The sequence below is a fragment of the Solea solea genome, chromosome 10 (genome assembly GCF_958295425.1).
Source record: "Solea solea chromosome 10, fSolSol10.1, whole genome shotgun sequence".
Classification (NCBI taxonomy): Eukaryota; Metazoa; Chordata; class Actinopteri; order Pleuronectiformes; family Soleidae; genus Solea; species Solea solea.
Genome location: NC_081143.1, coordinates 15,994,318 through 16,216,876, shown reverse-complemented (window position 1 = coordinate 16,216,876; position 222,559 = coordinate 15,994,318). Strand labels below are relative to the sequence as shown.

The 222,559-nt window shown below is 40.6% G+C and overlaps 13 protein-coding genes and 1 long non-coding RNA gene across 28 annotated transcripts in view; 3 read left to right on the top strand and 11 right to left on the bottom strand.

The window, feature by feature from the left end:
- Positions 1-2,367: 2,367 nt before the first annotated feature.
- si:ch73-90k17.1 (protein piccolo) lies at positions 2,368-21,702 on the bottom strand. Of its 2 annotated transcripts, XM_058640414.1 has the most exons (21): positions 21,608-21,702; positions 16,044-16,210; positions 13,582-15,964; positions 13,302-13,460; positions 12,704-12,822; positions 12,416-12,599; positions 11,869-11,981; positions 10,873-11,785; positions 10,128-10,252; positions 8,801-9,044; positions 8,487-8,614; positions 8,295-8,391; positions 8,033-8,155; positions 7,578-7,750; positions 7,171-7,268; positions 5,852-5,979; positions 5,201-5,381; positions 4,213-4,357; positions 2,775-2,851; positions 2,510-2,559; positions 2,368-2,418 (listed from the first exon to the last, which is right to left on the bottom strand). In XM_058640414.1, the coding sequence occupies exons 3-19, from the start codon at positions 13,958-13,960 to the stop codon at positions 2,777-2,779; spliced, it is 3,384 nt and encodes a 1,127-aa protein (XP_058496397.1). In that variant the 5' UTR covers positions 13,961-15,964; positions 16,044-16,210; positions 21,608-21,702; the 3' UTR covers positions 2,368-2,418; positions 2,510-2,559; positions 2,775-2,776. The 2 variants fall into 2 exon arrangements, with proteins under 2 accessions (XP_058496397.1, XP_058496398.1); XM_058640415.1 differs by lacking the exons at positions 2,368-2,418; positions 2,510-2,559; positions 2,775-2,851; ... (1 more) ...; positions 5,201-5,381; positions 5,852-5,979 and having other exon boundaries at positions 7,172-7,268; positions 7,979-8,155; positions 8,295-8,348; positions 13,582-16,210.
- On the top strand, positions 18,294-23,481 carry emp1 (epithelial membrane protein 1). Of its 2 annotated transcripts, XM_058640417.1 has the most exons (6): positions 18,318-18,435; positions 19,190-19,253; positions 19,944-20,027; positions 20,147-20,246; positions 20,657-20,797; positions 21,664-23,481. In XM_058640417.1, exons 2-6 carry the CDS (start codon positions 19,227-19,229, stop codon positions 21,822-21,824), a joined length of 513 nt encoding a protein of 170 aa, XP_058496400.1. In that variant the 5' UTR covers positions 18,318-18,435; positions 19,190-19,226; the 3' UTR covers positions 21,825-23,481. The 2 variants fall into 2 exon arrangements, with proteins under 2 accessions (XP_058496401.1, XP_058496400.1); XM_058640418.1 differs by lacking the exon at positions 19,190-19,253 and having other exon boundaries at positions 18,294-18,435.
- Positions 22,773-28,752, bottom strand: f8a (coagulation factor VIII associated). The gene is made up of 12 exons (XM_058640416.1): positions 28,631-28,752; positions 27,324-27,370; positions 27,113-27,185; positions 26,109-26,268; positions 25,860-25,928; positions 25,617-25,737; positions 25,439-25,531; positions 25,089-25,153; positions 24,609-24,690; positions 24,453-24,499; positions 23,989-24,044; positions 22,773-23,869 (listed from the first exon to the last, which is right to left on the bottom strand). Exons 1-12 carry the CDS (start codon positions 28,687-28,689, stop codon positions 23,788-23,790), a joined length of 954 nt encoding a protein of 317 aa, XP_058496399.1. The 5' UTR covers positions 28,690-28,752; the 3' UTR covers positions 22,773-23,787.
- A 353-nt stretch (positions 28,753-29,105) lies between these two features.
- On the bottom strand, positions 29,106-33,346 carry si:ch211-243a20.4 (uncharacterized). The gene is made up of 6 exons (XM_058641020.1): positions 32,918-33,346; positions 32,302-32,568; positions 31,177-31,298; positions 30,599-30,724; positions 30,386-30,493; positions 29,106-30,309 (listed from the first exon to the last, which is right to left on the bottom strand). The coding sequence occupies exons 1-6, from the start codon at positions 32,997-32,999 to the stop codon at positions 30,247-30,249; spliced, it is 768 nt and encodes a 255-aa protein (XP_058497003.1). The 5' UTR covers positions 33,000-33,346; the 3' UTR covers positions 29,106-30,246.
- A 1,549-nt stretch (positions 33,347-34,895) lies between these two features.
- On the top strand, positions 34,896-38,606 carry si:ch211-243a20.3 (uncharacterized protein LOC100151507 homolog). The gene is made up of 4 exons (XM_058640692.1): positions 34,896-35,150; positions 36,625-36,739; positions 36,919-37,048; positions 38,126-38,606. Exons 2-4 carry the CDS (start codon positions 36,637-36,639, stop codon positions 38,457-38,459), a joined length of 567 nt encoding a protein of 188 aa, XP_058496675.1. The 5' UTR covers positions 34,896-35,150; positions 36,625-36,636; the 3' UTR covers positions 38,460-38,606.
- Positions 38,607-41,046: 2,440 nt separating this feature from the next.
- grin2bb (glutamate receptor, ionotropic, N-methyl D-aspartate 2B, genome duplicate b) lies at positions 41,047-133,128 on the bottom strand. 6 transcript variants are annotated; one of them, XM_058640119.1, is made up of 17 exons: positions 132,375-133,128; positions 127,729-128,431; positions 110,785-111,486; positions 80,264-80,407; positions 78,892-79,162; positions 75,578-75,770; positions 66,238-66,352; positions 65,885-66,090; positions 63,811-63,982; positions 60,920-61,073; positions 59,366-59,491; positions 58,044-58,273; positions 56,664-56,824; positions 54,887-55,074; positions 50,694-50,932; positions 45,637-46,636; positions 41,047-44,646 (listed from the first exon to the last, which is right to left on the bottom strand). In XM_058640119.1, exons 2-17 carry the CDS (start codon positions 127,741-127,743, stop codon positions 44,246-44,248), a joined length of 4,317 nt encoding a protein of 1,438 aa, XP_058496102.1. In that variant the 5' UTR covers positions 127,744-128,431; positions 132,375-133,128; the 3' UTR covers positions 41,047-44,245. The 6 variants fall into 6 exon arrangements, with proteins under 6 accessions (XP_058496102.1, XP_058496103.1, XP_058496098.1 ...); XM_058640120.1 differs by having other exon boundaries at positions 46,228-46,636; XM_058640115.1 differs by having other exon boundaries at positions 41,047-46,636.
- A 3,424-nt stretch (positions 133,129-136,552) lies between these two features.
- Positions 136,553-163,430, bottom strand: atf7ip (activating transcription factor 7 interacting protein). Of its 5 annotated transcripts, XM_058640259.1 has the most exons (15): positions 162,857-163,430; positions 146,395-146,447; positions 145,321-145,444; positions 144,932-144,990; positions 144,305-144,776; positions 143,507-143,685; positions 143,242-143,379; positions 143,006-143,077; positions 142,770-142,915; positions 139,950-140,014; positions 138,976-139,620; positions 138,727-138,822; positions 138,566-138,643; positions 137,612-137,691; positions 136,553-137,438 (listed from the first exon to the last, which is right to left on the bottom strand). In XM_058640259.1, exons 3-15 carry the CDS (start codon positions 145,436-145,438, stop codon positions 136,980-136,982), a joined length of 2,607 nt encoding a protein of 868 aa, XP_058496242.1. In that variant the 5' UTR covers positions 145,439-145,444; positions 146,395-146,447; positions 162,857-163,430; the 3' UTR covers positions 136,553-136,979. The 5 variants fall into 5 exon arrangements, with proteins under 5 accessions (XP_058496242.1, XP_058496238.1, XP_058496237.1 ...); XM_058640255.1 differs by having other exon boundaries at positions 144,932-145,444; positions 162,847-163,429; XM_058640254.1 differs by having other exon boundaries at positions 144,932-145,444; positions 162,857-163,429.
- Positions 163,431-169,943: 6,513 nt separating this feature from the next.
- septin3 (septin 3) lies at positions 169,944-184,215 on the bottom strand. 3 transcript variants are annotated; one of them, XM_058641250.1, is made up of 10 exons: positions 184,035-184,215; positions 178,501-178,893; positions 177,861-177,989; positions 175,493-175,574; positions 175,065-175,202; positions 174,599-174,716; positions 173,921-174,016; positions 173,667-173,763; positions 172,880-172,931; positions 169,944-172,413 (listed from the first exon to the last, which is right to left on the bottom strand). In XM_058641250.1, exons 1-10 carry the CDS (start codon positions 184,093-184,095, stop codon positions 172,284-172,286), a joined length of 1,296 nt encoding a protein of 431 aa, XP_058497233.1. In that variant the 5' UTR covers positions 184,096-184,215; the 3' UTR covers positions 169,944-172,283. The 3 variants fall into 3 exon arrangements, with proteins under 3 accessions (XP_058497233.1, XP_058497232.1, XP_058497231.1); XM_058641249.1 differs by lacking the exon at positions 184,035-184,215 and adding an exon at positions 183,676-183,696; XM_058641248.1 differs by lacking the exon at positions 184,035-184,215 and adding an exon at positions 182,155-182,335.
- A 1,477-nt stretch (positions 184,216-185,692) lies between these two features.
- LOC131467383 (uncharacterized) lies at positions 185,693-187,137 on the bottom strand. The gene is made up of 3 exons (XR_009241493.1): positions 187,074-187,137; positions 185,940-186,157; positions 185,693-185,824 (listed from the first exon to the last, which is right to left on the bottom strand). It is a non-coding gene; the product is annotated as an uncharacterized LOC131467383 (long non-coding RNA).
- A 5,599-nt stretch (positions 187,138-192,736) lies between these two features.
- Positions 192,737-199,971, bottom strand: serhl (serine hydrolase like). The gene is made up of 12 exons (XM_058641723.1): positions 199,857-199,971; positions 197,784-197,927; positions 197,248-197,361; positions 195,886-195,927; positions 195,774-195,793; positions 195,618-195,692; positions 194,397-194,503; positions 194,233-194,312; positions 194,111-194,145; positions 193,748-193,824; positions 193,529-193,616; positions 192,737-193,042 (listed from the first exon to the last, which is right to left on the bottom strand). The coding sequence occupies exons 1-12, from the start codon at positions 199,912-199,914 to the stop codon at positions 192,899-192,901; spliced, it is 984 nt and encodes a 327-aa protein (XP_058497706.1). The 5' UTR covers positions 199,915-199,971; the 3' UTR covers positions 192,737-192,898.
- Positions 199,972-201,935: 1,964 nt separating this feature from the next.
- mb (myoglobin) lies at positions 201,936-203,654 on the top strand. The gene is made up of 4 exons (XM_058640915.1): positions 201,936-202,078; positions 202,638-202,723; positions 202,867-203,086; positions 203,223-203,654. The coding sequence occupies exons 2-4, from the start codon at positions 202,641-202,643 to the stop codon at positions 203,361-203,363; spliced, it is 444 nt and encodes a 147-aa protein (XP_058496898.1). The 5' UTR covers positions 201,936-202,078; positions 202,638-202,640; the 3' UTR covers positions 203,364-203,654.
- Positions 203,655-208,479: 4,825 nt separating this feature from the next.
- Positions 208,480-211,900, bottom strand: pane1 (proliferation associated nuclear element). The gene is made up of 6 exons (XM_058640999.1): positions 211,754-211,900; positions 211,297-211,373; positions 209,997-210,095; positions 209,592-209,671; positions 209,352-209,443; positions 208,480-208,878 (listed from the first exon to the last, which is right to left on the bottom strand). The coding sequence occupies exons 1-6, from the start codon at positions 211,808-211,810 to the stop codon at positions 208,729-208,731; spliced, it is 555 nt and encodes a 184-aa protein (XP_058496982.1). The 5' UTR covers positions 211,811-211,900; the 3' UTR covers positions 208,480-208,728.
- Positions 211,901-212,507: 607 nt separating this feature from the next.
- On the bottom strand, positions 212,508-220,335 carry zgc:158803 (LUC7 domain-containing protein). Of its 2 annotated transcripts, none has more exons than XM_058641494.1 (10): positions 219,917-220,335; positions 219,178-219,272; positions 217,789-217,887; positions 216,994-217,104; positions 216,174-216,317; positions 215,888-216,064; positions 215,561-215,769; positions 215,436-215,465; positions 214,599-214,757; positions 212,508-213,538 (listed from the first exon to the last, which is right to left on the bottom strand). In XM_058641494.1, exons 1-10 carry the CDS (start codon positions 219,975-219,977, stop codon positions 213,301-213,303), a joined length of 1,323 nt encoding a protein of 440 aa, XP_058497477.1. In that variant the 5' UTR covers positions 219,978-220,335; the 3' UTR covers positions 212,508-213,300. The 2 variants fall into 2 exon arrangements, with proteins under 2 accessions (XP_058497477.1, XP_058497478.1); XM_058641495.1 differs by having other exon boundaries at positions 214,599-214,754.
- A 1,349-nt stretch (positions 220,336-221,684) lies between these two features.
- The window catches only part of LOC131466961 (uncharacterized), a 2,684-nt gene continuing 1,809 nt past the window's right edge, over positions 221,685-222,559 (bottom strand). The window contains exons 5-6 of the mRNA XM_058640599.1: positions 222,078-222,176; positions 221,685-221,949 (exon numbers count right to left, since the gene is read on the bottom strand). Coding sequence (XP_058496582.1) covers positions 221,792-221,949; positions 222,078-222,176 — 257 coding nt within the window. The 3' untranslated portion in view covers positions 221,685-221,791. The remainder of the gene's footprint in view (positions 221,950-222,077; positions 222,177-222,559) is intronic.

The following is a 222,559-nucleotide window of genomic DNA, read 5'->3' as shown; positions in this document are numbered from 1 at the left end:
CTAGACGTGAGTATGAAATGTGGTGCTATACAGTTCTAGCACGACTCGACTCAGTTTCTTTTGCTTTTCCATTGGTGATAGTACCTGGTGCTTTTTCAGTACCTGCTCTGGCGAGGTTCCAAACGAGCTTAGCTGAACTGCCGGTCACTGGTTGGTCAGAGAGCGCTGTCACTGGAAGAGTCATGAGCGCGACGTCTGACACAAGAATCAAATTGTCGAACTGTAGTTCAAATCTGCAAAACATGCATTCATTTCCAACATTTAGCAAGGAAATTTCTAAAATCTCAATATTTAACAGAGGTGTCTGGTGTGTTTAGCAGCAGCACTGCTGAAAGCTGGCCAAATCGCAACCCATTCAGCTGTATTTCAGTTCAGTAACTGTCAGACAGAGTCTGTGCTTCATGCAGGAAATACTGAACTCATCCTTTTAATTAACTAATTCTAATGATTCAGTACACTGAAAACAACTGCTTTGCTCGTCACTAGTTTGGGTGTCTGCGTCGCGTATACGGCAGTTTCGTGCAGCCGCTGTATGACAACTCCGCCCATGATGAGGAGGTACTAACTATAGTAATGGAAAACAATGTGTCTGATACCAAACCGAGTAGTGCCCGAACAGCATAGTGGAAAAGCATCAATAACGACATCTAATGACTCCTCTGCTCGCCTCACTTTCCCAAGTGCATCATGGAACCATGGTGTCATATATACATGTACTCTTCTCCAGTCTTACACATGACTACATGATTGACTAAGGCTCAGGTTACTGAGATTAGGGTTAGGCCTTAACTGGTTATGATTGCGGTAAGGTTTAGTTAGACTGCAGAGTCTTAACAAATATAGCTGCACAATCCCATGTGTGTTTATACTAATTTCTATAGTTTTTATTTTGTCTGGTATAGACACCAATTTATTCAGGAACAGTAGTCCTCATGGGGAGATGTCTTTTTTTGCCCACAAAGCGAAGACATTCAGTTTACCATCATAGGAAAATAATCTATAAGATTAGAAACATTTTCAGTGTGCCATTAACCTCCAGAGAACCTGCACTCCTCATCCTTAAACTCTTTTTTTTACACTTTCACTGCAGCACAATGCTCCAAAAACACATTGATCAAATCTTGAGTTTGACATATGTCTATGTGGTGTGAGGCCAAATCACAGACAGTAGGTCAAAATGTGGTTGTACATCATTATATAAAGCTGCAGACGATTTCGTGCCCAACTGGTTACACACATATACACATGCCAAGTTGCTCACAACCAGCTGAGCTGTTGGTTATGCAGCATAGAGAATCTTATGTTTCGGTGGCATTTTTATTGCTTGGATGACACCCAGTGGTCAAACATTACAAGGACCATTACGAAGGCCATTTGCTGAAGCAAAATACAAGACAAGCAAAATGCTCCTTTTAAAATTCTAAACCTGACTTTTAAGGACACACAACTAAATCCTATAGAAATTGGAGATATACTTCCTTGCCCAGAGTAAAAATTAAGACCGGACATTTGTGTGAGGGCAATAAAAACTGCATTACACTTCATTTCATACCCTGTCTGTTTAATTTATACAACACTTGGCCATCATAGAAAATACTGTATTGAACTGAACTTGTCTCAGCTGTGTTGCCTGGCATGGTGACAACAAAGAACTCAGGAATGCACAACACCCAGCCAAGAAGAAGTCCTGCATGTAACCACAACTATTCACACAAACCAACACCTGTTATTTATCAATGAGAATTAGAGGTTTTACGCTGAGCTGATTTAACTGGCTGGCCTCTACAGTTCTATCCGTGTAATTTAAATCCAAGACAAAAACCTTTTACCTTCATTTCACACAATGCAAATAGTTAATTTGTATTATTTTCAATGTTCAATGCAAATGGTAACATTATCACCTGTTTGAATAGATGTGACAGTAATTTTAACCATAATTTGTTTTCAGGTAAATTGTGTTGTAATTGTATAGTAAATTTGTAGTGGTGTCCTAAAAGGAGTTACTAAAATTCAATTTTATCTTACGTCATAGAAGACAATGATTACCTTAGGTCATGGCCTTTTCTTGTAAAAGGTGCCGTAAGCATTTCTGATATTGTTAAGAATTATAAATCAATTTGTTTTAAAACAGTTATAGAGGCTGTGTAATACTCCAGCAAAGGAGTGTAGTACACATTTCACAGTGGGGGTTGATTTTTGATTGGGTTACTGCCCCAAAGCAAGGGAATTTACCTATGTTTGAACAACTGAGCAGGTGGAAATATTGCAGATTTCTCTTGTACTGTAAACAATGCAGCCTCCCTTTTTTGATTGAGTGCTTCTGCCTACAATAAAAATAAAATGACTGCAGGCAGACACACATGATGATTGTTCTATAATGGCTTTTATTGGTCAAGTTAAAGGAGGGATGTCCGAGGCCTGAAAAGAAGAGAACAGAGGGACGGTCAGAATGGAAGTGCAACACTGGTGAATTTTAACAAAACCTCCACACAGTTATAATACTGCTTACCAGATCATCATAATCATCTTTGTCTCAAACCAACTCCAGGCATGTTGTAACTGAAAAACAGGAAATGGATCAGTCTTCATAAATAATTCAGAATTCCTCCTCATTACTAAATCATTGTCCTGCTGTCATATGGAAATGCAGCCACTGCTGGCTCCCAGACTGTTTTTGGTGCAATGAGTCTCTTTCATGGGTGTTTTCGTGTGTTCTTCCAGAGTTCACGAGGGTGTGGTGGGTGATCCGAGGACAGAGAGCTAATTTTCCTCACCATCATTGGCCGAAGCATCCCTCAACGCAGGGTCCGTCACGGGGTGAGCAGATTTCAGTGGAGCACATGAAGTAGATCTAAGAGGGCAAAGAAGAGCAGGATTAGACGTATAGCGTCCAGTCTCCAGAGAGTCATGCGACAAACAGCTGCTCGCAATTGAGATTTGGCCAGAATTTGCACTTTTACAAAATGGCCTCTCTACATCTCTCTGTAATGAATGCTGCCTTGAGATTTAGAGATACAGATGTAAAATAGATTCATTTTCCACTTCATTGTGAGTAAAAAGAAAATAAATAAATGTGTGAATTTGACCTGAACAGTTTGCATTCTGCTTTTCAAGACTACATTTACATGAAGATATTTCTCGACTCAGGGGAAACTGAGGTTGGGAAGCACAATTTTTCAAAAATACTACCCCTATTCTATTAATACAAAGCTAAATGCAAATCAGTGAAGTATTCCTTTAAATATCTGTATTAATGCCACTCTGTAAATCTGTCTGGAAAATGCAACCAGCAGGCAGTTGCTTATGTCGTATGTTTGTAAAATAACTAGCCTGGTTCTGTCTTAAAGGAATGTTCACCACAAATTCATAACCCCCTTAAAAAGATTTGTAACCTCTGGACAGAGCCAGGGAAACTCTTTTCCCCCGTTTCCAGTGTTCAAGCAAAGCTAATCAAATCCTCCAGACAAGGCACTGCCATCAATCTTCTCATCTCACCAACAACAAAAAAGTAGTACATGTACATTCTTAAAATGTCTACTCTACTACTCTTTCATAAAGCATCATACACAATTGTATATGCATTGTTATTTTAGCACTAACCCTTACCCCATTTCAGATCTGTACAGAGCCACTGAAGTCCTGGAAGGTGTTTTTTTTTTTTTTTTTTCCATATGCACAAGATATTATATTATCTTCATCATTCAGCAAATATATACCCTCCATAGAAAACTGTGATTTTCCTTCCGATCCGAGGGCGCATATTACTCAAAGCAAACAGATCTCCTTTACATCATAAACATACTGTAGCACACTACAGAGAGGAGACAAAAGGGCTCAACAGGGATATGTGTGGATACAAGCCATGGTAGTGGGGGGATTTCCCCTGTCAACCATGCTTATCGAGTTCTGCACTTCACACGCCTGTAGCCAGTGTATTTCATTTATGACTTGTATTGCTAACAAAAGCATGACCTTTCTAACGGATATTCTCTCCATAGGGTACACAGCTGGAATAGAGGAATATTTAACTTATCCTTTAATTCCTTTATTATCAGACGTGTTTACCGTGTGTCCATGAAAAATCTGGTATGCGCAAGATGTGTAAAAATATCACTTTCTGGGGCGTTGGCGACTACATGGATGTACTCAATAATAGAGAGTAAAGTAATCCTTCTGTAATATATAGCACTGTTGTATGCGTATAATTCTTACCTCTTCATTTGGGTCCTTGAGCTCACCATCAGGAAGAAACTGGAAGGTGCTGATGGTGAAGCGACGGGTCTGACCTTGAGGAGAGGATGGTTGAGGATCTGACAAAACGGCCTGATGTGGGGCTGGATCCAAGGGGTTGGGACATCTAGAAACATTAGATTAGTGATTAAAGAGGCTATTGTGTCTATAACAATAACAGCTTTTATTTATAGGCACCTTTCAGCACTCAAGGACAGTGAACAAAGAATGAAGAAAAGTACAAACAAACTATCAGAAATACACAAGATACAGAGAAACGGGTCAAACAGGTTACAGTGCAATGGAGTTTTGAGTGCGGATTTAAAGAGTGGAAGTGAATTGTAGCGAGTTCCAGAGCTCGGGAACAGCGCGGCTGAAAGCTCTGCTCCCTGTGGCGGTGAGACGATCTGAGGATACGAGAGAGAATGGCAACAGAGGTCGGACAGATATGGAGGTGCAAGGTTGTGAATGGTCGAGTTAATCTCGTCTGCTCCCTTGACAGTATCCCCCCCTCCTCTGTTGACTTGAGTATGTTTTTGTTGATGACACCAAATGTTTAACCCTTCAGTTACCATCCTATCATCGCAGACAAGATTTGGCATGCGTACTTCTCAATACCCATAACTCATAGACCATTTGTGATATCTAAAAAAATTCAAAAACTATGTTCTGGCGATGTGTCCCGGGTGTGACCCCGCCTTTCGCCTGATGTCAGCCGAGATTGGCACAGCACCCCCGCGAGCCTCATGTGGAGGATAAAGCAGCAGAAGATGGATGGATGGATACCAGAAAGTAGCCCATAAACTTGTCATTACAGTAGCCCCTCAGGACTTCTGTGGAACGACTGTCCAATCACAGACAAGATTCACTCACTCATTGAAACATTTAACATTTCTACAGCCATAAAATCTAAAAAAAAAAAATCCAGGCGGCCTGGATATCATGATGTTCATAAGAGGGTCAAACATACCCATTGTAAAGCAGCACCCACACAGACGTCCCAGAGCGGGGGTAAGCCACACAATAGTTCACCAGCAGCAGCAAACTGGGATCTGGAGGGTTCAGCAGTCGCACTTCCAGGTAGAGGGGTCTCCCCAGCAGCATCTGCAGGGGCTGGTGATACTGAGGGTAATAGCTGCTGTACTGAGCATCTGTGAGAAGATGAGGTGTATTTTAAATGGAGATAATATTGACGTTCACTTACACAAAAAAACTTTAAAGTAGCTGATATACCTTTGCTTAGTATATCAGTACCTTTTATTTGTAATGCCTTATTTGTATTAATTCCAGCTACTTTTGTGACCTCAGTGTTTCCTCATTGATGATTGTATTTCCTGACAGTTTTGTTTCTTCTCTCTTTTAATGTCCTTTTGTTGCACTGTGCATGTTACACCCTAACATGTTTTTCTTTCAAATGCTCTTCCTGAGGGTGATTTTATTGTGTAAAGCACTTTGTTCTATGATTTATACCCGTTATATAAATGAAGTCTGGTTGATTGATTGTTGAGGGTAGAGTTAGAGAATTACGTTTCAATTCTGTTCTGCCTGAAGTTAACAACATAAAACAACACAAAACAAAAAAAAGTTATGTGAAGTTGCTTGTGTTAAAATGATTATTTACCTTTGGCAATCCTGAGCTGGACTCCGAACTTCTCCTGGGTCTGAACTCCAGGACCAAGGGTGGGACTTTTAACCAGGTAGCTCACAGTCAGGAAAGAGTCTGGCTGAAACCGGCACTCAACCAAAAACCTGAGGAGGAGGACGTTACATAACATAAAAATGGACAGGAAGAAGAAAAAAGATTTTAAAACATTATTTGTCAGACAAAGAAAAGAAAAAAAGTACATAAGTGATTGAATGTTCTAATAATAGTAAAGTTAAGAATGACAATTGACATAACAAAGTTAACTACCATTAACTGGTTTATCGTTTGGTCAGGGAAAAACTCCTGCTTCCTCTCAGCACTAAAGGCCTTCCCACACTCTCTGTACTTATGCGTTCCTTTCACACGTACAGGCCTGTGGTTTCATATAATAAGGGTTTGCAATGGACTGTTGCTCCATTCATGTTCTTTTCCAATATATGGTCCTACCTCAGTGGCAGTTGCTGGTCTTTGAAACTCATTTCAGGCCCAGTTATTTATACAGAAATTCTTACATAAATTCTGCAAACAAACAACCAGAACAAGGAAATAGGACAATTATATAAAACTGAAATACTGTAATAGTGTTTTTTTATTTACAGTGTATATGTACAAACAAAAATGGTGTTATATTGCAGAGCAAATAACAGACATCAACCAGCTGTTTGTCTACAGTCTTCAGTCCCAAAATCCACACAGGACTGAGGCAGAACACGCTCCACTGCTGTGTATGTTTCTGCAAACGCTGTCAATCAAAAACTGGTTCCGCCTTTCAGACAGTTCCTCCAATCATCATGCAGAAGCCCAGCGTTGGTCTCTGCCTGCTGCTCTACTGACTCCAAGAGAAACTTGGCTTTCCTGGAAGTGACGTATTTGCCACATTTGTCCAATCACCATCGAGCTCACTGCAGTAAAGAAACCTACTGTGTCGTCCCATAGAGAACAGTTGAAGCTGAGATTCAAGTGGTTTTAATGCAGAGGCTGCTACAGGAATACGAAAATCACATAAGGTGATCCTTCATCCGCCGTGATAAAAAGCCGATTCTGAATGAACTAGTGACACATTCAGTATTGAAATGTATACATTTGACAACATCTTAGAGGAAGCTGAGCTTCCCTTGCTGTCTCAGAGCATGCAAAATCTCTGCATACAGTCTGATTTGCACATTTTGGGATGCAAGTCTATATACGGGTCTGCACATGCACTTGCAGACATGGGTGAATGACAATACTATAATGTCACGTGTCCCTCGGCAGACTGTCAGATACCCTTATAATTGAGAGTAATGTGCTCTGACCTGACAGGAGAATCTCTTGTGATGGTGCCATAGCTGAGACTGAGGCCCTGAACCTTGCTGATGATCTCCACCATGTAGATCACAGTTTTCCCCATCACCTGTCAGGACAGCATCAGATACAGAAATGTGTTATGTATGTATTAGTATTTATTTATCCGTAACAACGATATAAATTATCACTGATAATTCACTACAATAACCTTTTTTCTTTCTAAGGAATAAGCTGTATTTAGTTACCAAGACTGTGAAGATCAGTTTATGACTCAATCTCATTTTTTCTTTTTGTGATTTTGTGACGATATACATGTATAAAAAATTGATTGTCTGATGACATTCAGCAATGTTCTGCTCACTGTGGCTTCAACTAATCAAAATTCTGGGAAAGGTGTTCATTGAGTAAAGCTCACCACTCTGCGTGCCCCGCAGCCATCCATTGGGATCTTGAACAGGGCATAGTCAGAAGTCACTCTCTGAGGTTTGCAGGTGGAGTTGTCAGCAGCAACAAGCAGGGCAGGGGAAAGAGGGGGCTCAGTGATGGAGGCAGGCACGGAGAAGACAAAGTGGTGGTCAACAGTGCACTCTGGAGAAGACGCGTACACACACACACACACACACACACACACACACACACACGCACAGTTATGTAAAGGTCAGTTAAACAAAAGGTCAGAAATCTCAGGAGGCAATTGATAATGAGACCCAAGGTATTTTATAGCCTTTTCACATTCTGGCAGTTTGAATCATGCTGTGCTGGCCCTGAATATGCCTCTTCACATATCCAGCAGCTATAGCGCTTAAAATTTCGTACCCAAAACAGCTTAACTGCACTTAAATGCCAGTGGGGACTTAAGCTGCAGCTCACCATCCATGGGGTAGTAGCAGGCGGGGGTGTGCTTGCTGAAGCAGCAACCCATGGAGAGGCACTGCGGCTGGGACACAAATGCGGGTCCACAGGGGAGACGGTGTTTGCTGGGCAGGTTGCAATCTGTGGGACAGCATGATAAATGTCAGCCGTACAGTTAAAATAACCCAGAATGGCCTGGGGAAAAAAAAAAAAAAAAAAAAAAAAACACCTTTTAGTGTAGAGAATAGCCTTACAGAGGTGGAAACATAAATGAATCTACCTTTCTGTGACGCTGGGGCGACAACTGGACAAGAAAACCGAGCCTCCCTTCTCCCTTTTTGCGTCATATAGACAACAGAGATTATGTACATTTTACCCTTTTAGAGAAAATATTTACACAACAGTTAATAGGTACAGCAAATGGTCAATTATACAAAAGGTCATGAGATCAGTGTGAAATCTGAGTCAATACCTGCACGACCATGTGGCAGTGAGTGTGTAGGTCTAGACTGAGAAGGATTTTGCCATCTTTGCCTTTGCTTGCAGAGTATCCACAGTGCTTTGGGGCATCTTGAAGGCTGATCTGGTTCTCTTTGACATCTAAAACACAACATGTGGAAACATACGTTTTTGTGTAGATTATAACAGCTCTCAGCTTTGTAACCAAAACAAAAAACAGTATTTCCGCTCATCCCCAAAGTCAAATTCACTGCATACAGAGATGATAGCAACCATATGCACTATATGGAACATATTCATTAGCATCTAGGCTATATAGGCACACACCTTTAAGAAGAATTCCAGAGATGGGACCAGAGGGGAGCTTCACGGTCATTTGATGGGAGGAGCAGATGACTCGAGGCTTTGGGTCAGCAGGGACCGTGGTGCTGGGTGGGGCGGGGGGGACAGTTGGAGTAACTACTGTAGGAGTTTCAGAGGCACCTTCATAGGGGCATTGCGGTTCCAGAGTCCGATACTGTGCTTTGGACAGATCCCAAAACCTCAGCGGTAAGGAAATGGTTGTGGGAGTCTACGGGGAGAAGTCAATCAGGTAACAATAACCACAGAACTAATTCCTGCTCCTGCAATTTGACCCTGTGCTCTTACCAGTTGGGTTGCACAGTACATGAATAAGTACAAATGCATGCACAGCAAATGCTGCATGCAGCCCATATGGGATTGGTTGTAAATAGAAGAATCTCATCTGTGTTTCATATACAAGCAGGATTGATGTCATAAATCACTGGAGTGACAACCAACAAAAAACGTGACGTATTTTTTACAATCACATTCTCCAACAATTGATATGCAGTGATGTGCAAAAGCACATGCAGTTTGTTCTTCATGCATCACACCATCAATATAAGGCCAGAGTCTTTAGTGAAGAAACAAAGAAGTCCTGTAACAGATGGTCTGGCCTACACAGAGTCCTGAATACAACATCACTGAGTCAGCCTGGGTTGTGCACGATGAGAGTCTAAATCCACATAGTTCTTGTGATGAGTTCTCCAAGGTTATTTTAACAACACACCCACAAAGTTCCATGACAAACTGCACAAGCATGCCTTTGGGAATTGCTGCAATTTATACATGGGTGATCACACCATGCAGAAATGTTTAGCAATTATATAAGACATTATTACAATGTAATCAAGAAAACAACAAAGTCTCAAATACGACACAGATCAAGAAACATCAAAATTAAACATTTCAACTTTCATTGCCAAAAGTCTGTTTCTTCCTCTGTTGCATCTACATACAGCACATGCGTATCACATCATTCTCATGTAGCTGTTGCATTTTCAAGAGTTGACCTGTATTGTTGATTCTCAAGCTTCTAGGCATAAAAAAAAAAAATTATCTGATACACTATCCTCTTCATTCGAGTATGTCAAATACCAACAGCTAATATGGAAAAGATGAGTTTTGGTATGAGATTTTAAAATTATTTTTCAAAACCACATCCTGTCATGACATAATTTGACACGACGACACAACCTCAAAGAAGCAACCCTTCATGGTTACTTTTACAAAAAGAGACAAGAATGAGAGTCAGGCAGTCATAAATAAGATGCAATCAGAGGTTTTTCCAAAGTTTGACTGAGGATCTTACCACTGATTGGCTGTTGCAGGCAGGCAGAGGAGAGTGAAGGAAAACCCCGGCGCCTTGAGCCATCTGCAGCATGTACCCACACAGTAGTGACACATTGGAGAGAGGCTGCCATGTCTTCATTTCATCTGATACAAAAACAGTGGCTTTTAGATCTTCACTATCTTAAGCAACGTGAATATACTTCCTGTGAAGGTTTACTTTGAACGGTACCGTGTGTAGGATTTAGCAGCATCTATTGGACCTGTTTCTAATGTAAATATAAACGACTCAACGCAAGGCGGGGTACACCCTGGACAGTTCCCAGTCCATTACACGACCATAAGAGACAAACAACAATTCACTCTCACATTAACACCTACGGTCAATTTTAGAGTGTCCAATTAATTACCTAATCCCCATATCGCATGTTTTTGGACTGTGGGAGGAAACCAGAGAAAACCCACACACACAGGGAGAAATAGTAAAGCGAGCAAAGAGGGCTGACGCTTTGGGACGGACAGAGAAAGTGTGATTAAGTTGTATTTTAGGTTGGGAATGAGTTACAAAGATAAACTTGGCATTGCAAGGAATCATCATTACCTATCGAGGTTACTTTACAGGTAGCAATGCAATTTATATTATAAAAGCAGATTGAGCTCCTGCTATGTTTTTTATGCATCTAAAATTCCCTAAGCACAACAAAAAAGGGGAACAACAATTTGCTAATGATAACAGCAAGAATAATCTTCATCAGATTAACACCGACCTTTAACCTGGATGGAGTCTGGGTGAGCAAAAGGTAGGAAGACAGCCATCCTCCCCGTCAGACACTGGTGAAGAGGCGTCTGTGTTGTGGGCTGAGTTGAGGTTGATGTTGTCATACAAGAGGCGGTGGGGGCTGCAGTAGAAGTGGCGGTGCTGGTGACAGGCTTCATTTTGCTCTTCGGTGATTGAATGTCAGGATACTGGGGCATAAGAGGGTAAGGTGGGTGGTAGTATGTTGGGTAAAAACTATAGTAGGGATTGTAGGGGTAAGACGGGGGCGGTTGCACGTCAGGACCAGGTTTTAGTCCATCAGGATAGTAAGAGCTGTGAGGTAAATATGGACCGGCTGGATACTGTGGCTCCCCGGGTTGTTCAGGCGGAGAGAGGGGAGCAGGAGATTGTGGTGCTTGGGTCACTGCTGCAGCAGTGGGTGCAGGATAGTGCAGTGTCTGAAGATAATAGTCAGGACTTGCTGGAGGTCCAGGGAGCTGAGCAGCTGGAGGAGCAGTGGTTGTAGCAGGTGCCACTGTAGGGTAGTAGAGTGGCACATGGTGGTACAACAACCAAGGTGAATGGTGATAAGGGCCAAGGGGCAACATATACACTAGGTGGGAAGGACTACCAGGCGCTAGGAGGGGAGGATACATTTGGTGCTTTTCAGGAGAGTAAGGCAACGTATAAGGCTCCATAACAGGTTGTGGACCGGGAGGATAGACCTGGGGAAGATGGGGATTCTTGAGCCCAGGGTATTGGTAGTAAAGGTAGTCTGGAATGTCAGGAATCTGAGGAGGGGGAGGAGGATAGGAGGTGGTCATAGGGCTAACAGGATATGGGATGTAGGGAAACTGAGGAATGACAGGACACGAGAGGATATACTCCTGATTATCTATTACAAGCTGGAGATGCAGTCCCTCCTGTAAAATACATAAAAAGGATAAACATTACTGATAGATGCCAGTAGCCTCAGACAAGGAAACACTGAAATCAGACAACTTACTTCATTAATGATGCAGGGAATTGGGTAAGGGATGAAGAAGGTGAGCTCATCAGGTCTGGAGTGGACCAGATACGCACACCCTTCAGATACAAATGGACCCCAGTCTCCATTCACTGTAAAGAGGATTTTAAAATGTATCTACTTTTTTAAAGCACTATATAAAATGAGCAAATTATATGGATCTATATATCTTCACCAGAATTATACTCTCGTCAGCATAGAGACAGGTTTAATTTGACATTGGGAAATTATATAGTTACACTGTTTTTCATCAGAAATAATAGTAATAGAGTTGAGTTTATTAAATATGTTTATTGAGATAGAATAACACTGAGGAGAATTGTATTACTTCTTTGCTTTCAAGTACTTAAGACATGTAAATATTGATTTCCAAATACTCATTGTTATCCATGTGGATTGCTTTATTCGTAGATATACAGTATGGTAAAAAAAAAAAAAAAAAAAAAGGAAAAATCCTTAGCAATAACAGTTATAATCGTTAAAAAAAACCCACACATTTCATTAGACATTTCAGAAGCCGACATACCTGTGACTCTCATATTTGGTATATCCTGCTCCTGTCCATACATCTGCACTGTCATGCCATAGGGGGAGCAGAAGACTGAAGGAACAGAGGGGGACAAAGGCGAGGCAGCAGTGGGCAGCTGCTCAGGACAGGACAGCTTCACAGGACTGTCCCACCACAACATGGGCAACACATAACTGCCGTTCTAACAAAAAAACAACACACAAAACAAAAACAAGAAAAACAGGGTGACATCACAGGTCATTGGACAAGCTTAAGGCGAAACAATGGCCTTGGTGCAGATGGTACCTCTCGTGTAATGTAACACGCATCGTACGGCACCTTCATCTCCAGGTCACTCAATGACATCCTCACTGAATACCCACAGTGTGGAGGCAACTGTAACAGAGAGATGGGAGACTCTCCCGCTGTACAGAAAAAAGATTTTTGAGAGAAGAGGAGAAAAAATTACATTATCAATGAATTAGTCAATCTACAGGAAATAAACTAATAAACAAAGTTTCACTATTTATCAAGTTTAAATATCAAATATTTCTTCAGTGGTTATGTTCTTTATTTATTCATTCATTTATTCATTATTTATCATCTATAAAAACAGCAACATAAGAAAGGAGTGTCCGTCTGGATTATCATTATATTTTTCTTGGCATCCCAAGAAAACGTTATAAAAATGAACATTTCTTTAAACGTAAATCAGTAGTGCACGTCATAAAGTAGATTTCCAGCACAGCTTCTATAACCTAATGTAATCCTTGTAAATGTAAAGTTTAGCTGCTGGTGAACTTGTGTCATCAGGCATGAACTACAGTGCAAACACTTTTTTAATTTGAATAACATCCCTGCAATAAACTAGAAGTATTGTAAAGTTATATTCTGGTGACTTTACCTCTGTCTATCAGCAGGTTTGTCAGTCCTTGTCCTGAAGCAGTGAAGGTCATGACACTGTCATCACACTGCACCAAAGGCTTCATTTGCAGCCACTCCATAACATGTCGGCCCGAGTCAAATGATGGACCCAAAACCATACCCTTGACTCCTTGGAAACCTGAAGGGTATAAACAGCGTGGAAATATTACAAAGTGTCAAGAGTGAGCTCCATTACTGAGCGTTGCATCCCATAACACGTGCAACACTCTGTTAAATTCCCAAGCTAAAGTAGCTTTAACCTGTAAAATCTGCTTGATGTCCGTCTTGTGGGTCTGAGGCCTTCAGCCTGATCTCACCAGCAGTCCGGTCCAAGCTGGGTGACACTACGTTGCTGCTAGTTTCATCCAGTTTTGTAACAGCAAAGTGTGGTAGTTTGTCCCCCACAGAAGCAGCAGATTCAGGCCGGTGTTGCTGGAGACCCGAGCGGTTGGTTTTGCGCACACTTGCGCTCTGGAGACCCGCGTGAAAGCGTCCCTGTTTGTGGTCAATCTTTTCCCACTTGGCAGCTGTGGAGTGTGCGACTTGTTGTCGGTGTCCTAAACTCACCGAGTGACACACATGATAAACGGTTAACACAACCATAAACAAAATACAGTTCATTTTCTGTTTGCAAGACATCACTGGGTTGTTGATGCTTTTGCTCACCTGGGCGCGAGGGCGAAGCGTTAAATAGCAATTACGCACGGGCCAATGAAAACGCTCAGACGGTCATCGCGAATATTACGCCAATATTGCAGTAAATCTGCTGATCATCCGTTTGTTTGATCATCACAGTGACTCCTCGGCCACCACAGCATCAACCTAATTATCACAGTTCAAGTAAACTCTGAGGAGTTCTCTGTTGGAACCACATGTGCCTTATCATATTAGAAAGGTCCCACCAGGTTACAGCCATTTCATTTAAAGTTTGCTTTAATCTAGCAATGCAGTATCATGTGGACACATTTTCATTTCCTGGACACTCACTTAGGGGATGATGTATCATTCTGTTTTCCTTATTTTGCCTGTATTCCTCATGTACATTTATTTTCTTTTTTTTCACCCTAGTATTTTTCCAAATGGACATTTCTTGATATTTCCCTCATGGGCCACACTAAATCACAATCAAAGTAAAGTATGCAGTCACTTTTTTTAGGCGCAGTGCTTTTACCTCCACGTGCCACAGCCATTAGATTGTTTGTTTTTGTTACGTTAACTGAATGTCTTGGAGCTTTAGACTTGATCAAAACAACATGTGAATATTTTAAGCTGTCACATCTGGGTGAATCATTTTTTAACATGTTCACATATTTTACAGGCGAGCCCTTTATGGAGAAAATAACTGACAGATTATTCAGTAACACAAGCCAAAGAGAGTGCTGCACAAAGTATTAGTAGAATACAAAGATTTCATCATAATGACACTCTGATATAGAACAATGTAATACATAAAATACAGTGTTCTATCTTATAGTGCTTGAGCCCTGACGCTTCACACTTTACTCCCCACAAAACATGTCCTCCTGTAATCATTTGTAATTTAATGCGCTTAATAAACCTGACTTTTTCCACACACGTCCAAATCAGTACAATATTATTTGTGTTTTTTGAAAAACCATGATAGTTTCACTCTCATGCACTGTGACAGACATCAAATCTATGTCAGCTGATCTATTCCAACATGTGAGAGTCATAAATCTCGAATGGTAAACACACAAACAATGCCGCACTTGACTGGAAATCAGTTGAGGTCACCGACATCTCTTTTTTTGGTCTTTTTCCAGCTCATGAGGAAAGACAGGACATCTTGTGGGTCATTTGGTGCAGTTAAAGAAGAGTTGGTGGCTGATGAAGGTTTCGTTCCATATCAGTGGTTACAGATGTGTTCTTTTCTCCGCATTTCTACCACTGAGTGCAGATTTTTGAGCAACTTATAAAGCAATTCACTTACAAAACAAAAGGGATTAGTGGAAACTGAAAACAGATTTGTCATAAGTCGAAACTGTAAACAGAACATTTGTGCTGGTACATTTACCGCCTGGCCATAACCAACCATTTCAAAAATATCATGATCCAAGGGTGTAATTCTGCTCACGTAATGAAGAAATAAACAGCCCACAATGTTACAATGCTGGTGCTAGTGAAGCATTTATGTGATATTTTTTTTCCTCTCGGTATTCCAGCCAATGATTTGGACCAGTCTCAGAGTGTCTAGTTGTTGTAAAGTGGATGTTCTGGGAGTTTGTTCAGTGAGTGTTTGCCGGGGCCTGAAAATAATGAGGCAGCTATTGCCCTTAAAGGACTTTGTCAGGTTTTGAATGCCTTGTGTGTGTAGTTTTGTCTCCTGGGGGGCTATTTAATGAGAAAGTGGGATGTGTGCTTATGTGTTTGAAAAGGTGTGTCCCCATAGAGTTGCCATAAAACAGATGTTTTGGGTGTGTTCCTGTGACTGTTGTTCCAGAGTCGAAGAGAATAAAACGAGGCTTTGGCTGTTCATGCTCCATGGCTCATGAGTCCAGTTGATAATTTCATTATTCAGTAACCCACTTAGGTGAAGCCGGCATTTTCAGTTACAATAGCATGTGTGTTGGTCTTAGTGGAAGGATGTCCTCATTTTACAACGTGTTAGGATGAATGAAGGAACTGGTAAAAGAGGAAAAAACATGACAGTCAAAGTAAATCAGAAATATTATTATTGCCTGTAATATTTCCTTGTCCTTACATAACACTAGCAAGTGCTTCCGCGTCTCCACAGTGCTTGTTAGACTGTACTTTCTGCAGAGATAGAAAACTCCACAGGCTCAGAAGTGGCACACAAGGGGAATTGATAGTGCATCTACTCATGATTCACTGTGAGAGCATCTCTTGATGATTCTCATTTCAGCAGCACTACGATAAAAACAGAGACATACTTACAGTAATGGGTCTATCAGGGCGCAGTCAGCATTACACATAGTAATGTAACACAGAAATAGCGATAAAGGCTATTTCCTTTCAACTGTCAGAACCTTTAACAATAAGGATTTTAGAAAAATGTCAATGTAATCACCAATCAATGAAGCTTTACACTACAGTTTAAAGTTTAAACTCACTCTTTCATACAGCATATCTATGTGCAGCACATGCTCCTTCATTCATGTTTAATACCCATTTACACACTGTCTGAACCGCTGTCAGGAGCAACAAGTGTCTTCCCCAAGTGGACACATTGACATGTAGACTAACGGAGCCGGGAATCAAACCCACAACCTTCGAGTTGAGCTACTGTCGCCAAAAACACAAACTATGTGTGTCACTTATCTATAATTACAGAGCCATTCTTAACATCTGAAGTTGAACAATTCTTCATATTTGTGAAAGAGAAAAAAACAATTCATGATTTAATGTTGTTCTATAAAGCTCTGCTGTAGAAATGAGCAGACCGATAATCACTAGAGCTTTCTCTTAATCCGAGGCAGGTGATAATAGGCTCGACCAGATGTACACTGTCTGCCAAGTAATTCCCTAATAGCATGGAATTATCTAACTACAGCCAGCCAATAATAATACCTATCTATTTAAAATATGACAGTTTGCAGTTAAAATAACATCGTTTGTGTCAATGGGAAGATTCTAGCACAAAGTAGGTCAACATAAGGCCCTGGGGCCGGATCTGGCCCACAAACAAGTTTTTTCCGGACCACGACCTCCTCAGGTTTGACTCTTTCACAGCTCAATGTTGTGATATCAGCATTTGTGATGACAGAATGAAACTGATGGCAGAGGTAAGATGAGATGTTGAAATTCTGACATGGTGAGACATACTGTATGATGAGACACTGCAAATACAGACCAAACATTTCAGTTTCACACCTTCTTATTAATAGCATTTTACGAGTGAAACACAGCCAGACTTTTATTTTGAAATACTCACAGTAGCTCAGTAAGTTTACATGTCTTACTTTTGAAATGTAAACACTGTGCATGTTATGTATAAAGATGGTTATTGATGGTTATTATTTCTTTAAAACCCTTTATTTGTGGCTCTTTGCTTGCATCATTTATATCAGTGTGCCCCCCCCCCCTGCGAGCATGTTTTTATTTTACTACGTTTGTCTTCTTTTCCTTATACCTCTGAACTGAGAAAAAGCTAAAAGTCATCTTATTTGCAAATGTTTTTTTTTTTACAAGCTCTATTGAAAGCTGATGAAAGACCGATCGACCCACACTGTGGAGAAAAATAACAAGTTTAGGTGCCACAATAAATAACTGTAGTCGCTTTCCGTGTCAGTGCTTTTATTTCAGCACTTACTAAGGTAGATTTTGCTTCTTCACACAACAGTTAATACCTTACAGTCTATAAGGCAGGGGTGGGGGAGTGTCTAGTTTGGTCAGTGAAAAACGTGAAAAAAACTAACTTTTTGAGAAAAAGACATCGAAATGATAATGATATTTCACTCAATTTCAAAATAAAAGTGTTTGTTTTGATATGGAAAGATAAATCGTTCACAATATAAACATATTTAAATGAATGTATTTAAAAACAAACAAACCCAGAAATAACTCTTTATAATTTGAAATTTAGTGGCGGGCCAGAGGATGTCAGTATCAGTGGACTCTAAAGCCCCCCCCATAACAAACTGTGATTAGTGATTTGGGCGATAAAGATTAAAAACGCAGTAACTGCTGCTGAAGAGACCATGTCCCCACTGTCTGTCCCTCAGGACTCACTGTACCACAATTACTTGTCAGGTTAGAAGTCATTTTATGAGCACAATGAACTGTTATGTGTGTAAAATACAGACAGGAAAGTGTATGTGTGTATAGATGTATCAAACATTTAAAACGTTAGAGGGAGAAGCTACATCTGAAGTACTAATGTGTTAAAAAAAAACAAAAAAAAAACTTGTGTAGACATTTTTTGTTTTACAATGTGGGAACTTAAAGCCGTTTGGTTCGTCCTGAACGAGGGGGGAAAACTTTAAAACTTCATGGGTGGGGCTTGCTGAGGGGAAAGATAGGGAATGGAGAGGGAAAACAGTGTGATGTGTGTGCTGTGAATTCAAAGCTGGGTGGGTCTACACTGTTTCACATTCCCAAATAACTCCCGGGCCGTGTGATAAAAGCGCTTTCAGGTAACGTTTTATACTTTGTTTCCATTTAGTAAAGTTACATTTTACGGACTGTTCTGCGAGTCTCTGTGACGCATGACTTTTTCTTTCAAAATGCTGAGCCTTAAAAAGGGGGTATTTTACCGTTGTTTGAGATTTTCAGCGGCGCTTTGAAGACTAAGCGCACAAAAAGTCATAAAATGACGCATGACTCAAAAACTGTGGGTTTACACAGAGCAAAAGAGTCAGCAGTGTTTCACGACTGTTTACAGAAGTCACAAGTGTGTGTATGTCGGTATTTTCCGTCGTCGTACTCTCGCGCTCTTTTCAAAGATGTTGACTTTATATCGTGCGGGGCCTGTGTGTGACGGAATGTCCAAACTGCGTCCAAACAAATGCGCCTTTCTTGTCGATGGAAACAGTCAAAAGGCCGTGGGCATTCCTGCGTGAAGATTCCTGTGCGCGGCTGAGAGAGCTGTTCATTTACACATAACATGAGTTAAAATACTCAAGAGGGGGAAAAAACTCTGGTGGGGTCTAATCGGGAACTTGTGTGTGTTATTCAAAAATGTGTCCTCAAGACTGCTGGGACGAGTGTGGACTTGCATGCGACACTTTTCCTCCCCTGTTTCCCCCCCTTTCTGTGTGAGAGTGATTATTTGGGACAGATGTGTGGGTGTGTGCGCGCGCGTTTTATTTATTTATTTTTAAAATAAATTTATTTTTATTTTTTTAGGACCTTTTTACTATTATAAAAACCTCGACTTTTTTTTTTTAGGACCATTTCACCTCATGGTGACCAAAACCTGGTCCTAATGAGGCAGGACTGGTTAGGGTTAAAGGTAAGACGTTAGGGTGAGACATTAGCTGGTTATGAATAAGGTTAAGAACAGTAGTAAATATAGTGTATTTACACGCAGGGCTGCTTTATGCATTTTGGTGGATGTGGTGCCCCTTCCATTCACTCTCTCTTTTTATTTTTTCTGCCTTAACTATTATTTTATTAGTTATGTTCAGTTGTATGTATAAGGGAAGTAAGGCACCCATGGGCAGATTTTTATTCATATAATTCACATATTTAATTATACATATATATATTTTCTTTGTGGTTGTCCTGCAGTACCCCCTCCAGTAGATGGCGCCCTAGGTAACTGACTATATGGCCCATGCCTAGAGCCAGCTCTGCCTACAAGAATAGCTGTGCAAACATGCATTTGTGTGCATGTTTATTAGGCTGTCATGACAAAATTTTTGATTCAAATGTATCTTTTTGAAACGTTTTTTACCTTGTGAGGACATTTCAGCTGGTTCACATGATTTTAAAGGGCTTTTTAAGTGTTAAGACTTTTTGCATAATGGTTAGGTCCAGGGTTCGGGTTAGGCATGTAGTTGAGATGATGGACGTTAGCCAGGAAATGCACATTGTTAATAAATGCGAATGAAAGTATATCTGTCTTTATGTGTGTGTCTTTATTACATGAATTCATGCTTGGAAAAAAAGGGTGTACATCTTCCTTGTTATCTGTTTACAGAAGGCCACAATGTTGGTGCTGGCTGGAATCATTGTTCTGCACATTACAACCATCATCCTGCTTTTGGTGGCCACCATTGATAATGTAAGTAGACTTGTTCCTCCCGTTTTTATCAATAAACGAAGGAAGGAAGGTCTGCTCAGTCATTTGATTGTACTTCTTTTGCATGCACCCTGATATCTTTGTTAATTCTGTGTCTTCAGGCCTGGTGGATCACTGATTCAGTGTCAACTGATTTGTGGGGTAGGTGGGAGTTGACCAAGTCGGTGTGGCACTACACAAACCTGGAAAACTACCCTGAGGGTAAATGTGTTACTTTTACAAGGCTTCATACTCACATGTGTTATTTTCTGTGTTTCTGTGAGAAAAGTGAAAGGATTGTAATAAAACAGCTGCAAAATTTTATTCCTACATTTTGCAAACATACTTTGAGATATTTATAACACATATCTATTACCTCAGATAAGTGAAATGTTTTGCCTGAAACTTAAAAACAATTAACTGATCTTGAATTATCTTATTGATAAAGAATATTTGAAAATTGGTTTTATTCACCCAGCCATATGATTTTGTGCTCAGAAATCAGATCATGATTTGTATCCGCAATTTATTATTTAGAATTAAGAACTAAGATATGATCAGATAATGGTGAATGTGGTCATATGTCTGTTTGTCCTTCACTGACTCTGTGACTTGTTACGCTTCTGCCACAGAATATCTCCAGACTGTGCAGGCCACCTCTGTACTGGCCTGTATTTTTGCCATCCTGGCCTTGTTCGTGTTTGTGGCCCAGCTTTTCACGCTGCCCAAAGGCCAGAGGTTCACCTTCACTGGCATTTTACAGCTAATCGCCTGTAAGTAACCTGGAGACATACACCTGACCTACAGCTGTAGGAAATACTCATTCATCAGCTTGTGTCTGTTAACAACAAGAGTTTTCAGTTGAGACTCAATATAGCACATCTCACCATCCAATGTTTTACAACAGCAGTGTGTTACACAGGGTTTTAAGTCTGGATCTCCACCTGAACATCACAAGTTCAATGTAATTAAGGGTCATTCATTGAGGACAGATTACACTTGACATGAAAACTATCTGTGTTCATCTGCAGAACTTGTGTTCCCTCTGTTTTGGTGCGAGTCATGTGTTATTTTAGTCAGGATGGAAGTTTGAAAAATCATTAAAGAATACGTAGCAGTCAAATCAGTCACTGGCTTTGACGGTACACGATTGACAAACCATTCATTTTTATTAATTTTTCAAAATCTTGTTCACACTCGCACTAAGATATTCACTAAGATGTTAACCTTACTTATCATTACTAAGAATTAAAATAAGATATGTATATCCCTTTTAGTGTCTTATTTGTCCAAATCTTATAATAAAAAATAAAAGTGATTTTGGTAAAACTGGATATTATCTTCATAGGTAAATACTATCACATTACAATTCAATAAAATTGATTAATTATTGATCATTAGCGGTATTGCTATTATTACATTGTGTGCTGAGCAGAAGCTATTTGGTAATGGTGTTTTGACATGTATTAAGTTTTTAAAAGTTAAAGTTGTAAGGTGAAACTCGTTTTATTGTGATTGCAGTTGAATGTCTGCTACATCGTCTTTGTTCAAGAGCCTTGTCTTATAAAAGGAAGAGTAATTACCTCATAATTGCCTTGTCGGTGCGTATGCGTCACCATTCTCCTCTTCTCTCCTGCAGGCTTGTGTATAATGATAGCAGCCTCCATCTACACAGCTGAGCTTCATGCCAATGAAACAGTGGGCGGGTATGGACACTCCTATGTCCTGGCCTGGATTTCTTTTGTCTTCACCTTCCTCCTAGCTGTTACCTACCTCATCCTGCGGAAGAAGAGTGAGTGAGAGGATAAGAGGAATCAGGGCAGGGCTGGGTTTGTATTCCTTTGACTGTGGGGAAACAAAGAATAGGATTTTAGGGCTGCAGCTAATGTTTATTTTCATAATTGAATGATTTGCCAATTGATTAGCGTTTCCCAAACCTCAAAATTATGATATATTTTTCAAATTTCCTGTTTTGTCCACAAATCAATCAGTTTAAAAGATTTGTTTTGTTATATGAAGCAAAGAAAAAGCAAATTATCATTATTAAAACGCCCCACATATAGTTGACAATATTGTCAGTCGATTAGTCATAAAGTAATTGTTGCAGTCCTACAAAATGCATTTTTTAAAATCAATAATATGCATTCCATGATTAAAAAGAGCCATTTGATTCCATTTTGAATTTCATGAACGAAAACAACTCACTCTGGCAGAGCATGAAGGGCTGAACTTGATGTGAACAATTTTTGTTCATTAATTTCTATTTACTAAATTGAGAAGGTGAGGTAGTGTTTCGTTAAAGAGGAGAGTAGGGCAGTTTTGGGGTACAAATTGTTGTGATATTTTTTTTGTGCGGATGCAATTCAGTAAATGAGTTATTTCTATTGTTTGTTTGTTTGAAGTTTGATGTTGGTTTGAAGAACTCAGTCCACACCCATTAGTTTGACATGTGGATACATTTCTTGGCAAGAATGATGAGGGGGTCGATATTAAACTCAACACAATCTGTGTATCAAGTATGAAGTTACATCCAAAAGCTGAGTCTAGCTTTGGTTCAAGACTGAAAACAGTGAAACAAGAAGTTTGGCTCCGTCTAAGCGTGACAATCAGTGGACCAACCTCTAAACAAAATGAAAATTGTTTGAGATTTAAGTAGACACATTTTATCTTGGTTAAGCGAACAAACATAAAACGTATGTGTTTTTGTGTGGATAAGCAGTTCTCTTATCCAAATGTTAATTTGGATAAGACTTTATTTCTATTTTTAAATGTCTGTCCCAAGATAAATCATCCCTTATGTACTGACGCAAGTGAAATCAGTTCCCTCATCTAACAACAAAAAGGCATACATCATATGTATCCTCCAAAATGTCAAACTACTGCTTTGGTGAGGGTAATGTTCTCATTAAAGGCCCTTTTGAGCTCTAGTAGTTGAGACTTTACTGTGAGATCAAAGTACTTATTGTTGTGTTTAAACATAGTGAGGCTGACAGCTACTACTGCAGGTTTCCAAGAGTCCAGGAATGAAGAGAAAAACACACTGTATCTGAGAAGGTACAGTGTGTTGGCAACATTACAACATTCCTAGTGCAGAACTTGAACAATTAGGGAAAAACAAGCCTTAATTCACAGTACAAGTAGATTTAATCATGTATCATTATTTTACAACTGAAGTATAATGTATCCTTTTTTATCTATGCACATTGTAACCATTATATTTTTGTAACATTTTGTATGCAGTGTTTTGTTTTTTTATCATGTTTGATTTTATGTCTGTAGTTGGCTGCTATCCTATGAAAAGTACATGAAAATTGTACAAGTGAACATAAAGTGAACCAGGGATGGAGGACAATGGTGTTTCATTTCACCAATTTTACAGATTTAGACAATAGAAGGTTTTGTTTGTAATTACATTGGAATAAAGCCATATCATTTATTAATAAAACAAATAACTCTAGGTATGGGTGTGTCATCTGTTCAACTGGTATATCCACAAGGTCTCTATTACATATGAGTTTATAGCTTTCACTCAGGTTAGAGCACACAAGATTTATGATACTACAGGACAACATACAGTACAAGTTGCTGCTAGATTGTTTCCTGTTTCTAAATATGCGCAACATAAGGGCACATTTTTGTGTTTGTCTGAATTAAGTTATAACATTGAAGATCTTCAGGCCTTAAAACAGACCCAGTCAGAAAGAGGAATGTTCCATTATCTGAGGTATTGTTCCCAGAGGAAGTGAATAAAAACTGGACTGAACTAAATGCCTTGGCCAGACGGCGTGATTCGCTCCTGAACCACCAGGTGGAGAAGGTGGTTTTGCTCAGCTGTCAGAAGTGGCCTATGGGGGAAAGAAAAACATCAAACACATCATCAATATGGAAAATTAGGATTGAAAAGCAATGGAAATGTTGATCAACCCTCATCACATGATGGAAATAAACATTTTCAAATGCTTACCACAGCTCAGTCTGAAGAGACTTGAGGGACTCGGTGTCTTTCTCCTGACACGCCATCTGCAAAACAGATTTGCTGCTAAAACTCTACACGCATAAAACCATAACTGCAGATTCAGATGACCTTGGCAAGCTAGAGTCAAGTCAATGTTTATGCTCTAACTAGTCCAATAATATGGACAGAGCCTGTGTTTGCACAGAGCATTGCTTTACATGATCATTTATTAAGGATCTGCCAATATTGAGTGCCTCACATTGAAAGAATGAGGAAAAAGTCTCATTACACAGACATTGCTGCAAATAGAAAACATTCATTCCACGAGCAAACACAGGCGGCCTCTATTCAACTTTTGTCACTGTCATGTGAAGGCCATGATGACCGTGATAATGTTTCCTGTATGAAGCAGGAAGAACCAGGAAATCCTGGAAATGTGTGTGTACTGAGCGTTTCTACACGCTGAAACTCACCACGACTGACTGCAGGAGCAGGAAAACATTCTCAGGCAGGAAGGTCACTGAAGGAGAGGAAAAGATCCACGTTTACACTTTAGGCAAATCTCATGTCCTAGATTCAAAAAAGTAAATGTGTGCAAATCAATTTTTTAACTATTAAGGCTCATTCACCTTGGCTGTGAGGGTCAAAGGACTCCCATGCATATTTTTCCAGGGTCTGTGCATGTTCTGGTAACAACTTTTGAGGAGGAGGCTGCACAGGGGAAAAACAGCCAAGGTTAAATAGTTTGAGTCTGGTTGCAAAAAAAAAAAATCCAACATCCAACTTGCAGCTGTGGAGCAGATAATCAAATGTTGATGTGCAGATGTTTTCTTCTTTTAATGTCAAAAATTCAACTTTTCTCTTGTCTTGTACTTCACACTGTGATGTGTTACAGTGAGATGTTACACACTGAAATATTATCACTTCACTGGTGGTGTGTGCATTTCATCACAAATGCTCTTAACATGTTTTCAATAAGTGAAGTGATTGTCATGGTTTGAGTTGTAGCTTTTAAAATATTTCATTATTGTGAGTGTATTTTCTGCTTCAGGTATTGTGATGTAGACTGTGTTCTTGCAAAATCTTGTTTATAAAATTGTCATAATTACCTCGAGCAGCATCAGCAGCAGTACCCTGGAGATCTCACATTTTGCCACAATGTCTAGAAATGCACCTTTTAAATAATAATGTTTTGAAAATAAAGGCAGAATATGAACATTAAGGAATATTATTAAATAGGTTTATAGTCAGTTGAATCAAGGAAAATACAACAAGGTCTTTTCTAGTGTGTTTTAACAATGGTTTTGAATGAAATTGCTTTGATACCATTTGTTGAGTTTGAATGATATTCACACAGCCTGCATTTTTATTTTTTTCAAACATTTCTAACCCTAAGGATTCAGTAATATGTTGTCTTCATAAACAGAGGTACAGTGTGTGCATAAATACACAGCCTCACCAACAAGGGTGCTGGTGCCTGGCAGCTGCAACCCTCTCTCTTGACACATCAACTGCATCTCTGTGAACATTGACAAAGCACCATCATAGTCACCTACAGAAACAGAGGAGACATGTTTAAATGACACAAAACCAAGTCAGGTAAATACAAATCAGATTTCCAGGGACAGACGACTCACGGGTAAGAATTTTACATGTGGCTATTTCCCCCATTGACAGCAGAGCTTCAATGGGTGTCTGCGTCTGCAACTCTGCAGCCCTCTGATAATGAACAATGGCCTCTCCTGGTCTGTTCATCTCCTAATGAAGACAGGAGAGGAGCTGAGGTTAATATATCTAATCTAATATGTAACATTAAATAGAAATCAAAAACATTCAGCTCACGGGACTTTAAAACTTCAGACTCTGATTAAAAGTTTTACCTTGAGAGCATTTCCAAGTTCTAGACACAGACTGGCTGCCATCACAGGCTGGTTCATCTCAATGAACACCTGTAAGTCATTTGTGCACACAGGTTATCCTCCTGTCGCTTGTGGTCACAATAGAAGAATGTATGCCAAAAGTTTGTCTGTACACTCGGAAAAAAACACCAATACTACAAAACTACGTTCACCGATATTTTTAGAGCAAAACTGTAAAGCAGCACACCATAAAAAGCAATCTTAGTTTACCTTAATTGCAAAGCTGTAGCAGTTAAGCGCAGCCTGAAGGTGCTCATCAAAGCCTGGGGCCTGCAGGGCCCTGTTCTCCTTCTCAGATGAGAGGAAGAGGCGGGCAGCATCAGTTAATGCCAAGGCTTCTCCGGGAGCATTAAAAAGAGTCTGCTCACACCTGCAGTCAAGACATTCCGAACAACAGATGTGAGCACGTCAACAGTAAAACATGTCAGCACTGTGAATGATATGGGCTATCTATGGGCTAATTAAAAACACATGTTACCATGTGGTGGTTTATTCTGGGGGACAAGAATAACCAGAGAGGACTGATCATTCACTGGTGTGCATTTTTTATTTTTATCGTAACATTGTAGATTGCAGCAAAACGCAAAAAAAAAAAGTCTTACATCTGACAAGTTTAACTTATTGTTTAATTGATTTAGGTTAGTGTTAATGCATTCCAACCCCTGAGACTGTTAATACTCTTACACAAACTACATTTACACAATTTTCTTTCAAAAAGAACATTTATCGGTCACACTGAATGGCCAAAAATATACTTAAACAATAATCCTGCATGTGCTGTGCTGAGTATCTCAAACCAAATATTGTAGCACCAATAAGTTGTTGTAATGGCTTAAACTTTTCTGGAGAGATTTTCCATGCTATTCTGGAATGTGGCTGCAAAAATGTGCTTTTATTCAGCCACATGAATATTATAGAGGTTTTAGATGTTGATGACTTTATGGCATATACAGAAAGAGGCATTTTCTACAATTACTGCCACCAAGTTGAAGGCAGGTTATTGTGCAAAATATTATGGTATGCTATAGCCTAAATATAATTTATAAAAAATTATAAATACTTGAACTTTACTAGATATCCAGTCCATGAAAATCTAGTCAAGTCCATGAAAATAAACTTTGTATGTGATTAGCTCAGGGTTGACCAAGGGTCTGCATAGTGGATACAGTATGTGATTGTGGAATTTTAGTATTAATTTGATGGAGTCTTCTCACCGAGCCATGGCAAGGTTACAAAAGGCTGCATACTGCAGACAGTCCTGCTGCTTTAGCTCCTTGGCTAACTGACCTTTGAGGAGAAGACAAAAAGCACATGATGAGAAGCAAAGCAACAAGGAACTACTTAACTATACATTTGCCATTATTATCTTACACATGCACCACTATCCTCATAAAGTAAAAAAGAATTAACAAGACTGGCACTTACCAAACTGCTCACTTGCCTCTGCTACATTGGGCTTCCGCAGAAAACGCCTGCACAAAAGAAATGGAAATCTGTCAGTTTTCTGTTATTCTGACTAAAACAGAGACAATGAAAACCCAGAAACTTCAGTAATGCTTCCTAGTAACTTTATTTTTTTCATCCAAAAAAAGTTATTTATTAGTTTTAGGTGTGATGTTTCTGTACCATGCGTACAGTAATGCAGAGGACAGTGATGTGCTATAAGTCACACATTTGTGTCAGATTTAGTATTACATACATAGTGCACTGATGCTGAAAATGTTTATACCAAGTACCACCAGTAGAAAATATTGAGCTGACACCATTATCACCAACTTTAAAATACAGTGGTGTCAGCTCGAGACATTTCACAGGAAGCAGATTTATTTCCAATGAGATAGTTTTCTCTCACGTCATCCTCCGCACATATACTTCACACACTGGTATAGTGAAATTATTTTAAGATGGTGCGAGAGATAAGGTGACTCTAATTATTATCATTTCATTTATTTAAACATTGTTGGTATTTGTTTTGTTTTCTACGCATTCAGCACCAAGGACCATCAGAGGAAGCTTACGTACCACTGACGGTACACACACCACAGTTTCAGAACCAAGGATATAGTGTCTCTGTCTAACAACCAATCACAAGTAACATTTCTTTGTATGCAATCAAATCACTTGTTACCATCAGGTGACACAGTCTCAGCATTTACATTAAACCAACACAATATTCAATATGGGATATGTGAATATTATGTTACACAATATTTTTTTCTAAAACTATCTAACAGCTCTGCAGTGCAGACACAAATGCAGGCCGGAATATTCAGTGGATAATTTCTTATATACGTCTTATTTTACAAGGGGAAAATCAATTATATATCAGCTATTGGCTGTCCTAATGCCTAAACATCGGCATTGGTGATACGAATCTCACATATCTATCGACCATAAATGATCAGGAGAGAAATGAGAAGCTGAATGTTTAAATAGCTAGCACTGACCATGTTTAGCTACATTAGCACAGTTAGCCATTCATTCATTCTTGTTATCACCGTTAACTCAGCGACCAAATTCTTAACAGCTGTTGATATGTTTAAATTACAGTTTACACCAGACGCAAAAGCGTAATGTTACACACACACCAGACTTATTTTTGGTGATGACCTGATCGTTAGCTTCGCTCATTAGCTCCAGCTGAGTCGTTAGCATTGATGTCAGTTATCATTACGCCAGTCCCTGATATTCTAACATCTTATAGAATAAACGACTACAACGAGTCGCCTTACTTTTTCAGTTTATTTGACACAGCACGGTATCTCGCCAGAAAGTCTCCCTCAGCAGCCATGGTCGATGTAGCAGCAAAAAACAGAAATGACCAGGAAGTCCAAATGACAGCAACGCTGCCATTGGCTCGTGGAATCTAGACATCACGATTTCATTGGTCATCAAATACAAATGGGCGGGACCTATTTATAGAAGTATAGTAGTTATAGTAAAAACTACTACAACATACTGTACTGAGCCATTTGACTAAAATCAATAAAAAAAATAAAATAACTAGATACATATTTACTTTTTAAAATGTAATGTCTCCAATTGTGACAAGAGCAATTGTGCACGATATACTAACGTCTCTGACAATGTTTGCATCCACTTTTTTGTATGATCTAATATTATTTTGAGGTAAGTCAGCCATTTCCAAGAGGTATGTTTTTAATAAATGAATTACAACCTCAGTTGATGCATGTCACTGAATGAATCTTTAGTAAAAGTCAAACATCTGCTAATTAAATCAATTAATAAATATCATGGGATCCATCTGTGTTTCCCATAGAGACATAGTTATAGAGACAAAATCATGTTAGTAACACATAGAAACACTGGAAGATAAAAAAAAAAATGTAATGGTCAGAATCCTGTGTTAGTTTCTTAAGTCCTGTGTACAAAACATAAATTCTAATGTTTAACACCAGTAGATGTATTTAACAATTATAGATACTGGTACAGATTCAGATTTTAAAAAAGCTGACATACATCAATTTACCTTATCTACAGTAAATACTGAATACACAGAATTAGCTCCAGGAGGAAATTCATTTTCTTGTAACATAATGACTATAACGTGTTACATCCAGATCTTGAGGGGAAATCCTGTGTGGAACACAGTGTGGTACGACGAAAGTTCCCTTCATAGTTGGGAGAATTCAGCATCTTGTGATGGAACTTTGTCTTACACAGCCGCAGTTCATCACACTTGTAAACACACTCAAGCAGAGAGAGAGACAGACACAAGTGAAGGTGCAACCCTCAGTTTATAACAAATGGAACACTGCCAGAGGCCATTTGGTAAATCTTTTCCTAATCACACATTTGTGGCACGTTTTCACTTTAAAGCTGCTGTGTCTATTTTTATTATTTTGCCTCTGTCCTTTGTGAACAACAAAAAGTAAACATTACCTGCCAAGCAGTACTATCAGACCTGACTGAAGAAGCATTGTGAGCATAAAGCATTTTTCCTGTCAAACTGCTGAATGACTGAGGTTTTGAGCAGTATAACCTCAGAAACATGTCATTTTTCTTTTCAATTATTTCCCAACCTGTTTGCAGTTTTATTAGTGTAATGTTGCTGTGACCTCGGTCTGTCTTGACATAAAAGGAATCACTTCCTGTGTGCATCCCAGGAACGTTGCCGAGTGACATGGGATTTAAACACCACCAGCTTTTTATATCTAAAAGTTACTCACCACAGTTTACACAGGGTACTTTTTAAAATGTGACGTTTAGATTGACTCAGAATATTACTGATCCACTGATAATCAGTGATAATGACACTGGGGGTCCATGATCTCTGAAACTGATTTAATTGTCCTGCTGTGGTGAAGTAAGTTTATTTATTTATGATTCAATAGTTTTCATAGACCGACTCAAATACATCTTCATCCTTGAGTTGAATGGTTGGCTGGATCTGTGGAGGAAGTAGACGACAGTTAATCAACTGCATGTCGTTTTCCACTTTACAGCATCTAAAGTGCAGCGCTGACCATATTTGGTGGTTCAGTCTTGTCGGGTTTAGTCTTTCTTTGGTCCTGCTCCTCGGCACCCAAATGTTCTAGCGAGTCATAAATGGACCTGGGTCGAGGTTGTAGACTCTGAGAAAATATTTAAATAAATGCATAGAAGATGGTGAACAAAAATAAAATTGTTGTCAAATAAAACATGCGAGTACGTTCACTGATAAATAGAAAGGTGCTTACACAGTAGAAAGATGCAGATGGAGCTGTTATTATTTCAGTGTCTTCCTCCGTCTCGCTGGTCTTCCTTTCTTCTCCGATCTGTTTTTGTTTTCCACCAGTTTTGCCACATTTAGTAATCTGCTCTTTCTAAAAATGACAATTTGATACATAAAATGAAAAAAGTCAAACAAGATTACTTAAATTCTTGCAATCTGCAAGCTGTAAAAATCCACTTTCATCATGGACGTCATTCCTCTTATCTGCTTAGTTTCACAATGCAAAATGTGCGCTCTGTAGAAACACGGCAGTGCAAGGTGGCAGCCTCTATAAATATGCAAAAGGCTTATTCTGTGGCTACAAAAACCAAGCTATATTTATTTTTAAGTGATGATAGACTTAATCAAACTTTTCTGTCAATAAACCCTCCATCATGTGACACTCTGGACCTTTATCCATTTCAAATTGTTTTGTGTAAATTGACCAATGGATAAATCCCAACATAAGGGGCATGAAAAGAAACCCCAAAGTTAAGTCGTCTGTAACAACACAATTGTCTTTGAAAAGTACAACATGCCATTTCTCAATGTCCGCCATCTTACCCAATTTCCTCTGAAGACATACACTGACCCAGCCACGCTGAAAACCAGAAGCATGGCAGTGATGACGGCCACTGGGATGATTTCTGTGTTGCCCAACATTCTGGGTTCCTTGTAGCCATGATCTGCAAAACACACACTGTTCAGAGTCTGTGTCAGAGCTGCATCATTACTGCACACTACACTGAGACTGAAACCCCTCATTTCTGAAGCAACCAATCCATTGGACAACAATAACCGAGACGTTTTGCATGTCCGAGCGTTGACAGTGTTTCCAGAAATGGATTATAGTGCACTCTGTGGCGTTCCAAGATCATTTGGAATGGTGAGGGTGACATAAAGGTGATATATATTAATACGAAACACACCTTCTGAAGTTTTTCTTTGTGAAATACTAGATACTTTAGCTCATTACCCGTGGACATAATAAGAACCAAGAATGAAACTCTCTCAACAAATAACTTGCTCACTGACGCAATCTTAATACTCAGCTGGCAACTGTCTCAGAATGTTTCAGTGGCTTCATGCCTGTGTGTGTTTGTGTCTATCATCTTGAGGCCAAACATGTCTCCTATAGACCGTATATGCTGTTTTCCAACATCAAATGCTTTTTGCATGACACATAATTGCAACCAGATTATAACCTAATGAGGAAATGTCGGTTTTTGCCAGGGTACATGTGAATAGTAAAAGTATCAGTAAATGTAACCACATGTAAAGATTGCAGCATTATGGAACAATTCAAAATGACAACAGACACACTGTGTTCACTTACTTTTCACAAACACCATGTTATTTTTCACACTCTCATCTAAAATGAGAGCATGTATCAGAATACTGATACACTGACCTTCCCGTCAACACCTTTTCTTCATCGCTTATTTTGACAAGTAACAGAGCTTGTTCATCAGACATTCACTTCTAAAAAGTTTAGTGACTTTTCACCTTAACTTGGGACCAGGCCACAAGGGGACATTGTGTAATTTAAGCTGACGTGAGTCAAATAGACTGAAACCACTTCTCTTTACAGTGAACTGATTACAAAATGATTAGTAATGGCATGATCTCTGTATCATAGATTTTTTTTAAAGCAAAAACCACACGTTGTCATAACTTTTTCTTACTCACTTCTCACTTGGAGAAACCAGAACACTTTGGTGTTGTGGTACTCGCATACGTATTCTCCTGAGATGGTCACGTTTCTTAGCTTCACAGTCAGACGAATCTCCCCTGTGATATACACTGCAGGGATGTCACGGCGGTATATCAGCTTTTTGAAAGGATCGAAGCATGTCATCCAGTCTACACTTTGGTTTTTGCTCTTCATGATGGTACAGCCAATAGATAGATATTCACCCGCAAAGGCCACAAAGACTGTGTTGTCCAGGTATAAATCTGTAACGAGAGACGGACAAAAAAAAAGTTGATATGATTTATTAACAACTTTGACAATCAAGAAATTGTTTAGGTCATCTTCAAGTAAAAACGCTTTTATAATGTGTGCATCTCACGAAATACTCATCATTATGAACCCAATATGTATTATAGAAAGTGCTATTTAAACACTTTTTTTTGACATTTTAGTGACAAACTAAACAGTATAATAAGCAATGAGGGAAATTAACTTTAATAATAATTTAAATAACAATTATGAAACTAATTTACAACAATTAATTAACATCTATACAACTTAATTAATGTTATAAATACAAATATAAGTCAGAACCAAGTTTGAATGGCTTACCTGGAGTGTCCTTTTGTAAGCATACAGAAACGTGGAAAAATACAAATATCCAAGTCAGAATAAAGAAAAGTGGGGCGTTCATATTCCTCTTCAATGAGTTTGTTCCACAAACACTGTGTCTCTGGGTTTCTTTCGCTTTGTATGACTTTATGCAGTTTGGTATGAACTGCAGTGTTGGGTTTCCTGTTTCTGGCAAAGCAACTTCCTCAAAATACAAGAATTGGGTTTTTGTTTTAATAAATCCTCACTGTCACAAAGGGGCATTAGTACAAATGAAAATATCATTTACAACCATTTTAAAATGTGATGAAAGATAAGCTTATAGTTTAGACAAACAGAAAGAATATTTCTGGTAGCTTTTCTTTCTTACATTGGCTTTGAGACGTTAAGTGAAGTGTAATGTTGGATCTCCTCCACAGTGAGACGGTGTTGGAGAAGTAAGAGTGTGAGCCACGAGCGCAGCACCACGTCATGAGGTGTTTTTAAAGACAGAAGAAAGGGAGGGGGAAAGTTCTCTGTGTGTGTGTGAGCGAGAGAGAGAGAGAGAGAGAGGTTGGAATTCAGCTGAAGGTGACAAACTGCCTGTTGTTAATGTGAACCAGCTGTGGCTGGTGGTGTGACTTCTTCACCGCAGTACGTCTGCCAGGAGAGGTGCACAGATGTTGAAGTGCAGTTGGTTATTATTCACTTGTCTGTCTGTTTTCATTTCTGCCTTTTCCTCCTCCCTTGCCTTGCTTTGCCTCCGCACTTGATGTGTTCTCCTTTTTTCTTTCTTCCCGTGGCTGGATTGGAGGCCAACTGTGACCTCAGCTCAGTCACAGAATGAAAACAGAGACGGGGGTGGAATAACATCTGGATGCCAGTCATTAAAGTCTAATTCCCTCCATTTGATCTCAGTCCTTTTACTCCTTATCTGCTGTGTTTCCATCTAAATCCTTCCGTTGATATAAAAACAAAGATAGCTCCTCAATCCTCCTCAACACAGACTTCCATTTGAAACACAACTCAAGGAGCAAAATGTGACGGAAGTTTATTTACAATATATGGCTCTTCTCCATTTTATGCAAATGCTTCTACTCCACCAATACCTGAAATAATGTGCAAAATGAAAGTTGCTGAAATGAATACCTGTTCCAGGATGATACATATAGGATTATAATTATGGCAGCAATCATGTGCATGTCACTTTAATGTTGTGGGTGTGAGTGTAACTATGTTTATAAACTGCGTAATCTAATCTGTATTCATATGCCATCCTTTATTTGCTACTTATGTTATTGAATCTGCAGAATGATTGCAGATTAATAAATGTAGAGGATACATAAGAGCATTATTTCTCTCTTTCTGCCCTTCAGTTATATCACTCCACAACCACAGAACAATGAAGTACAGTGTTGTGTAATAAATGAGTTAAAGTTCATATTAATGCCAAGATTTTATTACAGGACTGTTATCTGTCTTCAAGTAAAAGTGGGATTACTGTAACACACAAATACTTCAAGGAACACACAAAAATCAAGTTTTCAAAAGAAGCATTTTTCACAGTGTTCATTTGTTTATGTAAAATCTAAGTTGTACAACAAAGGCAGCTTTAAAAAAATGCAGATATCGTAGTATAAGTTCAGCAAGTGGATTGTCGCTTTGGATAAAAGCGTCTGCTAAATGACATGCAATGAGCTGCACAGCTTTTGTGAGGGTAACGGGCAGACGGCGTGAAGCAGAGCTGGGAAAAACATCCATAACTCATGATTTGAGCATGGACCACAACACACTTGTTTAGAAAGTGGAGACTGCAAAGGAGTGAGATCACAGATGACAACCACTGACATGCTCCCGAACACGAGGACAATAGAGCATATTACGAAATAAGATGTGCCACAAATCTGGCAGCAGCAGCTGTGTGTGTGTGTGTGTGTGTGTGTGTGAGATAGAGAGAGAGAAAGAGAAGGAGAGAGAGAGAGAGAGAGAGATGGGCGTGTAGTAGGAGTGAGTGTAACGCTGATCTTTACAAATGTTTAATTTTAAGGGTTCTCACTCTCATCCTGTTACAGCGTCTGCAGAATTACCTTAAAAGTGATGAACCAAGGGTGGAGAGAGCACCAGAAAATATGAGAGAGAGAGAGAAAAGAACAGATTTGAACAGTGACTGAGAGGAGCAAAGGCATCTTTCACTCAAACTACATCTGAGACTCGACTCGTCATCATCTTCATCATCATCATCATCATTCAGACTGTGAGTATAGAGTCATTTGCTAAATGTTAGTTTTGCCTGCCGCTCTGTAAAGTCACAAATGTAGATGTTACAAATGATAAAACAGTGGACACAGTCTTGTCAGATAAGAAACAAGCTGTTTTGGGTTATTGTTTGAATGTGACTTTGATCAGTCTCCCCTGAAATCATCATCATCATCATCGTCATAATACCTCAACATAACTCACAGGCTCATTATTGTTTATGTCATACAAATGAAATCCTGTTTTTTTTCCCCCCTCGCTCTCTTTCCTGGGCTGCCTGCCTTCACCTCCCCTCCAACTTGGAGTCATTAAGCCAGAGTAAATAACACATATTAATAACTTCCTTGGATTTGCCTGATTGATTGTCATCATTCTTTTCTCACAGCTCATAGTTAAGCCCTTCAGTCAAGTGTAGTTGTAAGCAAGTGTTTAACTGATCTGGGTGGTTGCTTTATATTTAAAGACTTGAAGTCTTGACGCCTTTACCTCGCTGCTACCTGCAGAGACAATCACACAGAAGGAGTTTCTCAAGAAACAGCCATTAAATGTCTAGGTAAATGGTCTGAATTTATACAGCACTTTTCTTATTCTTGACGACCAGATACGGAGCATCTATATGTGTGTATATCTATTGACATAACAGCAGGTAACTACTTATATACTGTACATATACTCAGAGGTGGAAAGTAATGAATTAGATCTACTCGCTTTAGTGTAATTGAGTAGGTTTGTGTACTTTTTTGTAAAATTTGTATATTTTACTTTTACTTAAGTATGGGTTTTTTTTTGGAAGTACTGTACTTAGCTACATTTTAAATAATGTCTAACAACCGAGTAAAAAAAAATATATACATTGGAAACTTTGGCAGTGAATGATGGACAGGTGAATTGGCGTTAAGGTGAGAAAGTGAAAGCATTTGTGACCTTTTACCGATACATTATTTGTTTACATATTTTATTAGCACTTTAATTTGTTAAGGTTTGTGTCCCCTTGTCCTATTTGCACGACACAAGAACCACAAGTTCGTTAAAAAAGTAACTAAGTAACTAAATTTTAAACAAGCTACTTTTTTTTTTACTTTAATTTGAGTACATTTTTTAGACCAGTACTTACAAGTACAGTATTTCAGTACCCTTTCCTCCTCGGCATATACCCACATATACATACTTCTATTATTTGATATAGTATGTTGCATGTACTGTTGGGTATAAATCATAAAGTATTTTTTCTGTCAGACCCATTAACATTCTACCAGCGCAGCTGCTAAGGACAAACTTGGGGTTAAGAGACAGGAGACGAGACATTCTACCACTGATCCACCGCTACCCGCAATTACAGGCAGACTGTAAAGTGGCACATGAACTCGTGTCCCGTCATTAAATGTTCTCTTCTGCTCCGCATTCAAAAAAAGTTTATCTAGAAATGTAAGTTTTTGTGTCCCCATTTTCTTGTCTTTATTTTTTTTTTTTAGCGTCTGCACATCATGACCCCTCCCTCGCTCTTGATGTTGCTGATGGTGGTTGCCATGGTAGCTGCCGTCAGAGAGAATGAACTGGATTATGGGCACTGGAACTACAGAGAAGGAGGTAAATTATTAACCACAGTTTGATTTCTTTTAATGTTTTGTAGATCATGGAGCGACAAAATGATTGAAGTAGTGAATTATAAGAAGAATGTATGGGAGTCTTGAGTTTTATTATTCATTCAGGCTGTTTTTTTATTTTCATGCCGCAAATTAAAGCCTGATGTTGCGTTTTGTTTTCAGCGGACAGTGTAAATGTGGCCTCAGTGCGCAGCGTGACCAGAGTTTTAGACGCTTGGGGAAAACGCATCTTTAATGAGATCAAGACTCTTCTGCACTCACAGCCCAGCACACTCCTGCCCGACTACTCCAGGTAACTTTAGTTGCCTACATTAGTTTAATACACCCCATGTTGTCTGAGAAGCCATTTCGTATTTGGATGGGGTTTGACCTGTTGAAACGACAGTTTGACACTCAAGGTTTGAAAATGAGTGACAGTACGTAGCTTCTTTAACTGCAAACAGGACGAAGGCAGTCGGTCTCTTTCCATAAGCAACCAGAAGAAATACACAAATCAGCTGCTCTAAAAGCACACAAACTAACTCAGTGTGTGTACACATGAACAGAACATGTGGTTTTAACATCACTTAAATGCCAGGTTAGCCCTGATTACATTTATCTCCAACAATGGTTATTTCCATTTGTTCCCAGCTTTGAAAAAAGAGTGAAATTAATAAGATTCAATAACTCTGTTGCTTCACAGAAAGACCATTGGTCTGCTTCCCAGTTTGGGCCTTTTTGTATTGACTATGTTCTTCCTGTGTGTGTGTGTGTGGGGGGGGGGGGAGGGGGTTCTCAGGGTTCTCAAAGTTCCTCCCACATGTACAATAAACATACAGAGGTCAATTGGACGCTGTAAATTGCCTGTGGGTGTGAGTGTTAACGGTTGTCTCAATATGTTGCCTGAGCGATGGAACTGGTGGACGCTGCCTTCCACACGATGTCAGCTGGGATTGGGACCAGAAGCCCCGCAACCCAGTGATGAGTAGATAAGAGATATGAAGTGACCAGAAATAAGCAAAAACAAAACATGACCACAAAAAGATGAGCAGCTAAAGGGATACAGTGACAACAATATGAGCCTCAGATTACCCTACAGAGACTATAATAGGTGAACTGAGAACCCAATTGCACCACAAACAGGCAACAGATGAAAGGTAGCAGAGTCAAAGAGACAAAAATTAAAACAAAACCACAGAATTTTTTTTTTCCTTTTTCAGATTTGACTTTCCCTATCATCTCTCAATATGATCTGCCTGTGTGTTGGGGGTTATCTCTGCTCATGCATCAGGAAGCTTGCTGCTGCTGCTGCTGCTGCTGCTGCTGCTGCTGCTGTTGTTGTTGTTGCTGGTAAATGTCTGAGCCTGATCCTCCTCTGTTCCTCCTGCAGGGTGCGCCCTCTGTCCGAGTCAGTGAACGACCTGTTTAGAGAAGTCTCCCTGCTGCACCGGCGCATCACTGAGCTCTCTCATCGCCTAGCAACACTGGAACCCTTCCTCCGTCACCACGGCTACCGGGAGGAGGGGGAGGAGGCGAAGGAGGCGGAGGAGGGTGTTGGGATTCTGGCACCTCAGAGCCTGAGAGGAGAGGTGGCGAGCCTGGCCCGAAACACTCCAGGGACGGGGGTGAGGCGTACCTCTCCGAGAAGGAGCCGGGTGGTGAGGAGGAGACGGGTGAGAGTCCTGAAGAACGGAGAAGTGATGCTGGTTCAGAGTGACAGATGAAGAAATGAAAAAAAAAAGAAAGCTCTGCCAATATTATGTAATCTATGAAATTCATCATTGAACTGTATAGATGTATTTTTTTTTAATGAAATATTATGTTTCAGGTTGCCCTGTGAGATTGATCTCTTTAATAAAATGTCATCACTTTTTCATTGTTGAACTGTTCATGTCATGACATGACACACACAGGAACACACGCCTCCCTCCACTCCAGGCTTTAAAACTCTTAAAAACAAATATTGTCCAGCTTTAAGTGTGATTTTTCCTTCATCTGATTTTCTGGTGCTTTCAACTGATGGACTTACTTACTTTTTAATTGTTGTCTTGCTTTATTATAATTACTTTTATTGAATGACACATAAACACGTATGTAGACTTAAAGGTCCAGTATACAATATTCTGTAGGGTTCATTGGCAACAATATGCAAGACCCATAAGTATGTATGTATGTATGTAAAAGTGTACATAATCGCTTTGAAATAAATACAATTTTCCTAGAATAAGAAGAGACATTTGCTTTTTTGAAGCTGAAGCTTACTATGCAACTAAATAAATAAATAAATAATAATAAATAAAAATAAACTGAATGCTCCACCCACATAAACCTGATGGGAGGAGGAAACGACAGGAAGGGTGGAGAGAGTTGTGAAAGAATATTTACATTCTTTCTGGTATTCAAAGGCCTCCGTAGTTCTCAGACGAGCTTAGGAAAAGGGGAGTGTTGCCATCTGGAGTCTCACCATTAGATGTCACTAATACTTACATACTGAATCTGTAAATTGGGCACACTTTATTGTGCTTGTATGCTTTTGTGGGGCTGCGCACAAAAGTAAGTACAACTCTCTTGCAAACTACTCACCGCCTCAGTACCCAACTCCAACACCTATAAATCAGCGTACAAGCAGAGTGTAGGCAGAGGAGGAGGCTGCAGAAGAGGTTTATTCTAGCAGTATTCTAACATTAAACAGTATTGAATAAATAAGTTGTTGTTCCCTGCTTGTCTATACTGACAGTCAAAAAGGTTTAAAGGAAAACGTTCAATAAAAGCAGTGATTGGTGGAAAGTGTCATTTTCAGGGAGACTTTGGGGGGAAAAACAAAACAAAACAAAACAAAACAAAAGGAATCGTGTAAAATGTCAGTTCAATGCCATATCCTATCAACCCTGTGATGTCCTTAACTAGACGCCGTGTCCTTAACTAGCCTAGTCTCTCAGTCGTGTTTTTACCACAGGGTGTCAGTGCTTACCTGCTACCGTAATCAGATGTGACATTACAATGATTCGTGAAGGTTTGATCTTTTGTTGTTGCTCAGCTGAGGTAAGTCAGTGTCCCCCTGGGCCCAGCAGGGGGTGCCTATTATCTAACATAATTAAACTGTCTGTGTATGATGATCATCTGTGTGTGTGTGTGTGTGTGTGTGTTGTGGGCACAGGCATCAAACTTTATGTCTTCATTAAAACTTTGCCAAGTGTTTCTACAGCAACCAGTTTCCCTCTTTGTCTACAACTTGTCCACATCGTGTGTGGCATCTTCTTCCTCTTTTCTTTCCTTTCTTCTCTACAGGTTCTCTCGCTTTCACTCCGCTGCAAATGTGTCTTTTGTTTTGCTGATGGCTCCCTCTCTTTTTCTACATTCTGTAATCTGTACATCAACCACCCCCTCCTTCTCTATATCTTTCTCTCCTCTTCTTTTTCACTCCTCTCTACACCGCTATGTGTGGGTGTTAAGCTCAGGCTGTACTTTCCATTTTGGTTTTGTATTGTCGATGCATTGTTGCATCCAATCCAGTTAAGATGCTGTGGGAATACTCTCTCTCTTCCTTTCTCTCTCGTGCACCATCCCCCCCCCCCCCCCATTTCTGGAAAAAGAGCCAGTTGCTAGGTAACGCTTAATTGTCAAGAAGTAGTTACATGTGTTGCAATGCATCCCGAGGTTGTGGGGTTGGTGTAGGGAGGGAACGGGCAGAATGGATGGCGAAGAACAGGAGAATGGTGAAGACCAGAGGGCGGATTTTAGAGAAGAGATAAAACTGATTAAAACAATTATTTCTTCAGCCTCACCCTCCGCGTTTGCACATCCAAGAACGCAGACGTTCCAACCCTCCCACCAAATCTATACGAGAGGCACTGATACACTTTCAAAGGTGCGAGTTTCCTTAAATAACTCCGGTTTCTGGACAAGGCTTTCAAAGTAAAGAGCCACTTGGAGGAGTGAGGGTTCGGGGGAGACTTTGAACTCCACAGTTCTGTTTGCATCACCTTCTTCCCCTAAATACATTTCTCATTTTCCCCTCTCATCTTCCTCTCTCTCAATGCACCTCTTTATTCTCGTGCACTTTTGGTCTAGAGAGTCTCATCCATCGTGACGAGTAAAACCAGACTCATGGGATGAGAAAAGACAGAGAGGAAACAACAAAAGACGCAACGTAGGAAAATACACAGGACACTCGGCTGCAGCCATCATCGCTAATGCACTGATGATCTATGAAGCATATCAAATATGATGTATGTACATGAGGTCAAATATAATCAGGGCAGATGTGAATGACAATGAAAATGTGCCAATAACAAGGCAAACAGACATGTCTGAGTGTTCTTATTTTTTTTTATTTATACTCAACACTTTTATTCCAAAGAGACAGAATAATAATATTTCCCAGCACTTATTTTCACACTGACTGTGTTTAATCTCAGTTTTACTAAATATTCAATCAAATTTTGAAAGACTCTCTTCACGCAAGTCATTTCTCTCCATACAAAAATGTGAGGGTGAACTATGTTTCTGTTGTATGTACATTTTTCACAATCTGTACAGCTCGGGGTATGTTGTTGGGATGCGTTATGTGGCAAAAAACACGAACAACAGAAGATGAAGCCAAAGAGGAAATAAAAAGAGACCACCTCAGTAGAAAGAAAACAAAGGCCATAGATAATCTGTTGTGCTTTCTTTGAACCAATTAAGGATTTCCTTTGAGAAAAACATCTGTCTACGCCTTTGACCAAAATAATAAAAAAAGGAAATAAAAACACATCAGCAAACCTTGACTTATTAAACTGTGCACATAATGTCTGTGATAATAAATAAATTGCACATATCCTGGCCTGAAGTTGTTATAAAAGCAATTTTGCAAGGGGACAATACGAATCAAAGATTTATCCCAAATAGATCTATTTTCTGCTGTTTTGTACAATTTTTTTTTTTATCAAAAGTCCATGAGTGTGAGGTAAAGTATTTACACAGTTTTTTTTTTTATATAATACATGTACAAGAAACAGTTAACGCTCTCTCTCACACACACACACGCACACACACACACACACACACACACACTCTCTCTGTCTTTCTCTTCCATATGGGCACTCACAGAGGTAATCAAGCGTATGTATTCAGGCACATACAATAACAGAAATCATGAGACCTATTCAAAGGATACAAAAAAGAAAAGGTGAAATGAGGAAAGAGTGGACAACGGATGTATTCAAACCCTAAAAAGCATTTACAAAAAATATCAAGAAAATCGAACCCTTGCATCACATCAACAATAAAAAATGTTTTCTATCCAAGTGAAAATGATTGAATCAATTAATCCATATTCATGTGAGTATAACCAAAATTTAGAACTGTTAAAATTTGTGTCTTCTCTTGCACAAACAAGCACACACACACTTACAGTACTACATGGATCATCATCAGTACCAAAGAAATCGATAAAACTCCAAATATTGTTGAAAAACGCCCAATCTTTTGGGCTAAAAGTTAAGATTTAAAAAAAGGTTTTAAACTAATAATAAAATAAAAAACTAAGAGAATACATGCAAGTCCTCCCAAACTCCTTAGTATCATACATACTGACTTGTCAAGCAAGAGAAGGAAAGTCTTCAGTTTTGACTGGGATGTACAAAAATCTAAATGTTAGACCCATTCAATCAGATTGTGCTTTGATCTTACAATTTGGTGGTTTAGCGAGAGGATTTAACGTCAAGGTTAAGAGATGACAAATAAGTGAAGATGGAGATTCATTTTCTGAAATATTAACCTTATGTCTGTAAAATGTGGTAGCGCAGGGATGACCCGTGTGCCTGATGTTATAAAGTTGGAGCTGCCTGTTGATCAAAGGAACTGTGAGCCCATTAGTGGCAAAGTCAACGCTTTGTACAAAAACGTACCACCTGCTTTCAGGACACCATCTACTTTCTTCCCTCTCATTCATTTTCTCCCACAAACAGTCGAGCCTGACACAAACCACACAGGACCTTGGACTGGAAGGCAAATCCTCTCCTTCATCAAAATCTCAGCGTGTGAAACAGATTACAGCCAATTTGAGGGAGACATCAAGGTTAAATACAGAGTTTATTTTTGTTTCCACAACAGGGTGGGAGGAATTATGATACTGAAGTGATAATAAACTAACTTTCCTGTTAGAGCTTTCCTGCTAAATGTCTTTAAAGTAATTACATTAACCGTGGAGATATAGTATAAAGAAGCATTTACATTTAGCGTTATTTGTTCATAAACAGCAGCAGACTCTGTCATACCTGATTTTTTTTTTGGGGGGGCGAACAGGAATGGTTCTCTATCATGGCACTGTGGTTTTAACCCTTGTAATCCAACTTGTTGGTTACTTTTAGTGTTGGGCAGGTGTTAATGCAGCAATGTGAGCTTCCTCAACTATGGAGGCTCATTCTTAATTTTGTGTTTAAAACGCCCCATTCTCAGACTTTGTCTTTGTGTGTGTTGTGTTTTCACTTGAATCAACTAGTTGTATGGAAGTGGATCTGTCAACCAACAGAAGAGATCGTGTTTGTAAAAAATCAGTATTAATCCTTTAAGGCACATCCAGCTCAAAATGTGAGACCCTTTTGATTACTGCCAAGCAGAAAAATGAGAGCAAACGGCAAATCAGTATGATGATGTTGCTTCTGCAGATGAAAGAAGAACCTGCTTTGCAAATGTATAAGTACACAGAATGTACTCAGCAAGTCATGCCTTTCACATACACTTCACAGCACTCAAAACTACGGAAAATAAAAAGTAAAAAATCAGACGTGAAGAATTAAGAGCAAAGAAGAGTCCAAATTACAGGAAACCCCCCAAAAAAAAGAAAGATCTGTTCTGACCAGTCTCCTGTAATATTGGTAAGCTAAGAAAGAATCAACATCATACAAATATGTAACATGAACTAGTCAATAAATAAATCAAAGTTAAAAACAATCCAAAACCAATCATCATTAAACACTATAATAATATTCAATAACATTATCAATACAATGATTATTAGTTTACCCTGTTACTTCAACAGAAGCGCTGATTTCTCATTCATGATTGTATTTCCGTTGCTAAACAAGATGTTTTGTTTTGGTGTTAAGAAACTGAAGGAGGGAGGGAAAGACGATGAGCATGTGAAGAGACTGGAGATTGTATATCTCATTGTTCCCCTCCCTTCCTCCCTCTCTACCCCTCCCTCTCTCTCTTAAGCCTTCCCTCCCTATCTTTCTCTGAGAGTCAGAGCAGCACCAGAATCCTCTATTCTCATTAAAAACTTGCCTCCCGCCGGACTTCACGACAGCTTAGCCTGCAGTGGCCTCTGTGCATCGTCCAAATTCTTTCCATCTCGCGGAGTGAGAACAGCACACACACACAGTATGAAAGACTCCTCATTCTCTTCACACAGAGAGGTCTTCGGCCTGAGCGGTTCCTCTTTTTCACCTCTTTTTCTTTCTGTCCCCCTTCTTTTCTTCGCCCACTTCAACTTCTCCTCCTCTAAATTTTCCCTCCATCTTCACCATCAGACGTCTGACTCGATGCTGGAGAGCTTTTCATAAACGTGTCCATTGCTGGCACCATTGAAGGGTCTCTGTCCCTGCCCCAAACCTAATGTGTCCCTGCCCACTGGCAGTAGCTTGCTGGCCCCGTGGTGGTTGCCCATGGGCCCTCCCATCCCACCCAGACACAGCTCTTTGGGGAACCTGGGGGCCACATTTGACATCACCCCAGCTGTGGCAGATGCGGGCAAATAGGAAGTCACTCCCATGGAGCTGTGGAAGTCCGCTCCTCCTCGGCTGTTGTTGAGAAGTTGCTGCTGCTGCTGCTGCATCTGTGGCTTTTTGACGTAGTGCGGTTTGGCACCGTGTAAAAGACACTGGTCGTCACCGAAGGTTGGGATGAAGGGGTTCTGGTTCACCTTATCTGGGTAGAGAGATTTAGACAAGGAGTAAGTCCCGGCCCCTCTGCTACCACCACCACCACCTCCCACCATAGCTCTATCTCTGTCCCTTAGGTCTCTCTCCCCAAAGGACCGCCGTTTCAACCCACCCTCACCTCCACGGAACAAACTGAAGGAGGAGCCTCCTTTTGCCCTGTCCCCACCTAATCCTCCAAACATGGGAGACTCCCTTTCACCTGCATATTTCTCAAACATGTGAGCATACGGGCTGGGGCCCTCCATAAAGCGGTCTTTGTCTTTCAAACTCACACTTCTGGGCTGGGGAAACTGTCCCCCATTGCCCCCACTAGCCCCTCCCATACGACCTGCCCCCTCCCTCTGCAGGTCTACAAATGTGTCATATGAGTGTTGCCTCCGTAACACCCTCCCACCTGGCCCTAGCTTCCTGCGCTGCACCTGAGTTTGTGTTTGGCTGGGGGGTCCGACACTTGCCTTCACTCCAGTGAACACCATGTTATCCTCACTGATGTTGTACAGGTTGCTTGGCTGAATCTTACAGGAGTCACACCTTTTGCAGCCAGCAGAGCTGGGGCGACTGCTGCTGCCCCCAACTCCGCTAGCTTGGCATGTGCTGCCTCCCACACCACTGCTGTGGTGACACACACTGTGGCTGTTACGACACTCCCAATCACCCCCTGCTATGCCTCCTCCTCCTCCTCCTCCTCCTCCTAGACCAGAACTCCCTTTATCCCAGCAGGAGTGTCCCTGCTGTCCCACTGCTACTGAGCCCAGCCCACCTTTACATTCCGTCTTCTTGCCTTTACCTTTGAGGAAGTCTTCCACAGGCACTAAGCTTTTACAGATTCCACCACCGCTACCACTGCCCACACCACTTCCTCCGCTTCCACCCTCTTTCTCCCACTTGGCCTTGCCCTCCATGGAGCGGAACTGGTCCGCATAGAATTCCCTCAGGTTCTCTTTGTCTTTGCGAAATAAGTAAGGTGAAGAATTACCCCCTCCTCCCCTCTTCCGCTCCAGGGGAGGTGAGACCGTGCGGTGTGCCAGGGGCCCGTGGGGGAAGTGGTGGTGGACGGTGTGGTGGTGGGGTCTCCTCCTGATTCCACTCAGCTCTATCTCGTCCTGCTCCCGTCTGCACTTGGCTGAGGCTGGCCTCTTTTTCAGGCTGTCCCTGTACTGCTTACGCCGCTTAGCGTTGCCCTCCAAGTTGCCGTAGGTGACAGTGTGGGTGGAGATATCCGATACATCAGAGCGAATATTCCCATCATCACCCCCCGAGCCTCCCCCTCCTCCACCACAGTACCTGTCATGACCCCCAATGAGCCCCGTGCTGGATGCGCCTCCTTTGAAAGAAAACCTGCCGTACACATTGCTTCCCTTGAACCCACCCTGGTTGGTCTCCGCAGGGCTGTGGCCAGCGATCAGGTCGAATTTATTCATATTCCTGTGAGTCATGGAGGGTCGGGGCTGGGTAGTAAAAATGGGCGTGACCCCTCCCCCTAAACTGTCGCAATCAAACATGCCCCCTTCCAATGAGCTAGCGCTGCCTAAACTACGCGGCCTATTAGGTGGGGGGCCGGACATACCCAGAGCCGAGGCCGGGTGGTGGTGCCGGTAAGGGTCCTGGTACAGGTTGTTATCCTTCAGGGGCAAGTTGCCAAAAGTCCTCTCCACCTCACTGATGTAGTCACTGAACATGTTGTCCTCTGGCATGTAAGGTGGTGCTGACTTGCAGTCTGCAGGATGACCTACTAGACTGCGCCGGTGGTCCTGGATATCATAGATAGCCGAGTCACGGCCACTGTGGCTGTACTCCAGGGCGGCGTGCGGAGAGCCGTTAATTCCCGGCACGGCGGTCATGTCCTTCGCGGTGCGGAGCAAGCGCAAGATGTTGGAATGGGTGTTGTTCATGTTCTTCTTCATGGTGGCGGAGGGTGAATCGGTGGCTGACTTGTTTTCCTCGATCTGTACCCCATGGATGCAGCTGTAGATGCCCTGGAGCGTGAACATGACAAGAAAAGGGAGGTGGAGAGAGACAGAGAGGGTGAGACAGGACATGAGTGAGGAGAGAGGAAGAGTGAACGTTGTATAGTATGAAGCCCAAGTAAAAGGAACAACAACAGTACAATGTGTGGCAGTCATTAAGAGTCAAGAACCAGAGGGGATTGAATGTTGGAGAGAAACAGAGCCAAACACCAGACATGTAAACAGAGAGAGAGAAAGAGACAGAGATTTTTTCTGACCAGAGTCTTGTTTGCGCACAATTAAACACAATTAGGGAGTGAGTTCATGATCATTAATGTGTTTTCTTAAAAGAGCAACACATGAACCCTCCTAGCTTCTGCTCAGCTCGCTCTCCTCTTCTGACACAGAGGACTGGGTGAGAGGGGAAAGAGAATATAGATTGATACATGATTGATAACACGAGGACGGCAGTAAACTCATGGTTTTGACCACCAATCGATAGATTTAATCAATGTCATTAAAACAGACTGGTGCCACGGGTCTTCCTGCCCTTTGTAGAAGTTGTACTTTTCTGAAAGAGTAACATTAATATTTAAGTAATGGTGATAAGCCCATGTGAGAGAAGCTCATTTCAGTGGAGGCAGAGAGAATCTGCGACCAAGGCCAAATCTGAAAGGACACACAACCCACCAGCCGGTGAACGGGCCAACCTTTGTTAAAGGTGTCATCTTGTCAGAAGCAGTTTTTTTCTGTCTCTTAGTCACTTTTCACACTGCCAAGCTACATTCAGGAATCGGAATGGTCAACCCTCTTTTCTTGTATACCTCTGTTCCCTTTGTGTCTGTATTATCTCGATTTCTGGGAGCTCAGGTGAGCGCCAGTCGCTTCAATAGGATTGTCTGTCTATCACGCTACATCTTGGCTACCGTTAAAGGTAACAGAATGGAGGTTACTGACAGAGGTTACCAATGCCTATTCTTTTTTTTTACTCTGCCTTTGTCCTGCTACTGATTCTATTTTTTATCGGGATTCTCATTAACTGTCTCATTTTCCTCACGGAAATATGCACTATCCATTTTTCTTTCTCAAAATATAGCCTGAATAAAATGAGTTGTGATAACGTATAATAGACACCTGGCTGTAGTACAACTCTTGAATAAGTGAATCACTCTTAAAACATGCCTGCACTTGAAATGCTTATGTTTAGCATAAATTAATTCAGTTTGGACTTTAGGTGGCATTTCTGTGTGTTGTTGTTGTTATTGTTCTTCGTTGTTAGCTGTATGCACTTTCAAGGTGAAGTCAAGTAAATCTCGTTGTACAACTTGTATAATGACAATAAAGGCATTCTATTCTATTCATCAAGACGAACAGGTGGTGGTGAGTTCCTGAGAGCTGGTTTTTAAAAGCCTCAAATAATCTCCACTTAAGTACAAGAGGAGGGAAATTGCAGAAGTTTGACGAGACCATGTTCTAATTATTATTATTGTTGTTGTTATTGTTAATAAAGAAAGAAAGTAAGAAAGAAAGAGAGAAAGAGACTGATACTTGGCAACTTGTTAGAAGGCCATCACTTACACAGGTGGCACAAAGCAGAACCATCAAACCAGGGTGAATAACATGAATTAAATTAGTGAAAGGAGATTCCTTCTGTACATTCAAATGCCAAATCTCACATTGGGTGCTCTCTTTAAGCTGCTTTGTAAACTGCCTACCACCCAAACTCCCGCCATGTCTGTTGTGATCGATGCCTACTCTCTTCTAGTATCTTCCATGCAGCCAAAAATAAACAAACAGTACAAACACATTTTTATAAACAGTTATACAACGACACACGGGGATCGGTGCCAATTGAATAAAAATGGAGTCAATGTGTTTCTGAAGTTCTCAATGACAAATCTGCCGATTAAGTTCCTTAAGGTTAGACTGAGCAAGTGAAAACCAAATGACGTTACATTATAAACACATTCACCTTTAATATGGACACAAACGACCTGTATCAGTAAGACCAAGACACCTTGTTACGTGTCAGATCTGAGATGTAACAAAGCTGAGATGAGCTCACTTCATCCACCCTCACCTTCAGGTCAGTGGCGGAGAATGTGCGGAATACTAAGAGGCCTTTATTTCAGCAGCATCAAGTAAACAATAAAGGTTTCACTGTCTTTCAAACAGGGACTGGAACTTAATGCCGGGATCAGACTACACAAATTCAGGCCGACTTTCAAGCGACTTGGTCGTCACCGACACATTTCAAGTGACAGACCGATTATGAACGTTAGGTGGAAAAGTGACACCGAAGAAGGGTGCGTTGAACTTTGGCAACAGTCCCTCTGCCTCTTGGACGTCTCCTCATGGAACTACCACGACAAAGTTAACAAACCAAAGTGTTGAATGTGACAAATAGCGGAGGTGCTTCAGCAACCAGGTGAGCAATGATTGACAACTCCATGCCCCGCTGCCCCGATGACCTCTGAACTCGCGCAGTGTCATGAACGATGACTGGTCGGAGTCATACTTAATCTGTGCCACTGTGATTGATAATCTGACATGATGACCATCGTGAAAGACAAAATATCTTGTAGTCTGATCCCGACATAAGTGAGACCGTAACTGGTCTATATTGGAGAACTATATTGTCCTGAATTAAGACTTCCGTGGCATTAATTGGTCATGATGCCATTTATAATCTAAACTCATTCTATGGGACTATTGACCCCTATGAAGTCAGACAAGTTAGTGCCATCATTAGGCCATGGAGGCGAATGTCTGAATCAACAGAATCATGTATTCACCAGCTTTTTTTTGTAATTTTCTGAAATAACTACTAAAACAATAATGCTGGAAAAGTAAACAGCGTTAAGTTTCTGAGGTACTTTTTCTAATAGTTCCGTCATATTTTGGAGGTGTACACAGTCACATGCATAACAATCTATGCTTTTTAGGAAAGACTGTCAAAATGTGTGCTGAGATCTACATACATATTTCAATTATCACAACATTTCATACCTCTTTTCACCAAGACCTCATGTGTAGACGTTTTTGAAACAGGGAGTTGTAAACACTTCAGATGACCGACTGAATGAAGTCATTAGTTTACACCACAGCCCTCGACCTCCTCAGAATACTGACTATATTAGCCAGCAATATTTTCACAATTGTTAAATGTATTATATTCAGCAGTAAATTCTATATATATGCTTAGTTAGTGTTTTAATTACAGTTGTTATATACTGTTTTTGATATTAATAGATTTATTTTATGCTTTTATTGTGAAGTATGCATCAATCCATATCAAAACAAAGACTTTTACATTGGCATCTGTGATATATCATCACGTATATCTTTATTGCGATATCATGATGGAATATTTTGTTCGAATTTTAAGATCATATTGCCCACCTGCTACCCAACAGTTGTTTTCCCCCACTTCTTCCTCCAGAGCGGCCTTCTCTTGACACTCAGACTAGACACTCATTGCCCCACAGTTCATTTGAGTTTGACACCTCTGGTTTACACTGTTCATCAGTGTTTGTTTGTAGTGTCTATTCACTAAGAGGTTGTCATAGTACATGGAAAAACCTCACAGATTTCTTTCATCACTTTACTGTCTCGACCCATCGTTTCACATTACACAGTAAAGGAGAGGGCTGTTATTCTGAGACAAGAGAGATTAGGATTAAACATGTGAAACGTCTGGTGGAAGTTGCTAATCTGTGAAACAATTTGTTGCATGTCATAAAGCAAAAAGCCACCAACTCATTCAATTTAACTATGCTTCTTTTTTGCTTCTGGCCCAAACACGCTGCAGTGCATGAGCAGAACACGGATTTAAAATAGCACATCAAAATTTGGATTCCCAATGGTTCTAATTTAGAGAAATTGTTTTGATTTTTTGTTTTAGTAGCACAGGAGGTTACAACTGCCTGTGCACAAAAAGCCACAAGTAAGTCAGGTGAGTCATTGTGTTCCCCTGACTGACTTGATACAACTCAACCAGAGTCACTGGTTTCGCAGCAACCACTCCTTTATTCTTTCTGTCAGGAGAACAAAGGTCAGACCTAAAATAAAACACAAGCACACTCACTCTGCTAATGGAGAAGGTGACCCCGGGCTGTCCCGAGCACACGCCCATGAAGCAGAAGCGCAGCTGCCAGTAGAACAAATGTTCAGAGATGAAGGTGATTAATGACAGAACCATGGCAGCCCCGAGCATGTAGAAGACCCCCGCCATGTTGTCTACATCCAACTGGCTGCTCATCACCTCGTTCTTCTCATTGTGGCAGATACCCGTCAGCCACAGGGCCTCCAACTCTTCCATTTCACCTGGAGGAAGGAGAGATGCAGGTTACTGCATAGACGTGTTGATGTTGGTGTTGGGTGGCTCTGCCCACAGTGTCTGAACATGCACGAGTGAATACAAAAAGACAGGACACATTTTTGGGGAGTCGATGCCTGAAGCATCCCAGGTGTCACGGACATGCAACAAATGTCATGGTGCATTAGTTTGACTTGCATGTATCAAGATAATCATCCTCACTGAGGAGTGCTAATGCAAGACAAACCCAAACAAAGAAAAACAACAACTTCCTGCTGGGACTAGTTTTGTTTTAGTAATTTCAATGAACAAAGAATGTGACACAATAAAGACTGTGACGCAAATTGTGAATAAGCTTGAAGAGAGTCCAGTGTGTCAAGCTCCATCCTTTAGGTGCCAGACCACTGTGATAGGTAACAGAAAGGTGCAAAAATAAAAGTGGGACAGTACAGATCAGTTGTTTTAGCACCTTTCACAACTGTTGATAATCAAAACATAAATAAGCATATAACACACCAAACTGTACCAAACAGTACTGCTTGGTTAAAAATTACACAGATTTTGTGTATCTCCCAAAAATGCTGATCTCTTTATTTTGAAGAAAAAAAATTGTCAAAATAATTAGAATAACAATAGGTCCTCGCACCACTGTGTGAGTGCTCGGGCCCTAATAATAATAATGATAATAATGATAACGATAATAATAATAATAATAATAATGATAATAATAAACAGTCATAATAGCTCTATTTCATTTATAAAAATCCAAAGCAATCAGAACCACATTGTAAAAGTAAAGTGATTAACACCTGCACTTTTATGACAAGTCAAATCTTCTATGAAAAACAGTTGACAACAATTTTGAATGATCAAAGTGGTGTAAGTCAGTCCAAGCAACATTTGCAAGAAGATACAAAAAGAAGAAGTAGAAGCAAACGCCGCAACAGAAATGTTTGATTTGTATGTTTTTAGATCAACTCCACAAATCCTAAATATCCGACCTAACTCATTTAGCAGATAGTTTTTCTATTTCAAACTGGGACCAGTGTCCGAATCCAGACTTTGCTGACAATCCTGACAATATGTACTAGCAGACACACGCTCTCTGCTACTAAATCTCTAGTAGCAATGTGAGTCATCTTGAAAAGAGATGGCAAAAAAAAAAACATTTCCTCTCAAATTAAAATCTATTGAACTACAGTTTAAACTTATAATTACTGTCCTTTCATATTTCCAATTTCTCCTCTCCCTCCTGGTCCTGTATCTGCTCAGATATAATGGCCTTCAGTTTCCTGTTAGTCTGTCATCGCTGATGTTCTCCCTCTGCACATATGAGTTACATCATGTTCATCGCTGGACTCTAACAGAACATGACAGATAGGAGCAAATATCGGTGAGTCTGACCTCTTAACCTGGACTAATGTATCCGTGCTGACAGCCAAACAGTCCACATGAAGTAATGAGATGTAACGTCTGATGTTTTGGCCTCATATTTACAGATGTGTCAGGTCTGTGAAGGTTCTCAGTCACCTCAAGCAAGTCCAGTCGCCTACAGCTAACTACAGAAGATACAGGTGTGACAGGAAAAAAAATAAATAAATAAATAAATGCAGTTTTACTTTCATTGGGAAGATTAATAAAGACAGATTTTCATTCACAGAGTCACATGAAACAAACACACGGCGTGTTCACACAGTGTTACCGCCTGTGAGTCAGACCCTCGTCATCTGTCACAGAAACACATTGTGTGTGCGTTTTACAACATATGATCTGACATGTGGGTCAGCACGGAGAACATACTGTCCATCAGGGAGAGTGTTGCTGTGGATTTGTTCTCCAAAGGCAAGGACTCACATAAGGAACAAGGTCTATTGGTTGTACGTAGGTTTCCCCATGATACAATCTAAGTGCTGATTCGATGTTTCCTCTGTTCCGTTCCTTCAGACGATGTAGGCAGACATCCACCGTTAAAACATGCACTATTCAACAATAGGTGTAATGCTTTAATCTTAAAATCTTATTTGTTTCCAGGTAGCACATAGAAGTACAAAAGATATAGTGTTATAATTACACATTACTCTTAACCCCAACCCCCTCAAAGGGACAGAAAAAAGAAAAATCTGAATGAAAAAAAACCTAAACCCTAAAACCCTTAAACTTGATTGCATTACATTATTAAAAAACGAAATGATTACGGTTTTCAAATAATTATTAAAGGTAGCACTCGCGTTATTTTACATATCAAAGCTGTTTTGTAGTCAAATAGTACAAATTTGTTTTCAGCACCGCCAAACATTGCATAACTACATTCCCTCAAAATATTCTGCTCTGTTATTTTAACAATTACCATCTGGAAACGTCTGCAGTGCACCCTTCATCTCTGCTTGAGGTTGTCAGCTAGCTCACACGCTGGCAGTGGAGCAACGTAGATGCAGGCTTTTGATGAGGATGAGAAATAGAGTGGAATGAAAATGACAGTATATTTTAACTGTCAAGCAGGAGTGTTGCCAGATGTGTTCAGGTCAAAAGACAGACATTTCATCACGTACCTCTCCTAAAACTGACTGTACAGGTGTGTTGAAGTCTCTGTAGCTGTGAAAGGCTGCATGGGCTTTGTTTATGTCTGACGGACTTCCTTTGCCCGAACAAATGACTGCAGCCAGAGGGGAAATGTCCCTGCACTGCATCATCCGCGCACACACAAAGACGACAGCCAGTCGTTTGTAACTAGACCTTCAAAAAAAACAGGTGCAAAAGTAGAGGATTTTGTCCAAATGTGTCCAAAGAAAACACCTATACTGGCCAAAATCCTCTCATGATAGAGACGAAGCAGCCTGAAGACGCAGTCCTCATGGATCACTGCACTCATCATTCTCTCACTGTGATGCCAGACACCCTGCCGACTACTTTCGGTCACTACCCACAACACACAACAACAGCTGGGGCTCAAAACAAAACCTGACCTACAAACTGAGCGAGTTACAAAGTCACTGGGCTTGTTTTCTAACCTGTTGTCCACTGATGGGATTCGACCTCTCGAAATATTTCTCAGGCACTGGCGAGGTCACAGTGACGCTGAGAGGCCGGCGTCACGGGGCTTAAGTCCGGCTTTTTACGGTGGAGCTGCTCGCAACATGACGCATCAGTAAGTAAGAGGTGGTATTATATTTACACCGTTTTCTGAATCATCGACTGCCCTTTATAGCTTTTCTATCAACGTCTTCGGAGGTAATTTACTGGCTGTCGGAGGCAACAATTTACAACTCTAAAATGTAGTTCCAAAGAAGGGAAACTGAAACTGTCGTTAAGCATCTTTTAGGTCTGCAAGTCCTGACACTGCAGATATAAGTCAATAAATCTAATATCCAGAGGCTTCAACCGTCGCCTCATCCACAGAGACTCTAGTTCCACTTATTTACCATTCCCTGGTAAAACTGACACTACAGTGTCAGGACCCATTCATTTAGACTCCCACTCTAACCTCAAACAGAACCTCAGAAATTAGGTTCTGCCTCATTAGGACCAGGTTTTGTTCAGCGTTAGTCAGAAAGGTACTAAAATGGTAACAAAATGATAACAAACTGTGTATACACACACACACACACACACACACACACACACACACACACACACACACACACACACACACACACACACACACACACACACACACACACACTACCCCTTGCTGAGTCACAGGTATTTTTAACTTCCACTCTGATAAAAAATGTACTTAAGTTTGTGATTCTTGCCTGGATGATGTTAGTGCTTCGTTTTCATGAACTCTGCAACAGTGAATCAACAATCACTAAAGTATTTTTTGTTTATTCTGTGTCCGCAAAGACAACGTGTGTAATATGGCATTTATACATCACAGTATAATAACGTCACGACGTACACCTACAGTATATTCCCCGTTAAGGCGTTACAACACAAATGGGACACGACATGAATTCATTTACCATCTCCGAACAGCATGAGGATGGCGAGATCCACAGCCCGTTTCCAGCCTGAATCCTTCTGGATGGCGATGCCATAGCCGGTGGAGGCGAACACCTTGCCGCTGCCGATGGTGACCAGCTTACAGCCCTCATCTCTGCCCGCCATGTAGTTCAGCACCGCAGCGTCGTAGATGAAGGCATCCAGTTTGCTGCGAGGCACAACGCAAGGAAAAGGTTTCAGCGATCAAAATCCTGTTCAGTACCATCACCTTTGCACAAGCTAGTTCTATATGATTTACAATTTTACTATCCTATGCTTTCCTGTTTTTTTTATTTTTATTATTATTATTTTGTGCTGTATTCTTCTTTGGAACCTATTTCTAGACATGGCAACACTTTATATTAGGGAACACATATTCACCATTAACTACGTGCTTACTAACATGCATATAAGTAGCATACTTGCCCTTTATTAGTAAATATTACGCACATATCTTATTAACACCTAATTTAGGAAAAATCTTAATTCATGTCGTAATAGAGGTAGAATAAGGTTATGTAGAATAAGGTGTTAGTACATGCTTAATAATTACTAATAAAGGGCTAGTATGCTACTTATATATGTTAGTAAGCACGTAGTTAATGGTGAATATGTGTATCTTATTCTGTTTTGTACATGCTTTCTCTTATAGAACTTTCAAATGTTCATAAATTTCAACAAAGGTCAAACTAAATTGTTGTTTCCAAAGCTTTTCTGTTGCATTCATGCTCTTCCTTGGCAGACGGAGTTGCTCATGACGGAGATTCCGCTTCCTGAACCATCACCATGACAACTGAGCAACTCCATCTGCCTTTTTTGCTGTTGTTGAAAATAACACATTTATCTTTGTGTTCATTCACTGTATGATACGCTGATGTTATTTTCAGTGTCTTATTTCACCCCCCCCAAAAAAAGGATAATTTATTCATGTTGCCAGCAAAGGTTGTCTTTGTTTCGGGGCTGTGAGTTCCATATTTGATGTAGAACACCACAGAACAGCCAGGAGAAGAGCAGAATACTGTAGAACTGTGTATAATGTGATTCTATTTAAAATACCTGGCCTCCCCGACAGCTGTGTTTGACCTTGTGATGAATTTTCTTTGGTCAATTATGTCAAGGTCAAGAGTGAATCAGCTCAGACGGACAATTATTCAGGCCTAATTGAACAGTGGCAGGGTGTGTCAGGATCCAGATGGCTTATCACCTGACTGAAAAAAAAAAAAATCCTTTACTCCTCTCTATTTTTAATTCCCATCAACGTCCTGAGTGAGTTTAAAGATAAATTCATGCGACAGTCTCCAGCTTGGTGATATCAAACAGTGCCTCGGGCTCTTGGGCCTCTGTGGTCATCAGAGAAACGCGACTGCTTTGCATTCTTAAATCTTCAGAGAGGTTGATGAAAATGTTGGTAGACAGGAAAAGAGAGAGAGAGCGAGGGACTGAAGAGGAAGATTAGCTGTTTTTTTCTCAGCCAAAAAGGAGTGAATATTAGTTAACTTTCACATCAACCACAGGCTACACTGCTATTCTGAGCACCAGCGGCAGCTCCACCGCCTGCTCACCCACGTTGCCCAGAAAGCCCACTCTTCTTCAGTCTCCCTCTCCTTCCCTCTTCATCATCTTCCCTCTGTGTTGCATCAGTAGAGCTTTATAACGCTGTCTTTTTTTTCTCCCTGTTGGGACATTTTCAAACTCCCTCCTTCCTCCCATCCCCCCCCCCCCCCCCCATCTGTCCTTGCATCCTCCCGTCTTCCTCACCCGCTCTTCAGACTGTACAGCGCTTCATCGACATTCTTCTGGTGGAAACTGGTCATGTAAGTGTGCATGTCCCGGTAGTTGTTGCGGATGTTACGTTCCGTGCTCCCATTAGGCACCGTGCCAAACCGGAACGGCGGAGAGAATTCGTTCGGCTTCTGGAACTGTGGTGGTGTTTTGTTGTTGGTTTTTTTTTCCCGGAAAAATAAAAGCAGACAGAGAAAACAACAGAGGAATGCTTGTTAGCATGGAAAAGGTACTGAGCTGCATCAAATTGATTTGAATGCACTATTGAGCAAGAAAACTTGGCTTTTGGAAGACAAGACTCACTAAATGCTCAGATTTGCATTCATTAACAGACACACATGACTGCACTTCAAGCACACCACTGTACAGAAGAAGTAAGCAAACACTTTCCTCAGAAGTCCAAGGTTAAGATTTAGGAGTTTTTAATAGTGATTGATTCATTTATTTGATCAATTTATGGTCTTCATCATAAATAAGAAGTCATTTTAGCATTTCTGCTTGACCTGTTGGCTTTTGGACTTCTGTGGTTCTGTTGAATTTGGTTTTCTATTGTTGTATTTCATGGACTTCATGGCTGATACCCTCTGGTCTGTTTTACTTGTCTTGCTTTCTAGATTGTGTCCTGATGCATCTCATCTGTGTCGTTTAAATATAAATATATTGACTTGTTTGCGTGTGTGGATAGTAGGAGGAGCCAATGTGAACATGGGAAACATAGCTGATGGTCACTCACAGAGCAGAACTCATCAAATGCTGAACTAAAATATGAATAGAGTATTCATTTATATATATATAATATATCTATAATCTTATATCATCAGTTGAAAAAGTGAATGGATCACGACAATATATGACATTCATTTTCTGACTCACTAGTGATGCCATGATGATGTCATTCTTACCATATACATACAAATCATTTAGGATTATTTTTAATCTATCAAAGTTGCGGCTATAGTATAGTATGATGGAGAAAAAAAATGCATTTCTGAACAATGCATGATGCCATTTTTTTCTATCATGTCACTTCATAATTTCATGTGGTGTGCCGTCACTTCCAGGGTCAATGTAAGTTTAAAACAGTCTCATTAGCTCTATTATTTATGGAGATACCCTGGAGAGTGCGTTTTTGTTCACACTGACGGGCTGCAAAGGCACAAAAGTTGTAGTAAACAAATAAATAGGTTGCCTGTCTGTTGTAATAACGACTGTATTTGTCTTGTTTGTTTGTTGTTCATCCATCCTAAATGTTGAAGTCTCTTATAAACTCAGGTACTGCAGTCTTACAATGACTCACACTGGGCACTGTCACACATTTATTCCTCCGCCCCTCAACCCCTCACGTCGAGTTCACACCTTTTTGTCCGACAGGCCCGACACCTGGTCGACATACTCCTCCTGGATCATAAAGGCAGCTAAGTTGGCAGTGTAGGAGGCCAGAAAGATGACAGCAAAGAAGGCCCACACTGACACCATGATCTTACTGGTGGTACCTTTGGGATTCTGCACAGGGACGGAGTTGTTGAAAACCAGACCCCAAAGCAGCCAGACGGCCTTACCGATGGTGAAGGAGGGACCTCCGGGCTCTGCATGGACACGGAGGGAAGAAAGACGACAGATGGAAGAGCATGCAAGAAGAAAACTGCTTCACAAGATCAAACAGTAGTTACGGCTTTTTTACGTCCATTTACTCATGATTGCGGTTGTGGGAGGAAGTTGATAGATGGCAGTGACAATAAGTGAATTTGTGGCCATTCTTTGGTTTGTCAGCGACCGTGGCTGCATGGCCCACAAAATGCTTTTCCAGCCACCGATGATGTGACAACCCCACAGTTTTTAAACTAACTGTTCCACCTACTGCTATCACAGTTTGACAAGCTACCTGCTGGAGCTGTGTTGCATCAGAGACGGGAAGAAAGATAAGGGGGGGGAGGGGGGAGACGGGCACATAGCAGGCTACAATTATAATACAGCTGGTGAAGGACTACAACGGCCTTACAGAACCTGCCGATGAAACCACACACACTATTGCTGTGACAGAAGGCTGCAGAGCGACGCTTCTCCGAGTCTACCTTGAGTAGCTGCTGTTGTGACGGAGCAATAAGATCCTGAGTGTCCAACAGCTGAGCACGACAAAGTCAAGATATAATCTGAACCATTGATTTGATGGGCAAAGACTTGATTCAGCCGGGTATTTTTCGCTCCATGCCGTCAGAGACTGTTTTACAATGTATGGTAATAAATCCACTGAAGCGTACTTCATCAGTTTCACAACCTGTAATATCTGAGACTGGCAGGGTAAGACAAAAAGAGAAGAGAGGAGGTTTTAGTCACACAATGAGAGCACTTGTGATCACCTATCTGACTCTCAACAACGATCCTTTTCATTTGTGAAAGAGCTTAAGTGACTGTCAGTGGAGATAAATGCAGGTCCAAGACATTGACGAGGAAGTCCCAGCACTCTAGCCGCACTCATTCAGAAGGTTTTGAAGTAATTTAGCACATGAGGGCTGTTTGAATAGTGCATTCACTGTAACAATTTTTCATTTATCACATGAGACTGGCTGAAATGGAACCTCATTGTCACCTTTTTGCAGCATGGATTTACTGCGTCTGGACTGTGGGTGTGTGTGTGTGTGTGTGTGTGTGTGTGCGCGCGCACATGCGTGTTCTCTCACCTCGTCCATCTGCCAGACAGCGATTGTAACCCACCGGGCTGAAGTACTCAAACACAAACACAGCCACGGCTGACACCATCAGCAACATCACAAACATCATCACCCAGACATCAGCACTGAAGGGCTCTATAACACAGAGAGGGAGAGAGAGGGGGAGAGAGGGGGAGAGAGGAAGCAGAAAGGGCAGGAAGGATTGTGGGGATACAGAGAGAGGAAGTTCATTACACCACCAAATTAAACAAAATTATAAAATCACCCCGTGGTATCAACATGATTATTTGTATTCAGGCTGCTCTTCATGGAACATTATGGATCGTGTGAACACTATCAACCACCTCTCGAGCAAGATGGACACGGTGTCACCACGGAAACACAAAACAGTGTCACGACTGTCAGCCTTCTTCAAACATTTTGACTTGTTTCAACAGGAAAAGCACAGGTGCTTCTGAAACCTCTAACAAAGACGCAGTTCTGTGTGACAGTGAACCGGCATGTTCTCTGAAACTGAAAGACATTATATTTAGACGGTGTATATTTGTTTTCAGTGGTCGTGCCAACAAAAGCCATGTCCAGTATTATCCAGCATTAGTGTTTTTGATTTTATTGAATTTATAACAGTTCCCTCTGCTTTGACACACGTTATTTTAGTGTATTTGTCAGTGAGGTTAGCACTGACAACAATAGTTGTCACAAATGGATTTACAAATCATGACAGCTGTCAATTTGTGTGCGTGTTTGAGTGTTTGTGTGTGTGTGTGTGGGGGGGGGGTCATCTTAAAGGTTACAGGAAGTAATTCGACAAGTAGGATCCATCACAGTGTGTTGTAAGATGATTACAGACTAACCTGTTTCTCAAAATGTCATGCGTTCGCTTGACTTGCTGTCATCACATTAACCACATGGATCACTTAACTGTGAGACACATTTAACTTTTATTTTATTTAAAGCAGTAAACGCTCACACTAAAGAAAAATGGGACTAGGCAGCTTAAAAAAAGACAGCTAATCAATCAATCAATCAAATTCTAAAGTACAACTCAGATCATGGTTAAGAATGAATGAATGAGTGTCTTATTACAGAAGTGACTTGAACCATTACTGTCTGAAATAATATGTTATTATTGATACACATGTGTTATGTTACAACCACACACATGTTCATGGCACATTTCCCAGACCTTTGGCTTTACAGTGTGAGTTTTAAGTAAAAACCTGGCCTGTGTCCATCCCTTACCACTATAGTATCTGTATGTTTATTTCAACGGTGAATTAAAGGTGTTACCTACAGATATCTCTAAACATTGTCAAAGTTGACAGATATGCCATGAACAGACAGACGTTCCTTGTATTTATAAGTCGTCATGTTTCTATATTTGAGTGTTAAGTTCTTTTTCCAACAAGGAACAAACAATGTAAACAACCAATGGCTATGAACTACTACACATGTACATGCTGATGACATTGTGCGTGTTTCCTACATGACGTTTTGCGCATCTAAGTGTTGTCCTCTGTGCACTTCACATCTACCAGAGGCACCAGGTGGATTTTTCCTCACCAAGGAAGGCAGAGGGGGAGACAGTGCCGTTGCTACGGGAAACCATGACACTGATCCCTGTCTCGATGAACGGCACAGAGAAATCAATGACCTCCGACCTCTCCTCGTTGATGGTGAGCGAACCCACTGCCATGTGGGCATTCTTCAACACCACCTGTGGGTCAAACACGGACAGACGGAGACAAACGGGAGGTAAACATACAGGGTCAGAGGTCATACAGGGCTTCTTCACATGCCCAGCATTGTCATTCTGCCGTTCTTCACCAAACTCGGGCTTTTAACAGGCCATTCAACCACGTACAGAAGGGAAAATGGAGGAAAAGGAAATCATTACTACCACTGGGTAAGTATTTGACTTCCGGCCTCATTTCTATTCATGTGAGGCACCGTGGAGTGGACCTCCACAGACAGTGTGCACTCGGCGAGATAATGTCTGCCAACGTATATGGTCGTTACATTAGTGTTGCTACAGTGAGTCACTTTACACTGTAATGTTCTTTCATTTACACGTTTAAGATTTATTTTCACACCTCACACATAGAGTAATAAAGTGACATTAAAGCAGTAAAAGAGACTGAGATAGATGTGGGAAGTCTCTGTGTCTCACACAGTGTTTATACACTTTATGTTTTGGTTACTTCTGTTGATTAAGCTATAAAAAAAAAAAAAAAACCTTCCTCTCTGAGACTCCTGTGATCATCTCTGTGATCTACAGAGCTGCTTATAAAGACACACATTTACTCAGCTGCGGTGAGTTCAAACCAGGCTTAAAGGTGTTTGGGTATATACAGTATACTATTGTGTTTTTTTTTTGTTCACAGCTGAGTCTCTCCGATTGACGGAGAACTGAACGCAGATTAACAGATCTGTGTCCAGATCAAAATACTGTCCCTTAACGTTTCCACGTAAAAAATGGAGCTTGTGAGGGATTTCATTCTTTTTCATTTTCAATATGGACGTCAGCCTTATTTGGTGCAGAACCCATGTGTTTTTAAATTAAATTGGAGTAATTATGGATGTGGAAGTTTCAGGAGGCCCTGAGGCACAAATGAAAATGGAGCACAAACGACTGTGTTAATATAAATAAAGTCTGATTGATTGGGGATGAATTTGACAGAGTGACAGAGAATCCTACACACAATATCTGCTGTTGGTCCCTTTTTCACAGAGGTTTACTCTCCTCTCCCTCTTTCTCTCTCTCTCTTTCAAATTACATCATTATCTGCTTGTTTAGCCATTTAAGGACATGGATTAAGGCATCCATGCATGTATGCACTGGACTTGAGATTTTCTTTTTTTTATTATTATTACTATTATTATTATTATTGTTATTATTATTATTATTGTTATTATTATTATTATAATGATGTTATGTTGCCCTGCACATTTTCACTCTGCATTCTCAATAAAATAATCACAAAGTTGCTCATTCTATGACATAATCAATTAAGTTGGACATCACATCAATTTGTAAAGGCTGCCTTGTGCTTGACCATTAATGTGTAATGTGTGCAGGAGGGAAGTGGGTTTTTCCCTGAGGCTGCATTCCCTCTCTCTCTCTGTGCGTGTGTGTGTCTCTTTCTCTCCCTCTTTCGTCTTTTCCCTTGAAATTTCACTCTGTTTTTCCCACAGTGTTGTTTTTCTCTCTCCATCTCTGATTAGTAGCCTCCTCCTCCTCCTCCTCCTCCTCCTCCTCCTCCTCCTCCTGAGGCTTTGCTGTGCAAATCACAGCTCCCCTTCAGGCCAGGTTGTAGGGATGACATTGTTTAACTGTCTTTTTAATGCAATTCCTTTTTTTAATTTTGAAAAGCAGCAGTTTGCTTCATATTCATACTGTAAAGAGAGAAAAAAGGGGGAAAAAGTGCTGACATGTTCTGACAGAAGATCAAGTGGATTTATGACCAAAGAAGTCCCATATTTGGCTTTAACTGCCACAGATTTATTCTTTTAATATTACAGTAATCTTGTTTGCTGTGCCCCAAAGTTGCCAGCAACGTGTCACGATTAAGTGATTCACTTTTCTTACTTCCTTAGAGGTTTTCACAACTCATAAGCCTGTTTTTCAAATTGGTGAAATTTCTCCCAGAAGATGACAAAATCACAATGTCAACCAAATGTCTGAGCCAAGCTCCAACTGAGTTCAAAACATTTGTCACCCTACAAATTCATATAAGTTCCACTGGAAGCTACTTTTTTACTGTGACCATTATAAATAGAGATGCACGTCATCAGGGAGGCTAAAACGGGGGGGGGGTGATAATGTATGCCACCACTGCCACTCCATTTACACCGATAAAATGAACACACACGCACGCACATACATGTAATTCAGTTGTCAAAACAGTTGCACAATGTCGTCTCCAGAAAGCTGTGAAATCTGTGATCAGCTGACCTGCTGGTCTGTGTAAAATCAAACCAAGCTGTTACTGTATTGTATGTTTGAGCTGTTTGCAGCTCATGCAAAGCTGCCGCTTCTAATTGGTGCTGAATTTGATTTAGAACAACATCCACATCTCTGCGTCGCTACAGTCTATGAATCTCCAAACAACGTCTTGTTATAGACCAATGGAACCTTGTTTTCTATCCGTCCATCCATTTCATACCGCTTTATCCTCCACGTGAGGGTCGCGGGGGGTGCTGTGCCAGTCTCAGCTGACATAGGGCGATAGGCGGTGGTACACCCTGGACAGATGGCCAGTCCATCCCAGGGCCACATAGAGGACAAACCTCATTCACACTCACGGTCAATTTAGTGTGTCCAATTTGCCTAATCCCCCATATTGCACGTTTTTGGACAGTGGGAAGAAACCGGAGAACTGGTCTCACAAGGGGAGAACATGCAAGAAGTAAATAAAAAAGAAGTAAATAAATAAATAAATAGATTTCCTCACCTCTCCAACCATGCCATTCCATGTCCCATTGATTTTCTTGCCATGTTTGCCATTGGTGACCAGGTAGAGGTCATAGGTAAACTTCACATTCTTGGCAATCTTCTTCAGGATGTCTATGCAGAAACCCTTGCAGCAGCGTTTGATGTAAATCCCTGACTCTCCTGTGTGGTTACTGACAGGGTGAAAAGGAGGAGGAACAGAGCAGAGGAAGTAAAGAGGAGGGGAAAAAGGAGAAAATGTTTTAGCAATCTGCAATTTGGTTTGAGATGGATCCATAAACGGACTCAAAAAGATGAATGGAAAAAAATAAAAGAAGATACCACCTTCTATCTATCTCCTCGTTGATCTACTGTATCTATACTCCTATGCATGGTCAGCAGAAAAAGACACTTGCTTTTGTACAATGCTGCACAAATACATTGCATTTGAACGTTTTTACATTAATATCACACTGTGACATTTGATACTAGTGATTTGGCGAACTTCAGAAACACTTGTGTGCAACGCGGGGGGGTCGTACAAATGTAGCGTTTCTCATGATTTGCATAAAGATATAGAGTAATGATGTTATTTTTCCAGGAGACCAGGCTGACTCTGCTCCATCTGTACATAATGAAAGAACTTATGTGACCTTTTTAAGCAAAAGAAGTCTCACGTCCACATTTCTACGAGCCCAGCGCTGTTCTAGCACAAACAATCAAAACTCTGACGAGAACAACTTTGACCGGACCAGTGTGTGATCAATCAGTGGGATGTGTTGGCTCACAGCAGGTGCAGGTGCACAACAGCTGTGAATAACAAAACAATGGCAGCTTTGGCGATATAGAAGCAGGATGTTGCCAGAGCCAGACCAAGGACAAATGTTTGTGTTGGCATTTTCTTTGTATTTACACTAGGATGTGTCAACCGACAGAGACAATTTCAGCTGTGCAATTTCTGAATCCATAAATTGCACAGCTTTCATGATTACAGAGATAAAACCCCAGCTTAAAAACATGGAATCATGTCAACAAAGGGGTTGGTCTATCTGGTGCTAAGGCTGCGTCACAAATACAGCACATCCCTGTGCACCTGGCTCATAGAGAACATTTGTCTATAAAGAAATCCTGCAATTTCCTTTTCCTGATATATGCTGTATATGAGGACTTCTTTGAGGGTAGAGGCAGACAAACTAGCTGACAGAAGAATCAGGGGGGAAATGGGAGGAAGAGCAGCGTGAAAGATCAGTCAATGAAAAAAAAAAAAAGCCAGAGAGCCAGAGGATGTAGGGCATCCTCACGAGAGTCCAGGTAGGACAGTGATAGAAAATTCATTATCACACACCAAGGAGAATAGATAGCAAGAGGGTTAAAAACGCAGGGGAGGGAGGGAATCAGTGACAGAAACCAATACTTAGACCTCGTGAGCAGATGGGAGGGAATAACAGATTACATTTTTCAAATCCAGAGAATAAAAAAACCCCCAGAAGGATCACTCTGCAGAAGCAAGAGAAATAACCCAAAACGAAAACGCAAAATATACACTCATTTCACATATTTCTGCATGCTCATCACTGTTATTATATTCTTTGTTTGCATTATATTCTGGTACTTCACATGCAGCTGTTTGTGTTTCTCGGGTTATCATAGCCACTGTTCATTTTTTAAAGTGTGAAAAATGATTTTGGAAACACGCAGAGTGTAACACAGCCGACCAGGAATGCTATACATAATTGATATTGCAGTACTGATGTTTAAATAACCGTGTCCTATACACCGAGTTTCCACACGGAAACCTCTCTTTTTTAAGGACATATACTAGACTCAAAAAGGTTGCACATTATTTAAGTTGTGCATCATTTTCATCATCGCGCACAAGTGTGTATATTTATATCCACACACAAATACCAAGCACTTTGAACGATATTCAGCCTCAACTCCACAGGTCCCCACACTTTGAGAAGCTTCAGTGAAAACATTTGTTACACTTGTGTAGTGTTGATTTGTGGGCGTCCTGTAAAACATTAATATGATTCACTAATTATTTCACGCATGTGTGAACTCATTTCGACTGATCCCCGGCTTTACTTGCTCACCTGAGCTTGAGCTGTTTGCGGCACGGCACCGTGTTCCTCATGCAGGTCCCGCTGAGCGGGTCCACGTCCTCCACGATGACAAACGGCGCCTCCTCCAGAGTCACGATAGACAGGTGGTCTTTGCGCTCCTCAGCTGCGGAGTGCAGCTCAAAGCGAGGCCACACATGGTATCTCATTGTCAACGAGCCACGCTCCCACTTGCCAACCTGCATTAGTGAGTGGGAGGAGAGCTGTGTGATATACAGGCTACTGTAACAGGTGCTTCGAGTGGTGAGGAGACATTCCAAAGGGAAAAAACAAGACACACGTCACAGAGGCTGAAATGTAAAGCAGAGCAGATTAGAGGAGATTACCCTGTCCCATTGTCTGTCCTTGTCCAGGAGAATGATGACCAGCTTGGGGAACATCTGGTGACCCTCTTCGCTAAATGACAGGTTTCGGCCTTCAAATGTAACATTCATGAGGTACCTGAAATTGAGAATTCAAGTTTGAGTTATTCATATCAATAGTCTGAAAACAAAATGTAAGCGGTTTCCATATTAGTCCGTCACCGTATTTCAGAATAAAATGCCTACTGAACATAAATAATCCAAAACATTATAAATGCGTCACTTATCGTCTACGTTTAGCAACAACTCAAGCGGATATGTTAGACATATCAGATGTACAATGGGCCACACGGTTGGTGTAGTGGTTAGCACTCTTGCCTTTGCAGCAAGGGCCTTTCTGCATGGAGTGAGCATGTTCTCCCTGTGTGTGTGCGTGGGTTTTTCTCCGGGTTCTCCGGCTTCCTCCCACATTCCAAAAACATGCAAAATGGGGATTAGGTAAATTGGACACTCTAAATTGACCGTAGTTGCACACAGCTGGGACAGTTCCGCCCTCAAATCTAGATAAAATAGTTGAGCCTATTATTGATGAGAGAGTCTGTCAAACTACAACACTTCAGTTACAAAACAGCTGGTATTGATAATGACTCAGTGCTATAAAATATTAAGTTCAAACACTTGGCAGCATCATAACAGAATGTGAACATGTAAATGTGATATGTGTTGGGAGAGAAAGTGATGTTTGGAGATGGGCATCTACACTTAAATTACAGTATATGTGAAAACCACCGGTTTGAATTGCTCTCTTGAACACATCTGCTTTGTTGATTCATCTTTGAATTGAAATTTGATGAATTTCTTTGTGTGTGTTTTATCTCTGAAATAAGATACTCTTGAGAAAGTCTGTGGTCCAAAGAGAGGACACTGTCCACATGGTTTAAATAATGTACGTACAGTATGTCATTTTAAACTTTGCATTGAATCATATTAATAACAATGAACGTCATCCTTCATTCATTCATTCGTCCACCACTTTATCCTACACATAAGGGCCACAGGGCGGAGACAATCCCAGCTGACATGGGTGAAAAGCGGGCTAGACCCTTCCATCACACTGCACATCTTCTGAGTCTTTTTGCTATGAGGCAACGGTGCTAGCCACTGCTCCCCCGTGTGGCCCTTTATGCTATCATTACAGTCTAAATTGTTGTTGCTGTTTTTATGAACACACACCCAATGGCTGTGAGATTAGTGAGAGCAACAAGAAGACGGGAGAGAACAAAGAAGGAGCAGAGTGTAGTAATAGCGAGTGTGAATACATACAGTGTTGTGTGTGTGTCAACAAGTGCACAGCAGTGCGCTCTCTCTCTCTCTCTCTCTCTCTATCCCTCCCTCTCTCTCTCCCTCCTGATCTGTGGGCCACCATCACCATGGAGATGCTCTGCCTCTGAAACAATCCACTTGAGAAATAAATATCTTGTCTGAATGCAAGGAGCGACGGACTGTGTGTGACTTTGTAAGAAGACGAAACTGAGCACATTTTACCAGCCATCATCTCCGACCAAGTCACGGATAGGACGATAGATTTATTCACGAGCGTACAAGAAATACAGAAAAGCAACCTGAAACGCACCCAAAATTCTCCAGCAAGTACCACCTACTAAGAGACTGACTACTTTCGATCTGTGATGTCTTGAACTATATTTATATCCCACCTCACACACAGTATGTAGGCTACATGCTTGGAATAAGTCAATAATATGACTCAAGCCGCGATGAAATGCCAATTGCTGCATTCTTCCTTGCTATAAGTGCTGTAATGCCCCGTGTAACGTGGGATTAGCCTCCTAAGCATAATCTCATTGTGAATAGGGAACCACAAAAGTCAAGGTGGTGTGGGTGGAGGCTCGGGCGGTCTGACTTGTTGAAAACCATGACAACCCATGTGACCAGTAGAGGCGTCCGCGTTTGTCATCGTGACAGCGAGAAACGTCCACGTATACGCAAAAGTGACACATAGGGACGCGGGGTGGCTCTTAACGCAGTATAATGTAATGTAATGTGTTGCCATGGCGCTCACAACCACAGCAATTTTCATGCCATCATCTGCGTTGCCATGGGAACAGTAATCTCACCCGAGAGAGGCTGCTTTAAAGGGAGACAGAGAGAAAGGATTATTTTTTTTCCCGTCTCAACCTGAGTGTTTAACCACTTCCCCTCGAACGCCGTCTATCACTTTTCCACACAAACAATACGACTCATCGGCCCGCGCATTCACCTGAACCTTTACAAAGTCTGGCGCATGCTGTGAATTGACAGCCCAGGAGGCTGCTCTGCTTATCATTCTGACGCCCTGAACAACTGATGTAGCTTTTATGTGTGGTTTGATCCCCTCTCATGTCAAAATCCCCCCCCCCCCCACACCCCGGCTCTGCTGGAAGAAGAAAAAAACTACTGAGATGAGCTACTAACACAACCTCGTGTAGCTTCATCACAGCCATATGCAGCGCCTGTGTGCATCTCACTTGCCAACTGTTCCCCAGCTAATCACTGGCTATGAGGGGAATTCATTTTTTTTTAGTTACAAAGACAGTGAATCATCACTGGCTTGGACACAATTGCTCTTTTCCTGATTTTTGTTCACTCAAATCTTTTCCAATGTATTTCAGAGCCATTTGATGTGACTTTCTTTTATCTCTGGGTAAAGCTGTACAAAGTCACAAATTCTGTATCACTGCAATGCAGATGTGTGTGTGTCAGTCACAGTAACACTGTGGGGAATAAAAAGTCTCCTAAATGTACATTGTTAAATCAAAGGTTAGGCTTATTCAGACAGTCTGTGTGTGTGTGTGTTCTATACATTACAAGGCAGTAGCAGTGACTGTGTGGGGGCAAGGTGTAATACTGTATATGTAAATGACAATAATACACTGCAGGCCTACATACTGTGTGAGAGAGAGCTGTGCCATTCAAGAATCACTCCAGGACCAACATCTCTGGGTGTAATTACACTACAATTAACACCAACGATAATTTTACAGCAGAATAAGCGCAGCTTAAGTCAATTCATTTGAATTAAACTGTTAACTCAAACAATCTGGGTTATATTTTATATAGGTTATGTTGTTTGGTTTGCTGAGAAGTATTTTTCTGCCTGTATTTCTGTCTGTGAGCAGCATATCTCAAAAAGTAAAACATGGATTTTGATGACATTTTCTGGAGATGTAGGTTGTGGCCCAAGGGACAAAAACATTTTTTTTTGTTTGTTTTTATAGATTTTGGTGGAGATCGACATTCAAATCCTGATTCAGGAATAAAACAGTGGAGTGTACGCTCTCTGAGTGCATGAATCAATTACAATAGTACATAGATATTCAAATGTCTTGTGAAAAAGAAAAAAGAAAAGGGAACAAGCAAACCTCCTGGATCCAGATCCTTATCACCACCAATGAGAATTATTTCTTCTTTGTACCATAAACTACAATCTTTAAATTGTGACAATTGCTCACACGCAAATATAAAATAAAACAACCAAAAATAACAAATGATAAAAATCCAATCACTACATTTCAGTAATGTACAAACACATGTACAGTGCAAACTAAAAAGTGCTTATTATTGACTATTGCTGGTGGCCCTGACATCATAAACACAGACGTGTTGCGGCTGACTGATCACAAAGATGTAAGGCTCAGAGTCTCTTTGAGCCGCAGCCTTTAATAAGTAAGTCCACAGGAGCTCCGTGTCATCGGAGCCCACGAGGACTCCTGCTGAGTGGAACACATCAGACAGCAACCTGTGGAGTCTGGAGAGGGAGCGCAGTATCACAGAGAGCCGTCTCTTATTTAAAATGTGATCAAGCACTTAACAGGCGGGAACGCTGACCTTACAGCCCGTCAACCATGAGCCATAAATGTCTGTCAGAGCGTTAACCTGATAAATGACGATGTGACTTTTTGTCATTTTATTTATAGGACTGAGATAAGAGAGACTAAAGAGCAGATTTGGCACAAAGAGACAGAGACAAGCTTTCTAACGTTTCTGAGGATCTTAGATTACTGGAGGCAATTTGCCAGAGCATAATTCAACACGACAGGGAAACTGAAATGACGGTTTTACTTGTACATGGTCTGCAAACAGGTGGATGGGCAAAACACCTGACGGCACTTCTTGAAAAGCCTTGATTCACAACTGCAAACTCTTTGTTGCATTTTCTCCATGAGTCAAAACGTGTTTTAAAAACTGTATGAGCCTCCTAAAAAGAAGAAATATGTATTTATTGTTCATTTACTCCTGTCAGGGCCAAAAAAAAAGGATAACACAACATTATTTTAAAAGGTAATGTTAGGGGTTAGTCTCCCAGAATCAAAGAGCAAAGACTCATTTCTACAGAAATGGATTTCATTCAAACAGAAATCCAAAGAGATAAAAAGATACAAGAGACAATTTTTTCTGTTGACAGCAGCCACAGCAGAACCGAATCTAATGCAACCACTGACAGTGGGGCCATTACAAACTTCATTTATAAACCGAGAAACAATCATGATAAAATAAATTGCCGCACGTACACAGCATAACAGATGCAAACCAACATTCACTGACCCCATGAATTCTAATCATATGAAATATTGATTGTTATTTCTGTGGCGTTCTAATGTTCACCAGAGGAATTTGTCATAAATGGGCAGAAAATTAGGTTGACTGAGTTAAATGAGAGGAATTGAATTAAAGACTGTATACATTAGTGGAGAAATATACAGTTTTTGAAAAGAAAAGAAAGAGATGAGGAGGTAGGGGTGGAATGTTTTCAGTTATATAGAAAATAAATAAGAATAATAATAAAAAAGAGGTGAAAAGCAGAGGACATTTTAGGTACAAAGGTGAGGTATCCTCACAGCAAAGACAGAGTCCTCGGTGGTGTTGGGGGTCAGCTCAGACCACATGGCCCTTTGTTCAAAGACAAAAACTCAGTCTCCTAAGATCTCATTGTGTGAACTGTTGGATTACTGTTCTCTCTATAATATTCTAAAGCCTTTGCAGAATGTCTACACTCCTCACCCTATCTCTCAGGGTGAGCCCAGACACCCTGCGGAGAAAACCCATTTCGCCCACTTGTATCCACAATCTCGTACTTCTCGGTCATTACCCATAGTTTGTGACCGTAAGTGAGGGTTGGAATGTAGATTGATCGGTAAATTGAGAGCTTTGCCTTTCCATTCAGCTCCCTCTTCACCAAAAATAGAGAGTACAGTGTCCGCATCACTGCAGACGCTGCCCTGACCCGCCTGTCAATCTCTCTCTCCACTGTCCCCTCACTCGTGAACATGACCCCGAGATACTTACACTCCTCCACTTGGGGAAGTGACTCTTCCCCCGACCTGAAGTGGGCAATCCACCTTTTTCCAGCTGAGTACCATGGCCTCAGATTTAGAGGTGCTGATCCTTATGCCAATCGCTTCACACTGCAACCTGTCCCAGAGCAAGCTGCAGGTCACAGATCAATTAAGCCAGTAGGACCAGGTCATCTGCAAAAAGGGACTGAATCCTCTGGTTCCCAAACCTGACGCCCTCCACCACCCTGCTGTGCTAGAAATCGATGATAAAGGGCAGCCTTTGCAGAGTCCAACTCTTACTGGGAAGTTGTCTGACTTACTGCAGCCAATGCAAAACAAGCTCTCACTCCGAAGATCGGACTGCCTGTAGCAACAAGCCGTCCACCCCGTACTCCAAGAGTACTCCCCACAGGACGCTTTGAGGGACACAATCGTAAGCCTTTACCAGGTTCCACAGAGCACACATAGACAAGGTTCAACTATCAGGTGTAGTCTCCTCTCCAGCACCCTGGCGTAGACCTTTCCAGGGAAGCAAAGTAGTGTGATCCCCTTGTAGCTGGAACACACCCTCTGGCCCCCAATGTCCACGCAATGTTGCAACCAGGACAGCCCCACAACATCCAGAGCCTTGAGGAAGTTTTAGACTCAGCAACCACCAAAGCTGCATGTCGTCTGGCTCGCCAGTAACTGTCAGCTGCCTCCAGAGTCCCAAAAGCCAACCAAGCCCTGTAGGACTCCTTCTTCAGCTTGACCACATCCCACATCCCTGCACTTCCTCCTGCAAGTGGTGAGTCCACTGGAGGACAGACCCATGTCTCTGCTTCGGCTGGGCAAGCAAAGGCCTGGCCACCAGGTGCCCCTTCTCCAGGCCTGGCTCCAGCGTGGGGCCCTGGTAACCCTCCAGTAGAATTAGAATAACTTATCATGGGGGTACTTTGAACTGTTCTTTGTCTGGCCATTCATTTATGACCAATTTGCCTTGGGAGACCCTACCAGGGGGCAACAACAAAGCTCCTAGGATCATAATGGCACTCTCCAGCACAATAAAGTTACGGTTCATGGCTGATACTAAGGCAGCAATTAATCTAGGGTGCTCTAAATTGACAGAGGTTAAGAGAAGTGAAAAAGATAAGAGATTGGAACAGAGTAATATCAACAACAAAGTGCAGGTGACACAGACGTATGACACTTTGACCCACTTCCATGGCAAGGAAGAATCTTTCAAAAGAACAGTCATCTGTTCTCTAGACGCCCAAAAGCAAAATGAAATATCCAACTTGTTCGACAATGAAATGTCCAGCAACAGTTAGACACATACTTAATTATGCCTATTAATAAATGCAGTAATTGTACCCTACTGCTGCAGGACAAAATATCTTTGAAAAGGTGAAATAGGATGAGAGTACCATGCATGAGAGACAGCGTCAAGTGTCAGATGGCCTGCATCAGCGCTTATCTGCTGAGCTCTACTGAAAGGTCTAAACAAGAACATGCAGTGAGTTCACAGATGTAGACACACATGTCTCATTGGATATTGGACATAAAAGAAAAGTCACCACAGAACATTAATCATCTCTTATGTCATATCTACAGATATGGTTGCGTGTTTACAAGCACCAGGGTTAAAATAGTCATTTGAAGCAAGTGTACGCCATACAAATGGATGGCCTCTAGTTGTTTAATATGTGTGTGCTTATGTATCTGTTGGGTTAGGTTGCTTATTTGTCCTGAAATGTGTGAATGCATGCAGCATATGGGCATATTTATCTGTGCATGTTTGTGTTCCACATCAAGTCAAGCCTTAAACCAAAGCTGATAAGTGATTCAATGGAGCCTCCCATCTCCGTCCATCAGTGCCGACAGGATGACATGCTAATGCAGCATGCATTCAGCCCACTGTGGCCTGTAGCTATACAAGACGACACTGAAACATATGGCTGTGTTATTGCTTTTGTCTCTGGAGATGAGGGATTACAATAAAAAGGTCAAATTATGTAAGTATTGGACTGCTTCTTGCCTCTGGGGTCACCACCAAGATCCACCAATCTAAAATCACTACATTTGCTCAGCTGAATGGAGAATAATGGAACGGTTGGTTGAAAAATACTAATTCACACAACACAGCATCCCAGGTGTATGCCTGAAGGATGATTGAGAGCTCGCTCTGAGTCTGATAGTGTCCTTTGGGGACTGATATATTCGTGGCTGCAGTGTTATTGTTATCTCAGCCCTGTTTGTGGGGGAATCCTAGACAGCAGCCATAAGTGATACTGATATGAATACAGAAACACAGGCAAAGACCAGACCAACATTTACAATAATACATCAACCTCAACCTGAAGATTAAAGAGGCAGAGGAGGTTGCATAAGGTTTCCATGGTTTTTCCACATTACTCAAATTCAAACTCACAGTGAGAAAAATACTAAATGACAAAGAAAACAACAACACAACAACAGAGAAAACGTTACATATTGGCACAAAGAGGGCTCAAATATACAGTATATGGATGGTGTGAGTAATTCTAAGCTTTTAGCCTGAAGAGCAGTAAACAGTCACACACACGTGTGTGTCTGTGTGCTGGTGATAACACAACTGTTGTTCTTTGGCTCTTTTTTCTTTAATCCACTTGTCCCTGAGCATTCAATTAGCGGTGGAATCTCTGATCAGTGTGAACAGTAAGCGCATTCCCTATGAAGTTTAATGGAGATGAATTATTGAAAACCACTGCTACTGCTTTTACTGGAATTTGCCAAAAAAGCAAAACAAGGAGGTTCAGTGGAGAAGAGGGATTTGAGTTCAGTTACACATAACACACAGGTGTTCTAACTGTGAGAATTCCCTTTTCTGTTTGCTCTGAATTTTAAAATCTTTAAAATACTGAACTGGTGAAACAAAATGTCTCCTCTCTCAGCAACTCAAAAAACAAATCTATCTTTGTTTTTAAGTTTATTTGACTAGTACTAAATAATATAAAGAGTGTGATATAGTTGCTTTGATTATTCTGACTAATTGAAGATGGAGCTGCTGGGCAGGAGGAAAAGAGGAAGACCACAGAGAAGGTTCATGGATGTTGTGAAGGAGGACATGACGACAGGTGGTGTAACAGAAGAGGACACAAGAGATAGGACAAGATGGAGGAAGATGATCCGCTGCAGCGACCCCTAAAGGGAGAAGCCGAAAGAAGAAGAAGCACCATGGCCACTAACAGGAAATTCACCAGACACCTTTAACTCCCATAAACAACAACCCGTAGTCTGCACCATCTGAGATTAAACACCACCTCTCCTTCATTCCATGTGTGAGCTAATTCCCTTTTACACACAGGTGCATGTACATGCTCCTGTCTCGTCACCACCATCATCCTCTGGCTTGTTCCCAACTTCAAACCTGACTTCGCTCATTGAGCTTTTCTTTTTAAACACTGCCTTCTCAGCTCAGAGCAGATCTGTCTCCTCAGCAGAGAATCTTTCACTTCTCCAGTTTCCTACATTCACCATTCAATAAGCAATGCGCCAAACACAGGCCCATGTGGCCTTTATAGGATGCTACACCAAAAACACACCAAATAATTCAGACACTAAATACAACCCTTTTGTGGCTTGAGTCTCAGTTAGCACCAAGACAACCGAGCGCTTTTTTAGACCATATGGTGGTTAGACCACATTCAGACCTGGTATTTGAGTAACCCCAAACAAAGCTCTACTCATCCTGCTGTAACATGAAATAATATTTTAACCATTGCAAAAAAGACATCATACAAGATCAACATTAATATTGTGGAAGTGGCTAAATAAATCAGCCGATTGACAGTGGTTAGTGTAAAAAAACCCAATGCAACTGTAGTGGGTCAGAGGACGTCCACTAAGGAGACGCTCTCTAATCTTTTTAGTAGAGACTGAGGGCGTTTGGAAATGTACCTCTAGTGATCTGCAGGTAATAGGATCACTCAGAGTCAGGATGGATGTTAATTCCACGTCTGAACAGGATCTTACAGCCACTCTGCCCTGCTTTCCCGTGAGCATTAACTCACCTCAGTATTTCTTTGGAGTGGCCGGTGTTGGCGCTCTTTTTGTCGGGTGTGCCAAGGCAGCTTGACTTCAACAAGGTGTGTGGTCCACGGTCCAGTATCATTGTAGAGGTCGCTGTGGCTATAACAGCCACTGCATCACGTACTCTGGCCTCGATGTTATAGTCCCATTCGTCATATGACACTGAAATAAGCCCTAGGGAACAGAGCGATGGATTGAGGTGAGAAGTACGGAAAAGCAGGAAGAAAAAGACAGGCAAAAGGGAATATGTACAACTCCTTTTACCGCCTCACAGTTCTCATATTGATTTCTGAAAACCATGAACAGCAGTCAATTGTGTTTTCACACGTGTAAAATTAGATGCACAAGCAAATGGAATAAATACAGACTCGAAGAGATGAATTGTTCAGCCACGGCAAAATGGCAAAGAGTTCTTTTTCCGCCCTAACTCATGACCAAGACAGATTTTGTCAAACATAGTGGATGATGGACTCCAGTAACACTCGATATTCACAATACATAAATGTATAAAATGATCAAAGTAAAGGCTGTTTAGTCTCATGTAAACCTATGTACCAGAAAAAGACCAAATGATCTCCCAAATGAATTAAGTCCGCCTTGGGTTACATAAGTTAACCCAGCACTGACTGCAAATACTGTAGGAAAGAATTTGCATATATGTAAATGAGCCCATCTGCCACTTGTGCCCAATTTTCAATCCAAAGTATTTTGGAAACTTACTTTAGAATAATCAGGAGGAATGAAAGTTTCAGTTTGTTGATCAGCCAGGAGTTGTTAACATGACTTTGATTCTGCTTTGACCTTTAATTTGACTCCTCATTTAATAGGATACTGACTTTGGTAATTAAATCCTTGTATGGCCTATAGTTTTTCAAACTTATACAGCATATGACATTTAAACCCTTTTATTTAAACCCTGAAGTGTTAATGACACAAGCATCTTATTTGGGACCGGTTTCAGGCTGATCATTTCGTTAAACCAGAGGCATGTTTATAGTGTAAAAAAGCCAGATCTGTCTCAAGAAAGCAACAGTCTCACTAAATAAAAAAACAGGCTTATTTTAGTTAAGTTAAACAGAGCGACGCATGACTGAGGATAACTCTGACCAACAAATGTGTATTTAGGTATTTAAACATGGTCAACGTTCAAAATGAGTGACTGAATGTGGAAGAAATTTGACCCAAGTGACTTGAACGTAGCATGTTTGGTGCCAGGGAGGCTGGTCTGAGTATTTCAGAAACTGCTAATCTACTGGGATTTTTATACTCAACCATCTCTAGGGTTTTAAGAGGAAAAAAAACAAGTATTCTTTGGGTGAACAATGCTTGGTTGATGCCAGAGGTCAGATGAGAATGACCAGACTGGTTAGAAATGACAGAAAGTGACTCACAAAACACACACAAAGTTTATAGATGACTGCTTTTGAACACACAGCACAGTGAACCTTGAAGCAGATGGGATATTGAACCAAAGACAGAGCCAGGTGCCACTTCTGAGTGTCATGTGAGAGATCAGATCTCATCAAATACATCCTCAGTGTTTACTGGGTACATTCACATATGCAGTTAGAGGCCTCGCTAGTCTAATGATCACATGACTTTTTTTTCAAAGTTTCTCCAGCTCCATGTTCATTTTTAATGTGCAAAACTTCAGGTGGGTGGAAGACACAGTGATAAGAGGACTAAGTGTTTTTGGAGGATGCACTAACTTGTAAATATATAATACCAGTGAGGTCATTGTCAGTCATTTTCATATTTCCAAGGAAACTTGTCTGACTGCCCAGGTACAGTAACAGGCTGTTCACACCAGAGATGAGGACTCCAAAAATACTTGACTTGCAGCTCAATCTCAAAAGACAGTATTTCATTATACCAGTAGGTGTCAGTGGCAGGTTGGTTACACTGTAGACTGACACGACAGGAACACGCTTGCGTTTTTGTGTAGATAACCAATACGCTACTTTGGGGAAAACGATGATGTCATAGTCCCGCCTCTGCCTTGCGCTGACATTCACTGTGGCTATCTGCATCCTCGTTGTCGTCATCCTCCACCCTCTGTTTGGACACTGTTTACTTTATAACTTTTATGTCCTTCCTTTCTACTGGCTTGTTTCATTCTGTCCCTGTTTCTGTGATTAATCCTTTTTTAAAAAGCACACATGCTTTACGTGCATGCTCGATGTCTTCTTCCCTGTTTTTGGTGCAGCAGTGTTAGGAGGCTAACATGGCTAATTTGCCTAACTTAGCTGTTTATGTTAGCTGTGTAACCTTGATGTAGCTTCATTATGGTTAAATAACAATAAAAATGTATAAATCCTCATGTTTGCACCATTGGTTGGTGCGTGCACTTTCAATAAAGATGTTGACTAACACAGACAAATATCATGTGTCCTGTGATGTGAAAGAAAATGCAGTTATGTAATACAACTGCTCAATCTTGACACTGTACTGTATGGACGATAGATGTTACACTACATGCTTTGGATACATGAGATTTGACAATGCAGTGTTAGGGACAGTCCAGATGGAAAGACAGAATGCTCATTTCAACCACAGACTTCAGACTTGACTTGAACTTGAGCTCCGAGACTTTGAGACAAGATTTCGACTTGCAAAAAACGACTTGTGAACATCTCTCGTTCACACATACAAATTCACAAAGCTGGGCCAGTGAACAGTCTGATCAACTGTGAATTAAACCTGGCTTTACAGCCATGTCCCCCCCCCCGCTGAGCTTGTTAGATGTAAAAAGAGCCAACCTACACTAAAGGAAAAAGTTGAGAAAGGCTCTAAAAACCTGTACCACAATATAAACCACAAGCAAATGAGAGACAATCACAATCTTCATTCCAGCAGAAATGAAAGCATAGAGATGTTTACTGCAACAAACTACTTTGTGAAATCACAAAGTAAGAATCAGCAGCCTAGTTTTTAGAACCAAGAATCAATTTGCAACAGGGTGAATGTCACCCTGGCCCAAACAGCTGACCGAGCTTCTGATATACATTTGAAGGATTCACTATGGGGTCATGAAAAACAACAATTCATACCATTATGTAATTATAAAAAATGACATATAGTTACTCTATTTTTAATTTTTCACACTGGACCTTTAATTCTAATTTGAAAAAAGTTGGATTTCCTAGAATTAGTGCACATTAATTCAACTGGCATTAGGACATCTTTGTATAATGGATTCCATTTTTTAATTGCCACATGAACTATTGAAGGCCATGGTCATATTTTTGTAAAACAACAAAATAAAAAAAACGTGTCCCCTGGTGTTTGATTGTACCTGTAGGAAAGACAGGGGGAGCATGGTCTGCATCCCCGGCCACCAGCGAGGGCACGATCCAGGTGAAGCCGTAGCCAGTGAGGCCGACAGAATGAGCCACTTCAAAGATGGTGCTCGCCTCCTCCTTTGTGCAAAAGAGCAGAATGACAGGACTCTGCAGTTTCTTCATCTGATTCTGGATCTTGGAGTCCCCGTCGTCCACAGACATGTCCAGGAGGAGGACCTCTTCTAGCTCCCAGCCCACAAAGCTGTTATCGATGGTGCTGCGAATCTGGATAGAAAAAGGGAGATGTGACTTTAGAAAAGAGTGTAGGCTGCACATGTTCAGCGGGATTGTTAAAGAAGACACTTGAACAAAAGTGACTGAGATGTCTCCTCCTCCAGCTCCCAGACTGCAAAACTGTTCTGTCTTCACTCATGTCTCAGGAGTAGGAAGAAGATTTTTTATTTATTAATTTTTTTAAACAGAACTTGATTAGGTAATCTCTTGTCCCAAATCTCACTCACACACAGTGGGGTTTGTAGGTATAGTATGTACAATATGTACTGCAGTCATTTATATCTGTGTATCCATGATTTTTAAGGTATTTACATTATCCACTGGTATTTTTCAAATACACAATAGATACTTTACCAGTTGATCTAAAATACAAATTAAATGAATTCAATATAAACGGACTATTATGACAGTATGAGTGTGGAACGCTAAATGTCCTCATTCCCCATCCATGATTAAAAGGATTTGTTTCTTTCACTTTCATTTTATTTAAAGGAAACCCACTCTCACTGATGAAGTATGAGAAACAAACATAATAACCATATTATTATTTGTTCCAGATGTATTTATGTAATACCAGCCTCTAAAAAGAAGTCTGTTGTCAGTCCCGAAGATGACAAATTAAAAACAATATATTTTAAAAGCTTGAAATAATGGCTCATGACATCATAATTTCAGGAAATAACATGCTGTTTTTTCTTTTTTTTTTAGTCCACTGTGCTGTAGCTACATAGTCCTCACTAAACCAGCCTCTCATCAAATGGTAACAAACAATGAGAAAACTGCAGGACTTGTCCGGCCTCATAAAATAGGTCCCCAAAAGACAAAAGTAATAACACCAAATGTGCCTGAGTGAGACCCAGAGTCAAAGTGAATGTTTTTTTGGTTTTTAAATCCATGGTAGCAAATGTTTACAGGCATTAGCTTCATTACTGATAAGTATCCTGCTGCTTCTGGAGTCTGGGTTTTGTTAAAGAAAAACATTCATCTTTGAAGGCCTCACCTTATTGCCAAGTGGTGTATTTCAAGATGCATCACAGTGATGATGGATGGTTGGTGCATTCAAACATACATTTGTTTTCATTGCTTATTTACCTTGTTGACAAAGTCCTGGTGGCCGGGATAGTATGAGGTGACGATGGAGAATATGTACCAGTCATACTCCTCCATGATGTTCAACATGACCGAGGCCTGCTGCTCGATGGATGGTCCAAACTGGAAAAACATGGAGTTGTCGTCCTGGAAACCAGAGAGACAATCAACAAACGGCCATGAGTCATATGACACCAGAGACAGAGAACAGTGGATTATGAAACGTGTCCAGTTGTTGCAGTCCACAAGACTCTGGAATATGGTGTGGTTTGTAGCTCGGGATTTATAACTTAGCAGTTATATGACATATTTTTGACCAGACTTTTACTCCCATGCAATGTCAATGCTGGACAAGGTGAATTATTCATTGTCAAGAGCCCAAACAAAGTTTGATTGCACACTTAATATGCGGCAGAGAGCACAACAGATAATATGGCCACCTGGTTCGATGATATATTAATATGGCACCAAATGTGTGGAGAGACCATTCTGTCAAAACACTGTCCTTCAAGGAGAGAGTGGGAGGAGACAAAGTTTTTAAACTGATGGCTGGTGTCACGGCTTGGTCAAGGGTGGTTAAGTCACGCAGGCAAAACTGCCAAGCCACTCATCAGGTCATAGAAGGATTATTCACGAATGTTGGCATCCAGAGGCGACGCGTCAGAGCGGCTGCGACGGGAACAGCATCACGTCAGCGGTTGTCACGACTGAGATGACTGGAAGTGTTGGTTAAAGCTTAAACACGGGCCATTGTTTTAACTGTTTCACAATCTACTGTATGCCTCTCATGCTAAAAGTGCTTGGATAAAGGGACTAGTTCAACATTTTCAAAATATATTTTTTATAAATATAAAATGTCACGGTCAGTTTCACAAAACATGCACGAATACACCAAACAACACCTCCAAGGCTGACTTATTCAAAGAGGTTGCATCGAATAAATAATTCTGGCCTGCTGTAACATGCTCAGCGATGATACAATCTGTGAGCAGGCGCTGTGCCAGGAGGACACAGCTGGTTTCAATAGTGAGCCGACTCCAGCTCCACACTTTACATGGAGAAAAAAGATGGATATCAGCCTCCTCACTGCACAGACATATATATACACTGTATATAACAGATCACCTTCCCGTTTAAAGCCATAGTACTTAAGATTGAACATCAGCAAATGTCTGTTACATTCAAGCCATTTCCAAATGAGTTCACACAATTCTGATCAAGTCTCAGGGTTTCTCAGAATAGAAGTGATTTGAATCTCGTGTTGCCTGTTGACGTCGCACACAGGAAGTGATTCGTTTTACGTAAATTTACGTAAAAAGTTGATTCTACTGCTAAAAAAACTGGATGTTAATCAGCTTCCTGGGATACATTTTTATTGAAAAATATTTTTCCTCAGGGACTGTACAAACAAACACAAGTTCAGGAGAAACCCCTAAATTTCCCTTCATTGTATCAGTGTTTTATCCACACGCAACCAGCGTTTTGGAAGCACTATATAAGCATTATTATTTGACAATGGGTCCTTGAGTGGGAAAATATGAAGCCCAAGTGCCACTCTTGGGTTTCCGTGTATACAACCAATAAGCCACTTTGGGAAAATGATGATGCCTCAGTAACTTTTATTGTCTTAATTTTTCTTTCAGAGTCATTGAAGACATTTCTTGAGACAATGCCGTGTTTACAGAAAGAAAAATCATCCAGGGAAAGTTCTGCTTCCTTAGGGGTGTGACAGTTACACACTGGAGCGTTAAATATTTATTAGTTAAGAAAAAAAAACAAGAGAGAAGGGCCCATTGCAGTAACCCAGGATCGATTCTATTCACAGTCTTTTGCTGTGTGCCCCCCCCATTCTAAATGATGTGCATCTATCAGTTTTTGTAATATAAATTGACTTAAACACACACGTGAACATGTATGCAACATTGTGCTTCCTAGTGAGTTATAAAGGTCAAAAATTCACTCGCTTACACGTGTACTCTAGAACAACTCATGCACTGCTGCACTGTATTTGCAATCTGAGGTCCATGTGCAGGCATATACATATATACATACACATATATATATATATATATATATATATATATATATATATATATATATATGTGTATGTATATATATATATATATATATATACATACATACACATATATATGTATATATATATATATATACATACATACACATATATATATATATATATACAGTGCCTTGTGAAAGTATCCGGCCCCCTTGAACTTTTCAACCTTTTGCCACATTTGAGGCTTCAAACATAAAGATATAAAATTAAAATTTTTTGTCAAGAATCAACAACAAGTGGGACACAATTGTGAAGTGGAACCAAATTTATTGGATAATTTAAACTTTTTTAACAAATAAAAAACTGAAAAGTGGGGCGTGCAATATTATTCGGCCCCCTTGCGTTAATACTTTGTAGCGCCACCTTTTGCTGCAATTACAGCTGCAAGTCGCTTGGGATATGTCTCTATCAGTTTTGCACATCGAGAGACTGGAATTCTTGCCCATTCTTCCTTGCAAAACAGCTCGAGCTCAGTGAGGTTGGATGGAGAGCGTTTGTGAACAGCAGTCTTCAGCTCTTTCCACAGATTCTCGATTGGATTCAGGTCTGGACTTTGACTGGGCCATTCTAACACTCGGATATGTTTATTTGTGAACCATTCCATTGTAGATTTGGCTTTATGTTTAGGATCATTGTCCTGTTGGAAGATAAATCTCCGTCCCAGTCTCAGGTCTTTTGCAGACTCCAACAGGTTTTCTTCCAGAATGGTCCTGTATTTGGCTCCATCCATCTTCCCATCAATTTGAACCATCTTCCCTGTCCCTGCTGAAGAAAAGCAGGCCCAAACCATGATGCTGCCGCCACCATGTTTGACAGTGGGGATGGTGTGTTCAGGGTGATGAGCTGTGTTGCTTTTACGCCAAACATATCCTTTTGCATTGTGGCCAAAAGTTCAATTTTGGTTTCATCTGACCAGAGCACCTTCTTCCACATGTTTGGTGTGTCTCCCAGGTGGCTTGTGGCAAACTTTAAACCAGACTTTTTATGGATTTCTTTGAGAAATGGCTTTCTTCTTGCCACTCTTCCATAAAGGCCAGATTTGTGCAGTGTACGACTGATTGTTGTCCTATGGACAGACTCTCCCACCTCAGCTGTAGATCTCTGCAGTTCATCCAGAGTGATCATGGGCCTCTTGGCTGCATCTCTGATCAGTCTTCTCCTTGTTCGAGATGAAAGTTTGGAGGGACGGCCGGGTCTTGGTAGATTTGCAGTGGTCTGATACTCCTTCCATTTCAATATGATTGCTTGCACAGTGCTCGTTGCAATGTTTAAAGCTTGGGAAATATTTTTGTATCCAAATCCAGCTTTAAACTTCTCCACAACAGTATCTCGGACCTGCCTGGTGTGTTCCTTGGTCTTCATGATGCTCTCTGCGCTTTAAACAGAATCCTGAGACTATCACAGAGCAGGTGCATTTATACAGAGACCCGATTACACACAGGTGGATTCTATTTATCATCATCAGTCATTTAGGACAACATTGGATAATTCAGAGATCCTCACTGAACTTCTGGAGTGAGTTTGCTGCACTGAAAGTAAAGGGGCCGAATAATATTGCACGCCCCACTTTCAGTTTTTTATTTGTTAAAAAAGTATAAATTATCCAATGAATTTGGTTCCACTTCACAATTGTGTCCCACTTGTTGTTGATTCTTGACAAAAAATTTCAATTTTATATCTTTATGTTTGAAGCCTCAAATGTGGCAAAAGGTTGAAAAGTTCAAGGGGGCCGGATACTTTCACAAGGCACTGTATATATATATATATATATATATATATATATATATATATATATATATTTGAACTACACGTCTCCATCCACGTGTGCAATCAGTCATACATGTTATTCATGCAGGACGACTCGGAGCATCAAGCAGTCCTCAGGTTAGGTGCTCTATACCTCCAATCTACATCAAAGCACCATCTCCACCTTCCTCTTCTTTCTTCACCCACAGGGATACAAAAGTAATGTGTTCCCTACTTTTCTCTTTAATGAGGTTAGAACATTGCAGTTTCAAATGACGGTTGGAGGATGGGTAGCAGTGGGGGGGGCGAGGGTGGGCAGGCCTGTATGTGGGTGTATGTGTGAATCTGACAGTAAATACACTCCACACGGTTCAGGAGGGTAATGACGGTATAATGTCAAGCAGCTAATGCACAATTCGCCTCTAACTTCTCATATTTCCGTCAACATCGGTCATTGTTTGAGCATTTGCTGCTTCGACGTGCTGATTTTTTAATGCAATGTAGAGATGAGTGAGTGCTACGAGCAATTTACTTTTATTTTTACGAGAAAAATATAATGAAAGCAAGGCTTACATCATTTCTTTCTTGGGCCAAATATCCCCAGAAAATGTCATCACAATCATCACAATTTGGAGTTATGCTGCTCAAAAACAAGCAGTTGCCGGCGCAGCTTGCAGCAGTTGCCAGTCCTTGGTGTAAGTAAAAAAAACAATCCATCTCAGAAACAAAGTCCTGCTTAATGTGGATAAATAACTGCCTGCAATAACCTGTCAGAGATATCGGTAGAAATACAACAGATACACACACACACACTCAACTCAAAAACAAGCACATGGGCACTGCACTATCAGATAAAATGTGTCCCGCAGATTCAGAAGAGGAAGCTCTAAAAAGAGCATTGATACTTTCATGTATGATTTACTCAAAATAAGAAACAAGAAAAATCCTAATAATTAAAAAATGGACATGGTGTCTTCCGCTCAAAAGCGTCTGAGAAACGTTTGGTGTGTCTTGGTGGAGCTGTGCCTGCAGAGAAAGTTAAAACTGTTCTGCTTTCCGGATTATCCAGATTAATCATGACATTGTTGCTGCTGAATTATTTAAGTATAACTCCTGAATACTGTCGGCACCACAACAAAAATCCGACTTTCCTCTTTTGCATACGGAAGAACATTCAGACTGATATATTTCTAAACTTTGGCATTGGCCACTTCTTTGTGTCACAAAAGCTGTGTTTTGATTAACAGCCACGTTGTTCAAATCCAATTCAAGTCTGATTTATTTCTGAACAGATTTGACCTTTTAAATTCTTCACTACAAGCGTCTGCCCTCTTAACCGAAACGCACGCACAGCTATACCTTTTTGCAACAAGAGGGATCGTCATTTTTGTGAGACCACTCCTTACTGAAGTGGGAGAAAGATGAGGTAACATCACATGAGATGTGCCTTTACTGAGGGGAAATGAAGAAAGGGAAGCTATCGCAGCAAAATTGTGAGTGAGTTGTAGCTCTAGAGGATGACACTCTCTCTACATTGTTGCATTTTGCTGTGCTGCCGGCCACAACAACAACTCTCAGTGTATGCATAGAGGCAAAAAGTACAAAAAAGGTTTAGGTTTTAAGAGGTGAGTCTTTTGTTCAATCTGGTTTCACATGTGACCCTGCAGGCAGCCATGTTTCCAGTAAGAGCTGGCGATGCGCTCAGTGGAGTCAGTGCTGACACATTTACATGTAAGTTAAAAGTCAGATTTTGGTCAGACTAAGACAATAATTTTTTTAATGTCATGTAAACACATTAGTCCGACTAAAATCGAGCTAGTCTAGTGGACTAACATACCCTGGAGAATGTGAGTCATAGTCCGATTACTCCTGCATGTATGCACTTCGGACTGGAGTCGCCCCGGTCTTTGACCCGGATGATGTATATGATGTTGCCAGAAATCATACACAGACAACCCAGCAACCACAAGAGCCATGCTCCATCTAACTTGTATCACGATCAACATGTACAACAGGTACGAAACGTACACAACCACAGCACGATCCATCTCACCGTCCATCTCGCTGTTCACCGTTTGTTTTTCTGTGACGTAAAGGTCAACAGGAAACTGATTCAATATGCACTGGCTTATAGAGAGATACAGCACCACCTACAGAGGCGGAGTCAGGCGAACACATTGATTTCACTCGGACTCTGCAAGTTGTCCAATTGTCTTAGTTAGACTTTGGCCTTAGCTCGATTAAACTGTGCATGCACACGTAACAAGTTTGTCAGTTCCACATAAAACCATGCTTCAAAAGTGCTGAACTATCCCTTTACTGTTTTTTACTCACACAGTATCTTCGGTATTTATTTCCCCTGCTCTAAACACCCGGTTCACTACGTATCTCTTTCTCCTTGATTTTTCTTTCTATATCAGGCTCAGAGCAGTGCAATCACTGTGATCTAACCTATCAGAGAGTTCACCACTTACATCATTCCCTCCATCTTTGATTATGGCTAATCATCATCTCATTCTACTGTCGCTTTCATGTCATAATCACCCTTCTTTCATTTGTGTCATTAATTCCTTCCTCTTTCAACCTAAACCTACATTTTTTCCTCTTTCGCCTGCTTTTATGTCACGTCATGCAAATTCATTAGTTCGAAGCACAGAGGTGTTAAGTGTTCCTCGGGGGTTCAGTCCATGAGTGCGTCATTAATTGACCTGCTTATTTTCTTGCCTGTCATTTCACATAAATACTGGGTCCTTGAAGGTTTGAATTAGGTTACCCTATTTCCTTTGTCTTCTTTTATATGAGTCACAGCTTATTGTCTCTTTTTAAATGTGTTAATGGTGCATTTCATATGTAAATTATGAACTATTTGTTTTTAACATTCGAAACTGTGACGTTAGGCGCATTGTGATTTCATGTTTAAAATGACAATTATGGCTTTTAAACTGACTCCTTGTGAAATTTAAATCTTGCTTACGATTCCAGGGGATCTGAAGAGAGTAAAATCTTGTGCCACATTAGTTACTCTATTCACATAAGTGTCGTATCATTATAATGAACAAATAATGTGACTATAAGTTTGGAGGGGGGGCCAGCGTCAGAGCCAGGCTAACAGATACAGGAGCAACAGAGCCCGTTGGACCAGCTGTAGAACCGGCCCTGTAGATAAAAAAAACCCCAAAAAAAACCGACCAGTGCTGCTGGTCCTGATTGAAAGTTTATAATCCACAGATGACAATGAATTATAGAGGCATTATATCTTCTTGGGTTGCAATGGTTAGTTTTCATATTCCAGGTAGGGCTGCTTGATTATAGAAAAAATAACAATCATGATTATTTGGGTCAAAATGGAAATCTTGATTATTTCAAACAATCACTCATTGACTTGAACCAAATAGAATTTATTGCACTTTAAAAAGACATTTTGAATATTTACCTTAAAATAACTATAAATGATTGCATATATCTTTACTCACACTGCGTGCATAATTCCACTGAACGCCGGTGTTCTATTTTTGCTGCAATTGCCGGATGACGAGCAGGACAGGGACTCAAACACCCTTACAGAATTAAAAGCATTATTTTCAGAATAAAAGCACCCATTTTGTAATAATCATTTTGTTTACATTATTTTGATTAAAACTTGAAACACAAGTTTTGATTAATTGCACAGCCCTAACTCCAGGCGTGATTAAGAAAACTGTAGGCTCACATTGTTTCTCTATTCAAGTTTAATATAATGAGTTGTGAGTGCGGCCATTTTAACTTTACCTGTTAGCCCACAAACAAATGTAGGTAAAGGTGATGATTAAAAAAAAATCAGACAACTAAATAATTGGATACAGAAAAAAGAAAAGGTTTTAAAGTCTTAAAGAGTCACGCATTGATTCAGGTTTATACTTTTTTTCTCTTAATTATCAACTGTTGCTTTTGTGTTCACATTAGACTTAGGAATCTCAGAGCAGTCCTAATTGTAGTGTCATTGAGGCTGCAACAGTCATCTGTGGGAATTAGTCCCCATAAAAAGGCTGGTAGAGGGATTAATCACTTGTGAGGCCTTATTCAACCTTTGTCCAGATATGGCACATGAGAGCTGACTTAGTAATACACACCTCCATGACTCATCTCTGCTCCCAGAGGTGCAGCACTGCTGCCTAATGTGTGAGTATAACCTCCAGTTAAGATGGTGACTCCACACTCACAGAGACCTCACCAGGGACCCAGTGGATGAGAGACCAACACTGAATGTTGACACACACTTGTGTCTGTTAAGAAAACACAGTTTCTTTTCTTCTTCTTTTTTTTCGCAGATCAGTCCGCACAATGCTGACATCTTACCCTGTCACACTTTTTAATGAAACATCTTTGCCAGTGAGGTGTCGGGGGCTGGATGATTCAACCCTATTAAGATAATTAGTACATTTACATAAAAAAAAATACATGTAAACATGTTAGTCTGACAGAAATTTTACTAAAGTGAATTTGTAAAAGTCAAATTAAAGGTGGGGTGGGAGATTTTTTTTTGGAGCATTTTCACTCTATTGCTTAAAAAATCCTCTTTTTTTGGAAGGCTACTGCCAAGGAAAAGGCTGACGCAGAGCGATCCAAGACCAGAGTGAGAGTCGGTGCTGCGTTTGAACTGACATGGTCCCCCTGTTTCTACTGGACCGGCAGTTTACTTTATGCCTTTGTGAACTATTTGTTGTTTTTCATCATCATGTTGTCAATTGAACAAAACCAAAAATGACTGAAAGTTACAGAAGCTGCTCAGTGTGCGTGAATCTGTGATCGTTGTGCGTTCCTGTGCTCTGGAGGTGTAGCTTCGGAGGGAAGTCTGAAGAAAGAGGCTTGGACTTTTGAATTCAAAATGTGGCAAATTACTAGTGCATGTATAAAGTTCCCTTCTGTAGTGAGCTGTAAGAGACTGGACTTGAACTGAACACGTTTCACCTCTCATCTAAGAGGCTTGTTCATTTCTGACTAACTGATGGGAAAAAGTTCACCCCTCCCAGTTTCAGAAAGTTGGTTTCACCTGAGACAAAGTATGAACGAGGGTCGTTAGGGTCACCTGTGAGTCGTATGTGGACAGCTGAGTCTTGTCCAGATAAGCTAGTTAAAAACAAGCTAACGACTAGCCGCCAGCTACTGTGTTGTTGTACAGTTGTCTGTGATGTAAAAGGTCAACAGGAAAACACTTAAAGAGGCCATAGCCGCGAAGTGCCAATTAACACTGCGTTTGGGTGTGTAGCTGTGTCATTACCTCCTTAACAATCAGTTCAGCCACTGCTGAGAGCGCAGGGTTTTATTGTTTTCCTGACCTCTACAAAGTGGCAAGGCACTTCCGTTGACTAATTACGTCACTGGCGAATCTCTCCACTCCTGTAACCAGCATCGCCTCCTAGTCCGGGCACTAGAGTCCGGGCACATCCGGTGATGTACTTTCAACCGTAGAAGAAGAAGAACTACTCTCGTTACTGAGCGTATCGGTTGAGAACATGTCGAAAAAAGGTTCAGCGAGTGTTTGCTCTGTTCTGGGTTGTGATAAACAATATCAGATGCTGCACAATCTCCCCGCCAATGAGCAAAGAAAAGCTGAGCGGATATATTTCATATTTGATGGGAATATCCCTGCTACATTTCCCAAATACATCCATGTATGCGGCAAGCACTTCACGGAGGATTGTTACACAAACTTCGGGCAATATAAAGCAGGACACAGCACCAAACTTCACCTGAAGGAAGGAGCAGTGCCAACAATAAGTATATTACAATATTTACAAACCGTAAAACTGTCTTTGTCTTCTTGTTCTGTCGTTTAGCATTAGCCAGCTACAGGCTAAGCTATGCGCGTTCGCTCGTGTTTCATTTGCATGTATGTGTGTTGATCATCTCGGTAACCACAACGTTATCCAAGCTACAGGCGTCCGGCAGCAGTTCTTTGTGATGGAGGTGGTTGACTTGTCACAGTGTCTTCTGACTGGGTATATTGCCACCTGGTGTAGCAGCGGCTGACACACTTCACTCAATAAACCAATTCCCTGCTATAGTGTTTGTGTTCTACGACAAGGACAGTAGTCCATTTAAACAGCCTGGTCTAGACTTAACTGTGCAAGCAAACATAGTGAGTGAGCACTGGGTGTAGGTTTGATTTGGCTCAGATTGTCATGGACACTTTCATGGGAGCGCTGTTGCCGCGTCTGTTGCATCTGTGTGTGAGCTGAGAGCAGCGAGCCTCAAGCAGAGGGACAGAGAGGATTTGGCAACTCATCTCCATGTCATGCCAATGAAAGCCCGTCTCCAATTAGATTTGCGGTGACATAGTGGCCCACTGCTCAATGAGACCCGGTGGGAGGACGAGAGGGTCGAGAGTCGGAGCAAGAAAGAAACAGCAAGAGAGAGAGAGAGAGAGAGAGAGAGGCAGACTAAGAGGAAAGAGAGGGAGAAAGGGGGGTGGCTGTTAAGAATGAGAGAGATAGGGAAGAGACTCACTTGAGAAAACAGATAAACCCATACTTGCAGAGGCAAGTCTCTCTCTCTCTCTCTCCATCCCTCTCTCTCTCTCTCTCACTCTCTCTCACACAGACAGTGGCAGCGCATACATGGTTCCTTCCAACACTCGGCTTTTTCCAGTTCATCACACTTGTCTTTGTCCACCTTTCATCCTCCTCCCTCAGTCTATCTCTCCTCCTCGCAGTCTGAGTCCTGCCACTGCTGCCGTCAGTCGTCCTCAGTCTGAGTTCATCGTGTGTTAATTACTCTCGCATGTGGCCGCTTCATCATCAATGACCGTGTTTCCGCGTCTCTTCCCCCAGCATCATCGGCGCACGTCTTTTTTTAAACGTCCCAAAATGTCGAAAACCTCTTTCTATATGTGTCGAGGAAACTATTGCACAAGTGCTGAAATATGAGTCACTCCCACAGTGGCCAGTGGAGCGACGACACTAATGACGGCACTGCTTTCTAAACAGGACTGTCATCTGGGTAAACGGTCGCTTTAGGAACATAAGAAAATTGATTTAATTGCTTTGATTTATTTGTGAAGCTGGTTTATTCTGGTCAGTTTTCCCTGCCATGTAGAGCTGTGCGATATAGTCAAAACATATTATTGTGATTTCTTTTGACAGATATTGAGATTGCGATATGATTCATTATTGGACTGATGGAGTCTGCCAACAAAGGAGCGACATTTTGTGGCACTGAACTCCCGCAGCACTTGATCATTTCACAATAATATTATTTTGACACATCAAATAAGTGCAGTGTCTTAGATTTGGATATTGCAGTAAGTGGCATTGTGATTTAGATTCATTGGCGATAATTCTGCAGCCTTATTATTATGCCTCATCTATTTAACAATCAAAATTGCATTTGTTCCTAATGGCATAATGTTAGTCAATGGATTTGTCTATTGTATTGTAATTTGTCTATTGTTGTCTTCATTGTTGGAAACACTGGGGTTGACAATAGAGATGCAGCATTTAGACAGGAAACAGTTTGTGAATAATTAACCTCCATTCTGTTCCTGATTTCATCAAAACTAAAAATAAATTCAGCACTAAATCATTTTGAGTGGAAGTGATTGAAGGTGTCTCTTCACATGAAAATAGAGAACAAAGTCTCTGTTGCAATTATGAATTAACACTGATCTAAAAACTATTCTGGTACGTTTCCCTAAGAACCCGAAGACACTTAAATCACGGAGAAGAAAGACAGCACAATGGTTTTACACGTTTAAAAAAGCAGATATGATGTTTATGAAAAGAACACATATCTACAGGAATACACTGTGCCGAAACACAGTCACAATGGGCAACGCACGAATATTCTCTCTAACACAAAGGGCTTGTGACATGGCATTTTACCTCCAGAGGGGAAAGAGCGAGATTTGAAACAAGTTTCAACCAGTTTGCACAACAACAACAACAAAAATACCTGGTACAGATAGTGACCGGTTTACAAAGCAACACAAACTTCAGTTTCCAGGAACAGGTCACAAAGAAGTTGGCAGTGACTGCAGTATTTTGTCAGTACTAAACACCACACTTTAAAAAACCTGAGTGCTTGTAGCTGAGAGGAGAGAAAGAGGAAAAGAATTAACTCACACCTTGTGAAATAAAGATTCCTTAACTGTGCTGCACTACATTTCAAGGTTTTCCATGAAAACACTTGAGAGGTCAATTCTTCAATTACCCTCATTAATTTGCTCCACATTATGAAGTGCAAATATTCCTGGAGACATGCAGCAGCAGCAGCCAGAGACATGGTCCCTCACTCCAGTTCACAAAGCCATCCAAAACAAACCTAAGTATTTAAGACATTTAATGATGAATAATGGTGGTTAATTAATTATGTTTCCAACGTGATCTTTTGTTTCCTCTCACTGTAAGCCAGGTATGATAAAGCAACCATCAGACTCCATTAAAGCACGAGAGGGTTTCAATTATCTTCTCAGAGACTCCATCATGTCTTCAATTTTGCACCACAAGAGGCCGAGACAAGCATCAGCTGAATGTCTGATTAAAACAAATTAATTTCTGTCTCACAAAGCACTTTCATTACACAGATGCACACGTACACCCACAGGCATGTAATGCCCAGCAAACCACACACACACACGTACAAACACCCACTGACTCCTCTGAAAGCACCAGAAACTCGTCTTTGCCTAGAGCTTTCTCCAGCAGTCCATTGCCATCGCCACAGTGTGCACCACGAGGAAGATACAATTAATTGTCTGATTCAATCTCCTGCTGCTACATCTGATGCTGCGGCAGCACTCACATCACGTCAGTCAAGCCCAAAGCCTCCGTCCTAACACAGATTGGCAGAGATGACGACTGGCACAAAACAGCAGATGAAATCAAGGCCACAGATCAACCGGTGACGACCACTAAGATGTGAGGGGAAAACTTGTCGGAATCAATGAGACCAGTAAGATAATGAAGGGAGGAGGAGGAGGAGGAGGAGGGAGGGAGGGAGTCTGTTTAAGCATCACCTTTGGACTTATTGTTTAATGGGAAGCTCTTTTACACTGAGTTTATTAAGCGTGTTCAAAGAGAACACAGGTAATTAATCACTGACACTTGGAGGCTCTGCATGCTGATTGGGCTACGATCCAACCAATCCATGCAAGCAGGAGACCCAATTATACTTGACCCCTGCTGGCACATGACCCGGCTATGCAACCAGTTTGTGTGCAGAGAGAGAGAGAGAGACTAAGAGAGAGAGAGAGAGAGAGAGAGAGAGAGGGGGAGGGAGATCTGGAGATGACATATCCCCAAGCACCCACACAATTTGAAAGAGCAGATCATTTGATGTATTTCATAAAGGTGGCTTTCCATCAGCCTGTTTACTATATGTTCATTTGAAATTTGCAAAACCCGAACGGGAACAAGGAAGAGTCTCAAACTATTGGTGTATTCGTTAAAGAAAAATACAAACATTAAAAAAATAAATCACATGACTGCAGCCTCCACATTTTCCTGCACTGAGAAAATAGCGGACAACAACATTCCTCGACTTAGTGCAAGAAGAAAACAACACTACACTAATAGATGGAAGCAGCAACAGAATGTTGACACGCATCAACAGCTACTTGTGCTCTTCATCATTAAGTTGCTCTTACTCATCCCTCTGAGGTGACCTGGACTTTTGCTTCATCTACTGCTTATCGCAGTAAACTAATGGCGTATTTGCGACGGCTCTACTCGCCTCGCCTCGGCACGACACGGCACGATTAGGTTGGATCCACTACAAAAAAGTACCTACTTAACGTGGGCGGAGTCATCACTGCACGGCTGAGTGAAACTGCGGTGACTTTGTTTTATACACGACACACACACACACACACAAGTGACTAGTGACTTTACACCAGTCTCCTGTAGTTGTTGGAGATTAACCCACATTTTTAGGATTGTTAAGTAGTTAAGTGATCTACAGTTCGGCGCTGTTCGGCTTGATTTGTGTGTGGGACGTCTCTTCCTGTGACGGCCTCTGACCAATCATCACATAGTACCTACTCAGCACGCTTTTGGAACCTCGCCTGAGCAGGTACTAAAAATAGTACCTGGTATCAGGTACTATGCTAGTGGAGACGCTACTTAAATCGTGCCGTGGCGAGTAGAGCCAGTGGAAATGTGCCATAACTCCCAATATTCCCTTACACACACATACATGCACATTGCAACGTTGCAATTTAGAAACAAAATTCAAGAATAAACCACAAAGGCATGTAATATTATTTTTAAATTAAGGCATAAGGCAGGGAGAAAACAAGTTGTTAATCTTATATCAGAGATCTGCCCATATCATTTTTACGGTCACTCCAGTTTGCCTCCATATAGTTTTTATTCAGGGAGCAGAACGCTGTGTGGTGTCTTTCTCTTGTGTATTGGTGAAAAGTCCTTTGTTAAGCATTAACACTTATTTTCACGAAGCAAGCAACACTTAATGAATTGAGCAAACAAAAATGAACCACAAAATCAAAATACACCAATTGCAAAGAAAATATTGATTTAATCATTCAAAAATATTCTATTTATTTGTTTGAAAATACACTTTTTGTTTGGAATGATCGGACTCCAAGCCTATGACTACTACCACTCCAAAACTCAGTAGCCAATCAGCAGGCAGCTTCCTAAGGCCCGCCCATGGTCGGAATCGCACACAAAGAAAGAAAGAAAGAGTCAGAGCAAACAAAATTCCAATCATTGCAAACAAAAACAAATAAAATACAATATTTTTGAATGATTAAATCGATGTTTTGCAATTGATTTTTGTTTGCTCAATTCATAAAGTGTTGCTTGCTTCATGAAAAGTGTTGTTTGAAACTAGTGACACAAATCTAATTACATACACCAGACCTTAGCTCGGACAAAAGAAAAAAAGAATCTCACATTTCCGGCAATTCAACAAAAAGCATCAAAAGAAACACTTTGAAGCCTTTCAGACAGCCCTTGTGATAAGTAAACTGAAAAAGTGCAATCTGTAAAATCACAGCTCCTCCCCAGTTCCTTCCTACTCGTACTCTGCTGGTGAAGCTTAGAGGTTCTTGGGTGTGACTGAGTCATGGTTAATGCCGTTAGTTGCACCTGTGCTCTTCCTGTGATAACGAGTAAAAATGTCTGCAGGAGAAACACTCGCTGCTTCACTCTCACATGTAGAAGGTGAGCTCTTCACAGTGACTCAGCACCAAGCATCAGCAATGTTTGCACCTCTTCAAATCATAGAATTAAACGAACAGAGTGCACAGTTTGGGTGAATATAACTGGATCCATTCAGCTCTTTAGCTGAGAGACATGACCAAACACTGGAGACATGACCAAAGACCAAACCTGGTGCTAGAAAAAAAACACAGCTAAATCTTCTCACTACAGTCAACCAATCAAATTAAATTTGGTTGTTCAATCTTGCCACACAGCAAGAAGGTCAACAGTTTGAATCCCGGTTGAACCTAAGGACCATTCTGTGTAGCGTTTGCATGTTCTCCCTATGTGTGTGTGTGGGGTTTTTTCCGGGTTCTCCAGTTTCCACAGTCCAAAAGCATGCAGAGGTTAATTGGACACACTTTTCCACACTTTTCCACCTTTTTCGCCCGATGTCACCTGGGATTGGCTCCAACCCCCCCGTGAGCCTCATGTGGAGGATAAAGCGGTGAACAAAGAGTGAGTGTTTAATACCTCATTATTTTCTTGTAGACTATTCATCAAGTTTTATTGAACTGTTTATTGAACTACAGTCCACACTGAATACATGTGCAGGACGTGACGGCTTTGCTGCTGCTCTGCTGTGTCTTGTGCATCTCTGCTGTTCACACAGGGGGCAGGTCTGCTGCAGAGCTCCTGTTTTTCACAGTTTCCCTTTTAAAAAATGACCATAAATTATACAATTTTTATACGTCTATTTGGATTTGTCAGAATGAAGCCATGCATCTGTTGGTCCTGCAAATATTTCCCAATAAAGGCGTTGTTGAAAAATAACATTTATGGATTTAGGTAAATTAAAGAGTACAGTACTTTCCCTTTGAAATGAAAAAAACAACAAGGTTTTGATAGTTTGACACCGAAACTGTGGTCAAAGAACATTTTCACTGTATTTTGCTGTGAGCCAGATGCAACAGGGGAGAACAGCTGTCAGTGGGTTTACATGCATGTTTAAAGTCCAATTTTAGTCTGACTAAGACATGTAAGTACATTAGTCTGACTAATATTAAGGTCCTCTTAGTTGGACTAACATACCTTGATAATGCGATTCATCTCATCTGTTTGTTTTTCTGTGATGTAAACAACAGGAAACTGATTCAATACCCACTAGCTTATAGAGAGATACAGCGCCACCTACGAAGACAGTCAGACGTAAACGGCCAATAAATTGATTTTCTCCCGTGTACTCAGATAATGCAAGTTGCCTGTCTTAGTCGGACTATGGCCTTAGCTCGATTAAACTGTGCATGTACATGTACTGAGTGTGTCACAAGGGCAGTGTGGCTGCTCTAATCTGTCAACAAATGCCTAAATAAAAAGAGCTTTCCATAACACAGATTTTTTTTTAAACTGGATCATGGGTGAGAATGTATCGTATGTGACACAAGACATTCAACAAACCAAGGTTTCCCTCCAAGCTAGTGTCTGCTTACCAGGCTAATGATGTCTTAGGTTTTTGCGAGTTCTATTATTTCCCCCCGGTGCTTAAGGTTAGAGCAGAACAGCTCCTCAGTGAGGAGCAAACACCATTTTCCCTCGCAGAAAAAGGAAAAATGAGTCAGGACAGATTCAATATTGGTAAAAGAGCAGCTACAAGACATGTGCTGAAAACCCCACATATTTTTAGCACAATGGCATCTCTGTGGTTTCTCTTTGAAAAGTGAAGCCTGTACCGGCTTTAGATTGAAAACACACACACACACACACACTGCACACTGCACTGATGTTTAGGACTTCATGTTCCTTGGCTAATCTACAGGTGTAAGAGCTTCATGTGATCATTTTATCATTTTGCAACAAGTTTCCTTCCCCTCCCTCTCCATCATCCCTACACCCATAGACCCTGCCTTTTTCAATTCTGCTCACCTCTCTAACAAGCACATGGGGTGAAAGTGCAAGGCTGGAGTCAAGTGCAGCGTGCAATGAGAGACATACAGTTCAAAACCGTGTCATGATGCGCTTTCCTTCAGCACGTCTTTGTCATTCCTTTGTGTATTCCCTCACTTGCTCCATGTTTGTTGAAGCTCTAACCGTCATCCCTCCACCACTGGGATGAGGATCATACACTCAGTCCAATAACTCCTCGCTCCTTTGCTTCCATCTGTGTTTTTCCCAATGTGTTGCACATACATGCGTCTCTATGTCTCCTCCATTTATCATCACGTTGGCTGTTGAATCAGATAGGCTGGATAAGTGTGGCAGCAGAGTTACACAGATACTAGTGGCACCAGAGAGAGTAAAAATCAATCACTTCCACCCTTTCCCTTTCATCAGCTATCTTTCCCCCTCTCTCGCTGCCTTTGTAGCCCTCCTTCAGTCTTACCGCTCGTCTGTTCACAGCATCCTCCGCATAATCGTCTTCTAAATGTCACTCAAAATTTCCTCCCCATTTCAATATATTAAAAAAAAATAAAAAATCTCCTCACCGACCACAAAAGATGCCCTCCCTTAGATAATTTCTTTGATCTTTTTTTCCCTAAATAGAGCACAGATGCCAACCCATTCGGCCTCCACTTTCACCATTGGTGGTGCTCGTCTACTTGAACAGCACAAGACTTGACTTGACTGACAGCAGCTGGCCTGTCAAAGACTGGGAAGTCAGGGAGGAAGGGGACTGGGAAGTGAAAAGTGAAGGAGAGACACTCGTGGAAGGGAGGAGTGAGGGATGGAGAAAGACATTTCTAATTCAAAGAGACATGCAGTGTTTCCGTGGCAACTCTGTTTCCATAGAAACGGCTGTGCTAAAGATGCCATTAGTGTAAAAAAAAAAAAAAGAAATATCTGCTTACGCTCTACTGCACTGTATGCACACAAATGTAGGAACATATCTGTTCTTACTTGACACATGACACAATACACACATGCGTGTGCTGTCACAGTCACAAACACACCTGAGGTCAATTACAATATAGCTTAATTACAGGCCACTTGTATTAGGAGCTCAATTTGAGATTTGGCCCTTCAGGGTAAAGAAGTGACAAATTGTCTTACTAATATTATTAACTTTGCTTGTAGCTTCAGTCCCGAGTTTTGTCGTGACTTCACTCTTTAAATTACTTCCTTCAGATTAGGCTGCAGGGAGAAAATCCTCCATATATTGTTTCATTGACCGTGACAGTCGACAGGCTGGGACCACCCACTCATTCACACACACACACAAACACACATATACTATATATAACTAGCACAAAATAACCCAGGCTGCCAGAACTGCACTGTGTTTAAAGTCCCACTTCCTTGAGTGGACTAGGTTGGGGTTGGGGGGGGGGGGGCTCATGCCTGTAATGAAGTGCATGTCAAACATGTCCACTCTTTTGTAGTGGACGGCTGATGAATCAATATAATGAGGTCTCATCACTACAACGGAGACCGATTTATGTCACTGCTTCATCAGGACAAAATGTCCCCGAACATGATGCCACCACACCCTCCCCTAAGGTATAATGCTTTACCATATAAGACTGAAACCATCATTTATCAGGAATTGATGCAGTTGACTTCATATCTTCAAACTGTAACAGTCTATTTTTTTCCTGTACTGCCACTCACTGACAAGGAGCTTAATTAAATGCTAAAGTTAAGGCAAATAATTTGACATTTTTTCTTTACATTTTTTTTTTTTTCACAAAACAATATCAATGGTGGCAGTTTTTCTTTACTGAATCTGTATATCTGAATCTTATTAATGAACAAAAACCTTGACAATGTTCATGTAATACATTTTTAGTGATGCCGGTCGCGGCTCGCGATCAGCAGTGCTGTCGATAGATACACCAGACTCCTCTGTTAAATATTGAGATTTTATATATTGAGATAATTATTATTATTTGCCTCCTCTTTAATTTCAGAATCATGTAGAGGACACCTGGCTTTTAGTTAGCGTTAACCCAAACACATTTATCACCTGCTGAATGACAGCTCACATAATGCATTCATGAATTATTTGTCTTGGATTAATCATAGAAATATCATTAACCTTTACTCTTCAATTCATTTCCTCAGCATCGTCAAAATGCAAACAAATGTTGATGTTAAATAACATTTTATTTTTGTTAAACTTTCAGCTTTACAGGGTGAAAATGTAAGCTTTGAGCTTTGATGGTTGCCACAGAGAAAAAACAACGATGATAGAGAAGAACAGAACAATGTGGAACAGAAAGAGAGTGACGAAACCCACAGTCAAAGAAAAAACAGTCATCAGTCCATCTAAAGTTGAACATGTATCAGACCTGTCGTCGTTATGGAGACAAAGAACTGGTCCTAATAACGCAGAACCAAACTTGTGATGGGACTTCTTAGGTTTGGGGCTCTGGTTTGAATTGTGGTTAGGTTAAGAACCACTGGTATTTAGAGTACTGGGCTATTATCTTATACCTCCATCATTGTCTCAGCGAGAGTTTGGAGACCCGGCGTCTCTGCAGTGTGACAGCTCGACGGCTCTGCAGCCAGTCGCTGTGACACAACCGAGTCCAGAAGAATGAGAGACGTTTCCTGAAGCACGCGACGCACTCACTGTGCATCTTCCACCTGTGAGGAGCTCGGCGGAGCAAAGGCTTCAAGTGTGCACTCGGTGAATGTTGTCGTTAACCACAGCAGGAGGCCGGAGTGTGGTGTGATGTGGGTGTTGAGAATTGGGCCAAAGCTTATTGGAGAAGCGAAAAGAGCGAGTGAGTGAGTGATCGAGTGAGTGAGTGAGTGAGTGAGTGAGTGCCAATGAAGGTGTCACTCCCTCCATACATAATGACCACAGAGCCAAATGTGTCACTCTCTGCCAAAGAGACTCATCAACTGTCACCAATAGATATTACTTCATGCTCCCCATAGCAGACACACACACACACAAACACACGTTAGAAAGGTTCACTACATTCAAATATTTTTAAGAATCAGAGCAGATCATGAAATAATTACTCAGCTAGAGCTTGGAGGGCAGAGTGCGCTGGCCATTAATAAAGAGTCTGTGATTTCAATCCTAAACTAGTCCTTGCCACATGACCAAGAGTAGCAAGTTTATGAATCGAGAAAAAGTGCCCAAAGAATATTAGTTTCTTTGGCCCCGAAAAGTCGAGTTGGTATGTATTTTTAAATATTAAGGATTTTTAATTGACGACCACTTGTCTTTTATGAAGCACATTCACTATGAAACTCTTTTATTAGGATTTTATTATAGAAACAAGTTTTTTTTTGTGTGAAACAGAAATTGGTGGAAACAACCTTTTTGCCCATTAGTGATGACGCAGATGTGTTGTACATGAATGCTTCTGCTCATTGTCTTCTCAAGCTGAATAGTGTTATGACCATCTATGAATGTTTTGCAATTTCTCGTCCCCTGAACTGAACTGGGCAAGAAAGCCTTTTGATTTTCAGCACCTAATACATGGAAGAAATCCAATCTGAACTCCAAATTCAAGCCCTCGTTAAATTGAATGAGTTCAAAGCTCTGGTGTAACTTTATTTTTATCTGTCGTTTGTTGCTTTTAATGTCACGATGCTGTTTCCCCCTTTGGCCAGGTCTCCCTGAATAAAAGAGACCTGTTGAACTCAATGGTTAAATTAATAATAATGTGTCCTCAACTTTGAGTTTTGCATCCTCTTTTCGGACTTTGTGTTCTGCTGGCCGTGCACCTTCAGAAGTAAAATGTGATGTGCGGGAACATTGTTACACAACCAGTACAGATGCAGCTGCTCTGATTAAAACTCTAGCTGCTTTGTTAGACGTGTGAAATGGATGAGCAAAAGAAAAATAAACGGGTACTGCAGTATCAAAGAAATAATAATAAAACAATATTTGTTTTAATTTGTTCAACGGTAAGTTATGACTGTTTGGATGTAAGCCTGAAGCAAAACATTTCTTTCCACTCTTTCCTGCTTCTTCTGTTCCTTATCTCCGTCCAAACAAAATGGGGCCCACTGATGAATGTAAATGACAGCGCTTCCTTTACACCGTGCAATTACTGTAGACGAGACTCAACCTTTTCTTGCCTGTTTGGGATTAAAAACCCACAAAGTCAGCCCGCTCGCTCCATATTTAAGAGCCTTTCCTCTGCCTGATGCAAAAGCATGAAAACCAACACTTTGTGACATTTTTCTGCTTCAGCTTTATGTCTTCATATCTTTCATCTCTCACAGACGCACACACTGAAGCACAGTTTCATGACCAGTGGTGCCAGAACTCCCTCTGATATTTACACCTTCAAAAAAAATGATCTTAGCACAGTGAAAGTCTGTTTTGGCTTTGAAGCCCACTGATGACACTGTATGGAGAAATGTATAGATATAGATGTCATGTGAACTGTGGAAGCTGTAAAAATAAAATGTCTAATTTGCATGAGGGTTTCAATGTGAAAAACATGTCAGAAAGCTCTGTTGCTGATATGAGCCCTGTAGACAACTGCCTCGCTATCAATCGAGATCTGTTTGATAGTGGTGTCTTTTTCTTTTCATATCGCACACCCAGGCTCCACTGACTAGTTGTTAAATGATTTCATGAAATAAGGAAGACATCTGTCAGCATTAATGCGTTCAGTCCTACTGGCAACCACTTGATGCTCTGCTTTTTAAAACAACACAGGCAGCTGCTGTGATTGGCACATGGACAGAATAATGCTGAACAAAACAGTCCATCGCTCACGTCTGATCAATGCTTGTTTCTTAAAGGTCATGGAAACAATTTTGTCACAGCAAATCCTCTAAACTGTTGTTTGTCGTCGCTTTCAGAAATACCACACCTGAGCATTACCGAGTCTACCATACCAACTGGGAGTATCCCTATTTCTGTGGAAGTAAATGGCCTTTTAATGCATAAAATGACATACTACTATGCATAGTAGTATGCATAGAGTGCTTGTTTAAAATATTGCATAGTAACAATATTTTGGCTATATCCATACTACTATGTTTTCATTTGAACGTAACGTAGATTAACGGCGTTGAGAATTCTCCTTTCTTCTTCCATAGCATTTGGAGTCAAAATTACAGATCTTCTCAATTTCTTTTTCTTTATCGTCTTCAAATGTTACTGTAGATATGGCTTCTGAAATGTTACGCTCCAGCTCTGATTCTTCGTCGTCTTCATCTTCGGCCGAAGTCAACTGTAGATTAGGGATGTTCTCCAGTGTAATGCAGTCACTTTCATCATTTTCTTCAATGTCATCTTCTAGTTCGGATTCAGAATCAGAAGTGAGATCGGTGTAGGCATGACCAGAAGCATCAGTCCTAGATAAGAAGTCCTGCCAAACGTTTGCGCTGTAACAGCCACGATTGAGTACTTTTTGGTTTTAAGACCCACAATACTGTGATTTGAAGCATGTCGTGGCTTCTTCGAAACTTCAACTTGCATAATTAAAAAAAAAATGAAAATCCCTCATTTTGTAAAAACATAATTTTTCTTTGTTTACTCAGTTTGCTCTTAGCCGACTTGTTGCTGGTTTTGCCATGGCGGGTCTAATTTTATCTTCATCAGATGTCATCCACACTCATATGCCTACCATGTTTATCATGTGACCATTCAGGTACACTGGGCATGCAGGCTCAACCCTGACTCGTGATTTGAGTGTGTGTACTACTTTAGGACCTTTACTGGCATAAACGCCGACCTTTTCAGGACCAGTAGTCCTCATGGAGACCAAAACCTGGTCCTGATGAGGCAGAACCTCGTTTCTGAGGATCTGGCTATTTCCAGGGCTAAGATTTGAAATGTGCTTAGGTTAAGGTGAGAGTTAGGCACTGGTTCAAGTGAAGGATAGAGACTACATTTTGTTCAGGCTGTCAAAATGAATGGAAGTCAATGCAGTGTCCTAGGAGGAATAGCTGTGCTAACCTGCATGTGTGTGTGTGTGTGTAAGAGAGAGACACTAATGATTAAATCTGTGCCGTCCTGGCAGCTCTCTGACAGCAACATAACATCTCTGACATGACATACAGTATATAACTCAACAAATCTGCAACTTACACCTTCCCCTTCCCCTCTCCTGGCCATGTGCATTTGCCTTTAGAAACCTCCTGATTCTGAGGACTGCAGGGTTGGCAGAGTGGAGACAGCCCCCCAATCTCCCCACAACAAGTTATTCAACCATCACAATGACTCCAAAGCTGTTAAATTAGGGTAAAGAAAATAAGTTCTGAGTCTCTCAGGCTGGGGGTCTATGAGATCTTGACATATACCACACTACATAATGCAACCAAACGCAAGAACTTCACAAAGAATTGGTTCTCGGTTCAGGAGATCCACACATACGTTCAAATAATCTCTTACAAGTGGTTTTGCGATACCAACCTCTGCCATATTATGATTAGTAAATGACCAATGGCGAGAGCTTGGTCTGATTTGTCTTTGCTCTTCTAAACACACAATATCAAGTGTATAAGCATCAAGCAACACAAAAAAAATAAAGCAGCCACTTCCCTGGGTGTAATTTCTAAGACTGATCTCCTTCACAAATTGGCTTTTTCACATTACTGATGCCCCGAGTTAATAATTAGATTCCCCTGAAATCCTACCCCAGTAGGACTCATGAATGACAGTGACAACAGCACGAAGACTGAATACTAATATCAGATAATAACTGCATGAGGTATAATATGCAGGGAGCAGTTTATTATTCTTGTTTGTTCTTTAATTCTCTTGCCGTCTGGGATTGGTCCTAATTGCAAAAGAGGGCATTAAAGATGCAGTCCATTGTCCCCTCATGTACAACCACCAGGCATAATGGGGTACATGGTGCATGCAGGATAAGAGGAGCGGACTCATAAAACAAACAGGGAATGACAACAAGATGATGAGAAAAAAGAAAACGCTCCTGACACAAACAATCATGTCAGCGGCAACAGATCGACAATGACCTATTGTAACATCACTGTATGGCTGCCGCATGGTTTGGTATGGTGATTTTATTTCAGCGTTATTTTAGCGACCAAGTGGGGGGTTAGTGTGGAATGAAATCAAGTGATTTTTTAGGCAAAATAAAAACTTGACATATTTAAAAGGTATTCAAACAAATAAAAAGGATTAGGTGAGGTATAATCTGCCAAATATTAGCCTCATTACCCTCATTTTAAGGGCAGAAAAAATGTTTAGGTTACAAGGTAGGAGATGAAATCCCTTAATTTCAAGTGCAAATGAGCATTTCATGGGTTATACTGACATATTTAAAGTTATTCAAACAAGTGAAAAGCATTGGGTGAGGTATAATCTGCCAATTATTAGCCTCATTGGCAAAAACCATAGGCAGAGCGACTGACACATTTAAGGTGAGAATGGGGCGAAGCATGCTTCTATAGTTGTTTACGCCGGTGAAATTGATACACTTTCAGCAAGCGACAGTCCAGGCGGCACAGCCTTCCAAATATGGTTAATGTATGCTAACGTCATGATTAGTTCTTGGAATCTAATGGAAAGCGCGACACTGCTGGGGATGGTTTCCATGGTTCCTTTGTTCTGCTCGCTCATGGGGGAAACTTAGGGTGGGAGATGTTACGTGCTGCTAATGTTGTCGATGGTGTTCCTGCCAATCTGTACGCAATATATAGCAAGAATTTCGATGTTGATACGAGTAAAGATGTGAGGAAGTATTACAGTCAAAATACTACATTTTGCGTGTTGCCCGCAAATCATAGCGTAACAGTTTATTTATTTTTTTTACCCCAAGAGAGATTTGTATACAACATGAGGGTACTTAGCACTGTGTATGGTTTGAAAAAAAACAAAAAACTATTAGGCCTTGTTGAATGGACCTACACCCATCCTGAGGGAAAAAACAATGTGAAGGAGAGGGGACCACTTATGAGGAATGGTACAGGATACTCTTCTCCTCTAGGTATCTGCTGTTTGCAGTGAAACAACTGCTGTAATCGTCCCAAACACACACAAAGAAGCCATTATCATTGAACACCAGCATGCTGTACATGTCAACACTCACGCACACACAAGCTCAGGTGCACATACAGGACACACACGCCTTAAGCCCCAACAATAGATTTAGAATACCTCATTAGTTTCCACAGACAGAGTTGAGCGTGGGCCAAGGCCAACTCTGTTGTCCTGTTATGCCGATACCAACACATGGCACAGGGTGAATTATTGGCGAGATAAAAGCGTGCAAATGGTTTGGTGCATAATGGCCCCACATGTATCTGTCACAGATTCATTATAATGGAGTACTGGAAGGGAAAATAAATGCAGCAAAGTATCAGGCCAGTTTATTTGGCCTCACCGTCTCTAGTAGTGACACTGTAACGCTTGTGCAATAATGCAGTTTAAAGATCAAATACCATTTAAGTGTGTCCCATGTTTTTTTGTTTTTTTTCATGGAAATGAAATTACTAAGTGACCGGATGAAGAGAAATCAGATGGATCGTCCGCCACAGAAGCCTAAAAAAAAGGGGATTCAGGAGGATTTGGAGCACAATTGATTAGACATAATTGTGGACCGATAAGGAATGGACTTGCAAACCTGAAGGGAACAGAGTAATTGATGCTGGAAAATCACTCACTTGCTCTTTCACAGATATATGCACATTGGCATGTGTACACACTCTTGTGACTCTTTAGGATTCATGTTCCACCTCATTCATACAGCATTTCATTCTTCCATTTGACATTTCTGAATGATGTCTTAGATCGTCCAAAAGTGTCTCCTGAAAGGAGCAAACTCCCGTTCTTGCTGGGAAATCAATTAATTCCAATTGAAAAAATCATCTAATAACTGGAATTGTTTGTGTGAGTGAAATAAATCAATGGGTATATTTTGCCATAATTAATAGCATCATTTTTGACAATGTTCACTCTTCAGGGAACAGAAAGCCCAAAGCAAATGAGGCCATTATGTCTTATTCACAGTGTGGCACTTTTACACTCACATTTATTTACCCCTCCTGTATTAAAGGTCCCGTGTGTATAACATTTAGAAGGGTTTATTGGAAGAAATTGACAACACTACCCATAACGATGTTTGTATAAGTGTATAACCGCTTAAAACACGCTTAAAACTATTTTTAAAGCCTTAGAATAAGAATTTAGATGTATTAAAGGTAGGAGCTCGCTTTACAGAGGCTACAACAGCCCGAACAGACAAACCAAAGTGATGAGCATTCGAATTGAATGAAGGAGGACATCCTTTCTGCTATGCCAAGGCCACGGTAGTTCCCTGAAGCACTTGGGAAATGGAGGAGTCAACAAAGGAGTCCTCCTTTTGTTACAATCTGCAGTCTCACTTTCAGATTCTTACACATTGGACCGTTAAGTCTTCACAAAAACGGCATGGTTTGCAGACAATGATGAGAGAAGGAACTGTGATACATATGCATGTTTTTTTTTAACTCCTGTTAAAAACCTGCTACTGATTTCCCACATAAATTTGTAAATAAACATCGATGTACCACTTCCTGTTATGAAACAGACCTTTTTCAACAACACCTGCTGATGTAGCTGCTCAGTAAGTAAAATTAATGATATTAAGATACATTAGTTTCACTGCTTTGGAAGAAAGACGCTATACTACACTTGAATTCATGTTAACTGAGGCTCATGATATGGCAGGAAAAGCTATTTGGATTAGGGATGTCCCTATCCACCTTTTTTATGTTCACGTTTCAGATCTAGTCAATATGTTAACCTACGTAATATTTATTTATTTGTTTATTTATTTATTTAGTTAAACCACGAACCGCCTGCAATTCATCCAAATTTTATTGTAACCGCCCACCGCGCAGTCTGTGCAAAATAAAGGACGAGATATATTGGATTTTTGCCCGATATGTGATCCGGTGATTTTGACCAGTATCGAACCGATACCTTTACTGACCGATAACGATTCCCATCACTAATTTGGATCTACATCACCACACACTATTTTTTTTATTTCATTTGAGTCTAGAATCCAAAAATAATTGATGCACATTACAATATTGTGAGCTCATACATCAGAAAATCTTAATTAATCAACAAACCCATTTTCTGTATAATTTCAACCTTCAAACAAGGCAACCAGAGATTGCAGACTTCTCCCCATCTATGCAACAAGCCTACATCAAAGTTCAACAGGGTGAGCTGCACCCTGGTCAAATCCTGAGAGGGTCTGCTCTGCATCACCTACATCAGAACCCCAAGGAGACTTAAGGTTTTGTTGGAGGAGACAAAGAAAGGCAAGCGGGTGAATGATAGAATAATAGGTTGGACAAGGGAGGATATTGGTCCTGCTTTAGAGCAGTGACATGCAATTCACCTCTCGCTCTATTCAATCGTCTGTGTCTATGTTTGCACCTCTGTTTATACATTTACACAACACAACACATTATCCCTTTTTTCCTCTAGCACTGTTTTTGACAGAAATAACAATTTCTCTCCCTCTCTATATATATATATATAAATATATATATATATATATGTGTGTGTGTGTGTGTGTAAGCAGTGGTTACCATGCCAACAGTATCCACTGCATTCATCCCCTGCTTTCAAGTGTGTGTGCATGTGTGTGTCTTACAGAGACTATGAATAACGGAGGAAAAACAGAGGTTTAAGGAGACCATGCCAGGAGAGGGAAAAAAAGAAAGAGTAAAATATACAGGTGGCCTCTTATTACTCATATCTAACATTATCCTTGTGTCACTCTCAGTTAGTGCCCTCCGTCTCACTGTCAGCAGTAAAACGTGGTAATTGTATGTTGAGCAAAATCCTCTTCCTCCGTCACACCCACACAAGTTGTGTTATTCCATCACCTACAACCCTCCTCCATGTTCATTCTCTTTTTCTCCTCTTCATCTTTTCCTCTCCCTTTCCATTCACTCAGCCGCTAACAGGTTCTTTGTCCACTATTGGATTTTTAAATGTGGCAGCCTGTTTTACAGGAGAGAGAAGAAACGGCACCGTCAGCTTCAGCAGAGTCTGTGACAGACAGTCGCCTGAAGAGCAGTGGAGGTGTCGCCTTGCTGCGGGGACATTAACGCACTTCTCTTTGAAACAGGACTTACATTTGATTCTTTCTTCATTCGGGATGCAGCCTTATTTAAAAAGGTTCTGTGTAGAAACCGGTAGAGGCTCTAACAGTCTGTCATAATGCTCTGGAGTTGTGTGTGATCCTGCCTTAATCACTGCACTTCAAACATAACCACTTTTTCTAATGAGGCTGTTTAATAAACGAATAATGGCGATGGTAAATAGACTTGTTAAAGATTCATGTGTTTGGATGTGAAAAAGGCTTTAATTTAAAAATAACTGTCAATTACTGTCAAATTATGATACAGATCTGTGCGGCAAACTCTTGTAAATCACCTCAGATCATTATTCAACATCAACACTAACTCTAAATATGTCTCTGAATATTTTGTACTGCTTTTATTTTTGACTGATTTGCTCAGAAATTTTATAATAATATGCACTTTCCCTGACAAATCAACAAATGAAGTGAAAAAAAGAATGTGTAGTATAAGAAATGACATATTTAGTACTGGGCGGTATGGACACAAATCATGTCACAATAAACTTTTTTATATAATTCGATATAAATCACATCCATATTTCAGTCGAGCTTAAAGTTTCTCCTTTACTCTGAAGTGAAATGGAAAGACAGGAAAAGGTTACTCTGGGATAAATACTGCTTATTTAGCCCCTGTCCTGTCCCGGTCAGGCATATTCAAATTATGGCTGTTTATGTTTGTCTTTTTTCTACTTCCACTTGTACTTTTTCTGTGACGAGATGGTCCGCCCCCACTGTTGTACTGGCCCACATAACAACTGTTGACAACTGTAGCACATTATGCAAATACATTTAGATCAATCAAACAGGCATATGTTGACTTCCATCTTAATACTTGCAGGGTCAAAGCTTCAAGTTTTACAGGAGAAGAAAAATAAACTCCTTGATCAGTTCTAAACGAAGTGAAATATGGGCAACTACCTTCACGCTGTGTCTTTTTCTTTTTTTTAGAGCTCAAAAATGTTAAACTGTTGGCAAACAGACCCAGCAAAAAAACAAATACACACACGTGCGACTTGACCAATCCGATACGGAGGCAGTCGTATGTAGCAGGAGAACAACTGTGTGCGTTAAAGATTTACAGCCAGGGAATTGGTAACGAGGGTCAATTCCTTTTATCGGCCACTTAAATCCGTCATTTTAGACCGTGATTAATTGCACCATGTCTTTGGATTGCGTATGTGATCACATACGTTATCCAGCACGTACTTGCGTCTCACACTGCACTGTGTGTTCTCCAGAGGACGACACTGCTTCTGGTGTCTTCTTTGGTAACACTGCCGTTCGTTACCATTCGTTCATCATGATAACGAAAACTCTACTTTTTCAGAGATCTCAGTTAAATGAAGTTGTATCTCCAAGGTCAAACAACAATTTTCACACATCCACTCGGAGGAGAGAATCGTGAAGAGAATCTGGAGTGCACATCTAGTTTTCTCAAAGAACTAGGCTGCATCAATAAAAACTTAAACATCTATTTTAAACCCAACCGTATGGATTCCATGCTTCTTCTGAAGGGGATTTAGACACTGCTAAGCCTATTAACACAACATTACTTAAGGATACATTTCAACACCATTGTTCCATTTATGGATGGTAAATTCTCTTCCTGCAGCTGGGTTCATGCCAAATCTCTGTTATCCAGATCCCACAGAGATGGTCTTTGACTTGCTTTGTACACTTTTGTTTCACACTGTGAGCTCTCTTTGAGTGGAGTCGGCTGCCTATCAGGGGCTTCAGGATGACGTCAGGCTCACAGAGGAGAGGTCAATTAATAGCACAATCAATCAGCAAATTGCCTGGTTTAAAAGGAGAAGCAGTGTGCGCTCTGCCTGAGGAGAGGTTGATGCTAGTTTTTGAAGCAAATTTGTCTCAGTTTTTTAAAGGATCCTAAAAACAATGTAAAACAAATAGATCGAAAATATCTGAAATGTGCATCTGTTAAAACAATTTGTTATTTAATGAATGGAATAAGGAAATTATTTTTCTGTCTCTGTTTGGACACTAACATTACTACGTCCTTCGTCCTGACTGAGGATGTGTTGGTGAGTATACTGTACAGCAGCAGCACTTTTTCCCCATCAAACTTCTGCAAGTGGGTTTGTCGCGCAGTAGAATTCACTTAACCGGCATTTCTCTGAGTTTTAATACTCTGAGCTGTTTGCAGCTGTCTTGCTTAATTAGCACGATATTGCTGTTGTCTCCATTTGTCTTGACATAAAATGAATCGCCTCCGTGTGCAGCCCGGCAATGTCACCAGGCAACAAGAGACCCAAACACCGCGTCACTGATAAACACTGAGAGTGTCGTGTGGCGCTCATAGGCTTAATCAGCATTGTGCAAACGCAGTTGTCAGTGGTTTAAGTGTAATTTGATATATATAAGTAACACACATTTAGTTTTAATGAATTCAAACTGTAAATTGTTTTAAATCATCCATGAACAATAAATCCAAAACAAAAGTGATATTTTGCAGTGGGGTCATTGTCAAACTTCTTGATTACAGTTTTTCCTGATTAAAAGATTCCCTACCTTGGCTGCCATGACCATAGAGGAGCCTCCCCGGATGCCCAGGATGGGGATGTGTGTCTGGGCAGAGATGAAGTCCAGGATCTGTGCAATGGCCTCCTGATCCGTGTCGTCACCAAACACCACGCCTTGCAGCGAGTTCCTTGACATTTGTGCACAGATTCGATTGATGATGCTCTTGGGGTCAGTCTCGTTCATGGTGACCACCTCGACTTTGGGAGGGAAAGGGATGTGGAGGAAGTCCTCCTTCTCAAGTCCCGCCCCCAGGGTAACTTCACTAGAGTTGCCCACCAGGATGACAGCGATACTGAGTGAATTGATCAGTTTGGGATTGATTGGGGGGAGAGCTGGTGAGCCGGGAGAATACGGAGGCGGGATGATGACACCCCTCTGAGTGCCGCCTCCCCTCTGGCCACCCTGTCCCCCTGGGGCACCTCCAGGCCCTGTACCTGGACCTCCACCTCTGCGTGACTCGCAGACGGGCAAGAGGAGTATGGAGAGGAGGAGCAGAGAGAAGGACAAGGAGAGGAAGGAAATAGTCAGTCGAGGTTGAGGGTGGTAAAAGGAGACATCTTGGGGAGGAGGCGGAGGAGGGGGATGATGATGATAGTTGGAGGAGGGAGCGGAGACAAAGCGCTTGTCCTGAAGACGAGAGGGAGAGGGGTGGAGGCTGACAAGCATTGTGAAGGAGTGTAAATGCCGTCCCTACAGAGAGAGAAAAGAGGGGAAAGAAAAAGATTAAGATTATGTTGTATTGAGAACATGATGCCTATAACAAAATCAATAGCTCATCACAGATATATGCATGCCCATACAGGCCTGGATAGTCTGAACGTACAAACACACCAAAGATGTTTTCTGAGAAAGATTATCATTATCACGTAGTATTTTATTTTAGCATTTTATAGTACTCCATTTCAGTTTGGATGTCCTGATGAGCATAATGTACCTTTGGGAAAAACCTTGACAGAAAATATGAGCTAATGTTGAGTATTTTAACTGTAATTACACTGCAGTTAACACGAGCCCTCAGCCTGTCTGTCAGCCGTCTTTTTGATGGCATAAGGGCAGAGAGTGGCGACATTTAAGAGCTTTAATCAAAGTATCATTATTCCAGCACATGTCTGCTTAAGGTTATCATACGGCCCCATGCCTACTTTGTTTTAATACACACTTCTGATCCAAGATTAACTCTCTCATAATGACAGAAAGCAACCAGACAGCTCATTGACCAAGGCTTCCGTCGTCCTTTGCAGTTCATCACCAAAATTAAACCCACATTCCCAAGAAAATGTCATTTCTATCTGTCCATCACTTTCTGAATTACGCTGCTGTCATACAGACACGACCGCCTTGGTGGATGTAAAAACACAAGACCACAAGTGGACAGTCGGTTCCCTGAGGACCTGATACTGTATGAAGAGCACTTCTATCTAAAATAGTCTAATAATGCTGCTGACTCACATTTAAAAACAAATACGATCCAGTTTTTCAGATGGGTCGTTAGTCAGGATTAGGGCTGGGAATCAAACTTCAATACTTTTTCAGTATCGACCGACCTACATCGAAAATGTGCTGCCGTTCAATAGAAGATGTTGGTACCTAAGGAGTTAATCTAAGCGTTTAAACATCGAGCTCATGCCCCAAAGGAGGAGAGAGACACGTGTGTGTGTGTGTGTGTGTGTGTCTATGTGAGTCTGTGTGTGTGTGTGTGTTTTGAGAGGCGGGTGCTTGTTTAATGAATGACAGTGTGTTGAGAAAATCTAATGTGACACAACAAATTTAATTAAAACACTTGACAGTGTAAGGAGTGAATGTGACAGCAAACATTTGCTCTGAGGTCAACTGCAAAAAGACGACCGGGCCAAGTGAAACTAAACAGTTTGACCTTAATCTGTAACATACTTCTGTTTTAAAACGGATGTCGTCATGGTGTTGAAACCCACCCCCAAAAACAACGTTCAGGAATTGAAAGTCCAGATAGATCCAATATCAACCGTACGGAAAAGTTTGAATCCATACCCAGCCTTAGTCGGGATGTTCACAGAAACCCACACACTGTAGCGGGTATCAAACCACACACTGAGAAAGAAAGAAGCCTGTGAGCATCAAGTAACAACGCAACATCCATTATTCCATGCTGTGACTTCCTCAGAGGAACCCTGTGGCACACATCAAAGACAGAGCGTGTGTGTGTGTGTGTTCTGATGCAGTGAGGACAGCACTGGGTGCATTTGACGGACATGACCTAGCTGCCAGGCTAAGTGACCATTAGACACTGAGAATGGGCTCAACCGAGTCTCTCTCTCTCTCCCTCTCTCTCTATCCCTCTCTCTCTCTCCCTCTCTCCCTCTCTCTCCCTCCCATGGCGTTTCTCCACCTTCAAACCTTCTTTCAGTACCTCACTCCAACCCACTGAGATCCCTTCACTGTTCTTTGAAGTCAACCGCAGACCTATTATTTACCGGTATTGACATTATTTACTGCTCCTCTATTAGCCATACAAAAAGCAGTGGAGTGGAGAATAGTGGAGAAATGACGGAGGCAGGAGAAGGAGAAAGGAGAAAGAACACAGGCGGAGTAAAATATGTAACCAGAGGGAGGTGACAGGCAGAGAGAAACACAATTAGTCAGAGCCTGATGTGAAAATTGTGTGTGTGAGCGCAAGTGTATCAGGAGTATTATCTTGGCCATGTTCCCAACACTGATAAAAACGAGGAATCTTAGCGAGTATATGTTCATGCTCATATTCTAAATTAAGCACGGAGGAGGACTTTGGGATAAAAAGATGGGCATAGTAAACGACTCCAGTTCTTCACTCACACAACACCTTTACTAGTCTTTTATTGATCAGGCAGGACATGGGGCGGATCCAGTCCGCACCAAACACAACACAGAAGAAAGAGAGGAAATCTGACCGAAAAAAGGACAAGTGAAAACAGGCAAGCAAAAAGAGAAGAGGCTGGTCAGTGTAGAAAATCAGAGGAGAAGAATATGTGATCTGCATTTCACAAACAGTTTGTCTAAAAGGTCTAATTACCAGAGGTTTGTCAGGCTTAATTGCAGGTGCCCATGCTAATTGTAAACGAGGACGCCACAGTGGAGAAAGAGAGACAGAGAGCCAGAGAGAGAGGGAGAGAAGGCGGAGGAGGAAGAGGCGAGTGGGAGGAAGGCAACTGAGAGAAGAGGAGAGTGAAGAGTGGGGTGAGAGGGAGAATAAATAGAGACATACACAAAAGAGATGGAGGTGGAGGAAGGAACAGCAATAAGAAACCCAGAGGAGGGAGGGAGGGAGGAAGAAAGTGAAGGAGGGAGGTGTGGAGGGGCAACGCAGCTGAAGAAAGAAAAATGAAAAGAGGACATGATTAGCAGAGGATGATTAAAAAAAGAGCAAAGGGTGGATTGGAGGTTAAAGAAATCTAAGGATTAAAGGAAACTAAGGAAGGAAGAAAAATGGCATCAGTGCACACATGGAAAGTTGGGGGGGGGGGAGTGATGATGAGCGGGCACTGGAGGGAGACAATTAGAGAAAATGTCTTAAAAAATGATTAAAGAAGTGTGACAGTAAACAAGGAAGCAGAGAAAGACAGTGACCCATTCAGATATGCATGTCTTATAACAGCAGTGCTCAGTTTCCATAGAAACAATTCAAATATGTCTCCATATAAAACACGGATGGACAGGAAGATACACACAATTCATGCAACTCACAAGACGCAGTGTGTGCCCTTGCCTAATAATACACAATTTACTTTCATCTCAGCTGGCGCGTACTGCTGCTCCGACTCTCACCGGCAAAAATAAAAATGCTTCCAACAGAAAATGAAACGGCACGTTGCTCTCACGCAATCGCGCGCACGCACACCCACATGTGCACATTCAGGGGTTAAGTTAACGCACTCTTGCAAATATAGATGATCCAGTGCTCCGCCGTTTAGCGTACCTCACATTCAAATGAATCTCCAAGAGGCCCACAGGCAAATAAAGACAAATAAAAGGATGGAGGGAGCTTCCACGGCATTCAGACTAATCAGGCCGTCGTACATCATCTCCTCTGTCGGCAACAGTCCCCAATTAATAACATTTAAATGGAGGGTGTCAAGAGTGGATCAGTTACTCGCAGCATAATAGAACAAACGTGAACCCTCGAGCGCTGCGTCAACAAGTCCAGGCTGACATACGATTTTTATGTGCACTTGCACTTGTGTGCCCATTGCAGCACTTACATATCTATTACAATAACATACGCAGCGCAGGGAAAACACGGTGATGAGCGGCTACAACACGCCCACGTCTGTGCATTGTTTCCATCCAGTAATTCACGGACGGCGTGACTAACCTTCTACCCATGAGGACGGATTGCAAATGTATCTGTATGTACTGTATATACGTTCATCGAGCTGAGCCCTCGTGATTATGTGGGTGATGGCTTCCGCTCTTTTCCAACATTAGAATGATACGTGCGAGAGCCCAGATGGTCAGGAACACGCGCACAAACGTTAGTGCTGTTCTCTTAGTGAGAACGCTCAGCCCGTTACCTAACCTTAACCATCACAACTGAACGCCCAATTCGACTGGTGCCATGTTGAGGTTTTCCAACCAGAAGTTAACAGTCTTCACCGGCTGCAACCAGGCATTTATTGGACAATTCCAGGTGTCAGGAGTGGAGGAAGCCATCTATGCCAACCTGGAGAAACCATCCCTGGACTGAGACACCAACTATCAGCCACCTACAATGCTATCCTGAGCTCAACAAGCAAACGCAGAACAACAACAGTGAACAACAACACCCACACTATAGCAGACTCAGCTTCCATAGACGTCCATTCAAACTTTGTCTTCCTTTCTTTGCAGCCAGTGAAATCGCCCCCTGGTGGCTATTCAGTATATTCTTACATCCAGGTTGCCCTCAGCCAGAAAACTGGAAGACAACTTTTTTTTTTTATATACATGTGGTCACACAGAGTTTAAATTTTAAGGTGTGACAGAGAGTGAGGACCAGTGAAAATGTCCCACTTGCTTTCAAAGTTTATAATTCCTTTACAAACACTTACATACATGTGCACACAGTGGACTCTGAGCTGCGACCAAAAACAACTGCGATCAGTCACATGACACAATGGCACAAATAGAATAGACACACAATTACACACACACACACACACACACACTCATGACTCCACATGACCAGTGAAGCAGTGAAGTGTACACCGGATCAACCTCCTCCCTCCGTCAGCTCTCGCAGTAATAATTATTTGTAGACTTTAACAGTCACATGTTTTGGTTTTTTTTTCCTGAATACTGCAGTGGCTTCACAGACTGTGTGGCGCGTGTTCACTGCAGCAGCCTGAGACACAGTAAAAGAGAACCTGCCACGCTATTTAAAACACACGTAGGCCATCATTATCAGAGTCTACTCCATCCCCGGGGAGTTGATGTGGTGGGCTGCGCTGTGTAGCGTTTGAAAGGCATTGTGGGTAACATAAGCTGACAGGCATGTCTGTTAAGGAGGCTTTCTGCATCCAGTGGGTGGTCAGTTACAGGTAAGAGTGGCACTGTAGTCAAGCACATGTTGTGAGGCATACACTGCATCAGGCATGGCTTATAAAAACAACAACAACAAATCATACGCCACAACACGCTCTGCTATCATGAATTATAAAGTGCTTCAGTAAATGTTTACAGTTCGAAGCCTCCAACGAGGAAAAATCCTTTAAGATTTTTAAGGTCTGGATTTCTCACGAGACAGAGAGAGAGAGAACAGCAGATAACGTGTGACATGTCTTAAGTGACCTGTTCTTTATTTTAAATAATAATCATCTACTGTCTGTATCAGTCAACAGAGGCCCCTTACAGTCATAATTCAATTTAAATCAAACACATTTTCTCACTGTACATTTAAAAGCTTTTTATACTGATAATGGATCAAATGAGTAATGTGTGAAACGGGGTTGATAAAGTGACAAAATAATTCAGAGTTAGTCCCTCATTTTAAAGTTCCCTTTGAATTACTCGTACTGTAATCGAGTCGGGTTTTGTGTACTTTAAGTATTTAGAATTTGACTTTTACTTAAGTTAAGTTTATTTGTAAGTAGAAAAATTCAATAATAATAATGATAGGTGAGTTAACTAAAGTCCCTGAGTGAGGGAGAAAGCTAAAGCATTTGTGACCTTTGACCCATCTTGACTGACACATTATGTGTTTACATATTTTATTTTGTCACTTTAATTTGTAAAAGTTTGCCTTGTATTAAAAACAGTTAATGTGAGATTTCTGTGTCCCCTTTTTGCGCGACACAAAAAAAGAAGCTCCTTTCTTGTGAAGAAGACTCTGGGTGAATTTTAAACAAGCTTCTTTTTTTACTTTAACTTGAGTATATTTTTAGACCAGTACTTTTACTTGTACTTGAGTAAAATGTTATAAAAATAGTGATACTTTCACTCTGTCAAACCTCTGCTTTTTAATAGGCGGCAACTGTGAATGTTAATCTGTATGCTCACATGTTGAAACTCATTAAGATGATAATATGTTGAATATGTGAAAATACAACAATTATTTTACATTTTTGCCAGATATTAAAAAAAGAGGGAAGTTCCCTGTCCTGTTACAAGCACATATGCCCTGTACTGTCCTGGACTGAGTGGGCAGCCTTACGTCGAAAAGTTTTACATGGAAAAAAAAACTGCAACATCACAAAAAGGAGGAACAAGGTTCTACTCTGTTCAGTCAGGTAATCAGACGTCATGCAGCTATAATGACTAGGCTGCAGCGTGAAGCCAACACAGGTTCTATTTACATCCTCTGTAATTATTCAATTCACTCTCACAAAGTCAACTGCGAGTGTGAGGTGACATCTCTAAACATACCAGCGTTCCACCATCCTGTCACAATCATCAGTTCAGACAGGATATACTCTGCATGTGTGTGTTTATATTTAGGAGTAAGGCTGACATTAACCCAGTATCTTTCATTCTTTACTATCCTGTGGCCCCAAACACATTTGTTCCTACTAAAGAAAAAACTGAATGCTTAAAAATGGCTCGAGTTTTTGGCACAAGTTACTAAACCGGAGGTTATTAAAGCATTTGTGAGGATTATTTTTACAATTATTATTATAATATAATATAATATAATATAATATAATATAATATAACATAATATAACATAATATAATATACTATAATATAATAATGAGTGAATGGTTGGCCCTGCAACAGACAAATATTGTGTCTATTTTTATCAAAGTAAAGTTCTTTGGAACAGAGGGGTAAACAGACTAACCATACATTGGTTTTTTTTGCTTTTGTGTAGTGGGATTTGTGGGGAATTAGGGACAATATATAATATTGGGAGCATTATGGCTTATAAAACAAGCAGATTGTCTTGGATGTTTAATTTAGTAACAGAGTGGGAGAGACTTGGAGGAAAGGGAAAAAAAAGAGATGGGATACTGATGTAAAATGAGGAAAGAGGTGGAAGCAGAAGAAAATAACAGTCAGGTACATAAATGTAGCATATAAGCTTCTCTGGTAATGAATTAAGTGTCACCTCACTCGTATGTTGTTGAAAGGGCCAAAATGGCAGGGGAAAAAAATCCCGACTTTATTGAAGAGGGCCTTGGGTGTTTCATTAAGTGCACTTAAGTCCAGTCAAGAATCCTCTTTCTGCTAATTACACTCGCTGAGAGACTGAGTAACCGCAGTATACTACGAATCTCTGCCATCATACATGGTCAGAGGCAAATAAAACGCGCACACACACACACACACACGTGCGCATGCGTGCGTGTGTGTGTTTGTGTGTGCTCGCACACCTACAGTCTCAGGGATGAAGAAAACGCAGGGCCCAGGCAGGATCCATCTTTCCCTGGGGTCTTCATTAACTCATTGAAGTCTACTTCTACTGAAGTTATTTCTCCTGCTCTGGACTTAATTTAGCACTAAAGTGACATTTCCCTCTCTGCAGCGACACAAGAGCCTTCAGAGTCTCACAAGGTCTGGACCCCCTCGGTTTAATAACTACTCAATGCATGTAGACGTATATCCATGTCTCTGTCACAGGAGTCCATGCTGTGTAGACTGTTGGGGATTTTTTTTCCATTTGGAAAGCGGTTATAACCAGTGCTGGGCAAGTGACTAAGGACGTGTAATCATTTACTTATTATATATAAGTAATATTACAACTTTAAATTATTACTTGGTATCAAAAGTCACATTATTTGTGATATTACCATATTACGTGTGCATGTGAGTGATGTAATTCAGTTAAAAATGTCCATTTCACTTTAAAATAACAAAAACATTGCAGAAAAAAAACATGAAAGTGCTGTATTGAGCTTTGGATAGTGGCAATGTGGCTATGAGTTTTGTTTGTTATTGTTATGTTATGGTTAATTTTTTTATTAATTTATTTTCTTGTTACTTAAAAAAAGAAGATATTCATGTTGAAATGTGATCTAACAATTGTAGTAACGTATGTAATAAATGTGTTACTGAATGTCAATAAAAAGTGAAACATGAAAGTGCTGTATTGTCTCACGTTGGGAGGTTTTGAGTTCATTGTTCAGTGCGATTATGGCTCTGGGGGAAAAACTGTTCAGGCAACGTGTGGTGCGTGTTTTAACTGATCTTTTGCAACTAAATCCACTTTATTGAGAAATAGATGTGATTGTTTTCTGCGTATTTCTTCCACTGTGACCTACCTCACATACACCTCATCATAAGGTAGCCTGTAAAGGACAAAAACTCCAACTCCTAATTCAGCATGACTTTGCTTAGTACTTAGTAATATCATGGCAGTTTTGTAAATACACTACTCATTACCAGGTTAAGTTACAGTAACATATCTGCACAGAAGTGATTATGACGCACTCTGATACAACATGTCTATCTGAAGAGCCTCAGCGAGTAAAAAGCCGGCAGCACCTTCTTTTCAGCCACAGCTGCTAATTTATTTTCTTGGGTTTACTTCAGAGGTTTTTCCAAAAAAGCTCAAAGTGAACTAAGTTTTCCTCACTGGTTTCACACATTAAGCATTCAACTACTGTAGCTCTCGTAAGGATTTGATAGCATGCCTGTGGCTCCTCAGACTCAAGGGAGTAGCTGTAATGACAAAATACCCATTCTGTCCTTCCACTAATTCCTCCAAGTTACCTGAGGTCTCATGCCGAAGACCAAAGACCAGAGTCTCCGACAGGGAGTCCTCTCATCTCTGCTAACGCCTGTAGCTGTAATAGCTATAGGGAAGCTCGCTGTGCCGGGCCAAGGGAATGTGATGAATGTGTGATGTGGTATGAAAATAATCTACCCAGGCTGTTAATCACTGCTATTCATGCTCTGTTTTCTATCTTCACCTTTTTTCCTTCCTTTCACCCACCTCACCTCTCCTCTCCTCTCCTCTCCTCTCCTCTCCTCTCCTCTCCTCTCCTCTCCTCTCCTCTCCTCTCCTCTCCTCTCCTCTCCTCTCTCCCCCCCATGTTCTCCTTTCAGCACAACCGGCCAAAGCAGATGGCTGCACGTCTCTGTGTCACCATCAGTGGAGAGAGAATTCTCTCAAAGACGCAAAGTGCTTGTTGATTGGGTTGAGATCATTTTGCCATAAAATGACCAGGTCTGCTTTAGCAGGTACTAAAAAAAGTACCAGGTACCAAGTACTATCCCTAAAGGCGTGGAATCAAGTTGAAACGAGTCACGCTCAAACTGTATAGTAGAAAATTGCCATAAATCAAAGACCACAGGGTCATATGGCGCATTTCGACCGGCTCTACTCGCCTCGCCTCGCCCCACCACGGCATGGTACGGCATGGTTTAAGTAGCATCTCCATGAAAATAGTACCTGGTACCAGGTACTATTTGGAACATTCATTTAAAGATCAAATAGTACCTGGTACCAGGTACTATTTTCATGGAGATGTGACCTAATCGTAATGTGTCATGCCGCGCCGTGCCGTGCCAAGGCGAAGCAAGTAGAGCCGGTAGAAATACGCCACTAGAGACCGCAGACTCTTTTAGTAATTATTCATAAATCCACAGGCGGGGATAAGGGTTCCACATTGGAGCTTTAAGAGTTATATTATAAATAAAGACGTTATCATATTGTAGAGATGTAAGTGTTTTTATTTGAGCATCACTGTGGATTATGCAGAGAAAACACTGGCTGACTGGTATATCCTTTGCCAAAAAGTAAAAGCTGATGCAAACTTTTGGTATATATCATCATCAAGTCATTGAAAATACACTAGAATACGTGTCAGGTTTGGCATTATTCCTCGAGTGTTTAAGGTAGCAAAGTAAGTAAGTAGCTAATTCAACTGATTGACTTAAATCAGTGGTTCTCAAATGTTTTATACCAAGTACCAATTGAGAAAACACCGTAGAGCAGTATTTCTGATTTTCCACCAGAGAGAGGAAGTTCGACCACAGTTTGAGAACCGTGGACTTAAATCAGCATCTTTGCTCTTCATGCGACATGAAGCTGGAACATTCATTTAAAGATCAAATTGCACAGCCCTAATCTCCAGCAAATAAATCTCTGGGATATTAAGTCACACAGTCTCCTCAATTTAGGCCTAAATGTAGCAGCAGAGCCCCAGACACACGGCTACGCCTCTTATTTATTTATTTTTTTCCCACCTTCCCAATTTACCCCCTGAGAGGTTTAGCTCTACCTTTCGGCCTTGCCTCTGCCTCACTGATCACCTGTTCCTCTGCATCATTAAGAAGAAAGAGAAAAACACTGACAAGTGCAGCCCGCTCTTCCACACTGAACTTGTGTCTTCCTTCATGTTTGGGTCTGTGTAAGTGGAGGGCCAATTTCCTCCTCACCTCTGCAGCTGTCAGCTCTCCAGACCCTCGCCACGTCTCAAGACACACACACACACACACACACACACTCTTAACTGACAAGTTGTCCCCAACGAGGGTCAAATGTAGACAGATTCATTGACACCCGGAGCAGGTTTGCAAGCGTAGCCACTGGAGATGTGAGTCAGTTAACACCTGCTATATAACACCTGCTATTAGCCCTGCTAAAAGGTTGAGAAATCGGATGATTCCTTTGTGAAAATTTGAAAGAAAATATGACCATGTTCCTCCTAATAAAAGCGATATACATGTGTTGATGTGATGTCGACTGCTTCTCATTTAACACCCAAGCCTCACAATGCCCATCTGGACTTTTTTTTGCTTTTGTCCACTTTCAATATCTGGAACAATTTACTGCATGTTAAAATAGCGTATTAACATTTTTTTATTTAAACAAAACCAAAGCACTGTCGTTGTACATTTGAAACGTGAACAGTTAATGTAAAGTAAAAATTTTTGAGTTTTTGTCTCAATGTCCAAAAACAAGGCAGAAAATGGAAACTATGTACAGGCATTTTTCTAACTCTCTCCTCTCTGGTGACAAAGATGCTGATTCGTCGTCTTCCTGCAACAGCACTAGTGAAATTACTGCACTGACCACACGTTGGCTTTCACGTGCAACTTCTCAGCTTTCAGAAACCGTTGAAATCTTTCCGATAGCACAAACTATTGCGTCACTACGGCGACGGGTTCATCTTTGACATACATCTCTAAAACAACAATGACACCTGTCATTCTCTTTTAGCAGAGTCATCAGGATCGCAGCATGATTCGCAGCAGTATGGTGATTTCCTGACATCGAGTTCTCCGGAGCCTTGAGGACATTAGGATCAAATGTTACCCATTCTCCTTTAGCCATCAATCCTTCCATCAGTTCCTCTCATATCCACAACCTCTACCAGTCTCTCATTCCTCAAATATGATCTTTTGTTCAGGGTCTCTCTCTCTCTTCCATACACATGTTAAACATATAAAAGGAAAATCTTGACTATTGTCCCCGTCTGTCAAGAGAAGCGCTTCAACGGGGGCCTCCGTTTGTCGTGACGCGACAAGTGACGCGGTGCAGCCGTCCCGATCGTGATTGAACACACAGAAGGTAAAAAGGAGACTTGTCTGGAGACACCGTGTCTTCACCATGAAAGGAAAAGGTGTTATAAAGCAACAGATGCGGCGCTGTGTCGCAGCACAGCCTGCACGAACAGGTATCAGCTAAACCTGGTTGCGTGCCTCCAGACTTCAGTAACATATCAGATGAGCACACCAACGGGAAATGTGGGTAGAGGCAGCATCACAGTGTTGGGCCCTCTTCACTCTATTCTTAGCTCTTCCTCCTTCTCGCATTCACACGTGACGGAGACTGAAGACGCACGTGGAGGTTTTTTTTTGGGGGGGGGGGGGGGGGATCTCCCATGTTATTATAAAACATTTAGTCAAACTGAATCTGTTGCCATGTATTTAAATTCAAATTTCAAAGAAAAGACGTGAGCCGTGAGCACACACTGTCCATCTGACCCATGCTGGGTTTTTTTCCTCATTATTGTGGAGAACGCTACAGCAAACCCTGCAGAACGAGTCATCGTGACACCAAATCATTTGTGAATTCATGTGAGGGAAAGACTCTTGCCCACTGTGTTTATGTGTAGACAGGGAACATTGAGTAATTGGCTTATAATGTGACACTGTGCACTGGTGTCATATCAACTTTCTTTACATTTCTAAATGTTTTTTTTTGTTGTTGTTGTCTGCCTGTTGGAGCAGGTCCTGACATTTTGTCTTTGGCTTTACAGTTTCCATGATATCACCACCTGTTGACTTGACATGCTTTTGACAGCACTTCACACTGGGTATTTGTGTTTTCATTAAGGCTGAGACGTTTTTGAAAAAAAAGGGACCATGTGTTGGTTTAAACTCTTGTTGGCCAATCAGAAGAGAGATGGACTAAAGTCACTCCCTGTACTGCAAGATATGTGTTTTTGTAAGATTTAGCTACACATAATCTTTGTATAACACAACACCTCCCATTTTCAACTTCTCAGTCAGCATTTCGTTTAGGCCAGACTAGTGAACCCAAACACAAAATTTAATTTGGGGAGGAAGTCTTGCAGAGCTGGTAGGAGGTTCAGGGACAGAGGAGGTTATGACTCTTTAAGCATTGACTTTTATGTAGGATCCTATGAAATCTGTGTTACAGCTGTTTAAAACGTGCAATTCAATCTGTAAGTCTGTAATCACGTCACTTATTTTGCACCAGGCCCCCTTCAAATAAAGACACTTGGCTGTCGACCTCCAGTTTAAGTTCACTTTGAACCAATTTCCTGGGGGAAAGCAATAAAATATTGAGGGCAGAACTATTACTGAGCCTGGCACTCTTTGTATTACGCATCATTTCAACATTGTGAAATACTAGTCTTGTCATCTTATGTAAGAGGTTGTTTTACAGGTTTAAGGGGCGATGGTAAACATTGTGTGTCATGTTTGTTGTGCTCGCCTAATTCTGATGCTTTCCCTGTATACATTATTCATATTTTATTTAATCTTTTTCCCTTCCTTATTTGACATTGTTTTGGTTACTCTTGCTTGATAACGTTATGTTGTGTAAAGAAGAGTCTGCCATCGCACAACTTGCTTGATGTAAACAAAGATGATGATGTCACACGGACATCAAACAGAGGAGACACCAACACACAGTGTGACATCACAAGTCTAAATCTCAGATTTCCCTGTCAGAGACGGAGGAAATCATTGTCCTGGTCGGACTTTTCCAAACATGAAGCACAGTTTGTCCATCTATGAAAGGCCAAAACACACAGGATCAGGTAAGACTTCAAAACCACTGACTTGTGTGTGGACTTGGCCTTTGGCTACATCAATGCTATTCTGTTTTGATTTAAAAAAAAAAAAAAAAACATAAATTGTGCTTCAATCAAGCCGGTTTTAAAACTCTGCTGGCTCTAAGTTAGTTAAAACTCTGCGGCTGCATCACTTCAAATAATACAATCATGTCATTAACAGTTGCAGTATTATAGAAAGCTGAATAACCTTGAAGGGAGCTCTTATTCAGGACTGGAAATAGACATCTAAACACCTCTGCTCACCAAAATGAGTTTCAAGCACAAACAGAAAATTATGATATACGTGCATTTCAAACCTGGTGGATTAATGAGGAATATTTTCTCTTTTCTTTTTAGACTGTTGCATTATTATTTAATAAAACTAGGGATGCACGATATATCGGCATTAATATTGGTATCGGCCGATGTTCGTCATTTTTTAACATATCGGCATCGGTGCAATGAGTAAAACTGCGCCGATTTTAACAACCGATGTTTATACCCGTCTAATTGCTGTTTGTGTATGTGTGTCGGGAAGGGGACAGCGTCAGTGACGCAAGCGCAGCACAAGGTGTGTGTGTGTGTGTGTGTGTGTGGAGGAGAGAGAATGTCAGCGGTGTGGGCGATTTTTCAGGGTGTCAATAGAAGATACGCGAAAAGCATTATGCAACACTTGCAAAGTCGAGGTAATGCGAGGAGGGTTCCGCGTCAAGTCATTCAATACCACAAATTTGATCATGTCATTTGAAAAACCGCCACCCAGAAGTACACAAACAACGGCAGGAAGCTAACGCTAGTAACATTAGGCAGCAGACAAAAAGAAAGCAGCGCAGCTGGGACTCGACCAAAGGAAGACAGTGGCCAGGGCAATAACGATCAAGGTAATGGAAATGATTGCTCTTGACGACCAGCCGAGGGTTCCGACGGTTGATAGCGCATATTGAACCCCGCAACAACCTGCCAAGTCGGCGCTACTTTTCCGATGCAATTGAATAAATATCTGGTTGCCATGAATACTGGCAAGTTTGATAAAGTATTTTAACATGTTTTTTTTAATTATGGCAGCTCTTAGTAGAGCTTGTCAGGTATTGTTTCTCATATCTGTTGTGTAGTTTTATTGTGAAGGGAAGTGGCGCGGTTGTTGTTGCCGGGAGGAAGGGTTGTTGACTTTATTTACGTACCCAGTATAGACGCCCTTATCTCGGTTACAGTAACTTTGGCAGGGTATTATTTTTATTTATGTTCATGTTTGTAATTTATGATCCAAACTTTCTCACAGGAGTTTAGTAAGTTGAGGGAGTTAAACTGTACTTTAATTTAGTTACACACTTGCTACAAGTGGTAAAGGTTTCTAAAAACCTTTACTTGTAGTTGGTTACTTGTGTCTTATGTGACCTTGTTATTTGGAGGTAAAACATGTTTTGAAAATAAAGAAAGACATTCAAAAATTCAGCTTGCATGATTTTCATTCTGTACAAACTTTTATCATCTCAGAAACTTTTTTTAAAAAACATATATCGATATCGGTAAATATCGGTTATCGGCCATAGCAGCAATATTAATATCGGATATCGGTATCGGTGGAAATAGTCATATCGGTGCATCCCTAAATAAAACTCTGAATTTTGCTGCACCTCCCTCCCTCCCTCTCTCTCTCCATCCTCTCTCCATCTCCGTGGCTCAGAGTAAACAATAAACACCAGGCTGCTTAGCACCTGTAATCTTTCAACGACTCAATCAACAATTCTAAAGCTGGCCACCAGAGGCCCGTATCCAAATCTGACTCAGCTGTCCGTCTGTGAGTCCCAGTGTCAACATCTTGACACCATTATATTCATAGCTCTGACACCGTCTCTGCCCTGATGATCACAATTGGGATTCAGCTCTCTGGACCATCTGATGAGAGAGCCAACGCTCACATGAGGCAATCCCCCCTTCTGCTCAACGCAGCTGACAAAAACATGCAGCGTCACAACGTTGCAACACAACTACGCCCCTTCCCGGGCCTCGTCGCTCATGCACTCAGAGCTCTGTCTACAAAGCTGCCTCCTTCATCCATCATCTGTGAAGCTCACACTAGATTTAGCACCTCAGCCTGGATCTGTGCCCCCCCCCCCCCCCCCCCACCGTAACCCCTCACTCACTTTGTCTCTACCATCTCTCACAGTTCACATGCAGCAATTTCAAGCCCACAGTGTCAGAAAAACAAATGAGTTGTTGTGAAATTTTGATTGAAATGTTATGAGGGTGAATGTGGGCAGATTACCACAGGTCCACTCAGTGCTGGAGCTGTTGTGTTGTGAAGGAGGAGAGTACCAGCTGTCACACACCTCCTCTAAAGTCACGCTTTAACAAAGAGGCGGCGTCATAACATAATAACATCAGCTCATGTGTCTGTGAATGCAAATGTTTAGATTTATGATCACAAAAATTTACCAGGAGACCAAATCTGGAGCTAATATTTACCACATTTGCTGCTTCAAATCCACATACACACGCAGACAAAGACTACACAAGATCAAAAACGCTTTCCGGGTCTAAAGGCTCATTCTGCGGCGCCATTTGTGAATTCACCTTTTCAGCAGATTTTACTTGAGCACTTGTGCTCTCTGTTCCTCTGCCTCTCGTACAAGTCTTTCAATTATCTCAACACATCCCTCCAACTTTTAAATGTGCCTTTTATCAGTGAAACTCCTGTGCAGCAAGTGGCTCCAGCTTCTGCTCTCTCTCCCTTTACATGGTTACTATTGTCTCCACCCGTTTTCCCTTGTGCAGCACCATTGTTTTGATGGGTTTATTGAAGCTACTGCCTCGTTATCCCTTATCTCAACACTTTTTTTCTTTTGTCCCCCTCTTATCCACTTGACCTTCTAAATCCTATACTCGCTTGTTCTCACAAAATAAAAGCAAATCAAGAATGGCGATAGCCTTTGACACATAAAATCGAAATAAAGATGCTGGGCCTTGTTTGACAAATGGTTTACAAAACGCATTTTTGGAATAACAAATACAGGACTAGAGGCTACAAGGAGTTTCTTAATCTCAGTGGGACTTGGGTTAAATAAAATGCAATTTTGTTTTGTGGATTTTGTCACTTAAATTGACAAAATCTATACATTTTTATCAATATTGACAGAAGTTCTGACCATTTTTGAGCAAAAGCAAAAGCACTTAAAGGGGATTTGGAGGACATGCTGAGGGAACTGCTCATGGACACACGAACACAACAGCGTCAGAGAAAACTCTGGCTTACCTTGAACATTGCCATCCCGGATCTCCTCACTGCTCTTCAGAACTGGCATGATGGAGTGATCTGGGATTCGACTCCTCCTCTCATAGCCTCAGATGAAGGGATAGTCGGCAGATGAAGTCACACACCAAAGACTGAAGGGAGGGCCTTTTTGCAATGTGACGGATGGAGAAAGGTGGAGGTGGCCTGTGATGGAAGGATGTTAGTGTGCGGGGGGGGGGGGGGGGGGGGTGGGGGAGGTTGTAGATTTGTAAAGTGTTGTAATATGTACAGGAGTTTATAAAGTTAGCATTAGATCATTTAAACTCTGCCGGTGTACACATGAAGGTCTGTATGTTGACAGGGGAATTGCCGGCAAAAAAAAAAAAGATGTGACGATGTCAGTGTGGCCTCCAAACAAAAAACAACATGGATGGAGAATGCTGAAGGGACATTCTGTCATGCGTCTCTTTCCATTCGATTCTCCTTCCCCTTCGTCCAGCGCTGACGACGCAGCTTGCTGAGGTCTCCTCGCAAAAGTCTGTGAACACGGTTGCCGTGGAAATGAGGAGTATATGTGTGTACTGTGTGCACTCCTCTTCCTCCTCTTCTTCTTCTTCTTCTTTCCTTACTTCTGGGTTTGGCTTCCTTTTACTCTGCGCTCTCTCTTGCTCTAGCCAGTCATGATCAGTGTACGGGACCACTTTGCACTCTTCTCTTCCTCAGTCTGAAGGAGAGAAGAAGAGAAGGGCAGAGTGAAATGGCAGGGAGCGGCTGTGGACAATGTGTGGTTGGTGAAGGCTCAGTGCTGCTGCTGTGCATCCACATGTCCTCTGTTAATGTGAGTCTGTGAGTGTGATGGTGCTCACTGAAGATACTAAGGGTGCGTCTTATTTGTTTTAAGGTTTCTTAAAACATGAGAGCAGACAAAAGTGGGTCACGGAGAATTTGACTTTGCAACAGACATGAATTCAAAGTGTCAAGTTCATTTTCATCTCATTGCTGATGGGATAAAGTGAAGTGTCAGGTAATTACTTTATTCTATCCTATTATTTTACTGTATCCTACAACCGTTTCTCAATGAGGTATAGGGAGTATAATTAGGTGACCATGACATGAGACAACTTGTTGCTTGAACGGAAAATAAACGACCTATTACTTTGAGGATGTTAGTTCTGTCACGTCCAAGGTCAATATTGTTTAAATGAATGTCTTTTTGGTTTCAGACTGACAAAAATATAACATAATAAACATCATTTTGGGTTCTAATTGACATTTTAGACTTCCAACAATTAGTTCATTAAAGTTTTCTTTGAAGAACACAGTATCTACAGACTCACGTGAGTAAAAGCCAATGTCTGTGCTGCCTCTCCAGTTTTCATTCATGTGTGTGTGTGTGTGTGTGTTATTATGGTCTGTGTATTTTGAGGAAGTCATGTGAGTCGCTATACACAATTTAGCCTTAGGAGAATTGTCAGCGAATACATCTGCATGTGTAGAATTATAATCCCGTCTGGCACAGTGAATGAATTATTCATTCAACAAATTTTTGTGACCAAAAATAAAATCCACCTTCTTTTCTCTCTGGCTCTCACTTTTGTATCAAAAGAACACGTTACATCGACTTATGCATTATTTACGCAAATAAACCTTTACATAAATACATAAAGAAAGAAATTCAAAATAAGGCTTATTCATCAGTTTTGCTTCATTATTAAATTATGAATTGTTATTTGGTTGAAGTTTAGCCTAGAAAACCATCTGCTGTGGACAAAAAAAGTAAAAAAAACAATAAATATTTACTTTTTTTACTTTTTTTCTTTTGCAGTTTTTATACGCACAGCGACACACAACTCTCATGTTATTGGCTGCTTCTCTATATATAAATATATAAAAATAGAAATCCTACATTAAACTCAAACCCAAAATCAAGCATGCCCTTTTAAGTTGTTATGTTTTAAATACTCCGAGCTCACAGCATGAAAACCCTTTTGAACAATGTTCTAAATCATTACGACCATTTGTGCTTGGAGACGCTCGGCTAAAATACCACTTGAAACTTTTAGAGTGGTCACCTTTAACTGATTTTTTTATTTAAAAGATCATGAACACGATTAACATTATTTAAAAGATCATTTTGGGGGAATAGAACAAATAACATGACGTGACCACAACATGTCTTACAGTTGTTTTTAAAGTGTTGTGATTCAAGCTTCATTTTGGGAAACTGTTGATTAAAGAGTGCACTGACAATTTGGATTCAGTCCCTCATATTTGAAAGCTCACGTTGTGGAGAAGCTAACACAGCACTGGATCACATCGGCAATATATGACGCTCTCACACATACGGGCAATCATGTCGTCTATAGTGCACAGTGTGATCGTGTAGGTCATGCCGAATAGTCGAATAAAAGAAAAGCTGGTGTGTGAGTTGCATTAGATCCTGTGATTCATTTCCAGGGATCTCGGCATTTTCAGAGATCTGCTGTGGATCAATCGAGCAAGAAACAAGAAGAAGTGGGAGGAGGAGGAGGAGGAGGAGGAAGAAGAGGAGGAGGAAGTTAACAAACCTTAGCCAAGAAAAAACAAAAAAGCACAATAAGGAGAGGAAAGTGATGCATGTAAATGCATGCACCTGCACACTGCAATGGACTAATGTGATTGAGACTCCCAATAAACAGATTGAACCAAACTCTCACTTCAAGCCTGTTGTTGCGGGCCATGAATTTGAAATAGTGCTCACTTGAAAAGGAGGTTAAAGAAGTGATAATGCGTGAAATTCATCGAGATAAGGGGAGGAAATATAAAAGATCAAAGGCATGGCCTGGAAAACAACCAATTAGTCACAGCAGGGTGAAGAAAGGTTTAAACTGTGCGAGTGCAAATGTGCTGGAAAAGATATATAGATATATATATAAATTAAAAAACACCCTTTACAGAGAACCTGCTGATGAAAGTTCATGCATGATTAACTGCCATCAGCGGCATGCACACATTCAAATACACACACTGTACACATGCGCACACACACACACACACACACACACACTCGCTCGATATGCTGTATTCCTGCACACAGACACACACACACACACACACACACACACACACAGATTCGGGTGCACACACCTACTCTTCATGCATGTGCATACACTCGGTTGCGGAGAAAGTGAGTGCTTTATTAATTCACTACTCACCTAATTAACTCTTTTCTGTAACACATAATTTATTGACTGTAGTGGAGATGTTTTACACAGGAGCAGAGTTGAGACACAAAAGGAACAGACAGAGCAAAACGAGTGTCCCTTCATATTCCTTCATGACGAGATCCCACTCAGAGCAGGAGAGAAAGAGGCAATAATTAAGCCCCTTCATAGCAGTCCATAAGAAACCAGTGAGAGAGGCTAAAGTGGCTGCTGTGGGCCTACACTACTGGGATTTTATAAGCGCACAAACAACGTCAGGTTGACTTCCATGGAGATATATATATATATATATATATATATATATATATATATTCATACATACATACATATATATATACACATATATATTTCTACGTGTATAGACTAAAAACTCGCTGACACAATCAAGCAGTGGCAATGCTCTAAAAACAGCGCTCTCAAAAAGGTGTGGCAGTGTGAAGCACCGAACACGATGTCAAGAAAGGAGGAAAATAATATGACAGAGGAAGAAAGAGGGGCAGTGATGGGATGGGAAGTTGCATTACATCTGTCTTTGTTTTTATCTGTCTGTCAGTGTGTCCATCGACAACTTTCACACGGTGTCTATTACGCGTCAAATCCACAGCATCCACTTTAATCCACTGTGCAGCATCCGGCTAGTGCCAACTCTCAGCCTCTCTCTCGTCTGATCGAGGATGAAGACAAGTGGAGGAGGAAGGAGGGAACAAAAACAGCTCGGTCTGGATGAAGACCGAGCCAATAATGCCAATAATTCAACTCTGACAAATGTCGAGGGTAACTGTGTTTTAGAATTGTGTGTGTGTGTGTGTGTGTGTGTGTGTGTGTGTGTGTGTGTGTGTCATGGGAGGTGTGATGTTTAAGGAAAGGCGGTTTAAATGCTAATGGCTGTTGATGGACTGGCAAAATGAAAATAAGAACAAATCAAGCATGAAATTGAACACACTGGTAATGAGTTGGTATGCAAATACCACTCCCAACTTTAAAAGCAGCTAAACACAGAATATATCCTTCACTCGGTGTGAAAGCTCCCCAACTTTGTCAAATTAAAACGTTAAATAAAGATGATACAAAAACGGCATGGACATTTATCTCACTCTCCCTCCTGTCTACAAATCTTGTTGCCTTCCCTTTGCAACAGGCGGAATAAGAAATTCATCTTTATAAAAAAGAAAATAGACATGGGAGGAAAATGACAATGTGGACAGGTATAGAAAAATATACTCAAAGACAACAATTAAAAATGGGCGCACTTTGCCACGATGAGGGGGACAGATGACGAGGACGTGAAAAATAATGCAAGAGCGGACCAACACTGAGTCACTGAACACTGTCCTTTACGAACACTGCATAGTTTAGTGTGCGAGTGCATTTGTGTGTTGATGTGTGTTTTATGTATACGTAAAGCACACACACAAATACACACAGACAGACAGATAGACAGACACTAAACAATAGTTAACCTACCTAGAGTAAAAATTTAAGCATCCCGGAGGAGTGTGATGCAAAGAAAATGGGTGTGGAGGGACCAAAAGAGAAAGAAAAGGGGAAAAAAAGTCATTCATGAGTTGTTGTTGGTTGTCTTTTAAATTATCTTTGAAGAAAATTCATCCAAGTTTATACATAGTTGAGAGATAGACAGAGGCATAGAATGGGGGAAGTGATGGCAGTAGTAGAGATTAAAAGACAAGGAGGGACTGACAGGTATGATGTGGTCTGGTGAGGGGGGGGGAGAAAACGGACAAAAATTAAACGAAAACTCCTCCCTTCTCTCTCGTTTCTCTCACTCATAAACAGAGGAAATTATACACCAGGTAGATGGAGAAGTAAATGAGGAGGCAAATGATGGAGAGAGAGACTATATGAAAAGATGAAGCACCTCCCAGCACCGCGATGAGGAATAAGAAAAATATAAAACGAAAGAAAAAATTGAATACTCCAAAGCCTTCCGTTTTTGCTCTGTTTAGTGAGGTGAATAAGGGGCTTTTCAGTTTTATCCCCGTCTCTCTCTCTCTCGCTCTCTGCAACTGGTCAAGTCTTCTTCTATCTTCAGTCCTTCTCAAAGCAAGCTGTTACCTTCCCTCCAGATGAGCCACAACCCTTTGCCAACACCGCTGTTAGACAGGGCACTCAGGCTGGCTCGCGTGGTGTGGTGTGCTGCTGCCTACCCACAGACACAGAGCGAGTGTGGAGACGAAAACACACCTCTGACTGACGGAGAGTGTGGAGCTCAACTAAAGCTGCATCACTCGCTCGCCTCCCCCTCATCTATGGGGGGGGGGGGGGACAGACAGGGAGAGAGAGAGAGAGAGATATGTGGAGGTGGATCCCTCTGTAGTACTTACTTAGAGATGCTACAATAAAGAGCTGCTTTGTCAAAAGAAAAAGAAAACTGTTTTCACAAAGAAAGCAATGGCTCCCTCTATTGATGTGCTGTGCAGAAAAAATGAAGTGGATAATTAATTGCAGTGGTGGTGACGGTATTCACATCACTGACCTGCACTTAGAGGCCAAACTGCCTCCTAACTGTTTTCATACACTCACACACACCTGTTACAACTGCTCGTTATTGTGTATATATATATATATATATATATATATATATATATATATATATATATATATATATGACAAGCAAATGGTTTTTACATCATTATTCTCATTTTCATTCAAAAAATATATTTAAAAAGATGCATGTGTGATATTTGTGCAGCTCCGTGAGAAATGAAGACGTTCTCTTCAGTCTGTAGAATAAGATGTGTAATAATAATTCATCTAAAATGACATTTTGACACATTTTGGTTTAAACAAATATTGCGTCTCCTGCGATTTGAATATTGCAGTAAGCTGTATTGCGATTTCGATAAAATTTCGATTAATTGTTCAGTGCTAGTACGAATTATGTGATGAACAGGAAGCCGTGCGGATTATTTAATTCACGTTAACTAAATAACTCCTTTTCAAACATGAGAATTAACTAATGCATGTAAATACATACACTAAACTAAACTAAACATGTAAACATGGTCAAAACGACCTGTTTAAGTTCAAACAAGCACCAGAATAAGAAAGAAAGGTGTGCAGTGGAGCCCGGCTGGTATGAGTGTTTCAGAAACTGGGATTTTCACACACATCTAAGATCAGATAAGATCGTCCTTTAGGAGTCCTGCAAATGGGCACATTTACAAGGTTTGCAACGGTTTACAAGGCAATGGTTTACAAAGATGTAGATGCCAGGGATTAGGGGAGAATAGTCAGGCTGGTTTGATTGAGGAAGAACGTCGTATACCTTGAAGCAGAAGACCAGCACTCCTGCTCGGACTGAACCATTTTATTTGAGAGGGAACGGTCACTTTTACATCATTATTTTAACTTTCATTTGAGCAGATCTCTGAGAAACAAAGATGTTTTCTTCAGTCTGTACAACACATTGTTAATTTCGGCTTTGTGATTTTGAAAATTGCGATCTCGATACAATTTCGATTAATTGTTCAGCCCCAACTCCCTAACTTTTCACGTGTACCTAATAAAGTGGAAGTAATTCATACTAAATTGTATCAATTCAAATCTGTAACCTGTCCAATTCTGTGGATAGATAGATAGATAGATAGATAGATAGATAGATAGATAGATAGATAGATAGATTAGGCTTTGTGTGACTTCACTGGAGCTTCTGTGTGCAGATGAACCGCACGATTCCCTCGTGTTTGCTACGTTTATTTCTGCGTGTGAGTTTTGGAATGGACGCAGTTTTAATTGCGCGTCGTTATCGCGTCCTCCATCTTTTAGATGAATGTATGTTTTACGTGCACTTTCACGGCACGTAAAACAAATACTTAAGCTTTGAGAAAACATTGTACAGACCTGAACAAATGTCCGCACAAAACTTACGCTCATTAGGAAAGTTCCTCTGTGGTGCCGCTGCTCCTCCTCCTCCTCCTCTTCCTCCCACAGTCCACCCACGCACATGAGCGGGACTCCTCTAATTGGCCACCTGGCTGTACCGCCATGCACCAATGACAGGGCAGGATAAACACGCGTACAGTTTTAATTAAAGATACGTCTCTGAACATGTAATGATCATATTCACTTCCAGTTCCTGTATCTATGGTTATATCTCAGAAACGAATTATGGTAAGGTGGTGAAATCAATCAGGTGTGTTGGAGCAGGGAAACATCTAAACCATGCAGGACCAGGATTGGGGAACACTGTTCTAAGATGTTCTACAATAATGTTCCCTTCTTGTATATTCTAATATACACTCTTTTCAGGGGGAAGGAACCATATACGGGAACTTCATGGACCTGGATTTTCTACATGAAAATAACATTTTGGAGGAAAAAAAAATGAAAAGAAGAAATAATTCTGTCTAAAAACAGCCCACGTTCACTGAACATGTTTAAGCAAACACAAAGACACAGATTTAAGAGATTAGAGATTAAAGAGTTGATCCATGATGACAGAATTAGTGAGTCCCAAATCAAACAATTTGACAATAACATTCTGTAGACACTATATATTTGATCCATGCATCTTTGAAAAGATAAGTCCATCGATATCAAGACACCTCCACATCCTACGGGTTCTTCTACATTCCCACTGTGGAAAGTTAAGTCAAGTATTTCTTCCGTCCATATCAATGCCGTCATCTGAACGTTTGCCCATGTAGATTTGATGCCTCCAATTTATCTTAAAATGTACAATATATACATCCAGAAGCAGTGAGGTCTACATCCATGGTTCTCAAACTGTGGTACGCGTGCCACCAGTGGTACATGAGCTTCCTCTGGTGGTACTGGGAGGAAAATCAGAAATACTGTTTTATGGTTTATACCAGGGTATTTGAGTGCGTAGAGAATAAATAATGAAAATGAGTCACCGTATTTCATGCTCCATCTTAATCTAATCTCACTACGCCAGTGTGGAAAGTACATGTGAGCAAGAGGAGGCTGATGAGACTTTGCTCGGTCTATTACTTTTGAGAGATCAATATTTTCTCAGGTGCTACTTTGGCGTAAAAAGTTTGAGAACCACTGGTCTATGTGATTTCATCTTCCCAAGATTTCAAACTCTTAACCCTCAACAACCCCTGTGTCCTGCCAAGCAAAATCAAGCATATACTCTAAGGTGCGGGAGACTGAGAAGTTCAGAAACTTCAGTATCAATCCGAGCTCACTGACCACGTCCTCTGAACTATTACGTCAGCTGTGGTGGTTTGTTGTTCCACGACTTTCCTGTGAATGCACATTTGAGAGAAAACAGCCTTTCCTTCTACCCTATGTGTGTTAAATGAGAATGTTTGATATTCTTTAACTACATATTATTGTCCATTACAAAAGTGATATGAAAAATATGGGCTTAAGTGGACATATACAACTATTATTAGTCACTTATGTACCATGTTTCTGTGAAGAAGCAAATATAGCATGAGATACACGCTAGACACCTACGCCCTCTATTGGCTGTTTGGAAGACCTACACTTGTTAATGTTCAGAGGTCTGTGTTGCATCATCGGCTGCCAGGTTTAGCTGTGAGATTTATCAGCAAAAACTATCTGGATCATCGTGTAAGGGTAATAAAACACATGTCTGTGTTCAAAGTGCAGTAAAAATTGGAGCTGGTCAAACAACAACAGATAAAATAAACCTTTAATAAAACCTTTTATTGTGTTTGTCAAAGTCTGGTTGCCAGACAAAATGTTACAAAAGTTGTCATTGAGTTTCTACCACACATTTCTACATTTCGTTGCAAGTCTCGAGTTTACACAGAACAAACCTGTCGTCTCCTCTCCGGTAAAGGAAAAGATACACAGGTAAGAGTAACAGGAGTCAACATAAATATCTGAACTGGTAGAGTGGCAAAGTAATTCAACCATGTACAACCGCATGAGTCACAAAAAATACAATTACATACATTAACCAGACAAAACTAACCATTTTCCCCAAGTCAGTCAGATTCCAGCTGTTACGTCCAGATATTTACAGATACTGCAAGTGTTCGATGAACAGTAAAGGAGCAAAGAAAGCCATGAACTTTCAAATGTGAAACAATGGTTTCATTTCTAAACTGTTCAACTTGAGCTGGGATGGATGACATTTGTGCACTGAGGTTCACAGAAGATGCCAAAGCGCCCATAGATGTCTTTGGCTCTAACGGCGAAATGATATGTGGAGCCAGACTGAAACTGGGTCAGTGTACAGGCCATAGGCAAAGGGAGGGCCTTCACCTCGCCGATCTTCTTCCAGTGCTGCTGTGCTGTATTGGTGTTAGAGTTGTCTTGATGGTAGGCATAGAGGTGGTAACTGTCTACAGCTGCACAGGTGCGATCATGCTCTGACACACACCAGGACAGAACTATACCCGTCTGACTTGGCACCAGCTTCAGCTGTGGCTGCTGAGGAGGCGAGGTCCGTTCGGCCTCGGGGGGCAAGCGGGGCGCTGCCGGTGCCGCAGGGAGAGGGGGGAGAGTAATGCCGGAGCCCCGGGTCGGTGTCGTACTAGTTACAGTGCGTGATTTCAAAGGAGAGTCCTGTAAGAGAGAAAAAATGTATCCTTTAGAAAAAATAATTGCTTTATAAAACTATGGCCATGCAGGTATTACTTATACGGGGTAGACCTATTTCAACTGAGAATGTATTAAACTGAGAAATAGACTTCCATTCTGGTATGCAAAATATAAAATGTGCATGTTGCATTTCTCACCAGTGGGGGGCGGTGGTGAACTGTCAACAGAGGAGTGCTGGTAGCATTTTGATTGCCTTGAGGGGAGGACCTTGCTCCACCTGAAGACAGAGCAGACATCGAAAGTTCAACAACATGAGAAGTAGCATGAGCGGCCAAGATGGAAAGCACAGTATTGGTTTACATGTGTGCACGAATCATCACAATTTAACACTCGAATTACCGGGAATGACGACCCTACTAGGAAGACCATAGCAAAGTGAAAATAAATAGATATTTAATGTGAATGAAAGTGATAGTAAATATGAGGAAACACAATGTGAACTCAAACAGAAATTGAAGCTGCTGTTGAAATTACAGATAATTTTTTTTTTTTTTAAACTTTCATTTATAACTCAATGGAAATTAATTGTTTCTTTGACCTTAATACAGTTATGCATGACAAAGCCTTTCATAAACATCTATGGCTGTTGTCCATACTTGAACTATCAGGAACTCTATATGACACTGGCGCTGTTGCGACACCTACTCACAGTCAACACATGTGACTTCTACCTTCCATGTGCAACTTCCAAACACTACCCTGTGACATTTATTACAAGTGTCCTTTGTTTTATTTTGTTTGCAGTTTTTGCAGACTTGGCACTGCCTTCTCTTCCACATCTCAGCCAGGCCTGTCTGGGCTTGCGCACCATGACGTTTCGGGCTTCTGCGCTCATGTGGTCGGAAAACATAGCTCTTTTTTATCAAAGCGCAGAAACTGCATTATTTCCTGAAATCTGCTGCGGGACAAGGTCTCTTTAGAAAATGGGCAGTCCCAGTCAGCTGACCAAAAGCTTGTCAAGTCCAAATACACATATTTAGGAAAAGTCTGGGGCATATGTTACATTTCAACAAAGTAAAAAAAAAAGAAAAAGTCATAAACGGTCAAAATGAGCCCCCTTGGTAGTTCTAGTGTTAATGTGGTTAACTTACTGTTGAGAATGCCAACAACCGGGTGAACACGTTGAGTTGGTGAGGGAGCTGCGACAGTGGCACTTTTCACTCCTGTCACTGGGGGACAAAAGCACAACATCATTAGACTCAAACATGCTTTAGAATTTATTGACTGAATCTGAAGTTAGCTTCAGCCTTACCTTGTACATCATCATCATCCTCTGTGAGATCAATAACAGAGCCTTTGGGTCGTATGGTGGGGGCTTTGGACAAAGCAGCCCCAGTAACTTGGTTGTCTTAAGAAAAAATGGAGGAAAGGCTGATTAGAAGAAATTCAGCTATGGAGTAATCCAATAAAAACAGATAAAATAAGTGGATGGTAGAAATACAGAGATTACATTTCTAACACCATTTAACATGGCTGCCCTTTTAATCACAACAACCCCCACCTGTCTTTGATGTGAGAGACATTCCTTGTGGGGGTCCTGGAGCAGTGGAGCCTGTAGCTGCTGGCCCTGATGTTGCTGGGGAGGAGACCGATGACATAGCTCCAGCTACAGAGACGGTCTGAGCTGGCGTCTTGGCTGTGGTGATGGATACTCCAGCATTAGGAGTAGTTATTGCCCCAGCACCTCCATGGTACACTGCCCGAGCAAGAGAGATCTGGGCAGGAGACATTTGGCCAGTGGAGGCTTGGATAGCTGGGACAGAAGCAGCAGTTGTGACAGAGACTGGTGCTGTGGTAGTGGCAACAGCAGATTTGAGAATAAAAGTAGTAGTGGTTGCAGTGGTTTTCGCCTTGTTGAGTGAGGAGGCTGCAGACAGAGAGGAGACGGGGATGTTGACCAGCGTTCCTGCCTGGCCATTGGTCACCGACAGGGGCAGTTGGATGAGCAACGGCTGGCCAGTCATCATGCTGCTCCCAGAGGTCGTCTTCAGGAGGAGTGTGCCTGTGGGACTCTGTGTAGTGATACCAGTGGCCAAGTTGGTGGTAGTATTAGAGGTGGAGGCGATCAGCTGGAGAATGGGGGTCTGGTGAACCAGGGTTGTTGAGGTGGATGTCGGGACTGAAACTGCGACAGAGGCTTGATTTACTGTGGAAAATAAGCAAAGTGAAATTCATGGGATTGTGTATTCCTTCACTCTGCAAACCTGCCAAATGAAGGAATTTGTCACACAATTAAAAAAAAAAAAAAGGAAATTTCAACTGCATAATATGTTTTTTAAACTACAACTCAAACGTGGTGTAAAAAGTGACAGGGACTATTTTATCCACAGATTTGGGACTCAAGCCACCAACTCAAGTATGGGTAAACAAATGTAATACATTGCATTCAGATACAAATCAGAATTGACTTCTTGCACTCCCATCAGACCCTTCAACATTTCATCTGGCATAAAAAAGAGAAATTCTTCTACTCACCAACTGTGTTGGAGGAAGAAAGAGTTGTTGGAGTCTGCTTAATTTCCATAGACGTCCGGAGTGGCCTGTTTAGAAAGATTGCTTATGCTTAGATTTGTTCACACTTTAGGCTGTGTATGACCATGACAGGGAGGGGAGGGACTGTGGTGAGGTAAAGACACTTTTATTATTGCATTTCATACAGTCATCTTTGAGGACAGAATTGAACCTTTTCAAGCATAATGTTAATACACTGACGTTTTCTGTACGTATCCAAGGGCTCACTTCATTTTCAATCTGAAATTAGGATTTTGCTAACGATAAGAAGTCAAAACGCTGTGATAGATTCAGTGACACATGAATTGTCCCAGTATGCTTCTGTTGTTGTAGCTAAAAGCAAAAAGCTCAAAAAAGGCACAACTGTATTTTTGTGTGTATTTAACCTTTATTTATCCAGGAAAAGTCTAACTGGGTTTGAAAATCCCTTTAACAAGAGCATCCTGGCCAAGACAGGTAGCAGCACAAATAACAGTGGAGCAGACGCACAATTAACGATTATAGGATCAACGAAATATCCAAAAGTGTCATCACAAGTCATCAACATAGCGGATCAGACAGAGGCATTATGAATCAGATATCAGTCACAACATTTGTAGCTACATGTCTCCAAGTCATTTTAATGTGTTTCACATTGATGCAGTAAGGCCAGTTTATTTTCATGCCTTTCCTCCCAGTACAGTAAGGGCTTCAAGAAAAAAGTGCTGGGATTTTTAACTGGGAGAAAAAAAAAATCTATTTAAGATAAGAGTCACTGTCCAGCCGATCCAACCAAATATTCAACAAGTAATCTCAGACCCAGGAAAGTGCAAACCGATGAGACGATTGGTGGCTTTCATTTTGCACTTTTCCTTTGTGAGTAATCATAACATGTCATAAGTAAAGCAAAGTACAGCAGAGTGCTTTATAGCAATATTTGTCGAAATGAAAATGGACATTAGCGCTGGAAAGATCCTCGAAACGTGACACCTGCGTGCACACTAGGGATGTAACAGAACAGAGAATTTCCCAATATAGCTAAATCAAAAGTGTCTCAATACCATTGCAGACCATATCAAGAAACAGGCGTTTGTGGGAAAAACGGTAGTTTGGTTTCAGCCAGTTTGGTTTGTTGGCCATGGGTTTGCTAGGCTTAGCCCAAGGAGAGTAGTTGCCGGTTGTATTTACACACATCACTTACTATTATCAGTTAACTACAAAGCCCTAAGCCTAACCAAAGCTGAAGTTACAGAGAGCAAGACCAGTCGACGCCATGAGCTGTATATTCGTATCACAATAAATGTTGTACTTTAGATACTGCGATATTGCAACAAATATCATACTGTGGACTTGTTACTACAATATTATGGTATATTGTTACATCCCTACTGCACACAGCAATGTAACACAGTTTGTTCTCACAGACCATCACTGTCTTCAACACTGCATGGTCCGCAGGGTCCAAAGCCATACGTCTCAGTAACGAGGCCTGCACATTGTTGCTCGAGGTCAAAATCATCTACAACTTTAAGGCCGCTGCAATTGTCCATAGTGTTTTCCAACGGCATGAGTGATATTCAGAGGCGATGCTGTTAGCAAATATAGGCTCTTTCAGATGCCCTATTACATTCTTGAAAGAACTCTGGCTTCCTCTTCACTCGGAGTATTTCATTGACAACATCGCGGATTTCTCTCCAGTCGTCACAGGACAGCACAGGAAATCGACGCTCAATATACATCCTCATAGTCCTCCTTACATTTTTGGGCAGCGCGTCCTTCCTCAATAATCCGTTATAGTTAACCTTAGCAACCCAGTCACAGTAGACGTTGTATGGGACTAAGGAGCGGAATATGTATGATGCATAGCGGTCGGGCCGGGGTTTTCCTGAACTTCTTTTGCAGTTGTAGTACAGCAGTTTCTCCAACTGGGTAGTGATGGTGCGGAGGGAAACGTCTGCTCTGCACTTTCCCTCACTGTAGTCTGACAGCTTTTTTGCCATTGTCATATGTCGGGACATGACATTGTCCTCTTCCATTCTCGTTTCCTCTTCCTCCTTCACCTTCACCTTCACCACAGACAGTGCAGACATCTTACCAACAGAGGACACCACTCGTTCTCTGGGCATCTCAGGCTTTGGTTCTACTGTCTGCCGACGGAGCACGCTGTTGGAAGGAGAAGTGCAGTTTTAACTACACTCTGCACTGCCTGAGGACACGCACAGGCATTGTAGAACGTCACAAGACTCAGGACCTGGACCGTCGCGTGGCTACTTTTGCAGGCGCAAAACACAGACTGGGACAAGTGTTTGTTTATTCCAAACCAGTATTAAGAAATGTGAAGTTTAGAGTTTAGACGAGCTGACCCCGAAAAACCGAACGTGTGACATGAAATCTTGGTTTCCAAAGTGGTATGGATTTGGAGGATGTAAGGATTCTTTATTCTATCTATTAGTTTTAAATTCAGCCTCTCGTGATTACAGATAGCAACCTGGGACAATGTCAACTAGTCAAACTGTGAACGTCTCAGTGTGTAGTTCTGGCTTCAGTCCGGTATTGTCACGTTCATACAAAAGCCAAATCATATTCACACCAAAGAGCACACACTGCTGTATTCAAATATAACATGTTTAAATACATGCGGAGATTTTTTTAAACTCATATTTTTCACAAATGATCTGCAAACGTGATATGCAGTGAAGTGATAAAAAGAAAAAAGAGAAAATCTTACCATTTGTTTTCCAAGTAATAAGTACATAGTTAACAGGGAATTAGAGAAGAAAGTCATGGTGTAGACTTGACACTTACCGATGAGCTTGGAGGTTGTTTGCAGCAACTACACTCTTGACAACAGATGAAACCGTTGCAGCAGAAGGAGCTGAAGTAGCTGCAGTAGCTGCAGTAGCAGCAGCAGCAGCAGCAGCAGCAGCAGCTGCAGCTGCGGCGGCAAGTGCCTGTGGAAATTAAACATTATATTCAAGAGCGAGAATATAACTGGCATACCAGTTAGAAAAACTTTTAGGAACCAAAGTATAAAATCTTACCTCCTGTTTCCTTTTGTTCTCTGATGCCTGATTTGCTTCACCAAACTTTTTTGCTAAACGGGAAATTTTGGCCTAAAACAGCAGAGAGAAAGGAGGACTTAAGATTTGATGCAAGGAATTGATTTTCATGGGTCCCAAACCACACACAACTTAAAGGTAAAAAGGCATTTTACAATGGTTAATGTGTTCTCATTATAAAAACTGTGCTTAGGTTTACAATGATGCCATCGACTTACTTGAAGTGAGTTAATGGCAGTTTGGTGTTTGGTGGTACATTCGATCTTGTCTACTCTGTCCTTGAGTTCCTGGAAACCTTTGTCAAAAACGGTCATCTCCAAGACCCTCAAGTGTTTCTCCACAAGCTGCTGCACAATCTGAGTAAGCAAATCAGGTAAAGGATGGGAAAGAAAAAGCTCAATTATGGAACAATGTTTTTCAATGTCCACTGCCAAAATGGCACAGTTCAATGAATTATGGAAATCAAGATGGTTACACACAAACCTTTTCAAGTTTGTGGTTACTGCCACCTTTCGCAGTAATTTTAAATTCCAATTTTGCCTCCAACTCCCCTCGCTCCATCTTGGGCCTCTTCCCCTCTCTTTTCACGGATTGTTCTTTTTCGGTGCCCTCTGATAAAGTGCGTTTCAGTCCAGATGTTGAGCCCTTCTCCTCCTGCACTGCTTGGTGAACAACAACAACAACCTGCTTATTACACACTCGATGCCTTAATCTTAAGATCATACAAACATCGTTGACTTGATTCCTTTATGGCATAATATGGCATGTCTACGGAGTTTCATATTTTTTACAGTAGCAAGGATGCAATGCAAAACTATATCGCATTAAGGGATGTTGATAAATGAGGAAGTACTTTCTCTAAGAGATTAAGTGTATCAAAGCACTGTGCAATGTATAATACATCTCTATTATTACTATTATCCTTGCCACATGATCAATTAAACATAAAAGATGAGCTTAATTCCTCACATATTTTAGTGGAACTCAATGTGAAAACAGCAGCAGAGGAGTTTCTGCAGTGGATTTAAAGCTTGACCAATACAGGGGTCTGAATCTGCCCATTAAATCCATCTCTCAAACTCAACAGATTTGCAATTCGCTGACTTTTCCTCTGGGCTTTTTCTCTGTTAACATGATATATAGCCTGCAACAGTTTCCATAGCCTTTGATGGAGTAGGTTTAATTGAAGGATACGAACAAAGTTGCATAAAACAATAAATATATATATTATAATATTTTGTTTGGAAGTGTCCATGTTTCATGACACAGTGACTCTCATACCTGTATTAGATGGTGGGGTTGATGATGGCCGAGATGGTTTTCTAGTGTTCCCCAAATCCTTTTTTTCCTCTTTGGTTTCTATTTTTACTGAGACCTCCTCCATCTTGCCCTCACTGATAGGTCCAGGTCCTTTTTTCACATCTTCCTTATCATCCTGTTCAGCCTTTACATCCGGCTTTTTCGATTCTTCTTCTAGCTGTTTTGGATCTGGGCCAGAGGAGGACGCTGAACGAGGTAAGGAAGGACAAGAACCAGAGGAATTGGAAGTTATAGATTTAGGCGAAGGAGGGTGGTCATCTTTAATTGCGGCCATCGCGGCCTCAGGGTCTGTGGCCTTTGTAGTGTCATTATCTGTATCCATTGGTTCTGTGCAGTCAGCTTCTGGAGGTTGCACAGGCGAATGTGGAACCAGAGCTACAACAGGTGCCTTTGCCAAATCCCCACCTTGGTCTTTTGCTGCCGTCTGATCCTCCTGAGGAAGAGTATAAATGGCAAATTATTGTAAAAAAAAAAAACAACAACTTTCAACCACTTTAAACCGCTTGTAAACCCAGGTCAGTGATACTGCATCTTTTAATATTTTAAGAAAATAACAACAATTTATCTTAAATGGCTTTAAAAACTAACCTCTTTGCTGTCGACCTCTGGAATCATTTCAGTGTCTTTTTCCTGGTTTCCCTTAGATTCTGTTGGTGGTGGTGAAACAGGGTCATTTATTGAGGGCGAGAGAGAACCTTTCTTCTCCTTCTCTTCCTCCACCATCTTTTTCAGCTCAAAGTTTATAGAATGGAATGGTGATGTAGGAGAAGTGGGAGTTTCCTCCTTTGCTTTTGGACTTTGTGAGGAGGAAGGGGAAGGTGATAGACGCAAGGACAAGAAAGGAGCAGGAGAGACGGGTGATGTAGAATGGGGGGAGTTTGAGTCCGAGATGTTGTTTTGGTCTTTGTCTCCCACTTTTTGTCCGTCATCTTTGTGCGTTCCATTCATTAAAGGTGGCGACGATGGATTGGACAAACCTGGAGTTGCGGTCAACAAAGTGCTGTGAAGACTTTCCAGTTGCTGTCGATCACTCATCTTCATGGTTTTCCTGGCACGGAATATTTTTTTCTTCTCCTCTGTCACAACAACTTCCATTGCTGCCTGTGAAGTGACAATGCGAGATTATATCAATCAAAAGGTTAGACGTGTCTGGAAAAGATGTAAAACATCATAATGAGACCTGCAAGAGTACACAGCACAGTGTCTTCCACTTATGAGTCTTTCCTGGATTTGACGCAGTGCTTAGTACAGAAATGGCTGCAGAGTTTCATTGAAAACACAAGAGGTCACTGTAGAGCCCTGTGATGTTCTTGATTTCTAGAAGGTTCTTCTTTCTCAAACGTCTGCATACCAAACTGATCGGTGCCTGTAGAGCCTCTGGCCTTTACCACAAATTTTACTGATCTTTGACGTAAAAATAAGGCAAACCTTAAGTGCCTGAACACACACTGCTGGAACTGTACAGTGACAAAAGTCAAAGTGCAGCTCAGAGAAAACCCTTTTTCATGTCAGTCTGAGAAGCTGGGACTGCTCTGATAAATCCCCCTTGCCTTAACTGTCTGATAAACTTGTGGATTTCATGTTTAACAGAGAACTGAAGAGACACTGAAGTTAACAGCAGCAACCCAACCTTCCTCCCATCCCCCCACTTTCCTATTGGTTAAATCCTCAGCCAATCAGGATGGACAAATGAGGCTGTGTTGTCAGCGGGGTAGGGGTTATGGAAAACGTGAAAGAATTCCCGTACATAGTTCTGGTTGTTGCAAAAACTGCAGTGATAAGGCTTGTTGTCTTAAATTATATGGATTTATTTCATCAATATTAATTTCACACTTAATTCCTTAATCAATGATAGAGATGACTTGTTTTAATCATAGGAGTCCAACTAGAATTAGAAAGTTAGAACGACAAGCTGTGTGCTACAGGAGACTAAGCTAAGCTGCAACAAAATTCTCATTTAACATTCAGTAGCAATCAAGATACGTGCCATGATGTGAAGGAACATGCAGTCGCAGTACATCAAATAATTAAAATATGTATGAAAAACTCACCTTCAAGCTGAAAGGACCACAGTCATAGATTGATAGGACAGTTCTTCAGCAACCTGGGGGAGAAAGAGATAAGTTCAGTGAAATTTTGTATTATAATGGTGTATTGTACTTCCTCAGCAGGACTTCAGGATCTACCATGTGCTAAATCCTTAGACCCTGTAATTCAAAGCATTAGCCTAAATTTAGCTACTCTCATTTATTAGGCGTATCCTCATTCCTTGAGCTATAACTGAGCCCTTCACGAAACAGAAAGACATTTATGGGGTCACAGCAACTTTATTTTGAACTGGTAGTGCGATTATGTTGATGACAATACAATAAATACATGCATATTATTTTCTTCAATTCTTTATTTAGACTTTAGAATTACATCAAATTATGCTTCAATCTGGACACATCTTTTTAGTACTTTCATGGTTCTCCAATGTGAATTATGGTAGTTTTGTTTTGTGTAATTTTAGTGATATTGTCTGCATTATTGTAAATCTTTAAGTGCAAGATCTATCAGTGATTTTACTCAACACATTTGAATGTATTGTAACTGCAAATTATGACTTATTAAAGATTAAATCTTAATGAAAATGTTAGCAGGTGTCTAATCAGCTACCTTCTAGCAAACTAAGGGAACCCAATCAGACATAGCATTTCACCCAAAGCAAAGGCAAAGATGAACAGAAAAGGGGATTTCATACAAATCATTTCACCTCTATTTTAGTAAACGAAAGCCCACAATTGCACAGTTTGAGTTTGTTTTTCCTACACAACATGTTGACTGCATTTCCGCCATCATCTGTCTATTAATAGTCCACTACTGTAATAACAAAAGGCAGACAAATTCAAATGGAGCAGAACAGAACATATAAACACAGTCGGCTATTATTCAAGTTATCTGTAAAATCTGCTATGGTTTTACACTTAGTTAGCTTTACTGTTACTGAATTGTTCACCTGCAAGACTGTGGTCAACAGTCTTCTGAAGATTTGTCAAACTCCGACAGTTTCTAATTTGGCCATGTGAAGTTTGCAACTGAAGACATGAAGCCTATTTTGAAAGTAGTGCAACGTTCACTCAGAACACTCCACAGTGAAAAGCTGTGCAGCACACTGAAATGCTGGCGCAAACACTGTGAGCCCTTCCTACTCTGCTCTCGAATCAGCAAGTGTGATCCCTGCAAGGACCTGAAATTCCTTACTGAAAAGATCAGCATTTATTCACAAAAAAGCATGATGGAAAAACTCAGCATAAACAACAAGTTAGGAGCAGTGAACATAGCGAGTACGATTTCTTGTTCACTCCACATTCCAATGTTATTGCACACTGCGCAGAACAAAATATACCCCTCCCCCATCCTGCAGCCTCATTTCGTGCGCCTAGATTCAGTGCAGAACCACAAAATGGCCGTCAGCTCTGCTCTTTGCTGCCAGGCTGAGCTCTCTGTAGCTAGCAGAGCAAGCCTCTCAGATATCTCAGGATGCAGAATCACACTACTCCATAAGAATTTTCTGTTGACTCTTAAGCTTCACCTAACTACATAATTTAACAAAAATGTAAATTAGATACATTTAATTAGTGTAGGGATAAAGTTAAATAAGCCATTGGAAACATTCAAAATGACACATAAGTTTTTCTTTTACATCTGTCCAACCCATTAGGTCTTTTAATACAAGTGACTATTAATCTGGTATTAATCCACATCCTATGGTTTAATTTCAATTGTAAATCAACTATAAAACAATGAAACATGTGGGAAGCAAAGAACTATGAATCAAGTTTCCACTGTTAAGCCAATGATTAGAAGCAGGGTGGGTTCTTCACTGAACATGACTTAGAGAAATGCAGAAAACAGTTCCGAGACCCACAGTTCTGAGAAGAGACCTTGGAGTAAGTCAACAAATGCTACACTTATCATTAATAGAAGAACACAAATGATGAAGTCACTATAGCAGCAGATATACTGTGTGTGCTAATTGAAAATAATGGATAACTGGCCAACTGTTTGTCTTCCTCTATACTTCCCAAATACAACTTCTGTAAAATTCATTATTGCAGCATCACCGGTTTTATTTGGGTTATCAGTACAAAGAGTGGAGGGCTAATTTAAGTTCCAGCATCCATTAAGAATTTATTTGAAAATCAGCTTGACTTGATCGTGTCTTTTCAGTCAAATTGTGTCTTTGATAATAACCTAGCAAACAGTGTGGGCACATGTGCATCTAAACAGTAAACTGTTTTTTTTCTATTACTTTTCATGATAAACCTTTTTTTGTGTTTCAGAACTTTGCAACAGCGACTCAGATTTAACTACTTTCACCAATGGCTGGTCAAAGGTTACAAATGTCCTTAAGACACAGCTGCCTACTGCCAACTAACTAGAGAGGAGCATCAGTCAGACCAGCAGAAGACGGCGGTTTTAAAATCCAGTGCACAAGAGTTAGTGACATCTAGTGGTGAGACTGCCGATTAAAACAAACACATCCACAAAGACTCCACCGCGTATCCCTCTCTTTACCAAGCATGTCAGGGAACTGAGGTGGCCTTCACATACCAGAAACAATGACATTCTTTGTTGTAAGCTTCTGCTCCAGAACATGATTCTGGTTTCACAGTTTGTTCTGCGGTAAGAACATGGCGGCAGCCTCCATAAAAGAAGGCCCTTGCATCAAGTACATAAACCGGCTTCCGCAGTCCAAGACCTTTGATGCCAACCAAAAAAATGATTCAGGTTGTCTTGATCTGAAGTGTGGTCTGGGGCTCCTTGTAAGTGAACTCTGGAGGAGTTCAACACTGGTATAACTCTCATTCAGACGAATCACAGGACACATAGCATTCATCACTACAACCTAAAGGAACTGTTCACACGGAAACAGCGGTTTGGGAGACCTGAAATGGTATTTCTTTGAAAACGGGTCCCAGGGTGGGAAAATCTCATAACACCCTTGTGTTTTCGTGTAGACAACAAATACGCTACTTTGGGAAAATGATGATGTCATAGACCCACCACTCTCTTGCGCCGGTATACACTGTCCCTACCTTTGGTGTCACCTTCCTTCTCTTGTGTTTGGAGATCATTTGGCAGTGTTGCCAACTACTGTCAATGAAAAGTAACTAAAAGCAGCTTAAAAATATGCTAGATCACGCTGGAACACATCCTGTTGTCAGCGATTTCAGACACAGGGGGGTGAAAAAAAAAAACAAGTGTTGAAGATGAACAGACAAACTACATCGTAAAATAAGGAGAGGAGAAAACACTATCATTACTTCAAAGAACAATACGGAATAGGGATTGTTCCACACACGGTCGGCTGTACTACACATCTACTGCTCGTTCTCGTCTGTGACTCTGTGCTGTATGTGTGCTCACAGTGCCTCTCTCTCCCTCTCTGCGCCTACAGACCGCTCACATTAAATACAGCTAAATGAAGCTCACTCGTGCGACTGAACTGGCCATTTCCTCCTCGGAATGCCAGAAAGTCGCTATATTTGTTTTTTTATAAAAAGTTGCAGCCAAGTTGGTCCATTTGATTTTCTTTCTTTATGTTCTTAACATCATTCTTCTGTTTTTGGTGTAGTGTGACAGCTCCACTTACAGGCCTGGCATATGTACTACAGCGTTTTGAGCTGTTTTGTGTGCATAGAGACATTTCCTGAAACAGTGCCATGGGGAAACGTTTTCAAAACGACAAAGAAATTTATCGTTTACATTTCGTTCAGGTTCCGTGTGGATATGGCCTAAGTGTTCTCCTCAACATAGTGATAGTAAGTGGTTGGGAAAATTGGACGAGAACCAATGATAGGCAGAACTTAGGCTGCGAAATTCATCCATCCTCCAGATCTGGGAGGTCTCAAATTTCAAGAGCCGCCACTGCAGGTAAGCAAGCACATTTAGCGCAGGTAGCATTGAATCACTGCCAAGAATTGCAAATGAATCAACTTGCTGCTGTTTCTCAGCTGTGGCCTAGAGGACAAAAAGACCCAAGAGGTGAGGGCAACACCTATGTGTTCAGGACCCTCCTGCATGCGGCTGAAAAATGAAGGCGGGTCCACACCTTCTTGGAACTCCGAAAATGAAGCCTGAATAATTTGCCACCTCTACAATACATCAACACTTCACAAAACATTGATTTTATACACACAACACCAACACATAACTCCTATTGCACCCTGTTAAAATCCACCTTTACGAGTGCAGGCAAGGGAGAGACCTTATACCTGTAGTGCGGTTTTAGTAAAATCTTCATACAGGGCAAATACCATACAATATCAAATAGACTGACACTGCAGTTAATACAGTCACCACCTCACACACCTGTATAAACACAGAACATGCAAGACTCGGTTTATGAAGCAAGTTACGGAGCCCAATGTGACTACCACCAGGGACATTGTTGATCTGTCAAGGAGATCCATGGAACATCTGAAATGATTGTCTTTTCAGAAAGAAATGAAGCAAAAGAAAAAAAACAAGCCAAAACTCTGCCTTATAAATCTAGCATAGCACTCTCTGCAAATATCAACAGCTAACCTTAAGAAAAGTGTGCAGCTGCAATCCCCCTCCCACAATAGAAACAGGTTTAACATAGAGAGAAATGTTAAACATGCTTTAAAGAAAGAAAAGTTTGACCTTTAGAAGTCTGTGTGGGTTTGAGGCCTTCCATGTGTTTCATGATGATTGTGGGAGCCGGGACCATCTGAATGGCCAGCAGGAGAATATAAAAGAAAAGGGGGAGGGGCTCAAATAGGACTAGTCCATCTTGTTCCCTGCAGAGGTATGTTTTACACAGGGTGTGTGGCCCACCTGTGTCTACAATGAGTGATTAATAAAAAGCCTTTAAAAAATAAAACATAATCCCTGTCAGAGCAGTGTGCTGTAGTGCATGATATAAAACATAATTTCTTTTTTTTGCCCCAAGTTATCAGTTATCAGTTAACAAGTGCAAGATGTATTTGCAGGTTTGACAAATAAATGAGTTAATCCTTCAGTCTAAAACATTTTTACGTACTCTGTGCTGATTGTCAATATCAACCCTAGCTAGCAGCGCACAAACAGAGGGGAAAGTACACTGCACAGGCTGTTGCCTAGCAACACCCATCCCCCAACTCTAGCACAAAGTAGTCCACAGTATAGAGAGCTACAGCAACCGCAGACTAAACCATTTGGTAAAGGGTAGAGGGGGGTTGTAATTTCTGAAATTCAACCTAAGCAAATAAGCAAATAGAATAAATAAACAAGGTCAAGGACAACACTGTAACACAGCAAAGTAAGTGGCCTTTCTCTGTATAAAGATTCACCACAAACTAATTTAAATAAATAAGCAAATAAACATTTTTCATTGTAAATGTTACTGCCTCCTCTTGCCCTTTTGGCAAAATAATTGACAGGTTTGATCGCACACAAGATCACCTGAAGAACTCAATAAGATGAGCACTCGCTGCCAGTGACCCACCTGAGTTATACCTCGAATGGCTAGACCAGTGTGGAATACAGACGACCACACAGACCATGAGGGTGTAATATGATCTCTCATATTATGGTATATTAGGAAAACAAACCCTTGACTGAGAAAGGCTAGTTACCATGCCTTGTGAGAAATACATCTTGTAGTCAATTGCTCACAAAAATGTGTGCAGCTGTAAATATAAAAAGCTATAAACAAATCTGACAACATCATTTTCAAATGAAAAGGCAGTATAAATGAGGCCATTACAAAAAATCCAGAGCTTTTTTTCATGGTCTGCATGAATTATATATGCATATATAAATGATATATAAGAACCGGTAAAAGAGAAATCAAATAAACCAGTTTAAAAAGACAATAGAGCAAAACATGCCCTTTAGTCAAGGCCTAGCTAGTGGCGCACAGTTAGCGCTGAAATGCACACCCACTGTATGCTGCTGCACGCACCCTCCCCCATCTTCCTCTCCCGCTCACACTCTCCCTCTGTCACAGACATCCGCACACACACACACACAAAGTCACTCTCTTTCACTCTGGAACAGCCTCTCCTAGTCAAGCATGGACTGAACCATTCTGATATGGGGGGGTAACATTGGGCACTAAAAACAAAAGACACAAAGGACAATGTTTTTAAGTAATTTAACAGTCAAATACTGTTACACTTTTGGCAAAAAAGTAAGAAATTATTTTCCGTGTCATCGCACAAAAAACGCAATGATGACAAATTAGACCTTTACTTAAAAACAAAAATAGAACTACTTATTCATGACAACCATTATATACTACAGGCTTGCTTTGTATTTAGAGGCATAGAGCAAAACTTTGAAGACTCAGTCCTATGCTAGCTGCGCAAAGCAAGAAATTAGAGCACAGCTTGACACAGTAAGCAGCCTCGATCCAGCCAGCCTCTCCCTCAACAGGGAGGGCTGCTGTCCTCACAGACTGAACCATTCCAAAAGAGGGGTGGTTTCTTTACCCAGGAGGAACAAAGAACAACCTCTTGTACTTTAAAAAAAATAAATATTACATTGTTAATTTCTTTACAGGTGTTCACATTTATATATATTCTATACAGAACAGCTATATATGGTGGTTTGCGTGATTATCCTAGTTGAGACTGTTTAAGTGGCAGATAACTGAGAGTGTAAGTTAACACCAATTAATATATTACCTGTCTTCATCAAAAGTCTTGTTGTGAGAATAAATAAAATCTTGCTGTGTACTCTGCCCATCCCCCCCATTCTGCTACTGCAGAAACACAAAATGGCCACCAGCACTGCTGCTAGAAGCATGCTGAACACAGGCAGGAGCAGATCTTATTACAAACTCCGCCTACTTAGAAAAAAATAGGTATAGTGTGTCTGCAGGAAGCTCCTCAGTTGTGCGTGAATTTAGAGAAACCTTACTACTAACCTTAATAACTTACTACTAAACCAGCACTTTTGATTTAATAATGTTATCACTGGATGTTATTGTTACCACCTGTCCTGGTGTAGAGTTTCACTTTTGTTGCCCCTGCTTAATTCTTTTGTGTTCACTGTTCAATTAAAACCTGAACTATGTTACAACATTTTTAAAAAGTCCTTAATATTGCAAGAAATTAAGAGTTTGTACTCCTTTTTTTGTACTTCCGTTTTAGGGGAGTACATCAAAGTAACCATTTAATTAGCATTTTCTCTTCCAGGGTATGTGATGTGTTTCAACCTATATGCCAAACATTGTCACTTAGCTGTCAGTAAAAGAGTATGCTGTAGGTGTTTGTTAGTTATTATCACCCACTAAAAAGTCAGTTCTCCAACTTTGGACATTTTCTATGGAGGCTAAACACAGCAGAAAAAAAGCCAGCCTGTAGGAGCAGAGCCTGCATTCCAACATTACTGCGCACAGTGCGCAGTCTTTCCTCAACCCCACCCTCACTGGCTGCATCTGGATTCACTGAACTCAAAATGGCCACCATTTTGAGTTCATGGTCTGTTGTTCGCAGCGACACTGAGCCTTTAGTGCCTGTCATGGGTAGTGCAGCATTTTAACTATTAGAGCAGCTTCCACATCACAGAAAATAACTCCCATCCCAGAATTATCCTGACAAAGATACTTGTTAATTTAGGTGCATGGACTTATCAGAATATTCAGCTCATGGAAGCAATCCCAAATTTTGCACAATTCTGCTACAGCAAGTTGTTGACTTGACTTGTGATTGTTACAACCAATCTGAGCCTTTCTCTATTTTGACTGTGAATTACTGAAACATACATAAAGTTCTTGATATTAGTTGCCAAAAGGCTGTTTGTATATTAATTTTGAACATAGAAACCCGATTGGTAATCCTGACTTAATTTGTGCAACAGTGTCCATTTACCTATTTTAATGTTGTAGTCTATTCTTACTATTTTTAAACAATGCCAAAAGGCACAGTCAAAGTTCATCTAAAACCATATTTACTGGCCAGTAATAGTCAGCAAGCAGTGCTTCTAAGCCAACCAATGCCTAGACACTGTACCCGTGACTCGGGTTTTTTTCTCAGTGCAGAAAAGAGGAGCCTAGCAAAGGCTGGGTAGAAGGAAAAAAGGGAAAAAAAACAGGGAGGGGTGGGGTCGAGTGAAACCAGGAGTTTACATGTGAATATAAAACAAGAACATAAGATATAAGACTTAGATTTTTTGGATCCCTAACTGAAGAGCACCAGGGGGACATTATTTACCACACCAAAGTAGCACTCCTCATGCATTGTGTTTTTTTTGTTTGTTTGTCTGTTTTTTCCATCAAAAGGAAGAACAATCTTTAAGTCATACATTGCTGTTGGAGGCTCATTTCATGGCTTCAATAAGCTGTAAATAATAATACATGCAGATCAACACAGTGATAAAAAAAAAAATACCATGTGAAAAATTAATCAACCCTGGTCCTCTAAAACCATCTTTATTTAATTTCACATATCTTTATGCATTTGCTCTTGTTTTCAGGCAAACATGATCATGGAAGGTATTGCATGAGCTATAGCTAGCACCACACGGAAAGTCACGGTCTCAGTCTGACACAGAGCAAAAACATCCCCTCCCCCATACCAGCAGTCTGTTCGAGATCAGACTCGAGAGCCAACAATGGACTGAACCATTGCAGCAGAGGGGTGTTCTCACCAACAAGGGAGAGAGCTACAGATAAGGAAGACTAATTCAAAGCTCCATAAATAAGTCAAGCTTTGTAGCTAGAAATGTAAAACTAAAACTAAATGCGTTTAACAGAATTGTTTTATGTGTGTGTGTGTGTTTTTTATCTTGTTTTCCTAAATTGGCAGATATTCCAACCCTGGTTTTGAAAGCAGCTCGGGCTCCTCAAGTTACTGGATAACATTTCATTTATATCCCTGTGGTAATAACCCATCAATGATTTGACATTGACAAAAAGTGGTACATTTCTCAGACTACAGAACAATAGTTTAGTTTCTTGAAGGAATAGTAAATCTAATGCTATTAGCTTTTTTCACCCTCTCTGCCTAAAACACACAGTTGGACACCAGCAGAAAGTGGCTATGTGCATAATGCACACTGTTGACTTACACAATTTGTCATTACAAACAACTAAAATGTATCTAACTTCAGCAATAAGCCAGCAAGCTAGCCTTCCCTGCACTTTCCCTGCCCCCACCCATTTCCCTCTCATGAATTGTTTGCAACGCTACAGCACAAAATGGCCTACTCCTCTGCTGCTGTTTGCTGCTATGCAGTAAGAGTAGAAAGAATCTCTTTTAACATGTACAAAGCTGTCTTAGCCTGCCCCTTTCTTTGGATCTGCAAGGTAACACATTTCTGTATCCGATTTGGATTTATGTAATCTACAACACTTTGTGAATACTAATTTAAATGTTCATCTCTGATATTCTCTTGGCTACCATCCTCTACATAAATATTTTAATAAATAATTCAAACACATTGAAGAAGGCAAAACTCAGAGTAGGTATAACCAGGGATGGGAATTAATAAGAATTTAACAATTCCGATTCCATTATCGATATTGCTTATCGATCCGATTCCTTATCGCTTCTCATTGGGTGAGGGAATAGGTACACATTTGTTTGTTTGTATTAACTCTCTGTACTATCTGATTTTCACATTAATTGGTCCAGACAAAAAAATAAATGTTTAGCTTTTAAAGCCCAACTGTCATTATGTGCCATGAACTAAAAACCCAGACTGCTCGGTGACATTCGTTTATCCTCACCTCGGTCATTTTATTCTTCCCTGCCTCTGTGAAAGGAATACCTAGAGGTGCACGAGAGCAACTTGCTGCAGCCAGACTCTGGCCATCATCATCTAAATTTGATAGACAATGACAATTGAGATTGTTCGTATAGTAAAAGTTTACGCAATGACATGGTTCTAACTAAGTAGACAGGGCCTGTCCTGCCTGGAGAGTTATAAGTTACCTTCGGCATTAATAACAGAGGGCGTCCTGTTAGCTCTGCTACTGCTTGACTCGCTAAGTAGCAGTGTATCAAACACACAGCAGTCCGGTAAATAGATTGCATGCTGTGTGGCCAAATGTTTCTGCATTTTGGACGAAATGGAAACTTTACAAGTGTTGCAAATGACCATCTTGTCGTCTTTTCACGAGAAATATAACCACACACAGAGCGATTCTGCCTCTGCGCCATGTTTGCTGCGTTCTGAAACCGAACAACGCAGCACGTGTGACGTCATGACGCATTTACAACGAGTGGAACCGATAAGCGGAATCATTAAGCAGGCATATTAGAGGTTCTGAGGAATCGATTGACTGCGCACCGGTTCTGAAGAAGAACCGGTTCTCAATTCCCATCCCTAGGTATAACTCAGACCTGCAAGCCATATACACGGAAGCATGGTGTGTGGATGGGGGAGGAGAGTGTCACTGCAGACCTGTGAAGAGTGCATGTGGAGATAGTACATACACAGCCAGGAGTGCAGAGATCCACTCCACTTAAGAAAAGGTTTGGCTGCAAAAATCACTTATAAATACTATGAAGAGTAACATATAACCATCTGTAACACCTGGAAAATATAACCTGGCCAAATCACTAGCAAACAAGCAACTTGAGGATGCAGCCAGCCAAAGTAAAGAGGGGACAGAGGGATCAAAGTTCAAGGTCAGGAGAACTTTGATGGATTTGATGGGGAACTAACTAAAAAAAACACTTTTTCTAATGTCACATTAACGTACCGACTAATGTAGGTGACATTAGAGATGGTGGATGGACAGAGGGTGCCACTGTGGCATTTATTGGAGAGCAACAGTCCTTAACGTAAGCAGTGATGCAACAGCAGCAAATAAGATTCATGTGGCTAATGACAACCAGGGTTGCTCTCAAGTCTTCCGCAAGAATATGCACAATTGTGGGGTGTGTGTGTGAAATAACACCCCATACCAGGCTATAAAGCTGCTCTAACTCCTCACAGGGAAAATTCCTTCAATGCGACAGCAACATCCATACCATTCTCCGCAGCCAACATCCAGTTTAATACTCAAATGCTAGTTGTATGGGAAGTGGAAGAAACCACTTCTTCGGTCAGGTCAATCAGGTCAGGTCAATGATTAAAGCATTCAATCAAGCACACCCCCATATTCATAACCTATTTGGTAACAGGCCATGTCATACACAAGAAAGGGAACCATATTTGCATGTTATTAGCATGTTTTCATTACTTTCTTCATGGCGCAGAGATATGGATTCTGATCAAAAAGAGACACACAAGGTAGACCATTGGCTTCCAACCACAGTTGACAAGCCAATGGTCATGTGGACAGGAACCAGAAATGGAACAAGGCTGGACCTAATAAGAAATTTTGGGGTCTCCTGTCTTGCCAAGGCCTAGGGAAATATTAGCATTTAGACTAGAGGACCAGGGGTCTGAACCCAATTTTTCGCTTGGGAGACGGCCACAGCTCCACAGAAAACCCTGGTTAAGGCACCTTAATGAGGAACCACAATTCACTCTCTGACTCATCTGAGTACATTCTAATTGCCATAGTGGGATCACGTTTTGGTGGTCCCCCAATCCAGCAGGTTATTTAATCAGCATGCCATGTGATCAAAGTGACCACTGCTTTCATCAACAGTCTGGGCTAAAATCCTTCCATATTGTCAAGTGCCCCTGTCAACTTAACAAAAAATATCCATCACAGGTACAGCCAGCTGCAGACCCAGACCCTCGGGGAGTCTGCAGCTGCATACAAACCAACCTTAAGTAGTCCTGTTGAATAGAAGTCTGCAGCATCTATGTCCCAAGTCTAGTCTCTGTGGTGCAAACTGTGGGAACATATCTTTTATACACTAATTCTAATACTAATACACTGACATAAAGCTGCTTTGTACATATACATGCACACAACCTTGGATGAACACTCGATGGGGAGTCATTGAGACAGATAGCACCCCAGAAAGACGTGGGCGTTACCTGAAACAATAACTCATGCCTACACAGTATCACGCGATAATAAGCCCACTCACAACAACACGATATTAAATAATAGCTCATAAGGCAGTCCTACAGTGCAGCTGCTGCCAAGGAGGGTATCAAACTGGGTGCGACTCACAGTGATTTGCTGACATCATGCCATGAGGCTGGGGACGCAGCCTGTGCACCAACAAGGGAGCGATAAGTCTAAACCACGGCTCATCCCCATCTATCTGTAGTGGCGTGTCATGAGTCCTTTTTTACTCCCACTGTCCTCCCTCGCTAATGTCTTCTACTTCAGTGTGATTGTATAATAGTGGCTGTTAAAGTCCATTTATACTCCCCGCAAAAGACGGAGACGGACAGAGTCTTTTGTCTGTACTTTGCGTTCATTGCTTCCATCATTGTGTACATCACAGGGGAGCTTACGATAACGTGACTCAGTCCCTATGAAACATTCACTATTAGTGATGTTGGTAGCCATGCGTCCTGCGTCTGACGCAAATAATTCAGAAGGGACGCATTTACCTCAACGTCATTGTGTCGATGGCCAATCTAGGCCAACATGACATGAGTCCTCGTTCTCTAGCAGTTCTCCTCCCAGTTCTCCCACTCCTCACCTCATTGGTGGATTTGGATGAGATGTGGATGAGTACATCAAGGCAACACACCCATGCTCCAGGTTGTAGAAGTTATGAGGGACTTGTCAGAGCAGTGCATGTTAGGCACCATCAGCCGTTGGTGAACTGGACAGGCCACTAAATCTGCACTGCTCAGACCTCCAATAAATTTTCTTTGACATTAACATACATGGAAGGCAACACCTTTGGAGCAAGATACAACCTCCTTGCATTTCATAGTGTGGTTCCAGTATGCTAATTAAATGCTTAAATACAGGGTTTTCCACCACTGAATAAGGTCGCCTGCTGATGCTACAAACAACCCTAAAGCGCGAGTTATCGATGTAGCACGTGCTGAATTTTGTGGAAGTTTTGCTCCGAATGAGGACGGAAGAGTTACCTGTGTTAATGGAGTTTTTTCATAGTTACATTTATGTCCTTATGATGCATTTGGATGTCCTGTGCTATGCTACACTTGCATAACATGGCTTACACACTGCGGTTTTCTTATCAACAACGCAAATGTTGACAAAACTCACAGACATTTTTTTACCCATCGAGATCATGACAGATATAACATTATCGAGATAATGTTGACAGCATCAGAAAGTTAAGATGCATCACTTGCAGCCATTGGACACGGGTACCCCAGCCCTTTTGACCTGGTGGGGACTTGAACCGGTGACCCTCCAGTTACAAGCCAAGTTCCCTTTCCACTTGGCCACGGGCTGCCCCTTCTTTCCTTCAATGACAATGTAGAACATACATCCTGGTTGCACATAGACACATGCCATCTGAGGCAGCACTGTGGGTTGGTTGTCATTGTTTGCTGTCAGCTGACCATAGCCTGGTAATTCACAGGCTATATTCAAATTGTGGTGAATAAGAACCAATCGGGAAGGTTCATCATTGTTTCCAAAGGCCTCAGTACTGCCCGCTCAGACTAAAGCGCTGCCCCATAGTTTTGAAACCAAAACAGAACCAGTATTTCCGAGAAAATGAGAGTGATAGGAAATCTTCAGATGTATTCATGCAAACCTGAATATTTATATTTGCTCTTGTCCCATCGCCTCGTTTCCTTTAGAGGTAATAACATTGTTATATATATATAATTGTAATAACAAATATAAAATTAACTTCATACTACATACATTCATTACCAATGATGTGTTCATATACATGTTGTAAACATTAATGTCTCTTAAATCTCAAATCAGGATAAAACCAGTGTAATAAGGCACCCAAAAAGACACATCAAATGTGTGAGCCTGACTAATTTATGGCTTATGTATGGGATGCGACATACTATGTTTAGAATCTTTCTAATGATCAATTTAGAAATATAAATGATGAAAAACAAAAACAGCCATTGTAAGACTGAACCAACACCATCATTTTCATTTCAGCATGATGCAAAGAAACCAGCTGTAACTGGCTGAAGCTAGTTATGACTCTGAATGCCTTGAAAATGTTTGAAACTAAAGAAAAAGATTATGAACTGACTCTTTTATGATATATTATATCTGCAAAGATTTTAAAAATTAAGCTTGAGATTTTGATTCAAAAAAATAAATCAGAAATACAAAGTAACATGCATGTTTTGCATGTTTTACTTTGCTCTAAGCTGTAGGGCATAAAAATAAGAGCTGTGTTAAAGTTGATATGTGATATACAATGATACATCCATGCTGACCAAAAACATAATTGGTTACATCGCATAACACAACGGAATTAGTAATGGTACTGGATGAGCCTTGATACCTACAGTATATGTAGAGTTTATTCACTTCTTCCTGCATGCGAGTGAACTGTAAACCTCTTTCGTGAAATGTCTGGTTTCTCATCCATCAAAAAGAATATCTGTAAAGATAACTTTAGTCTACCATGTATCATGTGTCTATATGATTGAAATACAATTGTGTTGAAATTAAATGTATTGTACACCCTTTTTAATAATGCTTAAGAAACAATTTGAGGGCACAAGCAGCATATAATTCACTAGGTTGAATTAATTACTAGCTTCCATAAGTAACCATACACATGCTTAATATTTATTTCCATTAATCTATGTGGGTCATGGGCCAACTGACTTACAAAAATGCAAATCTTTCTGTCCATTGTAAGAACTAGCTTAGTAATTTGTAATGGGTGTATGATCAACAGCAATTTTTCATCAGTTATTATTAGCATGTATTCATATTAGATGCTAGCTTGAAAGGCTGTTGGAAAAATGTAGGTGGAGCCTCTAAAGGCTGCTTCTTCCTAGGCAAAAAAAACAGACCATGTGAGCCCTGCCACTGGGTAATGTGGGGGAGGTGAAACTTGAAGAGGGCTGGACTATTCTCTTAGAGATACAAGCAAATATGAAACCTTGCTATGTAACATTTATTTTATTTTTTTTAAACATTATGAATATGATGATACAGTGGGTGGATGTCCTAACTGAGTCCCACATTGTGGCTGAATGTCCCTCTCAGGTTTAAAATATATATGTTAAATCTGTCAGTTATCTGTATATCACTTTGCCTAAATTAAAAAAAAAGTGAGTTTGTTTTCCTCTTGTTCGGGTCAAGAGAAAAAGTACTCCACTTTATTATTACCATTGACATTAAGCCACACCCACATCCAGGACAGTGTGGCATGGAAAATTACTGGGCTGTACCACTTTAGACCAAGAGGGGGATTTAACTGCACCATGTACTAAATGCAGTAGGAGGTTCCTTTTTAGTGTCATATTTTGTGTATTCTTGGCAATTAATATGTGAATTGTGTGCTATTTACTTGGTTATTTTGTATTACATAATAGAAATGTTTAAAATAAGCCAAAAGGTCTTTCTTAAAGCTCTACCAAGCAATCATTACAGTAGCAAAGCCATTTTAACAATACTTGCATTTTAATATCTCAGTATGGATAATACACTTCTACTCAACATTTGCCTTCCCCTTTGTGATACTTGCCACCTCTGCAGTGTACTGGATTTGCCTTCTGCTGGTTCTAGCAGCAATATAAGATGGCTGTTTGTGCACTTTTTAAGGCTGGGTCTCTACCCACAGGACTGCGTTTAGGAATATCCACATAATCTTAATATCATATTGTCTTTTTATCCACATTAAACCACTGTTCCGGGAGAACTCAAAGTCTTAAAGACAGGTCCCAGAGTGAAAAAAATCTCAAAATGACAGCCTTGCATTTTCTTGTGCTAGCAATTCACAACTTTAGGGAAATTATGTCATAGCCCCGCCCCGTCTCGCTAACCTAACCTTTAATCCCATTAGCTTTGGGCACATGCTCCATGTCTTCCTTAAGGCTTGCACTTCTGTCATTTTTGTTTTATATTAATTAAGTGATAAAATTAGTGCTGTTTAGTTTTAATTCGTGAGTTGTGTGTGCAAAATACCATTTACAACGTTGTTAACCACTGGTATTGCTAACAATAGCTAGCAATGGCTAGCTCATACGTTTGTGTTTCCAACTTCTCAACTGGAACACAGTGTGTACAATTCTGAGTTCCGATGCAATTGGAAAACAGCATTACATCAGACTAGCTAGCGGAAAGCCTTTTTTATTTTGTGTACAAGCAATCAACAAAAACTTGAGGAAAAACATAACACAGTACTATGAGCGGAGCTGTTTTTTTGACTTTTTAAACTTAAAAAAAACAAGAAAGTTGTACCTGTGTAACGAACAAAAAATACTGCACTTGCCAACATAAAATCAATCAAAAGTCATATGCGATTAGCATAAAGGACTCTTTCACAACAGTGTAACTCGCGAGACCCCTTTCACAAACTATATTTTCAATGCGATGTAGGGCTAAGAGTAACATGTAAGAGGGCATAAACAATGTGGGGGAAAAGCTTCATAGTTAGATGATTATATTTATGAGCCAAGGTTTAACTAATCAGACCAGGAGAGCTACTTGACTAACATGCTAGCTGCAATACCTTGACTCACCGCCTCTTCTCGTCGCCAAGCGTTGTTCCCGCGATTTCCAGTCTCTGTAGCCGATTGTCTCCTCCTCCCACCGCTTTCCGACAGTTCCGGAACTCTGTCTGTACAACCGTTGCGGTTAGTGTGAGGTATTAATGTGGCATCGAGTCCATCAGTTTGAACATTCACCGGGAAAACTACTGAGCTGTGCGCGAACAACAACTGTGTAGTTGTGCGGTCGCGGACTCAACCGACCGTTTTGCTCACAGACAAGCTCCGCCTCCTTTCGTTCACACGATCCTCCATTAACGTACGTCAACCGTCGGTGGCGGCTGGGGTTGGTCTACAGACGCCAAGCGGTCGCAGTGAGCGGTCGTCGCGATCTAAACGGTGCAATTCAAGTTTTTTTTTTTTATGTCTCCTCTAGCGGCGGTAGCTAAAGCCGGTAAGGTGTGTGTCCACAGCTCCAGGACAAGTAAGATCGGTTTGTTTAGCAGACCTAGCAGAACAAACACAAGTCTGATTTGGGGCAGTGGTGGATAGAACCTCACAGAGGCGACGGTGGAAGTAGGGACAAGAACTGTACCATTGCATGGGAGGGAGAGGGGTGTGTGAGATTTGTCCTCCACCGCTACAGACAGTAACCCGAGCAGTGGGGGAGGGGCCATACAAAGGGGGAGGAGTCAATAGAACAACAGTCTGTAAACCTTAGCTACAGACACTGATGTAAGTGTGGGTTTGAAGACAATCCAACATCGGTGTGATTGAATTGACCTCTCTCTAATCAAACACCTAACAAATGAGTTACCTATGAGTGCTTTGGCAGTTTAGCCTGTGGTTAAAGTAATAAAATCATAAATAATATGATTATAATTGTTTTAACACTGATCCAGTAGATTCCCACAACATAAAAAAAAAAGACATTCTTATATTGTCAGCTTCCAAAAAAATCAAATCCTTTTCAAAAGTGGACAGCATGTACTCTTTAGCCTTTGGCTGTCCTCTGACATACAATACTGCATGTCAGCCATTTTGTGAACACACTTGTGGGAATGAAACTTGTAGTTCCCCAAGTTGCCAGCAGGGGGCTAGTCATATTGATGATCTGATCATAAGCAAAATATGTGTTTGTTCCTGTTCCTGTGGTCTGTGTCATCATGGTAAAATCTATGCGATCAAGAGTGTGAGTTGGTAAGGTAGCCACGCTCACCCTGTTTCTCTCTCCTTTTCTCATATACTCACGCACACATCAGACAAGGTCTGCAGAGCTAGTCCAGCAGAAAAGTACTAGATGTGTGAACAAATCCAGCGAGAATAACACTGAATTTCAGCTCTGTGGAATTAATCGCATGTGCATTTATGGAGGTGGATTGAAAGAATAAAGAAACATCACACTCAAATTTGAGACTCGTGCCAACTGGGGGTAGTCACAACACAAAACTACTACTGCAAAGGTCAACCACAGACTCACCAACAGCACAGTGACTTTGAATGTTACCATGGTGTGTCAAGGTCTTTACATTTGCGAATTTTACATTTGGGATCTGTATAACACATTACCATCATTTATAATAAATTACCATGTAAGACAGAAAACATTTACCCAAAAAAATTTTTTCAGAAAGAACAGTATTAGATATTGAAACTGTAACTAGAAAAAATAATAAATGGTTTAATTGTCAAACTGTTACATTTGAACTTATTAACTATTTTTGAGTAATCATGTCACTGTGTTTGACAGATTTTTCATTTGATACATGTAGGAAGACTTACAAAAAACTAAGACCAGCTGAAAATTGCTAGTGACATCTAGAGGTAGTGGAGGGTATTTTACATTGTTTCCATGACACTGAACACAAACCACATTTACCAACTGTTGCAAGGTGATATTATGACTGCTTCTCAGAAGGTTATTTTTAAGATCCTGTCAGACAGCTTTTTGATAGGACGCATATCCATGTTGTAAAATACGTAATGTAAAAAGCTATTACGTTCATCTTGTTATTCTTTAGGCAACACTGCCAGGTTTACAATGCAGTACTTTTGTGTACTGCATTGTAGTACACATAAGTACTTCACTGAGAATACAATATAATTTGTCACCTGAATTATATTGTATTGGTGAGGTGAGAGGTGAGAAGAACTACATGGGAATAAAAATGAAAGTAGCTCTAAGCCACTGCAAACATAGTCTTGCATGAACGTATCCACCCCTTGGTCAACTGGCAACCCCACTCTCGAATTAATTCAGTGTGGAAAGAAATGGAACATACTGAATGTTGTACCATAATTCCCCACTACTGACTGACTAAAATGGCACATAGGAATTCTACATAATGTTGTTTGAACAGTTCCTCTTGTTAACAGAAGACTCCATCGTTCCAGCTAAAACTCACCAGGATAATCTAAATATGATAAATATAAATGCCCACTTGTCTGTCAGTTTGTTGAGTTTGACTGTTCCAGGTCAAGACAATGACGTGTTCTGTGCCATGCAATTTTGTGATAATGCTTGTGTGGTTTACTGCATAAATAAGCAGTACAAGATCATTTTGTTGTCTTTTTTTAATGGACATGATGTATATTTCATGTTGTCATAAATTTAGTTTGTAGTGATGTTCAGTTGTAATGTGTTACACTGAGAGGCATTTCTATTATTTAGCCCATTTCATTCATATCATTGGTGATGGGCCAGCATAAATTGCTCCGTGTGTATTGTAGTACTACTGGTCAATGTCTCAACAAACTACACCATTCAAAATTATCATATACTGTAATTTGAAATGTATTTATGTATGGGCCCTAAGATGGAACCTTGTGGCACACCACAAGACAAACAAATGCAATACAAAACATACAAGACAGAAATTAGTTCAAACATGTTAAAAGCTCACTGGAAGACATTTCCAAAAAAATACTTCTCATTCTTTGATAGAATGCAGTGACAAGCAGCATTTGAAGCAGTACAAAGATCAAGAAATAAGTCACCTTTGATCAAACATGCACTATAACATAATGACCATCTTAGGACAGTAATAAAACCCAGAGCCCTATGCAATATTAACATTTCTGAATGCAGGCAGCTATGAGCTGCACACCCTTTACTGTTCTTGATCCAGTCAGAATATTATAAAAATGTATTTTTAAACTGTGCCTAACTTTTTAATATAAACAAATGTTTGTTACATTAAAATCCGTTGTCACATGAGGTCACAACCCCACATGATTGTCTCCGTGTTTCTCAGCATAGCTCTGTTTAGATCTCATGTCGCCCAGTGACATTCCTGTGCTGAACACAGGAAGTGATTCATTATGACAGGACAGATGAAGGCAACATCAAAATTACACTAGTAAAGTGAGACCGCTGTGATCAGATTGGAGTATTACTGAAAACACAAAGCAGTGCCCACGCAAAGTTTCAGAAGTGAATTCTGCTGCTCAAAAAACCCAGTCATTCAGGGATTTGATAGGGTGAACGTGGTGTTTCAGTATGAGCACTAGGTGGCACTGTGAGAGTAGGAGTTGAAGTGAATGTGTGAGAAAAGTGACTGATGTTACAGAGCAAGAGCAGAATGCCGGCTAATGTTTTGCTACACTACTGTCCCTTAAAAAAGAAAAGATTAGTAAAGTCCCGCCTTGTTTTCATTCGGTATTCCACAAAACACCTGCTGGTGTATACACACACAAACACTCCCTCAGTTGGGTCTGATACTACTGACTGGCAGAGCAAGACTTCAGAAGAAGGAAACAGCTTTCAAATGATGTTAGATTGTTTCTATTCATATTATAGAGTAAAACAATTATAGAGTGAAACAAATGACCAAATGTTATGCACTGCAGCTTTAAGAACACCATTAAATAAGTGTACGGTGGATATCAGAGGTCATTTTCTGTACCAACCTGGCATCCCCCGCTGACCTCGTTCAAATAACAAAAAAAACACACACCATTCTTCCGCACCTATTAGCAATGTCACTGTGATAAGAGGAGTTGTTGTGGTATTGTTTTTATTAATATCATTACTTGTACTGTCGCAGTAGTGTAACCATGCATGTGCAACATTAGTGCCGTGGGGTTTTAAAGTGACACCATTTTGTCTATCAGTTGTGAGCTGAGCATGTTGAGGAATGCAGTCTCAAAGCAGGGTCATGTAATAAGACCTCACCAGTTTAAGACATTTAAGTATATTTGGACCTTCTTACAATGAGCATTTGACATTGATTTAAAAGACTCCAGAGTTGGTGCTTGGCGAATAGCCAGAGGGAGTGAGTTCCAAAGGGTTGGAGCAGTGACCTTGAAAGCCCTGTTGCCAAAGTTTTGCCTGCAGGTGCGGGGGATGGAGAGGAGACCGAGGTCAGCAGACCGTAGGTTCCAGGAGGAACTGATAGGCTTATTCAACATTGAGTGAACTCACTTGGCAATGGTTTGAATGTACTGATATTAGTTTGTATTTAAACACACTACAGTAGCTGCCAATGGAAGTCCCATTAACTCTGAAAGTCCTTAATATCTTCCGTGTCTACTGACACGAATGGAACTTAAGGTGTCTGTATAAGGTACGCAACGTACCTTATACAGACACCTTAAGTTCCATTCGTAATAAAATAATAAAACTTCTGCAGCAGTTTGGCATCACATGCACGTGCACTTCATTCTACATTCTATTCCAGAAGGTGGTGGAGGTGGCATCATATTGCTCTTTGTCATTGTCAACCTTCTATTTAATTCAAGAAGAAGCGGTTATTGTTTTATTTTCATAGCTTCAAACCTCACAATGGAACAGAGAGCCATACAACTGCTGCCACAGCAGGCATGAAAAATCACTAAGTATTCCGTTGGTATCCTGGCATTGTGGTGCAGAGTGTATGGCAGCCCAATCCATTGCAGCTGGAACAATGCTTCACAAACAGTAAAGGCCACCAACAAGATAAATCCCTGCCAGTGGAGTGGAGGAAACACGTGGATGGAGGCACCTCGTACATATGCATATTCTGCTGCATGTGTTCTGCCTGTGTATACCCTAATGAATATGAGTGGAAGACTAAATTTAAGTTACAGACACCCCCTGGACAGCCAACATTTCAGCTGGAACATTGTTATGTCTAAATGAGCTATTCCCCCTCTTGGCTGCAGACTCTGTGAGCTTTTGGGTTGTTGCTGTCAAAAGTGGGCTCTGTTCCAAATCTTCCACACACATCGACACTGAGGTCCCTACAGGAGTTCCGAGCCATGGCAATCCATGAGATGGGCTTAGAACCCGAGCATGTGAGGGACTGGACTGAAAGAAGAACCATCACCTTGTCAACAAGGTGATGCCAAAGTGGTCCTGACTACTGTATCAGTGCTGGTGCACCAATTGCCCAGTGGTCTGGTTGTCAATGCAGCAGTGGATCAATGGGTCACTTAAGGTGTGTTTCTACCGGCTCGCCTCGCCTCGTCACGAACTTGCGCTAAGTTGCGTTTCCACTTGGATAGTAGGTACTTTTTTTAGTACCTGCTCTGGCGAGGTTCCAAGCGAGCTGAGGCAATACTATGTGTGACATCGCCAGACTGCCGGCCACTGATAGGTCAGAGTGCCGTCACAGGAAGAGACGTCCGACACAAGAATCAAGCCGAACAACGCAGAGCTGTAGATCAGTCAAAAAGACTTAAAAACGTGGGTTGATCGCAACCGGAGAGCAGCATCACAAACCCTGACGCTGTATTTCAGTCCAGTGACTGAACAGTTTCAATTAACTGATACTAATGATCCAGTACCACTGAAAACAACTGCTTTACAAGTCACTAGTCACTCGTTTGTGTGTGCCGCGTGTTAAACGAAGTCACAGCAGTTTCATGCAGCCGTGCAGTGATGACTCCGCCCATGTTGAGTAGGTACTATTTTGTAGTGGAAAACCAACCGAAACCATGCCTTGCTGAGGCGAGGCGGGACCGTAAGAGGGAAAAGATATAAAAGATATACATATTGATAAACCAGTTAGGTTCCTGACTGCCTCTTTTGGGTGTTTCTTGGAGCTGTCCCTCTGAAGATGGACTACAACCAAATGCTGGAGGGTCAACTTAACTCAACCTAGAAATTTGGACAATGAGGATGTGCTGCTACACAGCTGAAGTCAGAGGATGTCGCTTTTGATAATGCTGGCACCAGTCTGCTTTATGATGTTTTCACAGGCTATCCATGGAAGGTTGTTCTCACTGGTTGAACACATAGTAAAGCCAGTGTCATGCTCTCCTTTGTCTGAGTGTCTGCAGAGGTCCGATATAGTCCATCTATCCATCTTCTACATCTTCAGTCCTCCACATGAGGGATGCCGGGGGTCGCTGGTGCCAATCCCAGCTGTACTGTGGGAAACCGGAGCACCCGGAGAAAACCCACATGGGGAATACATGCAAACTCCATGCAGAAAGACCTTCTTTAGACCAGGTCGCAAACCCAGGTCTTCTTGCTGCCTAATGTATTCCGTGCAAAACATAAATGTCATCACTCGTTCATGTCCACAGAGGAGCACATGGCCCCTGTGTAGACTAACGTTAGCACCTCCACATTTTGTGACCGTGCACACACCCTGGAGCACAACACCCTCTAGTCCAGTTGGTGGCACACTCTTTCTTTGTCAAAAGAGACAATGAAGAAGACGGTAACCATGGACGCTTGCTTGAGATTATGTGAGGAGATCAGCCAGCACCCACACATACTGTATGCAACCCATCGCTTGAAGAATACAAGGGCTTACATATGAGGACAAACTCCTGGAGAGAAATCACAGCTACTTGAGTACATGTGCAGAATGCTGGACTGACATGGACCTTAATAAATGAATAGAATTGCATCCATGCAGAAGTGCCTGTGTTCAGAGTGAGGACACCCTCCTGCTTCTTCCCACATGCTAGGCTCGTAATGTGGTGGTGGTGTAACCGTTGTAAAGGCTGTGCCAATGTGGTGTAAAAAGTGCACGTTATAGTTACTCCATGTTGTTTGACAATTGTGCTGAAGGTATGTAAATAAACATCACCTGTCTGGCTTATCCCGGCAACTCTTTTAAACCATTAAATATTCGTAACATATATCATATAATTAAATAATTGATGAGGCATTTATCAAAAAAGTAGATTCAAAGAAACGTGGGCGTGCTTTTATTAAATAAAGAATAAATTACAATAATAAGACCTTTATTTAACTCAATGTAACATTGAAAATGATGTCTGAATGTGTCACAGTAACTGAGAAAAGTGGTTATTTAATACATCTACACTAAAGTCCTATTCAAAGGGAGTGATATGAGGATCGTGGGGTGCCATGTGTAGTTACATGAGTTAAGACTGCAGCACGTCACCTTACGTCAGGTCAATTTAATGTACACACGACACACTTGGAAATGGTAGCTGTAAAGTTGCAGTAATGTGTGAACAGACTGGCTGTAAGCAAACAGGCAACGTGGATAGAAGCATGCGCACGTAAACACTTCTGCTCGACTGTCACCAAACTCAAATCATAGACAACTGTTATCATTAGTTGCAGACCTCACACTTCATATCAAAATCGCAAACATATGATTGTATGAAACATTTTCTCGTCATTTTGGTGTCGTTGTGCTCTACTGAAAAGAACGTACATGGCAGAAAACGATAAATGTTGACATCCTGAATATAGCTTGGTAAACATGTTAACATCTTGACAGTTTCGAATTATTACACCCAAGTGCATACCATTGGGTTTCAGCTTAAAGCTTCACGTAAACACTGATTTTGAAAGATATGTTAGTTGTTACTTAGAGCAGCTGCAGAAACAAACTCTGTGAATATCACCAGGAAATTAGTTTACAGGAGATTTCTTAAAAAATGCACTTCCTAAACTAAACAGTCCGAATGTAAGCGGGACACAGAGCTGTTCAAGCGCCTATTTGAGTCACCGCGTATATGTGGCAGAGTGCTGCCCCCAAGTGGGGAGCAAGAGGGAATTTAAATCAGCACCAACCCAAAGCCAAGAAAAATACTGCTGCCATCTCTGACTTTTTTATGGCACATAATAGCAATCTAAAAGTAAACTTAAGCAGAGACCATTTGTTTTACATGACCATGTTACACTATATATGATAATCTGCACAAGTTAGGAAGTGAAATTGGATTTTCACAGTATGATAAGAAGGTTCTCAGTCATCCAGGTTATTGTATCTTCAGACATTAGCTATAGGCAACTGGATATGCTTTAGTTCAGTTGAGAAAAGGTTTTTAAATGAACTAAAGCATGTCCAGTTGCAGTAGCTCATGATAGGAGAATATGACATGATACACTTTTTATTTCTGTAATGTAACATGGTTTAAACTAAACACTCCAGGCTTTCAAAGTAACATAACAAATTGGGTGTATGTTGTGATGTATCATTTGGTTTTTGTACATGCGCCATCATGTTGCTACAGCAGATCAAACAGACAGAAGTGTGTTTTGCATTTAGACGCATCGGCTTGCTCCACAAACGACGGACAGCATCTTTTCTGAAATGCAAAGGCCGTCACAGTTCCCTGACGATCTTAGGAAAATGAAGGGGTGAGTGAGAACTGAACTCCGGGAGTCTCACCATTAGATGTCACTAATTCTTACTCACTGGACATTTAAGTGTCACAACTGGTAATAACAATAATAATAATGATAACAACCTGTTATATAATTATCATTAATTGTATAAACACAGTGAGCCACTGCCGGCGAGCAAAGGCAAAAAGCACTGGAAAATTCTTTCTTCTGAATCGACTGTGGTGTAAGAAAGCATGCTGAGCTGGTCTGGAGCAACTGTTGGTGCTTTGCTCCAACAGTTTGGACTGAATCACAGAATAAGTCACGCACCCTGTGGATACTTGCACACATTGTTGCTCACAGAATTTCCCCTCGCATGCCTGATGCTGCAGCTGTCTCTTTTTTTTTCTATTTTTTACTATGCAGGTCCACACAAACTGTGTCCAAATGGCAACTGTAGCTTTTACAGAGCAGTGGGAACTTTCATTAGATATAACCACGTTTGCTTTTTTGTGAGTGTAAGGACTGAATGAGACAGCAGCAGATTCAAATTAAAATGGGTTGCTGTGTTGAGGGCAAACTGTTTAATTTGTCTGAATTTAAACATCATTTGCTGCACAACACTGACACTTCAAAATAAACCTCTAATGCACATAATGTAGCACTTTCCTGGACATCAACAAAAGGCATTGGCAGTAGATAAAATGTTTACTTTTACAATGGCACTAAGTCTTTTCATCCATATATGTGGGAGAATGACTCTGAAATAGGGTTTTGATATGTGTATGCGTCAGGACGATCAGGGAATAAAGTGAATTAAATGATTAGGTTTGGAATCAGATCAATTTGAATGACATGATTTCTCTTTCCTTATTCTTTAGATCAACTGATCAGCTTCATTGCACTACTTCACTCTGTCTGAACTTCTCCCCTGACTGACTACAGGTTGCTTTCTTGGGTGTCATTGGAGGATATGGGGTGGAGACCTCCGTTCTCGTTCAGTCTCTTGGCACGGTAAGTTTCATAATGAATGTTGTGAGTGACCTCTTTCAAATCCTGCAGGTGAGACCTAAGGAAAAGGGAAAATACAGACACAGAGGTTGCATTTTACTTGATATGTACCTATTTAAAACAGGGAGCAACCTGTGTTTTTTTTTTATACTTTAGTTCAATACAGTGATGTAATCCACTGCATATGAATAACAGGAAGTAATCTAAACGAGTACAATATGTAACTTCCAACACTCTTACAAGTAACTGTTATATACATCTTGGTTTTCAAAAAAGTGTGTAAGGTTACAGGAAAAATATCTATGCAATAATGATTCAGTGATTGTTTGATGAAGACAAAGTGAGCCGACACCGAATTTGGTTTTAAAAAAATGTCCCTTTGGATAAATCATAATACCTCTCTGTTTCTACAAAAACAGAAAAGGTTTTGAAATATGTCAAACTCCATTGAATCTATTTGCAGTGGAACATCATTTCATTTTCTTGAACTACTTCCAATGCTACCTTTAAAAACACTACGTTACCTGATCAGGAAATCTCTCAGTTGAGCAAATTCACAATGGTTGGGGTTTTCAACTGCAACAACAAAAAAAAGGTTAGAATCACATTACATGTCTGTGTTCCGCCCCCTTTTCATGACAGACATGATTGACAGGTTCCACAAATCACAGGTGTAAATAATCAAATGAATGAATGAATGAATGAAGTCGGAGTTCCACTGATGTGCATGCTGCCTCTCTCTGTCACAACATGGTCAACAATTAATAATATATATATTAATATATTAATGTCATTATTAACACCTTTGATTTTCCTGCTAAACCAGAGGTCTCAAACTTGTGGCCCGTGGCCCACATGTGGCCCACCACTTCATATCACAGTTATTTCTGTATATATACATATAAATATATCTTATTTTATTAGGATTAATTTTGCATCACAAATACTATTATTATTGTAAAAAAAAGTTTTTATTTGTATTGTAAACTAGATATTGTTCCATTTCAACACAAATGCTTTTATTTTGAAATTCTGTCAACGCTGATGAGAAAAAAAAATGTCATTGCTATATCGTGATTGCAAAAACATGATATCATGATAAGCTCATATTGTCCTCCCTTACTGAAAAGAGGGTTTTTTTCCCCAAAAAGTTGGACTTCTTTTTCACATTATCGCCCCCTACTGACCAGACTGGACTAGACACTCAGCGGCCCCACTTGAGTTTGAGACCCCTGTGCGAAAACATGCCACAATGTCTACTGTGAAAAAGCCAATACATCGTAGAGATTTAAACAACTCAATGTCACTCACCTTCCACAACTCCCCACGCTGTGTTCCTCCCCAGAACCCGTTTGCCATTCACTTGATATTCTTTGTTACTGCCGACCACAGCAAACGGCATCACCTCCTACGGACAGACATTTCAACATGGTTCATTGTGTTGAAGAGAACCATACGAGGTTAATGACACGAGACAAATGTACAACCTTTTCCAGTGCAGGAGAGAGAGAGAGACAGACAGACAGAGTCGAGCTGCGAGGGAAGGAGAAAACAGAACTACGTACTCTGATCTTGTCGTTGTCACTCTTGTCCTCCATGTCTTCATCAAACTCCTTCTGTGGGTAAAACTCAATCCCAATCATCTCCAGCTCCTTTCTTACCTACACCGCATCACAAAGCCATGGAAAAAAACAAACAAAGATAGAACTCAGTATGTGACCCATCCTCATCTGATCACATGCATATATTTTTTATATAATAATTAAATAAACCAAAATGCTGATATCAGAATAAACATATTTAATTAAGATTCTTAATATTTTTAAAGGTTTCTTTTATTAATGGCCACTTGAGGGCAGTGGAAACCAGATGTAAGCACAGCTTGTTGTTTTTTTAAATAATAAAAAAGGAAATTTCCTCACAATGGTATATTTACAGACCCCGCAGATATGGAGCAATGTTAATTACATCTTTAAAACATTTAAATTAGGAGCTGATGGGAACTGTAGTGACCATTTCATACTGTATACAGTCCTACAAATGTTGGTAAGACCAAGATATGTACTGAGCAGTTTTGAAGCAACAAAAACAAATGTGACCCTCTGTTGTAATGGAGACACTTTATCTAAATGACCTTAATGTACTGACAGTAAAGTCCTGACATTTGCCCCCAGTTTCTCTGCAATTGGCCAACTTTTCTTCCAGCTTTCGTGCGATAATGTGGTATTTTGGTTGAAACATACCCGCTGTTTGAACTCCTGCCTCTCCTCAACTGTCATTGTGTCTGCTTTGGCAATGATTGGGATAATGTTGACCGAGTGACTCAAGCGCTTCATGAACTCCAGGTCTAGTTGTCGGAGACTAACAGAGAGAGAAAACACAGTGAAGAAAGCAAAGTGAGTTAGTTGGTGGAGATATCTTTTTCATACTTTTCCCTGGTCTTGTAACAATTACAAAATATTTATAGAGTTATTATTTGTTTTGTGATGTTTGTGACCTTCCTATCACAAACATCCTGTCTCATTTGCAATTCTTAAAAAGGGATGATGGTGGTTTAAAGGAATACTTCACCAATTTGCATTTAGCTTTGTATTACTAAAATAGGGGTAGTATTTTTGAAAAATGGTGCTTCCCAACCTCAGTTCCCCCCTAGTAATACAAAGCTAAATGCAAATTAGGTTCCTTTACATCTGATAACATGACACTCACGAGTGACCAGTAGGGGAGATGAAATAGAGACAGCAGTGCACCCTGGTGTCAGGAATACGCTTTTTTCTGGTGATGTTGACCTCCTCCTTCAGGAACTTCTCATACTGCTCATTGATGTATTTGCAAATGGGCTCCCAGCTTCAGAAACAGGAGAAGAGGGCAGTGTTATGTGACGAGATAGTGAAAGAGAAAGTAAGAATGAAGTATTTGGAAACTAAATGTACTATTGGACTTGGACTCCTGGAGGTAAATAACATATATATATATATATATATATATATATATATATATATATATATATATATACATACATATTTATAGATATATATATATATATATATACATATATGTATATATATATATATATATATATATTTATATATAATGACTGTCTGAAGGCTTTATTGATCGTAAATTGGAAAACCCACCAGTTGTCGTTATTGATTTGGTCTCCAAAGCCTGGAGTGTCAACAACTGTCAGCTTCATCTTCACACCACCCTCCTCAATTACTGAAAAAAAAAAATAGAGAAGAGATAGGCAACTGATATGCATTTGATGTACATCTGAAACTTTCACATAGAAACACAGCAAATATAGATACTAATGTACAACTATCAATGATCTGATCATGTTAGAAAGCCTGCTGTGGCTCTTACTCCCCCTGGCAATGGCATAATAACGCTGCTGTCAACCACATGCAATGTGTGTATAGCAGGGGTCACCAACCTTTTTGAGACCGAGAGCTACCTGAAGGGTAGAGAATAATATGGAGGGCTACCATATTAACATTTTATGCAATTTACCATTGAAATGATGAATATTATGCATTTAATTGCATACACATTAAATCCAGTGCTTACTCCTAATGATTATCACAGTTTTTATAAATAATATCAGGACATTTAACTCAGTGATCATTTGGATACATGCAAGTGAGGTGAAGTGAAATGAGCCCACGGGCACCTCGCTGGCTGCTCGCGGGCTACCAAGTGCCCGCGGGCACCACATTGGTGACCACTGGTGTATAAGCATCTCACCCAGTCTAAGGGATCATTACATCACCACAGTTACTCTGAGGCACAGCAAAAGTTGTCACAGACCATTTTTGTGACTCAGTCATTCATATTTTTTGGGCTTATCCAGACGTCACTTGCTCGACTACAGTTGGTTCAAAACTGGTAGGAAAAAACGAGAGCACATTCAGTCCTTTCATATGTTCACAACCACCCCCATTTCAGTCAATATGACATCACAATGGGGCCAAATCACCTGAAACTCTAAATGACGGCCCATCACTCTCTCCTTTTGTTGTGCATGGCAATAATCATATGTCAGTTTAAGTCTCTCCTGAGTGAGATTTCAGCTCTGTCACTTCTCCAGCCCCAGATGTGAATGCTGGACAAAGTGCTGTGTGCGACAACATTCATCAGCTGATTTCATAAATGCTGTGCATAGCCGTTCCACTGTGGGCCTAAGTGTCTGATTTGATGCTAACACTGGGGGAGGGGTGCCACTGTCAGACATTTTACACATTTGGGATACTTTAGAGCAAACCCGAGCAGAAATGATCGTTGACTGCTGCTCAGGTCTCTTTATTCCAGCAGAAAGATTGTGTGCGATGCAAGAATGGTTTTGAGCTGAGGCTCATTTTATTTGCCTGATATTAGAAGATTGGAGACAAGAGACATGGTGCTTCACTTTTTTTTACCAACTGCAAAATCAGAGTTTCATAGTAGACTTCCCATTCAAATGGGAAAGTAACAGATAATCACTGATTTGCTAGATTACAATAGGTTAAGCTTTCAGTCTGATAAAGTATGAGAAGCAATTTGAAGCTGTCTGTCAAACCAATTCAGGACAGTTCTGTCAAGACTGTTTAATCTGCATCAAAGAAAATCTGACTGTAATCCAGTGACTACATTGTATGTGTCATTACTAAAACATTATTTTATGTCTTGTTCATAATTCCACTCAACAAATGCTAATGTAGAAGTAGCACACAAAGATTTTTAGCCATATAATATATAATAAATACAATATTTAGGCAGATTAAACATAATATACTCACTGATAATATTAAATAATCTTGACAACACTTGGGAAACCTGATGCCTCTTGAACAAAGTGTATAATCACCTGTGCTTCATATATTATAATACAACTATATCAGCTGCCATGATGACAAGCCAGGTCTTAAAGGGTAGGTACACAATTTAACTTTTGTACTAAAAATGTTATGTCTGAAATAGTTTTGCCTCCCTAACTATTTGTATTATTTATGCTGCTATCTTGACCAGGACTCATTGGCTAAATAAAGGATCAATAAAATAAAAAAGTAGAGCACAGAAACCACAGGATCATTCCAGTTTACACAAAGCTTACAGTTACCCATTTACCCTTAGTGCTCACGTGGCACAGATCTGTGCCACAGGTGCACCCTTGTTAAATTGCCATGGGAATAATACACAACTCCAGCCTAAATGCCATCACTGCAGTATACAAACAACTAACACATGGTTTATTTGACAATAATGTGTGTATATGCAGCTCGAATAATGTAGCAGCCATCACTTGCAGGTGCCCACAGCAATTTGCTGTATGTTTACATGTCCTTCAAAGCAATCAGACAAGGACAAAGTCATGGATGTGGTCCCAGGGCTATAAATTAATACATGAACGTCACACCAAAGGCTTGGAGCTGGCACTGGGTCAAAGATTTGAAAGCCCCAGCGCATTAGCAGAGACTCAAAAGGTTAGCATTCACTAACTATTCTGAACATGGTCCCTGTACTCACCATGAGACACTGATTTGATCTCCACAGTTTTGGGGATCTTGTCGTCACGAGACCATCCTGCACTCTTCCTGCTCACCTGGGACTTAAATAAGGTGTTCACGAGGGTTGACTTTCCCAAGCCACTGTGACCTGAGACAAGGTGGACACAAACAGTGATGAGAAGACGAGACACTGCAAATGTAAAGGGTGTGAAGGAAGAACTTAACTCGACTTTTTCCTCCGCTGTTAGCTGTAGGCAACTGGACTTAAGTTGAAGAACTGAAGAAGCCTTTTGGACAAGAAGTCTTCAACTAATCTCAAGCATGTCCTGTTGCCTACAGCTAACACCTGAAGATATGGCAATTGTATTTGTTTTATTTCTATAAGGTCATATGGTTTCAGCAAAACACTCCATGTTGTCCATTTAAAGGTCCAGTGTTCAGCATTTAATGAATAACTTTCATCAATTGAATAAACATACTATAAGTATGTTTGTATAAGTGTATAATCCATTTAAAATATAAAGGCCTATTCTATATTAGGCCTTGTTTCTCCAGATAGCTACTGCTGACCTGGATGACTGAGAACCTTCACAGACATTAACCTACTTTTCTTTTTACACCATGCACAAAATCCAGAAATAAATCCTACTGTGACTCACCCACGACCATGATGTTGAAGTCAAAGCCTGTCTTCATCGTCTTCTTCCTCATCTGCTCAATGATGGTGTCAATACCGATGTACCCCAGCAGTGTGGATCCCCCACTGGAGCTGTGGGAGCCAGTGTGGCCAAGATCTCCGGTGTGTACTGCATTATGAGCCCCACCGTGGCTCACACCATGACCAACACCGTGGCCGGCGAGATGTCCCAGGCCGTGACTCCCAATGGGGACTGGAATACTACTCGGAGGAGCAACAGAGACGCTGCTTCCTCCTCCAAAGCCGGGCCCCTGTGGTGGGAAAGGGTTGGGTGGGGAGGGAGCCCCCACATTTGGGGGCTTGGCAGGGACGGCTGGTTTGGGTCTCACTTCCGGAGGAACTATGTCTGACATGTCTGCAGAGGAGACACCAAAGAAGATTATATGATTGTTCCCGTTTTTCCTAAATCTGATAAAATACAGTCAAATTAAATTTAGTCAAATTAGTTAAAATACGGACAAATAATAATATTTTTTTTTACTTTACTTTAACCACTTATGGAACATCGCTGATGACCAGTTTCTCCAATCACTGCAGTGCAATTATACCAAGTACTTTCAACAGAGACATTGTAAAAGTAACAAGAAATACAGGAAACACTTCATCAAAAACACTAAAAACTGAACTTTTGGGTGAGAAAAATAAGGTTTTAGTGACTTGAAACCTTTTGTTTTGTTTTTGAGAACAACAATGAGCAATTTGTAATAACCGAACGTTTAATAAATAATTATTAAAAAAGTGCTAATATCGGCCTGATTAATCAGTCGCACCCCTAGATATTCGGATATCTGTTCATAATCTCCTCTAATCTTAAAAACAGTTTCTAGTTCAAAACATTCAGTCTAGATGTGCATCAGACTAGAGCTATTATTCATTTTTTTGATTTTGACTATTATTTTCCTGATTAATCGAGCATTTTGTTTCAAAGATTTGTGTCACATGGAAAGAAGCAAAAGAAACCAGATAATATTCATTTAAGAAGCTGAAAAATATCAGCAAACACTCAAACCGATTCATAAATTAGCAAAAGGGTCAACGATTCATTAATATTTGATGAATCGTTGCAGCCCAACTGCACAGTTATTGCGCAATGAATTCATTCAGGCACTTATTTACGCAACGTTTGACCATCACCTGAAGGATAAACCCGGGTTACAAAAGGTCAAACACAGTCAGTGTTGTCTGGCACCTTCAAAATCATCCACCATGATTTCCACAACCTCTCACTGCACTTCTTGTTTACATATTAAACAACGCTTCTGTGAACATGTCACCTCAACGTTTTTCATCAGCAACAAAAAAATAGTGATACATTGGTAACAAGTAGGCCAATAGAGCAGAAGCAGAGGCCTCGTCTGTGTTTACTTGTTCTACATTCAAGAAGTAGGTTGAGGCAGTCAGCTTAAAACTGGCTCAACCAAATGACTTAAATATACAGTACAGTACACATGTCACTGTTTGATTGCATTAATCTAAGTGAAGATGAAACAGGCCTATATACTCTATGTACTACTATAGAATATAGCTTACTTAACATTCCAAAAATTGTTAGGATTTACAGACATGGCAGTGAAAATAATCAGAAACGTATAGATCCATAATTCGGACGATTGTATTAAGGAAGTAAGGAAGCTGAGTGCATCCTTAAAAGTAACTTTTCGAAGTAGTTTAAAGCAGAGTTGCATCAATTACCAGAAAGAGGAACATGTTAAAATTTCCTTCACTGATAACAATGATACGTCCAGTTTATTCACAATTTCCATTTTCCATTTTCAGGCCACAATCTTAAGCACCAATTAAGCACTTTGACAAATGGGTTTGAAAGCAGCAAGCTGCAGCTGGAGATGCTGAATGTAACCAAACCTAGAAAGCCTCACTACCTCTCTCAAAAACATCTACACCAGAGGAGAAGAAAACTTGTTTCTGCAGTGGAGATGCGTTCAAATATAGACGACTGAAAGGGCCTCATTGGATAACTTTTTCTTGGACAGAGAGGCAAATGAGCCACAGTTGGCAAACACTCCATCTCTCCGTCTTCTCTACATACACACCGTCATTGGATATTTAACGTACAGTATATAATGTTTTTAAAGCCCGGTATTGTCGCCTTGTTGTCTCCCTTGCTACTCTTGAGCAGACACACCTTCACTTTCAATCTCCACCTGTTAGTGAAATCCTAAAACTAACCAAATAGGTTCAATGTTTTTAAAAAATAAAACAGATGGGGGGACAGTTGTGTTTGTGTATGTGCATGAACACAGTGTAACGCCAGATTTAAGTGCATCGCGGTGTTTCGCGGAAATTTGGCAACCGCGCTCCTGCAGTGTGTTGAACTGGGATTGCAATGTCCAATTTCAAAGATCGTCAACTATGCTGATATTCAGTTGCTTTGAAAGTCTGTGTGACTTCGCAGGTAAATGTTATTCAGCCCTTGGAGTGAAGCAACAGTGCAGGCAGATGGTAACAGTAAGAGACATGAGGCTGAGCCAGGATGGTGATTACCTCGGCCCTCCAGGCTGAACACATGGTACAGTCTGCCTGCTTCCATGCTTTAAGTCAGTTTAGCCACAGTTGTAGATATACAGGTCACTGAGGCAATGGCTGTGTCACGTTGTCTCACAACACCCAATGGTCAGTGCATGCAGCTCTTAAAACCTGATTGGCCTGGTTTGTATTAGGGGCGGGACAAAGTAATGATTTGGTGATACATCATTGTCCTTCCTCGTCCAATACAATAATCAATAGGCCAGAGCAAATGTTTGACTCGGAGGGCGGCGCTACTTCATGTCTCCTCGCGGTGGCGCTGCTCACAGGAATGAGGGAAACTTGGCTGGAAGTTACCTGGCTGAAGAAGAGGGAGTTTACAGCGGGATAATGACGGAGAAAGCTACGTTACAGACGCTCCATCCACGTTCAATACACTGCACTTTTAACTTGTCAAGGACGTTTTGTTTTCTTCAGTTAGACAGATATCATGATGTGTCGCTATATGATCGTCTTGCGACATATTGATTGTCGTAGAATCGTTGTATTGTGATATTAGTGGCATTCAATTAAAAGTAGAATAAAAACAACCATTAAGTGACACAATACAACCACAGCGAGACAGGAAACCACTACAAAGTAATACTAATGAAATTACCACCGAGACATTAAATCACAAGGAGCTGTACAACCAAATGGATGCAAACATATACAATGAGATAGAATATTATCATAGAGTCATGAAGAGACACAACTGACCATAAAAGACACACACACAACAAACACAAACAAATACAATACGAATGGTTACCAAAAAACCAACATGTGATTAAAACAACTTTGTATAATCTGTCCATGTAGCATATTTGCAGAATTAGTGGAGCATGTTAAATATGAGCTACGGCAGCAGCCTAATCAAAGTGGAAGACTGAGGCTCTGAAATAAAACCTCACAGCCGTTCAAACGATGCTCTGTGTCTGTTTGGATACTAAAGCCGAGGTTGGCTCCATCACAGGCTGTCGAGCCTATTGTCTCTGTGTGTGTGTGTGTGTGTGTGTGTGCAGCAGCAGCAGCAGCAGCAGTAGCAGCAGCCACAGTTAGCTGCTAAAGCTCTACGTGCTCTCACACTTACCGAGTCCACGTTAAACCGCAGATCTGCTCGTGATGACGTCAAACGTGTTTTTCACCGACTGATCTAACGTTGCAACGACATACGATGTGTATAATCCGACACAGAGATAACACGAAGAGGAGCGGTCATGGGTGTGTGTTTGTGTGTGTGTGTGTGGGTACCTCTTCTTCCCTCTCTTCCCCGTGAGCCCCCCCCCCCCTTTCTCCGTTACCATGGCGACAAGAGAAGAGGGAGTGGGGAGATGCAGCGCGCACGCGCAGTATAACTACCTCATAGCGATTTGGTTGTATTGTGCCAATTAGTGGTTTGTTGTTGAAGTTAGCTTCTATGGTTGTTTGTCATGTGTTAGGGTTTTTTTGTGGGAAACACAGGACCTCGCAATACGCAATACATGGTCAACGATACCAATAATATCACAGTTTTCATGTGTTTCCTATTTTATTTTAGCTACCTATTTGCGGTAGCTTCACTTCCTGTTCTCCTGTGTTTCCCGCCTTTAATCCCTGTCTGCCCGCCCCACCCCGATATTTTTCACCTGTGTCCAATAGGCCTTTATCACACTCCGTGGTTCCCATTCCTGATAAATCGCAGAGCGGTGTATTCCCACTTCCGGTTGTTACCCTAGTTACTTGATAAACTATAGCCGCCTCCTCTCGCCAGTGCTATTGCAGCGTACGCGGCTTTTCAACAACCAAACAAAGACAGCCATACCTTAGTTTTCACGACACCTCCGCGAAACTTGGGTGACGTTTCATATTCTCCACAGAAGCACGTCAATTTTCATGGAATAGCTGGGGTTTTCAAATGTATAGTAAAAGTACTGATACAAAGCTGAAAAAATATGCTGCAAATAAAAATCCTGTCAAAAGTTCCAGAACTTTTTGCTCATGTTTGACACTTTGGGTTAGTTTTAATCACTTTGCACCTTCTAAGGCTTTTTCAGGTCTTGAGGTTGTTCATGGGACAGAAAAGAAGGGAACATTGTATTTTTTAATTGCCCGAAGACTAGTGCTTGACTAAATTAAGTCAGATATATTAATGCAGCAGCAGTATAATGTGCTGTATAATAAAATTTATGTTTCCCAACCTGGTGATTCCACCTAGACAAATGAGGGGTTGAAAAATGTAATATTGCTACACAATGTTATTTCCAGACTTTTATTATTCAAATCTTCTTCTTGTCGGGGACCTCACATATTAACAGATCCATCTCCATAACAAGCACAAAAAGACTTGCAGCCTAAAACTTCAGCATAAAATGAGCAAACAGTGTTCAATCTGTGGCAAAGGGATCACTGGATTCTGCTTCACTTTCAAACAGCCTTAAAAAGCTTAGTCCAGGGAACCAGTGCCATATGATTTCCTAAAGTACCTTATAATAACTCTATGATTCTCATCAGGGACTTGTAGATATACATTATTCATGTTTTAATCTCTGTCCTATGACCCTTGTACAGGATTTAAATGAATATTTATACACAGTATTAACCGAATTATCCCTCTGAGAGTCACAGTACTCACATTTTATCTCCGAGTCGCTCTCCTTTCTCCCTCCTTTTGCTCTCCCTGCTGCACATTAGTGTTGTGTTTGTGTGTTTTCTTTGGCATGTGCTCTTATGTTATTCACTTTGATAGAGTCTTCTCACCGAGGCTGTCACGTCTCTCTTTCTTCACGTCTGTTACTCTGCTGATAAGCAGCGGCGTCCTTAAATCCCTCTGCTGTCCTCTTTGGCCAAACCCCTCATATCAATGCCCGCCCCTTTAATGTGAAAAGTATTTTACCTCCCACAGTCAACAGATTATTAAAAAAAAACTAAACAGTATGTTTTAATGTGTTGATTTTGTTGTTGTTTAAGTGGTTGGGATGTATTTGTACTCACCCACGTACACTGAGCCTGGGTAATACATGGTGACATAATAGGGGTCCTCGGCTTGTTCCATGATAAAAGCTCTGTTTGCTAAAGAGCAGCTCACTTGCTTTGCAGGAAGGGAAGCTGTCCCTGATGTTTCCTCTCTGGGTCTCTGGTAATGTCTGCGCTGTGGCTGGGATGGCGAGTCAAAGACCCCCTTTAAACTGATGCCAGAGCTGTTTGGGCTGAATGACAGTGGTCTGCTCACAATGCAGTCCTCTGAGGGACATTCTCGTAGCTCTGTGAGTGCACTGTGTCGGTCAGCTGCTGCTAATATGTCTGTTTGATGCAGCCACTTGTCAGTGACATTCACCTCTTTGTGCTTCTTATTTTGCCATGCAGGAGGCTGCTCATGTTGTAACAGATGTTTCTGCGATGCGATGTCAGGTCGGGAGGCCTCCTGCATCTGAGGCAACACCAGACATGTCCTAAATCCACTGTCTCCGCGCTTAGAAGGCTCCGCTTTGTGGTCGATGTCTCTTGACTGGCTGCTGTAATCCGTTGAAAAACAGACAGACTGACTTTCTGAGCTACTCACGTCCGTCTGAGCAGCTTGACTCTGGACCTTTGACCAGAATCTGTGTTTCTGAGGGGATGTGGGAGAATGTTGCAATGAGTTTCCTGCAGCTGTGTGTGAATTGTTTTCCTCCTTATGTCGCCTGAGATTAAAGCATGATGGAAATGTTTCCACCTTTGCATCGTTGTGCTGGTAAAGCTGTCTTCTCCTTGTCTTGGTAATGGGGGAAACAAGTGGCCCTGTGGAAAATGACGTTTTGGAAGCTGTACTTCTCTCTGAATACATTTGTTCAAATGACTTAGTATTAGAGGCAAAACCTGCAGTTTGAGTGTTATATCTGCTCTGGGAGTAGTCTGAGCATTTCCTGTGAGTGGCTGTTCCATCAAACAGTGACTGAGCGTCTTTGTGAACGACATTAGCAGACTTAATCCCATCAGACCCAGATGAGAGAAAAGTTTGAGTACTTGCTGCTCCACTTGGCAGACATTCGTGTGGATGTTTGCCATTTGATTTTGGTTTGGGGGTTGCAGAAAACTCTAAATTTCTCTGTGGAGTCTCTTGCTTATCTTTTGAAACGTTCTCATTTTTACCGAAAGTGACTTTTCCTTGCAAAAAGCCGACATCCTGAGACAAGGCTGCCTGCTTCTGGGAGTCAGGGTGAGTCTGATATCGAGACTCACTCAGATGAGAAGACCTACTATATCTTCTCTCAGGACGGGTAAAATCAAGCAAAGCCTCTTGGTCAAGAATTCCATGCTTTGCCTCATTTGAGACACTTTGGTGAGGTTCCACTTTAGTATTTGAGATGGTAATAGACTTAGCACGTCTCTCTTTGGCAACAGAAGAAGGCTGCTGGCTTCCCCGTCCATCCAAGCCATGGCACATGGATGTTGGAGATGGACTCAGTCTGGGTGCAGGGACAGTCAGAGTTGGAGACACGCTTGGCTTTGGTTGAAGCTGGTGCAGTAATGGAGAAAGATCACTCAGCTGTGAGGTGGGGAGATGATGAGAAGCACTTGGCTTTGGTTTCAGAGTGGGAAGAGTGGGAGAGGAATTTGGCTTTGAAGCAGGAAGGATGGCGATGCTCGGCTTTTCAGAGAAAGTGAGAGAGCTGTAGGTTCTGGGTTTGGTTCTTGGCAGGGTTGAAGCTCTTTCTGCGTGGATTTTCTGTGACAGCTGACATGATTTCAAACTCAAAGAGGCCTGACTGGACATCTTAGAGGAGCAAATTGGAACAAATGATCTGGAGAAAAATGAGGGACGAAAATTAATGAACTGCAAAACAGATTTAGTACATTTACATTTACAATATTACGCAGCACATTGAATTAAAATATATGAGCTACAACTCACTTTACCTGCTAGTGGTTTCCTGTAATGTGTCGTATTTCTCATGAATGAGTCCCTTCTCATCAAACGATGGGATTTGAATGGCTTTCTTCTTAATAACAGGGGAGGAGAGCGAGAGAGGCGGTGACAGAGAGACTGATGGAGGTTCCCCTGTTTGTCTGGAGGACGCAGATGCTTGAGGCATCAGACGGTCAAAGACACTCATCCTGTCAAGAGATGAACTCAACTAATGCAAGGGGAATACAAAAGGAAAGCACGTTGTCAGACACCAAACTTAGAGAGTCACAGTTTTAGAATATAGAATAAAATATATTCTGAATAAAATAGTGAAATCTCTCTTTAGAAAACATACTGTACATAAGTATCATGTACCAAATGTGTTCAGTTACATGTAGAACAAAGTCACTTGGCTGTTTGACCGTTAATACTGATAATGAATAAATAGCACTTTATCATCACAGCTGGTTGCAATGGACTTAATTTATTATATACACTGTAAAATATTAACTAATATACTAAGTTGTATTACTTTGACAGCAAATGACTGTGTGTGCATTTACAGTAAATTACTGTCATAGATATTTTTACCAAATACATTTACAAAAAATTGCAGTTTTTCACTCTAATTTAATAAGGATGCCTTATATCAGTTTGACTTAGTGTTACTTTACTGTATAAATAGCATATTTGCTTGAAACGTCACAGTTCTCTACAAGAACTAGAGTAGAATACATCACTGTGAGTATACTGTAATATAGTACTATATTATGAATCACTGGATGAATCACACTTCAGATAATCACTGGGGAGGAGTTCCCTGTAAAAGCCTAAATTAAACCTACAATAAAACACATAAATACTGTGATATATCATCACAGTTCCGTGGTTAAGTTTTAGCATTTTTACCATTTTGAGTTAGTCGTAAAAGTGCATCACATCAAAAAAGCTCACATGATTTTTCCGATATAAAAAGTTAATCTCTGCAGTGGAGTCATTGTATAAAGGGGCATAAAATGTATGTGAAACACAAGTGCTTCAAATTGGTCTGTAACAATAAGGCTGATTGATTCCACCAAACAAATAAAACATCAACAGAGAAAAATTAGTTTCTTTTTTTTTTAAAGTTACAAGGAGACACAAACCTGCTGCCAGTGGATCTGTCCCGACTGTTGACAGTGAGTGAGTGAATAAGTCAAAGAGTGTGAGACGAGGAGCACAGCAGTAGGAAGTAGCGGGCACAGAAGTGCCATTCTCTCCATTCCTTGACACTGAGGCTTCACTGTTCAACTCCCACTCTGCTCCTTCACTTCGTTTGGTTCATCGGACACCGTCTGGGACATCTTTATACATTCCGTCTGATATCGGTGGAGATCAGAGAGTGTATTTAGATCATTTACTTGTCGAAAAGAGAAACGCTCAATTACAAGTGAAAGTCTTGCAATCTGAGCGTTTCCCTGAAGTAAAAGCACTTGGATAAGACACGTAATTGTCACCTGAGCTTCAAAGTGTATAAACGTCATAATAACAGAAAGTAAATCCAAGGAATTGAAGATTAAACTGTTTAATTTTGTATGAACAAAAGAATCATATGATCATCAAAAGAGCGTCGTTACACGCGCACACTCTCGTCACCACGCTGTCGAGTAAAAACAATGAAAACAGAAAAATATACACTTACTGTCATACAAGTTTTCTAGAATCTTGGTCCATTGCAGGATATTCTTGGCACCTTCAGTAAATCAGTTGCATTTATTCAGTACATATCAGTTTTAATAAAGTCACTACTACTACACCCTTTTGGCACAGAGGCACTAACAATCCACATGCTTCCCGGCAGCTGCCATGCAGACATCACCACAGAGAGAACTCTGCAAAAACCCTCTCCGTCATTGCACTTATGTCATTGACTTTACAAATTAAATGCACAATATACTGTAAGTACACTCCAATACATATATATATATATATATATATGCAAAGTGATTGTCAAATTACAAAACATATGTAAAAGTTGGCACAAGTATAAGATGGCATGGAATTTACAAACAGATTTCTAAAGGGCATCGTGTCCTCCCGTCTTCTCACACTCTCCTCCTGCATGAAGTCTCCTTCTCTTTGTGCATTTGGACTCACTCTGCAAATACTTCGCTGCTTTACTTTCATCTGATGTCTACAGCAAACATCTACAGAGATCAGAGAGAAGTTGGAATGATAGGACAGGACTTGTATTATCAGATCATCTTTCCTGCATCTTTTCGTTTGTTTGTTTGTTTGTTTGTTTTCCCCTGTTGTCTCCATCTTTAAGGTGTTGGCCTCCGTCCCTCCAGTGTCCCCCGGCAGCACTCCTGTCCAGATGGCTCGGGTGCCGCCTCGCCTCGCCCTCTTGATTATATCAGGGCATTGCTATCATCATCCCTGCAGTTCACACTGGCCACCAGCGGGTGATGCCGGACTGTTTTGCTGCTCCACTTGTGAGCATCCTGCAGCCCAGGCTCGAGGAAGTACAGGCATGCTCCAAAGCCTGCCAGCACCAAAACGGACACGAGCAGGTAGAGCGGGACAAACCAGTCCAAGAACAGCCAAGACATAACTGCTGTCAGAGCAAAGAGAGCAATGGGAAGGGTGGAGGAAGGAAGAACACACAAAGAAATGGATGGGTGAGGAGACAAGAAGGAGAGAAGGGAAGGAAAGAAGGTAAGGGGAGAGATTTCTGATCAACAGAGTTGTATTTATTTATTTAAAAGTGAATCCTGCAAACACCCCCCTCTCTGCTGTGAGTATCGTGCATGACAAACTGCATCAACTCAGTGTCCCGTTATATCCAGTCATGCTCCAGAAACCCTTCCTGCTCTGGCTTTACCCTCACAAATACAGGACAAAGGACAGGACTGAAGACATGACACTAACACTATGTCATCATGTCACATCAGCACTTTCATGTGACTTCAAACCTGGGACGTTAATTGCACATTATCACAGATTTTTGCATTCTAAAAACAAAAAAAGAGAGAAAAGAAATGCAGTGCAAGATAGTAAATAAAGGTATTGTGTTTACCTGTGGCCGCTGCTGATTCAGTGAAGTCTCGGTGTGTTTGATGGAATGTGATGGACGTCAGCGCTGAGTCCAAACGGCCAGATTGTTTCCAGGGCTGCAGCTCCCACTGTTGCATGTGCGACGGCAGGAATCACAGGTGTTCTCTGAGACGCACAGGAGACACAAGCTGCATGCGGCTTCATCCTCCAGCTCCTGCCTCTGACGTTCAAAAGGAGGGGTGAGGGTTGCCATGACAACACCCCTGCTCACGGCTGAGAGGATGGAGGGAGTGGGAGGGAAAACTTATATAACTATCATCATTTTTTGGGGTGGGGGGGGGGAGCTGGGGGGAGTGGGTTGAAAAAGGGAGAAGGGAGAACAAACCCCTTTAGATGTCGCTGGAAGCTCGCTGCTTTGCTGCCTGCTGTGTAAAATCAATTCCACTTCATTTAACACCGAGGCCATCACAGTTTATGTGGCATCGAGAGAGAGAGGGGGCCATTTTTATGAGAAGCTCCTCTCATATCTGCTGACTGATGGCAGCTGCAGCGCTCTGTAGTGTCACTCCCATAAGTTGTTGGTTTTTTTTTCTTTGTCTTTTTCCAAGACATAAGCCCGGAGATGATGACCTACATAACGAAAAAAAGTTGCCACACTCTTTAATGTTACCATTTCTTTTTTTTTTTTGCTCCACTCTGCAGTGGATTTGTGAGAAGCAGAGCAGTTTAACAGCTCACCTTCAAATAAAGAGCTGTGACTAATATTAGGACATAAAGAAATCAGACTTTCTTTGTAAATCCAGATGTCTTATAATTAGTTATACAGTGTATTATATATTCATGATATTGCTTTTATCTCTTCTTGAAATAATAATAATTATTATTAGAAAATGTGGAGGGAAAAGCCTCTCACAGAGTCAGTTATTGATGACAACTTAAAGGTCTAGTCATAAGAACGCTGTATTAGGGTTATATGTGCTTTCTAATTAAAACTTGTTTGGTTTTTGTAGCTTCAGAATATTTGTACTTAGGTAAGGGTGTTGTTTTGTGGAGGCTGAAATCTGGCTCCGCCATGTTTCTACAGCAGCCTGAATGCACAAACACAACTAAGTGTGTGTAATGTGTGTGTGTTTTGGTACGCAAAGGCCACCGTAGTTCCCAGACGTGCTTGGGAAAGGTGAAAGGAGGAAGACTTCGTTTGTTACAATCTGCAGTCACTCATTTTCACACAAGAGAAAGGCTGATGTATGTGTGTGCGTGTTTGTCGTAGGCTGTGAGGACATATTAGGATTAGGATTATGTTAGGGTGAGGCATTTAGGCATGATAGTTAGGGTTATGGGGAATATTTTGTGTCAATAATTGCGCTTTTCCACTATTTGGTTCTAGCGCGGTTCGACTCTACACAATTTGGCATGGTTTTCCATGACTATAGTACCTCCTCAACGTGGGCGGAGTCATCATAGCATGGCTGCATGAAACTGCCCTGACTTTATGTGCCACACACAAACTAATGACTTGATTTAGCAGTTGATTTTTGGTGTACTGAATCATTAGAATCATCCAGAACACACTCGACAGTCACTGAACTGGTATACAGCGGAAGGGGTTGTGATCCTGGCAGTGCTGTCGCTAAATGCACCAGACTCCTCTGTTAAATGTTGAGATTTTAGAAATGTCCTTGCTAAAGATTAACACCCGTTTTCAGTCTTTTAAACTGATCTACAGTTCGGCATTGTTCGGTTTGATTCTTGTGTCGGACGTCACGCTCACGACTCTTCCAGTGTCAACACTCCATCAGTCGATCAACATCACATTTTAGAATCGGCTCAGCTCGCTTGGAACCTCGCCAGAGCAGGTACTAAAAAAAGTACCAGGTATGATCGCTATTGAAAAAGCAAAAAAATCCATGCCAGTCGAGCCATGCAGGAACTGGGTAGTGAAAAAGCGCCACAAGTGTCTAAACTCAATAAAGACTGTAAGTCACTGCAGGGACTTACAGGTGGTGTTTTGAGTCGCTATGAGAACATTGCACTGATCTCAAAGTAAGAAGAAAAAGTGTGCATGTGTCCACACGTGTCTACTATGGTAACAGCTGCTGTGACAACGCTATGTATGCAAGTTACACATAAATGGAGCAACCACTTTGATAATGATAGCCTGGTACATAACTGAGAAAAAATGGATACACCTTGTACCTTATTTATGATATATCACTGGTTCTCTAGCACACAATTAATAATTGATACACATACACATACATATATATATATATATATATACATACACATATACATATATACATACATACATATATACAGTATATATATATATGCACAGTTTCTCTTGCTCACATTTCTTCAATAAATACATCAACAATTCAAACAAAACTACTTCACAGTGCAGACTGCTCTCAGGGTGCAGTAGCTACAACCATACAACCAACACTTCTCCCTGGGTGTTGTCTCACAGGCATCAGCCTCTTGTTTGACACATTGTTTCTAATATAGGAGGCTAAATGGACATAATTGTTTGGTCTACTTTACATTTTTAAATATTAAAAAGGTTATTTTATCTCATGTAACAACCGCATAGATCTCATAATCATGGACTCGTACAGCGTACAGCAGACTGTAGGTCTGAGTTTCTAAAACTTTTCTGTCAAGGATGATCTACAATAAAAAATATATTCCAAAAACTATAACTGCACCCTGGCATTCACCCGCATAGCTTACTTTTATCTAAGAACCAATTCTCTATTGCTCTGTGTGTATAACCCATTACATTTCATGTTACTTGTTAAGGCTGAATCTTCTGTATTCCCATTGAGACCATGGATCACTTCTTTGTGAAAGTTTCCTTATTGTTTATCAATAATAAAAATAGTATAACCAACCAGTGTCAGCACTTTTATTCTTGATTTCAATTTCATTAATGACAGAACAGTTGTCGTCTAAATATAAATATATATTAATTAGGTCTTTAGTCTTCCTTACAGTTAAAATACTGTGAAATACAACATGACTTTCACACGACATTAAAATATGCTGCACATCTTCAAAACTCCCGTTAGCAAGCGCTGTTCAGCTGGAGATACATTTAAGTCCACTTAACTTAACCACCAGTCCACTTCAGCATCAGTAAATCTGTGCTCCACCTTACAGGTCTAATTCAGAATACAGTGAATGTGCACATTATCAGGATAAGTTATACCCGGCAACCAGTTAAGCTAGGGTGAGCTGAGGACATTGTGTCGACCACTCACTCATGCTCCTGCATAAAAAAAACAGTGAAACCATAGAAATTATGAAAAACAGCGTGAAATAACTCTTTGGTCATACCACACTACAGCTGTACTACAGTTAGATTTTTGATTAATAGCCATTCATTAACTTTCTTTAGTTACTTTCTCAGCTGACATAGGGTGAAAGGTGGGGTACACCCTGGACAGGCCACCAGTCCATCACAGGGACACATAGAGAGACAAACAACCATTCACTCTCACACTCACACCTATGGTCAATTTAGAGTGTCCAATTTACCTAATGCCCAAATCTGCATGTTTTTGCACTGTGGGAGGAAACTGGAAAAACCCAGAGAAAAGGCAAGACCACTACATCAACCATGTGGCCCCACAGTGGAATAGTGGTATTTTAGTTGAGTTTGATTTGGAACGGCAGGAGTTGTTGTTCATGCAGCTGATGAAGGCTGATGAAGGACTCGATTAAGGTAGCTTGGTGAGAAACATGCCAAACCAATAACAGTAACCGTCAATACATATACATGTTTATTGTTTAGTAGTCAGAGAAACATGTGGCAGCTTGTTGATGTTAAGAGAACTCGACTGAGAGGAGTATAGAAACTTCAGGATAAATTAACCATCAAAAAATCATCTGTACTTAATTCATGTCGGACTGCTGATTTGAAGTGTGTTCTCTATAACTTAGACGTCTGCTTCTCTGTCGGTCTGTCAGACTGTGACAACACTGTGGTCTGCAGGAAGTCCGACACAAGCGGAGCGACACACTCGGGATCATTCAAATGGACGTGATGATCACCCGGTACTTTCACCACTGTGTGCTGAAAGAAAAAGAAAGAGACACACAATGAGACGTGACATAAAAATCGTATTTATCTGAGAGTGTGTCCACGGTAATCATAATTAATCATAATTCCTCTATGCACACAAACGTTAATTATGGAGTCCCACAGGGCTCAGTGCATGGGCCTATTCTCTTCACCATATACATTTTGCCTTTAAACAACATTTTTAGAAAGCAGCGCGTACATTTCCATTGTCACACAGCTCGAGACACTTCACTTTCCGTGTGCTTCACATGCACATCCTCCCTCGGCAGCAGCATTTTACCATGTATGTAGGTCAGTGTTGAGGTCCACGGCTATAAAAATTGATGCTGCCTCTGAGACAATGAGCTTCTACTACGCTGCTACTACTACGTTTGCACCTCTGCAGCTGTCTACTAGGCACAATTACAGACAGACGTAAGAGCTAAAAATAAACACAAAGACGCGAGTGCACCGACTTGACTCCAGAAATACACTCACATTTCTGTCCCTGTAGCCCTGCACAAGAGCCGATAAGAGTTTCTGTTGTTCTTCTTCAGCATATATTTTCTCAAAGCCATCTTCTGCTCTGTAAAGACAAAGAAAAAATATCGTGATATGATATACTCGACAGGATGTGTAAATACAGTGTATCGTAATATCACGTTGGGCTGTTTACTTCAGTGTCATGGGAAAATGTGAGGTGAAGGAGTAGCTTACAGAACAACTAAGGTGGAGGCATTTATTCTCGACTGCATCTCCAGACTCTGCTGCAAACTGATGCGCATTATGTTTTTCTGAAATCACAAAATGAAAACACAGTGTACCTGCTGCTATATATATGTATATATATATATATGTATATACACACATATATACACACACATATATATATATATACTGTATATATATGTGTGTATATATATACACACATATACACATGTATATATATACACACATATACACATGTATATATATATATACACATACATATATATATATATATGTATGAGCTTCATACAACACCTCTGGGAGAAATAAAGAGGTAAAGTGATGAGCCGTTGCAGTTCAGCAGTAACTTACCAGGTTTATACGACGGTCTCGAGTGAACTTAACTCCTGTGAGAGAAACACACGTCATGTTTTCAGTTTGAGAGAGAAAAAGAACACGCATCAAAAGGCGAGAAGACGAAGGCACAGATTTACCTCCTTCAACTTGAACTGAACCTCGCTCTAAAAGGATTTGCACTGACTGTTCTGACAGAGTTGGGTTTGCAGCCCAAAGCCTAAAAGAAAAGAAACACTTATACATTTGCATGAAGAAAGTTATTGGTGGAGTGGATTTGGAGGTAAATGGGAAGGTGTAATACCTCTGAGCTGCTTTCTCATAGGTGTAAACTCTTTCCTCCTCTTTTGTCTTTTTCTCAAACTGAAGCATGCCATCCATCCCCTGTCTCATCACTTTGGGAACCTCTTTCTGCAACAAAACAGACGAATGGATGATCGGGGACATAATTCAGCATTAATGTAAGGAGTGCATTGTACAGTTTTGTGAAATTCCAGAGAGAGGAGCTTAAACACTGGCCTGAAATGAAACACCTCAAGCTCTCTGCAGTCCTGCTGTTGTCAGTCAAAAGCAATCACATGGAATCTGGTACAATCTGCTGTAACAGCTTCCATACTTCATGGAAGACCTTCCTCAATATTTTGAAGAATAGTTTCTATGTGACTTTGTTTCCGTTCATTCTGTAGAGCACTGATGAGGTCAGGCAGAAGGCCTGGCTCGCAATCTCTGTTCCAGTTCATCCCAACTAAGACATTAACTAAGAGTTTTCCCTCAATAACCTCAGAATTATTGCTTATTAGTAGTAAGTAAGGAAGTCGTTGTATATGAATAACAATCTCAATATGCTTTGCTTAGTATGGACTTTATAAGGTGGTAGTATCACAAGGATATCTAATGAATATGGTGTGTTCTTGCATAACATAACACAAAACCACAAGTGTTAATCGTGTCCAAATAACTCTAAATTAAATCTTTGCTACTTAGAATGTGTTCCCCATACTAAAGTGACATCGTGATCACTAATTCACTAGTAGTTGAACACTTATTAACAAACACATGTTCCTTAATCTAAAGTTGCCTCCTTTCTTGTGCTACTACCACCTTATAAAGTCCATACTAAGCAAAAGCATATATATATATATATATACATATATGTATATATATGCACTCTGAAGCTTGTTTTTTTCACTGCATACCGACTGCTCACGTGCTTTAAGATGTGTCATCATAAAACAGTAGAACTTCCGTGTGTGTCCATGCACGCTGTGTTTTGAAAGTGACTTAACTGATTCTAACTGAAGCCGCGCACTTCATTAAAAATAAGAAGCACATTTTTGTCATCGAATAAAAGACTTGTGAATAATGAAAAATGTGAGACAGATCTAAGAGCAAACCTGTGGGAGATGAAATGATTTATAGGCTTATAGACCAGTGGTGTATCATAAAAGTCCATCCTTCACTCTGAACTAACAACACTTGACAGCTCTGTCGTGACTTGTCCAGGAAGTAAAAACTGTTTAAGTACCTCATCTGTCGGTAGAAATCCATAAGAGTCCAGAAGTATGACAGCCTCCACCTTCTCAGGATACAGAGCACTGTACTGTGGAACAGAAAAACTTAAATGAAGACACAAAACTGTGCATGTGTTTTACCTGAACACTGCTGTGACACAGTCACTCACCATCGCCGCGATGTTCCCACCTGAGGAAAGTGGACACACGTGCAGTAAATGTGACATACAATGCACTGTGAATCAAACATTTAATCTGAATCCGCTGCACTGTTGCACTCACCCATACTGTGGCCTATGATGGAGAATTTGCTCCACTGCAGAGCTGCGGGAGTTGATTTCACAGATCATCAAACAGGTTCAGTATCTCATTACATTACTCAACACAGACTGTTACTGAGTGCAAGCACAATATCCACATCCTGCCACACACATACACACATACTATGCACAGAATACAATGAATAGCATATACAGTATATAATTGCTGTATATACTGCAATGGTAAACTGACATAAAATAATGCTATTATACCTAATTAAAATGTGTTTTATTGGTCATATCGTCGTCTGTAGAGGTCTCCAGAAAACACAGTGCAGTGTGGTTGCTGGTTGCGGCACATGCGAGATATGTAATATGAATGTGTAAATAATATATGATATGTAAATATGATTTTTTTTTTCCTGACAGATAATGCAATTTCTATTTGATTTGATTTGAGTAGAATAAACACCGGTTTTACCCATAACATTAATCAGGGTTCCACTCAAGGTTTATACTTCATATTACACTACTTAAAAACTGCATTCATGTTTCCAGTATTTGCAGAATGAGAAATAATTATACTGTATGGTCATTATAATGTTGCTAAAGCAACACATTTAATGGTGGCTTCAGACTTTTGCACAGTGCTGTAAATTTTGAGGTCCATATTCACCCTATTGCGGATTGAAAATATGATGGAACATTACTACACATCTCTATTCAAATACAATAACTACGATATTCTAATGCAAGGATGAGCAGATGCTGTTTCGATTTCAAAACTTTCGCCAAATTTGAAAACTCCAGAAAAAGCTGACAACGGTGACCTGACTGTTATGTAACTGCAAGTGATAAAAATATCTCTTCTGACTTCATCACCCTGCAGGAAAACGTACTTCTGCTACGATTACTATCACTTCATCTTCATGAACTTTGAATAAAGTGGCAGAGCTTTTCTGCGGGTTTTCGCATCCAGACAAAGACATCTTCTGTGCGTCATCTTTTTAGACACACCTTAAAAATCCTGAAATGCACGCAACATGCTGTGAAGGACCTTCCTGTTATATTATCAATAACTTTTTATATTTATATGTATATCTTCTGCTCAAAAACATATTTTCTTCTGTTCTTCAGTATTTATTTTGTTTGTTTGTATTCGAGAGAAAAGCGGAACCAAGTCAAATTGCTTCTTTGCGTGCACAAACTTGGCCAATAAAGTTGATTCTGATCCTGAACAGAAGACAGTGTTCAGTCTTTGCATCATAATTCCTGTCACTCAGCAACTATTTTCGAACATACAGTAAATTATGTGCAAAGATATGTATTCAGAGAACATCATTTGCATACAGCCACATTTGATTATCAAAGAGACCTCACACACCATCAATGACTCTGTGAACATCCATCACATACAGGGGAAAAGAGTACAAACTGCCAGGAGGACGATGTGATGACCGACCGTGACCTGGTAGATCCATCGCCACATACCTGCACTCTGAGAGGAAGTACAGACACAAGGACTCATCACATCACATGACTCAAAATGACCTATCAAACGCCGTAATCCACCAGCTACAATCTTACACTCATGTATCTTTATCAATAAAGATTAATGTGAGGCAGAACAGGGTTCAGGCCATTGCAGATGTTTAACACCATCAACTTGTGTGAGCTGAACAGTGAGCGAGACATGAAGAATGACTTCTTTAAGACAATGATATACTGTACACTCACGTGACACTACATTAGGTAAACTTGTTCAGCTACTCATCTACTACAGGCTACATTCAGAAGGATAACACACAATGTCACAAAGCTCCACAAAGACAGCATCTCCCAGATGACAGTGGGTAGGAAGAATTAAAACTAGGACGCTGAGATTAGTGTTATTATCTTGTACACGTACAGATGAATTACCTTTGGGCAGCAGAGGAGCAAGGGTCTTGAATGTGCCACAGTTGTCAGCCCAGCCGTGAAGACACAGCACATGGCGGCCGTGATCAGGACCCCACACCTGACCTCTGATCTCTCCCCATGGGACTGGAACCGAGAGCTCCGACACTGGAAACACAACAAACTTATGGCGTTTGTTGGCGAGGCTCTACTCGCCTCGCCTCGGCACGGCACGACTAGGTTGCATCTCCCCTACAAAATAGTACCTACTTAACGTGGGCGGAGTCATCACTGCACGGCTGGGTGAAACTAAGGTGACTTCGTTTTATACGAGACACAGACACACGAGTGACTAGTGACTTTACACCAGACTTCTGTAGTTGTTGGAGATTAACCCACGTTTTAGGATTGTTAAGTAGTTTTAATTAATCTACAATTCGGCACTGTTCGGCTTGATTTCTGTCCACACGTCTCTGGAGTACAGCCTCCTATTGCCCCCGACGGGAACGCGCATCAGTTCAGAGGAAGTGAGCGTAGCTCTACTTGTAGATATAATATATGGGTCAGCTGGCAGGCACAGCACCAAGAGAAATGTTTTTTTTTTTTACTGTGAAGAGGCTAGGGAAAAAGAACGGCGCAGTTGTTGAAAAAAAATGTTGTCTGATGTTTTCATAATGTAGGCTAGTTGTCACCAATTGATGAGGGTAGATGCTTTACCTTGCCACTTTTATTGTTTTTGTTGTTATCGTTGTTGCAATGTGATTTTTCACCGCTTTGATCTATACATAAAGTTATATTTCAATACCTCAGTTTCAATGATTTTAAAGATGCTCTCTACAGATAATCAGTCCATAAATGTTTTATGTGAAACAATATTCAAGTTTCTTTGCTCTTTAAGTTGAAATAGATTAGAGCTGAAACGAGTAATCGATGAATCGATTATTCATCGATTACTAAATTAATTGACAACTATTTTGATAATCGAATAATCGGTTTGAAGCTTTTTTCATGATTAAAACAAGATTTCCAATTGTTTAAGCTTCTTAAATGTGAATATTTTCTTAATTTCTTTGCTCTGGATAACAAAGATATCCTTTAAAATTAATCATTTTGGTTTGTGGACAAAACAAGACATCATCATTTCCAGGTTTGACGAACACCGATCAACATTTTTTGAAGGTTTACTGATATTCTGAACACCAAACGATTAATCAAGAAAATAATCTTTTGATGAATCGATTATGAAAATAATCGTTCGTTGCAGCTCTAAAATAGATAAATATATATGTGTGTGTGTGTGTGTTTTGATAAGTGCTCACACATATACAGTATCCTATATATACATATATACTATACATATATAGTTTTTGTTTAAAATATCAACCCCCCCATGATTGTTCCCTTTAGCTATCGTTTTATTTCATCTATTGTTGCTGCTGATTTGTGAGTGTATGTATTTATGTACACACACGTGTATACGCTCTGTACATGTATGTGTAGCATAGGTGGCTGTGTGTTTATATAGATACCTAATGGTTTTTTTTCTTGGAATACACAGTTGTATAACATACAAATCTCAATGTTGCTCAATGGAGTTTTGTATATTGATTTTGTCAAATTGGCACAGCACCCGCCACGACAAAGCGGTAGAAAATGGATGGAAATTAAATACATAAGTAAATAAATAAATAAAAGATTGGGACAGCCTACGACGCGGCGCTGTGGCGCATTTTGACGACGAATGCACAATTAGGACGCAGCCTTGACGAGACACAGCTGTAGAACTCACAAGAGGCCGGAAGCAAAGACGAGTTTTCATTTTACCACTAATATTCACAGAAAGATGTACAGCACATTCTGACAACTTAGCCCGAATAAAAGCATACTATATTCAAACATTAATGACCATGGACATTACACTATATACGACTATTTTGTACAGGATAATCATGATTGATAACTTTCATGTCCAATCTGTGACAGCAATCTTGTTCTCTCTGACTCTGTGTCACTGACAGCAAATAGCCTCATTAAACTGAGTCATAGTACAGTCGGTCTGTCTGTCTGTCTGCCTGTCTGTCATCTGGAGACATTTACCTGTATGTATCACTGAGCTAGAGCTCAGACGTCTGACGCCTCTCAGAGCCTGCATCATGTCGCCGAACACCAACTTAACTTCTCCTTCTCCTTCTCCTTCGTCTGTGCGTTGCTGCCTCACAGCGGTGTGGAGCGGTACTGACACGATGTCGGGCTGTATCCTGTGATATAAACCAGCATTTAAAAGAAGAAAGTGAAGCACTTCCTCAGCCCCTCTTCCGATAGTATTAGGCACTTGTAGTCAACAAGGCAAACCAATAAACACTACTTTAGAGCAGTAGTCTATTTGATGTAGAATATGATTTTTGCTATGATTTTTGTTGTTCATAACCTAAAGCCAATGTAGGCAATATTAACAGATGTATGATTCTATATAAGGCAGAGTTATGGAATTGAAGGACACATGAATGTCTCCCCTATAAACTTAGTTCATGTGAATACTATCACTATAGGACGCAGCAGTTTGTCAGCACTATAATTTGTAAAGGTTTGCCTTTAATTCAAAACAATTTTGTTAGATTGTCCTTTTTGCACGACACAAGAAAGAACCCCAACCTTGTTATTAAAGTAACTTTTACTATATAGAGTAAATTTAAAGCAAGCTACGTTCATTATTTTAACTTGAGTACATTTTTAGACCAGTACTTTTTATTAAAATAGTGGTACGTTTACTTGAGTGGAATATTTCAGTACTCATTCCAACACTGACTACTACAACTACAATAATCGTCAACATAATAATACATATTATTATTGTATAAATAATAATAAATAACAACAGCTTTTTCCTGTTACAGCAAGTGCTTTTTTTTTTAATGGAACATACCAATCCCAGCTCAGAGGAATGAGTCTGACCTTCAACCTGTTGTGATAAAATTAAATAAATAACCAGCAGAGGGCGTCAGTGGTGACTGAAGAGTCAACAACTGTAAGGTTACCTCTGCATTTTGACTAACCCTGTATTATCATGCCTTTCATTGTTATTGCAAAATTATTATTTTTGCAAAAACAATGTTCGGCAGAATACTGAAGCTTTCAAAAGACAAAAAAAAACCCAACTTGATTTAAAAATACAAATGTAAAACAGAGCAGCGATACAATAAACTCATCCAGTTGCAATATAGTTATTTTAATTCTGATATCCAGTACTGTGTGCAGCAGGAAAGCAATAATAATAATACCCACCCCATGGTTTGGTTGTGTCTGTCTATATATACCTTTTATATAGAATTACAATATATATATATATATATATATATATATATATATATATATATATATATATAGTTAGAATTTAACAAATATTAGACATAATAACTGCATTATTTAAAACTATTATTCTTAACGCTGTTATTGTCACCATACTTCACAGCAAGTTGAGTTTTGTCAGGTGCAGGTTCGAATTTATCATCATTGCTTTTATATAAAGCCATTTAAATTTGTGTAGATTATAAAATAAATGTAGATTATATATGTATGTATGTATGTATATATATATATATATATATATATATATATATATATATATATATATATATATATACAAATAGTAACATAACATGTAATCAAAAATAAGAGTTAGTTAAAATGTGGAAATGCAGAATAACAAAAGTACATTTGAAGCCAGAGTCTTACAGTCCAGGCAGGGTATAACTAAAGGTTGACTTGTACTCATCACAGGTTAATATGCTCAAGCAAAGGGAATGAAGAGTCTTTAACATCCCAAAAGGCAACAAAATCACCTTACAGTGTGTCAAAAAAAATATTGATAATAACAGGTAAAGCCACCAAACATGTGACCCAAGCATATGTAATACTTGTTAATGTTTTCCGTCCTGATTTTGACATTGGATTACCAGCCGGATGAGAAGTGTTGGTGTCAGTTGTAAAGTGTGTTTTTTTATTGTTGTTAGTTTATACAAAACATGTCCGGTGGTGTGATGTGGTGTTTTATATGAGGGTGAATGTGTGCATATGCAGGTCCTGTTGCACTTAGCCTGAGAACCTCGCCAAACAAACAAACAACAACAAAAAAGAAAAGAAAATAAAGACGCCCCAAGTGGCTACTGGTAACAGGAACGTGCAGTGAGTGAGATAGTCACATGAGAGGGCTGGAAAAAAATTTGGTGAGAGGAAATATAAAGGGTCAGCTCTTGATGTGGGGTTATTCTGGCAGAGAAGATTTTGATATCATATAACGCGGGATACTTTGCATCAGAAAGGTATTGTCTCTTTTTTTATATACAAATATTTTCATATCCATTTGTCTAGTAGGAAAAATAATGATTGATTTTATGGAGGTGGGGGGGGGACTATACACAGGGAATTTAATTGGAGTTCAGTATAATAAGACGTATATTATTGTATTTTCAGGGTGCACAAACCCTGGTGGTAAAATTAAAGAAAATATTGAGCACATAGAAAATCCATTTAATCAATTTCAAACAAGAAAATGTTTGCATGTTTAACAGCGGTGTTGCATCAGATTTCTCTGCATCAACGAGGTGAAACCTACAGAGGCCGTGTTACAGATTATGTGAGGGCAAATGAGGACATGCAATCACTTCTTTCTATGATTTGCCCTTGAGTAGAGGTGTTTGGTAGCTGGCCAGACCACGGCCATACTGGATAAATAGGATAGCACTGTTTATACAAGCCACATAAACACCATGTGATAAGTAGACCTTGCTTTTTCCCGATTGTTCCTTTTCAGAATTTGGTTCAATTATTGAAAATAAGTATTCTCTAATGTTTTTACTTGCTCTTCCTTCCTCTTCTCAGACAATGGCTGATTTTGACAAGGTTCTGTGTTGCTGGCCTGCAGTGGAGGCGGACTTCCCTGGTGTTGGGAACCTGGTTCTGACCCGGTCAGTGGCTTGGACAAAATAAGATTACTTTCCCTGAAAAGGAGTGTTTCCTGTGTTTCAATGATGTCTTTGTCCCCAGTGGCCACTACAGCCCTGGTGGTGTATGATCTGTAGTGAAGCCTCTCGTTTCCTTGTCTTTACAGTTTATTCGAACAGTACCCAGCCACCCAGGCTAAGTTCACCAAATTTGCCACCGTCCCTCATAGTGAGCTGCCCAGTAATAAGCTGGTTTCTGCCCACGGTGCAACCGTGCTAAAGAAACTTGGCGAACTGCTGAATGCCAGAGGCAGCCACGGTGATATCATCGCTGCTATGGCTGAAACCCATGCCAATACTCACAAGGTCACAATTCAAAACTTTAAGGTGAGGCTAGTGTGCAAAAAGGACTGTTTTAATTTATGTCGCATTTTATTGAATCATTTTCCATCTGTTGTATGCATATGTTGTCATCCTCCAACTGGATTTTAAATCAATTTTGAACCTTCTGTTTTCTCTACAGGACTTAACAGAAATCATTGTCAATATCATGGCGGAGAAGGCCGGACTCAATGGAGAGGGACAGGCAGCACTGCGGAGGATTATGACCATTGTTATCAACGACATGGAGGCAAACTACAAAAAAATTGGCTTCAAGGGTTAATGTCTCACAAGTCAACAAGGGGAACAAATGATAACACAAGAAACTTCCCCACAGACAAATTCTTTTTTTAGATGATTTTCTTCATGAATAAATCACTGAATACAGAATCATAGTGAATCATAATTCCACATGTTATCAGCTAAATCAGCTTCACAAATGTATGTGTCTTTGCTACTCAATTACATTCTGATATACCCTTTTGTTCTGCAACAATCACGGTTCATGGTGTTGATGGTATTGTAAGCGTTATCATCTTAAATTACCAATAAAAGTCTTTGTTGCTCAACTCTTCACATTTGTCTCGGCTCACTTTCTCCATGTATTAAACCAATCACTTCTGCAGTAAGTCAGGGTGAACTGTTCAATGTTTGACACTGGGCCATCATGTAAATACCTTGATTTACCCTCATGTTTTTATCAGGAAAGTAAAATTGCCAAAACTCATGCCCATTGCGCCACATCTTGATTATCGCATATTTCTTTGAACACATCAAAGCAAGTCTTCCCGAAACAACCCGTTATCATACCGTGATCATCTTATACCACCACTCATGTTTATGTTATGGAACAATTAGCAGAACCAGTCTTTTCTATATGGGTCACATAACTAACTTCATAGTGGCCCAGACTGTGGTTCCACCAGAAACACTGAGAAAGAACTAGAGAAACACTTTTCACTGTCCCTAAAAGATTCCTGCATAAATTCCTACAGTAGTATTCCGTTAAGGGCACTTTGAGATGTTTGTGGCTCTGCTAATATTGTGCACCTTTTTGATTGTATGCACTTGCAGTTACACCTGAGATGACAAACACATTTATTTTTAATTTAAGATAGTTACAGCTAATATTATGCACTCTTTCTTTTAAACGCACTTTGCAAATGGACAGGTATGTCCAAAATATTGAATAGTTCTTTTATTTCTGATTTTACCAAGTACCACCAGAGGAAGCTCACATACCACTGGTGGTACACGTGCCAGTTTGAGAGCCATGGACCTACAAAAGCTGCTGCCAAACCGGTTCACAACTTCTTATTAAACTCAGGATCCAGAAAACAAATTCACCTTTAGAGCCTCACATGCGTACATGCTAATTTTATTTTTAATTCATCTCTAGAATATTACATACAGTATACCCTATGCCAGGGGTGACAAACGTACGGCCCGTGGGCCAGAACCAGTGGGTCCAATCCGGCCCCCACGATGAATTCGTGAAAAATTTCACAGTATGATTAGAATCTAGTCATATTGTGAAATATTACATTTTCAGTTCCAGATACCTGTGGCCAAATGTTTTGTGCCTTTGCAAATGCTTAACTTAGATAAATTATGCTGAGGATTAAATAAATTAAGTTATTATTGGTCATGTTTTCTAAATGAAGTCAAGAACAAATGGACGTGGATGTATCGTATTTGATATGATATGATATTTTGAGACCTGAAATGTGATCCAGACTGTTAGAGTCAGACAGGCAAAGAGGGAAATCAGGTCAAGAATAAAACACTCCACCATTAAGTGCTTGGATACACACGCACACACACACACACGCACATCCCCCCCCCATGCACAAACACTCCAACAAGCAACTGCAAACAGATGCGTGCACATTCACCGAGAACTCCACTTGAACCCGTCAACCTGCAGCAATGTCACCATCAACTCGCACGTACAGACTCATTCTTTATCACATGATCCATGTGGACGTGACAGGAGACAGCAGATGGTATCTAGTCCCTGTCAAATCAGCCACATTAAAAAACTTTCCTCCTCGACTTCCTATCAAGCCCCCACCAGCCTCCACAAATGAGCCCCGCCTCTCAATCACATGAACATACTAAAGACCTACCACACCTCTCCTCTTTCTAAGTAATATGACACCATTCACTGTGAGGTTACACTATCCCTGAAAACAAAAACCTCTCATCACAGGGGGCTAGAGTCATCGACGTCTGCCCTGGATACTGTTTTATGAAAATGTATTGAAATCTGCATACACACCCAAATTGCCCCATTTCCCAAAGCTTTCCTGTGATGGAAAACTGATATCATTTTACCCTAAAGAGGAATTGTCATGGGGCTGAGCGGAGGTGGAAAGCCTTGAAGATAACGACACACTTTGGACATTTTTAATAAAACTTTTAATTCAGAGGTTAAAAAAAACCTGATTTCTCACAGATTACTGGAACAAACAAACACACACACACACACCCAAGGGTTTTATTCAATGTTATTATTCATGTAAGTGATTGTTATATTAACTTAATAGAGTTTCCAGCATCACCTTTCATGCTCAGAATCTTACAATTCCTGTTAAAACTACTGCTTCTCCAGAATCATCGCACATGCTTTGCGCTGATACTGAAACATAATGTTAGCGGCGTTGCCTTGCAGCAAAAAAAAGATTTGCACGTTTATCCCCCTTGTGTGCGGGGGAAGAACATGTGAGTACTCCGGTTTCCTTGTCAGTGCCACATATGTTGTCACTCACAGTAAAAAAAAAAAAAAAAAAATTGGTCTTAAATCAATAAACCACTGTACTTTGTTTTCAGCAAGTGTCAAGAAGGAAGTGTTTTGTTTGGCTGACTTGTCAAGTGAAAAAGCAAGGCGAACTACAGATAATGGTGTTATCACTGACACTCATACGTCCCAATGACCCTTTACTGTCCTTCCAGTTTAATTTGATGCCAAAACAGAGTTTGTCTAACTTGTATGATGGATAACAGCCAGAATGATAACCTATTAATAGTGTTGGTGTGTATTGTGTGCACGCACATGCTGACGTGACATCAGGCACAGAACCTCTGTCCATTCACCCACACCCCCCAACCCCACCACCAGTCCCAGACAACTGGGTGTACTGTGGGTCAAATTGTTTTTTTTCATGGTTTGTCCAGCAATTTAACAAAATTAACAATTTAACAAAGTTCAGGGTTTTTTTGTTTTGTTTTTTTAAAGTAGGGCAATATTTAAGCATCATCAATGTGTTACATTCAGTAGACAATCTTTAGCTCGCTGCCTGTTTGGGGAGAGAGACGGAAGAAGTGGCACATGATTTACACATTGTTTTGAGACAGCAGAGGAAATGTGTTGCAGCTCTGCAAGAAAGGACAGAAAAAAATCAATAACATTTGAACTGCACACTAGCATGCAAACAAACAGCCATTTGCAGCTGTTTGGGTTACACTTTCAAACGGCTGCCACTAACGTCACTGTTAGTGGCAGCCGTTCAGTTGCAAGTCACTGTTGCTCAGTGTTGGCCCAACACTGAGCAACAAAGCCAAATAACACATTATTTTCAGTTAATTGTATTACTGGCAGATGCAGCTATATGTGGCACTTAATTAAAAAAACTAAACAAAACAAAGAAAATATTCTCTTGTACATTATGTGCCACTGTCCCATTTAATTTAGATTATTGTCTGATTGACACGCGCTGTGCACTAAGGAAAAGAAAGTTGTAATTGTCAATACTATCATATTATAGAATTATAGTACTACTGCAATACAAATCAAATCTGCAAGTATGGTGATACACATTGGATCTTCCTCAAAACACAAACTCTCCCTTTAATGCACAAAGTTAAATATATGGAATAACAATGAACAACTAGTGCACCCTAATCTGCCTTTACTTTGATTTATTCATGAGTGTAATAACACATTTTGCCCGTGGCTTCCTCGGGTTAACACATAACACTAAATTTCAAAATGATTCCATCATAATATGTATGTATATATATATATATACATGTATATGTATAGGGCCATTAAATGTCTTTGGTATCAACTGTATTAGAGCAGTGTGTACATCTTCCACATTTCCATACACCTGTTGAGACATCCACTTAGTTTAAGAGGGTCCTTTGTTTCTACCTCTCCTCAAGAAGAAGTAGAAGAAGAAGAAGCGGTGTCTACTGAATGACTAATGGTTGTAGCTGGGGTCAGTTATCTAAATGCACCCACTTTCACTACCTCTACACCTTGCATCATTCACACACAGGTATTCTATCCTCATAATTTTTATCCCTCTTCTCTCCAGTGCATGACTCCACCTCACCAGCCTCTCTTCCACCTTTCCCCCTACTCTCACTACAGATTAAAATATCATCCGAAAACAAGATATCCACAGACAGAGACTGCTGCCTTCCCTCATCTGTCAACCTGTCCATCACCATTGCAAACAAGACGGGGCTCAGAGCTGAACCCAACTGTCTCACTGTCCTCATGCTTGTCCTGCACCACCCTCACATACTTCTCTGCCACTCCCAACTTCCTCATACAATACCCTGGTTCTCCAACCACAGCCTTCTCAGCACTCTCAAAAGAATAAGATAAAATCAAACATATAAAAGACATTTCAATAAGAAAATACAGCTTGACTCACCAAAGACAAAAACTCTTCTTGGAGATGATTGACCTTACTGAGCTTGGGTATTGTGTATGTGAATCCTATATTACGTGTAGAGTTTTTGTTAATAGCGGGAACTATGTCTGTATTTGTGTGATACAATTTGTGTATCTACACAGTTTAAAACATGTTCTGCAGTGGCATAAACTTCAATGTCTGCATTTGTGTTGTTTTATTATGTTAAAAGTGTTCTTATACATTGTTTTTTTTTAATATATTTAATTGTTTCTATAAACTGATCTTGAGGGTCAGGAAAGGCACCTCTAAATAAAATGTATTCTTCTTATTATCATTGATAATAATGATAATAAGAATAATAACATCACACATCATTTTGTTTTCATTTAATCTCAATTACACAAAGATATCACACCAAGATTAAAATCTCTTTTACAAGTAAGGCCTAATCTAGATAGGGCCGGTGACAAAAACAGATCAGAAGACGACAGTTATGAAGACCAAAGCACCAGGTCTAATAATTAGGCACCTGTGCAACTATATAAAAAGGAGCCACGTCTCGCAATAAGTACTTCCTCTTTTGTACGTTAAAAAGCAAGGCACTCCGGTCATCAAGACCACTGTTCAGGATGAGGTGTGCACAAAATGACAGACGCAACCACCGGCCAATATAGATTTTGCCTGCCTTTGTTCGATTACAGTCTCCCAAAATGCACGTGAGCAAGCATCAGTGGACACAATACCAGGAAATCAAAGCAGTTATTTTTATTACTTAGAAATGACATCTCCAGATGTTGTCCGTCGTCTTCATGTTTCTTTTATGCTAATATGCACAAGCAGCAATGTTAGTTCAATGTGTTGCAGCAGCGAACGTGCAAAGAAGAAAAATTTATAATACAATGAATAACAGAAGAGTGACATTTAACCACTGCAAAAATAAATAAACTGTACATGTGACCAAGTCAGGGACAGATCACTTCAAATAAACCGTTACACAAACTAATCAAAGCTCGGCTGGTCGATATCCAGGGGCACTGTGCATCGAGTCAGATTGGACAGGTAGAGAGGAGTTGCCATGGGAACGAGCCCGGCTGCCACCTTCAAGATGGTCAGCAGCCTCTCTGTAGCATTGGCCACACCATCTGGTGTCTGGAGAGGAGGAACGTGACACAAAGATGCCTTTAAATGAGACAGAATATGCACTGCAGAGACATTATCCCTTTGACTTCAAACACTGAGCTACAACATCGAAATAAAAAGCCTTCTGTGGTTTTAAGGTATTTTAACACCGCACAGAAAGCAATTTAAGACCTGTTTCATGGATTACAGAAAACCATTGTGGATGATTTAGTCAATACTTATTTTCGTCAGTACATTCCATATAAATGTTCCCTGTGTTTTCTGTTTACAGCCCTTGTAAAAAAACAAAACAAACAATCTATCTTGAGGAAACTCAACCCAATGTTTGTGAAGACTTGTTAAGACAGCCCGCGCTCACTGCACAATGTAAAAAATCTAGAGCCTACCCTCAACACACATTTCCCTGCTGTACGTGGTTGTCCCTGAAATGACAACTTAAATTTAAACCATCCTCTGTGTTTGTGACTAAATGTGTTACAAACCTGATCCTCAGCGAACAGGAGTGGGCAATGCAGTGAAGCGGCCAGCTTTCTGACAGCGTCCAGCCGCTCTGTGGGGACTGAAGCATTACGAGCTACAGAGTGAGAGAGAGTGAGAGAGGAGAGGCTGAACTAAGACAAGGTCATTTCCCCAAAAATTTAAAGTAAAATGGTATCAAATTGTGGAATAGTATTGATCTTGAACAACATTTAATTATTTTGCTCATCCCTTTCACAACATACCATTAGTGGCCATGAAGCAGACTTTTCCAAGGAAATATCCAGGGTCCAAATATTTTAGGGAAGCGTCTGTTGACTGGAAACTATGGCAAATCAAAAATAATACATGTCTCAGAACGCTTTAGTACTTTATTCATACATAAGAGTAAAACCACTCACAACAGCATGCTGTAAAAATCACCAGTTTAAAATCTGTGTTGACAGCAACATGAATATAGTTGAAATTCTCTAATGATTAAATCACAGAAGGGAACAAGTTTACACAAATATTGGTTGTTTAAGAGAAGAAGAAATTTGCGAGGTACAAAACGAGAGCTGCAGCAGGTCTGGAAAACTTGGACATAGAGCAGGTATTTCACCTCGTGTGTCCATGTGGTTAAAATGTTTCAGAAAGGACAGCAGAGGTACCTGAGCTCTGAGGTCAGATTTATTATGAATACCACCAGGTCTATTCTTGGACGACTCTCCTCATTCTCCACGGGCAGAGGCAGACTCTTGGCCAGTCTCCTGGTTGGAAAAGTAAATGTGCGTGTTGTCAGGTTGTACAGTGTCAACGATTTATAGCGAGCAGACAATTGACAATTTATTAAATGTTTATAGCAATTGTGACTTGAACATTTTCCATCATCTGGAAACTGGTAATTATTGTAACTCAGATAAACAATGAACAAAATAATGGTATGAAGATAAGCCCTCTCTTTTTATTTTCCAACATATTCTTACTGATGGAAATCTAAAGAACATTTGTTAAGCAACGCTTTGATGATCACAATAAATTGTTAAGCAACACTTTGATGATCACAATAATTGTTTTCCAAGTAAAAGTGGTGCATAAAATGACAGAGAGGCAACAGTCACTCAATTTAACACAGAAGACCCTCTCTGAACGCACAAAACATCTTTGGGTGCCCATCTTGAAGCAGATGGGCACCCACAGCAGCAGATCACACTAGGTGCCACTTTATTAACTGTCCTGTTTATCTGAAAACAGGACAGTTAATAAAGTATTCATATAGCATTCATACTTTACTTGAACGCTTTGTTTTGTCCAAATTGTGCTTGTGCTCTGAATTTCAGAGGGAAATTTTGTGTTTTTTAGTCATTCATAAAAAATATATAATATAATAATATATTAGGGGTGGGGGGAGGAAAAAAATCGATAGATGTACAGTGACTTTTTTTATTTTATTTTTTTAAATAGTCTGCTCCTCCAGAATCGGGATACTTGACATTTATGCTGTGTCATGTTTTCAGAGGCTGTATACATTTTGGCCCAGCATTTTATTTCCTTAGATTAGTAGTTCAGTAAACACTGAGCAACAAAGCTAAATAACACCTTATTTTCAATTAATTTTATTACTGGCAGATGCAGCTATATGTGGCACTTAACAAAACAAAGAAAATATTCTCTTGTACATTATGTGCCACTGTCCCCTTTAATTTAGATTATTGTCTGATTGACATGCGCTGTGCACTAAGGAAAAGAATGTTGTAATTGTCAATACTATCATATTATAGAATTATAGTACTAGTGCAATACAAATCAAATCTGCAAGTATGGTGATACAATTACTGAATCATGATGACAGCCTGCTGTCCCAGGCCTGGCATTTATACATAAACAAAACAGTCACAAATGGTCTCTAGCTGTGCTTAAGGACAAGGATTTTTCCTGGTTGACACAGTTGACCTCAGGACACAAACTCACACATTGACAGTGAAATCCGTCTCGTCCACCAGAGCGTCTGCTAAACTCTGCTGAAACTCCTCGTCACTCTCCACCAGCTCAGGGGGAAAAACATGATAAACAACAACAAAAACACACCAAACCATTCAATTATGCACACCATTTTGCACTCGCCACAACTTTATGTACATTCTCCTGCCCTGTGGATTATTTAGCATTCTGTCTTTGGAATTGTCCTGTATTTGGACGAGTATATGTTTTTCTCCTACGTACAAACAATATCTACGTGTGCAGGATAAAGAATAAGAGTTGCTCACTTTACTAGGTTCTCAGCTATGCGTTTTCTTCCGACAGTTAGCGGAACGAGTCGCTCGAGTTCAACGTAAACTCGCCGGTCTTCTCGACCATAACAGGTCTGACAATGTTTTCACAGAGCGGTTGTGTTTCACAGTAAAACGATAATGAAGCAGACACTCACCAGGATGTTGGCTGAGTTTAAACAAGGTAGTTTACTGAAGGGTTTCAGTAAAGACATCCTGACTTTACCAAAACAAACCAAAGCGGTTCATACAGAAAATGACAGACACCGACTCGCGCCTCTTTTACGAACGTGCGTCTGACGTCACGGCGTTTTCTTCTCATTGACGGACGGTGAGCTGCTGCCACCTACAGGAAGCCGGGTGTACCGCACCTGTTTGCGGTTCAGTTCTTGTGCAACTTTCATCAAATTAGATACGTCTAAGAACAAGTTCCACTTTTTAATCGTACTTTCGTGACCTTTTTCATACACAAGGTTTTGATTACAGTGGTATTGGTTACTTTTCTAAGACTGAAATGCATTAGGTCAGTGGCAGATGAGAACTGATTAGTAGGACAGATATAATTCACAAGGCAGCTAATCATAAACCTACACTAAATCATAATTTGGGTTTGATTTGGACAAAAATAAATAACTTTTAAATGTAGAAAGTGTAGAAAGTGTAGAATATTCTACACTTTCTACATTCTGATGCAATCAAATAGTCTATGATTCTGCTACAATGTTCAGTCTAGAATGGAGATTCACCAGCACAATCACAAGAGACCAATACAACAGTTTTGGATAATAATAAGTGTGCATAATAAGTTGATCCCCAAATGCATATTTACATACCACTGTAGGCTAATGAATAGACTTAACTACTATTGTGAATTAACAGAAGCTTAAGATTGGCAGAAATCTGGACAAAACATTGTTTGAATTATAGCAGAGCATTTTATTCACTATGATGGCACAGCAAAGTAAATCCCTCCTGTGAATGAAGGTTGTATTATCAACAAGAAGAAGACAAGTCCCTGGAGCTTTGGCTGTCAGTATGTAAATATTCACATTATACATTTGCCTTCACATGTGAAAAAGAAGGGAGTTTATTTTGAAATAACAGCCTATTTGCAATGTCTTATCGAGGATGTGAATCTAATTTACCAAATGAGATTGTTGTGGCTTTAAGGCAGTGAATATAACAAACATCATAAATGCCTTCCATCAGTAACAGCTCATTTCAGTCCTGTGTAAATTAATCAACAGCGACTGAAACCAACGGGACAGAAAATACAGTAAAAACATGAAAGATTTAACTAATGGTAAAAAAAAAATAACAGCACTTCATGTGAAGAAAATAAAAAGACTTTTAAGTGCGATTTCTGTCACATCTCTCATCACTGTCATCTTAACAAGATCGACAATATGCCATAAAGATATGACTGTACTGTTTTAAGCACACTTAAGTCTCACAATTCAGAGATTTATAAAAGTTGGTATGTTTTCTTTGACTGCCACCAATTAAGCTATTCCCTCGTCTCCTTGTTCAGTTTCCACTAGTCACTGCTGCTCTAATGTACATTTTTCATTTTGAGCACATACACAAAGCTTATCCCATCCCAAACCCACAAACATACGCACACTCACACCCACAGCCGTACCAATATGATCCTGTTTCTGAACAATATATGCAAATCAAAGACTTCAGAGGCATCCCCTCCTGCTTATATCTCCCCAGACTCTCTCTCTTCTGAGCTGGACTGTCGGTCCCGCTCAAATGACAGGGAGCGTTCTCGTTCCTTGCCCCTGGCCGTGTCTGGGAAGTTGGACCTCCCCCTGTCTTCCCAGTCTCCATACTCCGCCTTGTCATCACGCAATCCCTCTCCTGCCCCCTCTCTGCATCGCTCTTGGGACTCAGAGGGCTCTCGCTCTTGAGTGTTTGATGATCTATCTCTGGAAGACCTGTGGGGGGAAAAAAAAACAAACAATTCATAATTTCTGCTTAAACAGTTTAAGACTTAGACATTAAAGAAAAGTGCCCTAAGTCTGAGTCGCAGGTGAACAATAGGACTGTCAGATTTAAGGACTGCTCATTCTGTTAACCAATTAGGTAGAAAAGTTAAATATACTACCATATGTGTGTTTGTTTAAGTGTGTTCATCATTTATTTTTCATAGCCTTAGAATAAGTATTTTACTCACATCTGTAATATAAAAAAATGGCTGGAAAATAGAGAGCAAAGTCTGGGGAAGATACTTTGCTGCATACACAGAATGTCAAGTCCGACTCCAGTTGGACGAAGCATATGCACGCAGGAGTAATCGGACTATGAATCACATTGTCCAGGATGTTAGTCCAACTATGGCCAGCTGGATTTTAGGCAGACTAACCTGTTTACATAACATTAAGAAAACCAAATTATTGTCCTAATCCGATTAAAATGGGACTTTTCATATGTAGAACGCATTGGTTCACTTTCACGCTGCATTTCTGTAAGTGGACCAAAGTACCTGGACAATGTCACGCAGATACGACAGCTGCTCGTTTAGGGCTGTATTAAATTAAAAATAAATGAGTAGGAGATAATTCTGCTCATCGAAAATTCATCCCCCTTCAGCTGACTTGTTCACCATAAAAACAAAGGAGCAACATTAAAATGATGCAGTATTGGGGTTTCTGTTTTTACTTTCATTTTGTGTTTTCACAAGTAGCTGCCTAGTATAAGCAGTAGGTGAGGCAGCGAGCTATCCCCACTCCATCTCTTTGATTCTTTGGATAGTCCGTTTGCATTTGACACCGTAAGCGAACCGAGACCCACGTTTTAAGCTTGTTTGGTCCGCACCAGAGCTCAGATGAACTTTCACACCTACCTGGCCTATTCTGGCAAACTCTGGTCCGTTTTAAAGCGGGTCAAACAGCTCTGGAGTGAAACTGCCCCAAGTTACCCTTTAAGGAGGTGCACCATCTCACAGCAATAATCCTAATGATGCTGTGTGCAGGTTTCACTGATAAAAAACCTCACCTCTTCCTTTTGTGTCTGTGAGAGTGGGAGCGTGAGCGGTGTCTGTCCTTGTGTCGATGTTTCCTCTCTCTCTCTCTATCCCGTTCTCCACCTTCTTCTCTGGAACGGGAGGAAGGGTGGTGTCTCGAGTGATGGGAAGACGAATTACCTCCGTCCCTACTTAAATAATTACAAACATTTTCAGTGGGGGAAAAAAACAGGAGATTACAATTTAAAGCTGGGGAAGTGATACATATTCTTCCTCAGTGACGAAATATTTGCCATTAAGAAGCTAACATCATATATTTTTCCACACATTGTCAATACCCTCAAAAGCATAATTTACATCATCATAGGTGATTGGTTAAGAAATCATTCAAACATTCCATCAGCCTTCTTTCAAATAAATTCTGTTTAATATATGTAAATAACTTATAACTTTTTGAGTTATAGTTCTCACTAGGGCTGCAACGATATATCGATTATTATTCAATTACTAAATTAAACGTCATGGTAATAATTCAAACAAGTTCTCTGAGTCTTCAGCTTCTTAAATGTGAGTAATTTCTGGTTTCTTTGCACTATATAACAATGCGATCACTAAAATTTACATTTTAGAACATCACCATTTCAAGATTTGGGAAAAACTGATTTTTGTGGATCTAACAAGTAATAAGTAAAAAATCAGCCAATCAATCGATGATTAAAATAATCAAGAACCACAGGGAGAGTAGATCTGCCGGTGGCTCTAAGAGTATGATATACATGAATATCAATATAACAATATTGTCTCGTTTTTTAAGACGCCCAGCCCAACTAACCAATAAAACAAAATGTGTACACAGATGTCAGACATACCTGTAACGGTCTCCACTTCTTGACCTTGACCTGCAACAAAAACAGAAATAAGAAAGTTTAAGCTTTCAAACGACACATAACTAACACGGCAATATACACTATGAGAGAATGAAAAACGTTCTTACCTCCTACGCTCCCTCTCCCTATCTCTATCTCTGTCCCACTCTCGCTCTCTGTCCTGATCTCGCTCCCTGTCCTGATCTCGCTCCCTGTCCTGATCTCGCTCCCTGTCCTGATCTCGCTCCATGTCCCACTGTCGCTCTCGATTAAATTCTTTCTCACGTTCCTCTCGTCTTCTCAATCGCATTCTTTCTTGTTTTTCTAGAACTGCTTTCTGGAAAAAACAAAAACAAAACACAAATAACACATTTATGACAAATGGACATGTGTCACAGTGCTTACCGGTCAATAATGTAACAACTGCTGTGTAACAGCTGAAAGGCAACCCTTACCCTCAGCTTTTCAAGCTTCTCGCGGATTTCAATGAAGCCGAGGTGCAGTTTGCCCCCAAAGTGGTCAGCAAGGCGTCGATCGTTGTCGTGTAGACCCAAGTAAGCAGAGCACACCTCACACACCCGAAGTTTTTGTTGTTGGAAGCTGGATGCTGGCATGGAATTTCTATACACGTCCTGCAGAAACAAAGGTGTGAGTGTAAAGACGCAAGTGGAGAAGTAACTATTTCAATTTTTATTTCATGACTAACACAATATTCCGGTCACAAAAAATGTAATTTCAGACCTCCGCTTCTTTCTTTAAGGCCCGGGTCTTCTCCACCATTTCCAGCACCTGCTGGGCTTCATCTACGTTCCCCTCACCGCCGAGCTGCTCTGCCCGGGCCAGTAGCTTTCCAATCTCTTCATTCAACTCATGGACACGTTCGGCCTTTTCATGGCAGAGACAAACATTGAGAAATAAGTTTTCAAAATATTACACCGGAGTATTAAGATGTAAATAAATCATTTCACAGAGTTGTGTTTTTGTTGTTTTTTTGTGGACTTGATGGTGGCCAGATGGAGAGTGAGTCTGTCTTAAGTGAGTCATCCAGAGTCAATCAGCCTTTTAAGTGTTTGGTTAGTCAAGTTTGAACACACAGGGTTTTCTGAAGGCTGGTGTAAAGTGTCCTGTTGCAACGAAGGACACACACACATGATGAGTGTACATGAGCTCTCAGCGCCACCTAAAGTCTTTACTGCAGAAATGAACCTTCTTGTCAAACAGTTAAGAATTATGTCACAGATTTAACAGATTAATGTGCTAAAAAAATGTGAAATGTCAGGAATCCGCTGACCAGTGGCCATAAACAATTGAACTGAAGTTTTAACTAGCCAAATGAAACTGTCCCATGGCTCAAGTCTGTTCACAGTCGGTCTGACCAACGTTACTTTGTATTACACATAGTACACCCCGTCAAGTAATATTTTTGCTTACTTCATGTGTGAGGCCATGTGTATACATATTTTAAGGATTATGGTCCATAATTATATCTATACTGTGTGTATGAATTTTCTAATTAATATGGACGATAATCAAAAACTGAAAAAACAGTGAGGTTTTTCACCTTTGCAGCCACTTCAGCACTGATCTCATCCTGTGTTTCAGCGAGTCGTTTCTTGGCCATCTCGGTTCTGCGGTCACAGTCGGCAATGAAGGACTGAAGGTGTTCAGCAGCCTGAAAAAAATTATCAAAAGGATTTTACTATGAGAAAAATACAAAAGTATTGCTTGTAAAATATTTATTATGTCAAACAATATGTTTTAACCACAAAATAAAATCGAATTTGAATACTTAATTTTCATTCTTTCTCTCAGCAAAACTTTCTAAAATAACACATTCGCTTTAATACTATAAGGGGTTCTTAAATTGTCATGGCTATGATGTCCAGCTCTAATATCTGTTTCCCTCAGACACACAGCAACACCATCCTTTCATTCTCATCCCAATCATTCTTAAACTTATTATACAGTCACTTACAACAGCACTGCCAAACTTTGATAAGCCTGATGAGTAGCAAAAACACAAAAAAAACAGGTGTGCCTGGAATTTTAGTTCAGAAATAAACTTTCATTTTATAGCTGAATACTGTTGTTTAGCACACAGAGCTTCACAATTTACATGCAAAATTTGACTTATGCAGGAAAAACTACACAAGAGAGATTAATCGGATGTAATGCGCTTTATATCATCAATTCCCCATTATCAGCTATTGTGACATGAATCATCAGGAGGGCGCAAGTATGATTGTGATGGACATCCACCAACATTAAGAATTTAACTTTACACCACAGAGACAGCCTAGCTTTCAAAGTGATTATCAGAAACAGTCTAAGAGCGACTGCACTCTGAGGCACTCACATCAAGTTCAAAAAAGTACTCCTGCTCCTTGGAGGCAATCTCGTAGTCTGCTCGGAGGGCCAGGTCATGGACTTTTATACACTCCCCCAGGTCCATTCTCTGCACAAATCAGACAGACATGAATGTATTAGGTTTCATTTTCTCATCCATCTTATGATCTGTTGTCCTGATAAATGAATGATGTTAAAAATGTAGTATTTAGACAGTTACACATCTATCAGTCTGCTCTGTATTCCAGCCCACTGAAATACTGGTGGCATGGTACAGTACCAGTAAACCTAGACTTGAATATATTACAGAAGTAAAAAAACAATTAAAGTTTAGTAACATTCCTAGAGACCGGTACCATCTGCCTTTTTTTCAGTTTTAAGTGCTTTTTGCCTTCCATTTGAGCTGATCACATTATAACATTTGGATGGGAGGAAGATGGCCAGAAGTTAACTTAAACATTTTGTAGCCTTGTCTATTTACAATCACTGGCCTTGCTATGTGGTCCTGAATAGGGATGGAACAATTTAATCTTGGATTGCCATAAAAAAACACTTGCAACAAGTTGATTGTGTTGGAATTTCGTGTAATTATTATGATGGGTTTAATGATTACTATTTCACAAGTGACTTTAGAACACTGTTTGAAGTGACACATTCCAGGAAACCATGATTTATAATGACCTTATTTAAGAATCTTGTTTGTTTCTCACCTTAGTCTTTGTTAACAGAACGATACAACGATATTAAATTGCGCCCAATCCACCCATCATCTAAAAACAGGTACTATCAGACCTGACAAAGGGAATATTCAAACAGCTCTTAAATGTTTTGAGTAGTTCTTAAATCTTTGTGTGGGCAATTTTCTTTTTTTTTCTCAGTCACGTTACCCTGTTTGCTGGTATCTCACTTTACTAGCACAACGTTGCTGCTGCCTTTATCTGTCTCGACATAAACGCTATAATTGAGAATTGCAGAGATAGTGAAGTAAAGTAATGTGAAGCTGATAAGTGTAAACACTGTGTGAACTAATTTGAATGCCATGTGTTTATATATAAACATTATGAACTACAATTTTGCATAATAAATCACATGTGCATAAAATATATGTATTAAATAAGGATGGGGCATCTCTTAATGTAGCTTTCTCTGCCATTCCATTATTCGCAGCACCCAATGAGTGAAACTGGCAGGGACTGTTTACTTTTTAAAATATCAGTATTTGCCCTGGCATATCAATTATTGTATTGCACAAGGAAGAACGACAGTATATATCCAAATCGATATTTTGACCCACACCTACTACTAATACTCAACAATCAGAAAAGACAAGGCATCCTTATTGAATGATATATGGTGCTCGCTCTGTGTGTAAAGACATAAATGTAATTAAGATACTCACGGTGCCTGACAGGATGTCATGAGGACATGAATCCAAAAGATGACTCTTACAAACCCTCTCATCTGAGAATTTAATTCTCTGCCGCATGGAGTCCCCTGCAAAAACAAACCCAGGACAGCAAACACATGAATGATCATCATAACCAGAGCCAGACTACAGTCATCAGTTTGAATATTTACATAGATTCTCACTGATCCGTGAATTGTGACAGTGGCTACTGATCCTATGATCATTACAAACTAGTATTTATATCATTTATTCCAACAAAATGACAATAAATACAGTAAAACCTTTGATGAATCGTGGCACCCTCTACTACAATAGACCAAGATCTTGTAAAAGATATACATAAACCACTACATTACAAGTAATGGGACCACACTACCCTACATGACCTTACCTATCAAGCTTAAAGTTAGCTACTAGGATAGAACTCTGGTAAAAGTGACATCATCTGGTAAAGAGAAATTACGCCACTAAGTCCAGGACCAAGTTTAATGCTAACATGTTAGCATGATAGGCTTGTAGCTGTTCCTCGCATCTAAACTTGCCGAGTCAACTTTAAGACAACAGGTAGCTAACCGGCTGGCTAGCCTCATGCGAGCTAGCTCGGCTACATATGAAGCATGCCTGCCTGTCACTGTGTGGCAGACTGCTAAGTTCGCTGTGGCTAACGCTAGTAGCAACAACTCAAACTCCTGCCCCAGTTCTAGCTGTGCTCACGGGCAGCCGAGCTCACCGTCTCTCCCTGTCCCCATGAGCTGGTCCAGCATGGCTCGCATTTGCGCCTGGGCCGACATGTTTAAGCGTTCAGCTGACAAACGCCGTGTGTGGGTCACTCCACTCCTCGCCAGCCAGCTGTGGGCTTCACACACATGCAACCTCCTCGCCAACTGCAGGCCCCGGCCGCGGATCCACTAGCAGCACTACCGCGGACAACTTTTCCCACAAGGAGAAATAAACCCGCGGGTCCTGCGAAAGCAGCGAGCTGGATGTGTGGCAGGTCAAATAGTTTCTGTGCTCTAACAACACTTGAGTAGCGGCTGGGTGTGACTTAGAAACGATGGACGGCTCCAGGACGGTCGAGCAAGTCTGTTTGAAAACTGCCGGAGACCACTGCAGTCAAATATTAAAGCCTGCCTCCTCTACGAAAAACATCGTCGTTGTTTTGTGTTGTGTGTCTAAACGGAGTGTTACGGTAAAAACACGTCAGATCCGATTTCACAATAAAAGCAACGTTCATTAATCATCACAAATTAACTCACGATTCAATATCACATAAGAAATATTACCTTTAATATATATGTATATATGTATATATATATATATATATATATATATATATATATATATGTGTATATTATATATTATATTATATAGTATATTATATTTTACTGGGTGAACTCTGGGTGTAATCCAGAATAAATTGATATTGCTTTGTAACCCAACATGTTCTTTTATTGTATTTTCATTTAAATATATATGAAACTGAATTATGTTCCACACGAATGCTTCTCACCTGACCTGTGACGATGACCCTGTCTGTTGTTCTGTCTTAGTTTATTATTATAATAATAACTATTATAATAATAATAATAATAACAATAATAATAATAATAATAATAATAATAATAATAATAATAATAGTAATAATAATAATAATGATAATAATAATAAGAAGAATCATGATAATGATAATAACGATTATAATAATAATAAATGTAATTTAATTGACTTTGAATGTGACATGGTTGTTGGTGCCACCTTGGTGAGTATTTCAGAAACCTGGTATATTCTGGGGTTCTCAGTATATGCACAACCAAATCAAGGTTGGTCTCGGAGAGACTCGGAGAGAATACCTTGTTGAAGCCAGAGATCAGAGAATGGCCAGACTGGTTCTTGGTGATAGAACTGCAATATGAACTAAAATAACTTCTCCTTACAAGTAACCAAAGAATGTAACAAAAGACCACACTTTACTGGGTGTCACGCGTACCTTATCAACAATGGCCGTTGAGTGTATTCTTCGTTTTCGTGGTTTATTTTGAAATCCGGAAGAAGGTCAGCTCGCTCTGGGCCGTGTTAGTGCACGTGTCATAAAGCTCATAATAAAGGGGAACAGTAAATTTTGAGCGGTTGGTTCAACCACCGCGGAAATGCGAATGGCGGCTGCCGGCTGGTTTGACTGCAGTTCTGTGACTGAACATTGACCGGACAATAGTTGAGCCTATTAAATGACACCGGAATAAGTGGCCAGTGCTGTTGTGACAAAGTCTCTGTAACCATTGTAACCATTCATTTAGTTTGCAAGTTTATTGCTCGTCCTTTTTCTTCCGTCTTTCTACTTCCCCTACGTGCACGTGCTCGTCCCCGCGGTGCGCGCGCAAATACATCCGGAACGCTATTACAACTCTAAACAACCGAGGAGCTTAAACAAAAGACCAGCCACTATTCTTTATTAAATACAATTAATATATAAAATAGGATATACAGATGCCAGACCATACTCCAGAGATAGATAGGTGTCTTTATTGTCTTCACACAGACATGACACAGTCCTTATGTAAGCATGTTATTACACATTGTCGATGTTGTTAATTTCATTTTAATCCAGTTATGCAGAGGTGAACAGACTGGCAAGTTTATCCAGCGCACTCCCAATGCCCAGAATCGTTTCCATCAGATCTGAGACTTGAGGATCCATGTTTCCCATGTGACTGGTTAGATCCACGGTCTCAGTTTCCTGAGAGGAAGACTCATCTGGGCACAACCCTGTGATGCGGGAAACGTTTATTTATTTTTCCAAGGGTACAGGTAGTTCAACAGTCACATTCATGTTTAAAAACATTAAGCAATGAAGATCAGCTCACTCATAAACTCGGTGGGTATACTCAAATTACCTGTATCTGTCACCAGGATAGCAGGTGGTGGCAAATTCAGACATTCAACCTGCTTCTTGAATTCTTGCAGCTCAGCAGTGGACACATTAGTTCTCTTGCCTGATGGACAAATCATGTGCAAAGAAGTTATATACAGAAGTGAAACAGTGCAAATGCAATGCAATGCAACCTTGAGCGTTTATGTTGCAGGGTGATCACTTAGGTGATCCACTGACTTTTCTTCTCATCAGTGTCTGCATGGTAACATATAAAAACATCTCTGTAATTAAAGGAATACTTGCATTTAGCTTTGTATTACTAGAATAGGTTGTAGTAGTATTTTTGGTCCGAGGTTTGAAACTGCAACGCTAATTCCACACTTTTTAGACCCACTCATAGGGGGACGGGACCTCATTCCCAGAATGTAAACAGTGTCTGCCATCTTTGCTAACAGGGGAACTCTATAAAACTCTCTAAATTGACCTAGTGTTTGGATCCTTTAC

Excerpts from the sequence above, each read along its gene's own strand:
- grin2bb (XM_058640115.1), bottom strand. Across the intron at positions 79,163-80,263 it reads ACCAGGACTTTGTCAACAAG|ATTCGCAGCACCATCGATAA; the intron begins GTAAATAAGCAA and ends TTTTCTATCCAG. Across the intron at positions 55,075-56,663 it reads CTGTACAGTCTGAAGAGCGG|CAAACTGGATGCCTTCATCT; the intron begins GTGAGGAAGACG and ends TGTGCCTCGCAG.
- atf7ip (XM_058640255.1), bottom strand. The coding sequence starts at position 145,438 with ATGGAAGTTGTTGTGACAGAGGAGAAGAAAAAAATATTCCGTGCCAGG. Across the intron at positions 144,777-144,931 it reads CAGAGGTCGACAGCAAAGAG|GAGGATCAGACGGCAGCAAA; the intron begins GTTAGTTTTTAA and ends ACTCTTCCTCAG. Across the intron at positions 143,686-144,304 it reads AACCCCACCATCTAATACAG|CAGTGCAGGAGGAGAAGGGC; the intron begins GTATGAGAGTCA and ends TTGTTCACCAAG.
- f8a (XM_058640416.1), bottom strand. The coding sequence starts at position 28,689 with ATGGCTGCTGAGGGAGACTTTCTGGCGAGATACCGTGCTGTGTCAAAT. Across the intron at positions 25,154-25,438 it reads AGGCACCAGCACCCTTGTTG|GTGCATTTCTAGACATTGTG; the intron begins GTGAGGCTGTGT and ends ATTATTTAAAAG. Across the intron at positions 23,870-23,988 it reads TCTCTTCAGACTGAGCTGTG|GCCACTTCTGACAGCTGAGC; the intron begins GTAAGCATTTGA and ends TTTCCCCCATAG.
- zgc:158803 (XM_058641494.1), bottom strand. The coding sequence starts at position 219,977 with ATGTCGGCCCAGGCGCAAATGCGAGCCATGCTGGACCAGCTCATGGGG. Across the intron at positions 217,105-217,788 it reads AGTACTTTTTTGAACTTGAT|GCTGCTGAACACCTTCAGTC; the intron begins GTGAGTGCCTCA and ends AATTTTTTTCAG. Across the intron at positions 216,065-216,173 it reads CCTTAAAGAAAGAAGCGGAG|GACGTGTATAGAAATTCCAT; the intron begins GTCTGAAATTAC and ends TTGTTTCTGCAG.
- septin3 (XM_058641250.1), bottom strand. The coding sequence starts at position 184,095 with ATGGAACAAGCCGAGGACCCCTATTATGTCACCATGTATTACCCAGGC. Across the intron at positions 177,990-178,500 it reads CTTCAACATCATGGTCGTGG|GTCACAGTGGCTTGGGAAAG; the intron begins GTGAGTCACAGT and ends ACCTTGTCTCAG. Across the intron at positions 174,717-175,064 it reads ATCTCCCCTACTGGTCACTC|TCTCCGACAACTAGACCTGG; the intron begins GTGAGTGTCATG and ends TCTCTCTGTTAG.
- si:ch211-243a20.3 (XM_058640692.1), top strand. The coding sequence starts at position 36,637 with ATGACCCCTCCCTCGCTCTTGATGTTGCTGATGGTGGTTGCCATGGTA. Across the intron at positions 36,740-36,918 it reads CTGGAACTACAGAGAAGGAG|CGGACAGTGTAAATGTGGCC; the intron begins GTAAATTATTAA and ends TTTTGTTTTCAG. Across the intron at positions 37,049-38,125 it reads CTCCTGCCCGACTACTCCAG|GGTGCGCCCTCTGTCCGAGT; the intron begins GTAACTTTAGTT and ends TTCCTCCTGCAG.
- si:ch211-243a20.4 (XM_058641020.1), bottom strand. The coding sequence starts at position 32,999 with ATGAACGCCCCACTTTTCTTTATTCTGACTTGGATATTTGTATTTTTC. Across the intron at positions 30,725-31,176 it reads ATGTCTTCAGAGGAAATTGG|AAAGAGCAGATTACTAAATG; the intron begins GTAAGATGGCGG and ends TGTCATTTTTAG. Across the intron at positions 30,310-30,385 it reads AGACTGAACCACCAAATATG|ATCCAGCCAACCATTCAACT; the intron begins GTCAGCGCTGCA and ends CTTCCTCCACAG.
- emp1 (XM_058640417.1), top strand. The coding sequence starts at position 19,227 with ATGAGGCAGGACTGGTTAGGGTTAAAG. Across the intron at positions 20,028-20,146 it reads TGGTGGCCACCATTGATAAT|GCCTGGTGGATCACTGATTC; the intron begins GTAAGTAGACTT and ends CTGTGTCTTCAG. Across the intron at positions 20,798-21,663 it reads CATTTTACAGCTAATCGCCT|GCTTGTGTATAATGATAGCA; the intron begins GTAAGTAACCTG and ends TCTCTCCTGCAG.
- serhl (XM_058641723.1), bottom strand. The coding sequence starts at position 199,914 with ATGATGCAGGCTCTGAGAGGCGTCAGACGTCTGAGCTCTAGCTCAGTG. Across the intron at positions 197,928-199,856 it reads TAGCTCAGTGATACATACAG|TGTCGGAGCTCTCGGTTCCA; the intron begins GTAAATGTCTCC and ends TTGTGTTTCCAG. Across the intron at positions 195,928-197,247 it reads TGTTCACAGAGTCATTGATG|CTCTGCAGTGGAGCAAATTC; the intron begins GTGTGTGAGGTC and ends CAACTCCCGCAG.
- pane1 (XM_058640999.1), bottom strand. The coding sequence starts at position 211,810 with ATGTCTTTACTGAAACCCTTCAGTAAACTACCTTGTTTAAACTCAGCC. Across the intron at positions 209,672-209,996 it reads AATCTGACCTCAGAGCTCAG|TTTCCAGTCAACAGACGCTT; the intron begins GTACCTCTGCTG and ends GATTTGCCATAG. Across the intron at positions 208,879-209,351 it reads TCCTGTTCGCTGAGGATCAG|ACACCAGATGGTGTGGCCAA; the intron begins GTTTGTAACACA and ends CCTCCTCTCCAG.
- mb (XM_058640915.1), top strand. The coding sequence starts at position 202,641 with ATGGCTGATTTTGACAAGGTTCTGTGTTGCTGGCCTGCAGTGGAGGCG. Across the intron at positions 202,724-202,866 it reads GGGAACCTGGTTCTGACCCG|TTTATTCGAACAGTACCCAG; the intron begins GTCAGTGGCTTG and ends TTGTCTTTACAG. Across the intron at positions 203,087-203,222 it reads TCACAATTCAAAACTTTAAG|GACTTAACAGAAATCATTGT; the intron begins GTGAGGCTAGTG and ends TTTTCTCTACAG.
- si:ch73-90k17.1 (XM_058640414.1), bottom strand. The coding sequence starts at position 13,960 with ATGTCTTGCAAACAGAAAATGAACTGTATTTTGTTTATGGTTGTGTTA. Across the intron at positions 9,045-10,127 it reads CCTGCAACAGCCAATCAGTG|ACTCCCACAACCATTTCCTT; the intron begins GTAAGATCCTCA and ends TTCTCCCCGTAG. Across the intron at positions 8,156-8,294 it reads CGCCCCAGCGTCACAGAAAG|ATTGCAACCTGCCCAGCAAA; the intron begins GTAGATTCATTT and ends GCTGTCCCACAG.